The sequence below is a fragment of the Schistocerca nitens genome, chromosome 2, assembly GCF_023898315.1.
Source record: "Schistocerca nitens isolate TAMUIC-IGC-003100 chromosome 2, iqSchNite1.1, whole genome shotgun sequence".
NCBI classification, from domain to species: Eukaryota; Metazoa; Arthropoda; class Insecta; order Orthoptera; family Acrididae; genus Schistocerca; species Schistocerca nitens.
Genome location: NC_064615.1, coordinates 886,624,907 through 886,913,264, shown reverse-complemented (window position 1 = coordinate 886,913,264; position 288,358 = coordinate 886,624,907). Strand labels below are relative to the sequence as shown.

The following is a 288,358-nucleotide window of genomic DNA, read 5'->3' as shown; positions in this document are numbered from 1 at the left end:
GAGTATTGAAACACATTTTTTCTAAAAGAAGGTTGGTTTTATTTAGGATTCAGGTGTAGCATATTATTCCCCACTCTTTTTGCTACCAAACTCTGTTTTTCAACATAATTTCCATTCAATGCGACAATCAAATGCCACCTAACTGAGCGGCCTGTGTGCTGCTCTATTTCACCCTTTCTCCAGTCCAGACGAATGCATAAACTTGTTGCAAAGGAAAGACAGACAAAGATAAAAACATGAGGAGAGTTCAATGAGTAATGAAACACATTTTTTTCTAAAAGAAGGTTGGTTTTATTTAGGATTCAGGTGTGGCATACTATTCCCCACTCTTTTCGCTACAAAACTCTGCTTTTAAACTTAATTTCCATTCAATGTGACAATCTTATGCCACCTAACCGAGTGGCCTTTGTGCCGGCATGGTATCACTCTACAGGTCAACATCAGAGCCAACATCTTGCTGCATCAATAACCTCCCCATCATCCATGTATTGTTTCCTGCAGACTGCATCCTTCCATTGGGCCAAGCAGATGGAAGTTGGAACATGCGAGATTCGGATTGTAGGGTGGTTGAGGAAGAACAACCCAACGAAGTCTTAAGAGCTCCTCTTGGGTACACAGTCTTGAATGAAGTCTTGTTTTGTCATGGAGAAGAAGTTTGTTTGCATTTTTGTGGTGATGAACATGCTGAAGTTGTTTCTTCAGTTTCCTGAGGATAGCACAATACATTTCAGAGTTGATCATTGCACCATGAGAGAGGACATCAAACAGAATAATGTCCCAGAAGACATCACCATAACTTTGCAGGCTGGGGATTGTAATCTTAGCTTCCTGCGCATCACCATTAAATTTCTCTTAGTCTCTTCATTATTTTCAAAAGCTTCAAGAGGCAGAAGATATACAAAAGAAAAGCTTTTTTCGTATCTTCGTTTTTTCTTGTTGTTGGCTCTGAGTCTTGCCTTAAGGGGTATATTCTTGCAGCTGAAATTTTGATCTAATGTTGTGGGTTCCTGATAACTAAATAACTGATGAAGATTTGCGAGTATATTTCTTGAATTTTATTTTTTGTCACATTTTTCATTATCACACCACCTTTACAATTTCCACTTAATATTCCACACTACATTGTGAGTGATGATCACAAAAAAGAAAAATTTCTGTCTCCATCAGATGCACGCCCACTACTACTTACTTTCTGTGCCCTGTGGTACTCACAAAATTCCAAAGAGTTTACAAAGCAAAAGAGTTTACCAACTTTCTTGACAAAAGAAGAATCTTTGCTAATTTATGTCATTATTTTATAAATGTATCCAGAAACAAATTTAACAACCAGCACCAAAATGTGCAATTAATAATATGAATTTTAAGTATGCCAGAAATCGCATAATTTCAAGTATTTCTAAAAGAAGAACAATTGTAAATTTAAATACAGGGTTATTAAAAATGATTGAAGCGATTTCACAGCTCTACAATAACTTTATTATTTGAGATATTTTCACAATGCTTTGCACACACATACAAAAACTCAAAAAGCTTTTTTTAGACATTCACAAATGTTCGACATGTGCCCCTTTAGTGATTCGGCAGACATCAAGCCGATAATCAAGTTCCTCCCACACTCGGTGCAGCATGTCCCCATCAATGAGTTCGAAAGCATCGTTGATGCGAGCTCGCAGTTCTGGCACGGTTCTTGGTAGAGGAGGATTAAACACTGAATCTTTCACATAACCCCACAGAAAGAAATCGCATGGGGTTAAGTAGGGAGAGCGTGGAGGCCATGACATGAATTGCAGATCATGATCTCCGCCACGACCGATCCATCGGTTTTCTAATCTCCTGTTTAAGAAATGCCGAACATCATGATGGAAGTGCGGTGGAGCACCAATAGTGGTGTACATGTTCCGCTTTCTACCCGCCCATGCTTGCCCACTGGCCAGGCGGGCAGGCCGCCGCGCGTTGTCAACAGAACGGGCAGGCTGCTTCACTCCCAGCCAAGCTAAGCAGAACCCAAACCGGGCAGGCTGCGGGAAACTTGCTTGCCTGACCATATTACTGCTGAGCTGCGCTAGGCAGGCGTTTAGTCCGCGTGCGTCATTGTCGTATTATGAACGTTAATCAAAAGTTTTTATTTTACCTGAGCACCAAAAGACAAACCCCAACATATATATTAATATATATATTAATTTCAGGTAAAAAAAATATTGGGTTTTATTTGTATATTCTTCCTTTACGCGTATATTTCGGGCTTCTTATCTATATAAATAAAAATTAATTGCCAAATGTGTTGATAAGCGTAAAACTCGAGAACGGCTGGACCAATTCGGCTAATTTTTTTTTGCTGTGTTCGTAATTCTCAGGACAAGGTTTTTATGAAATAAAATTTTCGAAAATCGACCGAAAAATCGGAAAGTTTGACAAAAACTGAAAGTGCGTTTTCATTGTGTCCGTGTGTTTGTATTGCATACAATCTTGATGAAATTTTGCACACTATACCTTGAAACCAAGAGGAAGGTCACAGTCTACATAAAATTTCGTATGGTGCATGGCAGAGGTTCCTTTACATAACGGAATTCGACAAATTGTACGTATTTATTCCGATCTTGATGAAATTTGGCACACTTGATATTCAAAGCAGGATGAAGGGCGCTGTCTGTTTAAAATTCTGAATGGTGCATGGCGGAGGGTACTTTAATTACACACTTCTACACCAACCCACAATTTTATTCCGACCTTGAAGAAATTTTGCACACTTGGCCATCAAGAGGAACATCACTGCCTACATAATATTTCGGACAGTACATTGAATAGAGTACCTTACAAAAGATTTTGACATCGTTTGTGGGTTACCATGAAAGTTCACTATGTACGCATGTTTCCATGGAGAAGGTTTTTGAATATATATATATATATATATATATATATATATATATATATATATATATATATATATATATATTAAACGAAATGTATATGATCTTTTTGAAATTTGAGAGCTGTCTGACACATCCACAGTCATCGTGTTTGACAATTCGCGCACAGCAAATGTCTTTAAACAGATGCAAACCATTTTTGGTTGAGTGAACGTGTTATATTGGGTGCAAAAAACCTTGATGTTAACGAAATGAATTTTCAGATTCAAAATATGACACCTGGCGAATTGCTGACATACAAGTCAGTTTATTCCGTTACTAACCAAGATGATGTAGTCAACTATCCTACGGAATTTTTAAATTCGCTGGAGTTCCCCGGATTACCGCCACCCAATCTGTAATTAAGTCGGATCGGCAATCATTATGTTGCGAAAGGTAAACCAGCCACGTCTTTGTAATGGCACCCGGCTTGCAGGGAAGAAATTAAAGAACAACGTAATCGACGCCACAATTTTAAAAGGAAAGTACAAAGGTGAAGACAGTTTGATTCCAGTATCACTAAGATTCCGACCGACATGCCATTCAACTTTAAACGGTTATGATTTCCAGTGCAGCTTACATTTGCCATGTCGATGGATAAATCGCAAGGGCAGTTGTCATATGTTTGTGGCATCAATCTTGAAAATCATGTTTTTCACATGGCCATTTGTATGTCGCATATTCCCCTGTCGTGACACCTTCAACTTCATTTGTTTACGCACCAGAAAACAAAACTATCAATGCTGCGTATCAAAAAGTATTACAATAAATGCTACCTAGCAATTAACTTCGACACTGATTCACTGATTACCACAAAAGTTGACAGATATAAATGAGTTTTCATAGACAGGTGAAGAGGAGATGAACTGAGGTGGCGGAATCCAACAGAGAGAGGACGATGAGAAGGATAGAGGGTGTGGGGAGAAAAGGGGTCAAGGGATGGGTTCAAAAATGGTTCAAATGGCCCTGAGCAATATGGGACTTAACTTCTGAGGTCATCAGTCCCCTAGAACTTAGAACTACTTAAACCTAACTAACCTAAGGACATCACACACATCCATGCCCGAGGCAGGATTCGAACCTGCAACCGTAGCGGTCGCGCGGTTCCAGACTTTAGCGCCTAGAACTGCTTGGCGACTCCGGCCGTCCAAGGGATGAGGAGGGGGGGGGGAGGTGATCAGAGAGATAGTGGGAGAGGACTAAATGGTAAAGAGAAAATAGGGGAGGGAGAATGGACTACGAGAGTATGGAATAAATAAATGCCCAGGCAACACAATGCAGTCCGTGCTGCACTTTTCAACACCGAAACGGATGGATATTTGTACTAAAGAAGTGAACCTCCACCCACCAAAAAGAAGATTGGTCACCTCCCCAGAAGAATAAATTATCTACGCCCCTGTTAACCACTGTACTGCAATGAGAACCAAATTAAGATTTTGGAAGTCTAGATTCTTTAACTTTAGTATGTTTCAGCCAAGTATGACACCAATTATATAAATATTTAACTACGTTTCCAGGATGTATTTTACTGGTTGTGTGAATTCATTCGAAGTTGGCAAAATCATTCTAAATTGCCAAAATGCATTTTAACAAAATCGAAGGACTTGTTTCGTATCCAGTTCGTCTAAAAACTATAGTACTGGGAATACAATGGCGACCCTGAGCCATTTTTTGCGGCGCCTACGTTTGCGTCATGAGAGTCCACACTTGTAGTCTAGGTCTGCGTCATGAGGGACCATATTTCGGACCATCATGATGCAGACTAAGACGACGAGTGTTTACTTGCATGATGCAAACCTAAACGACGACTGTAGACCCTCATAACACAGGCCTAAACGACGAGTCTGAATCCTCATGACGCAGATGTAGACGCTGTGGAGAGTGGCTCAGAGTTTCCATTATATTCCTACTACAGTACATTCATGGAAAAAGACGCTCTTCATTTTAGGAGCATTTGTAGTGTCTAGGTCTTCAGCATCTTGACTCTGCATGTGGGATTCCCCTTAGTGTAGAAATACAAGAATAAAATTACATTTTGCAATGTGTGTGGAACTCAACAAAATAAATTGTAATTTAAACTCATAATGTGTATTGCCTTAGTCCACAAATGAATATTTTATTTTGCAGAACACTTTTTAAAATAAAATATTTACAAATTTTCCTTCAGTTCCCCTGAAAGTATTATTTAGGCCAAACCAGATACTCCTAAAAATATTTGGTTACTTTTGCAAACACAAGTAACAGAAAATGGTTTACAAACAATAATAAATGTCACTTGGGAGGATTGAAATCAAAAAGTTTAGTCTAAAATAAAAATTAACTGTATGCATTGCAAAATTTCTATCTCAGAAATTGACGCCCAGAAAGCACAAGAAAGAAATTTGCACTCTTAATTAGTAAATTTTCGCTCAAGCTCATAGTTTCCTGTTTAAAGTTCTACTGTATTCTTAATGTGTCTGCTGATTAGTGTTTGAATGAATTATGACGAGATCATGAAGTCTGTCTGCATTAAGACGTGATCGTTTTTCGCTAATTAGGTTTCCAGCACAACTAAAAATTCTCTCACTAGAGGCACTAGTGGCTGGTATATTTAATATTTTTCTTGCCACACACGCAAGTCGAGGAAGTCGTTGGGAGTTATTTTTCCACCACTGTAGAATATCTCCCTCGTTCACACAGTGTTCTTGCAAGTATCTGCTGACTTCATCATGTAGGAGAGGAGGGAGGCTCTTCTGCCCAGTCCTCAAATTTCGCCATTTTGTACGGCCCTGGATTTGTTTCTTGGTTGCTGTGATTGGGCACTTGTACTGAAACTGTACAGGTTCCAATTAATATTTGCAGAATAATGTGAAGATCGTACTACACATGGTTGAAATTATAATAGTTTTTAGATGATGCTATCATTTATCGTCCAGTAAAGTCACCAGGAGATAAAAACTAACTGCAGGACGATTTAAATAAGGTATATATTTTTGGTGTGAAAATTAGCAGTTGGCAATAAATAATGACAAGAGCGAGGTTATCCCTGTGTGTACTAAACTAAGTCCGTTAAACTTCGTTTACAAGATCAACCAGTCAAATCTAAGGGCTGTAGATTCTACTTAATACCTCTGATTACAATTACGACCTACTTAAATAGGAATGGACACACAGAAAATACTGTAGGCGTTTTAATGACAAAACACTCTTTTGGAGCATTGCTACGCAGTTGGAGAGCCTTACGATTGGCGGAAGAGGTCGAAAGAGTCTAAATAAGGGCAGATGGTTTGGTATTATCGTGAAACAGGGGAAAGAGTGTCGCGGAAATTACACAAGAGTTGGGGTGGGAATCATTACAACAATGGCGTTTTCTGACGTGGCGCGATCTATATATGAAATTTCGATCACCAACTTACACCTCCGAATTCGAAGATATATTGTTGAGTCCCATCTACATTGGAAGAAATGATCATCAGAATAAAGTACAACAAAGCAGCGCTCAGACGGAGAGATGTAGGTGTTCTATCCCGCGCGAAATTCGAGAATAGGAGACAAATAAGTTGAAAGTGGTTCGATGAACCCTCAACCAAGCACTAGCGTGTGATTTGCAGAGTAACCATGTACATGTAGATGAAGAATATATGCATTATCTTAGGAGCTTACCTTCTGCAGTTCAGCACACATCTGTCGTGCTGCTTGGTAAACTTCAATTTTTTCATCCTCGGTTAACTTTCTTAATGTGCAGTAGTTAGCCACCATAAACGTTGCAATTTTATGCAACATACTAACGCACATTTTCTGTTCTAGGAAGGCATCGGCGGCTTGTTTCAAAGGTTTCATGTCCTGAAAATACATTTTCTCAACATACGTATTTCACAAGTGGTTCTATAATATTCAGATGGAATAAAATTAGCCGGCCGCGGTGGTCTCGCGGTTCTAGGCGCGCAGTCCGGAACCGTGCGACTGCTACGGTCGCAGGTTCGAATCCTGCCTCGGGCATGGATGTGTGTGATGTCCTTAGGTTAGTTAGGTTTAAGTAGTTCTAAGTTCTAGGGGACTGATAACCACAGCAGTTGAGTCCCATAGTGCTCAGAGCCATTTTTTTTTAATAAAATTACAAACCTCTTCATCGTTATCCCGTACGGTACAGTGAGTTTTTAAGGCACAAAACCACGGTAGAACTAAATGTAGGGTTGGCTCCTTGTCACCCTCTAGATCAACTGTGGCTTCTTTAAACGGCTTAAGAAATTCTATAAGCTGGCCAGTTATATGGTGGTCATAACCCAGCATCTTATCAGAGGCACCTTCATTATGTAAAACAGCCTTCACTGAATCAATCTGAGAATGGACTGATACAAGCATGTCAAAATAACTATTCCAACGAGCTGAAACCCACTGCTTTGAAGATGAGTTCAGTCTCACACAGAGACCTCTTCTCTTAAAGTACGAAACCGTAGCCCGCACTGTTTTAAGAATGGCTAATATATTTGGAACATTTTCTTTCAAAAACTGTTGGCTCAGAACAGACTGTGTTTATACTATGAGACATGCATGGAAGACGCTGATATATTTCGAGAGCTTTAACAATGTTACTGCTCTGGTCTGTGACAAACGTAATTTTGGCAGTGTCTTCTGAATCTGCTTAGTGTATTCATCTCTTGGTCTCCCTCTACGATTTTTACCCTCCACGCTGCCCTCCAATGCTAAATTTGTGATCCCTTGATGCCTCAGCACATGTCCTACCAACCGATCCCTTCTTCTAGTCAAGTTGTGCCACAAACTTCTCTTCTCCCCAATCCTATTCAATACCTCCTCATTAGTTACGTGATCTACCCACCTTATCTTCAACATTCTTCTGTAGCACCACATTTCGAAAGCTTCTATTCTCTTCTTGTCCAAACTATTTATTGTCCAAGTTTCACTTCCATACATGGCTACACTCCATACAAATACTTTCAGAAACGACTTCCTGACACTTAAATCTATACTCGATGTTAACAAATTTCTCTTCCTCGGAAACACTTTCCTTGCCATTGCCAGTCTACATTTTATATCCTCTCTACTTCGACCATCATCAGTTATTTTGCTCCCCAAATAGCAAAACTCCTTTACTACTTTAAGTGACTCATTTCCTAATCTAATACCCTCAGCATCACCCGACTTAATTCCACTACATTCCATTATCCTCGTTTTACTTTTGTTGATGTTCATATTATATCCTCCCTTCAAGGCACTGTCCATTCCGTTCAATTATATGGGATTTATGTCATGTGAAATTAAAAAGTGTTCACACATGAAGCATTAATAAACAGAGTTAAATGCAATAAAAATGGACTAATAAGGTAATAAACACATATATGCTCAGATACTATTCCTAATTTTTGTAGTACAAATTATGAACACTGTCCCATCTCAAAATTGTAAAAGGATCTACCCATTTAGTCTCATGGCAAACATGTATGAAATTCTAAAGCACATATCTATTACAGAATACGACTATATAGTGTATCGGAGACTTTAACTTGGTCAACAGATAAGACAGAACTTTTAATAATTGCATCATCTTACAGACTAAATTCATGATAAACAAAACACAATTATATAGTTTTATAAATGTACAGATAGATCAAATTCAGTCAATGGATAAGACAGAACTCTAGAAATTACATCATCTTACATACTGCATTCATAACAATGGAAAAAGAATAAACGAACAAAAATTAGATACTTATGGATCATTTCTGTATGCTTTCAGTTCAGTGATATTGTGTAAGCCAAGCAACTTATTAGATTTTGGATACACAAGTCTGTATGCATTAGGTTGTAGGTTTTCAAGAATTTTGAATGGACGAATATAAACATCGAAAAATTTCTTTGTCTCAGATGTCAACACTTCAGATTGGTCTTTGGCTTTCACTAACACAAGATCTCCTATTTCAAACTTAGAAAATCTACCTTTGTCAGTTGGGTTTTTCATCATTTTCCTAACACACTCTTCCCTCTTTTGTTGCTGTGGCCACCCACTTCATACATCGTAGCACCTACTGAACCGGCATCCCACTTCACCTCAATCCAACACAGGATGCCTGCATCACAGGGCCTATATCCACAGGAAAACCTATGTTGTTTATGTTGTCAACACAAATATTTACCGGCAGCAGCAACACAACACCAGGTCTCCACCAACGGCTGCCAGGGACTGCTATCCATTCATGGAGCCTGCAGAACAGCTTCGCCAGAGGTCGCAGCAAGCCCAGAAACTACTTCGATACTCCAGGTATGTGATCACAAATAGTTCTGGCAGATACTCCTGCCAAAAACGCTTTATAGGGCTGTGCACTGCCAGCAAGGGCAGATTAGATTAAATTAGATTAGATTAATACAAGTTCCATGGATCATGAATACAATATTTCGTAATGATGTGGAACGAGTCGAATTTTCCAATACATGACATAATTAGGTTAATTTAACAACATACTTAAGTTACTATAACAACTTTATTTTTTTGTGTTTTTTATTTTTCTTTATTTTTTATTTTTATTTATTTTTATTTTTCTTAATTTATATCAAAAAATTCCTCAATGGAGTAGAAGGAGTTGTCATTCAGAAATTCTTTTAATTTCTTCTTAAATACTTGTTGGTTATCTGTCAGACTTTTGATACTATTTGGTAAGTGACCAAAGACTTTAGTGCCACCATAATTCACCCCTTTCTGTGCCAAAGTTAGATTTAATCTTGAATAGTGAAGATCATCCTTTCTCCTAGTATTGTAGTTATGCACACTGCTATTACTTTTGAATTGGGTTTGGTTGTTAATAACAAATTTCATAAGAGAGTATATATACTGAGAAGCTACTGTGAATATCCCTAGATCCTTAAATAAATGTCTGCAGGATGATCTTGGGTGGACTCCAGCTATTATTCTGATTACACGCTTTTGTGCAATGAATACTTTATTCCTCAGTGATGAATTACCCCAAAATATGATGCCATATGAAAGCAATGAGTGAAAATAGGCGTAGAAAGCTAATTTACTAAGATGTTTATCACCAAAATTTGCAATGACCCTTATTGCATAAGTAGCTGAACTCAAACGTTTCAGCAGATCATCAATGTGTTTCTTCCAATTTAATCTCTCATCAATGGACACACCTAAAAATTTGGAATATTCTACCTTAGCTATATGCTTCTGATTAAGGTCTATATTTATTAATGGCGTCATACCATTCACTGTACAGAACTGTATGTACTGTGTCTTATCAAAATTCAGTGAGAGTCCGTTTACAAGGAACCACTTAGTAATTTTCTGAAAGACAGTATTGACAATTTCATCAGTTAATTCTTGTTTGTCAGGTGTGATTACTATACTTGTATCATCAGCAAAGAGAACTAACTTTGCCTCTTCATGAATATAGAATGGCAAGTCATTAATATATAATAAGAACTACAAAGGACCCAAGACTGACCCTTGTGGAACCCCATTCTTGATAGTTCCCCAGTTTGAGGAATGAGCTGATCTTTGCATATTATGAGAACTACTTATTTCAACTTTCTGCACTCTTCCAGTTAGGTACAAATTAAACCATTTGTGCACTGTCCCACTCATGCCACAATACTTGAGCTTGTCTAGCAGAATTTCATGATTTACACAATCAAAAGCCTTTGAGAGATCACAAAAAATCCCAATGGGTGGTGTTCGGTTATTCATATCATTCAAGATTTGATTGGTGAAAGCATATATGGCATTTTCTGTTGAAAAACCTTTCTGGAAACCAAACTGATATTTTGTTAGTACTTCATTTTTACAGATATGTGAAGCTACTCTTGAATACATTACTTTCTCAAAAATTTTGGATAAAGCTGTTAGAAGGGAGATTGGACGGTAATTGTTGACATCAGATCTATCCCCCTTTTTATGCAAAGGTATAACAATAGCATATTTCAGTGTAACAGGGAAAATGCCCTGTTCCAGAGAGCTATTACACAGGTGGCTGAGAATCTTACTTATCTGTTGAGAACAAGCTTTTAGTATTTTGCTGGAAATGCCATCAATTCCATGTGAGTTTTTGCTTTTAAGCAAGTTTATTATTTTCCTAATTTCAGAGGGAGAAGTGGGTGAGATTTCAATTGTATCAAATTGCATAGGTATGGCCTCTTCCATTAACAGCCTAGCATCTTCTAATGAACACCTGGATCCTACTATATCCACAACATTTAGAAAATGATTATTAAAAATATTTTCAACTTCTGACGTTTTGTTCGTAAAGTTTTCATTCAATTTGATGGTAATACTGTCTTCCTGTGCTCTTGGTTGACCTGTTTCGACATACTGCTTGAAAGTATACAGAGCTGCCATCTCAGCAGCCATGGGCAGATGCCTCTTCTTGCTGGCCGATCTCTTGCAGAGGGGCTTGATATAGTTGACAAACATCTTGACATTGTGAAGTTGTTTTATTGTGATCTCTTCCCATGAAGAGATGGGTCTTTTCTATTATTATTTGTTATTTTATATTTGTGATGATCCACAGTTGGGATCGAGTCTGTTGTTCTTTCAGATACTGTGTTATTGTTTTGATTTGATGAGTCCAATAAATTGTTTCCAGACTTGTGTTTTCTGCATTTCTATTCTGCTAGCACAGATACTTCTATGGCGACGAGTTGGTTTAAGAGTTTCCCACATTTGCTCGGGTGTTGTCGCTATGGCAGATGGTGTTCTAGGTGTTGATGAACCTTCAGCGCGAGTCACAGCGCTGTTGGAAAGTATGCAACAAACAAACGAGCCCTTTATTCAGTGTTTAGAGGCGATGTCCACCCCCCATCCCCTTTGGGGTGCCTCCCCGCTTCTGGGGCTCTGTGTCACACCCCATGCGTTTCCCAAGGTCGATAAATCTGTTGAGCCGTGGGGCAACTACATGGCTCATTTGGAGCAACACTTTATTCCTCATGATGTTACTAGTGACGTTCAGCATTGCGCATTTTTTCTCACCTTTGTGGGACAGGAAGTTTATTACCTTCTGCAACAGTTGCATCTCGATGCAGAACCTCATGCTGTCTCCTACAAGGCATTGACTTCTAGCCTATGGGATTATTTTGACTCTTAGGTCCGTGCAGCAGTGGCACGTCACAAGTTCTTCTGTTGTCAGAAGCTTCCCATGCAGTCGTACAGGGAATGGATTGCTACGCTGGCAAGTTCTCTCCTGTGACTGTTGTTTTTTCTGTAGCAACCCCCATTGCAAGCAGTCTTAAGGTTCGGCACTCATTCTTGATATGATTCTTGTCCATGTCCCAGATGATATCTTACAGACTGTGTAACGCCGGAAATGCATATCCTCCTATTTCCATCTGTTGTACTGTAAGTTTTTTCCTTAATTTGTTACCTGAATATATGACATTTCTGTGCCTTTATATATTGTAATTGTTTTACTATATATATATATATATATATATATATATATATATATATATATATATGCATTTATGTCGGTGTATAATTGGTTTGTTTCGTAAATATTATTTGTATTTTTACGCTGGGTCTTGCCTAGGGAAAACTGCTATCGAACGATTACATCGATAGGTCGTGTGAAGAATCAAAGTGTGTAGGATCTTTGGTAGTGTGAACTCTGCCGCGTGGAGCGCGGGCAGAGCAGTTGGAGTCTGGCTGGAGTAGCGGGTGGAGCAGGTGTGTGGTGTGACGCTCCCGCGAGGTGCCGCGCTTTCGGGGTTTAGCAGCATGTAATTGCGCTCGACTTGCGATGATAGTTTCTGACATGGTGTCGCGGACGGGAAGCTTTAGCTGGCGCACATCAAGAGCCCGTTTCGTCTGGTGACCGTGTTGAGAAGAAGGCGCGCCAACATCCAGCTTCTGCAACAGCGACGGCCGACAATGAGTGACTGTCGCCACCTCCTCGATCGACGGCTTCAAACCTTCAATCAATTAACAAGGAAGACTAAAAGCACGTAAAGTTTCAGAACTGTATGGCAGACCTCAGCTTTTCAAATTGTTCCATTTGCCTCGCAAAATTACAGCAACTCAGCATGAACCTTTGTTGCTCATTGTCCCAATTGCATTACCAAGCAGGGTCCCTTCCTTTTCCGAAATGAAACCGAGTGTCGTTGAAATTCAGACGCCAGCATTAAAGTACTATCATTGCATTTCATTACTTTAGTTTCCAAGTGCAGTTAAAGCATAGCTGGCTACAATAGTTAGATTACACAAGCACAAATTAAGAGTGCGAGTTTTGTTAGCATATTTTAGCTTACCTGTGACTGCAGCTCAGCTTGGTACGTACTAAATTTTATTATTGTTAATTATTCAGAATCATTTAATTCAAGTTCAAAGTTAAATCTCTTGTTTCTAAATTGCGTAGAGTCAAGTTGCTTTTGAAATGATTGTTGAGGTAGTCCAAGACTAACCGTATTCTGCTGGATTTCGATGTGCTTCAGAAAGAAAGCTCACTATTAACTTCAGTCACTAAATTAACTTTCGATTTTCCGGTTTTATTAATTCTTTTGCTAAATTAAGTCAGAGTGTAGCGAAATTTATTACTTCTGACAAACTTTCAGTTTTCACACTACACGTGTCAACCTTCAGTTGCCACGCTTCTAGTGCTAATTATATGTGTAATAACCTTTCTTTTTCAGTTACTATAGTAATTGTCCTTAGGACAGGCGACCGTGATTTCCCCCAAATCTCAAATATCTAATTACCGCTAGTTAATTGTTGACGTAACGGCCGCACATTTACTTTCTTTATTAACTTTACCCCTTTTCAAAATTAATTTCCACCAGTTTCATTTGCATTTTTCCTTTCATTTAGATGTAACCCTTTCCTCCCTCTTTACCGACAGATTAACTTCGGTGACGATTGCTTTTCCAAAATTCCCATTAGGTACACGCGGTTTAATTTTTCACTGTCATTAAGGTCGATAAGTGAGGGGGAGGTTACAACTGATCTTCTGAAGCTGAAAGATCCCTCTTTAGACGCCTGTTCAACCATTAGCCACACTCATGAGCAGTTCTTTCGCTTCGCTTCCAAGCTGCCGTCCCTGGTGCAAGTCCTCGCTGCCTGCCCCCGCGACCCTGGTTCACATCACTGCAGCTGCCACTCCAGTGCTGGGAGCCCCCTCCTGAGGCTGCACCTGCCCTCCAGGACCAGGGTGCCGGTCCCCACCTGTGCCAACAGCAGCCACAGTGGGGCAGCAACAGCTACAATGACTGCCCTCCTGTAGTCAATACTTTGTCTCACATCAGAGGCAAGATTTCTGCTTCCAGAGGGTGACCTGTTCAGCCTGTGGAAAGCAGGGTCACAAAGCCAATGTCTGTCAATTGTCATTGTTGATGGCTGTGGACCACACTGATTTGGACACCTCTGACTCCGTGGTGGATGAGATGGACCCACTGCCTTAAATTTCCTTCATGCTGTCAGTTTTCCACACACAATGACATTGATCACTCTGACTGTGCGGTTGGACAGCACTCCTCTCCCTTTTCAAGTGGCTATGGGATCCTCTGCCACCATCATCAATGGGTATTTCCATTGTCAGTTGGGTTTCACCTCTGCTTCGTCCGTTCCATGCTTCCCTGAAGAACTGCAGCAATGACGTCATCCAACTACAGGGGTGGTTCTTGTCTCGGGTCCAGTACCTCACTCACAATGTCATGGCCTGGGTTTTGGTCCTCGCTGCCCCCAAGGCCCCACATCTCTGGGGGTCTCCAGGTTCGAAGCCCATATTGAACTCCTCCCCTCAGTGATCACGAAGGTCCACAAGGATCACTCAGTACTGTTTGCCCTCCAAGACAAACTACAGCAAGAGCTTTGTCACCTAGAGGCTTAGGGCATCATGACCCCAGTCCACCATAGTCGTTGGGCTACACCCATCATGGTCCTTGAGAAGCCTAATGGATCTCTTCACGTTTGTGGGGATTTTAAGTCCACTGTCAACACTCAGTCTGTTATTGACTCCTATCCCATACCCAAGGTTGAGGACATCCTGTCCATGTTGGCTGGTGGCAAGGTGTTTGCCAAAATTACCTGCGGGATGCCTACCTCCAGTTGCCTTTGGACAAGTCATCGAAAATGATGTTTGTAATGGATACCCCATTTGGGCTTTTCCGTTACAACTGCCTCCCATTTGGGGTCGCTAGTGCTCTGGCCATTTTCCAGCATTATTTGGAAACATTGACGAGAGACATTCTGGGGATGGCTAACTAGCTAGATGACATCTTAGTCGCTGGCATCTCCACCCCAGACGTGACCCAGAATCTCCGGTGCCTTTTCCATGTTCTTCAGGGTGCCGGCTTATGTTGCAACAGGGATAAATATCTTTTATTTTTTGTTTCTCAAGAGACCTACCTCAGCCATATTTTGAGCACTAATGGCATTTGACTGATGCCCCAGTATATCGAGGCTGTTCAGCATCTGACAGCCCTGAAGGACATCTCCCATCTCAAGTCAGTCCTAAGTGAACTCAATCACTACCGCCGTTTTATCCCACATGACACAACTCTCTGGAGGAACCACTTCACCGCCTCCTCTGTAAGAATGTTACCTGGGGCTGGCCAAAGGCTTGTGATTGGGCGTTCCGCTGTGTGAAGTCTTCTCTCCTGACACCGGCTTGCCTTGTCCCTTATGACGCCACCAAGCCTCTCACCTCAGCTGCCGATGGATCAGACTATGTTGTGGAGGCTGTCTTGTCTTACATCATCGACGGAGTCGAGCACCTGGTGGCCTTCATCTCCAAAATGCTAACTCTGGCTCAGCGTAACTACAGCCAAATTGAGAAGGAGACCTTGGCCATCGTCTTTGGGATTAAAAAATTCCACGATTTCATCTACGACCATCACTTCACCTTACACACTGATCACAAGCCTCTGGTCTCATTGTTCAGTGCTACGTCTGCCATGCCCATGAGGACTGCTTGTCGCTGTCAGTGCTGGGCATTGTTCCTCGCGGAATATTCCTACGACATCCGTTTTTGGGCCACTGCTCTCCATGCCAACGTGGATCTTCTCTCTCGTCTCCCAGTGGGTACTGACCCTGAGTTCAATGCAGACCGATTGCCTGTTTCCAGCTGGATGACGCCACTGCTGAGGCAGTAGTTGATTTGACACTGGATGCCAAGATATTTGCACGGATGCACCACGTTCAGCATGAGTGGGCATCAGACTGTCATCAACTAGATGTCTCCACCTATTGGCACCACCGGCAGGATCTGTCTGTCAGAGATGGGGTCCTCCTCATCTTAAGTGATAATGATTGTTGGTAGGTTGTGCTGCTGCCCTCCCTCCACCAGCAGGCCTTGGAGCTCCTGCACCTTGGTCATTGGGGGATTGTCCTGATAAAACGGCTTGCCCACCAGCATGTCTACTGGAGGCAGTTGGATGCCGCCATCACCTGTATGGTGGCCTCATACCCTCTTGTCAACGGCACCAGTCGGCACCCCCTCAACACCTGTTCCCATGACCTCCTGCCCCGTCTCCTTGGTCCCATTTGCACTTGGATTTCGCGGCCCCTTCCTCAGTTCCTCCTGGCTTATCCTTGTGGACATGGGGAGTAGGTTTCCATATGTGTCCCGCATGTCCTCCATGACATCCACCCCTACCATCCAAGCTCTTTCCGACATCTTCACCACTGAGGGCCTTCCAGAGACATTGGTGACTGACAACAGCCCTCAGTTTACATCTGCTGAATTTACCTCCTTCTGCACCACTCTGGGCATCCAGTTCATTCATATTGCTTTCGTTCATCCTGCATCTAACAGAGTAGCCGAATGGTTTGTCTGTACATTCAAAGTCCAGATGTCGAAATTATGTCCTCAATGCTCCCTGGATGACGCCCTTTCCTCCTACTGGTCAGGATGGGTCACCCCAGCTGAAAAATTTCATGGCCGTCCTCATTGGTCCCCCTTGTCTCGCCTGTTTCCATCTTCTCCCTGCCCAGCTCCTCCACATTCAGCATGGCCCCATTTTTCTCTGCAGGATCCGGTCTGGGTGATGGTGTTGCCCAGAATTGTCCCAGGTAGGTCTCTGCCAGGGTCTCATTGCTCATCGGCTGAGCTATGGTGAGAGTCACCCTCGACAAAGGCACAGTGTGCTGGAAGCATATCAACCAGCTTCACCCCCAGTCTGGTCCACAGCCAGCTCCTCTGCCATCTCCATAGCTGTCAGCCCTTGGGGATGATGGTGCTCTTCTCCCTGCCTGACCACCGCCTCTGCCATCGCCATTGGTCACACCCCAAGTGGCCCTTCCGGCAGAGATCCCTATGCCCACGGCCCACGGAGGTGGATCCTGCGCCTGTGACCACCACCTGTCTCCTGTCACCAACAGTCTTGCGGCCTAACGTCGCCATGAGCCTTCCCCTCACCCCTGGTGGTGAGGAGGTCTGCTGTGGCCACCCATTTCATAAATCGTAGTGCCTACTGCATTGGCATCCCACTTCATGTCCAGCCAACATGGGATGCCTGCCTAACAGGGTGTATATTCACCAGGAAAACCTACGTCATCTGTGTTGTCAACAAAAATACTTACCAGCAGCCACAACACAACAGAACACCAGATCTCCACCAACAGCCACCAGGGAATGCTACCCATTTGCAGAGCCTGCAGAATAGCTTCACCAGAGGTCGCAGGTAGTCCAGAAACTACTTTGGTACTCCAGGCAGGTGATCGTAAATAGTTCTGGCAGATACATCCACCAAATGGACTTTATAGGGCGGCACACTGCCAGCAAAGGGCAGTTCGACGCACCGCCTCGTAGTATACAAAGCTGCCACCCTGGCAGCCAATGCCAGATGCCTCTTCTAGCTGGTCGACCTCTTGCAGAGGGACTTACTATAGTCGACACACATCTTGACATTGTAGGATTGTTTATTGTCATCTCTCCCCATGAAGAGACTGGTCTTTCCTATTAATTTGTTATTTTATATTTGTCATGTTCCCAGTTGGGATCGAGTCTGTTGTTCTTTTGGATGTTGTATTGTTGTTTCACTTTGGTGAGCCCAATAAATTGTTTTCAGACTTGTGTTTTCCACATTTCTGTTCTGCTAGTGCAGATACTTCACTTGTGGTAATAGAATTTTACATGGTGGAGTAAACATGATCTCAAATGGTGAAAACCCTGTTGAAGAATGTTGTAAGCTGCTCATAATATCCTCAAAATCACTGACATAATGTATTGAACTTGTATGATTCTTATTTAAATATGTTCCAAACAATCTTCCAATCTCTCTGGTATATCTTACTGCAGGGTTACTTGAAGGATGGTACACCTAGATTAGAATATGCCTTATTTTTGTGTGTTAGAATATGCCTTATTTTTGTATGAGCAACAAAATCTTTCCATGATTGTGATGTAAGCTGAGAATCAATGTTTTAGGAATACCCACCCGATGAAAATATGTGCTTTCCAACTTTGAGATGATTTTCTTACTAGTAGCTTTCTTAAGAGGAAATAGCTTTATGAACTTCAAAAATACATCAGCCATCACAAAAACGTAACAAAATCCATTCTTAGACTTAGGTAAAGGTCCATAAACCTCCAGAGACACAATATCAAGGTTAGTATCAGGCAGTATGTTTTGCATTTGGCCTCTACTTGTTTGGTTACTTACCTTCACTCTTTAACATCTGTCACAGCTGGCAATCTTCTTCTTGACTCCCCTACCTATGTTATAAAAATAGATATTTTCCTGAATCTTTTGTGAGCATTTGGTCGATCCACAATGACCAAAACTCTCATGTTTATAGGTAATTAAAGTATCAATACACTGTTCTGGCCACCATAATTTCCATTCCTCTGAGTCAGTCTTACATCTCCTGAATAAAACACCCTTGTGTAGCTTATAATACTGTTCCATCTTTTCTCCTCCTTTCTTACCCAACATTCTCTTAACCAGTTTCCAATTTTGATCATAATTTTGATACCTAGAGATGTCTTTGCAAATCTTCAAGATCTCTTTTTCCTCTTTCATACCTTTCAAGTTCATAATTTTAAACTCTTCCCCTTCTTCTCCAAAGCTGTCAGATGATTAACTTCCTAAAGGTAGCAATTACAGTATCTGTGTGTTTAATGTATCTCATTTCGTAATTGAACTGCTGTAAAAACAAAGCCTAATGAGTAATTCTGTTATTGTACAACTTAAAGACCTAAAGATAACATAATGCTTTGTGATCAGTATAGATAATAACGTTGTGATCTAGTAAATAATTTTTAAATTTGTTGAATGCGCAATGTACAGCCAAACGTTCTTTCTCATTTACAGTGTATGTCTTTTCATGTTTCTGCAATAATCTACTAGCAAATGCAAGAGATCTATGGTCAATAACACCATCAATTTCAACCCCCTGAAATAAATGAGCACCGAATCCAACATCACTACTGTCTGTCATAATACAAAAAGGGAGAGGCAAATCTGGTCTGAACAATGTCTGACTTTGACACATTTGCAATTTTATCTCTTCAAAAGCATCATGACAGTCCTGATTCCAATCCCAAACAGTATTCTTCTTCAAAAGTTCACACAAGCATGGAGCACTGAAAGCTTGGCTGCTGCAAAATTTTCTATAAAATCCAGTTAACCCAAAAAATGATTTAAGATGTTTCTCTTTATCAGGTGCAATTCCTTTTTCAGATATAACCTGTCCTAAAAATTTAACTTCTTCCACACCAAATTTACACTTACCTATTTTCAAAGTCTTGCCTCCCGATTCTAATTTTGAAAACATATCTCTTAACAGATTCAAATGTTGTTCCCAGGTCTTTTCAATGACTAGGATGTCATCGACATACACAATTAATTTTGAACTCACTTCACATCCTAAGACAGAATTCAGAGCTCTTATGAATTCAGCTACAGTTACATTTAGTCTAAATGGCACCACAAAATATTGAAAACACTTACCTCCATAAAAAAATGCTGTATACTTTCTGGAATTAATTTCAAGTGGGATCTGGTGAAATCCAGAGGTCAAGTCCAAACTACTCATGTATTTTACGTAATCAAATTTGTGTAACAGCTCATCCATGTTCTCAGGTTCATCATTCTCTCTCATAAGAAATTTACGAGGGCCGTTCAGAAAGTAACCTCCGGTTGATTTTAAAAAATACACCAAGTTAAATAAAAATATTTTAATATATACATCTTACAACTACATCTTTGCACTATTTTCCTACATAGTCTCCATAGCGATTGAGGCACTTATCGTATCTCTTCACAAGCTTTGAAATTCCTTCTGCATAAAAATCACCCGCTTGTGCCTGGAGCCAGCCTGTGACCGCATCTTTGAGCTCTTCGTCGTCATCAAACCGCTGTGACCCGAGCCATTTCTTCAAATGCATGAAGAGGTGATAATAACTTGGCGCCAGGTCTGGGCTGTAAGGTGGATGGTTGATAATGTCCCACTTGAAGGACTCAAGAAGGGCCGTTGTTCTGCGAGCAGAGTGAGGACGGGCGTTATCGTGCAAAAAAATGATACCGGAAGTCAGCATACCACGGCGTTTGTTCTGTATAGCCCGTCGTAACTTTTTTATTGTTACACAGTACACGTCTTGATTAATGGTCGTACCACGTTCCATGAATTCAACCAACAACACCCCTTTGGCATCCCAAAACACCGTTGCCATCAGTTTTCTGGCAGAAAAATCTTGCGAGGCTTTTCTTGGTTTGGTAGGCGAATTTGAATGTGCCCACATCTTTGATTGTTCTTTTGTCTCAGGGTTCACATACTTAATCCAGGTTTCGTCACCGGTCACGATTCTGTTTAACAATGGTTCTCCTTCGTCCTCATAACGTGACAGAAAGTCTAATGCAGAGGCCATTCTTTGAGTTTTGTGGTGGTCGGTAAGAATTTTGGGCACCCATCGTGCACAGAACTTACGGTAACCCAATCTTGCTGTCATTATCTCGTACAAGAGAGTCTTAGAAATCTGTGGAAAACCAGTAGACAACTCCGACATTGAGAAACGTCGATTTTCACGAACTTTTGCATCAACTGTCTGAACGAGTTCGTCAGTCACCAATGATGGTCTACCACTCCTCTCTTCATCATGAACGTTTTCTCGTCCACTTTTAAATAAACGTACCCATTCACGGACAACTCCTTCACTCATAACTCTTGGTCCGTACACGGCACAAAGCTCACGATGAATAGCTGCTGCAGAATATCCTTTGGCTGTAAAAAACCTTATGACAGCACGCACTTCACATTTGGCGGGGTTTTCCATTGCAGCACACATTTCAAACTGCCACAAAAACTAAACTAGCGCAGGTACGACGTTCACTCGACCACGGCTTGATGCCGACTGACCTGTTGAGTGCGTGAACGCACAGATGGCGTCGCTACTCCCCCCACAACCCGCACTGTGACCAATCGGAAGTTACTTTCTGAACCGCCCTCGTATTACGATGTCTAGAATCTAAAACAATTCTCACTCCACCATTTCTCTTATTTACCACAACTGAAGGATTATTGTAAGCACTGCTACTTCTCTCAGTTACACCCCATGTTTCCATTTTCTCAATCTCTTTCTCTACATCTTTCCTTTTTGAAAATGGTATATTATATGGCTTGAGAAAGAAAGGTTGATGATCTCTAAGGTAAAGTATGCACTGATAGCCTTTCACTTTTCCTGGTTTTTCACTAAACACATTTCTAAACTCCAATAACAAATTCGTAAGTTGTTCCTTTTGTAGGTCATTAAGAGTTGTAGCTTCCCTTACTTTAGAATCTACTACACTTTCAAAATCTTGATCCTCAATCTCATCAAAATCTGTATCATCATCAAACACCTGGTACTCACCTTGGTTCACAAAGTTTTGCAAATAGTTACAACTTTCCCACAGTTTAAAATACAGAAATTAGTTTTCACATAAGTATTACTTTTAGGTTCCAAACTAAACAATTCTTTATCATTCCATCCAAAACAAACCTCATCTACCACTATCCAATCCATACCAAGAATTATATTTTCTTCCAGACTAGGGATCACTAAGCATCCCTGTTCAAGGATTTTTCCTTCTATACTAAACATTAAAAGTACCTGAGATTTTACCAAAGTTCTTTGCTTACCTGTATCTCCTCTTATCTTTAGTCCTACAATGGGCATTTCCACAAAATTCTTACTATACTGGATTTTGTCACTAAATTGTTCAGACATACCACAAATTGGGCTAGGCCTATCTGTATCAATGAAACAGTGCCCTTCCCACTGATCAAACTTAATCTTAGTGTAAGGACATCCAAAATCTTAATCATCATCTCTGTTATTACACATTTCATGTAAAAGATCACTTTCAATTTGATCAAATGCTACATCCACACTGTTTTTGCAGGGCTTTATCAACTTTACTGGTATCATTGCATTACTTTGGTTACACATGTTGTCAGGTAAAAATTGAATACACTGAATGTGTTCCATAGCACAACTAACATCACTTATTACAGAAGGAACACAAAATATATTGTCGGGTACAGCTAAACTGGTGGCTGTCCGACTTTTGCTTGACGTGATTCGGAAGAATGAAGACCTTCAGTTGAGTAATAATAACTTTATTGCGGCGCGTATCTGACGACGCCCGGCATGTGTGGACAGTTCGGGGCTATAAAATTTTGCTTCCGATCTATACAGAGGATCCTCAATCCTCGGGAACTTCTGTAGTTAGGAGAGAAAATAGTATCCGTCCACACAAGTCAGGAGACAAGGAACTACTATCTAACTCTAAAAAACAAGGAATAATAATCATAAGAAACAGAACGTATATAAAAGTTATAAAACACAGCGCCTCTATAGGCTGGGCGCGGAACTACACAGCGTCGCTACATCACTGTACTGACACACGCGCACAGCACACACACACACACTGGCGAGCTTGAATTAGCGCGCGGCAGCGTCGCTACATCAGCCCCCCGGGCGGAAGCGGAGCGTCGGCGTCGAGATACCGCGCCGGAAAGTGCACCCGACGTCCAGAACGGGTCGTCCTCGTCGGAGGAGGAGGAACAACGTCAGGAGGCGGATGTTGTGCTGCGTTGGGCGGCGAATGTTGAAGAGCCGGCGCCGGAGATGTGGCGTCAGTGTCTGGAACAGCGGTAGGTGGACGCCTACGACGAGGTGCCGCTAGAGGGGTGTCAGGAAAAACATATGCAGGTTTAACCCGATTCAACGCGACAGTCGTCGTTTTGCCGTTCACTAGGATATCCATGGTGTGGGCACTGCGCCGTAGCACTTCATATGGACCAGAATAAGGAGCTTGTAGAGGCGGTTTAACGCCCTCAGTGCGGAGCATGACGTGACGACATTGTTCCAGGTCCTGGTGCACGAAAGTGGGCGGCTTGCCATGACGTGTGGCTTTCGGAGGGCGAATCTTTGATACATGGTCCCTCAATCGTTGCAAGAAATCCGGCTGGCCAGTAGCAACTGTCTCCGCGGCATCAGCGTCTACAAAGTCACCAGGAAGGCGCAGTGTTTCTCCGTAAACCAGTTCTGCCGCTGACGACCCCAGGTCTGGTTTGAAAGTCGTCCGTAAGCCTAACAAGACCACTGGTAGTGCGGTTGTCCAGGTTTCTTCGTGGCACATCAGCGCGGCCTTCAAACAACGGTGCCAGCGTTCGATCATGCCGTTGCTTGCTGGGTGATAACTTGTGGTCTTATGGTGGGTGTAACCACAAAACTTGGCCAGCTGTGAGAACAGGTCTGATTCAAATTGCCGTCCGCGGTCAGTGGTAATATGTAGTGGGCATCCAAATCTTGCCAACCAAGTCATTGCAAAAGCGGAAGCTAATGTGTCTGCTGTGATATTATCCACCGGCACTGCCTCCGGCCAACGCGTAAAACGGTCGATCATTGTAAACAGATATCTTTGCCCATTCGAAGGTGGAAGTGGTCCGACTACATCCAAATGAACGTGGGCAAAGCGGGCGGTGGTATCCGGAAAATCGCCGATCGGTGCGTGTACATGGCGGTTAATCTTGCAGCGTTGGCACTGAAGACAAGATTGGACCCACTCGCGGCAGTCTTTTTGCATGCCTGGCCACACGAAACGTTGCGATACTAGGCGGAATGTCGGGTGTACCCCTGGATGGGACAATCCATGTACCGTATCAAAGGCTTGCCTTCTAAAAGCCGGCGTCAGAAAGGGACGAGGTCGGCCGCGAGAAACGTCGCAGTATAGCTGTGTGTCCTCCCCCGGAACATCAACAAGTTTCAGTTGCAATGCTGAAGCCGTGTCTTTAACATAGACAAGGAGTTCTTCGTCGTCTCTCTGTGCCTGTGCCAGTGCAGGAAAGTCTATGTTACTGGAAACACTGCTGATCCGTGAAAGGCAATCCGCAACAATGTTGTCGATCCCAGAAATATGTCTAATGTTGGTAGTAAACTGGGCCACGAACTCAAGGTGATGAAATTGACGGGGAGAGCAGTTGACACTATTCCGACGGAAGGCGAACGTGAGTGGCTTGTGGTCTGTATATACCGTGAAAGTTCGCACTTCCACTTGAGGGCGAAAATATTTCACTGCTTGGTATACTGCCAGGAGTTCACGGTCGTATGTGCTCCATTTTCTCTGTGCAGGCGAAAGCTTGTGGGAATAATACGCCAGTGGCTGCCATGCGTTGTCGGACCATTGTTGTAACGCGGCACCGATCGCCGTCTGGCTCGCATCTACGACAATTGCTAATGGCGCATCGAGTCGTGGGTGTGCGAGATGCGCCGCGTCGGCCATACTCCTCTTTGTTGCCTCGAACGCAGAACACATGTCCTCTGTCCACTGTATCAGAGACTTGCTATTTACTTTAGGGCCTGATAATGCCGCCGTCAAAGGTTCCTGCAGCTCCGCAGCGTGAGGAAGGTGTCGTCGATAAAAATTGAGCATCCCCAAAAAACGACGTAATTCTTTGATTGTAGTTGGTCGGGGTAGCTGCAAGATAGCGTCCACCTTCTCGGACAGAGGAAGAGAGCCTTCAGCAGAAATCTTATGGCCAAGAAATGTCACCTCTGACTGCCCAAAAACACACTTGTCCACGTTCAAGACGACACCGTAACGCTCCAATCGCTCGAAAATCTCTCGCAGATGTTGTCGGTGTTGATCGTGGTCAGCAGAGAACACTAACACATCGTCCAGGTAGGCGAAACAGAACGGCAGCCCCTGGAGAACCGAGTCTATAAACCTTTGCCAGGTCTGAGCGGCATTGCGTAAACCGAAAGTCATAAATTTACTTTCAAATAAACCGAAAGGCGTTATTATTGCAGTCTTTGGAATGTCGTCATTGGCCACCGGAATCTGTGTATACGCTTTAGCGCAGTCCAGGACTGTGAACACCGTGGCACCATGTAAAGCGTGATTATAATCCCTCAGTAACGGAACGGGATATCTGTCCGGCACCGTTCGCGCGTTAAGCGCACGGTAGTCACCGCATGGGCGCCAAGCTCCACCCTTCTTCGGAACAAGATGTAATGCGGAGGACCACGGGCTCTTAGATGGCCGCATTATGCCCTCGCGAATCATGGCGTCGAATTCTGCCTTCGCTATCTTCAATCTGTCCGGAGCGAGACGCCTAGGTCGGCATGCTACTGGGGGACCATCAGTCGTTTGAATGTGATGCACCGTGTCATGTGGTATGAACCTGGGAGCGCCGGGCGGCCTGGTCAAGTTCGGATAGTTAAGCAGTAATTCAGTGTACTCACCCTCCGTAGCATGGACCAACTTGGCACTGTGCGTTGCGGTGTTGCGACGGAAACCCGTGACAGCTAAGCCAGTGACGCTGTCTACCAAGCGTGCGTTCGCGACGTCCGGCAGCAGGTGATAGTGCGCGAGGAGATCAGCCCCGACGATCGCCTCCGTGACGTCAGCAACTGTAAAATTCCACTCGTACGCGTGACGTAGGCCGAGATTAAGCTCCATCCTCTGTGTGCCATATGTTGCGATGGAAGAATTGTTGGCAGCCGTCAGACGGAAGGCAGTTGGCGGCCGGCAACGATGTATGGCTGTTCGTGGTATGATACTCAGGTCCGACCCAGTGTCAATTAAAAACTTAACGCCGGAACTCCTATCGGTAACGAACAGGCGCTTGGAGGATAACTGGCAGTCGGTTGCGCCTATTGTCGACCGCCGGTGGCGTTTGGGTGCGAGCATGGCGATGTGCACTTCCTTGCCTGATCGCCGAGTCGTCGGTGGTACCAGCACAACGGTACCTCGCCTTGCGGAGTGGTAGTACTGCCTGAAGATCTGCTTCTCGAACGCCGCCGTCTGTATAGACTTCTTCTATTATTGTCGTCGTCCCGTGCTAGCAGCGCACTGACCTGGGCGCACAAAAGCTCAACCTTGGCAGCGAGAGAATCATGGTCGGCTCGTGCCACAGACGCGGTACTGTTTGCATTGTTGTCCAACGCCGCGACTGCGCTGACCGGAGCCGGTGTGATCGCGTCCTGAATCCGGTCTGCTAGCTGCGCCACGTCATCCAGCGGCATGTCCGTTTGTGAGGCGATTATGGCTTTTATTTGCGGCGGCAACCTACTGCTCCACAGCGTTCTGAGCAGACTGTCTGGCACAGTAACGGCGTCAACCTTGCTGCGTAGATGTCGCAGATATTGGGAAGGCTTCCTGTCGCCAATTTCTTCCTGTGTCAGAACCTGACGTATCCGGTCCTCTTGTGACGCGGCAACCCGTCGAATCAACTCTGATTTTAGCCTGGCATAAGCTCCAGCCTCGGGCGGTGCTGTGATTATGTCCTGCACCTCGGCTGCATAACGTTGGTCGAGTTGGCTCACAATCAGCGCAAATTTAGTTGCTTCGACCGTTATTCCAGCGCAGCTAAAACTTGCCTCTGCCTGCGCGAACCAGAGTACTGGGTTGTCGGGCCAGAACGGCGGCAAACGGACTGCAATCCTGGAGACGGCCTGCTGTTCGGTCATTATGTGCTCGTTACTTGCGTAGCTCACGACTGCTTCTTCTTAATCACGTCGGTCTCTGCTTGGATCACGTCGGTCTCTGCTTGTATCACGTCGGGGTCACCACTTGTCGGGTACAGCTAAACTGCTGGCTGTCCGACTTTTGCTTGACGTGATTCGGAAGAATGAAGACCTTCAGTTGAGTAATAATAACTTTATTGCGGCGCGTATCTGACGACGCCCGGCATGTGTGGACAGTTCGGGGCTATAAAATTTTGCTTCCGATCTATACAGAGGATCCTCAATCCTCGGGAACTTCTGTAGTTAGGAGAGAAAATAGTATCCGTCCACACAAGTCAGGAGACAAGGAACTACTATCTAACTCTAAAAAACAAGGAATAATAATCATAAGAAACAGAACGTATATAAAAGTTATAAAACACAGCGCCTCTATAGGCTGGGCGCGGAACTACACAGCGTCGCTACATCACTGTACTGACACACGCGCACAGCACACACACACACACTGGCGAGCTTGAATTAGCGCGCGGCAGCGTCGCTACAATATCATTGTCAAAATTACATTTCCTACTTAGGTCTTCTTTCACTTCATTCCACCAATTTGGGTACAAATTTTGACTAACCACAGGTAACTTATTCCAAAGTACACATTTATCTATGTTATCATCAAGCTGGTCCCATACAAACTTCAAAAAGTTTTCACCTTTATTCTCTAGGCATACAGATAACTCAGCATTACAGTTTGGATCATTACTCTGCATGGCATTAATGAAAAACTGCTTTGACTGGACTGGTATTCCTTGACTCTTAGTTACATCATCACATGCATCACTTACCTCACCTGTATTTGCAAATAACTCTGAAATGTCATTATTCTTAAACTTCACAAAAACCTGGCACTCATAATCATCATCATTATTATCATCGTAATCTTCCAAAATCTTGTGCAAGATGGCCGCGAGTGTAGAAGTGTGTAACTCTAATGCGAGTTATGTGCTAAAAAAGGGAGTTTGCGAGAGTTGTAACATCGAAATAACAAATTTAAGAGAACGAGTTTCAGGTCTACAATTCTTAATCAACACTTTAAGAAGCGAAATCACCACACTCAAGCATGAAAATCGGGAACTACGATCGAAGATCAAATCAAGTGAAGCGGCACCTGACGAAAGGTACAAATCGTCCGAGTGGAAGTGAGACACAAAGGTAGGACTTTAGCTGGAAAAATAACAACGAACTTTGCAACAGCAGTTACATTTACGGATCAAAACAAATACGGTGTTCTGCAGTCCAGTGACGGTGTCACAGACACTGTAAATGTTCCAGACCACTCAAAAGACAATGCGTCGAAAAAGAATATTCACTCTGAGAAAAATGATGATAAACGGGGAACATCAGTGTGCTTTTTCTAACAGACAGCCATGGCAGGAATATATTTAGCATGTTTCGGGAAATAAATAGAGACATAGCGGTGACCAGTGTTGTCAAATCTGGAGCGGGAACTAAACACGTTTTAGACACTTTCAGTCAAACAAAATCCACGCAAGAATATGACTTTGTCGTATGCATAACGGGATCAAATGATGTTGCGAAAAGTGAAGCAGATGTTTGCGTAAAAGTGCTTCAGAACTTTTTAGAAAAAAATAAATCAAGGAATACAGTTGTTGCTACAGTGCCTAATAGGTACGATCTAATCTATAGTTCGTGCGCTAAGAAAGAAATTCGAAGAACAAATATTAAAATAAAGAAGCAGTGCTCTGAATAAGCAAATTGTGCTGTGGTCGATATAAGTAAACTGCTGCGTAACCTTCACACCAGACATGGGCTCCACGTAAACTATGAAGGGAAAAAGTTTGTGTGCGAACGTGTCAACGAAATAATTAGAGAAAGACTCACACGGAATAAAACAATCTACGAAAGTAGCGGTTTGAGTAATACCTGGAATGTACGTCATTTTTTAGTATAAAAGTCAGTGAATCGGGGGCTAATATACCTCCTGTACTTGAACTATGTGCTAAAAGCGACATTCGAATGAGAGAGTGTTCACAGACAATAAACATAAATCTGTTACTGTCATGCAAACGAACATTCGCTGCATTAGGAACAAAGTAGGCCTATTACGATTAGAACATTTTTGCAGCATTGAAAACGTTGATGTTGTTTGTATCTCAGAACATTGGCTGACAGAAGATCAAGTACAATATTTTGTTCCTCAAGGGTACCGTATGCTGCTGGATACATTATGTGCAGAAGTGAAAGAAAGAATGGAGGTGTACTAATATTTGTTAAAGATTCTATAACGTTTACCAAAATAGATGTTAGCACGTACTGTGCAGAACTAGATGGAGAATTTAGCTGTATAAGACTAAATGCAGAGACTACTATAATTGTTAGCTTATATAGATCACCAGGAGGAGATGTAAATACATTTTTCGAAAGATTTGAGTTGCTTATGAGGAGAATACTAAAATATAAAAATAAAACTAATTATCTGGGGCGATTGCAACATTGAAATGGCCAACAGTGATGAACATGTTACTAGAACATTTTTTAATATTTTAAAATCACTTAATTTACAAATGTTCAAATTACACACCAACACGGGATAATGCGTGCTTAGATAATGTTATAGTAAATTTTTCTAGAGATATGTATGACGACAGACTTGCCATTGGAGCCCTATTTGATCATGAACAGTCGATTTTAACATTCTGCTGTGATCAGTTGCCTAACTCAATCAGAATCAAGTCTAATGCCGCATGGATGAGAGGGCAGAAAGATTAATATATTAATTTATTTATTGACAGATTATCTGATGTTAACTGGGACTTTGTATAGAACACACAACCTGGGAAAGGTGCTGGTGAAATGGTGTTTAACAACTTCCTGAAAATACTCACAGAGTTATGGTACTCCTGCTCACCATTAATCAAAAATAGCCCTAAAGATAAACAGGAAAAACAAACAGCTAAAATGGTATACATATGAGCTAGCTCTCACTAGGGAGGGGATGCTCTGATTGTACAGAATATATAAAAATTCTTGTAAACAAGGACCTGAGCTAGATAATACTTCTTATAGAGCTTATCTAAAATGTAAAAAAATCTACAAAGACAAACTGTCCTTGGCCAAAAAACAGGCATGTGAACATTACATTGAAAGTGCTCCCAACAAATATAAAGCAGCATGGGACATAAAAAACCAATATAATTCACAAACCCATACACAAGATGCAATGCTGGTCCCAGAAGAAGTTAATAATTACTTCCTAACCTCAGTGAGAGAGCTGAAAAACAAAGTCAAGCAAAATGGCACTTGTACACTAGATCATCTTGGTGCTGTGCCCCATAGGAGGTATACTTTCCACTGGAATGTTGTCATACCAGAGGATATTTGTAAAAGCTGTGGCAAGGTTCACCAACTCCAAAAGTATGGACTGTTCTTGGTTTTCTAACTATGTAATGAAAAAAAAAAAGTACAACTTATCTGTCAACCTCTTTCTTTCATTTTTAATATGTGTTTAGAGCCTGGAGTTTTTCCAGATGCACTCAAAACTGCTAAAGTGATACCAGTCTTCAAAAAGGGAGATAAGCATCTGCCCGAAAACTATCGACCAGTTTCTATTGTCCCAATTTTCCCTAAAGTTTTTGAATATCTAATGTACAGTCAACTAAATAACTATTTTGAAAAGCATGATCTCCTCTCCAACAGACAGTTTGCATATCAACATGGTAAAAATACCACTACTGCTGTCACTGAAGTTGTTAACCAGGTGTTAACTGCATTTGAAAATAAGGATCTAGTATCAGTTGTACTTTGTGATCTTAGCAAAGCCATCTACTGCATACCATTTAACACCCTACTTCCAAAACTGGAATTTTATCACATACACAAATCATCTTTAGATGTAATCGAATCATACTAGAGTAACAGGAGACAGTTTGTGTCAATTAAAAATAGATGCTCCTCGCTGAAGGAAGTTTGGACTGGAGTGCCTCAGGGCTCAGTCCTAGGTCCTTTTCTGTTCATCATTGCAATTTATTGCTTTACCTTACCATGTAGGAGCAAATTCAATTTTGTGTTATACAGATAACACAACACTGCTCAATACACACCATGAGACAACAGAACTGCATCAGGCAACAAAGGAAAAACTAGAACTAGTAATGAATTGGTTTTCTTCTAATGAACTCCTATATAATCCTGATAAAACACGAGAACTAATTCTGGGTTTAACTACAGCTGTTGAAAGCAAATCAGTAAAATTTTTAGGATTTCACTTTGATTCAAAAAAACTGGTAGGAACATATTAGCCATATCTGCAAGAGAATAGCAAGAACGCATTATCTCATCTGGAGACTGACAGATGTAGTCACTCATGAGTATCTAAAGGTGGTATATTTTAGCCTGTTTCAATCACACATTTCCTACGGCATATTGTTATGGGAACATTCTTGCTTTGTCAGTGAAATTCTGAAGATTCAAAAAAAAGTAGGCTAATCACAATAATGATCAAAGTTAAGCCCAAGGAACATTGCCGCCCCCTCTTTATCAAGCACATGACATTAACTGTTGTGAATCTATACATCTACGCAGCACTGCTTTATGTCAAAAGCAAATTAATGAGTTTGAGACCAGAGAGAATATACATCCCCACAACACCAGAGGCAAGCTGGACTTCGACATACCAAGACACAGACTCACAAAGACTGCAAACTCACACAACATAATGAGTTTAAAACTCTTCAATAAACTTCCAGCATCTGCTCGGTCACTGACCAGTAATATTTTCAAACGTAAGATTTATGACTGGTTACTCAAACACCCATTTTATAAGATAATAGAATATTTTAAAATAGTCATTGACATTAGTATATAAGAATATTCCTAAAATAAGTGGAATTAGATTGTAATAACTTTACTGTAAAGTTATTGTTAATTGTGTATTTAATGTTCAGACCCATTCCGCTGTAAGTGGTCAATGGCGAATAAACTGAATTACTTAATCAATAACATCATTAACACCACAAGTCTCATCTCCATTAGTCACACATTTCACCTACATTCATTTACAATAAGCTACCAGTCTCAGACTTACAAACCTCACTCATTTCACAGCTCTCATTCACATCTACATAAAAAATACCACCTAATTCAGATCCAATACGGCCATCACCTGTTTAGCATATGCAAAAAACACTGTTTTCTGACCCAGAGAAGAAATCATTAGTATGCACTACATCAGAATTCTTATTACTCTTACATTCTGGTTTGTGATTAGTATCTACATTACTATAATTAAAATATAATTCCAAAACTTTTGATCAAAACATAAATAGAAATCTGATGTTCCTTCTGTTCAACTTAAGATACCTGTGCTACATTATTATACATTATTAATACTGTTATTATTGTCTAAATGTAGGTGTAAATTGGGTTCTCCTGTACTTGTTGTATTTCCTCGTCCCAAAACTGTGGACCTTCATTGAGGTGGATCGTCATTTCCCAAATAGTTGCCTCTATGATTGTTTCTCCTATTAAATTGCCCAAGGTTCTCCTCATTGTGCCTGTTCTGCTGATTTCCGAAGTTTCTGTCTCTATTACCATTTTGACCCTGATAGAAATTACTATTTTCATTGTTTCTGTGGTTATTACCATTGTGATCTCTATCATTTCAATTGTTACCGTATGGTAGATGCTTCTTCCTACTACCCTATCCAGCCTGTCAACATATTGTAAAAATTGGTCAAGGCAATTGTCAGGTGCGTGTATTAAACCCCACTGCAACCTTTCTGGTAATCTCCTCTTTAGTGCATAAATCAATGTCATTTTGTCAAATGGTTTGTCAAGATGTGTTAATTTCTTATGTTGATTCTTACAAAACTCTTTCAGTGCACCATCCTTATTCCTATAATTTGGACCATTCAGAAATTTTATTCTCACTCCTCTCGGGTCTTCTTTTGTCGAACGGTTGAAGTTCATTTACATAAAAAATGTAAATACATAAATAGTTTTTCTTTCCTCTTCTGCAACAGACAAAACTCCATTATCAGCCAACAGATCAAGGCTGATGCCCACACTTGTAATCTTAGCCTCCCACACATCACCATTAATTTTCTCTTAGTCTCTTTCATTATTTTCAAAAGCTTTGAGAGGTAAAAAAAAATACTTACCTTCATTTTCTCAAGTTGTTGGCTCCAAGTCTTGCATCTAGGGGTACATTCTTGCAGCTGAAATTTTGATTTAATGTAGTGAGTTCCTGATGACTAAATAACTGATGAAGATTTGCCTGTGTATTTCTTGAATTTTATTCTTTATCGCGTTTTTCATTATCAACCTGTGTTTACAATTTCCACTTAATATAATACATTACATTGTTAGTAATGGTCATACAAAAGAAATACTCCTGTCTCCCTCAGATGCATGCCCACTATTACTTACAGTCTGTGGTACTCACAAAATTCCAAAGAGTTTACAAAGCAAAAGAGTTTACAAACTTTCTTGACAAAAGAAAAATCTTTGCTAATTTATATCATCATTTTATAAATGAATACAGAAACAAATTTAACAACCAGCACCAAATTGTGCAATTAATAATAAGAATTTTAAATATGCCAGAAATTTTGTGATTTCAAGTATTTCTAAAAGAAGAATAATTTTAACCATAAGTACATATAGAGTATAACAAATAAATTTATTTTTATACATTTTAGCATGAAATAGAGTACAACGTATACAAAATCATACAAAATTCATTCAGTGAAACAGCCGAGAATGTTCACCTATACAAGAATCGACAGTGTACATGATATCAGTTGTGTAGAAGAGGGTATCGCATTACAGGATGCAACTTTGAGCTTTTTATTGGGAGGAGAGGTGGTATGGTGCCACTCCTTGGATTGCCATTTTGTTCCAGTTTGAAGTGAAGAACTCATGTTTTGTGTTTCATTGCCTGTGATGACGACATAACAAATTGTCATGATCAGCCTCATAACATTCCACCATTCTGCACAGAAGATCCTTTGTTGCTCTTTATGGTCTTCTGCCAGACAATGAGGAATCCAGTGAGCACATACCTTTGAGTAACCCAACTGGTGTGTCTGCACTACCAATAGAGATGTCCAATTGTGCAGTGAGGTGTTTGACTGTGATATGTCAATCACATTAAATGAGTGTCTACACATTCTTTGGATGGAATTTAACAATATTATGAGAAGGGAAGTTGCTATTCACCATATAGCAGGGATGCTGAGTTGCAGACAGGCACAACAAGAAGATTACCACACTTATAGCTTTCGGTCAATGGCCTTTGTCAACAATAGACACACATACGTGCACAAACACACACACACACGCAAATGTAACTCACACACATGACTGTAGTCTCAGGCAACTGAAACTGCACTGCAAGCAGCAGCACCAGTGCATGATGGGAGTGACAACTGGGTGGGGGAAAGGAGGAGGCTGAGGTGGGGAGGGGGAGGGATAGTATGGTGGAGATGGTGGACAGTGAAGTGCTGCAGGAAGGGCGGCAGGCAGGGGAGAGGGAAAGGCAGAAAAGGAGAGACATAGAGAGAAATAAATAAAAAAATAAAAAAAATAAAGTAAAAAATATAAAAAAATAAAATAAATGAATAAAAAATAATAAATAAATTAAAAAAACTGGATGTGGTGGTGGACTGATGGCTGTGTAGTGCTGGAATGTGAGTAGGGAAGGGGCTGGATGGGTTAGGACTGTGACCAACAAAGGTTGAGGCCAGGAGGGTTAGGGGACGTAGGATGTACTGCAGAAAAAGTTCCCACCTGTATAATTCAGAAAAGCTGGTGCTGGTGGGAAGGATCCATAGGGCACAGGCTGTGAAGCAGTCATTGAAATGAAGGATATCATGTTTGGCAGCGTGTTCAGCAACAGGATGGTCCACTTGTTTCTTGGCCACAGTTTGTGGGTAGCCATTCATGCGGACAGACAACTTGTTGTTTGTCATGCCTACATAGAATGCAGCACAGTGGTTGCAGCTTAGCTTGTAGACCACATGACTGGTTTCATAGATAGCCCTGCCTTTGATGAGATAGGTGATGCTAGTGACTGGACTGACCTAAATGCAAGACCTAGATGCAAGACCTGTCCCATACATCCTCCCACCACCCCCTACTCCAGTCCAGTCACTAACATCACCTATCCCATCAAAGGCAGGGCTACCTAGATTGACCTAGATGCAAGACTTACTTGCACGACCTGTCCCATACATCCTCCCACCATCACCTACTCCAGTCTGATCACTAACGTCACCTATCCCATCAAAGGCAGGGCTACCTGTGAAACCAGTCATGTGGTCTACAAGCTAAGCTGCAACCACTGTGCTGCATTCTATGTAGGCATGACAACCAACAAGCTATCTGTCTGCATGAATGGCCACTAACAAACTGTGGCCAAGAAACAAGTGGACCACCCTGTTGTTGAACGCACTGCCAAACATGATATCCTTCATTTCGATGACTGCTTCACAGTCTGTGCCCTATGGATCGTTCCCACAAACACCAGATTTTCTGAATTACGCAGGTGGGAACTTTCCCTGCAGTACATCCTACATTCCCGTAACCCTCCTGGCCTCAACCTTCATTAGTCACTGTCCCTGCTCCCATTCCAGCACTACACAGCCCTCATTCCACCACCACACAAAGGCTTTTTCAAAATTATTTTTTATTTATTTATTTTTTTAAATTTATTTCTCTGTATTTCTCTCTATGTCTCTCCTCCCCCCCCCCTCTCCAACCCAACCTGCAACACTTCACTATCTGCCACTTCCACCACACTATCCCTCCCCCTCCCCGCCCCAGCCTCCACCCTTCTCCCACCCAGTCGTCACTCCCATCATGCACTGGTGCTGCTGCTCACAGTGTGGTTTCAGTTGCCTGAGACTGCAGTTGTGTGTGTGTGGTGTGTGTGTGTGTGTGTGTGTGTGTGTGTGTGTGTGTGTTTGTCTATTGTTGACAAAGGCCATTTTGTGTTGTGCCTATCTGCAACTCAGCATCTCCACTATATGGTGAGTAGCAACTTCCCTTCTCATAATATTGTTACATTCCATCCTGGATTTTCCATTGTTTGATTTTTGCCTGATGGCCTGTCTACATATTCCAGCATTGCATGAGTCACAGGTGTGGGTGGTCAGCTGGCATGTGGGAGATCAGACATGTTGGCACGACATTGTTGTGATGATGACAGATGCCTCGCCCAACAACTCATTGTGCTTTTGTTCAATGCCAGGTGTCCCTAGATAATCGACAAGTGCTATGAATATTTGAGAAACTTAGTGTCAGCTCTCTGCTTGGAAAACACCTCCATTACAAATGCCATTTTGAAGGCTACATGAAAATACAGGGCTGATGCGAGAATATCCCACTATGTTCCATAACAAACATGCCTGAGGAAAATTGTGTTGCATTACTTATTACTTATTGAGTGCCCCTCATACATAGTTGATAAAAGCGGACTGTATTTAGCATTACATAGTGATTGTTAGATACAGTTACAGGTGCATCTGAGGGGCCTAGCGGTGATCGCCAGTCTACCATAGTTCTGTCCTGGCCCAGCTGTCCCACTGTATCGAAGGTCAGGTGGAAATTCTTACCTGCATCAAATGCCCGATTACTGCTGCACCTTTGCATCACCTCAAACGAATAGAGAACATTCCACCCGCCTAATTTAAATAAATTACACTGATACAAATAATCACAAGCAGCACAAGTTAGGTCAAACAAACAAGGAAATAAGATGATTAAAGAAATCCTGTCCACTATACACAAATGATTAGATTAGATTAGATTAGATTAATACTAGTTCCATGGATCATGAATACGATATTTCGTAATGATGTGGAACGAGTCAAAATTTCCAATACATGACATAATTAAGTTAATTTAACAACCTACTTAAGTTAATATAACAACTTTTTTATTTTTTGTGTTTTTATTTTATTTATTTTTTAATATGTTTTTTCCTTTTTTTTCTTAATTTATATCTAAAAATTCCTCTATGGAGTAGTTGTCATTCAGAAATTCTTTAAATTTCTTCTTAAATACTTGTTGGTTATCTGTCAGACTTTTGATACTATTTGGTAAGTGACCAAAGACTTTAGTGCCAGTATAATTCACCCCTTTCTGTGCCAATGTTAGATTTAATCTTGAATAGTGAAGATAATCCTTTCTCCTAGTATTGTAGTTATGCACACTGCTATTACTTTTGAATTGGGTTTGGTTGTTAATAACAAATTTCATAAGAGAGTATATGTACTGAGAAGCTACTGTGAATATCCCTAGATCCTTAAATAAATGTCTGCAGGATGATCTTGGGTGGACTCCAGCTATTATTCTGATTACACGCTTTTGTGCAATAAATACTTTATTCCTCAGTGATGAATTACCCCAAAATATGATGCCATATGAAAGCAATGAGTGAAAATAGGCATAGTAAGCTAATTTACTAAGATGTTTATCACCAAAATTTGCAATGACCCTTATTGCATAAGTAGCTGAATTCAAATGTTTCAGCAGATCATCAATGTGTTTCTTCCAATTTAATCGCTCATCAATGGACACACCTAAAAATTTGGAATATTCTACCTTAGCTATATGCTTCTGATTAAGGTCTATATTTATTAATGTCGTCATACCATTCACTGTATGTACTGTGTCTTATCAAAATTCAGTGAGAGTCCATTTACAAGGAACCACTTAGTAATTTTCTGAAAGACAGTATTGACAATTTCATCAGATAATTCTTGTTTGTCAGGTGTGATTACTATACTTGTATCATCAGCAAAGAGAACTAACTTTGCCTCTTCATGAATATAGAATGGCAAGTCATTAATATATATTAAGAACAACAAAGGACCCAAGACTGACCCTTGTGGAACCCCATTCTTGATAGTTCCCCGGTTTGAGGAATGTGCTGATCTTTGCATATTATGAGAACTACTTACTTCAACTTTCTGCACTCTTCCAGTTAGGTACGAATTAAACCATTTGTGCACTGTCCCACTCATGCCACAATACTTGAGCTTGTCTAGCAGAATTTCATGATTTACACAATCAAAAGCCTTTGAGAGATCACAAAAAATCCCAATGGGTGGTGTTCGGTTATTCAAATCATTCAAAATTTGATTGGTGAAAGCATATATGGCATTTTCTGTTGAAAAACCTTTCTGGAAACCAAACTGACATTTTGTTAGTACTTCATTTTTACAGATATGTGAAGCTACTCTTGAATACATTACTTTCTCAAAGATTTTGGATAAAGCTGTTAGAAGGGAGATTGGACGGTAATTGTTGACATCAGATCTATCCCCCTTTTTATGCAAAGGTATAACAATAGCATATTTCAGTCTATCAGGAAAAATGCCCTGTTCCAGAGAGCTATTACACAGGTGGCTGAGAATCTTACTTATCTGTTGAGAACAAGCTTTTAGTGTTTTGCTGGAAATGCCATCAATTCCATGTGAGTTTTTGCTTTTAAGCAAGTTTATTATTTTCCTAATTTCAGAGGGAGAAGTGGGTGAGATTTCAATTGTATCAAATTGCGTAGGTATGGCCTCTTCCATTAACAGCCTAGCATCTTCTAATGAACACCTGGATCCTACTATATCCACAACATTTAGAAAATGATTATTAAAAATATTTTCAACTTCTGACTTTTTGTTCGTAAAGTTTTCATTCAATTTGATGGTAATACTGTCTTCCTGTGCTCTTGGTTGACCTGTTTCTCTTTTAATAATATTCCAAATTGTTTTAATTTTATTATCAGAGTTGCTGATTTCAGACATGATACACATACTTCTGGATTTTTTAATAACTTTTCTTAATATAACACAGTAGTTTTTATTATGTTTGATAGTTTCTGGGTCACTACTCTTTCTTGCTGTCAGATACATTTCCCTTTTCCGGTTACAAGATATTTTTATACCCTTAGTAAGCCATGGTTTGTTACAAGGTTTCTTACGAGTATATTTAACTATTTTCTTGGGGAAGCAGTTTTCAAATGTATTTACAAAAATGTCATGAAATAAATTATATTTTAAATTGGCATCATCCCAGTCTAACTGCTGTAGGCTTTCCCTGAAATTTGCAATTGTTAAATCGTTGACTGAACGTACTACTTTGGAGGACTGTTTAGTATTGCTGAATGGAGCTATGTCATATATTGTAACTAGCTGTGCATCATGATCAGAAAGACCATTCTCAACAGGCTGAGCATTTATCTGGTTAAACTTATCTTGGTCTATAAAGAAGTTATCTATCAGTGAGCTGCTATCCTTTACCACCCGAGTAGGAAAATCAATAACGGGTGTCAAATTGAAAGAACCGAGTAATACTTCAAGGTCATTTTTCCTATTATCCTCTTTCAGAGAATCTACATTGAAGTCACCACAAATAAAAATTTGCTTCCCCCTTTCTGACAGATAGCACAACAAGGAGTCCAAATTTTTCAGAAATAGATGAAAATTTCCTGATCGGGACCTATATACAGTAACAATTATAAATGTGCCTTTATTTAATTTAAGCTCACAGGCACATGCTTCTATATGTTTCTCTACACAAAACTTTTTTGTTTCTATACTTTTTGCACAATGATAACTTTTGACATATATGGCGACTCCTCCTTTCTCCATATTTTCTCTCATTACATGTGCAGAGAGCTTATATCCACTTACATTTACCTTATCCATATCAGTAACAATGTGATGCTCAGACAGGCATAGTATATCTATTTCATCCTCAGCTTCTAAATCTTCTAAACAAACCAGAAGCTCATCTATTTTATTCTTTAAACTCCCAATATTTTGATGAAATATACTTACATTATTTTTAATTATACTTTTATGAGAACCTTTCCTTATTCTAACATTTGCAGTACTCTCCTGTCTGAGTTTCTCATTGTGCTTAGGCCTAGTTCCTATACCAGTGGTCACATGGTGTTCAGAGAGGCAGATTATGTCAACTGGGTTGGGTGACTTTAATTCATCAATGCAATTACCTAGGACAGAGATACAACTTGGTGGGGATAAAATTTCTGTTGATTGATGAAAATTTATCATTGAGAGCTGTGATTGGTGATCCAATGTGCTAGAATTGTGCTGTTTAATTTCTTTCCTAAACTGAAGATTTGTTTCAATCCTGACCTCTCGTAGAACTTGACATCTTTCTGTCTTACCTATCCTAAAAAAGGTGCTGCTCCAACACCTGTAACCACTGGGATTTTACCATTCATGGCAGTGCCTCCCCCCCTTAAATTTCCTGCTATTACCCCAGCCAGTTTCCCCTTCCCTTTCCTGTTGAGATGTAGGCCATGCCTGGTATAGTCCCCCTACTGAGAGAATCAACAGGAACCACACCAATATGAGCCCCCGCACCCGACTCAAGCAGCCGTTCCAACTCCAAATTAACTCTCCCAACAGAAGAGTTCAAATGAGGCCGGTCATGGCGTCTCAGGACAGATACAAACTCAACATTGGTGTGTCTCGATGCCGACGCAATCTTTATCAGGTCACACTCTATACTGTACCCAGGATCTCTGTCGATGCTGTTCCCTGGCCCTCCCACAATAACCACGGTGTCTTCCCTGATAAATCCTTTACAGAGTGAACCTAAATCCTCTGTCACCTGATCCAGACTAGCACTTGGTTTGAAAAAAATTGTGACCTGGTATTCTGGTCCTAATTCCTCCTGCAGAATCACAAACTCAGTTAGCCATTACATAGTTATAAGCACTGAAGTGTATGTCTCCTGTGGAAAAATACAGATCTTTGACAGTGGTCATTTATACACTCATGATCATAAATTAAGGATAATGCTGATACATAGTGAAACAACACTCTGGTGGGCGGTTTGCAGGTTTAAATCACCTTGGGATATGACCATGCGGTGCATTTGATCTGTGGTTGTCGCAACGTGGCGCTGGCAGCAGTTCACATATGCAGAGGTGTGTTGGGGCTTGTCAGAGTACGGTGCAGCAAGTAAGTGTGCAGACGTTTTCAGACATGGTAGTGGTCACTGTGTGTTGAAAATGGCTCAAAGAACACATATTGATGACGTTACAAGGGGTAGAATAGTATGGTAACTGGAGGCTGATCAAACACAGCAGGTCATAGCATGAGCCCTCTGTGTGTCACAAAGTGTGACCTCAAGATTATGGCAATGATTCCAACAGACAGGGAAGGTGTCCAGGCACTACAGTATGGGACGTCCACTGTGTACAACATCACAAGAAGACTTATATGTCACCATCAGTGCCTGCAGACAGCCATGGAGTACTGCAGGTAGCCTTGCTTGGGACCTTACCACAGCCACTGGAACAGTTGTCTCCAGACACACAGTCTACAGACGACTGAACAGACATGGTTTATTCACCCAGAGACCTGTAAGGTGCATTCTACTTACCCCTGGTCACAGGAGAGCCCGTAAAGTGTGGTGTCAAGAACACAGTACATGGTCGTTGGAACAATGGTCCCAGGTTATGTTCTTGGACAAGTCAAGGTATAGTCTGAACAGTGATTCTCACCATGCTTTCATCTGGTGTGAACCAGGAACCAGATACCAACCCCTTAATGTCCTTGACAGGGACCTGTATGGAAGTCGTGGTTTGATGTTGTGGGGTTGGATTATGATTGGTGCACGTATATCTCTGCATGTCTTTGACAGAGGAACTGTAACAGATCAGGTGTATCGGAACGTCATTTTCCACCAGTATATCTGCCTTTTTAGGGGTGCAGTGGGTCCTACCTTCCTCCTAATGGATGATAAAGCACAGCCCCACTGAGCTGCCACCGTGAAGGAGTACCTTGAAACACAAGATATCAGGTGAATGGAGTGGCCTGCCTGTTCTCCAGACCTAAACCCCGTCGAGCACATTTGGGATGCTCTCGGTCATATTGCTGCACGTCTTCAAACTCTAGGACACTTCAGGAGCTCCGACAGCCACAGGTGCAAGAGTGGAAAGCTATACCCCAGCAGCAACTTGACTACCTGATCCAGAGTATGCCATTGTGCGGCCTGTGTATGTGTGCATGGTGATCATATACCATAGTGATGTTGGGGTACATGTGCAGGAAACAGTGGCGTTTTGTAGCACATGTGTTTTGGGACAGTTTTCTCAACTTATCACCAATACCGTGGACTTAGAGATCCGTGTCATGTGTGTTCCCTATGAGCCTATACTGTTAGCGCCAGTTTCGTGTAGTGCCACGTTGTGTGGCACCACATTCTGCAGTTATCCTTAATTTATGAGCATGAGTGCAAATGCCTGTTGCCATGCTCACTGAAACAACTCGTACCAAACTGCCAGGATCAGCGTGTTTGCCAGCAATGACCTCAGACCATCAAACAAGTGGTGGCAAGCCATGTTCCTTCAGGAGAACCAGTGTATCTGGCTGTAGATTGTCTTTTGTTGATGACTACTTAGCTCTGTGATGGAACTGTGGTAGCTATTCCTTTGCCCACTGTTTCCACATGTGCTGCTTATACTGATGGATGAGCTGTCATTTTGACAACCATTCTGTAATGCATAGTTCTGGATTTGTGTTATGTGGAACTGAGAGCTGAAAAGTTTGTGTAGCTCATTCTTCGCTCCCATGGACATCTTCCCATTGTCAAAGTGCATGTTTGTGCAAACACTTCTTCATGAGATGAATCACTGAAGAGCAGTGCTGAAAGCTTTGGAAGGCAAATCAGTGACAAGCTTGATGTGTACTGTCTTTGCTGCCATGCAAATGAACAAGCCAATGTAGACCTCTTTCCTCCGTTCCTGATGTATAGTGATGTGGTGTAACATAGGTTATTCATGAGAATGACCTATGTTCCACTGCGGATGCTCATACTGGAGAAAGATGGCCATGTCTTTTATAAATATTTTACATAGTGTGAAAACTATACTGTGCACACCACGATCTGTGATCTATGGAGATGATTAGTATGCAGTGATGTAACACAGCAGGGGCAAGGTGCGGTTTGAAGGTGTCATGAACACTGCAGAGGAAACAGACATACTACAGCGTAAATGCTCAAGAAAAAGTGAAGACTGTAAATCATAGACCTTGAGTTGAGTTTGCTGTGGTCAGACATATTGAATGATATATTTGAAGTTATGAATTATTGATAATTGAATCTGTTTTCACAATTGTTCTAAATAGTTGAAGCAATACAGCAAATTATTTTCTAAGATGTGTTTGTCATTCAGTAGCTACACATAGTGAGACACTGTCTTACAGCATCACCCTGCCTGGAGATGAAGTCAAGAAAAATGTTTTCCCACAACTCTGGTACAGAGTAGCTGAATCACGAGAACAAAACAAAAAGGTGACCATAGTCGAAGAAGAACAGTAAAAGGTATTGTAGACCACATCAAACTGACAGGTTCACCATGCTGTTCCCTACTCATTGTGTTACAGTCAAATAGGCATCCACACACAAAAGAGAAGCATTACAGTCGCTTTCCACAGTCAACCCCACAATCAAGGAAAAGTCTGCTTTTTTCTACTCAGACTGAAGGAAGTTGTTCAGTGAGCTGGGTTGCAGTGATTGCCTTCAGGCAGTAGCAAGGAAGACACTTAGGCTTTACTTGCCTGATTGCAGATCTTCCATTGGATATCCAGTAATTTTGTCTGAAGATTGCTGACAGGAGTTGAGATTCTACGTGCAATTGCTGAAGATGCTCACCCATGACTATTAATTTAGTTGGAAATGGAAATGAAGTCCCATGCTTCTTTACAGAGCGTAGGGGAACGATGCGGGAGACCCGCACCGCCTTACTAGGCAAGGTCCTAATGGAGGTGGTTTGCCGTTGCCTTCCTCCGACCGTAATGGGGATGAATGATGATGATGAAGACGACACAACAACACCCAGTCATCTCGAGGCAGGAAAAATCCCTGACCCCGCCGGGAATCGAACCCGGGACCCTGTGCTCGGGAAGCGAGAACGCTACCGTGAGACCACGAGGATGCTATTAATTTAGTTACTTGATGATAAGAAGGAAGAATCATGGGGTGCTTCTTTCTGTAGGAAACGTTTGACTGTTACAACCAGCTGCTCCTCCTTAACAACTGTTCCTTGTCCAGAAAGGTATGAAGTGAGTTAATTAGTGATTGTTTGTCCATGGTTTAGTTCTTCAGTCTCCTCGTAATGGCCTTGCTGTCACACTACAAGAATGAATGTCTCTAATGCTGTGTGAAATTCTTGTGCAGTTAAGTTTCCTCTGAATAATTACTCTTCTTCCAAGCACACAGAAATAGACTTAATTTCTTCTTGCTGCCATAACCATTTGACCTGAATATTAAGGTGACTGTCACCTGTGAGGCATGACAGTACCCTTTACATTTTGGGTTTGAGTGAGTGAGGAAGTACCTTCCCTGACAGAATCCAGCTGAATGTGTCCTGAGAGGTTGGGTGTTTCTCTGTCTACAGTTGATCAGGTTTCATGTCAAAAAAGATCAAAGCTCCAAGCAAAAGATCAATCTTACCACATCTACTGAATGATGGATCTGCTAACATTATATGCTTAGGAAGTAGCCAGTTAGAGATTTCAAGGGATGTGGTTGGGAGTGGCCGTTTTATACTTGGGAGTAACGTGTAGAGAGCATGTGTGCAGTATCCACCAACTCTTGAGGAAATTGACAACTCACGAACAGATGGTCATTCTGTGGTTTGAACACTGCTGATCCCACTTATTGGCATCAAGTGCCAACTGAGCTATAATCGCTTCTGATATGGTAAGCTACTAGAAATGAAGTTCATTTTGTGAGGCACCATCAAGAATTGCTCTGCATTGGCACACCATCTCATTCTTGTCAGCAATATTTACAAGGGCAGTTGATAGTAGTACTTCTGCGTGTTGATCGTTTCATGTTTGCTGTTTTGGTAGTCTCATCTCTTGCTCTACATCACCACTGTAACAGGCTTGTTTGCTGTGAAGTAGCATATTGTGGTGCTTTTTAGAAATGTGGTAGGTGCTGACACAACATTCCTTCTGCCTATGATTTGTACCCAGACAGTTGAAATCTAGTTTTTATCTGTCCACAATGTCTTGTGGTTGTTATACTGCTGTATTTGAAATTAGGACACATACTTGTTCTTTATGTCAAGTTACAGAATTCACAGTTGGGAGCAGAGGTGATAAATGTTACTTGAGAACTGTACCTTCTGTGTTAGTATACTTCATGGCCTGCTGTTGGGACTGGTGCAGCATTTTGTCTGACTGAACAAGCTGGTTTCTAGAAAAGCCACCAGATCTTTCTAGAAACTAAACTAACCTAAACTCTGCCTGAACAGGCTTTGCAAGGTCCAAAAGTGCTGATCGGCCAACATGTCATCCTCAGCTGACAGACATTACTGGATGCAGGTATAGGGGGCGGGGTTGTGTTCAACACATCACTTTCCTGGGTGTTGTCAGATTTTGTGGCCAGAGCTGCTATTCTTAATCAAGTGGCTCCTCAATTGGCTTTACAAGGGATGAGTGCACCCTGATTGTCAAAAGCACTCATTAGAGCTGGATGATCATCCAGCCAAGAGCTAGTCAACCACAACAGTGCTTCATTTCGGTGATCTGACAGGAACCATGGTACCATTGTGGTGAGGCTGGCCACTAGATCTTTCAGATGCGGAAATTTTTCAGTTGTTTTAGATTCTCACTGTTTTAGATTTATGCTAATATGTCCAGCAAGATGTGTCATAGTAACATCTCATGCAATGGAATGCCAATCTGCATGGCCTCAGTTGCCTTCAGGTTTCTTATCAGCTGGTTGATTAACATCCATAAGTCCATAGCGGATTTAGTTTTCACTTTGGGCAGATTCAATGGTTCCTTTGTGTGTATATCAACAATTAATTTGGAGATGTTATACTCTGGACAATCAATTCCCATGCAATCTTAAAGTTACTTTCTGTAAACAGTAAGTTTTCAGCCAGCTTACGAGCTTCAGCAGACAAACAAGACAACAAATAGTACTACTGCTGGATGTCGGTAAAGACCCCATTGATAGTAACTAGGCCCATAAAAGTACTGAAAAAATGCATTAATTCTGCAATGCTCCCATTGAATTTTGGCAGTGAAATTGCTGGGAGATTTATTTAACATGGACTGCATGAACTTGTAGAATGAGGAGGTACCACATTTGATTGACGTAATATCATTATCTTTGATTCAATATCTGAGCACAAGTCTTCAAGTGGTTCTCTGTCTGCATTATAAGATTCTTCCACCTCTTTAACCTCTCACTGAGTTTGAATGTTGTCGTATTCATCTTTATGTGTATTTAGCAGTAACCATCCTGCTTTAATGTCATTAAGACTGGGTCCTTTCTGGAAGCTATTAACATTTGTGGAAAATCTAGTTATGTATGACTCTCTTCTTGATTAAACTTTGTTTTTTTTTTGACAGTAAACATGATTAAGAGACTAGCACATAGGATAATAGATTAAGAAAATAGAGCCAATATGCTCACAGAGCATGATGATAGTACCTATGTAGCACTGACTGGGCTGCTGCAGCTGGCGGCATTAGTGATGGGTGACACCTGCACATGAGTTAAGACATTCGCTGGCTTGAGATGCACTCCACAAACTGATTCTCATGGAAAGAATACCCTGGAAACTGGAGAGCTCTACTGTGGATGTACCTCATTGTTGTATAGGCGAAACTCATAACACATATTAATCTCAGAGAATCACACACAAAGCCATCTTAGCCGTATACTCATAGTTCATAGTAAGTACAAATCAAAGCGCATGATATGCTGGAACACCTCCAAACAGTTTTATGTAGCCTGGAGGACCAAAATTTAGGCAGTCACAAAACAAGTGATAATTTTGCACTGCCTCACTCTTTCCATAATTCAGATGAATGCTTACAATGGTTGCAAAGAAAAGGTGGTTGAAAATAAGAGCACATAGTAGCAGTGTGTTGTGAGACACAATTACAGCTATTTCTGAGTGGCTGGTGGTCACAACTAGTCTCCCCTGGTTCTGTCCTGATCCAGCTGTCCCGTTGTGTCAAAAGACAGATGGACATCCTTATCTGCAGCAAGTGTCAGTCAATTCTTTGCCTTTGTGACACCTTGTACCAATCAAAAACACTTTTTCTGTGTATTTTTTGCAGTGAGATACAAATAGTCTAATTTGTCTAGCATACCTTGCATTTAAAGTTTCCAGTTTATGAAACTGTTTCCTTCGAAAAGAGGAACTCAATATTTGCTTTCATATTCTTCTGACAATTTGACGTCCCAGGCTGATGAACCAGAAAATCCAAAAGGTTTGGCAGGAGTTATGTTTTGAACTTCCAACTATTTACTTTACATCTCTGGACCTTTAACCCAATGAAATAAACTGGTAGAGAGTGTGGTGTAAGTGAGAAACTTTAGTTTGAATTAATTTGTTCACTGGAGAAAGAACACTATGTTAGACACACTTTATAACACCACTTCACACTCAGTTTACAGTACACCTCAAAGACTCTCCATTGCCAAAGATAAATATATAACAAACAAATGATAAGGAGCATAATACAGGATTGCTATTCTTTCAGTTATCCTCAGCTTCTGAATGCTATTCAGTTCGTACTGCTATATTCAATATGGATTATTCAGTATGGATCCCAGTTTTCAGGTAGCCAGACTTTTGACCATATGCTTAAAAATCTATATTATCTTGCTTAGGGTGTATCTTATTATCTGTGTTTTGAAATTTAAGTCTCTTGGTCCTTGTTCTGGGCAACTGAAGACTAACTTTGTCGCTTCAAATGGTTCTTGTGATGAAATGCTTGATTTAGTGAACATCCTGTGCCATACAAGGAAAAAAAAATATTGGTGTGACACACTGTCTCATTCTGCCTGTTGAATATGGTGACTGTTTTGATTCCCTTCAACCATTTGTTTACAGCTTTATTGGTGTTTTCCACACACAGATGGACCCTTGATGTGCAGCTGACTCACAGGCATATTTTATCCATTCAACTCTTGATAACATAGGCCTTAAAACCAATGAATGCCTTGTATTTTCTTCCTGTCCATCCAGGCAACTGCATTTCATAGCCAATTTGGAGCCACTGTGGTGCCGATGTTCCAAAGTATCCAGTATCTCCACAAAATTATCTTGTGTGGTCTTCAGGATTTTGAACTATATTTGGAAATTAGCTATCAATGAATGCATACACTTAACACTAATAGCAAATTTACTCCACAAAAACAGTGTAATGCCTCAAAATGATGAGGGCAATCATTCAAAACAGTCTATTTTTTAATATACTGATAATTTGATGACATAACATTGCATATAGCATTGGGGAAGAAAATTGACCATGTCCTATGCAAGGGAACCACCCCAAAATTTGTCTCGGGAAACCACAGAAAACCTAAATCAGGTTGTCCTTAAGGATATTTGTATTATAGGAAGATATGTATATGACATATACTTGCTCTTCCAACCACTGAGAACAGACTGTCATTAGTATGGATGATTCTGCTGTAAGCAGGCTAATGACTAAATTTCCTGTGCATCAGTGTAAATTTGATTTCTCTCTCTCATACTTTTCAGTGCTAAAATAAGTGCCTCACAATCTGATAATACACTTGCGAAAATTTGCACATAGAATCTATCTGCCGATAAATCTGTGAAAATGTTAATAATGTAACATTTCTTCTCTGTATTTTTGTTAGGAAACCCATCTTTGTATTGTGATCGCTTCTTAGAATACTGTTGAAAAGGTGTGCATCACTTTGAAATGTGTGTTTTCTGTAGTTTTCCACAAGATTTGAAGTCTGTTAGAACTACTGACATTGGGAGAGCCAGCCTTCCATCTGGTGAGCAAGATGTTTGAGATGGGTGAAATACCTACATACTTCAAGAAGAATATAACATTTCCAATTTCAAAGAAAGCAGATGCTGATAGGTGTGAATATTATTCCGCTATCAGTGTAATAATTCATGGTTGCAAAATACTAACCTGAATTCCTTAAAGAATAATGGAAAAACTGGTCTAAGCTGACCTCGGGTAAGACCAGTTTGGATACCGGAGAAATGTAGGAACACGCAAGGCAATACTGACCCTATGATTTCTCTTAGAAAATGAGTTAAGGAAAGGCAAACCTACATTTATAGCATTTGTTGACTTAGAGAAAGCTTTTGACAATGTTGACTGGAGTATTCTCTTTGAAATTCTGAAGGTAGTTGGGGTAATATACAGGGAGCGAAAGGCTATTTACAACTTGTAACAGAAACTATACAGCGGTTATACAAGTTGAAGGGTATCAAAGGGATGCAGAGGTTGAGAAGGGAGTGAGATAGGGTTATAGCCTGCCCCCTACATTATTCAATCTGTACATTGAGTAAGCAATAAAGGAAACAAAAGAAAAATTTGGAGTATGAATTGAAGTCCAGGGAGAAGAAACAAAAACTCTGAGATTTGCTGATGACATTGTAATTCTGTCAGAGACAGCAAAGGACTTGCTAACATCGAGTGTAGATTTAAGTTCCAGGAAGTCCTTTCTGAAAGAATTTGTATGGAGTGGAGCTATGTACAGAAGTGCAAACATAATCAGTGAACAGTCTACACAAGAAGAGAATAGAATCTTCTGAAATGTGGGGCTACAGAAGAATGCTGAAGATTAGGTGGGTACATCATGTAACTAATGAGGAGGCACGGAATAGAAGGGGGCATTGGCAATCTGTTGCTGATAAGCCAGGTATCACATTATGAAGTGCTCAAAAAAATTCCAAAGTCTTGAAACCAATCCCAAATACAAGGCAAAAAAGTTGCATAAGAATAGTGGAAGCAGAGAGGGCCCTTCAACCATATGGTTTGTATTTGATGTCATAATTTTGGTACTTTATCAAGAGGTGCATGAAGTAGGAATTGATAGCGTGAATGATGCTATGTGCCCATGAACAAAAATAATACAAAAATTGCATTGTAATATCAAACTTCCCTTACTGAAATCTTTCAGTCCTTTTACAAAGCACTGCATACTTCTGGAACAGGTATGTATCTAGCATCAGTAAATGAGTTTAATTTTCTGAAGTATCTCACTCACTTAATAGGGAATGCATCTACAAAGCCCAATGACTCTTCTTCTTTCTAACTTGATTCCTTGTTTGATGCAAAATCAGTAGCAGTGTATTCACTTCCACTACCTCACATTCGTCCATGTTGTGGCAATAGTGTGGCCCTTTGTGAATTTTTCTTGCCTGGAAATGTATGGCCAAAAAACGTTGCTGGGTAATAATGGCCAGTAATGTTGTAATACATATGGCACAGTATTGCTGTACAACATGTCAGGATATTTTCTCAGCAATATGCAATTTTTATGGCCTAATAAACGTACCTAATCAGCACATTCGTAAACAGAGTTTGTTGTCACAGGATGCCACTTGTCATGATATGCTGGTGCAGTACTGCGCCATGGTGCTCACTTGGGCACCACAGTCAACCTGCTGGTTGGTGACCAGCATGTTACCAAAACTAAAGATATGGACATACATGAGATTTGCTGCAGCCACATCACAACAAACCTGCTCTTGCACATATCACCAGGCTGGTGATCTAACTGGTGAGTCACTGAGTTGGCGTCCGCTGCAGTGTTGGCTTCCACTGTAAGGCAGTTACCACTCCACTATCATCTTGCCAGTGGATCTAGGTACAGCACTTATTGGCCAAGGGTCAAACTGAGCCACAGGGCATCCACCATTGCCAGCCAGATGCAGGTCTGGAGTTCATACCAACATGCCTACGAGGCCTCACACAGAGCCGTTCAAAATTCAGCCAGCCTCATCTATGGCCAAGCCACACTGCACCACAGCTGAGCCAGCAGCCTCAGTATACAGATATTTCAAGGTTCCCGTGTCACCTTGCTGAGCTGGCTGGGTCATCACTGTGCTCTGGGCACTGACATGCAAGAGCATGGTGTGCACTGCCCACCACCCAGTGCCTGCCTGACCTGAGTATGAGCCTTTGTAAATAAATAAAGGCTACTGCTGACAATCAGCCGCTTTTGACTCATGCTGACACACAATAAACTTTTTACTTATCTTTTCTTGCACAGTTGGGTCCAGTTCGTCATGTCTAGGGGTCTGATTCTTGAAGCTGAAATCCTCAAGTTTTAGGTTCTCATGGTTTAATTGATTTAATAATGTTGAAGAATGTCTTTGCAGAATTTTTGTTTTCACAATAATTTATTGTTTCACATTTTTTGAATTTTCACATTAACAAAGCCGAAATTACATTGTTCGTCCAAAATACAAAAATACATCCGATCACATCAGAGGCATGCTTAATACTACTTCACTCTGTGGTAAGGGGGGGGGGGGTTACAGCTTTTCTAGACAAATGAATTTCTATTAGTTTAGATTATTATTTTATAAATGAATACAGAAATAAACATAATAAACAGTACTAAATTGTGTAATTAATAATAGAAATTTCAAGTTTGCCAAATATTTTGTAATCTCAAATATTACTAAAAAAAAAAAAAAATTTAACTGTAAATTTAGAGCTCCTACATATTGATCGTGACAACAAAAACAAAGCAATTCCTTTTCATAAATTTTAGCTTGAAATATAACATATTGTGTATAAAATTATATGAAATTTTTTGGAAAAACTACTGAGATAATATTGACCTGTCCAAAATTCAAAAAATATTTATGGTATCAACTACTACTGTTGAGAAAAAGGAATACTAGAGGAGGATATCCCTTCACAAGGTTCTACCTTCATTATCAGTTCAGTTCAGTGTATGTAGCAGCATTTGTATTCTGCAAGCACTCCTGGGTTCCTTGTGTCTATTATTCCTGGGTTTGTCTCTGTACTCTTCCTTAAATTCTATTGATATGTCTTCATTTTGTTAGCAATAGGTTTGGTTATGGTATCTGAAAAATCTTCAAGGGTCAAACTGAGGGAAATGATTTATATGTTGCACTCCTTCTGCTTGTGTATGTGAAAGTAGTGATGGTACACTGATGGAATAAAGGATAGATCAATGCAGAAGTGGTGTTAATAGTTTGATTTGTCTGTTCATCATGCAGTGCTGAATCGAAACAGTGTAGTAAGGCACTGCAATACTATGGAAGCAAGATGGGTCATTTGCCTTTATGCTATCGTTATACTGTTCCTGGCACTTTGAAGTTCAGTCATCATGATAGCAGAGAGGCTACCAATGATAATAGTCAGAATCAGTGCAAGGAATAATGGCAGAAATATCAGGTTACCGAGAAGTATACTCAGGAGAAAATGTTACTGAGTAATAGGAGTCGAATTAAGGGGCATGTTTGGTAGCTGGTAGAGCACTTGTGATTAAATAAATACATCAGTGGTATTGCAGAGCTTATGGAACACACTATGATGAATGGGTCTCTCAGGGAAGAGAGGATAAGTTTTAACTCTACTGTGATGTTTATTTTGCACATATGCTTAGGATGTTTGGGTCAAAAAAGACCTGTTTTTTCTGTTCCCTGTAGATAAACTTTCACACATTTTTGTATTGAAATCATAAATACAGTTATAATTTAGATCGTTTAATGCATTAATACTTCAAACTGAATAGTGGAATAGTAAATCAATATAATAACTGAATATTGTAATTATGTGTGTTGATTTTAATACACTATGCCTAACTTTTAGTAACAGTTATCACATTTGTATGTACAATGTTTTTTGCAAGGGAATTTTTTTTAAACATTCCACTGAATTTTTGTTGTCAGTTTTTCCACAGAGATGATATGTGTCTCTCTTTTTACTTATGGGATCATTTTCTTCCAATGTGGAGGGTGTAAAATCTCTGGATTTTGACCTTCTGGAACTTGTGACCTCCTCAAATAATAACTTTCCATTCATAGACCAAATATATGTCCAGAAAGATGGTCTGGCCATACGAAGCTGTCTGGCAAGCACCCTAGTCGACACCTTTCTCAATAGTATAGAAAGAAAATTGTTCTCTGAGTTTGAACAAAGTACAAGTAAAATTAAACTACACAAAATGTATGTAGATGACTGCATTTTGCTGTTCAAAGGTTGTATGCACGAAATTTAGGATCTGCGCATTGTTCTTAACGAGAGTGTAAAATTTACAAAAGAAATTGAAGCAAACAACTGTATTAACTACTTTCATCTACAATTTGAAAGATGGGATAGTGAGATTACACTGGGGATTCACTGCAGACCTACTACTACAGATTGCATCATAAATTCAACATCATGTCATCCAAATAACCATAAAAAGTCTACTGTAATTTAATGCTTAGTAGAATGAAAATGTTACCGTTAAAACAAACTGAAACAGATAAAGAGGTACGCATCTTAAAAGAGGTTGCTGTAAATAATGGCTAAAACTCCTCAATAGTAAACAATCTTCTCAAAACAAAAATGCCAAATAGACCACAACAAGAAGTACAACCATCTAAGTTGACTAGGGAGGATAGTAGTAACACTAAACAATGCTTTACATCTATATCCTATATGGGTACAGTTTCCTCTAACATTATTTAAAAATAGAAAGATGAAAATGTCATTTAAAACCAATAACAACTTAAGCAAACAACTGAGACAATACAAAAATAAAATAGACCCCTACACAAAATCTGGAGTACACAAGATCAGTTGTTGGTCATGCAATAAATGTTATGTAAGCCAGACTGAGAGATCCTTTTCAGACAGATATAATGGGCATTGTAGAAAGACTGGAAACAACACATCCAAATTCAGCAAACATCTGATGGACTGTGACCATGACACTTCAAATATTGAACAATCTACGGATGTGTTACTTAAAAGTAAAAAGATGAATGTTTTAGAAGAAATAGAAATATATAATGTTTTGTCTAAAGCCCCTGACACAATTCTGAATGACCAACAAGATTTTCGAAACAGGAGGTTCTTAGAAAATTTCACATACTTGTCATAGGGTTTTTAGTAGTTTATGTATTGAAATGTTTTATCTAAATTTAGGGTTGTTGATTGGTTTTTATGGCTATTAGGATTCTAATGTATAGCTTACCAACAGACAGATCTTACAAGGTCTTCCAGACATACAGATACTTCTTTGTGCCAGTTTCCTTATCATTTTCCTCCATTGTCTTACTTCTCACTACACAACTATTAACAGTAATATGCAATATTACACTCATGAAATATCATCCTGTTGTTACTAGTACTTCATATTGTGCATAGATTCTTATCATAAGCATGTGTATGTGAGATTTTTCACACCAGTGTATTTGGCGAATGCCTCCTTTTTTTGCCAATGCCTTCAATTGAATATCCTGTGTACACCACACTGAGGAAAAAAATCTTTGAATTGTATATGATTGTATCGTGTAATGGCTGTTTATGTTCATTGTACCCAGTAGAGGTTTTGGCATTTTCTGTCATCTAGCAAACTTCTTTGTGTTACTCTTGTGTGCATCTATTGTTAATAAGATATGATGACCATTATTCACTGGTGTATACAGTTGTGTTAAAGTACAGTGCTTTCAGTAGGAGTTTGCCATTAAGGCTCTATTAGCCCATGTTAAGGTTAACCGAATATGCTGGAAATTCTGTCATCTTCCTGTGCTTAGTTAACATCCTTGTAATAAATAAGATATGTGTCTATTGTGATTAAGATAGGTTGTACACATACACTAATCTATTAATGCTATGTAACACCAAAGTGGCTTTCATTAGATGCTTTCTTCCTACTAAGGGGCAACTGTTCTATTTTATACAAGAGCAATGCATTTTTACATTACCAAATGAATATTATGATCACTATATAGTATCTTACTTTTACTATGTTGCATGAACATTACGTTGTGACTGCAGTCTCATGTTTTCTATCCATCTTGGATCCGGCACCCATCCCACACCAATAACCCCTCCCAAATCACCCCCTCCCCCTCCCTCCCCACTTTGAGCCTGCAACTTTCTCCCACCTCTTCACTCTCATTTTGATTTTTTGTGCTTCAACATTTAATCAATTGTGCACTTATATTCCCCCCCCCCCCCCCCCCCCAATCCTGTGCATACCCATGTCTAATGCTGCTTTCCCCACTTCTCCATCTCGCTATTGTCCTTTGACATTGCTGCTCCCCCCCCCCCCCCCCCCTCCCTCCCTGTATTTGATTCCAAATCTCTCTTAATTACACTGTTAAGTGTCTTAATTTTATAAGACTTGGCTTAACAATTTTCCTATATCCCAGCATCCATGCCCCCTCCCTCCCCCCCTGCATTTTTAACTCATATTGTTAACATTTCATATTTCAGTGGCACTGACTATATTCTTATATGTGATTCTCTGTCTTTGAATTTTATTTTGCTTTGTTCCTTTTAGACTTTAGCTCTTCACCCAACTGAATGTAGGTTCACTTAAAGTTGTTGATGGTGTACACATATTTATTGCAAAGATGATGGTGCACAGTGCCACCCCAAAGATAATTATGTATATTGTGAAGATACTTAACATTAATAGTCATGTAACTATGATGCTGTGTCATTTTAGTATTCAGTTGTTCTACTACTCATACTCTTTGATTTCACTATTATTACATTTTAAGGACATGGGCTCATCTTTTATTTACCAGAATAAGCCTGTGTTTACTAAATATCACATGCTCCCACAATTATTTAATGATCTGTTACAAGTTGGCAATTTAACATCCGGGGTTTTGTGGAGAGCCAATATTTTTCTTAATTGATGGCCAACTTCGAGCTTGACGACATGTTAAGTGTCCTGTAATATACAGTAAAGACATAAAATGTATGTAAGTATTTTGTAATTATACACCAATTTACATTAATTGTTTCAGACATTTTACATCTTTTATAATTTTATATGGTCTTATTATATGCAATTTTTGCTTGTAGCAAATACTTGAAAGTCGCATAGAAGGTTGAAACCTGGGTTGTACTTAAATAAACAATAAAACAGTCAAATGGTGGTGTGTACTTTAAAAAATATTGTACAATTGTTGCTCAGCAACATCAAAAACTGTTTACACTCACTTTTATTATATCTGTGTTTGCACCAGCTAGTGTGTCAAGTCCAAAAGTGGCCAAAATGAGTTAAGTCCACAAATATTTCCCAGGCACTTCACTTCTTGTCTGGGAACACTGTGCGAAATCGTACTGGCACCTCTCGCTGAATGGTGCATCAGTGTATGTTAGTGTATAGTGAGTTCTGTTGACCTGTTGCAGTGAACAGTATGTCAAATCCGACCATCCTGACATACTGCATTCTTCCCTGAGCTCAGTGCTATTGGAAGCGTGTATAATGGGTCAAGTCAACTGACCCGTACTACATGCCATACCATCATCAGTCAAGTCTTGAGTTCTGTGAAGAATAAATGCTACCAAGTACAGTATGTATCATAACTTGAGATCTTGAATACAACAGATCAGTGATGAACATCAAGAGGAGGAACTTGTTCACAATCACACTGAAAATGCAGAATGAGGTAAGTCATCTTTATTGTTTTTCTTAGTTTGGCACCTGTTATATTTTCAATACGTAACTACCTACATACATACGTAGCAGAGGTTGACTAACAACAAGGACTATGAATGAATGGCCACTGTGCATCAGGTTTCGAGTGCCAAGACCATTCATTATCTGTTTTCAAATCAAGCAATATGAATCATAGTTTTTGCAATAATGTTTTCTACAAATTAACAAACAATTCTTGAGAATGAAGTCTTTTGCAATGGCACTGTTGTATAAAACATTCTTGGGCTTCTTAATATGTCAGTTCAGGGTACAATCTCAAGCTTTCGATGAATATGGAACATTTTGAACAATTTGCATTAAATTTGTCTCCCTTTCATCAATATTCATTTTATCATTATGTTGACAACATGTTTATGGTCTGGCCACATGGCATAGAAGTTCTTGAGCACCCAAACATCCAGTTCACTGTCGAGACAGAGAAAGGTTACTGTTTTTTGATGTGTTGGTACAATGAAAATCAGATGGATATCTTAGTCACGCAGTGTGCTGGAAGCTGATGCACACTGATTATGTCTTAGTGCCCAGGGTTTTCATCATCCAGTCCAGAAGAGAGCAGCTGTAAATACATTGGTATACAGAGCAAAAACTGTTTCTGTTGAGAACCACTTGGATTCCGAATTTAGTCATGTGAAGTATGTGTTCCAAAAGAATGGCTATGGTTCATGTGATATAAAATCAGCATTTTCCAATAAAAGGAAACGTGAAAATTTTGAACACTCACATGATGAGCTATTGACTATATTCTTTCCTTTCTGCGGCGCTACATCTTGGAAAATAGGTCTTCCTGTTAAGGCCAGTCTTGGCCTCAGGATGCCTGGGATTTATGACATTCCTAGTGAGTGTTGAACCAATTATATATTGGTCAGTCATCTGCACCATTTCTGACCACCCTGTAGGACATATTAAACATTGAGAACTGGAGAAATCTGCTGGGCACAGCCCTAAAAACATACACAAAATAACCGTTCAACGAAACAAAAAATTTGTCCCAGGCTCTGATATACTGGGATTCTGTGATTAAAGAGGCTGTAGAAATAAAAGACAGGAACTTCAATCATGCCAGCGGATATAATCGTAGCAGTGCATCGAAGTGAGCTTTTGATGCAGAGATATTCGTTGTAATGTTTACACTGCTACAGGAGCAGTGGCACCACCACCAAGGACTTTGACACCATCTGCGACTGCATTTCATAATTACCAACCAATCAGAAGCTACCACCAAGGCAGACTTTGAGACTATTTGCAGTAGCATTATGTAATTACCAACCTATGGACTACATAATGCCACTGCGGAGCAGTTTGACAGTCATTGCTCTTGATGAAGACAATATAGGTAATTGTTGAAAGCATTCAGGTTTACCCTGAATTGATGAGACAAGAACTCAGAGAATGTTTTATGTAAAACAATTCTTATTTCCTCACAAGTAAGAAATTCTGTCTTTTTTTCCAGCTCCTAGTACGTCTAACCATATCCCAACCACAGACTAAATGCCGATATAACTCCTTGAAACTCCTTGATTATAACGCTGGCAGCCCAGTAATTTTGAGAAAAAGGAGACAGCTATGATAGTGTTTTGTCAGTGAGTTTGATGATGAAGTGAGTGATGATTCACCATTGAACCATCTTACAAAAAAGGGTTGGAATATGAGCTGAAGGGAGGTAAAAGCAAAATGCACCGCAAGAGAGAATTAAAACCTATACGTTCACACTGGAACAAATGTTCAGAAAAATTAACAGATGTCAGATGTGAAATGTTGTTTATAGAACTGAGATATCCAGAAAGAACAAGATTCAGGACAGGAGATCACAGTTGCAAGGCTGTTACACTGTCATACTGTGTACTGTTTAATGACGAAAGAATACAGCTGTGCAAATATCTTTCTTGGGTGTATTTGGTGAAACCAGGACATTTGTGGAAACAATTATTAAATTGAGTTGTTCCATTTGGAGTAATTCAAACAGATATCTGAAGTACTGATTGTCTCAAGAGTAAAACAATCATAGCTGTTAGAGCCACTGTCAGAGATTTTCTCAGGAAAATTCCAACCTACAAGAGTCACTATTCAAGAAGAGACTGTAGAAAAACATCTTTGGTCACATACCTGATGATTGCATTCTTGTATGAAGTGTGACCTACAGGATTTTTTGTGAGGAGTTCTGGAAGATGGAAACTCAGTGGAAACAGAGAGAGAGAGAGAGAGAGAGAGAGAGAGACATGTGAGACCTGTGACAGAATGAAGCTGTAACTGAAACTTGTTCCAGAAAGTGAAAAACCTGAGTTAATGAACACTATGAAAGAATATCATGAGGCACCTGATGCAGCTAAGAAGTAAGGCTGCTGAAAAGAAAATAGCAAACAACAGTAACAAAACAAGGACTATTACATTTGATTTGCTGCAATGTGTCCCAACTCCTATGCTCAAAAATTCAATATCATTTTACAAATGATTGTTATGGATGTGCAGTATAACAGTATACGACTGTGGGGAGGGACGGAAACAGTTATTTATGGCACGAATCTGGAGCTGCAAGAGGAGCTAATGAAGTGGGATACAGATTGTACAAATTCAGTCAGTATACCAAGTTGAGATAAAATAAAATTACTCAGACAGTGAAGGGAGATGAAAATTTAATAGTCATGGGGACTGGAATTCGATACCAGGAAAAGGAAGAGAAGGAAAAGTATTAGGTGAATATGGAATGGGGCTAAGGAATGAAAATGGAAACCACCCAGTAGAATTTTGCACAGAGAATAACTTAATCATAGGTGGCACTTAGTTTAAGAATCATGAAAGAAGGTTGTATACATGGAACAGGCCTGGAGACTCTGGAAGGTTTCAGATAGGTTATATAATGATAAGACAGAGATTTAGGAACCATGTTTTAAATTGTAAGACATTTCCTTGGGCAGATGTGGACTCCGACCCCAATCTATGTGGACTCCGACCCCAATCTATTGGCTATGAACTGTAGATTAAAACTGAAAAAAGGTGTGAATTTAAGGAGATGGGACCCGGATAAACTGAAAGAAAAGAGGTAGAGTTTCAGAGAGAGCATTAGGGAATGATTGACAAGAACGGGGGAAAGAAATACAGAACATGAAGAATGGGTAGCTTTGAGAGATGAAATAGTGAAGGCAGCAGAGGATCAAGTAGGTAGAAAACCAGGGCTAGTAGAGATCCTTGGGTAACAGAAGAGATACGGAATTTAATTTGTGAAAGGAGAAAATATAAAAATGCAGCAAATGAAGCAGGCGAAAAGGAATACAAATGTCTCAAAAAAGAGTTCGACAGGAAGTGCAAAATGGCTAAGCACGGATAGCTAGAGGACAAATGTAGCGTGTAGAGGCATATATCACTAGGGGTAAGATAGATACTGCCTACAGGAAAATTAAAGAGACCTTTGGAGAAAAGAGAACCACTTGTATGAGTATCAAGACCTCAGGTGGAAAACCAGTTCTAAGCAGAGAAGGGAAAGCAGAAAGGTGGAAGGAGTATGTAGAGGGGCTATACAAGGGCGAAGTACTTGAGGACAAAATTATGGAAATGCAAGGGGACATAGATGAAGATGAAATGGGAAATATGATACTGCGTGAAGAATTTGATGGAGCATTGAAAGACCTAAGTCGAAACAAGGCCACAGGAGTAGACAACATTCCATTGCAACTACTGACAGCCTTGGGAGAGCCAGCCCTGACAAAGTTCTACCATCTGGTGAGCAAGTTGTATGAGACAGGTGAAATACCATCAGACTTCAAGAAGAATATAATAATTCCAATCCCAAAGAAAGCAGGTGTTGACAGATGTGAAAATTACCAAACTATCAGTTTAATAAGTCACGGCTGCAAAATACTAACACGAATTCTTTACAGACAAATGGAAAAACTGATAGAAGCCGACCTCGGGGCAGATCAGTTTGGATTCCGTAGAAATGCTGGAACACGTGAGGCAATACTGACACTATGAATTATCTTAGAAGAGAGATTAAGGAAAGGCGAACCTATGTTTCTAGCATTTGTAGACTTAAAGAAAGCTTTTCACAATGTTGATTGGAATACACTCTTTCATATTCTGAAGATGGCAGGGGTAAAATACAGGGAGCGAAAGGCTATTTACAATTTGTACAGAAACCAGGTGGCAGTTATAAGAGTCGAGGGGCATGAAAGGGAAGCAGTAGTTGGAAAGGGAGTGAGACAGGGTTGTAGCCTATCCCCGATATTATTCAATCTGTGTACTGAGCAAGCAGTAAAGGAAAGGAAAAATAAGGATAATGGAATCAGATAACGCTGAGGGAATTAGATTAGGAAATGAGACACTTAAAGTAGTAAATGAGTTTTGCTATTTGGGAAGCAAAGTAACAGATTATGGTCAAAGTAGAGAGGATATAAAATGTAGATGGACAATGGCAAAGAAAGCATTTCTGAAGAAAAGAAATTTGTTAACAACGAGTATAGATTTAAGTGTCACGAAGTCTTTCCTAAAAGTATTTGTATGGGGTCTAGCCATGTAGGGAAGTAAAACATGGATGACAAATAGTTTAGACAAGAAGGGAATAGAAGCTTTCAAAATGTGGTGTTACAGAAGAATGCTGAAGGTTGGATGAGCAGATCATGTAACTAATGAGGAGATACTGAACAGAATTGGGGTGAAGAGGAATTCGTGGCACAATTTGACTATAAGAAGGGATCAGTTGGTAGGACATATTGTTAGGCATCAAGGGATCGCCAATTTAGTATTGGAGGGCAGCATGGAGGGTAAAAATCGTAGAGGGAGACCAAGAGATGAATACACTAAGCAGATTCAGAAGGATTAGGTTGCAGTAGTTACTTGGAGATGAAGAAGCTTGCACAGGATAGAGTAGCATGGAGAACTGCATCAGACCAGTCTCTGGACTGAAGACCACAACAACAACAACAACAATAATACAAAGCCAAATATGAAAACATTGATAATGTATTTTGACAGCTGTCCAGGCCAAAATAAGAACAGCCATACTGCAGTGATGTGCATGTATGCCTTTGAAGGTCCCCAGCCTTGGAAATAATAGAACATAAATTTCTTATTCCTGGGCACACCCACATAGAGTGTAATTTATCGACAGTTTGACAAAGGGGAAGAGGAAAATTTTCAATGAACCTATGGAGCACCCACATGACTGCACACAAGTGAACAGACAAACTGGAAAAAAAAGGTGTTTCACTGTTGTCAAAATGCAGACAAACAATTTTCTTCAGGATGCTGCTCTCATTAAACCCAATTACAATATTGCATCAAAGATGATGATGGTAATCCATTAAAATGGAGACACATCAATTAGCTCCTATTAATAAAACACCAGCCATGGATTATTCTTTATAAAAAAAAGAACCATTTAAAACAATGAGCTTCCGGAGGCAGGGAGAACAGTAAACTTTAAAACATCATCTGAAGTATTCTGAACCATGCAACATTTCACATGAGAAAATGAAAGACTTGATGCACCTCTTATCATTTATTTCTCCATTATTGTTACCAAAATTTACCACCATCTAGCAGTGCTGTGAATATTTACCCTGCTGCAGACAATGAAGAACCATGACTCTTTTGTACAATAATTTTTGTTCACTGTGTATTTTCCAGTATTTGCATAGAATAAATGAATATGTAACTGAATGCTGATGCTTCATGTATTAATTTATTAATCATTCATGAGAGCCTGCAGTACCACATTTTTGTAAGCGAACAACATACTCAAATCCAGAGTGAAGAATTTTATGAGTGTATAATGGGTCAAGTCCACAATTTTAATGCACACTAATGTTGAACATCAGTGACAAAACTTGATTTTAAATGGAAAACCAATTTATACTGATGAGATAGTTAGTTTGGGAATACAATGAGCACCAAAACAATTTTTTCCACCATTTTCGGATTTTGTAATCATCATCATCATCCTGGAATGTTAGGTATTCTCATTTCTGTTTAAATGGATTTTATAATTTACAGTATGAATGAACCAGTATAACAACACACAAGTTCAGCTAAATAAAAATTACATGTAACAGAAGCAAACTGAACAAGTAGGAGGAGGAATCCAGCATCTTTCTTTCCTCTAAAATGTCCCAAGAATTGTAAACTGAAACCTCTAAACACTATACTAGCATATTGCCTAATAGTGTTAGTTAATAACCCCAAATTTACTCAAATTTGCTGAAGTTTTAATTGGTGTATCTGATAAGCAATATGTATGCAGAATGTTGCCAAACACTCCATATTGTGTCATTCTTTAATTTGTCTGTGTTTGTGAGCTAGTTGATCACCAGATCCAGGAAATTCCACATTTATTTCCATCATTGTTTATAGTCACATTCTTTTTATTTCTCAACTGCTAACTTGTATTTGTCTGCAGAACCACAGAGATCTATATTAAATAGCTACTGGTAGTTTTCAATCATGTTGTGAACTGTTCCTGTTTTACTGTTATGAACATACTGTAACCTGATTTCCCACTATCAAATAAGTTGATTTTTAATCTTTTGATGTGGTTCACCAAAATATTTGTTTTTAAACAATTTCTTTCACTTTTCTGTAAAATCTTTATGAGTCCACATTATTCAGCTTCTGAAGCACAAAGTAACTCATACCATCATGGTAAATAGGTCTCCATAGGATATGATGAGGTGTGAGTGGATTTAAACATGATAAATACAAAACTGATTAACTTAGATTGTTTTTATCAAAATATCATGGTTGATTACATACAATAATTATTCAAAAATCATTTCAGACTTTAAATAGAAATGACTGCATTAAACATAATATACAAAAAAATTAAATAAATTGTGACACTCGTTTCCACTGAACTACAAGATGTATTCATGAAAACTGCAAACACAGAAACTCACAGTACAAAGAAGAATACAGAAACCTTTTAAAATATTGTATAAAAATATTGATGAATGATTTATCACATACATAACATCTGAAGTGAAACACCAATCATAAAAATTCAAGGAAACTGAATTAACACAAAGAGAATCAAGACAGTTAATGATACACCAATTGCTGACAACAAGAGTGTACTCAAAATACAAAATTTACAATAAGTGATGTGATTTTCAGAAACAACAACACGAGACAGAACATTTAAGAAAACACCCATCATATGACTCTGCTGTGCAGTCGGGCACACTTAGTCTTGTCTACACTCTCAGCTCACTTAAAAAATACCTTGAATATTGAATAAAATTAAAAATTTACAATTTGACCACAACTCTTGGTAGCACATGGCACACTGGACACTGAGCACCAATTATGTACACAGGTACAAGGAACAGGAATAGAGGCACCTGGCCTTTTCTCTTACAATTTCACAGCACATAACGCAGCATCGTTACAAATATCGTAAAACTACATTTCTCAGCTTACCCAGTTATAGCTATCATCAGCATTTACAGTAGAAAATGTTCTCATTTCAAGTAAAACATAAAATTTGAAATGAATACCTGATATAGATGGAAAAAAATGGTGCAAAGGGACAAGTGTCCTACGTACACCATTTTGCAAATGAGGTTATCATATTTTTTCCTCTCTCTTTCTGTAAGATTCCTTACTTTAAACTGTTTTTCTCAAGAGACTCTGACACTTTTGCAGCTTTCCGTGGAGGTAAGTTCACACTCGTTCTACTACTGTTGGCAGCTGTACGGTTTTCTGTCACAGCCATTATTGAGGTACGCCATGCACTTGTACTGGATCCACTACTTGTCTCAGTACTAGATACACTCCCACCCACTCTCACGAGAGTCATCTTTGGCACTCTGTCCAATGCTGAGTCATCAACTTGCTGCTGTGACTGAGACTTGACTACCTTCTTTGAGACTGTCACACCACTGCCCGAGGGGCCGTCATAGATGAAGTCATCACGTCGCACAAACATTCTCGTTCTTACAGGCTGCTTGCGCCGTTCGACACCTGATCGATTACTGCACTGGCTACTGCTATCACTGTGAACCACTACCATTTCTCCAGCCTGTTCTTCCTCAGGCAGTGTGACTCTCTCATCAGAACTACCTTCTGGAGCATCCTCTGGGCACTCTGAATTTTCTTGTGGGCCATCTTCTGGAAGGTCATCCAGACTGCCATCTCTATCTCCTCGTGGACTGCCCACTCTATCACCTTCTGGCATGCCATCTTGGCCATTTCCTGTGCTACCTTCCATACTGTCTTCTCTGCTGTCTTGAGAATCATCATCTGGGCTGTCTGGACTACTGCGAAAGCCATTTGAAACAGCTAACTGTGGCTCCATTTGGCTGGCAGATGCTGAACCAAATATCACTTCCATCACCATCCGACGTAATGCATTCTTCTTTGAATCTGTGCTTGCTGTACTCCCTGGACTCCTTGGTACATCACTGTCATTTTCAAAATCTGATCTTGAATAATCTGTTTCTGGTTGATCTTCCTGATCTCTATCATCTTCTCTGTCTGTAAAAATTAAAACTTATTACTTAGTGTTTCATCACAACAGGTGAGTACTTTTACACAATAAAAGCAATTAACAATCATACTGATATCAAGCATTATTACACAAATCTTTGGTTAGCTACAGAAATGCCACCAGCACAAGAATAATTCAAATAAATATTGATAGGTCAACATGGGCTACTGCAAGAACGAAATTAATTTAGAAAATACCACCACGTGGTGATATCTTAATGACTGTGATGGTTGCTGGTCTACAGCACTACATTTAAATTTTATAATGCAGAACTCTACAGTTACTGGTTTCTCTAATACTTTCAAATCAAATATCCATTGTAAAACTTTAGTCCTCAAGGAAAATTTACATCAGAAGACCTCTCTCTGTTTTCAAATTCAAAGCTTTTAACAAGCTTTTCATGTAAACAATATTAATGAGAGTAGTATAACTTTCCGAATTTTATGGCCAGCTAACAATATGTGGTTTAATGTATTCTTGAAGGAACTTCAATAGTAAAAGAAGAAAACATATTAACAACAATTGTTTAGAATGCTCCCAACTTGTATACACATTAATACTTTTGTAGTAAAGTGCTCTCAGAACATGCAGATTATGTGCAACCCATGATGGGGCACAAGAGAAGCTCCTGGATACTAAGTTCACTGCAATTTTCATCTTTCAAGGTGTCACTGTAAAAATGATGTTTCTAAATAATTTGCGTTATATCTAGTGTACCTCTCCATGCCATAAAGCCTGTCATAAAATTACTCCAAGTGTTTCCTGCCAGCTGAGTACATTCATCAACCATATCATGCCTTCAGGAACTCTTCATCTGTAAGAGATCAATGTTCTTTAAACAATGGAAAATACAGGATAAAATGTAACAATACCAGAGAAGGAAAGTTGCTACTCACCATATAGTGGAGATGCTGAGCCGCAATAGGCACAATAAAAAGATTCACACACTCATAGCTTTCGGCCATTAAGCCTTTGTCAGCAGTACACACACACACACACAAACACAACTTTCACACACAGCTGCACTCTCAGAGAGCTGAAACTCTCTCCGAGACTGAGACAAAGGCTTAATGGCCAAAAGTTATGAGTGTTTGAATCTTTTTATTGTCCCTATAGCAACTCAGCATCTCCGCTGTATGGTGAGTAGCAACTTTCCTTCTCTGGTATTGTTACAATGTTCTTTTAATTAGTTTCGTAAATGAGGCATAAATGCATATGGAAGGTCAGAGCTACACAGTGGATATTCAGTAATTTTGAAACTTACTGCCTCTAGATCTTGGAGTGATGAAGGAGATACTTGTTAGTTTTGCTCAAGCATATCTCAATGTCCATGGATCATACTGGTCAGTCAGCATCCTGACCACCAACCAAGATCAGAGGTGTGATGATGATAAGGCTTTTTTTTTTACGATTTTTACTGATTTGCATCACACGGTAGTAAATGTACTGCCTGGTATATTTTTTCCTGCCTGCACAGTTCCCAAACCAGAATATTGAACTTCTTCGGTGCCCACATGCAAAACTATGTACATAAGGGAATCTTTATAATAGGTGCAGTGTAGCAATTATATCTGCAAGTGTTGGTTCTTGCCTACTAAATGAGGTTGAATAGGAAGTAGTGAGTTGTAGTCTTTCTTACTTTCGTACACACTTTGTTTAACTTATTTATGAACTACTCCTCCTCCTCTATGTTAATAGGCCACTTTAAACTAAATATAGTGTGACTATCATAACACTTCAACTTACAGTCATGAATATGATATTTGTCATTCATAGGCAACCCTGATATACTTCCCACCTACTTTCCAATCTGCACAAATCTGTATCATGTGATTGAAATATTTGTTCTAACACTGTAGATTGTTGCAAGGTAGCAGTCTGAATCAGGAAAATCACTTTTTTTATTCTTTTAACTTAGTTAAGAATGCTGCAATTCCATACAAAGATTTTTTTAACAAATAATAGTAAAGTAAAACAATTTTCTTGTTATAGTTACACATTTAGACGCTTATTTGAAGCAACAAGTTTACATTTCATAGAGTGGCTATACATCCACCATGTTTGAAGCAAATTGAATTCCTGTCTGCAATTTTATCAGTAGTCAGGTGTGTTGTCCTCTGTGTCACATGCCCTTGAAATTGCCTTTGACTAACTTAAAATAGCTCTTGTCAGCTTAATTTTTTCTAAAAAAACCGTAAAATCTGTGATTTTGTGTATAGCAGCAGCAACAAGGAAAGTTTTAGTCAAAATGAGGATCAATTTTTCATTGTGATAAAACTTCAAGAGAACTCGAAACATTCACTGCTCCTGTTGCTTGCAAACTGAGTATAAATCAATGAATTTTGAGCAAGTGCCACCAGGAGAATATAGAGTAAACTTTGAAATGTGTTGTGTTTGACTAATAGACAGGCACAGAAATTCTGTATTTCTGTTTGTATTTTAAGGAAACTTTAAGCTTCAAACACCAGTGCACTATGTGTTACAAATAGTTAACACAAGTTATTCAGTAATAACAATGACATGCAAGACAGTAAAACAATTTATTGACATTTCATTTTCACAATGTTTTACTGGCATTTCTTTTTTTTTTGTTGGTATTTTGATTTTACAGTTTTCATTTACACCTATTTGTGCAAATATTTCACTAAGTTTTATCAGTTGCTGTAAAAGATGATCACGTTTACAAATAAGGAACTTCTGATTAATTGCAGTTAAGTATTCTTAGGTGAGATAGTTTCACAAGCTTTCAAGTGACTGTATGCCTTTTTGAGCCATCAGTCTTCTGATTGGTTTGGTGTAGCCTGCCACAAATTCCTCTCCTATGTCTCAGCAGAATAAAAATGTAGGGCGAGCACAAATTTTCTTATTTGCTGAGAATACTTTGCTTTTGCAGTAGCTTGATATTCCAAAACCTACTTCAACAGATCCATTACAGTTTCACTATTTAACATACTAGCAACAGAATTACATAGCTTAAAAATAAATAAACTTACAAACCAGCAACTTATGTTTCTTTTGTATCATACATTAAATTGCTTTATATGCTTCTTCAGTAGCACACTGTATGCTTGTATTCAGTCATTGTGCTTTCAGTTTTTTTTTTTTTTTTTTTTTTTTTTTTTTTTTTTTGGAAGATCATAACTCCATCATAAGCAGGTATACAAGACACCAAAAGAGTGAAATTCCATCGTAAGATTATAATAATAGTTTTAGTGCATAACAAACAGAAATTATCAGGATCCTTCGGTGTCTGCAGACTTAACCAAAGCAACGAGTTGACAAGCCTCATTTTAACCCCTTGGACTCCTTTTAATGTTCTGACCACCATGGAAATGGTGGCAGAGTTAACATTGGTTGCTGCAAGTAGCCCTCTAACTCTATGAAATTTTAACTTGTTGATCCAAAGTAACAACACGTTCTAAGCACCTGCTCTACTTTCAGGCAACTTAAATTGAAGGCCGACCTTCCAATCTCATTTGTTGCATTGAATGTTAGTATTAACCAACTGAACTTTAAGGGAAATTATTATTATTTTTGTTATCACTTAAACTAAAGGAGGACTTTACCTAAAAGTTTAGCTAGTTAACGTCCATTTCTACATGCCTGCTTGCTGTTCAACAACTCTTCTATTCAGTGAGCAGTAATCGTCCTTCATATACATACTTACTTTGAGGGAAAGTGACCGAGATGAATCTGTGTTAGAGTATAGCCAGCTAAAGCGAAAAATACCCATTCTGGTATTCTGTTTCCATAAGAAAAAGTGGTTCAGTTTAGAACGCTTTCTGCTATAGTGTCAAAGTTTTATTTTAGAAGCATACACCTCTGCTGAGATCAGGTTATTCTTCACTACATTCTTTTCCTAAATGATGCCAGTCACACTTGGTAAGCAAGCAAACCTGTGTGGAGTGTGGAAAAGTACGGGTGTGAAGCACTGAGTCAATCCATGTGATGCAGCTGGAGTGTTAAAACAGAAGAGCATAATCTTTAAAGGTCAAATATGTGCATTCAAGTCCTGGTCTTGTAATGCATTACAACACAAAGAAATGAACTTCCTGGGAAGTTCACAACCGAACAGGTATTGTAACAGCCTACTAAGGCACTGGTCTGGTAAAAGCTTGATTTACTGAAAGAAGGCAGACTCTGAAGACAGGTAAATACCTGCCAATACTTTCTGTGACAATTCCCTGCAGTGCTATTTCTCTACAGGAGAGAACAGAATTTCAGTTGGCTACCAGTAAAAATTCTGCTGCATCAAGCTGCTCTCCCAGATGTGTTCAGTGCCTTGAACTACTCGTCTAGTTAGAAGCTCTTCTTTTGCAAAGAGCTGAATATCTACATTCAGGAAATTGTTGGCAGCATTATACTCAGTTTTTGTGAAAAACAATTTCTATTTTAATAGCTGGCAATTGCATGTTTTACACAAATGATGTGTTTCAAATTTTTACAGTCCATCTTGAGATTTTGAAGTAACTCACTGTGTAGGAAATAAACAACATTCAAATTGTTAAAATAAATTAAGAGCATCATGTGAGTTAGTGAGTCATAAATCTGTGTGTATATTATATGCAAATCTGAAAACGTCATTTGTATAAAGTTTTAGATCCCTGATTGTTTGAATAAAACTGTTATTCACACAGTGGTCACCCTTCACTGACATAAAAAAATCTCACTCTTGTAAAATGTTTTTGTTCATACTAAGGTTAGAAAGAATCCTGCAGTGTTTGATAAAGTCACGTACCACACTATTACAATCTAACATGTCAGCAACAGAATGAAGATGTGTTCTTTAAAGATGAGAAATGAACAGCTTCATCAAATATCCACCCTGTCAATTATTTTATATGACTGATAGCTTGTGAGGAATTAATCAGATGAAGTTATAGGCAAACCTCTTCTGAAGACTGAGCTATAGGCAAGCCTCTTGAGAAGATCAAGTTATGGGCAAATCTGTTCAGAAGATGATTATGTTACATATGCCTAGATTTTCCATCATTCTAGATATACAATCTACCAGTAACACTAAAATAAATAGGTTCTTGCATCGAATCACTGTTTGCAGGTTGGATGTCTATAATGCTTAGACTGGTTTCAAAAATCACCACAGGTGTTATGTAATTGTGACAATCAAAGTAGCAGCTGGGAAATGGTTAACTATAATCAGCAAGGACTACATGCTTTGTGGGCTGGCCACTATGAAGTGCCCTCTCCATTTTGTTGTAGATAAAGTATGAGTTGAACACATGCAAATACACCCTCCCCCTCTCCTCTCCTGGCCTCCCCCCTCCTCCTCACACACACACACACACACACACACACAACAATAACAACACTTGCAGTTTTCCTGACTGCTTGCCAGGAAAACAAAACAGCTTTTTTGTGAGCTGTCACTGTAGAGAAAAAATGGTGACTTAACTATGACTACGGCTATTCAGATGGTTTTCTGGTACCTTCAACCAAGAGTCATACAATTTTTTTCCTTGGGAGATGGAGTCCAAAGCACAGTTTCAGTTGTATTTCTTCAAATATACGAAATATCACTAAGCATATTAACTTTTGGAACAAATCCCAAACATTAAGACAAGACTGAATAATACACTTTTTGATGTCTTAACTGCTTCATATGCACATTTAGTTATTTTGATAATATATGAATGTACAACAACAATTCAATTAAAATTAACAAGATGGATGTTACCTTATGACAATGCAAATTGCCCTACCCCAAAAGATATTTTCTGTGACTATATATATTTTAGCCTGCAGAAATGATTTTTAGTAGGTGTGATACAGACAATCCATATTTTAATTTCAAAATCAATTGTCACACACATTAAGTTTCATTTGTAAAAGCACCACTGCGAGAGCACAATTTTTTGTAATTGACACCATTAGAATTGTTCAGTTGTCCACCTGTGCAAAGTTTACCCTGTCTACCTTGTTTTATTTGTGAACAACCACAAACACAAGTTGGATTTTCATAAGTTAGTGTGGAATTGGCTTTTTGGAAACTGATTTAATTTTACAGTGTCGCCGGCCGAAGTGGCCGTGCGGTTCTGGTGCTGCAGTCTGGAACCGCGAGACCGCTACGGTCGCAGGTTCGAATCCTGCCTCGGGCATGGATGTGTGTGATGTCCTTAGGTTAGTTAGGTTTAACTAGTTCTAAGTTCTAGGGGACTAATGACCCCAGCAGTTGAGTCCCATAGTACTCAGAGCCATTTGAACCATTTTTTACAGTGTCTGTTTCTTCAGACATGCATGTCTGAAAAAAACAGACGTTGTAAAATGAAATCAATATTACAAGCCACAATGTGCAAAAATAATGATAATAACATTGATCTTTATTACTTGTAGTCTCATTCTCCCTGTGCGGAAATCACGTAATGTACAAGCATTAGGGAATGTTGACATTGTGGGTAGCTTATGGAGGTTTGGGTTTGTCCAAGGAGCATGCTAGGATAGCCAGAGTGGTTAAAGTGACTGCTCACAGTAAGTGAAAAATCTGTTTTCAAGTCCTGGTCCGGCATGAATACTCATGTGTCACTAATAGGTAGTTTATCTATACCTAATACAGCTGGTCATACAGACTTCACCATCAGTGAATAAATTTCATAATATTTACTATTTATTTATGTCTCAAGAAACAGACATTGCATAATTAAATCAATGCTACAAGCCTTGTTGGCAAAAACAATGATAATAACATTGATCTCAATTTCTTGTAGCCTCATTCTCCCTGTGTGGGAATCACATGATATGTGAGCATTAGGAGATGCTGATATTATTTGTGGCATATGGGAGTTTGGGTCGGTCAAGGGAGTTGGCTTGGGTAGCCAAAGTGGTAAAGGTGATCACTCGCGATAAGTGGGAAATTCAGATTCGAGTTCTGCTCCAGCACAAATTTTCATGTGTCATGAATAGGTAGTTTACATACATCTAATACAGGCTTCTGAAAAAAATTTGTCATCAACGAATAAATTTCATATTTTTCTGAGATTCTTGGCACAAACCAAATGATTTCGCAGAGGTTTCTAGGTTACTCTAAGTGACAGAAGGTTTTCCATGTCAAAGAATCTTTTTAAGAATGTTAATTTTTGAACACCAGCTGATCATTTTACATGTAATGTTGAATTACCGAAAGGCTAAATGTTTGTCTTGGGAAAAGGATGAGAATTAAGGTTTATTGCATTGCTGCTGTTATGGTCATTAAAGGTAGAACGATAGATGAAGAGGACAAGGATGGGAAAGGAAATTGGCCACGTCCATTTCAAAAGAACAATCTTAGCATTCACCTTCATAAATGCACAGAAACCATGGAAAGCCAAAATCCGGATGGCCAGGTGGGGATTAAAAATCTACTCCTCCCAAATATGTGTCCAGAGGAAAAGAGAGGTGGCAGGGGAAGAAAAAAAGGTCAATTGGGGACACAGATGAAACCAAACTTAAAGATGATGTTCTTGCTATGAACTTTTTGAATTATTTGTGATATTCATGGAAATAATAACTGACCAAAATTGTGTTTTTATAGTGCAGTTTCATCTAGGATTTCAACCAGTACAATGCTCTTAGTGTAATTAATCAGCTGCTGCTCAAAGCACATTAGACATACTGTATATGATACAACATATCATGTTTTGGAATGGGGTGTTATTTTCAATTGCTATCTCACTCAATAAGTTTGTAGCTGAGAAGTGTGGAGTCAGACACCAAGTTTTATGGTATGCACTTGGCAGGTTGTGTTTTGTAGGGTGTAGATGTGATAGTACAAGGCATGTTTTAAAAGTAAATGCACTAATTATTTATATATATTTTTAGAAAGAGTGTATTATAAAAATATATATGATATCATTGACAAACTCGTTGGCTATTTTTCCACATAGATGCCATTGTGTTCAGTGGATGTGGTGAGCCATGGCACAAGGTTCTTAAGCCATCCTCGAACAACTCTCCCACCAACTACTTCCCCCAGTTCAGAACCTCATTCTGCACATGCTCATCATTGAAAATTTAATTTCCACTCATGTGTGCCTACAGGAAGGTGAAAAGATAACAATCACAAGGTGCCATGTCAAGGAAAAGGACGAGTGGTTCGAAATATCCCAACCAAAAGATCATAATGTGAAGGTGCCATGTCAAGGAATGGGAGGGGGGGTTACAAAAAATTCCAGCCATGTGAATCCAAGGGTTCCCTGGTGGCTAAAGCTGTGTGGAGATGGGTGTTGTGGTGCAACAAGCACACTCCTCTCATCAGCATTCTCCTCCTTTTGTTTTGAATGCTCCTTTAGAGATTTTTTCAGGCTCTCAGAAGATGGTTGTGCATTGACGGTCTCTGCCTGTAGCTGAAATTCGACCAAAATGATGCCCTTTTGTCCCAAAACACTGAGGCTATCACAGTGACTACTTTTTTTTCAGGCATTTAATGAGCCACCCAGGTTTCATCTACAGTTGCAGCAGAGCTTAGAAAATCCTCGCCTTACAATTCAAGTCGCTCAAGGAACTTGTGGGTGCTACTAATCTGATTTTTCTTGTGCTGCTCTGTCAACTGTTTTGGAATCCACCTTGTGCAAAGTTTCTGGTAACCCAGCGTTTTGTAGAAATTTCATCCACTGTCACTCGGGGCAGTCTTCACAAACAGTTTCCTCAATTTTTTGCACCTGCTCATCAGTCAAATGCGAAGGCCTTCCACTCCTCTGTTCATTACAAACATTTGTTCTGCCTCCACTAAACTCGCAACAGCCACTTAAAACCACTTGTTCTGTTCATAACACCTCTGCCATGAATCACTTTGCTTTGTGAAAAAATTTCAATAGGTGTTATACTTTGCATCAGTAGGAGGCATCTTTCATGCAACTGAACACTACAATGTGAGTTTACATACTACCATGTTCCTGTGATGCTCGATCTGGCCAGCAGATCTTTCATTGCCACTTAGTGTTGCTCACACTACACTTACTTTCTGCACGTGCCTCGTAGTTTTCGGCAGTTCTGCTTTTTGAATGTTAGAGTCACAGAGAGACTGGTGGCGCTACAGTTCACTTGATTAGAGGGAATGGGAAGTCACAAAGACAATTCTGTTTATAAGCAGTTTATGTGGGATGTGCCTCTGGAGATACTCGGTGTGTTTTACTTTAAGTGTACAGGTTTTCTAGGCACCGGCCTTGTTTTGGCTTGATGAAAGAACGGACTTGGCTGGATCTGATGAGTGACATAACGTGTTTTGTTTGTATGAAAACTAAAATTGTGAGACTGTGTACTCTAATACTTTTACCTGTTATTCTGTGACTTGACTCTCCAAGGATTTGAGGACATTGATTGACAACAATTACTGATTATTTGAAGATGCCAGGTAATGAATATTTCTGATCCTATGGTAAAATAAGAAGTTTTTTGTGAAATCTGATAGTAGTACTACTCAAATTGTTAGTGCAAAAGTTGGTTAAAATGCGCCTGGTGACCTTTATTAAAGCAATTTTATGAGCATAATAGAGAAATGAGCCAATACAGGTTAGTTACTGACATATTTTGACATTTTTTGTTACAATTATGATGATGCATAGTGCAACTGCATGTGTCATACTTTGTTGCGAAGACATGGAGAAGGCAGCTAGAATTCTTCTTTGACCTTTCAGAGGTAAGAAAAATTAAAAGTTGCTTTTCAGGAGGAACTGCTCAAATACTTGGTCAGTATTATCACTTCTGTGTTACTTGGAAATCAGGTTGCAGAAAAAATTTCTGAATCATTGATCACTATTCTCAACACCTTAGAAACTTGGTTTTACCTAAATAGGTTGAGTAGAAACATATCTACAACTCACATCTACATCTACATCTACATCCATACTCCGCAAGCCACCTGACGGTGTGTGGCGGAGGGTACCCTGAGTACCTCTATCAGTTCTCCCTTCTATTCCAGTCTCGTATTGTTCGTGGAAAGAAGGATTGTCAGTATGCTTCTGTGTGGGCTCTAATCTCTCTGATTTTATCCTCATGGTCTCTTTGTGAGATATACGTAGGAGGGAGCAATATACTGCTTGACTCATCGGTGAAGGTATGTTCTCGAAACTTTAACAAAAGCCCGTACCGAGCTACTGAGCGTCTCTCCCACAGAGTCTTCCACTGGAGTTTATCTATCATCTCCGTAACACTTTCGCGATTACTAAATGATCCTGTAACGAAGCGCACTGCTCTCCGTCTGATCTTCTCTATCTCTTCTATCAACCCTATCTGGTACGGATCCCACACTGCTGAGCAGTATTCAAGCAGTGAGCGAACAAGCGTACTGTAACCTACTTCCTTTGTTTTCGGATTGCATTTCCTTAGGATTCTTCCAATGAATCTCAGTCTGGCATCTGCTTTACCGACGATCAACTTTATATGATCATTCCATTTTAAATCACTCCTAATGCGTACTCCCAGATAATTTATGGGATTAACTGCTTCCAGTTGCTGACCTGCTATTTTGTAGCTAAATGATAAGGGATCTATCTTTCTATGTATTCGCAGCACACTACACTTGTCTACCTTGAGATTCAATTGCCATTCCCTGCACCATGCGTCAATTCGCTGCAGATCCTCCTGCATTTCAGTACAATTTTCCATTGTTACAACCTCTCGATACACCACAGCATCATCTGCAAAAAGTCTCAGTGAACTTCCAATGTCATCCACAAGGTCATTTATGTATATTGTGAATAGCAACGGTCCTATGACACTACCCTGCGGCACACCTGAAATCACTCTTACTTCGGAAGACTTCTCTCCATTGAGAATGACATGCTGCGTTCTGTTATCTAGGAACTATTCAATCCAATCACACAATTGGTCTGATAGTCCATATGCTCTTACTTTGTTCATTAAACGACTGTGGGGAACTGTATCAAACGCCTTGCGAAAGTCAAGAAACACAGCATCTAGCTGGGAACCCGTGTCTATGGCTCTCTGAGTCTTGTGGACGAATAGCGCGAGCTGGGTTTCGCACGACCGTCTTTTTCGAAACCCATGCTGATTCCTACAGAGTAGATTTCTAGTCTCCAGAAAAGTCATTATACTCGAACATAATACGTGTTCCAAAATTCTACAACTGATCAACGTTAGAGATATAGGTCTATAGTTCTGCACATCTGTTCGACGTCCCTTCTTGAAAACGGGGATGACCTGTGCCCTCTTCCAATCCTTTGGAACGCTATGCTCTTCTAGAGACCTACGGTACACCGCTGCAAGAAGGGGGGCAAGTTCCTTCGCATACTCTGTGTAAAATCGAACTGGTATCCCATCAGGTCCAGCGGCCTTGCCTCTTTTGAGCGATTTTAATTGTTTCTCTATCCCTCTGTCGTCTATTTCGATATCTACCATTTTGTCATCTGTGCGACAATCTAGAGAAGGAACTACAGTGCACTCTTCCTCTGTGAAACAGCTTTGGGAAAATACATTTAGTATTTCAGCCTTTAGTCTGTCATCCTCTGTTTCAGTACCGTTTTGGTCACAGAGTGTCTGGACATTTTGTTTTGATCCACCTACCGCTTTGACATAAGACCAAAATTTCTTAGGATTTTCTGCCAAGTCAGTACATAGAACTTTACTTTCGAAGTCATTGAACGCCTCTCGCATAGCCCTCCTCACACTACATTTCGCTTCGCGTAATTTTTGTTTGCCTGCAAGGCTTAGGCTATGTTTATGTTTGCTGTCAAGTTCCCTTTGCTTCCGCAGCAGTTTTCTAACTCGGTTGTTGTACCACGGTGGCTCTTTTCCATCTCTTATGATCTTGCTTGGCACATACTCATCTAACGCATATTGTACGATGGTTTTGAACTTTGTCCACTGATCCTCAACACTATCTATACTTGAGACAAAACTTTTGTGTTGAGCCGTCAGGTACACTGTGGTCTGCTTTTTGTCACTTTTGCTGAACAGAAAAATCTTCCTACCTTTTTTAATATTTCTATTTACGGCTGAAATCATCGATGCCGTAACCGCTTTATGATCGCTGATTCCCTGTTCTGCGTTAACTATTTCAAATAGTTCGGGTCTGTTTGTCACCCGAAGGTCTAATATGTTATCGCCACGAGTCGGTTCTCTGTTTAACTGCTCAAGGTAGTTTTCAGATAAAGCACTTAAAAAAATTTCACTGGATTCTTTGTCCCTGCCACCCGTTATGAACGTTTGAGCCTTCCAGTCTATATCTGGCAAATTAAAATCTCCACCCAGAACTATAACATGGTGGGAAAATCTACTCGAAATATTTTCCAAATTATCCTTCAGGTGCTCAGCCAAAACAGCTGCTGAGCCAGGGGGCCTATAGAGACCCCCAATTACAATGTCTGAGCCTGCTTTAACCATGACCTTCACCCAAATCATTTCACATTTCGGATCTCCGTCAATTTCCTTCGATACTATTGCACTTCTTATCGCTATAAACACGCCTCCCCCTTCACTGTCCAGCCTGTCTCTGCGGTATACATTCTAATGTGAGTTTAGGATTTCATTACTGTTTACATCTGGTTTCAGCCAACTTTCTGTCCCTAGTACTATATGGGCGTTGTGACCGTTTATTAATGAGAGCAATTCTGGGACCTTTCTATAGACGCTCCTGCAGTTTACTATTAGCACATTAATATTGTTATTCCCTGTTGCATTTTGCCTACTCCTACCTTGCCGCGTCTCAGGGGGCGTCTTGTCGGGCCTAGGGAGGGAATTCTCTAACCTAAAAAACCCCAATGTGCACTCCACACGTACTCCGCTACCCTTGTAGCCGCTTCCGGCGTGTAGTGCACGCCTGACCTATTCAGGGGGACCCTACATTTCTCCACCCGATAGCAGAGGTCGAGAAATTTGCACCCCAGATCTCCGCAGAATCGTCTGAGCCTCTGGTTTAAGCCTTCCACTCGGCTCCAAACCAGAGGACCGCGATTGGTTCTGGGAACGATACTACAAATAGTTAGCTCTGATTCCACCCCGCGAGCGAGGCTTTCCGCCTTCACCAATTCCGCCAACCGCCTGTACGAACTGAGGATGACCTCTGAACCCAGACGGCAGGAGTCATTGGTGCCGACATGAGCAACAATTTGCAGTCGGGTGCACCCAGTGCTCTCTATCGCCGCCGGTAGGGCCTCCTCCACATCTTGGATGAGACCACCCGGCAAGCAGACAGAGTGAACACTGGCCTTCTTCCCCGACCTTTCCGCTATTTCCCTAAGGGGCTCCATCACCCGCCTAACGTTGGAGCTCCCAATAACTAATAAACCCCTCCCCCCGTGTGCCTGCTCGGACCTTGTTGATGGAGCAGCCACATGTCCACTCACAGGCAGAGCGGGTGATGCCACACGGCCAGCCTCCACATTTACCCTCCGCCCCGTGCGCCGCGAACGCCGCTGAACCCGCCACTCCCCTTGGGGAGAGGGTGGCCCAACCGCGCCCGGTACCCGCGAAGATGTCTCGACAGCAGGGACAGTGGGTGAAGCATGTAACACCTGGGGTGTACCTTGCGGCGCACCAGACTCCCCACTACCGCTACACTCCGAGGCAGCGGCCTGAAGACGGCTGACCGCAGCCATCAACACGTTCAGCTGTTCGCGAACAGTGGCCAGCTCCTCCTGCGTCCGTACACAGCAGTCACACATCCTATCCATCCTAAGGAATCTATTTACTGAAGAGAGTTAATCAACTTTTAACTAGACTGCTAATTCACTAAAGGCGGCTGATTATTGACTAAACTGTGATTGCTAGCCACTTCTTGTAGAAAGCAATGAAAATAGCACTACCTGTCTCTGGACTGTATTGAAAACAAACACTAGCACTACTGGCACTATGGTTGACTAAAGGGACTCTCTCTGACTGTATTCAAAACAAACACGAAATCTATGGAACACTATTAATAGCACTCGACAATTAAAGCTTCCTAAAAGCAAAAACACACGGAAGAAGAAGTGACAAGTAAGAAAAATACAGTTAATACTCAAATTAAGGTAGCTCGCTGCACAGCAGACGTGAAGCAGACGGCGGATAGGATGACACTGACACTACTGGCACTATGGCTGACTAAAGGGACATGATGCAATTCAAACCTAAACAGTCAAAATGTGAGCAGATTAAGATTATCCACTGAAACCAAGATATAGAATAAACTTACTCAGTAAATTTTTAGCATCAAATTTGGCTAAATATGTGAGCTGTGAGGCACACATTGAGTTTGCAATGCAAATATTATCAACCGCCACAGTCATGAACACATGAAAAGTAGCATATACAAGTTTCTCTGAATCTGGTCTTAGGTAATGTATTGTTTTATGGGGAAAACTAAGCTAACATACTGTTGATACTAAAGATGCAGAAAAAAATGTTCACAATATGTGCACTGTGGATCATAAAGCTCATTGGTCATTGTTTAGAAAACTAGAAATATTAACTCTCTCAGCCTTATAAATTTATGAGCCTTCTCTTTTTCTTTTTTTTGTGTGCCAAACGGAAATTATTTTTCTACATGATTGTTTGATGCTGACTTACTACGTATGTACATGTTGACTGTGACAGTCATCTATCATGACTTTGTAAACGATGTATTGCCACTGTGACGTTCGTTATTAAGATCAAGCACTTTCAGTGCAGCCTCACTAGGTCAGGTTTGACAATGAACCAATTTGTTCGAAACTAGTCACCATAAACATATATACTGCAGCTGTGACAGATTTGTTAATAAACACTTCATGAAACATGTAACATGCCAATTAAACATTCATTTGTGTGGCCATCATGTCCGTAGTTGCTTTACAATTCTTGAGGGTATTTTTGTTCTGTTGTTGAAACAACAAAAATGCGTGGTCATCCCCCCTCCCCCCAAAGACGTGTTCGACTGTATTGAGGTAAAGCATCATCATTGTTGGTGATTTTCACTTAATTCTCACTTACATTGGGAAATGCCATCTGCCAGCACATCAATGTTTTTCTTCTTTAGACACTGATAGTTGTCTAATTTTTTGTTGTTCTGCAGCACGATGCATTTCTTATATGGTTTTCACAGCACACTTATTCACATATCACTGTTTTTTGTTTGGTTTTATAGAACAAACAAAAAACAGTGGTGTGCAAAAAAGTGTGCTGTGAAAACCGTAAGAAATGCGTAGTGCTGCAGAAAACTGAACATTAGACAACTATCAGTGTCTAAAGAAGAAAAACATCAACAATGTGCTAACAGGTGGAATTTCTCGACGTAAGCAAAATCAAGCAAAAATCACCACCAATGATGATGCTACCTCAATAAAGTGAAATGTGTCTGGTGAAAAAAAGGACACACATTTAGTAGTTGCAATGACAGAACAAAAATACCCTCAAGACCTGTCCATAAGTCATACCAAAAAAAAAAAAAAAAAAAGGCCTGTGGTAAAAATATCCGATTTTCAGGCAACTACACAAAAATTGATTCACCACTGAGCTTTTCTATACAAGGGGGTACCCAGAAGAAACCAAACTAATTTTTTGGTGAGCAGAGCTTTTGTAATACTGCGTTTTGCCACTAAGATCACATAGAGAAACATTCCAGAGTCAGTCCCGACATTGTTTACAGTGACAACTGTTTTGTGTGTGTGTGTGTTTTTTTTCCTCCCCCTTGCAACGGCTGTGCATGAACAATGTGCAGTGATGAAATTCCGCTTTTTGCTTGGAAAAAGTGTAACAGAAACAAGGATGATGCTAAGGGGAAACCTCAAGTGGCTTTCCTGTTTCAAAAATGGTGAAATGTTGGAATTTCAGTTGATGACAAACCTCATTCTGGTCACTTTCCCCTAAACACATGAAAATGTGAAAACATTCGTTCAAACATCAATGAAAATCAACAACGGACCTCTGAAAAAATTGTAGAGCTGTAAAGAGTGACATGGAGTTCAGTGCAGTGAACTGTGACAGGAGATTTGGGAATGAAAAGGGCAACTGCCAAATTCGTGGTACAACTGCTGACTGCTGAACAAAAAGAAGGTCGGGTGGAAGCATGTTGTGGTTTGAAAAAAGGGTCCCAAAATGATCAAAACTTTTTTTCAAAAATCATCACAATTTACAGAACTTGGTGCTATGCTTATGATCATGAATCAAAGCAACAATCAGGCCAGCAGAAGACTTCAAGTTTGTCTCACCCCAAGAAAGCTTCATCAGGTGAAATCAAACATTAAAACAATGCTGATTTGGTTTTTTGATGTGAGAGGAATTGTCTGCATACAGAGTTTTTTCCGCTAGGTCAGACAGTTAGCCAAGCTTTCCGCTTGGAAGTTTTGAAAAGACTGCACAACAGTGTGCAGCAGAAGCGGCCTGATTTGTCGCAGTAAGGTGAGTGATTTTTTCCATTATGACAATGCCCCTGCTAACACAACCCTATGTGTATGACAATTCTTGATCGAAAATTGTATCATCCAGCACACTCACCCGACTCTGCACCGGGTGACTTTTGTTTCCCCTTAAAGAGACATGAAAGAAAAGTGTTTGACTGATTTTGCTGAGGAAGAAAAAAAAATGATGGGGGCACTGTCAAGCATCATAAAAGATGAACTTAAGCAATGTTTTGAAACATGGAATAAAAGATTAGACAACTGTATAGTGACATTGGAGAGTACTTTGATGGGGATTGAAGGTTTGTGCTTAAAATGTGAAAAAAAGTTGGGGTTGTTTTAGGTACCCCCTCATATATCATGGTATTTTATCAAAACTATGTTGGATGTGTTATTGAGGTGCTGCCTGCCATGCTACTTTGGTTCAAATGCAAAGTTTCTCTCAACTGGTTGATAGTACCTTCAAGTGCACTAACTGCCGAATAATTGTTGCATACACAATTCCATAGATGACAAGTCAGTAAAGCTTTCAGGTAAGGAAAGATACATGTGCTGTGATTAGATTTCAAAGTTTCATTCAAGAATTACTCTTGACATTTTCTGCTGCAGCTTCAACAAACCTAGGAAAGATTTCGTTTTGACCTCAGATACTGTTTGCTTCTGAAAATACCCGTGTTCCGTAACAGTCAACTCTATCTATGGCACACACTGATCTCTTATCCAAATACAGGAGCAACGTATCCACAATTATGTTACAAACTGCATGCTTGAACAAAACTGCTCTAGGCAACACTTCAGGCACGTCAATTTATACTTCCAATGTTGGCACTAGACTTAAGAGAACTGCCCCAGAGGTAGCCATGCACCAATCGCAGCCACCAACCAATGGCTGCCCTACAGACATGCCCTCCTTTGCCAATGCAGGTAATTCTGCTATCAGAGCGGATAAGAGGCCACCGCAGTCTATCATCAGCCCCTTCTGTATCGTAATTGTCACCTGTGCGTACACACTCACCCTATCAGTGACTACAGTGTGACGGACTTGGCTACTGAATAGGACTCTCGGAACTGCACTTTGGCTCTGACTGCATTGTATTCGGCAACTCACTAAGTTCATCAAATGAATTTTACATAACTCTTGTTGCACCTCTTATTTCTGCTTTCTGCCTTCAGAATGCATACATAGTGTTGTATGCAAAGAACTGACCATTTCAGCCTGGGTAATCATGTTCCATGTTTTGAAGTACCGAATTGAGTGATATGCATGCCACATGAATATCATCATCAGTGGGACCATTAGTTAGACACGGCAAGTTTAAACGAAGTGTTTTCCCAGGAGCAATCACAGCCTTATGGAAGTTACAGCTGTTCTGTGCATGAAACTTCCTGGCAGATTAAAACTGTGTGCCCGACCGAGACTCGAACTCGGGACCTTTGCCTTTTGCGGGCAAGTGCTCTACCAACTGAGCTACCGAAGCACGACTCACGCCCGGTGCTCACAGCTTTACTTCTGCCAGTATCTCGTCTCCTACCTTCCAAACTTTACAGAAGCAAGCTCTCGCAGGAGAGCTTTTGTAAAGTTTGGAAGGCAGGAGACGAGATACTGGCAGAAGTAAAGCTGTGAGCACCGGGCGTGAGTCGTGCTTCGGTAGCTCAGTTGGTAGAGCACTTGCCCGCGAAAGGCAAAGGTCCCGAGTTCGAGTCTCGGTCGGGCACACAGTTTTAATCTGCCAGGAAGTTTCATATCAGCGCACACTCCGCTGCAGAGTGAAAATCTCATTCTGTTCTGTGCATATTTTTTGTTCAGCATATCCTCAGCCTGTAACAGGACAATGCCTGACAACACATTCTGCAGAATAACCAAGAATTCTTAGCAGCATGGTACATACATTATTTCCTCAACTAGTTTATTTAAGACATATCACTCAATGGAAATTTACAGAAAACTGTCACTTGGGATCAAGATCATTAGGTGTTCCTTAGCAATTGATGGTGGTGAATCTTAGGAAATATCCCTTATATGTGCTTTCGACCTGACAATGAGATTCACTTACAAATTCTATCTGCAGTATTGAGGAGGAAAATGCTACTATAACAGATTACAAACAACTTCTTCAGAGAAACTTTTATTTAAACACACTCTCCCTGCTGTTACTGATTTGCGTTTGTGAGAGGACATGGATTGTGGGAAGGAACAGATGGTAAGTATAGAGTTATGATCATACATCACATACATCTATAATCCTCAAGCCACCACCTAGTGTGTGGCAAGGGGGTACTGTGAGTAACATTACCACTTGCACCCTTCCCTGCTCCATTTGTAAAAGGTGCATAGGTATAATGAGATGTAAGTGGGAGACAGAAATACAGTGATGAGCCAAAACATCACAACCACTGTCCACCGCAAGAATGTATGCTGCCTGGTGGTGGTGTGGGCATGTGGTGTGGCAAGGAAAGTTAATAAGTGGAGCACACACAATGGGGGAAACATTCTAGCCTTGATACTGGCCACAAATGGGGAAATCCACAAACATAATTGACTTTGACAAAGGGCAACTTCTTATGGTGTAGCACTCACAGATCCAATGACAGATTACAGTGCTGCTGTTGGCGCAAGTGCTTCAGAGCACACCTTCCAGTGCACAATGCTGAACATGGGGCTCTGCAGCAGATGACCTATATAACATCATCAGTTATGATTATATTTGGCACAGAATCATTGAGGATGATCATGGGTCAATGGAAACATTGCCTGTCTGGATGAATCACATTTCTTGTTACACAACATCAATGGTCATATCCAGATACATTGTCACTCAAGCAAAGGGCTACTTGAACAATGCATTGTGCCGTAAATGCAGAATGGTGGGGGCCGTATTATGCTATGGGGGACACTCAATGTGGCTTCTATGGGACCTGTGGTAGTAATAATGGACACCACAAGAGCTGTGGATTATGTGAGCATTATTGCAGACCACCTGCATCGCTTCACGCATGATGTCTTCCCTGACAGCAATACTATCTCCCAATAGGATAACTGTTCGTGACTGAAGGACAAAACTGTGTTGCAGTGCTTCGAGAAGCATCAAGAAAGAATTTACATTTGGTGTCTAGGCCACCAAATCACCTGATCTGAACCCAACAGAACAGATCTCTGTCACTAATGGGTGTCAGCTATGTGTCCACAAACCATCGTCATGTAAATTACACAGAATTGTGTGAGCTGTGTGTACACAGGTGGTGCCACATTTTCAGAAACCTACCTAGGACTTCTTGAATCAATGATACACAGAACTGCAGCTATACTGCATTCCAAAGCTAGAGCAACATGCAACTAAGCAGATGGTCATAATGTTTTGCCTCATCAGCCTATGTTGCCTAACTCTTCTTAGAATGCACACACTTCAGATTTTAGCAGTGAACTTCCCTTGCAGTGTCTGCCTTTGTAGTTTGATGATGTCTCTATGATGGTAAAAGACCTAGTAAATGAATCCTAATCAAATGTGCTGGTCATCTTTGGACCTTCTCTATGCCCTCTATTAACAGCACATGGTAAAAATCCCAGACTTTTCAGCAGTTCTAATACTGCAGTTCTACGAAGATTTTATAAACGAAACTCTTCTGTGGCTGAAATAGATTTCCTTAAGATCAGATCAGATTCAGTTTTCGTTCCATAGACCCAAAAAATGAGATGATTCTCATGGCTGTGGAACATGACAGATACTTCCAATGAATCTCAACCTGCCATCTGCTTTTCCTAAGACTATTTTCATATGATCTACACCTGATGCACATGATTGTCAACTCTAGCATCTCGGGCCGGAATGTCGGACATTCCAAGTTGATACTAGAGTTGGCATCATGTGTGCATCAGGTGTGCTTGTTTGTGCATATGAATGGTGGTGTCTCTCTGGTACTGTTGGAGGCTGAAGCCGAAAGGTTTATGTAACTGTCTTTTAATTTTACCTGTCTGCAACTCAAAATGTCTTCTTTACGGTAAATCGGAGTCTACATTGTTGATATATCTACCGGAGTTTACTGGTCTTAATAAATATTTTAGCTAAACTAATATCCACTTGTGGGGTGTTGAGAAATAGTGAGTGAAATGCAGCAGTGGGCTCAAATCACACAGTGCCAACTGTAGAGAGGGCTATGACCATATAAATGTAAGCATTGAATGCAGTGTAACATAAAATGTGTAGGATACATCTATACTGTTCCCAACAGTGCTGTAGCAACAACTGCTGCCACCCTCATCTTTCTGACTGGGGCCATTCTCAATATACTCTCCACATCATGGTGGATGCATGGAAATGAAAGGAGGGACAGTGGTTGATAAAGAAGGAAGCAATGAGGCACACACATAGAAACTAACTCTTTGAAGTGGCCTTAACTATTTAAGTAGTAATAACTGTGTAAGTGGAGTTAGTTATAACCTAAGCCAAGAGGAGTAATTGCAGGGAAAGCAAACGACACCCTCAGGAAGTTTACAGCTGGTCAATTTACAGTAATGTTTCATTTAAAATAAAGAAATCAAATCAGAAAGGAATTAATGACATTAGCTGCCAGTGGGCACTGATGTAACTCATCAATGGGGAATCTTGAAAATTTGTGCCAGACCAGGATTTAAGCCCAAGTCTCCTGCTTACCAGGCAGAAGTGCTGCCCACTGCACCATCCAGACATAGTAATCATCACAACTGCATACGCTACCCTAGTATGCCTCCTGTCCGACTCTTAATTCTCAACTTATCCACACACTACTAATGTAGAGACCCTTGTCTATTATCCTCATAACCCACAGAATTTCAACTATTCCCATAAGAGCTCAAATATAGTGTGAATCTCCACTGAAATGGTCAACTGGTTGTCCTCACCTTAATTATTTATATGTGGTGTCTGTTCTTTTGACATGTTCAAAGACACAAAGGAATTAATGACATTAGCTGCCACTGGGCACTGATGTAACTCATCAATGGGAAAATTGAAAGTTTGTGCCAGACCAGGATTCAAATCTGGTTCTCCTGCTTACTAGACAAATGTGCTGACTACTGCACCATCCAGACACAGTGGTCATCGCAACTGTGCGGACTACCCAAGCATGCCTCCCATCACACCTGAATTCTCAACTTAATCACACATTACTAATGTAGTGCACCTTGCTCATTATCCTCATTCCTCGCAGCATTTTGCTGATTCCTGTAAGAGTTCGAGCATGGTGTGCATCTGCACATATATAAAAGAAATCAAATGTCATGAGTTTCAGTCTTAAGATGGACAATGACACTGTCAAATTGCACATAGGTGGAATCTCTATAGACTGTGTAACAAACGCAAAATTTCTAGGAACGAATACTGGTTCTTCGTCGAAGTGGTGTGACTACACAAAGACATTTAAGCATGAATACTGTCACAGTCTTGGCACCAGTGTATAACAACCAGTGCTTTTTGGTTACGTACTATCCATATGTACACCCAGTTCTTAGCTACAGAATACTTTTCTGCAGAACAATAACAAAAAATATGAATAAAGTTTTCAAACTACAAAAAAGGTGCATAAGAAAAATAACAAAAAATAGTAATTGAACACACTGTAAAGATCGATTAAAAACATAGGACATTTTAACTACACAATGTGAGTACCAGTCACGTATGCACATAGAAAGTAACCTTGATTACTACTGCATGTATATCTCTGTCCCTGACCATGGAACAAGACCTAGATTGACCTTACATTTGCCAAGAAACAATTAAAATATAGCTCAAAACAGCATTTTTGACCAAGGAGTAAATCTAAACAATTATCTGCATGAGGAAGTTAAAGAGAGTCCCTAAAACAAACTTTCTTAATATCAATTATGTTCTGTTTTCTTCTGAAACTCTAATACAATGACATCTCCAATATCATTAAAAGAATTTCTAGATGACAACTCCTTCTACTCATTGGCTGAATTTTTAGATATAAATTAAGGGGGAAAAAAAACTTAAAACATTAGTGTCATGCAATATTTTGTGTAATGTAATGTCTTGTACAGACATCTTTTATTAACCTGACATGTTCCACATCATCATTACGAAGTGTCGTATTCATGATCTATGGAACAAGTATTAATCTAATCTAATCATTGTAAAAGTGATCCACAAATGAGTAAATCTACTAGTTCTACTACTACTGCAACTACTAATAGTGCATGATAGCAAGGGACCACACAGCAAAAAGCCACAAGTTTTTCTGAGTGGGATTCATGAATAATATATGTGGTGTCACCGCTAGACACCACACTTGCTAGGTGGTAACTTAAATCGGCCGCGGTCCTGTAGTACATGTCGGACCCGCGTGTCGCCACTGTGTATTCGCAAACGTAGCGCCACCACAGGGCAGGTCACAAGACACGGACTTGACCTCGCCCCAGTTGTACGGACGACATAGCTTGCGACTAGACCTACCAAGTATTCCTCTCATTTGCCGAGAGACAGATTAAATAGCCTTCAGCTAGTCCATCGCTACTACCTAGCAAGGCGCCATGTGTATCATTGCTAATTGCTTACTACTATGCAAGAGATGTATTTCAACAAGAACAAGACTACATTAAAGTTAAGTATATTAAAATCTCTCTTCTTTTCTTTATAGTTTTCATCCAGTCTCCTGTTTCAGAATTTACGCCCGTCTGCGTTAGTTTCGCGTGCACCTAGCCACTCATTGTGTCGAGACCTTAGGGAATCGACACAACAATATTTTGGCGACGAGGATGGGATGCCGCGCCCACGTTGCAGTCTTTGTGTTATACTTGCTCTAATTTGCTTGTGTCATGGCTTCGCCGCATTCTCCAGATGTACTGTCCGAATTTTTTCGCTTGCAGAATCAGCAGACGCAGGCGTTATTGGAAGCCCTTGGACAGCTCGTCCAGGGTCAACGTGCGCTGCAAACCGATGCGGCAGCAGCCGCTTCATCGCTACCGCAGCCACACAACGCTGTCGCACCGCCATTTAGGCCCTTTGAGGCCCATAACGAAAGCTGGACTGAGTGGGCCGATCAGTTCAACTTCCACCTCACTGCTTATGGAATTCAAGGTAAAGAGCGGCAGCCGTTTTTGCTTTCTTGTGTCGGTGTGTCTACCTACCGTGTGATAGTGAAATTGTTTCCCCGACGCGACGTAGCAACTCTGTCCTACGAAGAAATTTTGTCGGCTTTAGATGCCTATTTCAAAGAAACAGTAAATGTAGTTGCAAAACGGTATACGTTTTTTCGTACAAAACGTACGGCCGGTCAGACTAACAGGGAGTGGGTAGCAACTTTGCAAGGACTTACTAGAGACTGCGCGTTTGCCTGTGAATGTGGCCTCCCATATTCAGATACTATGGTGCGTGATGCCATTGCACAAAACGTTTCTGATGTTCGCATAAGGGAACAGATTTTGAAGCTAGTTAATCCCTCCCTGCAACAAGTGATAGACATATTGGACAGGCAAGACACACTTGACTTTGCTCAGGCATCATTTGAAACTTCGCCAGCAGTGTGTCACATTAATCGGCCCGCCCGGCCCGCTGCACGGGACGCTAAGCGGCCCTCGCGCCCGACTTCGCTGCGGCCGCCTAGCTTGCAACCACGTGCGCCGCGTAAGCATGCAAATGCAGTGAAATCTTGCCCGCGGTGTGCAACTAGACATTCGCGTGAAAATTGCCCGTCACGCCAAGCTATTTGCTTTTACTGTCAAAAGAAAGGACATGTACAAAGTGTTTGCCAGAAAAAGTTAAGATCAGACACTCGCAATAATTCCAGGCCTTTTGCTTCGCGCCGGAATCGCACCCAGGACAATCAGGCTCGTGAACCTTCGCCCATGGACATTCATGTCGTTCATTCCCACCCGTCCAGTGACACTTTAGCTAACAGTGACTGTGTTCGTCCCACCCAAAGTGTGCGTCGACGTCGCCGGAAATCCCGTAAAGTTGCAAGTGCTTCTGGACCTGTATCAGTTCAAATTGCACGAGACAGTCGCTCTTGTCGTCAACAAGACAATAAACTTTTTGTGGACTTAGACTTTGCAGGAAAAGTGATACCATTCCAGCTCGATACCGGAGCTGCAGTTTCATTGCTCAATCACGACACGTACAAACAACTGGGCGCCCCGCCATTGCGTGCCGCAAATGTTACGTTAACTAGTTACTCAGGACTGCATATACCTGTGTTAGGACAGTGCAGCCTTCTTGCCACATACAAGGGACAGACAAAACTTGTGTCATTTTATGTTCTTCGTTCCTCTAGTGCAGTGAACTTGTTTGGTTTAGATTTGTTTCAATTGTTTAATTTGTCTATAGTAAATCAGGTCCTCTCAGTGAATCAGACTGTGCCTTCCGCCAGTGTTTCTAGTCTTTGTGAAGAATTTGCAGACATTTTTGCACCGGGCCTTGGTTGCGCTACGAACTATGCTGCACATTTGGAATTGAAAGACAACGCGCAACCGAAATTTTTCAGAGCGCGCAATGTTCCCCACGCATTGCGTGATGAGGTCGCAAGAACATTGGCCGAATTAGAATCTCAAGGTGTCATTGAACGAGTGCAGGCTTCTCTCTGGGCCTCGCCCTTAGTAATTTTCCCCAAACCTTCCGGAAAATTGAGACTTTGCGTGGACTTCAAGGCAACTGTGAATCCACAACTTGTGACTGCTACTTTTCCTTTGCCCCGCCCGGAAGATCTTTTTGACAAACTGTGCCCGGGAAAATATTTTTCAAAATTGGACCTAGCAGATGCGTACTTGCAGATACCTGTGGACGAAGAATCCCAGCGCGTCTTAGTGGTTAACACGCATCTTGGCTTGTATCGCTTCAAACGACTGCCATTCGGGTGTGCATCCGCCCCTGCTTTATTTCAGCAATATTTACAAACTATTTGTGCGTCGGTCCCTACGGCTGCGAACTATCTGGACGATATTGTAATCTCAGGAAAGACAGAAGCAGAACATTTGCAAAATCTCCGAACATTATTTCAGGTATTGCGCCAGAATGGTCTTCGCTTGAGGAAGGACAAATGTGTCTTTTTTGCTCGTGACTTACCGTACCTGGGGCATGTCATAAATGCCCAAGGCATACATCCGAGTCCAGAGCACCTTCGTGCCATTCAGGACTTGCCGTCACCGCAGAACTTACAACAGCTACAGAGTGTGCTGGGTAAGGTAAATTATTATCACCGATTTGTGCGCAATGCTTCTTCCATTTCAGCTCCGCTTCATCGCTTACGCCGTAAAGGTGTTCCGTTCGTCTGGACGACGGAATGCGAACGCGCCTTTCGCCAGTTGAAATCGGCGTTACTTTCAAATACTTGCCTTACGCCATTCGATCCCAGAAAACCCCTTTTGTTGATGGTTGATGCATCGGATTTCGGGATCGGTGCTGTGCTTGCGCACACAGATGGCTCGCATGATCGCCCTATTGCCTTTGCGTCCAAATTGCTCTCATCTGCGCACAGAAATTATTCACAAATAGAGAAGGAAGCTTTAGCTCTCGTGTTTGGTGTTACCAAGTTCCATGACTTCTTGTATGGTCGTCACTTTACAATCATCACGGACCACAAGCCATTGACATCGCTTTTTCATCCGACCAAGCCTGTACCTCCACGTACAGCGCAGAAATTCATTCGCTGGTCACTTTTTCTCTCGCAGTACCGCTACGATATCTTGTATCGGTCCACTGCTAAGCACGGAAACGCTGATGCGTTGTCCCGTTTGCCTGTTGCTGAGGATAAAGCATTCGATTCTTCCGAACTTGCTTGCATGTTCATTGATTCGGAAGCCGATGACGTGGTCGCATCGTTTCCGATTGATTTTCGTCGTGTAGCTACTGCCACAGCTGCTGACCCTGTCCTTGCTTCCGTTTTGCGTTTTGTTGCTACGCAATGGCCCTTGTCAAAGTCACGGATCGAGGATCCTTTGGTTCGCCGTTTTTTTGCTCACAAGGAGAGACTTTTTGTCCGACGTGGTGTTTTGTTGTTGCGTTCCGATAATGATCAATCCCGAGTCGTGGTCCCACGTTCGTTACAGTCCTCTGTCTTAAAGCTTCTTCACCAAGGACATTGGGGTATAGTGCGAACGAAACAGCTTGCTCGTCAGCACTGTACTTGGTTCGGAATCGATGCTGCGATTGCGAATATGTGCTCCTCTTGCGTGGCGTGTGCCGAACAACAATCCGCACCGCCGCGGAAATTCTTTGCATGGCCGAAAGCCACTTCCCCTTGGCAACGCTTGCACATCGATTTTGCTGGTCCATTCTGGAATGCTCGATGGTTGGTTGTGGTCGATGCTTTCAGTAATTTTCCTTTTGTTGTCCGGATGTCTTCCACGACGTCTTCTGCCACCATCCAAGCCTTGTCTGCTATCTTTTGCATTGAAGGTCTTCCGCAGACTATTGTTTCCGACAATGGCCCACAATTCAAATCCGCAGAATTTCAGTCGTTCTGCAAGGCCAATGGTATTCAACATCTGACATCCGCGCCGTTTTCGCCTCAGTCAAACGGTGCCGCTGAACGATTGGTCCGGACTTTCAAGTCGCAGATGTTGAAGTTGAAAGAGTCGCATTCTCGGGAGGACGCTTTGTTGCTCTTTTTGTCCTCATATCGCTCTCAGCCCCGCGATGGTCGCTCGCCGGCTGAGTTGCTCCATGGTCGTCCTCATCGAACTCTGATGTCTTTGCTGCATCCGCCACATCAGGTTCCTGTGCAGCGGCAGACTCCTGCTTTTGCTACTGGCGACGTTGTCTATTATCGCAACTATCGCGGTTCACAGCGTTGGCTCGCAGGGCGCATTCTTCGCTGCCTCGGCCGTGCGATGTATTTGGTTTTGGGGGCCTCTGGTGAGGTGCGTCGGCATCTCAATCAGCTGCGCCTCTGTCGTCGCCTGGGTTCTGCCGCTCCCCGTCTGCTTTCAGCGACGGAGCCGTCAGGTCAGCGCCCTGGGGACCCATCTACTGGCTCGCCTCATCCCCAGGTGTTACCGACGATGCCTTCCATTTTGCCTCATGGCGTCGCGCCGCCGCAGCCGCCGCCGGCGCCGCCCGCAGCGGACGCTTCGCTGCAACCGCATGGCGCCTCCCTGGGTCACGCGCCGCCGCTCGCTTCCCGTGACCAGCCGTCCTCCGCCATGGACTTCTTGCCCGCTCCGGACCAGATGTCGTCTTCGCCCGTCGGGTGCTCCGACCACATGGAGGTCGACCCTTCTGTCTCATTACGTGCGCATACACCTCATGTTGACGTGCACCCTGGACTAGGTTTGCAGGCGTTTCCTAGCTCCCCTCGGACCGAATGGCCGGGTGCGGGTGGCACGGCCTCGCCTGTTGTTAGGCTCCCCACCTCATCGCATACGTCAACATGGGGTCCTCCCCACGGCGGGCGGAAGCCTTATCTCACGACCGTTCGCCGATTTGCGGGGGAGGAATGTGGTGTCACCGCTAGACACCACACTTGCTAGGTGGTAACTTAAATCGGCCGCGGTCCTGTAGTACATGTCGGACCCGCGTGTCGCCACTGTGTATTCGCAAACGTAGCGCCACCACAGGGCAGGTCACAAGACACGGACTTGACCTCGCCCCAGTTGTACGGACGACATAGCTTGCGACTAGACCTACCAAGTATTCCTCTCATTTGCCGAGAGACAGATTAAATAGCCTTCAGCTAGTCCATCGCTACTACCTAGCAAGGCGCCATGTGTATCATTGCTAATTGCTTACTACTATGCAAGAGATGTATTTCAACAAGAACAAGACTACATTAAAGTTAAGTATATTAAAATCTCTCTTCTTTTCTTTATAGTTTTCATCCAGTCTCCTGTTTCAGAATTTACGCCCGTCTGCGTTAGTTTCGCGTGCACCTAGCCACTCATTGTGTCGAGACCTTAGGGAATCGACACAACAATATAAATAAGCTACAATATTCAATTAAGCTTCCAATCAGTAACCAGTAGTAACATCTTCAGTCACTCAATTCTTTGTTCAAATATTTTTTGTTGTTGTAATCAAATGTATCATTTTTGTGTGTTATTTTACTCATAAAGCTAGTAAAAGAATACCTTTTTACATTTTAAGTTTTTGTGTGTTATTTTACTAATAAAGCTAGTAAAAGAATACCTTTTTACATTTTAAGTTTCACACATTTCCCATACAATACACATTATGCTAACTGATTCTCCAGTCATTTCTTGGTAGAACTTCATAATCATACACAAAATGCACAATATCAGGTGAAACAATAGAGAATATTTATTGTGATAATCATAATAATAATAAAAATAACAATAATACAAGGTGTACAACTTTGCTTCAGCCATTTTTTCCCAAACATTTGAGGCTTTAATGAAACAAATTGGTTACACATGTATCATTCAAAGTATTTTCCATTGCTGGCCACTCCTTTATCCCATCTTTCAGGTAGGTACGAATGCCGTGTCAAAAAAATTGTTCATCTTTTGAAGCAATCCACAAATCGATCCAATTTTTGACTTCTTCATGAGATCGGAAGTGTTGGCCAGCCATGTGTCACTGATCTAAACAGGTGATAGTCAGAGGGAGCAATGTCTGGAGAACATGGCGGGTGGGGTAGGACTTCCCATTTTAACATTTCCAAGTAAATTTTGACCTCTTTTGCAACAAGGGGTTGAGCGTTGTCGTGCTGCAATATCACTTTATCGTACCTCTCGCTGAATTGCGGCCATTTGTCTTTTAATGCTCTGTTTAAACACTTTAATTACATTTGATAATGAGCACCTGTGATTGTTTCACTAGGTTTTAACATCTCATAGTACATAACGCCAAGCTGGTCCCACCAAATGCAGAGCATCATCTTGGAGCCGTGAATATTAGGTTTGGCCATCGACGTGGAAGCATGGCTGGGATATCCCCATGATTTTTTGAATTTAGTGTTATCGTAATGAACCCATTTTTCGTCCCTGGTCACAATGCGATGCAGAAATCCCTTCTGTTTCTGCCTTTGAAGCAAGTGTTCACAAACACACTAACGCCGTTCAATGTCTCTTGATTTCAGCTCACATGGAACCCAAGTTTCTTCTTTCTGAATCATGCCCATAGCCTTGAGACATTCTGAAATGGCTTGCTGTGTCACTCCCACCAATCGTGCCAATTCTTCCTGAGTTTGACATGAGTCTTCACTCAGCAATGACTCCAATTCTGCATCTTCGAAAACATACTCTCTTCCACCACTATGCCAGTCTATGACATTAAAATCACCATTCTTGAAGTGTTGAAACCACTCACAACACATTCTTTCACTAATAGTGTCCTTACCCTATGTCCTTGAGGGCATTCAATGAGACTCAGCCGCTGTTTTCTTTATAGTGAAACAAAACAGTAACACCTCCCACAAATGACGAGAATTAGGCTCGTAGACTGACATTTTCAACCAAGAACAACTTTATGATACAGACACAAATCGACTAACGTTTGAATGAGGTTATGTTGACTGAGGTCCAAGCTAACTGCCTGACGTCTGCGATCTGTTTCTTTCGCCCACTAATTACCGTTGTCGCCACCTACTGGCAAACGGTGGAAGCAAAGTTGTACTCCTTGTAATAAAAAGGATGTTTTCCAAATTCAACTTTCAATGATGCCTTACAGTTAAAAAAGGATTTTGTTGTGATGTTGGCAGTGTTTCAGCTAATCCAAAATACTTTCTGGATTACTGGTTCTGGAAGTCTATGTTGTTGACTTCATTTGCTCCTCCACCTTTAGGGATGTTTTCTTTTACCAAGGGCAAGAGAGTGCCCTGTGCCTCTAACCTGAAAGGCTGTTGGCATGTGGTAGAGGATGACTTCTTATACCAGAAGTCACTCAGTCCCCACCCACATTGGCAATATAGCATTGCCCACTCTGCACCATGAGGAAAGTGTAGGGTTTCTTTCCTTCTTTGAGTGTGATACATTAATCTACGAAAAGGCTGTCTAGCATCTGGAGATGAGCTAGCTGTTTTTTCAGATTCTGTGGAAACAGCCACTCGACAGATAGAATTGCTGAGAGAACAAGCTGGAAATCAGCCAACCCTCAAGATAATGAAAACTAAATACGTAAAAAAACTGGGAAAAACCCAAAATTTCAAGTACCTATCACTAAATGAATGAGACATTTCAGAGAAAGAAGCTATTAAAGCAGGATTATTAAAATGCAATCAGTGTACTACCTCACCGATGATGTACTAGGTGGTTATAAATAAAGTGCAGCTACTCACAAAGGTCCGGTGTGGGCTGTAATTATATGGCTGCAAAACTTGGTTAACATTCTAATGCATTAATGTGGAACTGATTTACGCTGGAAAAAAATTGGTTCCAACTGTAGCCACACTTTGAATGCAAGAAAGACATGCAAAAATGTTTCCTTACGTAATGGATTAGGGACGGGACGTGGCCAGAAAAGGTCAAACAAGTGAGAATGTCATAATGATGATTTTAACATTAACTGCTGCTTCACTTGGTTCAAGAATCATGAAAGAAGGCTGTATATATGGAAGAGGCCTGGAGATACTGGAAGGTTTCAGATAGATTATATAATGGTACGACAGAGATTTAGGAACCAGGTTTTACATTGTAAGACATTTTCAGGGGCAGATGTGGACTCTGACCACAATCTATTGGTTATGAACTGTAGATTAAAACTGAAGGAACTATAAAAATGTGGGAATTTAAGGAGACGGGACCTTGATAAAATGACAGAAAAGATGTTGTAGAGAGTTTCAGGGAGAGCATTAGGGAACGATTGACAGGAATGGGGGAAAGAAATACAGTAGAAGAAGAATGGGTAGCTTTGAGGAATGAAATAGTGAAGGCAGCAGAGGATCAAGTAGGTAAAAAGACGAAGGCTAGTAGAAATCCTTGGATAACAGAAGAGATACTGAATTTAACTGATGAAAGGAGAAAATATAAAAATGCAGCAAATGAGGCAGGGAAAAGGAATACAAACGTATCACAAATAAGATCGACAGGAAGTGCAAAATGGCTAAGCAGGGATGGCTAGAGGACAAATGTAAGGAAGCAGAGGCATATCTCAGTACAGGTAAGATAGATACTGCCTACAGGAAGATTAAAGAGGGCTTTGGAGAAAAGAGAACCACTTGTATGAATATCAAGAGCTCAGGACAATATTATGGAAATGGAAGATGATGTAGATGAAGATGAAATGGGAGATATGATACTGCATGAAGAGTTTGACAGAGCACTGAAAGACCTAAGTCGAAACAAGGCCCTGGGAGTAGACAACATTCCATTAGAACTACTGACAGCCTTGGAAGAGCCAGCCCTGACAAAACTCTACCATCTGGTGAGCAAGATGTATGAACCAGGTGAAATACCCTCAGACTTTAAGAAGAATATAATAATTCCAATCCCAAAGAAAGGAGGTGTTGACAGATGTGAAAATTACCAAACTATCAGTTTAATAAGTCATGGCTGCAAAATACTAATGCGAATTCTTTACAGACGAATGGTAAAACTGGTAGAAGCCGACCTCATGGAAGATCAGTTTGGATTCCGTAGAAATGTTGGAACACGTGAGGCAATAATGACCCTACGAGTTATCTTAGAAGAGAGATTAAGGAAAGGCAAACCCATGTCTCTAGCATTTGTAAAAGAAAGCTTTTGACAGTGTTGACTGGAATACTCTCTTTCAAATTCTAAAGGTGGCAGGGGTAAAATACAGGGAGTGAAAGGCTATTTACAATTTGTACAGAAACCAGGTGGCAGTTATAAGAGTCGAGGGGCATGAAAGGGAAGCAGTGGTTGGGAAGGGAGTGAGACAGGGTTGTAGGTTATCCCCGATGTTATTCAATCTGTATATTGAGCAAGCAGTAAAGGAAACAAAAGAAAAATTTGGAGTAGAAATTAAAATCCATGGAGAAGAAATAAAAACTCTGAGGTTTGCTGATGACATTGTAATTCTGTCAGAGGCAGCAAAGGACCTGGAAGAGCAGTTGAATGGAGTGGGCAGTGTCTTGAGAGGAGGAATAAGACAAACATCAAAAAAAGCAAAACAAGGATAATGGAATCAAGTGATGCTGAGGGAATTAGATTACGAAATGAGACACTTAAAGTAGTAAAGGAATTTTGCTATTTGGGGAGCAAAATAACAGATGATGGTCGAAGTAGAGAGGATATAAAATGTAGACTGGCAATGGCAAGAAAAGCGTTTCTGAAGAAGAGAAATTTGTTAACATCGAGTATAGATTTAAGTGTCAGGAAGTCATTTTTGAAAGTATTTGTATGGAGTGTAGCCATGTATGGAAGTAAAACATAGATGACAAATAGTTATGACAAGAAGAGAATAGAAGCTTTCGAAATGTGGTGCTACTGAAGAATGTTGATGATTAAATGTAGAGATCACATAACTAATGAGGAGGTACTGAATAGAATTGGGGAGAAGAGAAATTTGTGGCACAACTTGACTAGAAGAAGGGATTGGTTGGTACAACATGTTCTGAGGCATCAAGGGATCACCAATTTAGTATTGGATGTCAGTGTGGAGGGTAAAAATCGTAGAGGGAGACCAAGAGATGAATACACTAAACAGGTTCAGAAGGATGCAGGTTGCAGTAGGTACTGGGAGATGAAGAAGCTTGCACAGGATATAGTAGCATGGAGAGCTGCATCAAACCAGTCTCTGAACTGAAGACCACCACCACAACAACAACAACACATACACAGTTTATTCAGTATTAGCAGTGGAGACACTGATGAAATGCTACATCCATAAAATGATGTGATCAACAGCTGCTTGCAGCAATTCCTGTGGAATCTGAGCAATGTCTTTCTTTACACTGGTCTTCAGTTCAGGCAGATACCCAACATGTCCCTGATGAACATGTCCTTTTAGATATGCCCAGAACCAAAAGTTACATGGATTCAAATTAGGTGATCTTGCAGACCATGCATCTGGAAAACTTCTGGAGATAACACATTCGTAGGAGGTTGCATTAAGCAGATCCTTCACTGGGTGAACAACATGAGGTGTTGCCTCATCTTGCATGAAAGCAGTGGTTTCTACACAATTGTGTTCTTCCAAATCAGGAATCACATGTTATATAAAGAGATCTGTACAGCAGGCAGACGTCACAGTACATCTGACAGACACTTTGGGTGTATCCTCTTCACAGAAGAATGGACTGAGAATGAAGGTGCTTGTGAATCCACACTACACAGTCACATAAGATGAGTTCAATGGCTTCTCGCGCACAACATGTATTAAACAGTACTCCAAACTCAACAGTTCTGCGTATTCACTGTACACTCTAGTGTAAAATGTGGCTTGTCACTCGACAGAACATTGCCCAGCCACATGTCATCTACTTCGATCCATTCCAGAAACTGAAGAGCTTACTCAGAACATTGCAGCAGGTCACAAGCTTTCAGTTGCTGCACTGTCTGGATCTTGTATGGGTACCAGTGTTAAACAGATTGCAAAACTTTCTGTACTGCAGACCATAGTGTGGACAATTCCTGTGACACTGCATGAACACTACCACTACCCAGAGTATATGCTGTATGGTCAGTTACAACAACAGCAACCTCGTCAATAACTTCCACCAGGATAAGATGCCACCCTCTCCCAAATGCCATACCCAAGCTCGCCCATGTTTTCAAATTTCATTATCATTTTATTTACACCATTTAATGACACTGGGCCTTTCCTCAGACCTTTCAGTCAGTGATATGCTCTCAGTGCAGCACTTTTACTTTCTCTCACGTTATGACTTGTGAAGTTACATGGTGGATGCCATACCATCATACAAACAGTGAACAGTGCCAGATTTGTACCTAGTGGCTACAATTAGAACTAATTTTTTCCAGTGCCAATTGATTCTGCATTAATGCATTAGCATATCTACAAAGTCTTGCTGCCATATGATAAATACAGGCCATATTGGACCTCTGTGAGTAGTTGCACTTTTTATTATAATAACTGGTATACAATAAGAAATCAATATCCCTCAATGTTGAACTTAGACACTACTCTATAGTAATTTGCCCAAATGTACTTCATGCAGTAGAATGTTTAACTCTGAATAAAAAAAGTGGTAATGAAGCACTGGAAATCACAGAAAGAAAAAATACTAAGGAAATTTTGGGTCCAGTTAAAGAGCAGACACAATACAGAAGATCCCATAATAGTGAACTTCTTACACACATTGAGAAAATTACAGAGATGATTTGAAAAAGAAGCACAGGTTTCTATGGCCATATCCAGAGGACAGATCCCAACAGACTAACAAAAAGACTGTTCACTTACTTCAGTATATTAAAACTGGGTAACAGATGGTGCAAAGGAACTGGAGGGAACACAGACAAACCCTAAATTACTTCACAAGATATTGAGGAATGACTGGCACTCAAAAAGAAATTGAAAAATTCCAAAGGTTTCCACAAAAAATCCAAGAAAAACACTGAAAGACATTTAGACAGAAGAACGACGAGAGAAACATCAGGAAATGATGAGATAACTGTGGGATACAAGAAAAGAGAAAGAGTTGAAACACATAGTCTTAGCAGATCATAAGTAAAAAAAAGTTTTAGAGGCTGTTATGCACTGGTATTGTTGCAGTGTGGTGCAATTTTTGCGGAAGGGCAGTGTATGCTTCCACTGCAGATTATTTATTCAACTGCACTTTTGTTACTGAGATTACTTGTATGATTACACCATAATTATAGTAATGGAAACTTATAATTGATAAACTGTGTCCGTGTCATATCTTGTCATTAGCTGGACTGTAATAGGTTGTAGGACACATTAAAGTGAAGTTTACAGTCCCATGAACAATGAGATAATTATACTGAAACACAAACTTACAGTGGGAAAGGACGAGAGGAAAAAGTGGCTGTGGCCTCATTTTGGGAATCACTATTTGCTTTATGTGATTTACAAAAACCACAGAAATCTCCTAGATGGGAATTTAACCCCGCCTCTTCTGCACAGAAATCCATTTTGCCACCTTACTTGGTGGAAGTACACTGAATAAACAGAATGGTATTCTTACAGATTTGACAACAGAGATACTTATGTAGAAATCTCATATGGCCTGAGAAAATTTTGGTAGGATTACATACTATGGTAGAGTATTGAAAGTTGTGGGCTATATCCGATCAAAAGTCAGGAAAGAATAACAAATCAAGGGTCTGATACATTTGTGAAGAGGAATTTGATTTGAATGCAGTCAGTTTAAAATCCTGGTGGTGGAAGCAATTCTCGTCATGCATTTGGCTGGCAAATGAAGAAGTAATGGTACGAAGTGCTAATGCAATGAATTAAATCGCAAACCACTCTACAGTGTTCCATGGCAAGGATGCACATGTTGATAGTGATCCATCCAAGAGATGGGCTTACTATCCAAGAGATGGGCTTACTAAGTTTGGTGGTATCTGAAAGAAGCAGACTATGCTGGCACTGGATTTCACCATCTCCAGAAATGGTTGTTCAAAACCACCAGTTACATGAAAAAATAACGACATACAGTTTTCAAGAATATGAGTGTTTTCAGTCACATTTCTGAAGAATAACATGTACAGTTCAGATGTAAGTCATGTCTTGCATCTATATTTGGATCTTAGAAGAAAAAAGGAGCTGGCACATATGACAATATGGACATCTACTGCCTCAGAAAATAAAGCAGTCATCAATTCAGAGCTCAGCTTGAACACCATAATGCTTCACCTGACATGGTCCAATTGGAGGTGGTATTCTTTGCCTTCTTTCAGACCTGTGGACTCACTCACATGACCAGTTGTACGAGAATCTTCAGTTTAAAATGCTATCAGAACCACATTGCAAACTGTTATTTTTCACATACTTTAAGAACTGCCAGAGGTGACAAGTAATCTCCTGGGAGTGGGATTAGATCCAAAACCCTTGGCTTTTTGTCTGATATAGAGCCCACCAACTGAGAAGCTACTCCTGTCTGTGGTAATAACCTTTGTTCCGCTAATCTTGTACCATGGGCAGCTACTGAATCTTGAAACATAGCATCTTTTGTACTTTTAGTTTAATTATTATGTTTCTCGCAAATGTATCCTAAGAGGATATACAGGTAGTGGTGGGCTCAATGGTAAAATGACTTTATCAATTACACAAGACAAGCAGTCCAGCTATCAGTACAGGTAATAAAGAATGACCAGTACGCTGCAACAAGTAATATTTAATGCTTGTTAACACCAACATACATTTATGTTTGCTGTCTTTTTCTTGTTATACCTGATCTACTACATTCTTGATGGCATTCTTTCCAATTGCAAATAATAACATACTGTACATTGTTTCAATTCATTCACATTCTGGATGAAATTTTTTTTCACACCAATAAAGAAACTTCAGTCTTTAATACCATACAATTTTACAGCTACAGCAATATTTTTAAATCTGTAATAATTTTGTCACAAGAAACATGTTATCCATAGTGTGGATACGAAAATGTTTGACCCTAGATCTGGCACAGTTTGCAAGGTTTTCTGAGCAGTGATTGTCATATGCCAAGTTATGCATTCACTGAACTTAACAACATACTCTGTCCAAGATGTCTAGCTATCTATGTTTAATATCATCAATGTCACAAGATGGCAATAATGATCATGGTAACAACAATTAGTTAATTACACTAATTCTTACCTCCATTTATGCTGGGTGCCTGAGTGTGAAAATTTTCATCGATAAAGTTCAGAACAGTTTCGTTGCAGTTATTTTCCAAACTGTGTATTACTGGTTCTCCTTCAGGAACTATGTAAGACACCTCTGAGTCATCGAGATCAGCGTCACCTAAGCAGTTCAATGGTGAATTCAGATCTGCCAAATCACTATCCTTGTTTGCACTCTCACCATCAAAAAGAAAAACTTGAATCCTATCTTCTTCAGTCGAACAACTCTGAGGGTCTGCATCATCTATTATATATGACACACTGACTCCATTTGTAGTAGCCAGAGTTTCACATTCTGCATCTGCTTCAGTCAAATCTCTATTGAAATTTGTGTCTACTGTAGCCTCCTTTTTAATCTTCCCAGTCTTGGCTGCCGAGCTAAGCACCGGAGACTTGTCATTCGAGCTTGTATCTGAACCCTGAGATTCAATTAACTGGACCATATCGAGTGCTTCACTTCTGTCATTACCGTGGACTTTAATCACATGATGCACACAGTCACACTTTGCAAAGCATTTATAGTTACAAATGGGACAGCGATATCTGTTCCATCCAATATGCACAGCCACATGTCTTCTCAAGTTTGGCAACTTGTTGAACTTCTTTTGACAAGGCAAACACTGTAGTCGCTTTAAATTTATGAGAGAATGCATTTTTCTCTCCATTATTGGAGAAAAATGTTCCACAGAAGAACTTCTTTGAGCCCTGTGTTTGATGTTTTCATGATATTCACTATTTTGATTAGTTTCAGATGCACTACCTTCCTTATCACTTACTTCATCTACTGTAGCTCTCCTCTTCTTCAGAGCACAATTTTGTGGCAGTTCTTTATCAATGAGGGCAAGTCGTCTTTTGGATCTGAGAGCTGACCTTGCTGTGGCACTCCTCTTATGTGTCTCTCCAGGAGAATTAGCAGTATTTCCTTGGGATGCTTCAGAAGGATTAGTTTCTAGCTTGTCAGTGTCGGTAATTTGACTCTCAGCTGCATCTAGCCTAGAAACGTAAAGCCTCTTTTTTGAGAAATCTCTATCATTTTCATCATCAACTTCTGCTTCGGATAGCAAAGACTCTGTTTCATCTTTCACTGGTGGTGAAATGTTTGGAATACTTTCTGGAGACACAGACCTACTGAAGTTATTGCTCTGTTGCTGAGAAGAGGAAGGAATATTTGAACCAAATTTACAGTAGTCTCTTCGAATCTGGATTTCTATGCGTTTACCGAGGACTTCTTTCTTAGGGGCATCAGACCAATTGCTGCCACTCGAGTGACGAGCTCTTTGAACATTCTCAGAAACTGGAACAGCCTCTGCTTTACTCTCATTCTCTCTGTTGGATGTCACAGGTTTCGTTGCATCAGTATTACCACTTTTTGATGCAGATTTCTCAGAAGATGCTTGTGTCACATTTGGCACTTTGATTTTCCTGGCAGCTATGCGTTTCTGGCAAATCTGGGAATGAGATGTCAGTGCTGCACGACGTTCAAACCTTCGGCCACAGCCCCCACACCTTTGTAGCTCTTGATCGTCCTCAAAGTTGTCCATCCACTCCTGACAAAAAACAAAAATTTAAATTAGTCCTCTAATGCCTGGACAAACATAATTATGAGAAAGAAGAATTTATGCGATGAATCACTTTGCTGAATGTAAATAATTTGGAAGGAGGGGTACCTCCAGCAATGAATCTTCTGCAAGTGTTGAAAAGATACTGCCTTCATAAAACTGTCAGTATTTTTCTTGTTTTGATAAAATATTGGTTTTGATTATTTTGAAATAATTCTGCTTTCATTAAAGTGTACAGGTAGCCTGTCATCTGTATGTTACCTGGATCATAACTGTGCTCTCTCATTATATGGGGAATGCATTAGTTGTTTTACAATTGTAAAACATGCTCCCCCCCCCCCCCTCTCTCTCTGTGTGTGTGTGTGTGTGTGTGTGTGTGTGTGTGTGTGTGAAATAAGAAAGATGAGCATTGTATCTTATCAATACAGGACATTAAAAAATAAAAAATATTATACAAAAAGTGGAATAAACTCCCAGGCCATGGATGCCATTGAATACTGCAATGAACAGATCTCGAAATGCTGTACTTCAATAATAAATTTAGAAATATACAAGATAGCAGTTCTGACAGGATATGTTTAAGCTTCATTAAACAGTTAGAGGGAATATTAACAAGGCAGTAGAAATATGTTACATATAGGATACCCTCTTGCATTTTCGCACTTTATGTGTGTGCACACAATAGGCATCAAAATACTCTTGTCAGGGACTTTTTTATTATCTAATAAAAACTACTGATATAATGAAAACTGATAAATGGGAAGCAGAAATGTTTGACTCAGTTTCATACATCATTATCGATGCCTGCAGCTGTCATTCATAATTTAAATAATGAAACACTGCATCAGTTACATATTTTTTCATGCTCAGCGCAGTGTTTTGAGAATTTTTTCTCGATATCAAGTGGGTAGATCACGTAACTAATGAGGAGGTATTGAATAGGATTGGGGAGAAGAGAAGTTTGTGGCACAACTTGACTAGAAGAAGGGATCAGTTGGTAGGACATGTTTTGAGGCATCAAGGGATCACAAATTTAGCATTGGAGGGCAGCGTGGAGGGTAAAAATCGTAGAGGGAGACCAAGAGATGAATACACTAAGCAGATTCAGAAGGATGTAGGTTGCAGTAGGTACTGGGAGATGAAGAAGCTTGCACAGGATAGAGCAGCATGGAGAGCTGCATCAAACCAATCTCAGGACTGAAGACCACAACAACAACAACAACAACAACAACAACAACATCAAGTGCAAATATATACATAAGTATTTTGTGTGGTGTTTGCATTTGTGTTGCTCTGCATCTTTTGAACTGTAGTCTTCTTTTTGAGGTAATCTGGCACTTTGCTTCCTCAGTTATGTAGAACCCCCACCCCCCGACACACACACAAACACAAGAACTATCACTCACATTGTTTTTTTGTGTAACATCACAAAAGATACCTACATAAACATCACACTTAACAATGAGAATAAATCCTTGAAACACGTATTGCTCAGCATGAGAATATACATAATTTACGCTGTGCTTAAATCAAAAACATTTGAGCAATGCAAACTGAATTAAGGTGTCAACTAGCGCTACAAGTGGCCAAAAGACGAAAATCACTACATATGGTTCGACAGATGTGTGTCGATGACTGCAACAACCACAAAACTGCACATGAGTTGCAGAGACAGTTTGGAAATGGTTGCGATTGGTCATGATATCTTTATTCATACAAACCTACTCCTATCAGCCACCAAGCAGAGTAGAGTTTGGCAGCGGCAGGAGACAGGGCACGAATTGTTCCAACTTTTACAAGTTTACTGGTTTAAATCCACTAAGTAGAGCCCCCTGGTGTAAAGAAACTTAACCACATAATGTTTGTAAACACTACTTGATGGCCAACATCATGCCAGTGTCATTTTACGTCAGTTTTGTTTCCAGAAACATTTTTTCGTGAAGCGTAAATTGAGGGAAAATTATAAATATGTTGATGCAAAATTGGGTGTGAATTAACATTGTGGACATAGGAAATTTGATGGAAGTGATAAAAAATGTTGTAAACAGTGGGAAAACATTAATTCTGTGAATGTAAAAGTGGGGTTATACTATAACTGAAAAGTGGTTGTATGTGGAGATTTCAGGCAGTCCTTGACTTACTGATGTCCAGCTTTGATTTGATCCCCACAGTATCATTCCCAAAAAGAATAGGTGGAAGTATTGCAACAGCAGCTGAAGATTTATTGTCTGCCATGAATAAATATGTGCTCCATAATAAATGGTTTATCTGACGATGATGGTCAAATGACAGCCATAAACCCATCTCTTGTGTTTAACTACGAGATGGGAGAACTTTGTTTAACAGAGGAATACCGTATTTACTCGAATCCAAGCCGCACTTTTTTTCTGGTTTTTGTAATCCAAAAAACCGCCTGCGGCTTAGAATAGAGTGCAAAGCAAGCGGAAGTTCTGAAAAATGTTGGTAGGTGCCGCCGCAACTAACTTCTGCCGTTGAATATATGTAGCGCTACACAGGCATGCTTTGTAGGCACAAAGATAAATACTGGCGCCAATACCTCTGCGTCAGTAAATAAATTTAAAAAAAAGGTGGAAGACGAGCTTTTTTTTCTCCGTCCCGAGTTTCGACCACTGCATTTTCATACATTATCCAACGAAGTAAATACAAATTCCGTATTGTTCATATTCGAATGTAGCAGAATTTCAATGTACTACGAAAATCTGACTGGCAAGACTGTTTGTGATGTTTGTCAATATGGCCAACTCTACGTTCTGAATTTTTTCCTACCTGTGAGAAGAGATGGTTGCTAATAGGAACCTGATGAAATGTGAATCACATGCAGTATTCTCTTCACCATACGAATAATATGAATATACACATTTTGCCATGTATTCTTTTGTGTTTGCTGCTATCTCATTTAAATGCTGTCTACCTAATTAACTATGAAACTAGAGTGAGACAACAGCAAACGCGGAAGAATATACATATCGTGTCATGTTTATATTCGTATTATTCTTATGCCTAATAGTGATACAGTCAGAAATGAAGCACGGCAACTGACTAGATTTTTAAATTTAAGATGACTAATTTCTGTGCAGAATTTGATGTACTAAAGAAGCGGCCGCAAAGATTTTCAAACGGAGAAAAATTTTTGCCTAACTCTCGTTCAGAACATGTTCTATCATACACAGTGTATTATTTGGTTCTTGTTGATCATTATCAAAGAAAGCAGCAGTGTAAGTAACAACAAATAGTAGTCTCTTGCCATTGTTTCGCTAATGAGACGATTCCTCTCTCTCTCTTTTTAATTGTAAGCGGCGGTAGCGCGCACAAAAGCAAGCCCTACCGCGAGCGGCGACAGGCCGTAAACAGGCACTATCAGAATGCGATAAACAGTGCATGACACAGTACAGTAATGCATTTTCAACTTAGAGTGACGTAAACACCTATAACAAAGAAAACGGCACTTATCAGATCAAAGCAAAATAAGCAATCGATTCAAACCAGACGAAGCACGTGAAAAAGGAAGGGTACCGGTATAAATACGGACGGAGCGCCTGACGCATAGCAATGGCTACCTGGTAAAGCTTAACTGCTAAGCTTATGACCCGAACCAAACTACTGTAGCTGTATCGTCATTCATTCGACCTAAATTGTGTTTCATATTACAATGGGCCAACTTTGTTTCGAATTGGAGGTGCGGCCTAAAACTTTTCTCTCCCCTTGAATTTTGACTGTCAAATTTCACGTGCGGCTTAGATTCGGGATTTTTTTTTTTCCCTTTATTTTGAGTCTCATTTTTCAGGTGCGGCTTAGATTCGAGTAAATACGGTAGCTATAATGAAGACAAAAATGCACTGCAAACAGTATTGCAAAAATTCTCCAGTCATCAAAAAAGCAAACACCAAATACTATGCATGAAAAATTCAAAATTTACAGAACAACGAAAGGGCAATCTGGCGTTTTATTAGGCTTGAAACAGGTAAACTTAGTAACAAAAATGATAATTTTCTCTCAGATGACGGGTAGCAATGAGACAGATGCTATGTTAGTCAAATCATTGGCTACAAAATTCAATGAATTTTTTCAAAGTAATTTAAAATCTGCTACTTTTAAATCATAACTAAGTTACCTTATTTTCTTGGTCAATTCGGTTCTGTTCTTTCTGAGCAGCTTCTTGCTCAGTAGGTGGAACTTTATCAGTGCTGCTGCTATCACTGCAGAGTTTCTCCACACCAATTTCTCTCTTGAAAGCTTTACTCTGTATCTGAGGTCGCAGTTTCCGTACTTGAGCTGTTGTTTTGCGATGCACTGCATGGAAAATTTTCATTTGTCAGCATAATCATTAAATATATGTAGTAACACAAATTCTTTTGGTTTCAAAATTTAACAGAAATATACACTCTCAACTGTTTTCCAGGTACATGGTGACCATTTTTTTCTTTTTGATTTCTCTGTCCAGTTCGGAGTTTTGCTCTTATTTATATGTCTAAGCTACTCTCATGGCAAATTTATTTCAGTTTTTTTAAACCCATGTATGCCATCTTAAATCTTATGATTAAATATAGAGAACTGTTTATTTCCAATGACAATATTCATGCATTAACTGTCTTTCTAGGTTCAGCCACATATACTCATTCATTTACAGTTTTACATTTTTAAATCCATTTATTCTGCATACCAAGGAAACTTGTGAACTCTTGTGAGATATTTAACCACTTAATTTAATGACTGCCTAATTAGAATAGGCTCACAATATCAGTATCTATACTTTCATCTCTTCACGCTATAATCAGTGCCTATACTCCCATCTCTTCACACCATAGACCAAAAATATTTTGCCTGTTATTTGCAAGTTTAAGATTTAGCACTTACATTGAATTGTTTCAATAAACTCAGCCTGTATACTCTCATCTCTTTACACCATAGGCCAAAAATACACAGAAGAGCCAAAGAAACTGGTACACCTGCCTAATATAGTGTAGGATCTCCCCAAGCACGCAGAAGGGCCGCAACACGACGTGGCATTGACTTGACTAATGTCTGAAGTAGTGTTTGAGGAAAGTGACACTATGAATCCTGCAGTGCTGTCCATAAATCTGTAAGAGCATGAGGGGGTGGAGATCTCTTCTGCACAGAATGTTGCAAGGCATCCCATATATGCTCAATAATGTACATGTCTGGGGAGTTTGATGGCCAGTGGAAGTGTTTAAATTTAGAAGAGTGTTCCTGGACCCACTCTGTAGCAATTATGGACGTGTGGGGTGTTGCATTGTCCCACTGGAATTGCCCAAGTTCGTCGGAATGCACAATGGATATGACTGGATGCAGGTGATTGGACAGGATGCTTACTTAGGTACATGTCACCAGTCGGAGTCTCATCTAGACGTATCAGGGGTCCCATATCACTCCAACTGCACATACCCCACACCATTACAAAGCCTCCACCAGCTTGAACAGTCCAACAGTCCCCTGCTAACATGCAGGGTCCATGGATTCATGAGGTTGCCTCCATACCCGTACACATCCACATCTATCCGCTTTTGATACAATTTGAAACGAGACCTGTCTGACCAGGCAACATGTTTCCAGTCATCAACAGTCCAATGTTGGTGCTAACAGGCCCAGGTGAAGCGTAAATCTGTGTGCTGTACAGTCATCAAGGGTATACGAGTGGGCCTCTGACTCCGAAAGCCCATATCGACAATGTTTCGTTGAATGATTCGCACGTTGACACTTGTTAAAATCCGCAACAACTTGCAGAAGGGTTGCACTTTTGTCACACTGACCGATTCTCTTCAGCCATCGTTGGCCCCTTTCTTGCAGGATCTTTTTGCAGCCACACCTATGTCGGAAATTTGATGTTTGGCCGGATTCCTGATATTCACAGCACACTTGTGAAATGGTTTGTGGGAAAATCCCCATTTCATCGCTACCTCAGAAATGCTATGTCCCATCGCTTGTGTGCCGACTATGACACCATGTTCAAGATTTAACACTTACTTTCAACTATTTCAATAAACTGTCGCAAATCATTCTCGTAGTCAGGATGTTTGGAATTTCCCATTGCAAACTTGTAGGATTGCAGAAGGGAATGCGTCCATAATATTTTGTGTAACGTGTCCACCTCTGCTGAGGGAAAGAGAAAAGTCTCCGAGTTGCTTGTCCCAGTATACAATAGGGTAGACAGGCTGACGTTTACTATGTCAAATGGTCATCTGATGTCACTTAACATCCACCTTACTGAGAGACTTCTGTAGAGAGAGAGAGAGAGAGAGAGAGAGAGAGAGAGAGAGAGAGAGAGGAAGATCTGCTGGCACGTGTTGTTGCCCCAGCGCTAGAAACTGAAGTGACACTGATGGGATGGAGAGTGTGTACCAGAAGATGTTTCGTAAGTTCAATGTTTCTAACAACATTGGTGGTCGCCACATTATGCCACTATTGTAATGCATCATTACTATTCTGTACATACAGTATGCTGGGTACTTTTTCATTTTGGAATAATGTTAACATGTAATGTTCAAGTGTTAAGACAAACAAATGTGCTTAAGTAATAAACTGATGTTTCCTTTCGAACTGTTACCTCATAATTGCAGTGTGTCATGCCGAATTCAATTCCTCAAGCAGAAGCGGATGAGTTAAACATCTGAATTGAAAACATCGTAGAATGGAAACGCTACATTTTCAGTCATGGGTTCCTATTCATGTGTACTCAACCTCCTCTACAAGTCCTAGATGTTCATACCAGGAATTTCCAAACACCCTGCACAGAGCTTTCTGGTCTCTTTCTATCTGAGTATTGAAGAGAGAAGAGAACATGAAATCTACAAGAAACAGAATGATATATGACAATTTGCCACAGATTCTAGGTCTGCTGCACCAGTAAACTCTCAGGAAATTCTAAGAGGTTTCGCATTTAGTTGAAGCTACCACTTAAACACACTTCAATCAACATAGAATACAAAATGAAACTGCACCAGGTTCCAATAAGCTTTTATATTAGTGAATGAAATAGAACAAGAAAGATCAAATTGTCTGCACCATTGGCACAGTCGGCCATGTAAGAAGTAATTAATACTGAGGTTCAGAGTCAAGTTGCACATGTTTGCCCATACCTAATGAATAACCATGGAAAAACTGACTTTTGTCATGAATCACACACATTTAAAATGAAAAATAAGTTTTGAGGGCATGAGGTTAATCCAAGCAATACAAATATGATCATTTGCACAACATCCACTAAATATTTTCTGTCCCAAATGTTTGTTTCATAATAATGTCACAATTGTAAGTTCAATTCTGTTAGAGTTCTATTTGCCACTGACTTCACAGAAAATAACTGACATCTCATCTTCAAAGGTTATTTTGAGGTGTAGAAACTCTGGTATGGTTAATGAATCAAATTCCACCAGATGACTGGCAGTGTTGTCCTCTCAATACTAGTAATCAAATTATATATTTCCCAATTTACAGGAACTTGCAGTACGGTAGTTTAGGGGCATTGATACTGCCCTTCCATGAAGCCAGCAGCTGACAGAATTTGTTATGTGCACTAGCTCAGTCTAAAAGAAAAGAAAAAAGAAGTCTTTAAATTGAGGCAGCTGACTGACATAAATCATTCAGCAGGTATTTTTCCTCCTGCTTCTGGAGCCATGTCCTCCACAGTTCTTAATAACTAATTGCCATACATTCATGTTGTCTCCTCGCGTGTCCACAAGTCCACAGGCATAAGACTGGTATTGGTCCTGAAGACCTGAGCTTTCTAAGACGACCTGCAACTCATTAGCATGTGTTCATCATTACATTAGTTGCAGTGTATAGCAGAAATCACCTTGGGAAACTGTTATAATTCTATTCACTAATATAATGTCATCTGATGTCTTAAGTGTGGTTGACTGCCTTGCAATATGCCATAGTGCATTGTATTACACACTTAGAATCATGAACGGCTTGTACTTTGTTGTTTTTCTGTGAAAATCAAAATTGACTCTTAAGTTCTTAGATCTGCTTGGATCAAACATGGACTTCACAGTCTTATTAATAGTCAAGCATATATCCTTAATGATGCCACATAGAACACTGTCTTATCTTCAATTTTTAGTTTGCAAAAATTGCTTCAATGGGAAAATTTTGAACAGTTTCACAGCGTTTATGAACACTAAAATCTTGGGCCTTGTTCCTGCACAAACAATCATACAAAGGTTGTGAGTGTGGTTGGAAATCTCACTTCTGTACTAACAGTGTCAGTCAGGGAGATTTTTTTTTTTTTTTTGCTTCATATTCTATACTGCATGTTTGTTGCATGTTCTTTCTTCAGAATATTCTTAAAAATGAAAAATAAAAAATAGAATTAAAAAAGGTTCTTCACAGTATATCTACTTTCATAGTTCCTACTTCCATAGTCTTTACCCACATCCCATCAATTCTCTCTTCCTCTCCCTTGCCGCAAACACTTTGCATTTTTCTGCTTATATAACCTTCCAATTGTGAATTCCATTCCAAACTAATAGGCATGTATCTGTACCACTTTTCTATTTGTCTCCCTTACATGTTCCCCTAACATCCTCCCCCTCATTATTGTATCAGGGCACAGCTGAGTGCTTTATGTGAGGTACTTGTAACAATTTAGTCAGAGGTTATCAGTTTTCAAAAAATGCTATTGAATTTGAATGGTATAATAGGTATAAACTCTGTTTGATATACAGTGTTCATTACTAAAAAATTTTATGTACTGTTTTTAAGGAACTTTACATGCTTTTCCCAATGAATAATCAAATTTTTCTTACCCTTGTACAGATGTCGATAGACACTCCAATTGTTGCTGAAAGTGTTCTTGCAACATGGGCACGGATAACATAATCTGTACGCAGTATGCAAGGACTTCATGTGGTGTGCAAGTGTTTTTCGAGTAGAAAATCTTGAGCCACCTGTAAGATACATTATATGTGTAAATTACATGTGCTGGTTTAGCTTTTTTTTTAAAAAAAACCACTGTTCCGGAAATCAAATGCTTGTGGACAGATTGAGTCTGTTGTGATACACCTTCTGCCAAATATGTTACATATGTTGCAATTCTTTTAAAATGAGGCAAGTGAATGATTTAATGATTTTATACATACAACACATCAACAGTAATAATGGACATGGAGCAACATCTAAGCATCTTGTATATTTGTTATAAAGTATTTTATAAAATACAACAGAAAGCACAGTGTCAAGTCTTTTACAGTCAGGAACTGAACATTTGGAATATTTAGACTGAAATGTCCTGATTTTGGAATGATATTAAAACTATGTGGATATTTCTTTCTTAACTTGTGCCTATTTTGCAAGGTTCAGATTTCTGCCTATTTTAGTCCAAATATCCCCAAATGCAATAAGGGAGCTATTCAAGGTGGTGCCAGTCCAGGGAAAATAATAAGCTTGTTCCTGTAGAAATAAATTCCATAATGAGAATGAAAATGAAGTTTCGGCATATGTACCAAAGGGCACCACCTGACATTAAGAGGACAAAAGAATGGCAAAATGAAGCAAAGTGAAGATTTTTAGGGAAAGAAATAGCTTGGGTGAAGAAAGTTGAGAACAAGAATCAATCCCAGCATTTTTAAACAAACCATTATGGTATTGATTTTAAAATGATTTTGGAAAACTGCATAAAATCTAGTTGGAATGATCAAATGGCGATGTGGTTCTTTTAAAACTGGAGCCCAGTGCCTTAATCAAGACATCACTTTTCCTCAGTGTAACCTGCATCCCCAGTCAAGACTGTTAAAACAGACTCGTGTGATACTCCTCAAGAACAAATTTTTGCCAGCATATTTGGCTGGCAAGGAGAGGAGAGGTGATGCTCTGATGCTCTTAATCACAAAACTTTCCACTAATGCCTGCAGCTAACTTCTAAACCTCTCCACAGTGTCTTATTGGGAGAGGGAATGTCACACCATTGATGGTGACCACTTTGAAGAATAAGAAGGTAAATTTTACAGCACGGAGAAATTCACATTATTTTATAAAATTTGTGGAGTGAGATATTCCATTTTAAGAGGAGCAGAGAGAAATTACAATGTTTGAGTGTGGAAACTGTAAAATCAAAAGACAGGGACCCAAAACCAAATTATACTTCTCTCCAGCTGTTTAACAATGTCTGATTACATGATACGGACAATAAAAGTTTCAAGATAAGGCGAGACACAGTTTCAGGGATCTGCTTTAAAAAAAAATTGAAATGTAATTTACTCTATAAGTAGAATTACGTGCCATGAAAGATATTTTAGCTTCCCATACACTGCAGACTGGGAGGAAAGCCAAATTCACCTATTAGTGTCATAGTGTTTTTGAAAGAGTATATACTTACAAACAATACAAGAACGATAAAGCAATGCTTTGACTTAGCTTAATAACTTCTGTCCATAACTATTCGATCATTTGTAGGATGAATGCAGATGCCACAGGACGTTTCCACATTACTTGTGATATTGTTACAATTAGAGGCATCAGGCATTCAGAAAGCTCTATTTTGCATTACAATCTGTTGTTTTTATTTCATGCTCTGTATTTTTTAAACATGGAAAACTGATGCCATCCATTAGCTGAAACTATTATCTCCTGCTCAAGCCTATCCAGTATTTGGTTGTGACCATCCTGTGACGATGTGTGTGTGAGGAGGGTTCAGTGTGTGAGGAGGGTTCTTGTGACAATGCACTGCAAGTTTGAAGTGGTTCCAGGCATGTCATTCGTGTTCATGTCCGCAGGTACTGTAGGCCATTTCATTCATTTAATTCCTGTCTTCTGCATGAAAGACTCCACAAGGTGGAATCAGTGTGCTCAAATATTATCATCTAGAAAGACAAACCTATTTCAGAATACTGACTGTTCAGCTGCACAACAGGTTGGAGGATTTGGTCCAATACTGCACAGGCCATAAATTACACTGATGCTGCTGAGAGGTGTCCTACACCCATGCAATACACCAGCCTGAAATGTTCTGAACCCATAATTGACTGAAAAGCCAATATACTTATATCTTCTGTTAAAAAGGTGGCTGTGGGTAGCAATTTTCTGCATCCAAAAAGCTACTGAGAAAGAGGAGTCTGATAAACAGACCACAAGCCATGCAAGTCAGGAGAGAGTCACGCAAAATATTTTTTAGTAGTTTATGAAGCAGATCTCAGTGGCAACAGCAATAAATTTAAAACTCCTTTACTCAAACAATTCTATCTGTATAATAAGTTAGTCACTCAGAAGGAGAGGAGGAAGTTAAATGAAACATCATGGTTTGAGATGGTACGTGATATTATTTCAGTGACTACAATACATAGCCAAATTTACAAAGAACATGGCAGTTTGAGCCCACTTATTAGTATGACATTGCACCCCCTCTGGCGTGGATGCATGCACTGGTTTGGTTAGGGAGAGTTTCCTAAAACCATTTTATCCTTGTTGAGCCAAGCAGGCCCACAACTGTTGTAACTGGTCCTTGATATCACAGATACTGGCACTGGGATGGAGTTCTCATCCTAACTGGTCCACACATGTTCTGTAGGGGACAGATCTAGGGATATTGCTGGCCACAGCAGCATCTCAGATTCACGGAGACAGTTCACAGAAATACATGCCATGTGTGGACGAGCATCGCCCTGCTGAAAAATAGCAGCACAATATTGTTGCATGAGAGTATGAGCAAGCAGGATGTCCAAATCATACTGTTGTGCTGTGAGTGTACTACCAGTCATTACCTGAAGTCATACCAGATAGCTCCACACACAATGCTGCTATAAGCAACTCTGCTGTGCCTCTCCAAAACATGGAAGAACAGAACATCTCACCAGGACACTACAGTAATCGCCAATGTTGGTCATCCGAGGTCGTGTAGAAACACAATTAATCACTGAACACAATATGACACCACTCATCAGAATTCCAGGCCTCTCCATCACAGCACCGCTCCAGACACTGCTGTCTGTGTTGTGGTGTTAATGGCAGCCTATGCAGGGGACAGTAATTCCATAGTCTGCAGTTGCTAAGCTGGCCAATGGTGGGAGATGACATACAGAGTTGTTGGGAATCCAAAATTTGTTCTTGGATGAAAGACATAGATGTGAGGGCGTTTACAATGTGCTCGGTGCGCAACACAGTGATCCTCTCTTGTGGTGGTCAGATGTGGTCAACCAGAACCCCCATGACGAGCATGCGTGCCCTTGTGCTCCGCTGTATTCCATCACCAGGCACTGTCACATCCAAATATCCCACGATCTGGATATTGCAGGATTCGACCAGGTGGCCAGAAGAAGACTCACACTAAAGCCCCCTTTAAACACAAGTCAGATGCTGATAACACTGTCTCACATGAGTATGCAGCATCTCCATGTCCTATATGGTGATCACTCAATGTCTAGCTCTGTTCATACCCCTTATTTTTCCTACCTGGCCTGGTAACAACACTAAATATTAACATCACTAATGCATTTTGGTGGTCACTTTGCATGTCAAAGAGAATTGCAACTCTAATCACTAAGGTCCCTGCCAGTGGTGGGTTAAGTTACATTGAAATCGAACCATGTCTTTTGGGTGCTCAACTTCTTTGCTGGCCAATGTAATTACAAATTTATTTTGACCTACTTAGATATTCCAACAGGATAAATGGATACAAACAATATTAGTGATAGGGAAGGACCCATATCCTGTTTACAGACTATGAAAGACTGAAACAGGTGTCAGATAGATAAAAAATGTAATAACATGCTTTACTCTCTAGCATTTGCATTTTTTGGAATTCCTTGAACAGAAGAAAGTATACTGAACTGGAAAAAGACAGTTTGTGATGAATAATTCCTGATAGGAAGGAAAAGTTACTCCACACTATCGATCGGAATGAGGACAAAAATTTTCTAGGAAATGGCGAGTAATTTTTACTAAAATCCTTTAAACATCGATTCATTTCTGTTGTCGATAACTTGTATTGATATATGACATTATAAGACAGAATGACTGGCTGGTTAGTAACTTAAGGAGGTGAAATTCTTAGTATTGCTGATAGATACATATGAAAGTACAAAAACTATCCAAGCTTTTGGAACTGTAGTTCCCCCCTCAGAGAGGAAGCAGGGATAGACTGGGGAAGCTGGAAAGACAGAGCATGTCACTCAGTTCCCATGATGACATGGATCCACCTTTTGATTGACCTGTCCTGGAGTAGGTTTTCATGTGTGTTATCAGCAGTACAAAGAATTCCACTAATACCAGCCATCCTGTTTTATAAGTTTATAGTTTTCTTGATTGAATTTTTCTTTTGATACAATTAACCTCTTGATATGTGAACAGACAATGATTACTCCATAGTATGTTAAAAGTCAACAACATTACCTACTGAAAGTTGCTAGGAGCAGACTGAATGAAAAGTTCGCTACCCAAAATATGACAATAAGGCTGAGAAGTTGATTAAGAAATTCAGATGCTTTATTCACTCCACGAAGTTCAGTAACACATCTCTGAGCCTGAATCTTTCAAATCTACAGTATTTTCTGTTAATTTTTGTTTCAAGTTGCTATCAATGATTCTTGCCTGCCGCAACAAGTCTAAAAATACTTAATCTGTCCCAGGCAAGAGAAGTCCATCTCAACCATGTAACTATTTTCTCTATCAGAGAATACGCCGATTCTGCAGCCTTTTACTTAATTCTCTTTCATAGATTAAAAGCACCTTGTAGCTCAGGAATCCCACTGACTATACATACATACATACATTCATTCTATTAAGTCAATATTTGAGGAATTCAACTTATGGAAACCACATATAATCATAGACAAGATAAAAGTTCTGTATTATAATTACAGGGAGGAATTGTCAATGTTTGTCAATGGTAGAAACTAGAACAAGTGTCAAGTAATTCTGATAACTGAACTAAAAAAAATTGACAGATTAGTTTTTTTACAATGCAATTCACCCTGTCCTATTTCTTAGGTGACACATTAAACAAATTGTCTAAATAAATTAGTACAATACAGTCTTTAACTTTCAGCTACGATAATCACACCATGAACGAATGCCAGAAGAAAAAGCTCACCATGTGCACATTAGCTCAAAAAGATACAGAGAAGTGAAAAAGAACCAAAAATATTTTCTTACTAGGACACAGCATCTCACAGATTTTGCCCGTCACTTTCAGTGAGGGATATGCAGATATTTTAAGCCTTAATGGTTGTTTTTGAAGACAGAGAGAGAGAGAGAGAGAGAGAGAGAGAGAGAGAGAGAGAGAGAGATAGCTCTACAAAAACAAAAGTCAACAGAACTAGAAAATGGATCTGCAGGTGTGGGTACAATCAAGGACACATGTTGCAAAACACTTCAGTAAACGACAAATTGTAGCATAGCAACATGTAAAGTTTTTCTTATTCTGAAGTTCTTAGGATTACATCGTGTTTTGTCCCTCTCCAACTGACATTCACACATAAATCATTCTTTCTTTAATATCTGATATGAATATAATAGAGGGAAACATTTCACGTGGGAAAAATATATCTAAAAACAAAGATGTGTGACTTCTTTAGATATATTTCTTTAATATCTTTAAGACTAGATTAACACAAATGGTATTCTGCTGTGGAATGCAGTCTCTGTGGAACCCATTTTGCTTCACACGGAACAAAACTGATATTTGTATGATAATGGGCACTCCATGATGGAATACAAATATCGAAAAGAGAAGGGGAGTAACCCATCATAGAATTACGGCATCGAGTGGCCAACAGTCTTGTTTATGTGCCTATATGCCTATCAACACCTCAACATTTCAACTTTATGGTAAGTTGTTGTCTTTATTCCTTTCAATATTTAAAGCTGATAATTCCAAAGTTTATTGCCACAGTAATGTCAGTGTTTGTATATAAACACTGGATTATGAGCAGAGAACTCAACCATATAGACGTATCACTCTCTTGTGAATTGTGACTTATCAGTCATCTTTGGAATCATCTCTTGTAACTTGTTCCAGAATGTCATTCATCATAGCGATACACATTTGATTTTTTAAGAAACTACAGAATTATGCCATTAAGAAAACATGGCATTATATTATTACATCCTCTGACATGCAATCAAAACTTACAACAAATTCCAATTTATAGTGTCATATGTTTGTTTCAGTTGCCATCTGTCTCTAACATTCATCATGATATGTGTTTCCACTGATACTCTGAATCTACAGAATGTGGGTTCCACAGTAAATAAACTGTGTGAAACTGCCCAGTGTCAGTCCACTTAGGTCAGTTGCAAATATAAAAAATTAAAATTTCTCTCTGTCCATGTGTAATAATGTCACTTAGGGATTTATTAATATCTACACATTTTAGTCATGTACTTTCTCATTACCCAAATCACTTGAATAAATCACTTGAAATTCAGCTTACCAATTTCAATAATATGAACCACATGGTAACCACAAGATAACAAAAGATTTCGTAACAAATACTTACACTGAGAGCAAACATGAGTGTCTTTTGTTTCAGGTGTGCTATTAGTTGGACTTAAAACAGCAGTTGTATCTTTGATAGGAGATGCTGCTGGCCCATTACAGGATCCCTTTATCTGCGCAATCCTCCCTTCTTCATCCAAAACAGCTTCAGTTTCACGCACCATGTGCTGCAGTTCAATTACCTGCAAAAACAGATATAAAATAAACCATAATAGTATACTTAATATTTTACCAAAAGAAAAAGTTGCTCAGGAAAACTGTAACATTACAAGACAGACTGGCTCTTATCTTTGTCTCCTCCCAATAGTTCTGTCCCTTTCAGCTTGGGCTCTGAGTGACCTTCCCCTCCTTAGCCCTCTGTCTTCCCTGAGAAAAGAACTTTTTGTTTCAAAACTTAAAATAATTGTTTCCACTTTTAAATGTATCTATCTGTAGTCATAAGAATTTTGTCTCCTTGTACAAATACTGAACAGCCACTTTTGTCTCAGTAAAAATACAGCAAATAACTTACTGCCATATATTTGGGGACTTATTTCTATCAGGTAAGTCTACACTTTCAAATGCAAATTTGCTGCTAATGTATAATTTAAACAACTTCTAATAGATGAAATAATTCTGCTTCTTGGTTAATGAAACTCCTTCATAAATTGTACAGATTAATGGCACACAGTACCAATTAATTCCTGTAGCACATAGTTTTCTCAGTTGTCTGGAGGATGAAGTTTAGAACTGGCTTTAAATGAATCTGACCTGGCAATCGACAATAGTGTTTTGTGATATTATAACACACACAGGCAGTTCGTAAATACAGTTCATCCCATACATTATGGTTAAAAATTAACCTGTCTTTTATAGATGATGACTCTTAACTCATATTTATACAACAATGTAAGTCATGACAGACAGAGCCAGACATGCTATTTATTGATGCTCTACATTTTCACGTATTTCACCAGAACTACTGTAACTACTTAAAATAATCAAATGACATTTATCAAAGAAGTACAAAGGATAATTTCTCTTATTTAGTAAACATAATTATGGTTGCATATAAGGTTTAATTTTAATTTTTATTTTTAGATGACCAGTTTCGATATTCTACAGAGATCATTATCAGATCAACATTCCCGATGACAATCTCTTTAAAAGATCGGAACCAATCATCTAAAAATAAAAATTAACAACTTATATGTGAGCATAACTGTTGTTGTGGTCTTCAGTCCTGAGACTGGTTTGATGCAGCTCTCCATGCTACTCTATCCTGTGCAAGCTTCTTCATCTCCCAGTACCTACTGCAACCTACATCCTTCTGAATCTGCTTAGTGTATTCATCTCTTGGTCTCCCTCTACGATTTTTACCCTCCACGCTGCCCTCCAATGCTAAATTTGTGATCCCTTGATGCCTCAAAACATGTCCTACCAACCGATCCCTTCTTCTAGTCAAGTTGTGCCACAAACTTCTCTTCTCCCCAATCCTATTCAATACCTCCTCATTAGTTACGTGATCTACCCACCTTATCTTCAGCATTCTTCTGTAGCACAACATTTCGAAAGCTTCTATTCTCTTCTTGTCCAAACTGGTTATCGTCCATGTTTCACTTCCATACATGGCTACACTCCATACAAATACTTTCAGAAACGACTTCCTGACACTTAAATCTATACTAGATGTTAACAAATTTCTCTTCTTCAGAAACGCTTTCCTTGCCATTGCCAGTCTACATTTTATATCCTCTCTACTTCGACCATCATCAGTTATTTTACTCCCTAAATAGCAAAACTCCTTTACTACTTTAAGTGTCTCATTTCCTAATCTAATCCCCTCAGCGTCACCCGATTTAATTTGACTACATTCCATTATCCTCGTTTTGCTTTTGTTGATGTTCATCTTATATCCTCCTTTCAAGACACTGTCCATTCCGTTCAACTGCTCTTCCAAGTCCTTTCCTGTCTCTGACAGAATTACAATGTCATCGGCGAACCTCAAAGTTTTTACTTCTTCTCCATGAATTTTAATACCTACTCCGAATTTTTCTTTTGTTTCCTTTACTGCTTGCATAACTATGTTTACTAAATAAGTTATATTATAACTCATCGCTGTTTTCCTGGAACAATGGTCCAAAAATTTTTAGATAATTTATCTATAAACAGACATGCAAGCACAACCTTTTTTCACATGGTTTATACACAGCTCATAGTGTTCTGTGTAATACATGAGTAGTTCCTATTATTATCAGTATGGCTATATTAACTATAGTCTATTTTATTGTTAATACAATGCAAAATCCAGGATGGAATGTAACAATATTAGGGAAGGAAAGTTGCCACTCATTATATAGCGGAGATGCTGAGTCGCAGATGTGCACACGCAACTACAGTCTCAGGCAACTGAAACCACCACACAAGTGTGGTCGTTGACAAAGGCCTTAATTGCTGAAAGCTATAATTGTGAAAATATTTTTGTTGTGCCTATCTGCGACTCAGCATCTCCGCTATATGGTGAGTAGTAACTTTCCTTTTCTAATATTGTTATTATTAACATACTATAAAGAGTAGCCTGCAGTGGCTGCTTCTGCATGTTAATACACAATTTGACTCATTCCGCAGCCCTGACAGCTCTCCATCATGATGGAATGAATGAATGTGGAATTGTCTATACTGAACATATGCTTTGAGTTTTCCTATTTTCTACAACATACTACACATTTGAAATTTAATGGCCCCTCTCTCTAAATGTCCTGTAATTTTTAATTTTAACTCATTAGTGCGTTGACTGCTTGGATGTCATTCTCCATCACTTCCTACTTGGGACTAATCTTTCCATCTCAACATATCTATTATAAATCCAACATTCCCAACAATCAACAAAAATAATCTATTTGTGAAAATATAAGTAATTGGATGGATAAAAAGAAAAAAAAATCTACCCCTCAAACAGTGGCAGGAGAACACACATATTAAAATGTATTACAGTTTGCAAGCTTTTTGAACCTGTGGCCCCTCCTCCTGCCCCGAGAAAAGAGCCACTGGCTTCAAAAGCTTGCAAACTGTAATACATTTTCAATAAATAGTTTTAGAAGCTCTAATTTCTCTACATCCTAACAATTATTCAGTTTACCATTTCTTTGTTATCTTACCCAATTAATTTGTCTCACCTTGTGGTAACAATATTACAAACGTGATACACTGTTACTCACCATGCAGAGAAGGATTTGAGTCACAGACAGACGCAATGAAGAGACTACTAAACATTTGAGCTTTTGGCCAAAAGGTATTCTTCTTAAGTAGAAAGCACACACACATTCGTACAAGAACAGCTCACAGACACTTGAACATTGTCTCTGACAGCTGTAGCTGTGAGGCAGGCAGTTTTCAGTTGCATCTGGAGATTAGTCTTTTAGTCGATACAAAGCTTTGATTATATTATGTGCCCATCCTTCACTAAGTTTCGCCCAAACAATCTTGAATGCTGTTTCAATTTTTACCTTGATGGATTTGTGTTTCTTGACTAATACAACAAATGCACCACTTCCATCTACGATTAGTCTATCCTTATGATATACACGTTAGATTTTCCCCAAAAATCTTACCACTATCAATTTCAGGTTTTACCCAGCTTTCTGTACCTAGCACCGTGTGACCATCATTGCTTTTTAGGATCACTTCAAAGTTCTGGCACTTTGTTGCATATGATTTGGCAGTTAATCATGATGATTAAAATACTATCACCAGTAGGAAACATTTCTAAGAATCTTATACTGATACTTCTGGTCCTCTATCTGAACAAGACGGAAATATTCCTAATGTAAAAAACTCTTGTGTACATGCCACATGCAGTCAGCTATTTGGGCTGCAGCTTCTGGTGTGTAGGGCACACCTGAGCATTTGGGGGATCATGAAATTCTCAGCCCTATGGTCCAAGTCCACGAAGTCACAGTGTTATTTGCCACAGAACATTCAAAGTCTCAGGTTCAGTCCTTCCACTTGGCTCAGAACCAGGAGATCACAAGTAGTTCTGCAGGCAATGCTGCAAATTGTGAACTTCATTGAAACTCTGTGACCAAGGCCCAGATAAGAGGTAACATGTGCACCTCAATTGCAGTTGGCTGCATCCCATTCCTTCAGTGACTGATGGAAGAGCCTCTTCAATATTTTTAATGAGTGGCCCAAGCAAACACACAGAGAGCACCTGTTGTTCCTTCCAATCCCTTGCTGTCACTTCCCTAAGGGCTCCCATATCTGCTGTGTGCTTGAACTACTGATGGCTAGACCCTTACTCTTTTGTGTTTGAATTCTCTTGCCACAGGACACAGTGTTTTCCCAACAGGTGAAGTGAGTCTCACTGGCTCAATTTTGGTTTCAGTGGGAGACAGCACCTCAAACTTGTTGGTTAGGGGGATAGAGATAACAACCTGAGTTCTCCTTGGTCTCTGTCTCCCCTTCAAAGGGTATCTAGCCATACCACTGACACAACACTCACAGTCAAGTGGATAATTAGTGATAGATCCCATACTTTACGAAGAGGAGACAGGATCCATGGGAGAGGATGGCACTTGAGGTACCTTCAGTATCTCTGATGCATGACTCGCAATATGCCCATTCACAGCAGCTTCCAGTTGTTTGACTGTAGTCAGGGCCATTTCCAGATTTCTAGAGAACAACATGAATGGCTTAAAAACTAGTGTAAAAACGGGTGGTAGTCATGTGGTACCATTTTCAAAATTAAGTGTAATCCACATTCTGACGAGCTGATTAGAAAAGTAATCCTGCTTTATTTTCACTTATGCTTTAGTCATTCTTTCCAGTGTATGGAGAAACAACACTACAAGATGCACAATAAACTGATAAATGATATGCCAGATATTAGCCAAATCTTTAACAATGAGTAATTCTTAGAAATAAAGTTCTCAAACAATGCGGACACTTCTGGAACAAAATTAACATTGTTTGATCAGACATGCTGCTACTTATAATTCAAACTTGGGCTTAACTACACTAGTAGCTTACTCCATTACCAGAAACTCTTGCTAACATGTACATGTGCTTCTCAATCTAAAGCAAAATACAGTTTTACATACTCATAACTGAGGTGATGCATTACTTATCAGCATTATTTGTGTCACTCACTGTCGCAGACACACATTCTGCAAATGTGACAGTGTATTTTTCCCAAAAGTATATGAAATGTAAAGTTTTCAGGATGGTAACCTGCACTTTTGGGTACTATTTATGTGTATTTTGGTAATATGGAGATACATACAATGTGATAGATAATGAATTTCGGAAATAGTACTGCAAATGATTATCAGTTACCTGCAGGGTATACCTGTATACAGTAAATATGCCTTCACAGTTTTAAGTTAGTCTATTTTTGTTACCATTTGCTGGAACTAACCCAGAAGAGAGACTACACGATTCTTAGCATATGTAAAGAAAGGAACTATTCTGGATATCTTTGTGTCATTTAATGAAGTATTACCATATTAAACTGAACTGATAAACCCCTGCTTAGGATGCTGTTAAAGTCTCATGTTCAGTCAAATGGGTACTTTTTGCCTGACTACAATACAGCACATGATGCAGATGACAGGATTCTGCAGTTCTATACTCCAAATCTAGAGTTCTATATTCAGGTAGTACAGAGACGGTTGCTACGTATGTGCACTAGACTCTCTTACCTTGTTTCCACAGATACTTTGCAAGACATACAGTGATAGAAATAGAAGTGTTGAACAATGCACACTGAATACTAATTTTCTAAATTTACACAAAAGGCTTTCGTGTAAGTACTACGAGCATTATGTATGGGCATTGCTGATCTGTTACAATCCTAGCAGTGCATATCTTAATTTTATGGCTATGGTCACATCAACTCAATAAATAAAATACTAGAGCAACAGCCTGCTCTTAGAATTGTTCACACTAACATTTAATGTGGTTTGCATTACACTTTCTCAACCCCCCTCCCCCCCAACAAATCTAAGCCTTCTAGTTATCTTCACTACTACTGACTTTGTGCGGTTGTTCCATTTCCTACTGCTTCATAGTATTACCATTAGATATTTAAATGACTTGACAGGCTCTAGAAGTTTATGAAAGATTTTATAATCTAATACTATCAGGTTCTCTCTCTTTGTCATGGGAATTGCAATTTATTTACCCATATTTTACATAATAGTACAAATGTCTGAAGTGCAGATCTAGACTTATTACAACATTACAAAATCTTGGGTGTGTAATAAAGGTCTGAGAGAATAGACTGTAATTCACCACTGAGACCAACTGCTGAGCTGTGGATAATGTATATTTCCTTTGAAATTTGTCACCACTAATGAAATAAAACATGCACATTTATAGGCAGACATACCTGAGCTTTCATGAGATCAATATTTTCTGCTTGTATAGTTGTGGATGTTGTAGCATGTAATTTTGTCTGGAATACACCAGACGAGCTTCCAGTTGGTTCCAGGTGAATAGCGTGCTGCTTGCGTTGCTGAGCTCTTGAAATGAGACTTCTGTTAATGTCTTCATATAGGCTGGAAGCTGAATAATGGGCAGCAGTTTCCTTAAAATTTTTAATTCCTTTCTTATCAGAAAGTTCTTCTATTATTTGAGTTAAATCCTTCTTAGGTTTTGAAGAACTGACAATACGAGGCACTGTAGCTTTTATGTCTCTCAATGCCACAACCTCATTATTACTCTCATGAGAAGGTGCCTTGTCACTTGTACTCCAACTTTCTTTTTCAGAAGATGCTGTAACAACTGGTTCTGGCTGTATTATCACAGTGTAATCATCCATCTGAAAATTTAAAAAAATCTTAAAATGATACACATACACCTACACGTACACATGTATACACAAAATGATACATGTTTCTCATTTATTTTTGCAGTAGTTTTTTCTCTGCAAGGTACTACTGACACTGACAGATGTATTTTGGTGCATATAATTCTGGAATGAACTGCTATCCTAGATAGCTGTGAGAACTACATAAGTTGTCAGACGGGGGAACCAAGAGGATCATATTATTCAACTCAATGCACTGCAGTTTTAAAGTCGTAGTGTAGGATGTCTTGTCAACTGTGTGCATGAAAGTATCTTCCACAACTATTTTGATCTGTGGAGAAAGGTTCAAATGGCTCTGAGCACTATGGGACTTAACATCTATGGTCAGCAGTCCCCTAGAACTTAGAACTACTTAAACCTAACTAACCTAAGGACATCACACACATCCATGCCCGAGGCAGGATTCGAACCTGTGACCGTAGCGGTCACGCGGTTCCAGACTGAAGCGCCTAGAACCGCACGGCCACACCGGCCGACCTTCTGTGGAAATATTTTGGTAATACTATATATACCAATTCAAGCAATCATTATTGGTGTAAATGCTCTCAGCACACTTTCAATGCTGTAATCTGATATATTGTACAATTACTGATAGAATGTTATATTATTTAATTTTTGCTGTATTACTGACAGTGAGGTCATTAGAAACAGAACTGGAGCTCAACTGAACCAAGATGAAGAAGGAAATTAGCTGCTGCTACATTTACGAAATCTTCCCACCATTAACTTGCCATGACTTAGGGACACCTAAAACCGGGTGGCAAGAGAGGATCCAAATCCTGCTTCTCCCAAGAAAAATTCCTGTAGCAAAAAAGTTTATGTTTGTTTAATACAATGACTACTCTCACGAGTTAAAATCAGATCTGGAAACTCCCAGCGATATAATTTATGTGAATATCTCCTTAATAAATTAAAACTAATTCATTGTGAAATATGTCTGAAAATAAGATTAAAAAACTATGGACTCTTAGAGAGGTCAGGAACCTGGATGAAAGACACACTCAAAAACTTGGTAGCAAATGACAAAGCAAAGTCATTCAGGACAACATAGCAAAAAACATGTAAGGTGTAGTATGTAATTGGGTGGGAGGGTAGGTGGGCAGGGGGCAGTTGCAAAGTGCAATGAAGGAAGATTACTTTAACAGCTTATAGGGAGAGGGAAATGAGATGGAGCAGAGAAGAAGAGGCAGGAATAAGGCACATGAAACAATGTATGGAGAAGCAAACCGTCAAAACAAAGCACCGTAGCAATCAATGTCGTTGTATCACAAAGAGAGAGTGGAAAAGTGAATATCAAAGAGAGATACTTGGCTAAATTTACATAAAGCACAGTGGGTTTGGCAACAGTCAAGCTTGAGGTGGAGAGTAAGTTTCAACATTCAAATTTCTGCTGTAATGTTACAAGCAGGGATAAGAGTTCAAACTATAATTGCTCTTGTTCTGAAGACTCTTCAAAACTCTGTTGAACAACTTTATCTCTGGTAAACGATCTGACTGCACACTGAGTTTCACACGTCCCCCCTTCACTGTGCATTGTTTTCCCAAAGAGTCATGTCTTCTTGTTACATTTGTCTCTTGAGAAATTCCTCAGAGATGGATTTTGTTCAGATAGACTGTTACTATTTCTGTTATCAAGGTTCATTGTGTAGACCATTTTTTCTTCTTCTGCTCTTCAGTACCCAGTAAACATTCATTGTAAGTCACATCCAAATTTGAAGAATCATGTTTCATATGCCACATTACTGCTCGGGTATACCACACATGGTCAGTAATTTTCCCTTTGCTTTTCCGACAAAGGAGAGGAGGGTGGTCGTGTAAAGTTCCTGATCACCAGATGTTTCATCAATGTCCTGGATTAAATTTCAAATATCACCACAACTGTTTCATAGAGAGAGAGCATGTAACACTATTGGTGGTGATCCATCTATCAGATAGGTAGTTAAGCATGGTGGCCCCCTTGGTGTTATTTGAGAGGAATAGGCTATGTGCCGGCACAGGGCTTCACCCTCTCTACCTTCTCATCATCATCTTACACTGGAAACATGACATCAATACTAAACATGCACCCATTACAGTCATCTACACTTATCTGATACATGTAATGTACAACTCTCACACTTTACAAGGGAAAGGTGCCAGTGTATGTGAAGGGTAGGAAAAACCTTTCCAATTAGGGGGCAACTTTGTCCACAATATTTTTCTATGCTTACCTTTTACTTATTGTGCATGGTCCCCTTTTTAAATACTCTCTTCCACAACTGATACACCACTCCCAATGCTGTTTCCACTTCCGAAAGAAGTCTTGGTATGCCATTTGCTGGATCATGCAAAGTGCTGCCTGTGAATTTTCTTTTGTCTCATCAGTCATTGCAAATCTTCATCCTTTCAATGGCGTTCTCAAAAAAAAAAAAGTTCGCCAGGTTTGGAGAATAAGGAGGATGAGCAGCACAGTGATTTCACTTTTTGTGCAATAGTCACACAGCAACTGGGATGAATGTGCAGGTGAGTTATCATGATGCAAGAGCCACAACTTGCCTTGCCACATTTCAGGCCATTTCCTTCTCACATTTTCTCACAGGTATCACAAAACATACTGATAGTAGCACCTAAAAACAGTTTGTCCCTCTGGGACAAATTCATGATTACCTAATCCTTCAAAGTCAAAGAAAACTATCAGCATGGCTTTGACATTTGACCTGACCTGACAAGCTCTTTTTAGTCTTGGAGAACCTTTCCTGACCGATTGTGAAGACCGAATGTTGGTCTCAACATCATTACTCTAGACCCACGTCTCATCACCAGTTATGATTCTCTTAAGAAACATCTCATGCTCATTTGTGAATCCAAAAGTTCTTTACAGAGTGTGAGGTTATGGTCTTTCTGGTCTTGTCTCAGGAGCCATGAGACAGACTTGGTGGCAACACAACACATTCCAAGATGCTCTGTCAGGATTTCAAGACATGATCCAACTGAAATGGTACATTCTTCTGCAATCTCTTTGACAGTCAGTCTTTGAATGGCATGCACAATTTCACTGATGTTCCTGACATGAGTGTCATTGGAAGATGTCAAAGGGCATCCTAAACGAGAGTCATCTTTAACTTCAGACGAGCCATTTTTAAGTCATGTGAACCATTCGTAACATCAACTGCAGCTTAAGCACTCGTCACCATAGGCTTCTTGCATCATTTGGTGTGTCTCTGTTAAGATTTTCTTGAGTTTCACACAAAATTTAATGCAGACGCATTGCTCCTCTAACTTTAGCATCTTGAAATTCGCAACTGTATGACACAACGTTCTACTCAATATGGAAATGAACAATAACTAACAGACATACAACAATAAAATTTCAGGTAGTTACACATTAAAGACAGGTGTGAGCAGGAACACCAACCATATTTTGCTCCAAAACACCGCTGGTGCGTAATTATGAATGTTCCGCAATTTTCTGAACAGATCTCGTATACACACTCTACTACTAACGTACTCGACAAGCCCCCATTTAAAATAAAGCAAATGCCTGGACATTCTAGTAATTCAAAAGGTAGTTAAAAAAAAAAACATCTCTCACTAGCCTCTCCTTATACAAGCTATTGAAGGACTGAAAATTTCTATTAGCTAGATTGGAAGCAGAAACAATAAATAACTAAATATTAAGCTACCAATATGAGATAACAACAGCAACTTGAGGAAGCATAAGGTTTCCCCCCCCATAGTACTGACTTTCCTTTTAATTTACTAGCTTAATATTTAGTTGGTGTTAAGCACCAATAAAATTAAGCAATATGGTGATAATTTGTTGTTAATACAGTGTAATTATTTAGTTTCTATGAGTTGCCTATATTCTTTTAATTTATACATTGACTCATTCCACATTCCTGAGGGCTGTCCTCCTTGATGGAAACTACAGAACATAATAAAAAAACAGTAGCTTTTATCAACATATGTTTCGAGGCAGGTGCATGGACAGTGTTAATTGATGCCGGCAAGGCACTATAGAAAATATTGTAGTTTCTGTAGAGCCACGCTTACGTTAATTACTGTACAGTGATAATGTACCATTTGAGTGCAATGCTATTTGGTAATAGACATAATTTTAAATTATAAATCATAACTTGCACTTTCCCCACATGAGATACAGTACTGAAAGCTTTCAATCAAGGCAACCAGGTAGATTCAGTATTTCTTGATTTCCAAAGGGTGTTTGACCAAGTACCACATCTACGCTTATTGTCAAAAGTTCCATGATAAGGGGTATTAAGTGAAATTTGTGATTGGATTGAGGACTTTTTGGTGGGGAGGACACAGCATGTTATCATGGATGGAGAGTCATCATCAGAAGTAGAAGTAACTTCAGGTGTGCCCCAGGGAAGTGATCTGGGACCCTTGTTGTCCATGTTGTATATTAATGACCTTGCCGGCAATATTAGCAGTAACCTCAGACTTTCTGCAGATGATCCAATTACCTACGATCAAGCACTATCTGAAAGAAGTTGCATAAATATCCAGTCAGATCTTGATAAGATTTCAAAGTGATGCTGAGATTAGCAACTTGCTCTAAATGTTCAGAAACCTAAAAGTGTGCACTTCACAAAACGAAAAAATGTAATATACCATACTATGAATATAATATCAACGAATCACAGTTGGAATCAGCCAACTCATATAAATACTTGCGTGTAACACTTTGTAGAGACGTGAAATGAAATGATCACATTTGTTAAGTCGATAAAGCAGGTGGTAGACCTCAGTTTATTGGTAAAATATTGGAGAAGCGCAATCAGTCTACAAAGGAGACTGCTTACAAATCATTCAGGTGACTGGTTCTAGAATTCTACTCAAGTATGTGGGACCCTTACCATTGGGTTGTTGTTGGGTTGTTGTGAGGGAGGAGACCAGACAGATTAGGGAACGACGCGGAAGGAAGTCGGCCGTGCTCTTTCAAAGGAACCATCCCAGCATATGCCTGGAGCATACCACTGGGAAATCACTGAAAACCTAAATCAGGATGGCCGGATGTGAGATTGAACCATTGTCCTCCCAAATACAAGTCCAATGTGCTAACCACTGCGCCACCTCGCTCGGTGGACCCGTACCAGATAGCACTAACAGGGAATACTGAACATACGCAGAGAAGGGCAGCACAGATGGTCACAGATTTGTTTAATCCATAGAAGAGTGTCACTGAGGTACTGAAGGAACTAACTGGAAGACTCTTGAAGAAAGATGTAAACCGTCCTGAGAATGTATGTTAATATAGTATCAAGAACCGGCTTTAAATGATGACTTTGGAATATATTACAATCTCCTATGTATTGATAATTAATTGAAACACTCAGCTGTCGACAGGTGTTGTTGATATACCTCAATGGTGACAGTTGAAAATGTGTGCCCCAACTGAGACTCTAGCCCCTGTCTTGCTTACATGGTAAATGCTCTATCCATCTGAGCCATCAACGACACAGATGAATAGTGCAACTGCAGGGACTTATCCCTTGCACACTTCCCGTGAGACCCACATTCCCAACTGTCCACGATCTACATACGTAATGTACTCAATAGATATTTGCCCATCCACTCAATACTTGCGCCCTCTAAGGTAACAATTCTTGTAAGAGTTTGGGCAACCTGTGCACATTCGCACAGACGACGGTGGCTCAGATGGATAGAGCGTCTGCCATGTAAGCAGGAGATCCCGGGTTCGAGTCCCGGTCAGGGCACACATTTTCAACTGTCCCCATTGAGGTATAAGAACATCTGTTGGTAGCTGAGAGTTTCAATTAATTATCATTTATTCTAGAGAAGCTGCATGGTCATCAATGGTATCTGTTCTTTCGAGAACAGTTACTATCTTCCTATGTATTGGTCACATGGAGAACGTGGGAATAAGATTAGAATAACTACTGCATGCAGAAAGGCATTCAAAAAAATCAATATTACTGTACTCCATACGCGAATGGAACTGGAAAAAATCCTAATAACTGGTACAATGGGATGTACCCTGTGCAGTGCACCTCATAGTGGTTTGCAGAGTATAGATGTAGATGTAGAAGTATAATGGCTGGTAACTCTCTTCACATACAGTATGTGCAAGAGACTAGTATGGCAAAATGTACCATCGCTGATTTTTGAAAATGTATCCCATCAGTCCAAAAAGTTTTGAGACTGGATTAATAAAAAATAGAGAATTGTTAAGATGGCAGTTATGCCTTGTGTTCTACACAGTTTCCCTCCACTTGAGTACAATGCACAGAACATTCACACAACCATCTGAAACTGTCAGAAAAATCCTCCTTTGGAATGTTGTTCATAGGTCTGTATTGATAACACCAAGTATAATCATCCACGATGATTTTTTCCAGTGGAGAATTTTCCAAGTTTTACATTTCAATTGAGTCATGGCAGTCATTCACATGTCATCATCTTTCTTCGGGAGTCAAGACGTGCTGGTCAAACTTTGCACATGCTTTTCTCTTCTTTAAAACATTCTGGAGAACATCTTGAACACTATATTTAGAGATGTTGCTCCAATATGCTTTGTGACAACAATGCTGACACTTTACATTTGCTTGTCCACTACTCTACACTGCCTGCTGACAAAAGTCTGGTCGAATGCATATCAGTAGTTTACAGTTGTCAGGTCAAGCTGCCACTGTATCACACTGACGTCGATTCTACAGCAGGAATAAAATCAGTTTCGCAACTTTTCTGGATGGACAGTGAATTGTTGACAAATGTATTGATGCCTGAAAAGTGGTTTAAGGCTGAAACTGTACAATAGTACAACAAATAATGTAAAGCTCACAGTTACAGTCGGCATAGAAGGCCAAACTTTAAGAGGGGCCATCCGTATGCTGTGCATGCTCATTTGTGACATGATTTACCAACATATACTTCCAAGTTAAGTGTGGACAGCCCCTGTAAAGTTGTACCAGATGTTATCACTTAAACAGTTTGTCACAGCTGTAGACCCAAGATCAATGAAAATAGTGAAAAGTTGTAATAAAGGGGACTAATTAATCAACAGCTTCATTAAGATTATATTTCCAGTCATGCCCATGACAGAGATTTGGTTTTACATCCTTATATTTTTAAATCAGATAAAAGCTCATAAAAAAACTTGTGGATCAAAAAACTGAAGATATGTCATACCGTATGTCTTTTGTTAAAGGAGTAATAAGCTTCACTGTATTGCTGTCTGCAGTACACTCGCTTGTGAGATATAATATTGGCCATGCTTCTAAATAAATTGCGGCACACTTTACACTCATACACAATCTCCACTTCATTGTCCAAAAGTTGTTTCAGCTGAAACAAATGGAATTTTGGTGTGAAATCACTTCTGCATTAGGTAATTACTTAATATAAATAACTATAATCAAACTACATGTTTCTTTTTTATGGCCACTTGGGAGATACATTGCACATTAATTGTTTAAAATTTAGTTTCATATTCCCAAACATCACATTTTTTGTAGATGATTACAATTACGAGTTAAATCTCCTATAAGAAACAAGTTTGCCCTGTTATGTTGATTTAACTAACCAAGTAATAAATTACTCATTAAGTATCCATTTTGCTTGGAGAAAACTATAGCTGTTTTTCCAAATTACACTGTAGCAAATACTGTAACCTGCAACAAGTTTTTCTGGTGTGTGTTTATTGTACCATAAATGGTTTTGGGCTTGAGCTTATCGTCAGAAGGTAGCAGTGACATCTTTGCAAGTTTTTCATTTGTGTAACACCAACATAAAATCTTTTGTACACTATGTAATCACAAAAGCTTTGTTATAACTTAGGACACAAATGCAAAACTTGCAAAGAAGTCAGTGCTACATCCTGATGATGGGCTACAGCCCAATTCAAGTAACAGAGCAATACTATCATTTCAACAAAAACTTGTAGTTGGTTGCAGTATTTCCCACTATGTAATTTACTCATTAAGTATCAGTATGTGATACTGGAAGTGATGTTTTGGCATGCAATGAAAATAACACCTGATAGTCATACTTCATAAGCAGCAAATTTGTTACCCAAAAATGTTAATTACTGTATTTATACACAACATCAGTGGACTAAACAAATTTAGAAAACGGCTATGTATCAGTACATAAGAAAACATCAGAAGTGGAGGCGGAATAGAATACATCCTAACATTGTACTAACCTCAGAAGTACATGTCTGATACATTTTAACAATGTCGCAAACTCGTCTAACGCTTATGTTTATTGGTTGCCTCAGAACAGACAAGTCTGTTCGATGCACCACGTCCTGTTCTTGAGAATCTTTCTCTTTTTGTCGCTGTTGTCCCTTTGCAGTAGGCATTCTTCCCGAATTCTGCTTTCCACTCCCTTTACCCGTCTTAGAAGCTGTTTTCGAACCCATTTCAATATCTGAAATATAAAACAGGGTATTGTTATTTCTGTTACTTGCATACGAAATATTACATAACCTAAGTTTATGAAACATTAATAAATATTTTGGATGTCGATTTGGGGCAGCGCATTCAAACCTCATCACCACATGCAAACCTGTATAGCAGTAATAAATTCGATTATGACTTATACACTATAATATTCTGTAAATATTAATTCATTGTCACTGGATTGTGTGAAAATGTCGCAGGCTTTGTAGTACATTCAGTATTCTGAAGAAAATGCAATATACGTAGTAAAAATAAAATTAATTTTTATATTGAGTTACCCTACAGAATTGTAAAAATTATAGATTACGAAAATTATTTCTAGAATTACGAAAACCATCTGGTTGAATGGAAAATCCAAGTTGCAATATCGGCGAAAATATAGTAGCTTAAACAAAATTGTAAGTGACACTTTTATAAACAAAAGAAAACAACGCAATAACTTACATTTTTAAATGTATATTTTGTACAGTAAATTTAATAATTACGTGAAATTTAGCGTCCTCTTTTACGGAAGGTCACCTCCCGTTAGCGATGAGCTCTCCTCGTTTTTCAGGGCATTTTCCTCGCATACTCTGGAGAATATTCACATTAGATATAAATAAAACGCACAGTACTATCTTCTAAACTTAGTTATGAACTGCTCCTTCACATTAGTCTAACAGACAACACAGAAACGTTTGGTGGTTCCCACCGCATTTACCATTACGCTCCACCATTTTTGTTCAAGAAAGCAAATTGTGCACCAAGCTTGTCTCAAAGAGGGCAGCACTGTAGCGGAGATGCTGGGGCACTAGGTTGTGAATCAAGTCGGAACGCATTTGTGTAGAGTACAAATGTTAGTGCCTGCTGCTGAATTAACTGAAAGGGAATCTACAAAATGAACTATCAGCGGCTGTTGAAGCTGTGCCAGGTACTTGTCACTGACAGTAATGACATTAGTTTCTTAATATGGCATTGGTTTATTTTTCAGCAAAGAAACATTGACGAGCACAAAATGTGTGCCTACTCATGAAATACCTTTACAGTCTGTAGCAGAAGCATTTCTAAAAGAGTTATACATTAATGACAATCATACTTTTTGTGTTCGTGATATGAGAAAAATCAATTTTGGCATACTGCGCAGTCTCTTGAGATAGAAGCAGTTTGAGGACCCAGTTAGGAAAACAGATTTCTGAAGATTCTCTGCATAAAGAGGAAAGAAAGACAGTGACCAATTCGGAAAGTTAAAGAGAGATTTCGTGAACAAAACATTGCCATCATTTAGTATTAGATAACGTTAAAAGAAAAAGTGCACTGGCATTTCAATTTTAATTTATTTTCAGTGTCTTAGGGGCTTTCACATTTTCATCGTGCCTCATGCGGCTAGTGACAACTCTTTGACAGTGCGATTTTTTGTAGTAGTAGCAGACCCCAGCGCCACTACGGCTAGCATAAATGAATCGTCTTCCATGTAGAGTCAAAACTGTTTGGCGTTTGGTTTTTCTGCGTAATGGGCATCAGTTTTTCCTGTTGTTTACAACGTAATTGTGCGAACAACGTTGGAGCCACAGAGATTTACACGTGAGATTTGAAAACCGACGTACCGAAGTAAGGTGATAATTATGATACAATTTTATTTGTTCTGGAAATCATCTATACATAATATAGTGCAAAATACTTATCCCCATCGGCATTAAACCTGTAACAGCTTAACACTTAAATAACTCTAAACGTTTAATTTAAAAAAGTTGGTAGACAATGTATATAAAATGTTTCATTACAGTATATTAAATACAAACCCACACATTATAGTGTCTTTCTGTCTACATGATAGCTGTGAACAAATAGAAGCATTTTTTTTCTTTCCTCAGACGTCACAGAGAAGGGACTTTTTTTCCACACACTGAAGCAGCATCGGTTAATTATAATATGTATTTGTTGTATTTTTTTTGAAGCCCTGAAATTATTCGTATTAATCCTCTTAAACGTAAAGTTTTTCCTTGTGTTCCAGAAAAACAAGGTTTCACTTGTTGGACTAGTTTCATTTTAGTTGATTGCATAACATTGCTTTCTGTATATTAATTTTCTGAGCATTTTCACATACAGGCACACAGTCTTCACAGTTCAGAAAAGTTCTGTAAGGATACCATTGTGTGTCCATCATCTAACTTGTTAATGACACCTTTTTAAATAAATTAGACATACTAACAGATAACTAATTATATAGATGTTCTCCATGAAGCTTGTTGTGAACAGTCAGGAATAATCTGAAAACTGTAACAGCATGCATAAATACACCACTAGGAGTAAAAGTAGCTTTACTGTTGCACAAAAGGAGCAAAGTATGCAGCTACAAAAATATTTGAGTAACCCCATCCCCCTTGTAAGTTAAGAAAGTGGTGGCAGGTAATGAGCCTTAAAACAAACTGAAATAATTTCTGCTTGACAATGTCTTTTAACTTTATTGTGAAACCACATCATAGCAAGTAGTCATTGTAGTCATTGCTATGAATCACAGAAGACGCAGAAAACTAAGTGAACCATTAATTCTAGACTATTTTAGAAACTCAAATTTAGATTCCGACTAGAAAGTGTTTTTGCCTTCCATTTTTTTCCATGTTTAACTGCTATTTCCCACTGGCAAATGTGGTTTCTAAGAAGCAGCAGAGAAACTGTGATAATAAATGCAACAAGATTTTTGAATGTCAAAATGTTTCCATATTAAGGGAAGTACATTGACAGCCTTTAATTTTCCGCCAACATTGTTGATAATAAAATTAGATTACTATGGGTGATAGTCTAAATGGGAACAGAGCAGCCAGACCAGAATGATTTAGACTAAAGAAAATCACAGATGTTACATTTACATTATTTGTTCTTTGACAATTCATCACAACAGCATAGGACATGTCAGGTACCATTACAAATATAGCTTATTGTTACACACACACAACCTCTAAATGATTGTGCAAAGATCAACAACAGAAAAACTATATATTTTTAAAACTTAACAGATCTCTAATACAAAGAACAGATACATCAAACATTAACTTTGCATCAAATGTACCATTAAAGAAGTGCGGACTGGTGGTGGCAAGGAGTTTGACAATAATGATGTGAGATGATATGCCGAGTCAATTGGATTGAAACATTCTTTGACTGTGCCATATACACCACAGCAAGATGTTCTCCATGAAGCTTGTTGTGAACAGTCAGGAATAATCTGAAAACTGTTGCTAAGTGTCAAAACAGAATTATCTGGGGAGAAGCTGTACTTGCAGCTACTCATACTCTGAACCGAACTGGGCCAACGAGGTTAAAGGAAAGACACCAATAGTATTATTTTTGAGAAGGAAGAGTCAGTTTAGTCATCTAAAAGTATTTGGGACAGATTGTTTTGTCTGGATTCCAGCACAGAAACGGAGAAAGTTTGATGCCAAATCTTTGAAAGGTTATATAGTTGGTTATGATGACTGTGGCTCTCGTGTATACCTTCCAGATAAGCATTCAGTTATTGTTAGCCAAGATGTAAAATTCAAGGTTGAAATATTGAAGCAATCATTGAAGAATGATGTTAGCCTACTAAATTAGTTGACATATCGTTTATGAATGATATGGAAATATCTGATTCTAATGATGACGAAATATCAAAAGAAAATATTACAAGACTGGATCACCAAGATCATGTAGAAGCGACTGAAAATGCAGATGATCATAGAGTTTTGAGGGACAGACAAACAATTAGAAGGCCGATACGTTACCTAGATGAACCTGAGTGACCCAAGATGATGATGCTGAGATAAGTTCCAAGGAACTATGATGGAGCAGTGAAATCCTCAGATGTAGAAAATTGGAAAGCTGCAATCGATGAAGAAATGGACTCATATCAGAAGGTTAGTACTTTGAAATTAGTTGATTTACTGGCTGGAAGGAAGGCTATTGGAAATCAATGGGTGTTTGCAATTAAATTGGATAATAACGATGACGTTGTATGGTACAAAGCAGGGCTAGTTGCAAAAGGGTTTAGCCAAAGGCCAGGGCTTGATTTTTCTGAAACTTTCAGTCCTGTGGTTAGGTTTGAAACTCTGAGAGCCCTCTTGTGTGTTGCTGTTCAAAGAAATTGGAACATCAAACAATTTGACATTAAAACAACATTCTTGAATGGTAAACTGGAGGAAGAAATTTACATGCAACAGCCACAAGGTTATGATGATGCTACAGGCCGTGTTTGCAGATTGCTTCAACGCTTGTATTGACTGAAGCAAGCAGCAAAATGTCCGTATTAGTGTTTAAAGTTATACCTTAAGAAATCAAATTTGCGGGAGAGTAGTGCTGATCCTTGTATGTATTTTAAAGAAAATTTGTTTTATTTCATGTGAATGATGGATTGATAATGGGACCTGGTGAAACAGTTCGTAATTACACAAAACAATTACATGAAAAGTTTGATATGGTAGTAAGTGAAGTGGATTGTTATGTTGGCTTGCAAGTCCAAAGATTTAATGGTTGTATGAAGATTAATCAGACTGTGTATGTGAAAAGAAGTGTTAGCCAGGTGTCATATGACTGATGCAAAGCCAATATCTTTACCGATTGAGCCTGGATGGACACCAGGTGATTCACCACCAGCTACTGATACCGACTATACCTACTATAGAAGGTTATAGCGATGCTGATTATTCAAGTGAAAAATTGGCTAGACGTCCAACAAGTGGAGTTTTAGTGAAGTTTTGTGGTGGACCAGGAATGTGGAAAAGCAAACTGCAGAAATATGTTGCACAATAATCAATGGAAGCTGAATTTGTTGCTGCCAATGAGGCAAGTAAATCTTTAGTATGGCTTGATCTTTTTTGAAAGAAATTGACATTGTTAAAGAGTTCAATTCCTACTTTACGCATTGACAATCAAAGTGCTATTAAATATATCAAAGGCGCAGGATTCTGTGAATGCTCTAAGCATATTGAAACACGCTATCAGTATGTACGACAGTTAGTCAATGAGAAGATCAGTGTCGAGTATGTTTCAACACAAGATCAGGCAGCTGCTATTCTTACTAAGGGCTTATCAGCAAAAAAGCTATCAAGAATGAAAACTCAGATTGGGATGGAAGTAAGAAATGAAAATAAAGACTGATTTGGTGATGAAATATGAACTTGTGGGAGAGTGTTAAAGGATTGTAAATAATATTACAAGTTCATATTTGTTTCTGTTATTTATGTGCAAGTATCCTTGATGCAAAGTTAATGTTTGATGATGTATTTGTTCTTTGTATTAGAGATCTGCAAAGTTTTAATATATATGTTCTGCTGTTGTTCTTACGTTAAGTTAAAAATGTGCACAAAAATAAGCTTCCTCTATTGGTTTGTTTAGCATAGACATCTTTATTTGTACTTCGTCAAATTTTGTTAAATGACCTTGCATAGCGCCTGACCATTTCCATTCGATATTGTGAAACTTATGTCACAAGAAGTCTATATTTTTGGCAGACTGGATATCACAAATCTGGTGTAATTTATCCCAAACATCTTTTGCAGTTTCACGTGTAGCTACTCGAAGTACCGATTTTGTTTCTTGTGACAAAACAAGTCGTTTCTTCGCTTTTGGATTTGCTTTCGTCCAAGCACTTAATTTTGTTACATAATCTTAAACATTTGTTTCCGGTATCACAAAAGATCCGCATACAACATTGTAAACAGCATCACATTCCAAGACAGCTTACATGAGAGTACGCCAGGTAACCCAATTTTCTTCGCCATTTAATATTTCAACCTGTTGGTTTTTCTTCAGTCATGCTGTTTTGCCCTTATTTTCTGTTTACGCTTACAGACACGTTGAATAATTTTGTAAACTGTATGCAAAAAAAAGGTGATCGCGTCACAAGCTGTCTGCTTGAAGTAGTCAATTCGGACACTATTAAACACATCTCAATTATATATCAAATCAATGCTAATCTCAACCATGCTCATCTGCTACCATGTTAGGATAAAAATATATACATTCAACCTCTAAATGATTGCGCAAAGATTTATTAAAGTGCCAGAACTTAACGTAAGATCAACAACAGAACAACTTCATTAATTTTATTTATTTATTTATCTTTTTTTTCAGATCTCTAATACAAGGAACAAATTCAACAAACATTAGCTTTGCATCAAAAATACTTGCACACATATAACAGAAACAAATATGAACTTGTAATATTATTTGTAATCCTTTAACTCTTATCATACAAACTTGGGAATGGATTAGTCAAGAATGAGGCAGGATGTTGTCACTGGCCTTCTCAATGGAACCACCACAGCATTCATTTAGCAACTTGGGGAGACCATAGGAAACCGAGTCTGGATGCCAGGACAGGGCTTTGAACCCTGTTCCTTCTGAATGCAAGTTGAGTGTTTTAACATTGCAGTACCTCACTCGATAATATTTTATTTAGAATGAAAATTATCAGTAAAACCATGCATTTTTAGATCTTTGCAACTAACTGAGATTGTACATGAGAAGTGTAAACACGAACATGAAAATGTCTTACATTACATTTTTGAAAAATATAAAACACAAACACCAACACACAGTAAAAATAGTGGACATGTTATCAGATTTAAAACATGCTCATCAATTAATGAGAGCATAGTGTTACTGTAAGCTAACAAACTCTCACTCACTGTAGAAGCACTTCTCTCATGGACATGTTTTTGACTCTGCTCGAAAAGCCAGTTGCCTCCCCCATCTCCTTATGCATGTTAGCAGTGACTTATAAATAGGGCCCTGATTTTTAGGTTTTTATAAAGTGAATGTATCCCTTTACTGTCTTGGAATATTCCTTTTTAGGAGAATTTTAATGTAAAATATAATGAACACTAATAATGGCATAGAAAATTTTATTGTGATTTTGACACAGTTATTCTAGTTCTTAATGGAAAACAATCAATTAACTATTCCTTAGAGTGCCACTTGAAAACATGCATAAGCAGTTGAGATATTTACGTATGCCACAATTATTTTCTCTTTTTATAATATTTTAGTGAAAAATCTAGTAGCTAGTGAAAATTTTTCATGTGTTGCTCACATAAAAACAAGCACTTGAGATTTGTATCTGTGTATGATCACAACCCTTGGCCTGACAACACTACAAGTATTTAAGTTTTATATTAGAGTTTCTATTGCAGTACACAATTAACTACTTTTCTAAATATTGCAAAGTGAAACTTTTTCTTTTGTGTCTCAGTACTTTTTTTCCCCCGAGAGGGGTGTCAGTGTTTAGCATACTGGACAAGCATTTGGGAGGATGACAGTTCAAACCTGGATCCAGCCATTCCTATTTAAGTTTTCCATGATTTCCCTAAATCGTTTGAAGCAGGATGGTTCCTTTCACAGGGCATGGCCGATTTCTTCCCCGCCTTTCCCTAATCCAAGCCTGTGCTACGTCACTCATGATCTTGTTGATGGGACTTTAAACCTAACCTTCCTTTCTTCTTTTAAAGTTGCTGCTTGGTAAATATAAATCTCTTCCCCCTCAGTACTTTTTGAAGGCTGAGGAGGAGAGGTGAATGTGCTTATTTTATTGACAAAGTTACTCATGGCCCCTAATACAATCAACTTTTGAACTTCTCCCTCTGACTAATGGTGGACGCTTTCTTCATAACTGTAATTTCTCGGAAGAATATTCCCTAATTTAGTGACATGTGTTGTACCCACAGAACCAGATATTTCCATCAGATACACCTGCCCCTTGAAGATCATGTGTACAGCGTATTTTGGTGCAGAGATGCAGACTCTCTTCATTAAACTGCAACAGGTAGATATTGGAAGGGAGCTCTTAAAAATACCAAAGACACAACATTCTTGTTTTTCTTAGCAGCTGCCTCAGTTCTTGCAATGAAAGCTGAGTTGAATGTTTGTATCACCTCTGACTCTTTGGTAGTGTTTAGTGTAATATAAAGCTGCCAAGAGCCAGGTGCACCAAGGTGTAAGATGGGTTCATGTGGGAGGAGCTTGTTTGGATCTGCTTTCTTAAAGGACTGAATGTGGGTAGGAGCTTTGAAAAATACTTCCTTAACAGAGGACATGATTCTCTCAATCTCTCTAAAATTAGTTGTGTCTTCCTCTGTAGATAGTATAGGCCAGAACTTCATTGAAAATGTTGTCCAAAAATGGAGTGTTATTATTGGTAAGATTACCATACAAAATGTTGCTCAAGTCCTTTCTGAATTTTTTCCCAACAGATAGTTACAGCTGGATGGCAAACATGTGGTAGGAACAGCAGCGAATAATGTTCATATTTGTTATGGTTGACTGTTGAAAAGATATCCATCAATGTAATTTCCAAATATTAGTCATTTTTGAGTAAATGAAGTTCTTGACAAGCTTCTCCATGCATCTGGCATTCTACACGGTTGGCACTTCTTTGCAAATGAAGTTGGACATTTGATATTTATCAGCAACATTTTCAAACACTAGCATTTGGCATTATTTGAATGTAGTGTCTAAATGCGTCATCAGACATGCATATTTGGACAACTTAACTCGTGTGCCTTATTTACGTTGTTGGAATTTTTTCAATGTGGCATTCCATGTATGTTGGTGTTTCTGCATGCAGTAATGTTTTGGAAAATATATTTATTTTCACACAGAGCAAAAAATTCTGTCAGTATTGAGTGTGCTGGTGCAACAGCAATGTTCATGCTGTCCTGTCTGTGAAATAGATTTTCAAGGTAAACATTAAGATGAATGAACATTGGGATGCTGACCGTGAATTGGGAAACTCAAAATGTGCCATGCAGCTTCATTGCTGCTGGTACATTAATCTATTTGAAACTGAATAAGTTCATTTGTGCATGCATTGGGACTATCAACACAGAATACTGCCACAGGAGTGCTTTTGCTGATGCATTTGCCTATGTACTTTGATTTGACAGAATTGCAGTATTCCACATTGATATGTGCTTAAAGTGTTTTCAATAACAAAAGTGAACATGTGACAATCCATGTGTTGCCAAATTCAGTATTGATGTTTCTCACTCTGCTTGTTGTTATGCAACCTCCATCATCTCCTTTACATCATCTGTGTTGAGGATAGCCATTATCACCAGAGTGATTTTTATGAGTACATTTTCTGTGCTAAATTTTCATGGTTTTGTCATCTTCCATGCATGGTGATTGTGGGTTCATAGCACCACATGGTCCATGAACAATATTTTTGGTGATAGCATCAAACAGTAATAGTCAGGATCTGGTATTTCTGCACAAATGACTTGAATTTGAGCTGAGTATATTTTTGTTTTGTAAGAATGTATGCATAAGGGAGGCCACTTTCTTGTGATTCAATGGAAAATACGCACTGTCTCTTTTCATGATCAGTGTGATGGTTCACAATTAAACCCGTTAGTTTCATGAATTTTTGTTTGAAAATTTAGGCTGGCCCAAATTAGTTGGAACTTGTCCAGACAATGGACGCTCTGTCTCGCCCTGTGCTAGATTCCATGCAAATGTGATAAAATGGTCTGGATGTCTATATAATGTTGGTTTGTGCCTATTCATGCATGTGTTGCAGACTGCCAGTGAACGTTGCCGAAAGTATGACCCTTTTGCTAATGTTGTTGGTGTTTCCATCATTCGTAGTAACGTATCGTAAATGAATGTACTTCTCAGAGTGCAACAACTGATTTGAATGAAAAGGAGAGTTTATATTCAATTTCCACATAACGTGTCCAGTACATGTTGGTGAAACAGTTTACGGGTTGTTCACCTGTAAGAAAAAATAAAATGAAAGAAGTGATAAGATAAATATAAATCTTATTTACAAATGTATGAAGGATGATTTTTTTTGCTATAGAATGTGTGAAAATGAAAATAAATATGATTACCTGTAGCTGAATTTGTTTGCATAGTATTTACGTGGTATCTGCCCTCCGCCTCCCAAAAAATAATGGAATACTATAATGCATTGTAAGATCAGTATGTTTCAGCAATATGTACTGTTGTGTTATTTCATTGCTAAAGAATTATATTACGCATATCACATTCTTTTCCATCTATAACAATTGCTACTCCATTGACTGTAGGTGCATTATGTCAGACCAGTGTATCATCATCTCTTTCATGGATTGCTTCGCTATCCACTGGCAAGTTATCAATTGATATTTTGAACAATTTTATCAGTACATTGTGTTGTTGATTGTTGTTGCCCATGAAGTAGATTTGTAAAAAATTATGTTCAGCATCAGAAACTGACAGAAGTGATCCTGTGTGATGAAATATTTGCCCTTTAATTTTGAAAGTTGGCATATATTGCTCTTGAAGTACTTCAGCTCAGAAAGATGTCACTTGAAATGCTGAATCATATGTACGAATGTTTTGTTAAAGGTACTACGAATTGGTTTATTTGCCTGAAAGCAGAGGTTCGGGTAGTAGAAACAGTCAGAAGTCTATTATTTGCCATTTGCACAGCACATTCCTGGTATTTCATTGTTAAACTTTTGTGCACAACAATGCCCACACACCTTACCAATTTGCTAATGCTTCCACATGGATGAGGATTGTAGTCATAATTGGCATTGTACTGGAATGCACAAAGATTAAAGTTGGCATGCACAGCTTTGAGATTGAATAGCTCATATATGTTCTGCTTTGACTCTTACTGTTTGTTGCTCTTCTGATCCCAATGCACACTTTGAGTAGTTTGTAAATGTTCCACTTTGACCATTACAGTTTGTTGTTCCTCTGATTCTGATGCATACAGTTGAGCAACTCATAAACAATCTGCTTCATGCTGCTTGCCGTTCCTTGCTCGATTGAGCAGATCATAATTGCTTTTTGTTTTGTGCATTGCTGCTAGATGTAACAATTGAAGTGTACTTAGGTGGCATGATTGATTTGACAGACAAATCAACTACTACTACAAGCAAAGCAACAATATTGTAAATTAAATAAAATATTGGAGAGCACCTTTTCGTTGACAACGGCACAACAAAACAAAACTTTTCTTAATGTTAGGCACAAATTATGCCTCACTGATAGTCTCGATATGATTAAAATATTATGATGTGCCAGACTAAGACTTGACCTGATGTCTTGTGTAAGAATGGCATAAGATGCACAGATGATGAACAGATAAACAAAGACTGACCTCATTTTCTGACCCTTTCTGTTATTCTTTGATTGTTCCTGTTTCATCTTGTGATATATACCCCAAGCTATTTAAATTTGTTCACCTTTTGCAGGGTGCTTTCTGATGTTTTCCACAGAGCATTCAGAGTCATTGTCTTATTGTAGACAATCCTCAGTCCAGTACTTTTAGCTATCATGCTTAAGTTGTTTCTTTGCTTGTTATTTTCACTCACTCACTATTGCTGTGTCATCTGCAAAGGCCTAGGTTGTTCCAGTTCACGTGCCCAACCAGGAGCGTCTGGGTGGACAAGAGCACGAGTGGCCAGGAGGGGACAAAAGGCTGATACTCAGGCACGCAGCCGGCCCATAGTGTAAGCAGCCATTTTCCACTGGCCAACACCCATGAACAGAGGTGGCCAAACAGGTTGACATGCACAGAACATGTGCATTACAGCCATCTGGTGGGTAGCCTATACTACCTGCTCCTGCCCACTGGAGCATGACGTGTTAGTGCGTGTGCCCTTACCCCATGGGGCAGCTGTGGAAAAGTCTAGACTGGCAGTCGACTTGGGCTCTATTGATCTTTCCGTCCCCCATTTGCATCTTGGTATCGCTATGTTCTCATTTGTTGTTCTGCACTTTGGTCAGCATTATATTGTCCAAACTGGTGACAATCTATCACCCCGTTTGATACTGCTCATGGTTTCAAACTCTTCTAATATTGCTCCTATGAAGCTTACTCTTTCCTTTGGTTCCGTCAGAATTTGTACTGTCAGTTCTTGTGCAATGCCTTCCAGTCCTCTGCTCTTGCCCATCCAACCAAGAGCGTCTGTCAAAGGAATTGAATCTCTTTGTGAAGTCCTTAAAGTTTTTTTTCTCTAAGGGTACTGTAAGTGCACACAACTTTTTAAATAGGGGCTTACTGTGTGTCCTTATAGCACTTTGTGTCAAGAAGAATAGTTCTTTTCTATAGTGTGAAAATTTCATCAAGGCTTCCTGATATCTTGATGAAGCAGCTTCTCATCCATTTAATGATACTAAAATACAATAGAAAGTGTGTGACAAAAGACGAGAAACATGTACTGCAATTTTTAAAATTTATTTCAGAGTTCCTGTTGAAGGCTTTAGTCTCTTGTTTTCAGCTGAACAGTTGTTACTTTCCTTAGTGTTAGGCAATGGTAATTTCATTAAGATGTTGATTGCTGCACGCATAGTGATGCATGTTTCACCATCATGCTGACTGTCAGGTGTGAAACTCTACTGTGGCCACCTGTGAGTACACATCAGGCATAAGGTTCTTTATTGGCTGGTGGTGGCCCCTTGGTAGTCAGTATACTAATGTCTGTGAAGTAGTGCATGTTTATTATATATGGTCAAACAAATTGCGAAAAATACTGACTAGATCTGGACAGTGTTGTCTGAAAGTTGTTTGGCTTTGTGAAACAAATGCTCATTAGTTCTTGGAAATGTGAATGTAATCGATGAAACATGCATTGTATCTCACTAACATACCCAATTCTATGACGAGGCTTGAATTTTTGTGTCATATTTTTTTAATAAATAAGGGTTTTGAACATTTTTGGAGTCAAGGAGACGATTCACAGAAAAGCAGAAGCATTGAATCATTGACAGGCATGCGCATGAAAGAAAGAAAACTTGTTAGCTTCTTTTAGAAGTCTTTGTGTGTTCTTTTCAACGATTCTGGTTCCATTTTAAACATTCCTGACTTAAGGATGAGGGATACAGTTGTTAATTTTAAAGACACAGTGAGGTTTTTCGGTCTCATATTTGACTCTTAGCTTACACGGTTACCACATTTTAAGGACCCTAAAAAAGGTCTCATAAGGATCTAAGTATTTTAAAATGTCTTAGCCACAGCACATGGGGAGCAGACAGGACTTGTCTGCTCTAGTTTTGCAGGGCATTTGTGTGATCTCAGCTCCATCATGGGTGCATGATGTATGGGTCTGTGAGACCCTGTAATTTAAATATTTTGGAAATGGTGCAGCTTGAAGAGATGTGGTTGGCCACTGGGGCATTCAGAACAAGCCCCATTTCCAGCCTCTGTGCAGAGGCATGTGAACCACCACTTCACATCGGGTGACAGCTACTTATCGTGTGCCACACATACAAAATACTGTCCACACTGTATCCATTTGTGTACCATACCGTAGCTCAGCTTCCACTGGCACGGCTTTTTTGTAATGAGCAACGAGGCCCTATGGGATTCGCGCACAGGATTGCCTTTTTGAGATGGGTATGGCTGATCTTAAAGTTTTACGTCAAGGTTGGAGCTGATTTCAACCTTGGCTCTTCCAGAGACCCAGACTTATTTTAGATGGGACTAATTTTAAGAAAGGTAGTATGCCAGATTTTACCTTCCAATCTCTGTTTTTCAACATTTTAGATATGTGTCACAGTTTCATAGTAGTTTACACTCATGGCTCCAGACAAGGGAATTCCCTTGGCTGCTCTGTAGTGTTCCCCGATCATGTCACCAGAATTAGCCTCCTGATGAGTATACCCACTTCACAGTATAGTTCCACATGACCCTGAAAGCACTGGCACAGATGGATTGTGTTCAGGGCAAATGGTTTCTCATCTGCTCCTATTCTCTTATTGCCTTACAATCTTTTCAGACCCTGTACCCAGCTGAGAAGTTGTGCTGAGCTGGTATATGGCCAGCTCTTCTTGCTTCAGTGGTGGGGTATGCAGGTATCATTCTGCTGGGGGGGGGGGGGGGGGGGCAGGTCATGTAGGGATGTAGGGAAATCAACAGGCCGATCAGGCTGCAAAGGAGGCCTGCAGAGAACAGGATGTGGCACATGGTCCTATTCCCTTGCAGGCTGTAATTTCTGCACTACACAGGAAGTGCATACACTTGTGGGATGAGGAATGACTGGCAGTAATGGCCAATAAGGTGTGTTTGGCAAAGTCAACAACCCAGCCACTGCGAGTTAATCAGGTGGGATGAGATGACTCTCACATGTCTTAGAATTGGGCACTGCCTTCTGACACATGGCTTTTTACTGTGGTAAAAGAGGATCCCCTGTTTTGTTGTGCTTGTTAAGTGTAAATCTCTTTACGCCATGTTTTAACAGAGTGCCTTTTATACTATGATGTAAGGGCAGGACCAAATCTTGGTGGGGATCTATTTTAGCTGATGATGCAATAAGTGTGACTAAGGTTTTAAAATGACACTGCACGGGCGCTGAAGACCTTGCTGTCGTGCGCCCACAAAACCACTCTACTATACTACTATATTAAGGTTTTAAAGTTTGGTGATATGACTGGACCCTGACCTAAACTTTTAGGCTGGAGGTTTTAGTGTGTTGCAGAGTGGCTAGCACCTCCCTTTTTATTCTTGCGGTCAGCCAGCCACATCCATCTGCTTTATTGTTTTTGTTGTGACTCGCCGATCTTTCAAAATGCCGCCACGCAGTTACGCGCGTCCTCTACATGTGGCACTGTCTGCCAGCCATGCAGCAGCAGCGCCACCTAAGCGGCCAGCCAGCCAGTGGCTGCTGGACTTGGACTCAGTTATGATTTGACTGTTGAAGTGTACACACATCTTACTCTGTTTCCTTGATCTGTGACTTTCATGTATTGCGTCTTCCTTGAAATATATTTGTTCAACTTGAAGTTATTACAATTGGCGACGAGGTAGTGATTTTTCTTTTCCATTGTTGACCCACATGTTTCCATGGCTACTTTACAGCAACTATTGCAAGGTCTCATAGAACAGCAAACGCTTCTCACAAATGCGATTCGTGAGTTTGTCGCGGCATCTCTCGTCGTCGTCTCTACCTACTTTTCCTCCTTACAATGAGATGGCGGAATACTGGTCTGATTACGAAAAATGTCTTCGACAGCACTTCTTCGCATTTCATGTCGTGGACGAACAAACATGTAAGTCTCTGTTTCTTTCATGGATTTCACCTCAAATGTATCAGTTGTTGTCGCAATTGGCTCCTGTGAAAAATCCTGCGTCTTTGTCCTTTGCTGAAATGTGCTCACTTCTGTCTGTCTATTTTCAAAAGCAAACGCATGTGGTAGCCTCTCGTGTTGCCTTTTATTGTTGTCAAAAACAACTGAATCAACCTATCTCGCTTGGGCTGCTGAACTTCACGGCCTCAGTAGAAACTGTCAATTTGTTGCTGAAGTTCACAAAGAATCCTACGCCGATTCCATGGTACGGGATGCTATTATTTGATCGGCACCCGACAAAGAAGTTAGGCAACGTGCCCTTCAGTTGGCAAATCCGACTCTAGATGAAGTCCTATCCATCACTCAGTCTTTTGAAATTTCTCGCGCCGCTGGAGCGCAAATAGAGGCATGGGGCAATGTCGGGGAAATACAACCTCTGTGCGATTTTGACGAAGCGTGTGGCGTGTCCCTGCCGGCCGGCGTGGCCGCAGTACGCTCCCAAGCGCAGCCTCGGCCTAACTGTAAACAAAACTCTAAGAAACTGCAGCAAAACCCACGGCAACTTCCTTCATGTCCGCGGTATTTTATGAAACATTCACGAGAAGATTGTCCACAACGTTGGGCCGTGTGTCACAAATGCAAAAAAAAAAAGGGGTCATGTGTCATCCGTTTGCAAATCTGACTGCATACATGATGATCATGAACATGACGCTGATTCTGATTCTGTGTTGTCTGTCAGTTGTACTTCTTCCCTTTCAGGGAAGTTATTCCACACTGTCCAAATACTTGGTTGAGATGTTCGCATGCAGGTGGATACCGGTTCTGCTGCCACTATAATTAATTCTCAGACGTATCTTCAGTTGGGTTCTCCAGTCCTGTCACCTGTCACTAGGCAATTATGGACTTACAATAAACAGAAGATTTCTCTCTTGGGACAATTTGATGCTGAGGTATCTTACAAATTTGTCGTTCGCACTGTTCTCATACTTGTGGTCGACCATAGTAACGCGGAGAATCGTTTTGGTTTCGATGCCTTTCGCGTTTTTGGTTTCTCCATAGCTGACTCTGTCAATATCGTCTCTGATGCTATTCCGTATGCTCAATTGGATTCCTTGTCAACGACATTTTCGTCCCTTTTTTCTCCTGGGTTAGGCCGTGCAAACGACTTTGAAGATCATATCATGCTCAAACCCACTGCTCGGCCTAAGTTTTTTTGGGCTCGGCCCATTCATGTGGACCTTCATGATCGGGTCAAACGGGAGCTGGATCGCCTCACTGCTTCAGGGGTCTTGCTTCCTGTCACTTCCAGTGAATGATCCTCTCCTGTCGTTGTCGTTGCTAAGCCAAATGGTGATATTCGTCTCTGTGGCGATTTCAAAGCCACTGTAAGTGCTTAATGCCTTATCGACACTTACCCTATGCCTCAACCTGAAGAATTGTTCACTAAACTTGCTGGTGGCCAGTATTTTCCTAAACTTGACCTGTCAGAGCTTATCATCAACTTCCTCTCGAAGCTGCTTCCCGGCAGTTTCTGGTCCTTAACACGCCTTTCGGCCTCTATCAATACCAACGATTGACATTCGGGATTGCCAGCGCCCCTGCTCTCTTTCAGCGATTCTTGGAACAATTATTGCTCACTGTCCCTGGGTGTATAAATTACCAGGACGACATTGTTGTCACTGGCTCCACCACTGATGAACATCTTCAAAATCTCCGCACACTTTTTCATGTCTTACAGACTGCCGGTCTTAAGTGTAACCTTCAGACATCAGAATTTTTTTCAGGCATCTATCACGTACTTGGGGTTTCAACTCACTCGGGATGGTATTCGTCCGCTTCAGCAAACTGTCGCTGCGATCGATGCCCTTCCTCGCCCTACATCTGTTAAGGAACTGCAGGCATTCTTGGGGAAAATAGCATACTATCACAAGTTTTTACCTTCTGCTGCTTTGGTGGCTCAGCCGTTGCATAAAAACGTGCCTTTTCACTGGTCCGCGTCATGCGATGCGGCTTTCCAGAAATTGAAGACTATGCTGAAACAGGCCCTGTGCCTGGCTACTTATTGACCTGGCCAACATCTTGTTCTTGCCACGGATGCCTCTCAATACGGGGTCGGTGCAGTCCTTTCGCACTGTTTTTCTGGCAGTTCTGAACAACCCATTGCTTATGCCTCCAAAACGCTCACGGATGCCCAGCAAAAGTATTCTCAAATTGAAAAAGAAGCTTTGGCCATTATTTATGCACTTCACAAGTTTGGTGTTTTTCTCTATGGATACAAATTTCATCTTGTTACGGATCACAAACCACTTGTTTCCTTGTTTCATCCATCAACGTCACTTCCCGACAAGGCTGCACACCGCCTCCAGCGTTGGGCTCTTTACTTGTCTCATTTCAATTATGAGATTCATTTCCGGTCGACGGCTCAACATGCGAATGCTGATGCACTGTCTCGCCTTACCATGGGTCCTGATCTGGCATTCTATTGAGACGAACTTTTGTGTTTCCACTTGGATGTTGCCGAGCGGCGGGTTGTGGACGGGTTCCCCATCACTGGGGATCTTTTTTAGGTATTTATTGGCTTCTTGTTATTGATGCCTACTCTAACTTTCCTTTCATTGTCCGTTGCACGTCACTTACCACCTTGGCAGCCACCAATGCTCTCGCTCGCATTTTCTCTTTGGAAGGCCTTCCCTCTACTCTTGTTACTGATAATGGTCCGCTATCTGCCTCTTCCGATTTTGCGGATTTTTGTGCCCGTCATGGCGTCATGCATGTCATGGCCCCTCCGTTCCATCCACAGTCAAACGGTGAGACTGAATGACTGGTCCGCATATTTAAGGCTCAGATGAGGAAACTCCTGACTTCTTCTGCTGATGATGCGCTTCTCCAATTTCTGGCTTCTTACCGTTTCACCTCCATGGGCGACCACAGCCCGGCTGAGTTCTTACATGGCCAACGGCCCTGCACACTACTTCATCTTCTGCGGCCTTTCACTTCACGGCCGCAGGTGCCTTCGCTTGGCCAGTTCACCGCCAACGGCCTTGTATGGGTACGGGGATATGACAGGCGGCCAAAATGGAGTCCTGGCCGCATCTTAGGACACCGTGGCCGATGCCTGTAAGAAATCCAGACGGACACGGGTGTTGCAGTGTGTCATTCACACCAACTTCTGCCTTGTGTGCCGGCAACACCTGTTCCAGATGCCGTTACACCACCTTCGGCTCTACCTGACACTCAGGATACTTGAATCTCTCATTACTCACAACGCAGTCCTCTCACCATCATATCGGTGCCAGCACAAGAACTGATGCCACCAGGAGATGTGCCCATGCAGGAACCAGATGACCATCATCTGTTGGAGCAACTCTACTCGCCTCCTTCTCCTACGGACATGGACACATCGCCCATGTCTCCTGTTATAACAACCGGACTTGCCGCAATGTGCAGATTGGTGCATGGGGCCCCAGCAGATTCGACCTTTTATCATCAGGGACACTTCCGTCCGTACGGGAAGCCTCCTCCTTGAGACTTTATGGCCAGTCAGACAACACCTATGGACGTTAGCAATCTACAGACCTGTCCAAAAAATTCAAAGGGGGGAAAAGTGTTGTGACTCGCCGATCTTTCAAAGTGCCGCCACACAGTTACGCGCGTCCTCTACATGCGGCGCTGTCTGCCAGCCATGCAGCAGCCGCGCTATCTAAGTGGCCAGCCAGCCAGTGGCCGCTAGACTTGGACTCAGTTATGATTTGACTGTTAAAGTGTACACACATCTTACTCTGTTTACTTGATCTGTGACTTTTATGTATTGCGTCTTCCTTGAAATATATTGGTTCAACTTGAAGTTATTACAGTTTTAGCTCCTTATACCACATTCTTCCTGTGTAGTTAATGTTTTTATTATATATGCAATACTTCGTTCCTTGCTTCTGTACGGGTATGCACATAGTTTTCCAGTTTTGTTACCTGTATTTTACGTGATGTTTTATCTACCTGTTTTGTGTATTTTACCAACATTTGTCTCAATCTGATTTTGTGCATGCACTGAAGACATTTTGTTGTGCCCCCATACAGATGTCTGCGTACTCCTGAGTTAGGCCGTTTTCTAACTATAATCTATCATAGATCCCTCAAACAAAAAACCAAGCCCAGTTCTTGGAAAAGGCACAGATCACACTTGTCTACAAGAAGGGTAATAGAAGTGATCTACAAAACTACTGTCCAATATCTGTGACATTGATTTGTTGCAGAATCTTAGAACATATTCTCAGCTCAAACGTAATGAGGTATCTTGAACAGAATGATCTCAAAGCCAACAAACATGGATTCCAAAAACATTGATCATGTGAATCCCAATTCACACTTTTCTCACATCACTTTCTGAAAAGCATTTGACTCAGTGGCACACCTACGCTTATTGTCGAAAATACGATCATATGAGGTGTCAAGTGAAATTAATGACTGGATTGAGTATTTTCAGGTAGGGAGGACAGAATGTTATCGTGGATGGGGAGTCATTGTCAGATGTAGAAGTAACTTCAGGTGTGCCCCAGAGATGAGTGTCGAGACACTTTCTGTTCATGTTGTATATTAATGACATTACAGACAATTTTAGCAGTAACCTCAGACTTTTTGTAAATTATGCAGTTACCTATAATCAAGTCTTCCCCCATGAACCATGGACCTTGCCGTCGGTGGGGAGGCTTGCGCGCCTCAGCGATACAGATGGCCGTACCGTAGGTGCAACCACAACGGAGGGGTATCTGTTGAGAGGCCAGACAAACATGTGGTTCCTGAAGAGGGGCAGCAGCCTTTTCAGTAGCTGCAGGGGCAACAGTCGGGATGATGACTGATCTGGCCTTGCAACATTAACCAAAACGGCCTTGCTGTGCTGGTACTGCGAACGGCTGAAAGCAAGGGGAAACTACAGCCGTAATTTTTCCCGAGGGCATGCAGCTTTACTGTATGATTAAATGATGATGGCGTCCTCTTGGGTAAAATATTCCAGAGGTAAAATAGTCCCCCATTCGGATCTCCGGGCGGGGACTACTCAAGAGGACGTCGTTATCAGGAGAAAGAAAACTGGCGTTCTACGGATCGGAGCGTGGAATGTCAGATCCCTCAATCGGGCAGGTAGGTTAGAAAATTTAAAAAGGGAAATCGATAGGTTAAAGTTAGATATAGTGGGAATTAGTGAAGTTCGGTGGCAGGAGGAACAAGACTTTTGGTCAGGTGATTACAGGGTTATAAATACAAAATCAAATAGGGGTAATGCAGGAGTAGGTTTAATAATGAATAAAAAATAGGAGTGCGGGTTAGCTACTACAAACAGCATAGTGAACACATTATTGTTGCCAAGATAGACACAAAGCCCATGCCTACTACAGTAGTACAAGTTTATATGCCAACTAGCTCTGCAGATGATGAAGAAATTGATGAAATGTATGACGAATTAAAAGAAATTATTCAGGTAGTGAAGGGAGACGAAAATTTAATAGTCATGGGTGACTGGAATTCGTCAGTAGGAAAAGGGAGAGAAGGAAACATAGTAGGTGAATATGGATTGGGGGGAAGAAATGAAAGAGGAAGCCACCTTGTAGAATTTTACACAGAGCATAACTTAATCATAGCTAACACTTGGTTCAAGAATCATAAACGAAGGTTGTATACCTGGAAGAATCCTGGAGATAGTGGAAGGTTTCAGATAGATTATGTAATGGTAAGACAGAGATTTAGGAACCAGGTTTTAAATTGTTTGACATTTCCAGGGGCAGATGTGGATTCTGACCACAATCTATTGGTTATGAACTGCAGATTGAAACTGAAGAAACTGCAAAAAGGTGGGAATTTAAGGAGATGGGACCTGGATAAACTGAAAGAACCAGAGGTTGTAGAGAGTTTCAGGGAGAGCATAAGGGAACAATTGACAGGAATGGGGGAAAGAAATACAGTAGAAGAAGAATGGGTAGCTCTGAGGGATGAAGTAGTGAAGGCAGCAGAGGATCAAGTAGGTAAAAAGACGAGGCCTAATAGAAATCCTTGGGTAACAGAAGAAATATTGGATTTAATTGATGAAAGGAGAAAATATAAAAATACAGTAAATGAAGCAGGCAAAAAGGAATACAAACGTCTCAAAAATGAGATTGACAGGATGTGCAAAATGGCTAAGCAGGGATGGCTAGAGGACAAATGTAAGGATGTAGAGGCTTGTCTCACTAGGGGTAAGATAGATACTGCCTACAGGAAAATTAAAGAGACCTTTGGAGAGAAGAGAACCACTTGTATGAATATCAAGAGCTCAGATGGCAACCCAGTTCTAAGCAAAGAAGGGAAGGCAGAAAGGTGGAAGGAGTATATAGTGGGTTTATACAAGGGCTATGTACTTGAGGACAATATTATGGAAATGGAAGAGGATGTAGATGAAGATGAAATGGGAGATAAGATACTGCGTGAAGAGTTTGACAGAGCACTGAAAGACCTGAGTCGAAACAAGGCCCCGGGAGTAGACAACATTCCATTAGAACTACTGATGGCCTTGGGAGAGCCAGTCATGACAAAACTCTACCATCTGGTGAGCAAGATGTATGAGACAGGCGAAATACCCACAGACTTCAAGAAGAATATAATAATTCCAATCCCAAAGAAAGCAGGTGTTGACAGATGTGAAAATTACCGAACTATCAGTTTAATAAGTCACAGCTGCAAAATACTAACACGAATTCTTTACAGACGAATGGAAAAACTGGTAGAAGCGGACTTCATAGAAGATCAGTTTGGATTCCGTAGAAATGTTGGAACACGTGAGGCAATACTAACCTTACGACTTATCTTAGAAGAAGATTAAGAAAAGGCAAACCTACGTTTCTAGCATTTGTAGACTTAGAGAAAGCTTTTGACAACGTTAACTGGAATACCCTCTTTCAAATTCTGAAGGTGGCAGGGGTAAAATACAAGGAGCGAAAGGCTATTTACAATTTGTACAGAAACCAGATGGCAGTTATAAGGGTCGAGGGGCATGAAAGGGAAGCAGTGGTTGGGAAAGGAGTGAGACAGGGTTGTAGCCTCTCCCCGATGTTATTCAATCTGTATATTGAGCAAGCAGTAAAGGAAACAAAAGAAAAATTCGGAGTAGGAATTAAAATCCATGGAGAAGAAATAAAAACTTTGAGGTTCGCTGATGACATTGTAATTCTGTCAGAGACAGCAAAGGACTTGGAAGAGCAGTTGAACGGAATGGACAGTGTCTTGAAAGGAGGATATAAGATGAACATCAATAAAAGCAAAACAAGGATAATGGAATGTCGTCAAATTAAATCGGGTGATGCTGAGGGGATTAGATTAGGAAATGAGACACTTAAAGTAGTAAAGGAGTTTTGCTATTTAGGGAGTAAAATAACTGATGATGGTCGAAGTAGAGAGGATATAAAATGTAGACTGGCAATGGCAAGGAGAGCGTTTCTGAAGAAGAGAAATTTGTTAACATCTAGTATAGATGTAAGTGTCAGGAAGTCGTTTCTGAAAGTATTTGTATGGAGTGTAGCCATGTATGGAAGTGAAACATGGACGATAACCAGTTTGGACAAGAAGAGAATAGAAGCTTTTGAAATGTGGTGCTACAGAAGAATGCTGAAGATAAGGTGGGTAGATCACATAACTAATGAGGAGGTATTGATTAGGATTGGGGAGAAGAGAAGTTTGTGGCACAACTTGACTAGAAGAAGGGATCGGTTGGTAGGACATGTTTTCAGGCATCAAGGGATCACAAATTTAGCATTGGAGGGCAGCGTGGAGTGTAAAAATCGTAGAGGGAGACCAAGAGATGAATACACTAAGCAGATTCAGAAGGATGTAGGTTGCAGTAGGTACTGGGAGATGAAGAAGCTTAAACAGGATAGAGTAGCATGGAGAGCTGCATCAAACCAGTCTCAGGACTGAAGACCACAACTACTACTATAATCAAGTACTATTTGACAGAAGCTGCATAAATATTCTTGATATGATTTCAAGGTGGTGTAGTGTTTGGCAACGTGCTCTAAATGTTTAGAAATATAAAATATTGTTCGTTACAAAATGGAAAAAAAATGTAGTATCCTATGAATATAAAATCAGTAAGTCACTGTTGTTGAATGATCACAAAGGCTCAGTTGTGGGTAAAGTAGGTGGTAGACTTCAGTGTATGGGTAGAATACGAGGGAAGTGCAATCGGACTGAAAAAGAGATTGCTTACAAATCACTCTTGCGACTGGTCCTAGGATATTGCATAAGTTTGTGGGACCTGTACCAGATAGGACTAGCAGGGGGTTTTGAACATATGCAGAGAACAGCAACATGAATGGTCACAGGTTTGTGTAATTCATGGAAGAGCGACAAAGATACTGAAGACACTGAAGTGGAACACTCTTGAAGACAGATGTAAACTATACAGAGAAAGTATATTAACAAAGTGTCAAGAACAGAATTTAAATGAAGATTCTAGAAATATACAACTCCCTGTGTATAAATCACATAGGGATTGTGAAGATAAGGTCAGAATAATTACTGCGAACACAAAGGCATTCACTCATTCTTCCAGCACACCATACATGAATGGAATGGGAAAAAAACCTAATAACTGGTATATTGGGGCATACCCTATGCCATGCGCCTTGTGGTGGTTTGTAGAGTATAGATATAGATGTATTAAAAGTTTATGTGCCAACTAACTACTCAGATGAAGAAGAGATTGAAGAAATGTATGATGAATGAAAAGAAATTATTAAGATAGTTAAAAGAGACAAAAAATTAATTGTGTTTTGGGACTGGAATTTGATAGTAGGAAATGGAAGAGAAGGAAAAATAAAAATAGTGGGTGAATATGACCAGGAGGGTGAGGGGGGTGGGGGAGGGAGGAATAGAAGAGGGAGCCACCTGGTAGAATTTTGCATTTCATCATTGCTAACACTTGGTTTTAAGTATCATGAAAGTAGGTTGTACACTTGGAAGATACCTGGAGACACTGGAAGGTTTCATATTGGTTATATAATGGTAAGACAGATTTTGAAACCAGATTTTAAACTGTAAGTCATTTCCAGTGGGAGATGTGGACTCTGACCACAATTTATTGTTTATGAGCTGTAGATTAAAACTGAAGGATTTGCAAAAAGGTAGGAAATTAAGGAGATGGGACCTAGATAAGTTGAAAGAACCACCAGTTGTTGAGAGCATCGGAGGGAGTGTTGGACGAGTGACTAGAAGAGGGGAAAGGAATACAGAAGACAAATTGGTAGCTTTGAGAGGCGAAAAAGTGAGCACAGCAGACGATCAAATAGATAAGAAGACAAGGCATTGTAGAAATCCTTGGATAACACAAGAGATGATGACTTTAATTGATGAATGGAGAAAATGTATATAAATGCAGCAAATGAGGCAGAAGAAAGGGAATTTAAAAAATGAAATTGGAAGGAAGTGCAAAATGACTAAGCAGGAAAGGCTTGAAGACGAATCTAAGGAGTTAAAAGCATATATCACTATGGGCAAGATAGATAGTGCCTAAAAGGAAAATTAAAGAGGGCTTTGGAGAAAAAGATGGAGCTATATGAATATCAAGAGGTTAGATGGAAACCATTCCTAGGCAAAGAAGGGAAAGGTGGAAGGAGCATATAGAGGGCCTGTGCAAAGGAGATATACTTAAGGGCAGTGTTGTAGAAATAGAAGAGGACATAGATGATGAGAGGGGAGGTATGATACTGTGAGAAGACTTTGATAGAGTTCTGAAAGGCGCAAGTTGAAACAAGGCCCGTGAATTAGGTGACGTTTTGTCAGAACCACTGATAGCATAGGGAGAACCAACCATGACAAAACTCTTCCACCTGGAGTGCAAGATGTATGAGACAGGTGAAATACCTTCAGCCTTCAAGAAGAATATAATTCCAATTTAAAAGGAAATGGGTGCTGACAGGTGTGAGTATTACTGAACTGTCAGTTTAATAAGTCGTGGAAAAATTGTTAGAAGCCAACCTCTGGGAAGATCAGTTTGGACTCTGGAGAAATGTTGGGATAAACAAGTCAATACTGATCCTAGAAGATAGGTTAAGAAAAGGCAAAGCTATGGTTATAGCATTTGTTGTCTTAGAGAAAGCTTTTGACAGTGTTGACTGGAATACTCTCTTTCAAATTCTAAAGGTGGCAGGGGTAAAACAGAGGGAATGAAAGGCAATTTGAAATTTCTACAGAAACCAGATGGCAGTTAATAGCATGAAAGGGAAACAGTGGTTGAGAAGTGAGTGAGACAGGTTTGTAGCCTATCCCAGATGTTATTCAATCTGTATATTGAGCAAGCAGTGCAGGAAACAAACAAAAAATTTGAAGTAGAAATTAAAGCCCACGGAGAATAAATAAAAACTTTGAGGTTTACCGATGACGCTGTAATTCTGTCGGAGACAGGAAAGGACTTGCAAGAGCAGTTGAATGGAATGGACAGTATCTTGAAAGAAGATGTGTGATGAACATCAACAAAAGCAAAATGAGGATAATGGAATGTAGTCAAATTAAATCATAATGGAATGTAGTCAAATTAAATCGGGTGATTCTTAGGGAATCAGATTAGAAAACGAGATACTCATAGTAGATTAGTATTGTTACTTGGGCACCAAAATAAACTATGCTGGCTGAAGTAGAGACAATATAAAATGTAGACTGGCAATGGCAAGAAAAGTGTTTCTGAAGAAGAGAAATTTGTTAACGTTGAATGTAGATTTGTCAGGAAGTCTCTTCTGAAAGTATTTGTTTCGAGTGTGGCCGTGTATGGAAGTGAAACATGGCCATTAAACAGTTTCGATAAAAAGAGAATAGGAGCTTTTGAAATGTTGTGCTACAGAAGAATGCTGAGGATTAGATGGTTATATCAATAACTAATGAGGAGGTATTGAGTAGAATTGCAGAGAAATTTGTGGCACAACCTGTCAAGAAGAATGGATCAGTTGATAGGACACATTCTGAGACTTCAAGGCTTCACCAGTTTAGCACTAGAGGCAAGTGTGGGGGTAAAATTCATAAACAGAGACCAAAAAATGAATGCAGTAAACAGATTCAGAAGGATATGGTTGCAGTAGTTATTTGAAGAGAAGACACTTGCACAGGATAGAGTAGCATAAAGATTTTATTCAGTAATGACTACATGGTACACAACATTTTGACATGCTATGAAGAATAGTTCCATGTTGGTGTTTTAATTCTACAAAATTATAATAAGCTTCTTAATTACATTTAATTGGTGTGATGTAAGTCACCCATAAATTGTTCACTGTTGTTATACAATGAAGTAAATGCAATAGTAAGTTTGTGAAGTAAGATGCATGAAACCCTAGGAGCAATTGTCCGCCATAAACAAAGTTTTATATACCGTATTTACTCGAATCTAAGCCGCACTTGAAACTAAGCCGCACCTGAAAAGTTTGACTGCCCCTCCAAATCGAAACAAATTTGGTCCATTGTAACATGAGACACAATTGAGGACAAATGGATGAAGATACAGCTACAGTAGTTTGGTTCGAGTCGTAAGCTTAACAGTTAAGCTTTACCAAGGTGCCATTGCTGTATGTCAGGCGCTCCGTCCTTATTTGTACGGGTACCCTTCCTTTTTCACGTGCTTTGTCTGGTTTTAATCGATTGCGTATTTTGCTTTGATCTGATAAGTGCCGCTCTCTTTGTTATAGGTGTTTACATCACTCTAAGCTGAAAATGCATTATTGTACTGTGTAATACATTGTTTATCGCAATCTGATAATGAGCGTTTACGACCTGTCGCCGCTCGCGGCATGGCTTGCTTTTTGTGCGTGCTACCGCAGCTTAGAATAAAAGAAGAGAGGAATTGTCTCATAAGCGAATCAACGGCAAGAGACTGCTGTTTGTTGTTACTTACACTGCTGCTTTCTTTGATAATGATCAACAAGAACCAAATAATAGACTGCGTATGATAGATGATGTTCTGAACGAGAGTTTAGCGAAAACTTTTCTCCGTTTGAAAATCTTTGCAGACGCCTCTTTAGTACATGACATTCTGCACAGAAATTAGTCATCTTAGATTTAAAAAATCTAGTCAGTTGCCGTGTTTCATTTCTGACTGTATCACTATTCAGCATAAGAATAAAACGAATATAAACATGACATGATTTGTATATTCTTCCACGTTTGCTGCTGTCTCACTCTAGTTTCGTAGTTTATTAGGCAGACAGGATTTAAATGAGATAGCAGCAAAACACAAAAGAATACATGACATAATGTTTACATTCTTCTACCTTTTCTTTTAATTTATTTACTGACGCATAGGTTTTGGCGCCAGTATTTTATTTTTGTGTCTGCAAAGCATGCCTGTGTAGCACTACATATATGCGACGACAGAAGTTGTGGCGGCACCTACCGACATTTTTCAGAACTTCCGCTTACTTTGCACTCGCTTCTAAGCCGCAGGCGGTTTTTTGGATTACAAAAACCGGAAAAAAAGTGCGGCTTAGATTCGAGTAAATACGGTACATATTGTACATGTACATTTTATATGATCACCGAATATAGACTTGGGATGTCTATGGATTCATTCTGGGGTGTACACACACACACACACACACACACACACACACACACACACACACACACACACACACACACAGTCATGTGAAATACTTTAGAACACATTTTCTGAAAATTGTCTCGAGGAGCTAATTCGACAGCCCACACACAATGGAAATACCTTGATCCTCGTAGCTACTAATGGACCAGACTCTATCAGTAACGTCAGTATAGAAATGGGGATTAGCAGTCATGATGTTATTATACCAACTATGATTACAAAAGTTAATAAACAAGCCAAGAACACTAGGAGAGTGTTTCTGCTAAACAGAGCATATAAGCAGTTAGTAACATCTCACTTAGACAGTGAACTGGCATCACTTAGCTCCAGTAAGATGGATATAGAGGAATTATGGGCAAAGTGTAAGCAGATTGTAAATGTGGACTGGAGAGTTACTTGCCTAGTAAGTGGATAAAGGATGGAAAAGACGCCCACCATTGTTTAAAAATGAAATTCGGTGGATGCTGAGGAAGCAGTGGCTGTTATTCTCTCAGTTCAAAAGGGAATGCATGAATAACAAGTGGAGGTGAGTAGAGATTCATGTGTCTGTGAAAAGATGTGTTCGTGAAGCCTACAACTACCACTGTCACACCTCAGCAAAAGATCTGGCAAAGAATCTGAGAATATTCTGGTCATTTGTAAAATCTCTAAGGCTTCCATTCACTCATTTGTTGACCAGTGTGCTGTGGCAGTTGAACATAGCAAAACAAAAGCTGAAGTTCACATCCAAGAAATCGTTCACACAGGAGAATCATTCAAACATACTGTCATTTGACCATCGGACAGACTCCCATATGGACAACATAATAAGCATACCTGGCATAGAGAAACAGCTGAAAGATTAGAAAGCAAATAAATCACCAGGTGCTGATGGAATCCCTTATTTAGCTTGCAGTTATTGTGAATCTCTCACCCAGCACAAAGTCCTAAGTGGCTGGAACAAAATGCAGGTGTCTTCAGTATATAAGAAAGTTAAAAGATTGGACCTGCAAAGTTACAGACCAATATTTCTAACTTCTGTTTGCTGCAGAATCTTTTTCTCAGTTCGAATATGATAAACTTTAATCAGCATGCTTTTAGAAAGCATCGCTCATAGAAACTCAGCTTGCCATTTTCTCACATGATGTACTGAGAACTATGGATGAAAGGCAACAGTCATATTCAACATTTCTAGATTTCTGGAATACGTTTGACTCGGTGCCCCCATAGACGGTTGTTAACGAAAGTACGACCTTATGGAATAAGTTTACAGATATGTGAGTGACTCAGACTTCTTAAATAATAGAACCCAGTATGTTGTCCTCGACGGCGAGTTTTCATCAGAGACAAGGGTATTGTCAGGAGTGAACCAGGGAAGTGTGATAGGACTGCTGATGTTATCTATGCATACAAATGATTTTGCTGACTCGGTGGGCAGCAATCTGTGGTTGTTTGCTGATGATGCCGTGGTGTATGGTAAGGTGTCAAAGTTGAGTGATTGTAGGAAGATAAAAGAAGACTTGCACAAAATTTCCAGTTGGTGTGAAGAATGGCAACAACCCAAAATGAGGGAAAATGTAAGTTAATGTGGATGAGTAGGAAGATTAAACATGTAATGTTTGGATACAGTGTTACTAGTGTCCTGCTTGACACAGTCAAGTTGTTCAAATATCCAGGCATAACGTTGCAAAGGGATATGACATGGAACGAGCCTGTGTGAACTGTGGTAGGGAAGGCGAATGATCAGCTTTGGTTTATTGGGAGAATTTGGGGAAAAGTGGTCCACCTGTAAAGGAGACTGTATGCAGGATGCTGGTGTGACCTATTCTTGAGTACTTCTTGAGCATTGGGGATCCATATCAGGTCAGATTGAAGGAAAACATCGAAGCAATTCAGAGACAGGCTCCTAGATTTGTTACCGGTAGGTTCGTGTAACACGTAAGTGTTGCAAGAGACTCTTCAGGAACTCAAATGGAAATCCCTGGAGGGAAGGTGATGTTCTTTTTGAGAAACACTACTGGGAAAATTTAGAGAACCGGCATTTGAATTTGACTGCTGAACAATTCTATTGCCGCCAACATACATTGTACATAACAATCACAAATATAAGAGAAATTAATGCACATATGGAAGCATACAGACAGTGGTTTTTTCCTCACCCTATTTGCAGGTGGAACGGGAAAGGATGTGACAAGTAGTGGTACAGGGTACCGTCCACCATGCACCATACGGTGGCTTGTGGAGTATCTATGTAGATCTAGATCACAATCACAGGGATTTAAAAATTTGGCTAATTTAAGGACAAATATAGGTTCCTGTAGCTACAATGCAGTCCAGCAGTAGTTCTGCATAGACACACTCATAGGGTGTTATTTAGAGAGTGTCAAAGCCTGCATCCATCTGAAACTTCGTGGCAGATTAAAGCTGTGTGCAGGCCTGGGATTCAAACCTGGGACCTTTGCTTTTCGTGGTTCAAATGCTCTGAACGACCAAGCCATCTAAGTGCAACTACATCCATTGCACTTACAAGGAATGTTGCCAACAGTACAGGGTGGATCAGACAATATCCCACCATATCACACACATGTTCGTAGGGGTCAGATTTTATCTCTGTACTGCTCAGGAAAGTTAACAAGAACACAGTTTTTGTTTGAGAAGCTTTTGCACTGACATAGATTGCCCTGTTAGTAGTGTATGACTGTAGAACATTATAGGAATGACGAAGGACCATTTGGATGGTGATGTGTGTCGAAAGTTCCTACTGTTCTTTCCATAAACACACAAAATGTGCAGTCACTGATCCTCCTCCTAGAATGTCATTCTTTGACCTTTTATGTCGTTCCCTGTCATATTTGAGCATTTGCTACTCACCTAGCAAAAGTTGTTCTTGCAACCAATCATCATACATGCAAAGGCAGAACCTGGTTTTGTCATTAAATACAGCTTAGTGTCCTTTATCACTGCAGGTGCAGCTTCCACTAAATCATTGAAGGTGGGATGTATGATGATGAATATGAAGGAAACATGGTAGGCTGCTCTCTTACACATAGTCTAGCTTCCTGCAAGTAGCTTCTGATAGTGGCAGCTGCTCCACGTCTACAACATAGATCCTGATTCCTATTTCGGTTGCTGCGAGATCACCATGGGCTGTTCACGTCTTGTAGCAGTCTAAATTATTTGAAAACCTGTTTGTTTGAAGCAGCAGGCCACTCTCTCTATAAGTCAATTATCGTTATGGTCTTGTTGTTTTTGTACTCATTATGTGGTTTTTACTTTGTCCGCAGTGTGCCGTTCTGAGCCGTGGCTTTGGCTCCCATTTATTAGTGCCATCATGCAAATTGGCGTTTCTGTGTTATGTCTCTAGAGATGCTCTTTTGTCATATTTCTGCTATTGGATTGATCATTTTCCATCACTGGATAGCAAAAGTATTATCTGCATGAGCTAAGGCTTCTGAGATGTAGAAGACATGATAGAAAAGTAAGGGTTGATTTGTCCCTTAGCATGGAATTTATATTGAAGATACCACCTATCATTACCCGTAACAATGCGAGGAAACAAATCCTATCCATTTTGTTGATAGTGATTGAAAAACGCTCATCTCCCAACAGAGATTTGGACCAGTTGGTAGCAGCAGTCTAGAGTTTGTTGTGATTTTTAAATCATTGTCTGCCAAGCCATTGTTTCAAGTGCAATAAGAGGTAATAATTGCTTCATATAAGGCGAGTGCCTGTGAACTTCCCAAAGGAAGTGTTGAATATTATTCTTGGCACGGGCAGCAGTGTGTTGGTTGCGTGTGTCCTTGCAGAGTACTAGCCCGAATGGCAATAATTCCCATGCTTTAAATTTAGGATAGCATGTTAGTCTAGTGAGTGTCTCATGATACAAAGACAGCAGTACCCACATTACATGAAACCAACCAAAAGAATGCCCTTTTCATCCCAGAAAGTAATAGCCATTATTTTTGAACTTATTTAGGAGATAGCAGGAACAGATTCACTTATGGCAAAATTGAATGACATCACTCCACTGATACTTTCATGGTGTAGGATATCCTGTAAAAATTTGGGAAACAAACCCTATCTATTTTATTGGCAGTGGATGAAAAATGCTTGTGTAAATAATGGAGCACCCAACATGAAATTAGTCAGCCAGAACACCAGTTGTCAGTTGTTGATCAATTCACAGTTTTTAGTGTACTTGTTGCACAATTTCATCATTCTTATTACTGGGCCCACCACTCCTCCTCCTCCTCCTCCTCCTCCTCCTCCTCCTCATCATCATGATCATGATCATCATCATCATCATCATCATCATAATCATCAAGTACATTTTTATGACTTTTAAAATCTTGCCACCATTGTCTAACCTTTTCTTTCTGTATTACTGGAGATCCATTACTTAAGCACTGCTCCTAAACAATTTAAGTAGCTGTAGACCCTTTTGCAAACAAAAATTGAATTACAGCATGCACTTTGCTGCTGGGGGGGGGGGGGGGGGCAGGGCAACAATATTTGAAGCCACCATGCCCCCCCCCCCTTCCCCACACTGTCAAACTGCTACTGAATCGAGATAGTGACTTTGGTGGCTTTGTAAACAATCAGTATATGGTATTGCATTCACCCAACTTTGTTCTGCACCATCATTTAAGTATAAGTTAGCAGCCTTTGTGTTTTGAATATACATTGAAATGAAATCACCTCCCAGACGTTTTGAAGGAAGATAAATGCAGGCAGCTTTTTACACTGGCCAGGGATATAGAAGCACTGTGAACTCATACTTACAATGTTTCCCTATATCAAAATATTAAAGAGAAATTCCAGTAATGTTAAAATGTTTAGAGAAAAAGCATTAGTGGACTGAGCCAGTTATAAATTGCTGTCAGAGCTGAGATCTAGCTTTCATAGTAATATATTGGGGTGGGGCTCACAATACAGTTACACTGCTAAAACAAACCACAGATAAATTTCTGATCCTTTCATTTATTGCCTATCAGACCATAGAAGACAATTTTGTGTGTGTGCGTTTTGTTTGTTTTCTTTGAATGAAAGTTATTAATTTACTTCCTCCTCCCCGGCCTTGTCATGATGAAAACAACTTTTCAAAAATGACATGAAATTCCTGAATCTACATCTATACTCTTCAAAACTACTGTGAAGTGCTTGGCAGAGAGTACTTCCCATTGCACCACACATTCGGGTTTTTTCCGATGCCATTTATACACGGAGCACAAGAAGAATGATTGCTTAAATGCTCCTGTGTGTACTGTAACAATTAGCCTAATCTTATCTTCTTGATCCCTACAAGGTCTGTACAAAGAGGGAGGGTTCACGGGTTGTATTCTAGAGTACCTATTTTTCCTTGAAACTTTGTTATTAGGCTTTTGTGTGATGGTTGAAATTTATCTTCAAGTATCAGTCAGCATTGATTTTTCAAGCTTGTGATGCTCATTCATGAGTCATGCAAATCTGTGGCTATACGTGCTGTCCTCCTTTGTATATGTTCTTCATCCCCTATTAGTCATACCTGGAATAGCAACGTCATCATCAACATGTAAATGTTGGCTTAAAATTGATGACAAAATAGTTGGATGGAAGCTAATGGCCTTTCAGAACATTGTACAAGCCAGCAGACATTCAACCCATTTTGCCCAGATTAATTGTTGAAATAAACACCATTGAAGAGACATAATTATTGTGACTGTAGCCTGAAAGATGAGAACATAAACACCATGTCAAATGTTAGAAAGGGAATTGGGCATAAGTGTTTTCTTCAAAAAAGAAATTTGTGAGCCATGCATTTATGACAAAACACATTGTTTGCCTTTTGGTCTGGGGAAAAAGACAAGCCAGGTGAATTGATGTCAATGAATGTCTGTGGACATTTTAATGAATATTTTCAAAAGGAGAAATAAATGGTTTAATTGAAGCACAGCTACACGAAATTTTGGTGTTGCTGTTTCATAGGGCAGAAACATAAAGTTAAGGTTGTGTTGAACATCTTTCAACATTGTAAGATGTAAGTTATAAAATCAAATTAGTACAAAGTGACAGTGGTGAAGAATTCAGTTGTAAAAAAGTTCGAGACATACTGCATAGCAGGTCTTATTCAGAGGCTAATAGCTCCATAAACACCAAAACAGAATCGTAGAAGTGAGTATGAGGTATGAAATACAGTCTAGCTATACAGATAAAGATAACCAGCAAGTTTAATTCAAAATCCTTCCTGCAATGCCTTGTAATACATTACACCAGCCAAAATGCAGCCCCACTGTGAATTCTGTTCTCAAACACGTGAGTTGCTTGACGTTCATAAGCAGCTGGAAATCAATCTGACTACTGTCAAGTGATTGACAGCTGCTGCAAATTGGTGTTCTGAAAGAGGTCCCGAGAGCCGTGTACCTGTGATACCTGTACCAGAGGTACCTCAGGTGCTGTTTTCTCCTGTGGATCCTGTCTTCTCTGCAGAAAGTAGAGGATCTGTCATTACCTGTCCACTCGACTGTGAGTGGTGTGTTAATGGTGGATGGGGACCAGGGAGGACTCGGGGTGCTGTACTGATCCCCCTACCCACCAAGTTTGAGGTGCTGTCTTTCACTGATACTGAGCCAGTGAGACTCATTTCACCTGTTTTGGGGAAACCTGTCGTGTCCAGTGTCAGGAGGCAGCAAACGCTGAACGGTAGGGGTCTATTGATTATAGACAGTTGAAAAGTATGGCGAATGATGATGGTACTCCACAGGGAAATGGCAGCAAGAGACATGAAAAGACACCAGGTGTATGTATGCCTAGGGGTCTCATTCAGCATGTTGAAGAGGCTATTGCAGCAGCCATTGAAGGAACAGGGTGCAACCAACTGTAGATTGTGGCACATATTGGAACAAATGATGCCTGCTGTCTGGGCTGAGAGGTCACAGTTGATAAGACCAGCCTTGCGTGTGGAGTTTCAACAAAGCTCACAATTTGCAACCTTGCACCAGAGCTTATTGTGGCCTGTTGGTTCTGAGTCAATTGGCAAGACTGAACCAGAGACTTGGAAGGTTCTGTGACAAGCTAGGCTGAGACTTCCTGGACTTGTGCCATAGGATTGAGAATGGTAGGGACTCCCGACATGGATCAGGTGTGCACTACACATTAGAGACTGCTACTCAGGTTTCACAAGAGTCTTTCAGATTAGATGACTCTCCATCCTATCCAGATGATTACGGCTGTCGAAAACGGAGTAGTATCAGTATAAGATCGAAAGAAATGCCACCTACAGGTGAGAGTATTAAAATCCTAAAGGTAAACTGCCGAAGCATTCTCAACAAAGTACCAGATTTGAAGCACTTGTGAAAAACAGTGAAGCTGGTTGAAACCCGAAATTCATTGCAATGAGATTTTTGTGGAAAACTTAAGTGTATGTTGAAAGGATAGGTAGATGGGAAGTGGAGACTGTTTATTTTTCACAGTAGACAAAAAACTCAAATCCACAGAGATAGAAACTGAAGCTGTATGTGAGATTGTGTGGGCAAGAGTCAGTATCAGGGGTGAGCATAAAATAATTGGATGCTTCTGTTGCCCACCAGACTCATTTACTGATCTAACCAAAAACTTTCTCTAAAGTCTTAGTTCATGTGCACCTAAGTTCCCCAATTGTACTGTAATCATCAGTGGAGACCTTAATCATCCAACAGTCTATAGGAGAATTTGTTTTGTTGGTGGTGGGTGTGGTATGACATCCTGTGAACCATTACTAAATACATTCTCTGAAAACTACATAGAACAGATAGTTAGAAACCCCTCTCATGATGGAAGCATATTGGATATATGGTAACAAATAGATCAGATACCTCTGAGGATGTCCACATCGAAACTGGTATCAATGACCATTATGAGGTTGTGGTAACAATGATTACCAAAGAACAAAGGACAACTAAAACAAGCAGAAAGATATATAGGTTCAGTAAAGTAGAAAAAAAATCAGTTGTGTCATATTTTAGTGAGGAATTCGAAACTTTCAGCTCAGGTCAGGAGCATGTAAAAGAACTATGGCTCAAGTTTAAAAGAACAGTGGACCACACACTGGATAGGTATGTACCCAGTAGAACAGTCAATAAAGGGAGGGAACTTCCATGGTATAGAATTGCTGTAAAGAAACTTCTGAAGGAACAGAGATTACTACATAATAGGTGTAAAACAAAATGTGGGGCTGTAGATAGAGAGATGCTGAATGAAATCCATTTGGCTGTCAAGAGAACAGAGCATGATTGCTTCAAAGATTGCTGTAGCAAAATATTGTCAAATGATCTTTTGCAGAACTCCAAGAAATTTAGATCTTATGTAAAGGCTGTTAGTGGCACCAAAGTTAGTGTCCAGTCTCTAGCGAATCAGACAGGAACTGAAATTGAGTGTAGCACAGCAAAAGCTGAAGTGCGTAACTCCATTTTCAAGTGTTCCTTTACAAAGGAGAATTGCACCAATTTAATCTTTGTATCACTGAAAAGGTGAATGAAATAAGTATTAGTGTCAGAGGTGTTGAGAAATAGCTAAAATTGTTAATATTGAACAAAGCTCCAGGTCCCGATGGTATCCCTGTCAGATCCTATACTGAATGTGTGGCAGAGTTAGCCCCTCTTCTAATTATAATCTATCACAGATCAGTTGAGCAAAAACCTGTGTCCAGTTCTTGGAAAAAGTCACAGGCCACACTCTACAAAACTACTGCCCAATAACCTTGACACATGAGACACTGAAAGCTTTGGATCAAGACAACCAGGTACATGCAGCGTGTCTTGATTTCCGAAAAGCATTTGACTCAATATGGCATCTATGCTTATTGTCAAAACTATGATCTTATGGGGTATCAAGTGAAACTTGTGACTGGATTGTGAACTTTTTTGTAGGGAGGACACAGCCTGTTATCTTGGATGGAGAGTCATCGTCAGGTGTAGATGTTATTTCGGGTGTGCTCCAGGGAAGTGTGTTGGAACCCTTCTTGTTCATGTTGTGTATTAATGACCTTACAGACAATGTTAATAGTGAAATTAGTCTTTCTGCAGATGATGCAATTATCTATAATGTATATTATCTGAGAGAAGCTGCATAAATATTCAGTCAGACCTTGATAAGATTTCAACATGGTGCAGAGATTGGCAACTTGCTCTAAATATTCAGAAATGTAAAATTTTGCACTTCTCAAAATGAAAAAAACATAGACTATAATATCAGTAAGTCACTGTTGGAACTGGCCGACTCATACAAATTCCTGGGTGTAACACTTGTAGGAATATGAAATCTAATGATCTCATAGGTTCAGTCATGGGTAAAGCATGTGGTAGACTTCGGTTTGTTGGGTTGAATACTGGGGAAGTGCAATCAGTCTAAAAAAGACATTACTTACAAATCACTCGTGCGACCCATCCCTCGAAATTTTTGCTGAAGTGTGTGGGACCTGTAGCAGATAGGACTAACAGAGGATATTGAAGGTATAGAGAGAAGGGCAACACGAATGGTCACAGGTTTGTTTGATCCATGGGAGAGTGACACAGATACTGAAGGCACTGAAGGCGGACTTAAACTATCCCCAGAAGATGGTTAGTTTTATGAGCCAGCTTTAAACAATTACTCTAGGGATATTCTACAATCCTACTAAAATACGTATCACTCACAGACGGATCATGAGGACAAGATTAGAATAATTACTGCACACAGAGAGGCATCCAGTCTTTCTTCCCATCCTCCAAATGCGAATGGAACAGGAAGACACCTCTTAACTGGTACGATGGGATGTACCCCCCCTGTCGTGCACCTCATGGTGTTTGGCAGAGTATAGATGTAGAACTTTCAAGTACTCAAATAATGAATCTGATCTCCCTACCACAATGTGGGTGGAATTCATGGGCGTCACTAGCACTAAATTAATGGGGGAAGGGGATGGAGGGACGCAGTAGACAGTGTCTAGATCACAAGGAGTTCTAAATGGGGAACATCCTTGGAAAAAAGTTGAAAAAAAATTAGTGCTTAAAACTACTTTTGGAGCATTTTGGATGCCCCAGATCGTGTATTTCAGTGACACAATTGCTAAAACATGCCAATTGAAGTCTGGATTAAAAGTAACAAATGAAAACCTCTACATTCTTAAATATTGTATTAGTTTGGTTTTTGAAACCAGTTAAAAAAATGAAAATAGTCTGCCAAAAACAAAAAAAAAAGTTTCATAGTTCAAAGTACAGACTTCAGCTTTTAAAACATGGAGAACACTGGAAACCTATAACTTTACAAGAATACCTTCCAAAAATTCACACTTTGCATTTTTCTTTTACTGGGCAATGTGGGGAAGCCATGACGGATAAATTGCTAATTATTATAAATCTTTTTGCAGGGAAAAATCAAGGATAAATAGCTATAGAACGTAATAGGTTGTACTCTGTATTTAGGTAAATTCCTATAAAGAAGGAGTTGTTCTACATTGTAGTGGTAAAAACTGAGTAAATTGGAATAAATTTTGTAATAAATATTTACTTATCATCATTCCATTGCCTTTTAAAAGAAGGCAGTATTCATAGCAATTCTTCTTGATGCATGCACCAACTTTAACTTTATTAAGTGATTGTCGCATGGAATTCTGTTATCAGCCATCTGCCTACTGGCCATACCTCCTTCAAACATACAGCAAGACCAAGCAGATTCGAACTTATCTACTCCAGTCCTTTACCTTTGTAGTACTAATACAATTCATTTAAACTTGGAATGTTGTCTTTTTAGTGAATAAGATAAGTGAGTTTGATTTACTGGCATTTTAGTAAATTCTGCAAACTATTAATTCTTATGCACAAGGGCTTTTAGTGTATGCAGTTAGTTAAGCTTGCATATATATATTCATTCATTGGTGTCATTTTTTGTCAGCTGGGACTCATAAAATTGAAATTGGTTTTCAAAAAATATTTGGGAGGATATGTCCTACAGCCCCCCTCCGTGGTGCTGCTTAAGGGTGGAATAGGTTCAAATGTCAATGTACGTTCTAAAGTGAACTGAATATTCATCTGTGGAAAGAGTTAGTCCTTTTGAGCTGTGTTTGGGTAAGAATCTGAGAATAAAACACTTGTGTTTAGGTTCTACATACTGTGCAGACATCCCAGTTCAAAGAAGACAGACAGTGGATAATAATGCTGTCAAGGGATGTCTCGTGGGATATAATGGAGATTAGCATTACAGAATTAAGGTGAAAGAAGAAAAATGGTCATTCTCAGCAGAGATGTAATGTTGCATGGTAGGCCTGGAAGAATAAGTCAAATTATCATTGTAGGATGTTGAGCAAAATAACCAGAGAAACTATACACCTCAAGACCTTAAATATGAGATGAACTTGGACGAAGAGTAGTCTGATGACTCAAAAATTGAAGAGGATGGCACTGATAACACAGAGAAGGAACTGTTTATCACACCTCATCAACAGCTCTGAAATTGTTCAACATTAATGAAACCTTCATGGCTGAATGAATTTTTAATGCTCACAGAAGAGATAATTAATGGAACGAAAAGAGATCCAGAAAAACTGTCAGTAGTACACAAAATGTTCACTGGAAACAAGCTACAGTAAATGAAATGAAGTCATTATAAGAGAATAAGATGTGTGAACTAGCTATATCACAAAAAGGAAGAGCCATACCACGGAAGTGGATTTTTCAAGTAATGTCTGATTCAGATGGAAGTACTGATAAATATAAAGCAGGAAACTTGCAGTCCAATAGCTAATCTGAGCACAGTTCGTTCACTGTTAAAGTGGTGTTGCAACTGAGATGATGTGTCAGATATAATTTGATATGTGTACTGTTTTCTTGTATGGAAAATTAGAAGTAGTAATCTATATGCATCAGCCCGAAGGGGGGTACAGTGATGATACAGAGTTTGCAGAGTAAGGTGAAATTTATGTGGACTTAAAGTAAGTGTAGAGATAGAATAAATATTTTGGAGCAGTTCTCTTGTCAGCAGGTTTTATGGCAAATGATGCAGGTTCATGCGTATTTGTCTGAGACGATGATGATAAGAAATTGTTAGTCACTCTTTTATCTAGAGGCTGGGTTAGTTATGGTGAGAGAACAACAGGATGCCAGAAAGGTCATTAAGGAGTAGAAAACTTAATTCAAGATCACCATGAAACCAGCATAATATTTTCTCTAACTTGAGATTAAATACTTTGACAAAGGTGCAGTTGAGACAAGCAACAAGCTTATGCAAGGGAGATTCTGTAGCATTTCAATTTTCACGTATACAGATTTGTTTCAACACTTATTGTGAAAAACCAGATACATCAAAGCAAAAGCAAAGATTATAGGGATGAGTAATTTCACTAACACAATGCAATTGATATATCTGATGCTAAGAATCACACGTGCTGTAGCTTACAGTGTGTGTTTCCTGCCCCAAACGCTTGACCCAGCATCAACAGAAAATTTAGTGAGACTAAAGTGAGTACTCTTGGTACATAGCAGATACATGTGACCCCCCAGGGGGTCCACAACTCTTTTGTGGATATGTGCGTAGCGAGCACGGGACCCTGAGCTAATGTGGCCCCCCTTCCTTTCCTGGCTGCATACCTTCCTTTTCCGCATCCTTCCCTATCCCCCATCTTCACCCCCCCCCCCCCCCCTCACCTCTGGCTCTTTCCTTCCCTTTCACCCCCTCTGGGAGTATGATTTGTGCCTACGTCCGGAGATGGACGCATGTAAATGTAACGCATTCTTCGCCTTCTCTGCTTGTATGTCTTCATCCTTCCTTTGTCCTTCTCTTTTCCTTACCTCTTCTCTTTACCCTTTTCTCCGCTGCGGCGTTTGAGACCTCTCTTCTTTCCTTTCCCTTTCTCTTTCTTCCTCCCTGTGCGTGTCTGAAGAGTGCCGATTGGTCCCTCCATCCGTTTGTTGGGAGGTGTAACCTGAGGTGTGAACAATCACCTAAGGCAGGTGTGCCCTCAGTGAGGGCCCCCACAAGGGAGGAGCGCGCCATCGGAGATGCCGGTAATCATGGGGGATTCTTCCGCAATGGTTTCCTCATCTTCCACTATGTCTGCTCACAAGCGTACGTTCACTGAGTCTCAGCCACAGACAGTTCTTCCATCGTTGCCACAGTTCCTTGTTGTTTCTTGGTCTGACGAAGGTCACGACTTCTCCACGGTCAACCCTTTCATTATTCAAAAAGGTGTCGACGCAATTGCAGGTCCTGTAAAGTCTTGTTCCAGATTACAGAATGGCAGCTTGTTGTTAGAAACAGTCAGTGCCCTCCAAGCGCAAAAATTGCTGCGTACTTCACTGCTCCACACCTTCCCTGTCCGGGTTGAAGCGCACCACACTTGAAATTCCTCACGTGGAGTCGTTTATACACGCTCCCTCGATGGATTGTCTGACGAAGAACTTCAGCACTACCTGTCTGACCAGGACGTAACGGCTGTTCATAGAGTTATGAAAAGGGTTGACACGAACATCATTCCAATCCGCACTGTCTTCTTGACATTTGACAAAGTTCAACTCCCATCAAAAATCAAAGCAGGCTATGAGAGAATTTCTGTTCGCCCTTACGTCCCAAACCCTACGCGTTGCTATCGATGTCAGCGGTTCAATCACACCAGCCAGTCCTGTTCCAATCTGGCCAAATGTGTTACGTGTGGCAAGGATGCCCATGAGGGTGCTTGTCCACCTCCATCCCCTCGCTGCATCAACTGTATGGGTGACCACGCTGCTTCCTCTCGAGATTGCCCCATTTATAAAGACGAAAAGCTCATCCAGGAAATCAGAGTGAAGGAAAAGGTGTCGACCTTTGCTGCTCGAAAATTATTCGCCAGTTGACAGCCCACCGTGCCTCAGACAGGAAAATACAGCACTGTCCTTGCTTCTCCTTGGCCAAGAAAGGAGGCGGCCACGCAGACTTGCGACCTCACCTTTAGTACCACGGTCGTCAGATCGGCCAGCGCAAAGATCGCCCGTTCAACCTCACCACTTTCGCCTGCCCACTCTATGGCTCACCCTTCCTCGGGTTCTGCTAAATCTCGAGCCCAAAAGTCAGACACCAAGACTTCGAAAAAAGAGCATACTCGTGAAGATTTTTTACGTACCCCAACTTCACAACCATCAGTTCCTCCTTCATCTAAACATCATGTTTCCAAGAAGGCTAATCAGAAACCCAGTTCATCTCCTTCTCCACCAAGGCGTGTCTCATCTACAGCACCACCTGGCGGAAATTGCTTTCGGCCGTCTTCTGTGTCGCCGAGGCGCACTGCTGGCGGCCGCTCAACCGGCCGATCGCTGGTGGCAGGAGCTGCTCCTGAACAACCTATGGATCAGGATCTTCTTCTGCCTTCGGCTGAATGCCATTCCATGCTGTCGGTCGCAAGCTCTGAGCAGTCGTTGAGTTAACGGCCACCTTGGTCACATTCCTCCATTTTCTGTTCACCCTATGTCCATTATCCACTGGAATATCCGCGGCATTCGAGCCAATCGGGATGAATAGTTGATCCTCTTACGATCCTACTCGCCGGTCATCTTCTGTCTTCAGGAAACAAAGCTGCGTCCCCATGACCGCTTTGTTCTCCCCCATTTTCAGTCCATCTGATTTGATCTCCCCTCTGTTGAAGACACTCCAGCCCATGGAGGACTCATGATTATTCTCCATGATACTCTCGATTATCACCCAATCCACTTAAACACTTCCTTCCAACCTGTCGCCGTCCGTCTTTCCCTTTCTGGATACACGTTCTCTCTTTGTACTGTATACATTCCATCGTCCACACCAATGGCACGAGCTGATCTCCTTCATCTTCTTGGTCAGCTTCCACCCCCCTATTTGCTGGTTGGGGACTTCAATGCCCACCACCCGCTTTGGGGATCTCCACATCCTTGTCCACGTGGCTCACTATTGCTAGATGTCTTCCACCAAGCGGATCTAGTTTGCCTCAACACTGGGGGCCCTACATTTTTGTCTGCCTGCACGACAAATTTCTCTCATTTGGACCTTTCGGTCGGTACTGTTCCGCTAGCTCGGCACTTCGAATGGTTCGCCCTTGATGATACACACTCGAGTGACCACTTTCCATGTGTCCTTAGACTGCAGCCTCAACTGCCATATATGCGCCCGCGACGCTGGAAGTTTGCCCAAGCCGATTGGACACTTTTTTCGTCCCTAGCGATATTCGATGACCATTGCATTCCTAGTGTCTACGATGAAGTCACACTTATTACAGACGTTATTCTTACAGCTGAGGAACATTCAATACCACGCACCTCCGAATTGCCCCGACGCCCCCCAGTTCCTTGGTGGAACGAGGCATGCCGTGACGCAATAGGTGAGCGGCGACGTGCTCTTCGCTTTTTCCGCCACCATCCTACTTTGGCTAACTGTATCCGCTATAAGCAGTTCCATGCGTGATGCCGTTGTGTCATCTGCGATAGCAAGAAGGCAAGCTGGAAATTCTTTATTAGCTCATTTAACACCTTCACTCCCTCCTCGGAAGTTTGGAGTCTGATTCGACAGTTATCAGGTGCGCTTAGTTTCTCCCCGGTCTCTGGGCTCACTGTCGCGTGTGATACGTTGGTGGACGCCGTTGCAAATTCTAACTCATTGGGTCAACACTTTGCTAGGATTTCGAGCTCTTCAAATTACCCGCCAGCGTTTCTCCCGAAGAAACATGCAGCGGAAGTGCGACCTCTTGCTTTCTCCTCTCAAAATCGCGAAAGCTACAATACTGTTTTCTCCATGCGGGAACTCCAACATGCACTCTCTTCTTCTCGCTCCTCCACCGCAGGACCGGATGATATCCACGTCCAAATGTTGCTGCATTTATCAACCCATATTCTGCGTTACCTCCTTCGCCTTTATAATTGAATTTGGGCCGACAGTACTTTTCCCAGACGATGGCGGGAAGCTATCGTCGTTCCTGTTCCGAAACCTGGAAAGGACAAACATCTCCCCTCTAGCTATCGCCCCATTTCTCTTACGAGTAGTGTCTGTAAGGTTTTGGAGCGTATGGTGTATTACCGTTTAGCTTGGTGGCTGGAATCCCGCAGTCTTTTAACACCTGCCCAATGCGGTTTCCGAAAGCATCGTTCTGCAGTTGACCATCTTGTTGCTCTCTCCAATTATATCATGAACAATTTTCTCCGGAAACGCCAAACGGTAGCAATATTTTTTGATCTGGAGAGAGCATACGATACCTGTTGGAGGACAGGCATCCTCCGCACACTGTTCTCTTGGAGCATTCGAGGTCGGCTGCCACTATTTCTTCGTGAATTTTTGGCAGAGCGCACTTTTAGAGTGCGGGTGAACACTACTCTCTCCCATACTTTCTCCCAAGAAACTGGAGTACCGCAGGGCTCCGTGCTGAGTGTTGTACTGTTTGCCATTGCCATAAATCCAATTATGGATTGTCTCCTTCCTGATGTCTCGGGCTCCCTCTTTGTGGACGATTTTGCGATCTACTACAGCTCTCAATGGACCAGCCTTCTTGAACGACGTCTTCAAGGATGTCTTGATCGCCTCCACTCTTGGAGCATCGAAACCGGCTTCCGTTTTTCTCCCAGTAAAACCGTTTGTGTTAATTTTTGGCAACGTAAGGAGTTTCTTCCACCCTCCTTACATCTCGGACCTGTCAACCTTCCGTTTTCAGACGTCGCTAAATTCTTAGGTCTTGTTTAACACGGCTGAAAGCAAGGGGAAACTACAGCTGTAATTTTTCCCGAGGACATGCAGCTTTACTGTATGATTAAATGATGATGGCGTCCTCTTGGGTAAAATATTCCGGAGGTAAAATAGTCCCCCATTCGCATCTCCGGGCGGGGACTACTCAAGAGGACGTCGTTATCAGGAGAAAGAAAACTGGCGTTCTACGGATCGGAGCGTGGAATGTCAGATCCCTTAATCGGGCAGGTAGGTTAGAAAATTTAAAAAGGGAAATGGATAGGTTAAAGTTAGATATAGTGGGAATTAGTGAAGTTCGGTGGCAGGAGGAACAAGACTTTTGGTCAGGTGAATACAGGGTTATAAATACAAAATCAAATAGGGGTAATGCAGGAGTAGGTTTAATAATGAATAAAAAATAGGAGTGCGGGTTAGCTACTACAAACAGCATAGTGAACGCATTATTGTGGCCAAGATAGACACAAAGCCCATGCCTACTACAGTAGTACAAGTTTATATGCCAACTAGCTCTGCAGATGATGAAGAAATAGATGAAATGTATGACGAGATAAAAGAAATTATTCAGGTAGTGAAGGGAGACGAAAATTTAATAGTCATGGGTGACTGGAATTCGTCAGTAGGAAAAGGGAGAGAAGGAAACATAGTAGGTGAATATGGATTGGGGGGAAGAAATGAAAGAGGAAGCCGCCTTGTAGAATTTTGCACAGAGTGTAACTTAATCATAGCTAAAACTTGGTTCAAGAATCGTAAAAGAAGATTGTATACCTGGAAGAATCCTGGAGATAGTGGAAGGTTTCAGATAGATTATGTAATGGTAAGACAGAGATTTAGGAACCAGGTTTTAAATTGTTTGACATTTCCAGGGGCAGATGTGGATTCTGACCACAATCTATTGGTTATGAACTGCAGATTGAAACTGAAGAAACTGCAAAAAGGTGGGAATTTAAGGAGATGGGACCGGGATAAACTGAAAGAACCAGAGGTTGTAGAGTGTTTCAGGGAGAGCATAAGGGAACAATTGACAGGAATGGGGGAAAGAAATACAGTAGAAGAAGAATGGGTAGCTCTGAGGGATGAAGTAGTGAAAGCAGCAGACGATCAAGTAGGTAAAAAGACGAGGGCTAATAGAAATCCTTGGGTAACAGAAGAAATATTGGATTTAATTGATGAAAGGAGAAAATATAAAAATGCAGTAAATGAAGCAGGCAAAAAGGAATACAAACGTCTCAAAAATGAGATCGACAGGAGGTGCAAAATGGCTAAGCAGGGATGGCTAGAGGACAAATGTAAGGATGTAGAGGCTTGTCTCACTAGGGGTAAGATAGATACTGCCTACAGGAAAATTAAAGAGACCTTTGGAGAGAAGAGAACCACTTGTATGAATATCAAGAGCTCAGATGGCAACCCAGTTCTAAGCAAAGAAGGGAAGGCAGAAAGGTGGAAGGAGTATATAGAGGGTTTATACAAGGGCGATGTACTTGAGGACACTATTATGGAAATGGTAGAGGATGTAGATGAAGATGAAATGGGAGATAAGGTACTGCGTGAAGAGTTTGACAGAGCACTGAAAGCCCTGAGTCGAAACAAGGCCCCCGGAGTAGACATTCCATTAGAACTACTGATGGCCTTGGGAGAGCCAGTCATGACAAAACTCTACCATCTGGTGAGCAAGATGTATGAGACAGGCGAAATACCCACAGACTTCAAGAAGAATATAATAATTCCAATCCCAAAGAAAGCAGGTGTTGACAGATGTGAAAATTACCGAACTATCAGTTTAATAAGTCACAGCTGCAAAATACTAACGCGAATTCTTTACAGACGAATGGAAAAACTGGTAGAAACGGACCTTGGGGAAGATCAGTTTGGATTCCGTAGAAATGTTGGAACACGTGAGGCAATACTAACCTTACGACTTATCTTAGAAGAAAGATTAAGAAAAGGCAAACCTACATTTCTAGCATTTGTAGACTTAGAGAAAGCTTTTGACAATGTTAACTGGAATACTCTCTTTCAAATTCTGAAGGTGGCAGGGGTAAAATACAAGGAGCGAAAGGGTATTTACAATTTTTACAGAAACCAGATGGCAGTTATAAGGGTCAATGGGCATGAAAGGGAAGCAGTGGTTGGGAAAGGAGTAAGACAGGGTTGTAGCCTCTCCCCGATGTTATTCAATCTGTATATTGAGCAAGCAGTAAAGGAAACAAGAGAAAAATTCGGAGTAGGTATTAAAATTCATGGAGAAGAAATAAAAACTTTGAGGTTCGCCGATGACATTGTAATTCTGTCAGAGACTGCAAAGGACTTCGAAGAGCAGTTGAACGGAATGGACAGTGTCTTGAAAGGAGGATATAAGATAAACATCAACAAAAGCAAAACGAGGATAATGGAATGTAGTCAAATTAAATCGAGTGATGCTGATGGGATTAGATTAGGAAATGAGACACTTAAAGTAGTAAAGGAGTTTTGCTATTTAGGGAGCAAAATAACTGATGATGGTCGAAGTAGAGAGGATATAAAATGTAGACTGGCAATGGCAAGGAGAGCGTTTCTGAAAAAGAGAAATTTGTTAACATCTAGTATAGATGTAAGTGTCAGGAAGTCGTTTTCTGAAAGTATTTGTATGGAGTGTAGCCATGTATGGAAGTGAAACATGGACGATAACCAGTTTGGACAAGAAGAGAATAGAAGCTTTTGAAATGTGGTGCTACAGAAGAATGCTGAAGATAAGGTGGGTAGATCACATAACTAATGAGGAGGTATTGAATAGGATTGGGGAGAAGAGAAGTTTGTGGCACAACTTGACTAGAAGAAGGGATCGGTTGGTAGGACATATTTTGAGGCATCAAGGGATCACAAATTTAGCATTGGAGGGCAGCGTGGAGGGTAAAAATCGTAGAGGGAGACCAAGAGATGAATACACTAAGCAGATTCAGAAGGATGTGGGTTGCAGTAGGTACTGGGAGATGAAGAATCTTGCTCACGATAGAGTAGTATGGAGAGCTGCATCAAACCAGTCTCAGAACTGAAGACAACAACAACAACAACAACAACAACAACAACATGTTTAACAGAAAACTGTGCTGGTCCTCCCACGTTTCCTATCTTTCGGCTCGCTGTCTGGGATCCCTCAACACCCTCTGTGTCCTGAATGGTACCTCCTGGGGAGCAGACCGAGTGGTCCTTCTCCGCCTTTATCGCGCCTTAGTGCGCTCGAAATTGGACTATGGAAGCATAGTTTACTCCTCTGCTCGGCTGTCTATTCTTCGGCGTCTCGACTCTATCCACCACTGTGGATTACGTTTAGTGCCTGGAGCTTTTTACACCAGCCCTGTGGAAAGCCTTTATGCTGAGACTGCTGAACCTCTGCTGTCCAATCGGCGAGCAGTCCTTCTAAGTCGATATGCTAGCCACCTGTCTTCCATGCCTGCTAATCCAGCCCATGACATTTTTTTCGACGCCTCCTTGGATGTAGGGTATGCAGGCCACCCTTCCTCCCTACTACCACCGGGAGTCCGCTTCCGTCAACTGCTCCATTCTCTTTCCTTCTGCTTGCCTAAAACCTTCTTGACAACTTGAGGTACAGCACCGCCTTGGCTCCATCCCCGGATCTGCCTGCTCCGTGACCTTTGTCAGTTTCCCAAGGATGGTACCCCTTCACTTGTTTATCGTCGGGCATTTGCTGCTCATGTGCACAAATGAAGGAAGCCACATTTATTTACACTGATGGCTCGAAAACATCGTTAGGTGTAGGAAGTGCCTATATTGTTGGCGACACCCGAAATTGATTTCGGCTTCCCGACCAGTGTTCGGTTTATACTGCGGAGCTTTACCCTGTTTTCCAGGCTATCCAATACATCCGCCGCCATCAGCGGATACAGTATGTTATCTGTTCAGATTCTCTCAGCTCTCTCCTCAGAGTCTCCAAGCTTTCTACCCTGTCCACCCTCTGGTCCACCAGATTCAGGACTGTCTGCACTTGCTCCACCTGGGGGGCGTCTCGGTGGCGTTCCTCTGGCTCCCGGGATACGTTGGTATCTGTGGAAATGAGGCGGCCGATATAGCGGCCAAGGCTGCAGTCTCTCCTTCTTCGGCCAGCTATTCGATCGATTCCCTTCGCTAATCTACGGAGCGTTTTATGTCGTCGTCTTGTTCTTTTATGGCACGCACATAATAAATTGCAGGACGTGAAAGCTCTTCCCTGTGCTTGGACCTCTTCCTCCCGAACATGTCATTGGGAGGAGGTAATTTTAACTAGACTCCGGATAGGGCACTGTCTTTTTAGCCATCGACATCGTTTAAGCGGCAATCCTCCCCCACTCTGTCCCCACTGCTCTCAGCTGTGGACGGTAAGACACCTTTTAATTGAGTGCCCCTATTTTACTCCGTTACGCGCCCGTCTACAGCTGTCGCCTGATATATCATCCATTTTAGCAGATGACACGCACTCGGCCAATCGCGTTCTCGAGTTTATTAGTGCTAGTGAGATGACGTCAGTCATTTGAAGCTTTTTTTGGGGACAACCAACCCCTTTCTGTAGTGGATTTTTAAGCTTTCCTTCTGCTTTTAGTTTCTCCAATTTTTTGAGTTTCGTTCCCATTGCTGCTGGTTTCCATTTTCGTTTTTTACTGTTTCCTAAGTCACGGTGTGGGCGCTAATGACCATAGCAGTTTCGCGCCCTAAAAAAAAAAAAAATAATATATATGTGGCAGCTGTAATATATGGTCCAGAGGCGAATACAGTGATGAAGGCTGTTGGAGAGACTTTAAACATTTGATGTCCTTATTACATTTGCAGGTGGAGCTGTCTTCTTGCTCACAAGAGGGCCATCAGAAGTGTAAATAACGGATTTTGATGGGTCTTGGATATGTTGTAGAGGAACATGCCCTGAATATGAGGCTAACCGCTTTTTTTAGCAACAGGCCTTGGCTTCCTAGAAAATTGATTTTGAAGTTCACTGCGCAGTGTAATATCCATAACATTGGCCATATTCCAACCAAGTGAGCGTGGCACAGTGGTTAAGGTATACAGCTACCATGCTGGAGGTACCGTGGGTTTTTTTAATCGGCATAGTCTGACATTTTCCCATTTTATTTTACAGAATATCAGCAAACAGTGTACGTTGTGTGGAATAATTAAGAAATATTCAATTTTGCCATAGTAATTTAGTTTTCACGTCATCATTACAGAATCTTACTCGTTATCGCGTGCATCGCTTGCTATGCCACAACAGAAATCCAGATGAGTATTTGTCGTAAAAGCAACGAAAACACAATGTTTTATAGCACCAAACGCATTTCATAATAGCTACTGTCTTGCAGACGCACGGAGTTTTTAAGAGCAGTACTGGAAAAGATTGTTCATTTACATTCAAAAAGATTTCGATGCAAACAATGCATATTTGATCATATTCGAAAAACCAAGTGCTCTGAATTGATGCAAAGTTAATGAGTGTAGTTTTTATGGAATCATCCGTAGATTAGATTGCTCTGTTGGTCTTCAACAAATCGGGAGCAGTCTGAATTTTCTTCATGAAAATTTTAGCCTGTTGATAAAAATATACGTCAAAAGGCAGGCAAAGTGGAGTATACTTTGGTGGGATAACTTTTACAGTGCAGGTGCACACTTTCCTCTCTTCCATGAAGATGTGATTGTATACAGTCAGATCAGTCTGCTCTCCCCACGTATCAATGATATATAGAAATTTTTCCTGTCCCATGTACAGAAGAATCACAGATTTTAAAAAAGTCTTCGTACACCAGTTTCGTGAACTTCTCTGATTTCATGCAGGACTCAGTTACGTATTTAAATTTGAGGGTTAATTCATCCACTCTTTTCTGAACATTAGGGCCAAATTTTTCAGACGGTTCCTGCTTACATGAAAAAAAAGTACGGGATCATCTTTCCTGATGCAGTTAGTGTACTGTGATGTGTACAAATGACTTATCTTGTTTAAATCTTTTCTCTGCACAAGAATGGTTCTCACACTTTTCTCCAAGAGGGCTCTATTGTATATTGATTGATATTGACAGCTGTTTGATTGGTGTTGATTATGTAGTTGAGGTTAAAATTACCAATTCGTATTTTCGTTTGTGTGCAGAATTCTTCTGTAGCTACTAATACTTCTTCTGTCAGTGCCCATTCTTTGGAACTGATGAACTTCGTAATCTTCCTTTGCCTGATTCTATGCTTTTGTTTAAATCTTTCGACCCAAGCCGAGCTGGTCACAAAATTAAAGGTATCCACTAAAAGTGGAACAGCAGCATTCATCGCCCATTGCTGTAAAATTCTGGTTTTTGCCTGCTCGCAGAAGAAATTATATTATTTTCACAAGTCAGTCTCTTTCTTACAATGTATTTGACATATATTTTGACATGTTTTACCTGTTCCAAATTCTGTCTTGCTTCAAAGAACTGTCCATATGTCTCACGATCGATAGTGTTCCATTTATCACGTTAAGTTCCACCTCATCTCACATCCTCTTTCCATCGATGTAACATTGATTTATGTTTTAATCAAGAGACGCCGTGGGACTGCAAACTTTATGCTCCATTTTGGATGAACTACTGCAAGAGTGACTGTTCGTTCTATGTAGCATAGAGGCGCATAATCTGCTGGTTCATATGTGAATTCGTCGGCGACAAAATCGCCATCTCCCTCTACTCCCATATATTGCAAAGTAAATAGCTTTAAATTATGTTGATTCATCCACAAGAAAGAGAACAGCCACACGAAAGTGAAACCTACTGCCTCATATTCATACACCTCGTCTTCTTCGTTGATGATAATTAATTCATTGCCATCAATTATATGTCTCTTGGCCAACAGGTTCTTGTATTGCAATACATATCTCATTGCCAATTGCAATTGAATTAGCAGAGATTGTGTTGGGCAGTGTATTTGTTAGAAGATTTAAATCACGAAGCAACTTTTCGGCATATTTGATGGCTTTAGTGATTTCGCTTCTCGATCGTTCATTCAACCCTTCTACTTAGATGTATCTTCTTCTGGATGCACTTCTGTAGACACACTTTGGTCGTCCATTTCACTGCATTCTTCGAACACACACAGCACTAACAATGCATTGCAAGCAAACGGACATTGAATCCAAATGCAAACTAGTGGTTTAGGAGCTAGGTCACCACCGTTTGTTTTACCAGGGTGATACATGTTCATTATACACAGAGGACTGTCCATGAGAACTCTTTGCATTAAGAAATTATATCTCCATAGCCAAATAAAAGGCGGTGACCAGGGCAATACACTGTCACAATACACACAGTTTGCACGGGATGCCCCTGCAGACAGTCCGCTTTCTGTTTGACCAAGCGTACACAATTTAAACTTCTTAAGGATGTCACACAATTTACACTGTTTGTTGATGTTCTGTAAAATAAAATGGAAAAATGTCGGACTATTCTGATAAAAAAAAAAAGGGCAAAATCACAGAAAGAACCCGAACACGGTGCCTCCAGCTTGGTAGCTGTATATCTTAACCACTACGCCATACTTACTTGGTTGGAACGTGGCTAATTCTACACATATTACAGTGTGCAATGAACTTCAAAATCAATTTTCTCAGAAACCAAGGCCCGTCGCTAAAAAAGCAGATAGCCTCATACTCAGGGCATGTCCCTCTACAGCATATCGGAGACCCGTCAAAATCTGTTATTTACACCTATGATGGTCCCCTTACCAGTGAAAGACAAGCAATGACTGCCGTATCAACTGAAGGTGTGTTGGTAGTGGAAACAGAAGTTGCTAAGGGAATAATTTACCTTGGTAGACTTCTTCGAGGAATGAGAAAACTGTCAGAAGTTAGAGTTCCCAAGGTTAATAATATGGTAACATTGAAAGTCAGAGACATTCCTAAATGCCATCATCTCACAAAATGCATAGAGATAAAGCATTTCTTTTTACTGTAGAAAAAGTGATAAGAGGTCAGTCAGACATGCTGCATATTTCCTTTGAACATCAGCAATCTGAGAAAGCCTACTTGCAAAGTTTCAAGAACCAGCTGTAAATGGAGAATCTAGGAGTTTATTGCAACCCACTAAGTCTCTCTTCCAAACCAGTCATGAGATCAAGATAAGATTAATTCAGCATGCACAGAGGTGTTTAAACAGTCAGTCTTCCTGTGCCCCGTACATGAATGGAATGGGAAGAAGCCCTAATAACCGGTATATTGGAAAGTATGCTATGCCATGCACTCCTCAGTGGTTTGCAGAATATGCATGAAGATTTGGATATACTGATGAAGTTCCTACCAAAACGAAGGCTGTAAGTTATATGTCATAAAAGGGGTCTTTCATGTTGAGATATATGCTTTTTTTTTACCTTTCTCTCTTCAATGATTAAGGGGTATTGCAGTTATAAAGGTATTTGTATTTATTTAGTATTGAGGAGGGTTGGAATCACTGAATGCTAAGAAAAGAATCAGTGTTAAGAAAAGTATCTCCATGTGTAAGTATTTTATTTTGTTCATTTGTTTCTATAACAATGTTGGATTGAGAATAAAATTTGTGTGATGATTAATTCAATCTGCGAGCTGTTTAATTTAACAATTGCAGAAGAGATTTTTAAAAGATAACAAGTGTGCAGTTATTTGGTAATTTCCAAGAATCGGTGTGTACATCGAAGTTGCAGACCCATTTCAATATGTATCAAATAGTTGACTCAAAATGTTAAGAGACACAACAAAAGATGAACGTATTGTAAACGGAAAGATACTGCTTGGCATTGAACATCAAGACATACATAGAGAACCACTCACTACGTGAGTGTAATGTTTTGTTTAATTAATGGGAATGGGAAAGGTACAATTTACATTTACTATGAATATGTTATGATATACAATTATGTGGTTATGCAGGAACCTAAGAGTACTGGTTGAATTACTGCGACTGAAATGATTGGTAATTATATTTATAATGCTGTTTGTCAGAAACATTTGTCGCGATGTGTGATGATTAATTTCTAAGCATTTATTTACAAATTTAGTGAATAAGGAGGTGGAATTGTACAGTCAAATCTCTCAACTTATAATTTTTCTAATCTTCCGAACATTTAGTACCAGTTGCAGTAATGTAATTAGAAGCAGTTGCTTATGCAGTTAATGATGGTCAGATATCTGGCAGACTGTATTTGGAACTAAATGCTGATGTACAGATGGCAGTAATATGATAGCACAGATAACGAGTGCATAGCTTGGGGAAAAAGAATGCTGTACTACAGGAAAATTCTATTCAGAAAGCTAATAAATATGAAACAGAATTACTGGCCGGTACTTACCCTTAGGGCAAGAAATGTTTGGTACTGCTAATAGACGCACATAAAAGTAAAAGTGTTAACAAGATGAGAGGGGACCCACCTGTAGTGTAGTGAGGAGGATGGTAGATAAGGATGAAGGGGGAGCATCAGCAGTTAGATCATGCAGTGCAGGCTTTCAAGGCTGGATCTTGCTGAATTTTGTTTCATGGGCATTAGGCCATGGTCAAAGCATAGTGCACCTAGGAACCACAAAAATTAATATTAATACCTGGCTTAAATAGCACAAGACTAAGGACATACAAATAAACTGACAGTAGCAGATTGTGCACTGGACCAGGGAAGCACCAATTTTGTTCCTCAGCATAGAACAACAGGAATGCAAATAGGGGCCAAACTACACAGCTGAGTCTGTTTATGTATTTTAAGTTAATTATATTTGTCTATTCAGTGGCTTTGAGTGATTAAAGTTTGTAGTAGTCAGTCAGCCCCTAACTTGGCTTGCAAAACTACTATCTTCAGATTAAATCTGATCAGATAATTAATATAGAGGATAAACAGTTTGAAAAAAATATGTGTGTGATAATATCATTACACCTTTGCAGATCAGTCTTTATGAGCTATGTTTCACTGTTGTTTGATCATGTAACATCACTTCCAACAACACTTTTAATTCCTTGTTGACTCTATGCTTGTATGAATTGCCACTGTCATTAAATCAAAATGAGTTGTGTTAAAGGAGCAACTCCATGTTGGTTGGGGAGGGTACATGTCTCGCGTGAATCCTAATTTAGTGAGAGAATGATGAAAAGGATGAACTCGGTTCAGGTCTTCTGTATTCTGTAATGTAGTATCACAGCATACATTCTTTTTATGTAATAGTTTCCTGCAAATTGGCACTGCTGGGGAGGGGGGGGGGGGGGGTGTCATTCTCCACCACAGACGTTGCTTTCTGTTTATCCTGCCCCATAGATGCTGCTTAGTGGGAAGTGGTCAGTGCCTTCCATTCTGGTGACCACCTCCCTGTCTGGATCCACCTGTCGGATAGAGCTATCCCTGAAAAGAAGCTGCCACAGTGGATTCGTGGCAGAGCTGACTGGATGCTGAACAGCCAACTGGCTGCTTTTGAACACTGATATAGTGTCCGGAAAAGGGTGGACCATATTACCAGCACAATCCACTATGCCTCTGATGTGTAGCCGTCACTGCGAAATGTAGATGTTGGCGTGCAGTGGAGGAATGTAGGACGTGGATGGAAACTATCAGGATGCGCCGTATTAAAACTCTGCTGAGGACGCCACTTCGCTGTCTGTAAAACAGCTTGGCACAGAAGGGTTACCTCAGTGACCCGTGCAACGTACTGCGGTGTACTGGTTGTGTACAGCTGCAGAGTTTTGACGATGTCTGGATGCGCCAGCCGACTCGGTAGCCTTCACCCCCGTTGCTTCTTCACCGTCGTGGTTAGGATCGTGGCGACAACAAGTGCCTGTGATCAGACACCCAAATCTGTGGCCGTCGCCCCGGGATACCTCCGGCATGTGTTGGGAGACAACAAGACTGCCCGCGGTAGCGAGTTGTCGAGTGGCCCGCCGCTGGCTGGCTCCGGACCCCACGTTGGCCTCAGAGGGTCGAACCAGTGACCTGCCATGGTCTGGAACGCAGGTGCCCCCATCTGTTGCTGCATATAGTCGGTGGTGTGACAAGCCCCTCTGTCCAGGAGAGCTGTCACACTCGAATGCCCCTCATTAGAATACCGGCATCTATTTATATGCAGCTGTGCACCTCTGCCTTGCTAACAAGCCGCTCCGAGTCACTTATTCAGAACACCTAGGTTGTGCCAGTGGGCCCCTTCTGACTGTAACTTGCACCATGCAAACTGCTACTTTTACTCTTTTCAGCGGTTCGACGGCCCTGTGGTCTCCGTTCTACTTCGCAGCTGCTGGTCAGCTTAACTGACTGTCATCAGGCTTGTGCCTGGCTGTAACTCGTGCACTCAGAAATATTGCACCAAATCTAACTTTCCTATCTTAAATGGTGGTGCTGCTACAGATGCATCTGTTCCCAAATCCTCAGTCTGACTTCAGTGGTGACATGTCACATAGCAGAATGATGAGTCTCTCTCCACAATCAAGGTTAGATACATGGTTTTGCATCTGTTTAAATGCCAACCACCCACTACAAACCTTACAGCCTTTTATCGAGAGGACAGAAGCATGAAGAACATAGAGAGCAAGAAGAGGTCATGGCAAGTGTTTCTGGACTTGATAAATGGTTCCACTAGCTCCAAAAATGTGTTTGAAGCTATCTGCAAAATTTGTCAGATTACCTATAACTGCTGTGCTTGGGCAAGGGTGTGTCCATTCTGTACCTGGAGACATTGTCCAGGCAATGGCAGAGTGCTTCAGTTTGATCACTGCCACTGAAAATCAGGATCCAGCTTTCTGCTGCCATCAGCCATTAATGTATAAGGGTGGTTGGAATTTCCATTCCTACAACACCAAGGACTATAGCTGACCCTTTTCTGTGTGGGAGCTTGAGTGTGCATTCTCTCAGGTCAGGGAGACTGTGTCAGGTAAGGACCATAGCCAGAACAGCATGTTACAGTACCTCAAAGTGGATGCAAAGGTTATCATCCAATCTCTTTTTCATAAAATGTGATTGGCTGGAGACTTTCCTGACTTATGGAAGAAGGCAAGTTCGTTATCTCCTCCCACACATTGCCCAGTAGTTACTATAGCGTGGCCCTCGCTAGCTGTGTAGGAAAGTTGCTAGAACGTGTGGTCAGTCAGCATCTGGCTTTGGTCCTAGAATCATGGGAACTACAAAGCCTCTACTAGTGTTGTGGGTTTTGGAGGAATCATTTAACCTTGGACAACCTTACCATGCTACGGGTGGGAATGCAACTATCTTTTGTACATAGGCAGCACCTCATAGGTATTCTCTTTGATTGTGAGAGGATCTACGACGCTAGCTGGAAGCATCACATCCTAGGAAATCTCCACAAATGGGACTTAAGAGGATGATTACCAATATTCATACTGTCCTTCCTTTCCAGACTTATTTTTTTATATCAGGGTAGTGATGCTCTTTCTGGGCAATTCAAGTAAGAGAATGGTGTCCCTCAGGGATCTGTTTTAAGTGTGACTATGTGCTATTGCCATGTAAAGTCTTCCATTTGGTGTTGTTTGTTTGCAGGCAACTTTGCCATATTATGTTCCTTCTCCAGCCTTGCATCAACCACTTGTCAGTTAAAATTCACAGTATTGCAGGAGTTGGTGGAGTTTCTGGGTCTCACATCTGATGAGTGGCTGACATGGTTACCACATCTGTCGAATGTAAAAGTTGAAAACCTGAAGACATTTTAAAATGACTCGACCATAGGTCATGTGAAACAGACCGAACATGTCTGCTGCAGTTTTACAAGGAGTTTGTGCAATTCCGCCTTGACTCCAAATACATAGTTTACAGCTCGGATAGGCCATCTTATTGCAACATCAATACTGTTCACCATGAGGGGAATGAGTTGGTAACAAGATCACACAGAAACAATCTAATTCCCAGCCTCTGTGTTGTGGTAGTTAGACTGGCTAGTGATCCACGGCTTATCATGTGCCAGCAAATTCTCATGAAGCAACATGTATGCAATGTACTCTCAACCCCACAGTCACTAGCATTCCATCCGTGTTCACCATACCATTGTTCCAGGGTGATTGATTTATTTTTTTTTATTTCCCCATTGATCAACCAGGCACAGTTCCTTACTATATTATTCAACTGTTGTGGGTTAGTCTGTGTTTTAACCATAAATGACTGGCAGCACATGTCTCCTTAGTCTTTTGTGTGAAAGTGGGGGTGAGACGGAGTGGCTGAGAATTATATTTTAGATTTTACCTTTTGGTAATAATAATGATACACATCTCCAATTAGTGTAGTTATGACATTGATGACCTTGCTGTTGAGTGCCACATACGTACCACTACCATCACCAGCTTGAAGTCCATCACAAAAAGGAAGAAATATTAAGAGTTTAACATCCCATCAACAGTGCGGTCATTAGACACAGGGATGGGGAAGGAAATCAGCCATGCCGTTTTTGAAGAACAGTTTGCCTGGAGTGACTTGGGGAAAGCACAGAAAACCCAAATCTGAATGGCCGGGCAATGATTTGAACTGTTGTCCTCCCTAATGGGAGTTCAGTGTGCTAACCATTGCACCGCTTCACTCAGTGAAGTCCATCCAAGTCACATTAAAATTCTCCTTGTGGTTTGGAATACAGACTGGTTGAAAACAGTGGAGTGAATAGAAATAATGATGAGTGAAATATTTCTTACCTAAAACAGGGTTTCTTATTTTTAGTGACCCAAGTTACACTGGTACTCAGAAGTAAATGATGGGCAAAATCTCATGCAGTATTGTATGAGACATACGGTGAAAGTGAGTGATAGGACCAGATGTATTATTAAAGTATTTAAATAGTACTTTGAAAACAAGATAAGTGCATTAGTACCAGGTGCTGAAACTGGAGTTTGACTAGTATGCACAGTTTTAAAAATATGCGAGGGTTGGAACTTTAATAGTGGCAACTATTTATTTACAGCTCGTACAAAATAGATACGTGTTTCAAAGTTTTACTGACCTTCAAAGTAGTCACCAGCATTGTGTATAACCTGTTGCCAGCGATGTGGAAGCCTTAGGATACTCTTAGTAGTGCCAGTTGTGTTGACAGTTCAAACGGCGCGGTCTATTGCCCAGCGAATATGTAGTAGTTCCGAAGCAAATGCCTTGAAGTGTTTCCTTCAGTTTAGAAATAGAGTTGAACTCGTGAGGGCTAAAGTCAGGGGAGTGAAGTAGGTGGTATAGCACTTAGCAGTCCCGTCAGTCAAACAAGTCAGTAACAGCTTGCGCTGTACGTGTTCGAGCATTTTCCTGCAAAATGATGGTCAGGTTCTGCAGAAAGTGTTTTCACTTCTGTCTCTAAGCTGGTTGTAGGTTGTGTTTCAAAAATGAATAGCATAGAGGCAGAAGTGATGACACTTTCTGCAGAACCTGACCATCATTTTGCAGGACAATGCTCAAACACGTACAGTGCAAGCTGTTACTGATTTGACTGATGGGGCTGCTAAGTGCTATACCACCTAGTACATTCCCCTGATTTACACCCTCGTATGTTCAACTCTATTTCTAAACTGAAGGAAACACTTCACAGCATTCGCTTCAGATCTGCTATACGTCGTGCAATAGACAGCGCCACTCGAACTGTCAACACAACTGGCACTGCTAAGAGTATCCTATGGCTTCCACATCTCTGACAACAGGTTATACACAATGCTGGTGACTACTTTGAAGGTCAGTAAAACTTTGAAACACGTATCTGTTTTGTACGAGCTGTAAATAAATAGTTGCCACTATTCAAGTTCCAACCCTCGTAGTTACGTATGCAACAATTATTTTTAAATTTGTGTTAGTAGGCTGCTTTCCTGCCAGAAATTATTCTAATACTGATTGTTGTCTTTGATTATGAATGAATATTTAATAGTTTGAGTTCAAAATTTCAATATCTCATGCACATATTTGTTTACAGGTACCAACACAGTGTTACAGAAGAACAGTTGTAGCAGAATATCTAAAACCCACAATTGTAAGCTCTTCAGCAACAAGATGCCACTGTTTCATTCATACCTCTGTTCCTGTTCAAAAAGAAACAAAAGTTTTAGCTGTTGGTGCCAACCAGTCAGATGATGGAGTGATAAGGAAACTGACTAGACGTTTGGGTGTCATGGATCATTCGAAGTCGGTAAGGTACTGAAGTTATCTAACTCTGTAATTTCTAAGTGCATGGATAAAAAAATGACACTTCCAGGTTATACTGGGAATTTTGCAGTCCATGTCTCAGCTGTCTTCAACATATATGAAAACTTATTAACTAACTCATTTATTGTTGTAATTGTCATTTAAACCTAATATCAGAATTTAATATTAAACAACTTTTTTCCTTTTGAAAAGTTTTAGCTCCAGATTCCTGTCATTTGTAGGCATTATAAACTTCCCAGTTTATGTCCTTCATAAAAATTCTTTTTTTGTCCTTCATAAAAATTCTTTTTTTTGGGTTAAGAGGTCTGCTGGTTTCTGCAGTAGTGCTGATTTGGAATTCTTCCATCTTTCATGCATAGAACAGCCCCACAAGCTTCAGTCATCTGTCAGCTATGATTTTGTACAGGTTGTGCAGACCACCTCTTCTCAGCCTGTCACCATTTGAAATGTGGACAGGCTATCTGATCGTCAGAATTTGCCTCAAGGATAGTTGATGCGAACATTGAGCTTAATGTGCTGGTTTTACTGACATTTCTCAGGTCTCACAAGCACATATGGCCATCGATTGGATGATAAAGTGATAGACATAAACGCTGAGGAAGCTGAAAACTGGGCAGCTGATTGAGTTCTCAGGAAGAAACTATAGCTTGAAACACTACTTAGCATTAGAGAAACAAAGTAATTTCTAACTTACATGTGCTTCCACAAAGTCTGCTACCCATACAGCATTTTGTGAGGGTCTGTGTGTGCACTTCTTAAAATTTCTTTCTGCTACTATAACCATCTTTTTGCACATACCTTAAAATGAAGTATGCAGTTACGAAGTCAAATGCCTTGTCATTTACATTTGATACATTTTCCCTGTATTTCATATTCTTTGTTATCCATCAGTATTCTGGACCAAGGACTGAGCAGTTTTGTGTGTGAATGTCTGTAGAAAGTATTTAGAGATTACTTCATGTGATTCTTTAGTACTGTACTCCCTTTACTCCACCAAAAACAAATTAGCCTCTTTACAAACTCCGTTCTTATTGTCCTTAAGCAAGATGTATACTGCAGAGGCAATAGTCATTTCACAGCTTCTGAAACACTTCTTAAAGTTGCCCTAAAATGTTAAAAAAAAAACATTTTTCACCCAGAAAGACAAATTTCAGATCACCGTTATAAAAAAAAGTGCATTATCTAATGTTTTGCTTGGCCGATATTAGATTATAGTTGATGTGCACTAAATGTTTTATGATTTAGTATTATCATTCGGGTCATTCTATGTCAGACAGCTTAGTTTTGGAACATTTTCTTTCTCGGCCATCGTGGATTTCAGTGAAATTTTATGTGAACATTCCCACATCCCCAGTGAATGTTGGTGAAGCTTAATGTATGTTGTAGCAATACTGACAAAGATACAGTAACTTGTTTGCCTCCACATGCAACTTTGCACAGAGTGAGCCTGAATTTCTGATTAATCTGAACTGTTATTTCTCCAGCAATATTAAGTTGAAAGGAATAAATTTGCCCCTCTTGTACAACTTTGTGGCCTCCTAAGAATAATAATGAAAAGAATTCTACAAGCCATATTTAGTCAAAAAAGTTTAGGCAAAATTGCTTAGAAAAATCGCAGTCTGAAAAAATTTCAAAGTTTGCCTTCTTATATCACAGGGACTAAAGGTAAGAATATTGTGAAATGTGACATGTGGTAACCTAACAACACAAGGGTCTCAAATATAAAGTTTCATTTATGTACCACTTTCCAATACTGAATAAATTAAGTTCAAAGTTGAAGATTTTGTTAAAAGGTCAAAATGTGATATTTTTGACATGGTGTTTCAGAAAACATTGTCCTACAAATCTATCCAAACTGGGCTCATTAGAAATGCCATACTTTTAATTGCAGAAAAAGTGTATTTGATTATCCACTGCCTGCTAACAATGCTACATAATGTGAATCAAAGTGGGGAGTGAAAATTGTCATGGAAAAAAAAGACTAAAATAAAGTATATTCGACAATTCTTTTACAAATATTATTTTTTGTTAAAACTTCCAAACCACTCTCATTTGAACCAATTTGTTTTGAGCCCCTCCAGAATAGTAGGTTTGATTTCCAACATGGGCTAACAATGCTACAAAAATTGAGGCAAAGTAGCCAGAAAAATAGTGCTGCGAATGAAGTTTTAACTTTGGCTTCTCATATCTCATTGATTAAAGGCATGATAATCATGAAACTTTGGACACAACTTAGCAACATTAGTTTTCTAATTTGAAGTATTCCGATACTACTTTCTAAATTTTTACGATCAGTTCAGTCTTGATTTTCGTAAAAATTACAAAAATAAATCACATTCAGTTTGCTTTTATAAAATCTGTTTTCTGTAATTGATTTCAAACTAATCACAGTTGGAAGGAGCATGTTTTCAGGTATCCAGAAAATCACATTTGATGTGCACTGACAATATCTGAAAATGATAGACAAATTTGGGAGAAGGTGCTATGTCAACAGGCTACATTGCAGCAAACGGTTGTCCTCGTTTCATTGTATATGGTTTTTATTTTTAAACTGGCAAATAATACCTCACTACGTTACATTAGTCCATGGTGACATTGTCACTACCAGTTCAAGAACATGAGCCAGCACTCCCTGTGCTATAAGAGTTGCACAATACCAGCCATGAGCAGGTTTCTTCATCCAGATTCCTGAACCTGTAGTTTGGTTTCCTAATTTACATTCCAAAGACTTTGCTGAAAATTGTTCATTTGTTCAAGATGCTGCTCAGGGATTTCGTAGGGAAAGTTGCAAGCGAAGGTACGAAATTTTATAGCTTATTATGTCAGTGAGGATATTATTGCAAAATGTTAGTTGTTGCATATTTCATATCACTTGCTATATCATACGGTATCTGTATGAGGGTATCTTCGAAAATTGATGGACTTTTTATTGACTCAAACAAACATAACCAAATTATATTATTTGAGAGGTGGCTTAGCTGTAGAACATACAAAAATAAGAACTTTAGCCACAAAACTGATTTCAACATTGATGTTGCTGGGGCTTTTTGGCACAACCACAAAAAATCGCCATTAAATGGGATTGGTGGCACAACCAAACGATTGGCTACTTGCACAAGTGTACAAAGGCCATCAACAAGTCAAATCCCCCTCAGGGGATCCACAACTCTTTTGTGAATACGTGCGTAGCGAGCACGGGACCCCGAGCTAATGTGGCCCTCCTTCCTTTCCGGGCTGCATACCTTCCCTTTCCGCATCCTTCCCCATCCCCCATCTTCACCCGCCCCCCTCACCTCATGCTCTTTCCTTCCCTTTCTCCCCCTCTGGGAGTATGGTTTGTGCCTACGTCCGGAGACGGACACTCGAAACTGTTACCAATTCCTTGCTTTCTACACTTGCAAGTCTTCGTCCTTCCTCTGTCCTTCTCTTTTCCTTACTTCTTCTCCTTGCCCTTTTCTCCGCTGTGGCGTTTGAGACCCCTCTTCTTTCCTCTCCCTTTCTCTTTTTTCCTCCCTGTGCGTGTCTGGAGGCCGACCCACGCATTTCCATGCGTAGCCGGTGACTGGGTAACGCATAATTCCCCGCCCCGGGTAGACAGGTAGGACACGTACGTACCTCCTGGTAACGGCCAGGCCCAGGGAGGGGTGATTACCCGAACTGATACCTTCTGAAAGTGCCGATTGGTCCCTCCGTCCGTTTGTCGGGAGGTGTGACCTGAGGTGTGAACAATCACCTAAGGTGGGAGTGCCTCAGAGAGGGCCCCCACAAGGGAGGAGCGTGCCATCGGAGACGCCGGTAATCATGGGGGATTCTTCCGCAATGGTTTCCTCACCTTCCACTATGTCTGCTCACAAGCGTAAGTTCACTGAGCCTCAGCCACAGACAGTTCTTCCATCGTTGCCACAGTTCCTTGTTGTTTCTCGGTCTGACGAAGGTCACGACTTCTCCACGGTCAACCCTTTCATTATTCAGAAAGGTGTCGACGCAATTGCAGGTCCTGTAAAGTCTTGTTCCGGATTACGGAATGGCACCTTGTTGTTAGAAACAGTCAGTGCCCTCCAAGCACAAAAATTGCTCTGTACTTCACTGCTCCACACCTTCCCTGTCCGGGTTGAACCGCACCGCACTTTAAATTCCTCGTGTGGAGTCATTTATACACGCTCCCTCGATGGATTGTCTGACGAAGAAATTCAGCACTACCTGTCTGATCACGGCGTAACGGCTGTTCATAGAGTTATGAAAAGGGTTGACACGAACATCATTCCAACCCGCACTGTCTTCTTGACATTTGACAAAGTTCAACTCCCATCGAAAATCAAAGCAGGCTACGAGATAATTTCCGTTCGCCCTTACGTTCCAAACCCTACGCGTTGCTATTGGTGTCAGCGGTTCAATCACACCAGCCAGTCCTGTTCCAATCTGGCCAAATGTGTTACGTGTGGCAAGGATGCCCATGAGGGTGCTTGTCCACCTCCATCCCCTCGCTGCATCAACTGTATGGGTGACCACGCTGCTTCCTCTCGAGATTGCCCCATTTATAAAGACGAAAAGCTCATCCAGGAAATCAGAGTGAAGGAAAAGGTGTCGACCTTTGCTGCTTGAAAATTATTCGCCAGTTAACAGCCCACCGTGCCTCAGACAGGAAAATACAGCACCGTCCTTGCTTCCCCTCGGCCAACAAAGCAGGCGGCCACGCAGACTTGCGACCTCACCTTTAGTACCACGGTAGTCAGATCGGCCAGCACAAAGGTTGCCCATTCAACCTCACCACTTTCGCCTGCCTACTCTATGGCTCACCCTTCATCAGGTTCTGCTAAATCTCGAGTCCACAAGTCAGACACCAAGACTTCGAAAAAACAGCATACTCGTGAAGATTTTTTACGTACCCCAACTTCACAACCATCGGTTCCTCCTTCATCTAAACATCATATTTCCAAGAAGGCTAATAAGAAACCCAGTTCATCTCCTTCTCCGCCAAGGCGTGTCTCATCTACAGCACCACCTGGCAGAAATCGCCCTCGGCCGTCTTCCGTGTCGCCGAGGCCCACTGCTGGAGGCCGATCAACCGGCCGATAGCTGGTGGCAGGAGCTGCTCCTGAACAACCTATGGATCAGGATCTTCTGCCTTCGGCTGAGTGCCATTCCCCGCTGTCGGTCGCAAGCTCTGAGCAGTCGTTGACTGACAGCAACCTTGCTCACATTCTTCCATTTTCTGTCCACCCTATGTCCATTATCCACTGGAATATCCGCGGCATTCGAGCCAATAATGATGAATTGTCGATCCTCTTACGATCCTACTCGCCGGTCATCTTCTGTCTTCAGGAAACAAAGCTGCGTCCCCATGACCGCTTTGTTCTCCCCCATTTTCAGTCCATCTGATTTGATCTCCCCTCTGTTGAAGACACTCCAGCCCATGGAGGACTCATGATTATTCTCCATGATACTCTCGATTATCACCCAATCCACTTAAACACTTCCTTCCAACCTGTCGCCGTCCGTCTTTCCCTTTCTGGATACACGTTCTCTCTTTGTATTGTATACATTCCATCGTCCACACCAATGGCACGAGCTGATCTCCTTCATCTTCTTGGTCAGCTTCCACCCCCCTATTTGCTGGTTGGGGACTTCAATGCCCACCGCCCGCTTTGGGGATCTCCACATCCTTGTCCACATGGCTCACTATTGCTAGATGTCTTCCACCAAGCGGATCTAGTTTGCCTCAACACTGGGGGCCCTACATTTTTGTTTGCCTCTACGACAAATTTATCTCATTTGGACCTTTCAGTCAGTACTGTTCCGCTAGCTCGGCACTTCGAATGGTTCGCCCTTGATGATACACACTCGAGTGACCACTTTCCATGTGTCCTTAGACTGCAGCCTCAACTGCCATATATGCGCCCGCGACACTGGAAGTTTGCCCAAGCCGATTGGACACTTTTTTTCGTCTCTAGCGACGTTCGATGACCGTCACTTTCCCAGCGTCGACGATGAGGTCACACATCTTACCGACGTTATTCTTACAGCTGCGGAACGTTCAATACCACGCACCTCCGAATTGCCCCGGCGCCCCCCAGTTCCTTGGTGGAACGAGGCATGCCTTTGACGCAATACGTGAGCGGCGACGTGCTCTTCGCGTTTTACGCCACCATCCTACTTTGGCCAACTGTATCCGCTATAAGCAGTTCCGTGCGCGATGCCGTCGTGTCTTCCGCGATAGCAAGAAGGCAAGCTGGAAATTCTTTATTAGCTCATTTAACACCTTCACTCCCTCCTCGGAAGTTTGGAGTCTGATTCGACAGTTATCAGGCGCGCCTAGTTTCTCCCCAGTCTCTGGGCTCACTGTCGCGCATGATACATTAGTGGACCCCGTCGCAATTTCTAACTCATTGGGTCAGCACTTTGCTGAGATTTCGAGCTCTTCAAATTACCCGCCAGCGTTTCTCCCGAAGAAACGTGCAGCGGAAGTGCAACCTCTTGCTTTCTTCTCTGAAAATTGCGAAAGCTATAATACTGTTTTCTCCATGCGGGAACTCCAACATGCACACTCTTCTTCTCGCTCCTCCGCCCAAGGACCGGATGGTATCCACATCCAAATGTTGCTGCATTTATCAACCCATAGTCTGCGTTACCTCCTTCGCCTTTATAATCGAATTTGGACCGACAGTACTTTTCCCAGATGATGGCGGGATGCTATCGTCGTTCCTGTTCCGAAACCTGGAAAGGACAAACATCTCCCCTCTAGCTATCGCCCCATTTCTCTTACGAGTAGTGTCTGTAAGGTTTTGGAGCGTATGGTGTATTACCGTTTAGCTTGGTGGCTGGAATCCCGCAGTCTTTTAACACCTGCCCAATGCGGATTCCGAAAGCATCGTTCTGCAGTTGACCATCTTGTTGCTCTCTCCACTTATATCATGAACAATTTTCTCCGGAAACGCCAAACAGTAGCAATATTTTTTGATCTGGAGAGAGCATACGATACCTGTTGGAGGACAGGCATCCTCCGCACACTGTTCTCTTGGGGCTTTCGAGGTCGGCTGCCCCTTTTTCTTCGCGAATTTATGGCACAGCGCACATTTAGGGTGCGGGTGAACACTACTCTCTCCTGTACTTTCTCCCAAGAAAACGGGGTACCCCAGGGCTCCGTGCTGAGTGTTGTACTGTTTGCCATTGCCATAAATCCAATTATGGATTGTCTCCTTCCTGATGTCTCGGGCTCCCTCTTTGTGGACGATTTTGCGATCTACTACAGCTCTCAATGGACCAGCCTTCTTGAACGACGTCTTCAAGGATGTCTCGATCGCCTCCACTCTTGGAGCATCGAAACCGGCTTCCGTTTTTCTCCCAGTAAGACCGTTTGTGTTAATTTTTGGCGACGTAAGGAGTTTCTTCCACCCTCCTTACATCTAGGTCCTATCAACCTTCCGTTTTCAGACGTCGCTAAATTCTTGGGTGTTATGTTTGACAGAAAACTGTGCTGGTCCTCCCATGTTTCCTATCTTTCGGCTCGCTGTCTGCGATCCCTCAACACCCTCCGTGTCCTGAATGGTACCTCCTGGGGAGCGGACTGAGTGGTCCTTCTCCGCCTCTATCGCGCCTTAGTTCGCTCGAAATTGGACTATGGAAGCATAGTCTACTCCTCTGCTCGGCCGTCGATTCTTCGGCATCTCGACTCTATCCACCACCGTGGATTACGTTTAGTGTCTGGAGCTTTTTACACCAGCCCTGTGGAAAGCCTTTATGCTGAGACTGCTGAACCTCCGCTGTCCGATCGGTGAGCAGTCCTTCTGAGTCGTTATGCTAGCCATCTGTCTTCCATGCCTGCTAATCCAGCCCATGACCTTTTTTTCGACTTCTCCTTTGATGTAGGGTATGCAGGCCGCCCCTCCTCCCTATTACCCCCGGGAGTCCGCTTCCGTCAACTGCTCCATTCTCTTTCCTTCCGCTTTCCTAAAACCTTCTTGACAACATGAGGTACAGCACCGCCTTGGCTCCGTCTCCGGATCTGCCTGCTCCGTGACCTTTGTCGATATCCCAAGGATGGTATTTCTTCACTTGTTTATCGTCGGGCATTTGTTGCTCTATGTGCACAAATGACGGACGCCACATTTATTTACACCGACGGCTCGAAAACATCGTTAGGTGTAGGGAGTGCCTATATTGTTGGCGACACCCAAAATCCCTTTCGGCTTCCCGACCAGTGTTCGGTTTATACTGCGGAGCTTTACGCTGTTCTCCAGGCTGTCCACTACATCCGCCGCCATCAGCGGATACGGTACATAATCTACTCAGATTCTCTCAGCTCTCTCCTCAGTCTCCAAGCTCTTTACCCTGTGCACCCTCTTGTCCACCAGATTCAGGACTGTCTGCGCTTGCTCCACCTGGGGGGCTCCTCTGTGGCGTTCCTCTGGATCCCGGGACACGTTGGTATCTGTGGAAATGAGGCGGCCGATATTGCAGCCAAGGCTGCAGTCTCTCTTCTTCGGCCAGCTATCCAATCGATTCATTTCGCCGATCTACGGACCGTTTTATGTCGTCGTGTTGTTCATTTACGGCACGTGCATTGGTCGACACTTCCCCATAATAAATTGCCGGACGTGAAAGCTCTTCCTTCTGCTTGGACCTCTTCCTCCCGAACGCGTCGTCGGGAGGAGGTAATTTTAACTAGACTCCGGAGAGGGCACTGTCTTTTTAGCCATCGACATCTTTTAAGCGGCGATCCTCCCCAACTCTGTCCCCACTGCTCTCAGCTGTGGACGGTAAGACACCTTTTGAGTGCCCCTATTTTAATCCGTTACGCTCCCTTCTACAGCTTTCGCCTGATATATCGTCGATTTTAGCAGATGACACGTGCTCAGCTGATCGTGTACTCGAGTTTATTAGTGCCAGTGAAATGACGTCAGTCATTTGAAGCTTTTTTTGCGGACAACCAACCCCTTTCTGTAGTGGATTTTTAAGCCTTCCTTCTGCTTTTAGTTTCTCCAATTTTTTGAGTTTCGTTCCCATTGCTGCTGGTTTCCATTTTCGGTTTTTTACTGTTTCCTAAGTCACGGTGTGGGCGCTAATGACCATAGCAGTTTTGCGCCCTAAAACCAAAAAAAAAAAAGGTCAAATCTTGATGCTAAGAATCTATCCAACTTTCACGACCAAAATGTACATTGCATGAAACATATATACATTCCACAACCGTATGAGAGAGAATCATCAGTTTGGAAACTGATGTAGTTGTTACATGACTGTTACATAGCCTGTATATATGTTAATTAATAGTAGATCAGCAACATTATTGATACAGCAACAGAACAAAATGATGCACTGATAAGATTTATGCATCCTGAAGGCTCGGCTGATTCATTTTATTGGCTCGAAAGACAGAATGCTTGTTGGGTACCAGAACACTACCTCATATCCGCCCTCTCGTTTCCTTCAATATAATCATCTGACCGTAAGTATCAATTTACAGAAAACAAAGTGCAGAAAATGGCTCCAAAATTTCGAAAGATGTAAACTGCAATGTTGTCATCTACTTGTATATGAGGTACTCCTACAGGTTTGAGAATATGAGGTAGTTACAGCAAATCACATTTTAAGCAGACAGGTATTACCACAGGTCTTTGAAACTGATATTGAGAAACCAAATTACAGGTTTGTGAACCTTGATGAAGAAATCTACCCATGGCTGTTATTGTGTGACCCCGTAATGTCGATGGGGTTGCTTGTTGATGTTCTCGAACTAGGTTACTGCAATGTAGCCTGTTGCCTTGGTACATATCCTCCAATTTGTCTGTCATTTTCAGGTATTGTTAGTGCACATTGGAAAAATGATTGTGATTTTGTGGATTCTTGAAAACATGCTCTTTCCAGTTGTGGTTAGTTTGAAATCAGTTATGGAAAACAGATTTTCTGAAAGAAAATTGAACGTGATATCTTTTGTGATTTTTATAAAAATCAAGCTTGAACAGATTTTGTAGAAATTTGGAATGAAGAATATGAATGATATCTTATGTTGGGTAACCTTATGTTGCCAAGTTGTTGTCCAAAGTTTCATCCATATCACGCCTGTAATCAATAAGATATAAGAAACCAAAGTTAAAACTTTATTCACAGTGTGATTTTTACAAGTATTTGCTCCAAATCATGTAATATTGTTAGCCCATCTAGGAAATTAAACCCACTGTTCCGGAGGGGCTCGAAACACATTGTTTCGAATGAGACTGGTTTTGAAGTTTAACAGAAAATGGTATTTGTGAAAGAAGTGTTGGATATGCTCTATTTTCATCTTTTCACAAAAAACATCCATCTTTCTGGGAAATATCTAAATTATTGGAGAATAGTTAGTATTCTGTATTCCATGTCCTTGTGCTACTGAGCTATTGCATATCGAGATTCATGTTCAACATGTTTTTACTCTGTGAAATAAGAATTTGAAGTTTTCATTTTTGTGTGCCATGATTTTTGTGCCCAACTTTGATTCAGATTATCTAACATTGTTAGTCTGTGTTGGATAATCAAGTATACTTTTTTCCCAATTAAAACCAAGGTCTTTCTAGTGAGCCCAGTTTGGAAAGTTCTATAGAACAGTTTTTTAGAAGAGTTTTTTTTTTTCCAAAATACAAAATTTTTGGTCTTTATAAAAGAGGTACATAAATGGAACTTCATGTTTGAGAACCTTGTGGTCCTAGGTTACTACTTGCCAAGTTTCATGTTCCTTGAAATATAAGAATGGTAACTTGAAAGTTATTGGGCGATTTTGTGTAACCTTTTCTGGCTGAAACTGGCTTGTAGAATTCTTTTCTCTATTATTCTTGTATTATTCTTAAGAGAACACATAAAGCTGTACAAGATGGCCAAATTTCGTTTCTTTCAAGAAATCACTAGAAATTCACGTTCGCTCTGCGCACTCATGCTTGGAGTCCAGCAAGTGACTATTATCTTGGCAAGTAGGTGTATTGCTTTGATAAACATTAAACTGTGTGAGTGTTCATTGGGGACATGTGTGAATGTTTACATACAATTTCATAGAAATTCACGACGGTCCGACAGGCCAGGTGAGCTGACATGAAATGACCCATTGTTAAATGCTTTTCATGGCTGGTTGGTGGAATCCTGCATGACTTTTTATTGTTATTGCATTTATGTTGTTATCAGGAGATTGGCTGTATGTTGCATAGTATTAAATGAATCAGTATTCAGTTCAGTTATTGTGATGATTTCATTTCATTGTTAAAAATTTAATTATAAGTGGTGTCTTAAGTAGGGCTAACTGATTTCTGTTTGTAGCGACTTACAGTGAATTGACTTGGCACTAGGATAGTGGTGAATACAATGATTTTTTTTTTGGTTTTAATTCTAGAAATGATAATAATAATAATAATAACAATAATAATAATAATAATAATAACAAGTCCCGTGGAGGCCCGGGAAAAGAATAGGCCTCCGGTATGTTCTGCCAGTCGTAAAAGGCGACGAAAAGAACAAACCACTAATAGGGCTAACCCCCCTTTTAGTGTGATTACTTGGTTCAGGACAGAACTAAAGAAGCCTCGGACAAGCGCCGTCATGGTCGGGGACGGCGCTTGAACCCTATGCCCGCCCACAATGGTAACGACACTGCTAGCCAACTGGAAAATGATTTAAATCCAAATAGAGGTGTTTTGCAGGATATGCTTCCTGCAACCACCCTAGAAGGAAAACAAAGACAGAGGATGAGATGGTCAGATGAAGTTAATCGACACCTCATGTTCTGTTATTACCAAGCAACAAACCTAGGAACCAACACAACTGGATACAGATCACAAGTATACACAACATTTATCACCAGATACCCAGAATTAAAATTTTTAACAGAACAACGTCTAGCTGATCAGATTCGTGTAATAATAAAAAATAACAGGATACCCCAGTCAGAATTAGAAAACATCAAACAACAAGTACAACAAATACTGGAACAAAATAATGTGCAATTAGAAGAAGAAGAAAATACAGTAATGGACTCAAACATCCCAGAGCAAACAAACAAAGAACAACACGCATCAATTAAACAATCAGAGGAAAACGAAATTTTAAGACAGCCACCAGCACAAGCACAAATAGAACACGAAGTGACACACATGTTAGATATAGAAGAAAAATTTCAGTTGACATATATAGAATACAAAGACACAAATACAGACATTAGACCATTCTTGCATAGACCACCAAATAGCCCACAAGTCGAAACAACAATAAAAACTATCAACACAATCATACACAACAAAATAAATGAATACACAACTATGGAAGAGTTACAACTACTGGTTTATGTAGGAGCACTCACTACACTAAATATACACACTAGGCAGATATCAGAACCAACCAACACACAGAAGAAACCCACAAAACCAGCATGGCAACACAGGCTACAGATCAGAATAGAAAAACTGAGAAAAGACATCGGACAGTTAACACAATTTATAAGAAATGAAATATCAGACAAAAAACGAAAAAGGTTAGGTAAAATCTCACAACAAGAAGCAATAGAGCAATTAGATGAAAAGAAGCAAAAATTACAAGCTTTGGCGAAACGACTTAGAAGATACAAAAAAAGTGAAAATAGAAGGAAACAAAACCAAACATTCAACACAAACCAAAAGAAATTTTACCAAACAATAGATAACACACACATAAAAATAGACAATCCACCAAACATAAGAGACATGGAACACTTCTGGAGCAGCATATGGTCAAACCCGGTACAACATAACAGGCATGCACGGTGGATACAAGCAGAAACAGATACATACAAGATGATACCACAAATGCCTGAAGTGATAATTTTGCAACATGAAGTCACCCGAGCAATTAATTCTACGCACAATTGGAAAGCCCCTGGAAATGATAAAATAGCAAATTTCTGGCTAAAGTAGTTCACCTCAACACATTCACATCTAACTAAATTATTTAACAGTTACATTGCAGACCCATACACATTCCCTGATACACTTACTCATGGAATAACTTATCTGAAACCTAAAGATCAAGCAGACACAGCAAACCCAGCTAAATATCGCCCCATAACATGCCTACCAACAATCTACAAAATATTAACTTCAGTCATTACACAGAAATTAATGACACATACAACACAGAACAAAATTATAAATGAAGAACAAAAAGGCTGCTGCAAAGGAGCACGAGGATGTAAAGAGCAACTGATAATAGATGCAGAGGTGACATATCAAGCTAAAACTAAACAAAGGTCTCTACACTACGCATACATTGATTACCAAAAAGCTTTTGATAGTGTACCCCACTCATGGTTACTACAAATATTGGAAATATACAAAGTAGATCCTAAATTGATACAGTTCCTAAACATAGTAATGAAAAACTGGAAAACCACACTTAATATCCAAACAAATTCAGATAATATCACATCACAGCCAATACAGATTAAGCGTGGAATATACCAAGGAGACTCATTAAGTCCTTTCTGGTTCTGCCTTGCTCTGAACCCACTATCCAACATGCTAAATAATACAAATTATGGATACAATATTACTGGAACATACCCACACAAAATCACACATTTGCTATACATGGATGATCTAAAACTACTGGCAGCAACAAATCAACAACTCAACCAATTACTAAAGATAACAGAAGTATTCAGCAATGATATAAGTATGGTGTTTGGAACAGACAAATGTAAGAAAAATAGCATAGTCAAGGGAAAACACACTAAACAAGAAGATTACATATTGGATAACCACAGCGACTGCATAGAAGCGATGGAAAAAACGGATGCCTATAAATATCTAGGATACAGACAAAAAATAGGAATAGATAATACAAATATTAAAGAAGAACTAAAAGAAAAATATAGACAAAGACTAACAAAAATACTGAAAACAGAATTGACAGCAAGAAACAAGACCAAAGCTATAAATACTTATGCCATACCAATATTGACCTACTCATTTGGAGTAGTGAAATGGAGTAACACAGACCTAGAAGCACTCAATACACTTACACGATCACAATGCCATAAATATAGAATATATCACATACATTCAGCAACAGAAAGATTCACATTAAGCAGAAAGGAAGGAGGAAGGGGATTTATCGATATAAAAAACCTACATTATGGACAGGTAGACAATTTAAGAAAATTCTTTATAGAACTAGCAGAAACTAGCAAAATACACAAAGCAATCACTCATATAAATACATCAGCTACACCACTACAATTTCATAACCACCTCTACAACCCGTTAGACCACATAACATCAACAGATACGAAGAAAGTAAATTGGAAAAAGAAAACACTTCATGGCAAGCACCCGTATCATCTAACACAGCCATGTGTTGGATGCGTCTTGATCGATGTGTGGCTAAGAAAAGGCAATATATACAGTGAGACAGAAGGATTCATGATTGCAATACAGGATCAAACAATAAACACCAGGTATTACAGCAAGCATATTATTAAAGATCCCAATACCACAACAGATAAATGCAGACTTTGCAAACAACAAATAGAAACAGTAGATCACATCACAAGTGGATGTACAATACTAGCAAATACAGAATACCCCAGAAGACATGACAATGTCGCAAAAATAATACATCAACAGCTTGCCTTACAACATAAACTTTTAAAACAACAAGTTCCTACATACAAGTATGCACCACAAAATGTACTGGAGAATGATGAATACAAATTATACTGGAACAGAACCATTATAACAGATAAAACAACGCCACATAACAAACCTGACATCATACTCACCAATAAAAAGAAGAAATTAACACAACTAATCGAAATATCCATACCCAATACAACAAATATACAAAAGAAAACAGGAGAAAAAATTGAAAAATACATCCAACTGACTGAGGAAGTCAAAGACATGTGGCATCAGGATAAAGTTGACATCATACCAATTATACTATCAACTACAGGAGTCATACCACACAATATCCACCAGTACATCAATGCAATAGAGCTACATCCAAACGTATATATACAACTACAGAAATCAGTAATTATTGATACATGTTCAATTACCCGAAAGTTCCTAAATGCAATATAACACATACCATACAGTTAAAAGGAAGTGACGCTTGATCAAGGTCCGCGTCACTTTCCATTCTCAACCAGACTTAACGTCTGAGAAAGTAAAGAAATAATAATAATAATAATAAAACCCGTGGAGGCCCAGGAAAATAATAGGCCTCTGGTATGTTCTGCCAGTCGTAAAAGGCGATGAAAAGAACCAACCACTAATAGGGCTAACCCCCCCCCCCCCCTTTTAGTGTGATTAGTTGGTTCAGGACAGAACTAATGAAGCCTCGGACAAGCGCTGTCATGGTCGGGGATGACGCTTGAACCCTATGCCCACCCACAATGGTAACGACACTGCTAGCCAACTGGAAAATGATTTAAATCCAAATAGAGGTGTTTTGCAGGATATGCTTCCTGCAACCACCCTAGAAGGAAAACAAAGACAGAGGATGAGATGGTCATGAGGTTAATCGACACCTCATGTTCTGTTATTACCAAGCAACAAACCTAGGAACCAAAACAACTGGATACAGATCACAAATATACACAACATTCATTGCCAGATACCCAGAATTAAAATTTTTAACAGAACAATGACTAGCTGATCAGATCCGTGTAATAATCAAAAATAGCAGGATACCCCAGTCAGAATTAGAAAACATCAAACAACAAGTACAACAAATACTGGAATAAAATAATGTGCAATCAGAAGAAGAAGAAGAAAGTACAGTAATGGACTCAAACATCCCAGAGCAAACAAACAAAGAACAACATGCATCAATTAAACAATCAGAGGAAAACGAAATCTTAAGACAGCCACCAGAACAAGCACAAATAGAACACGAAGTGACACACATGTTAGATATAGAAAAAAAATTTCAGCTGACATATATAGAATACAAAGACACAAATACAGACATTAGACCATTCTTGCATAGACTGCCAAATAACCCACAAGTCGAAACAACAATAAAAACTATCAACACAATCATACACAACAAAATAAATGAAAACACAACTATGGAAGAGTTACAACTACTGGTTTATATAGGAGCACTCACTACACTAAATATACACACTACGCAGAGATCAGAACCAACCAACACACAGAAGAAACCCACAAAACCAGCATGGCAACACAGGCTACAGATCAGAATAGAAAAACTGAGAAAAGACATCGGACAGCTAACACAATTTATAAGAAATGAAATATCAGACAAAAACGAAAAAGGTTAGGTAAAATCTCACAACAAGAAGCGATAGAGCAGTTAGATGAAAAGAGGCAGAAATTACAAGCATTGGCCAAACGACTTAGAAGATACAAAAAAAGTGAAAATAGAAGGAAACAAAACCAAACATTCAACACAAACCAAAAGAAATTTTACCAGACAATAGATAACACACACATTAAAATAGACAACCCACCAAACATAAGACATGGAACACTTCTGGAGCAACATATGGTCAAACCCAGTACAACATAACAGACACGCATGGTGGGTACAAGCAGAAACAGACTCGTACAAGATGATACCACAAATGCCTGAAGTAATAATTTTGCAACATGAAGTCACCCAAGCAATTAATTCAACTCACAATTGGAAAGCCCCTAGAAAAGATAAAATAGCAAATTTCTGGCTAAAGAAGTTCACCTCAACACATTCACATCTAACTAAATTATTTAACAGTTACATTGCAGACCCATACACATTCCCTGATACACTTACTCATGGAATAACTTATCTGAAACCTAAAGATCAAGCAGACACAGCAAACCCAGCTAAATATTGCCCCATAACATGCCTACCAACAATATACAAATTATTGACTTCAGTCATTACACAGAAATTAATGACACGTACAACACAGAACAAAATTATAAATGAAGAACAAAAAGGCTGCTGCAAAGGAGCACGGGGATGTAAAGAGCAACTGATAATAGATGCAGAGGTGACATACCAAGCTAAAACTAAACAAAGGTCGCTACACTGCGCATACATTGATTACCAAAAAGCTTTTGATAGTGTACCCCACTCATGTTTACTACAAATATTGGAAATATACAAAGAAGATCCTAAATTGATACAGTTCCTAAACATAGTAATGAAAAATTGGAAAACCACACTTAATATCCAAACAAATTCAAATAATATCACATCGTAGCCAATACAGATTAAGTGTGGAATATACCAAGGAGACTCATTAAGTCCTTTCTGGTTCTGCCTTGCTCTGAACCCACTATCCAACATGCTAAATAACACAAATTATGGATACAATATTACTGGAACATACCAACACAAAATCACACATTTGCTATACATGGATGATCTAAAACTACTGGCAGCAACAAATCAACAACTCAACCAATTGCTAGAGATAACAGAAGTATTCAGCAATGATATAAATATGGCTTTTGGAACAGACAAATGTAAGAAAAATAGCATAGTCAAGGGAAAACACACTAAACAAGAAGATTACATATTGGATAACCACAGCGACTGCATAGAAGCGATGGAAAAAACGGATGCCTATAAATATCTAGGATACAGACAAAAAATAGGAATAGATAATACAAATATTAAAGAAGAACTAAAAGAAAAATATAGACAAAGACTAACAAAAATACTCAAAAATACAAGAAACAAGACAAAAGCTATAAATACTTATGCCATACCAATATTGACCTACTCATTTGGAGTAGTGAAATGGAGTAACACAGACCTAGAAGCACTCAATACACTTACATGATCACAATGACACAAATATAGAATACATCACATACATTCAGCAACAGAAAGATTCACATTAAGCAGAAAGGAAGGAGGAAGGGGATTTATCGACATAAAAAACCTACATTATGGACAGGTAGACAATTTAAGAAAATTCTTTCTAGAATGAGCAGAAATTAGCAAAATACACAAAGCAATCACTCATATAAATACATCAGCTACACCACTGCAATTTCATAACCACTTCTACAACCCTTTAGATCACATAACATGAACAGATATGAAGAAAGTAAATTGGAAAAAGAAAACACTACATGGCAAGCACCCGTATCATCTAACACAGCCACACATCGATCAAGACGCATCCAACACATGGCTAAGAAAAGGCAATATATACAGTGAGACAGAAGGATTCATGATTGCAATACAGGATCAAACAATAAACACCGCATATTATTAAAGATACCAATACCACAACAGATAAATGCAGACTTTGCAAACAGCAAATAGAAACAGTAGATCACATCACAAGCGGATGTACAGTACTAGCAAAAACAGAATACCCCAGAAGACATGACAATGTAGCAAAAATAATACATCAACAGCTTGCCTTACAACATAAACTTATAAAACAACACGTTCCCACATACAAGTATGCACCACAAAATGTACTGGAGAATGATGAATACAAATTATACTGGAACAGAACCATTATAACAGATAAAACAACACCACATAACAAACCTTACATCATATTCACCAATAAAAAGAAGAAATTAACACAACTAATCGAAATATCCATACCCAATACAACAAATATACAAAAGAAAACAGGAGAAAAAATTGAAAAATACATCCAACTGGCTGAGGAAGTCAAGGACCTGTGGTATCAGGATAAAGTTGACATTATACCAATTATACTACCAACTACATGAGTCATACCACACAATATCCACCAGTACATCAATGCAATACAGCTACATCCAAACTTATATATACAACTACAGAAATCCGTAATTATTGATACATGTTCAATTACCCAAAAGTTCCTAAATGCCATATAACATATACCGTACAGTTAAAAGGAAGTCACGCTTGATCAAGGTCCGCGTCACTTTCCATTTTTGACCAGACATAACGTCTGAGAAAAGAAAGAAATAATAATAATAATAATAATAATAATAATATAATGCGAAGCCTCTTGTACTCCATTCAACAAAGGAAAATTGGGGAAAGAAAATTGCTTAGTCGCAAATTTTTGCACAGTGCTGTTAGGGATTGTTGTGAACAACATACTAAATATCCTGACCAATTGGGTGTGAGCGTAGAGATGTGGGGGTGTTCAAAGGTCACTTTCTTTTAGTTTTTCTCAAAACCTGTGGCTTATAGTGAAAATGTTTCCCAATACAAAATTAAACTACATTAAATTTTTTACAAAAATTGTCCTATAGGACTAGTGGACTCTGTGTTGCAGGATGGGAAAATCACAGGTTATGAAAAATACCGTTCTGGCGGTATAAAAGTAATATATATCTTTAGCAGGAGAGCTCGTGTAAAGTTTGGAAGGTAGGAGACGAGGTACTGGCAGAAGTAAAGCTGTGAGGATGAGGATGAGGATGGGGTGTGAGCCGTGCTTGGGTAGCTCAGATGGTAGAGCACATGCCCGCGAAAGGCAAAGGTCCCGAGTTCGAGTCTCGGTCTGGCGCACAGTGTTAATCTGCCAGGAAGTTTCATATTGGCGCATACTCCACTGCAGAGTGAAAATTTCATTCTGAATATCTATCTTCAAGTTAAGTGGGTTAAAAACTAATATTAAATGTGTGTACTGCGTATATTTACAGTAGAGCCACATTAAGGGATAAATGGTGTTCCAAGAGTATAATAATATGAAATTTTGTGTAAATACTCACACGTCCCCAATGAACCTGATAGAGTTTAATGTTTATCAAAGCAATGTCTGATGTAGAAGCATGGGGGAAAGTAGGCTGCTGGTTTGTGGTCATGCATTTCCATCATTTATAGATTTGTGAACCTCAGGTTGAGCAGTTGATTCCCCACTCTATCTACCCCATTATTCCACAAGAAGCAACTACGGGATGATTCACAAAGTAACGTGGATCCTCCGCAGCACACTTTGTGAATCACTGGTGACGTAGTGTGCAGATTTACCTGCGGAATGTTTATTTTGCACAAGATATGTTAATGCTACATGGTGTGCAGATATGAGTTACTAATAACACTAACACAAGTAATGGATATGGACAGTATCTAAGTAAGTCTCTACACACTGGTCTGCACTGCTAGAGGGGAAATTCGTTCCTTACTCATCTTGTATAGTAGCTGTTCTTCCAGAGAAGGCAACTTCTCCCACTATGCACGATTCTCACTTTCAGTTTACAGGCAGACTATACCTCCCCAGCATTTCCAGTCCATTTCTATTATATGAGCAGACAAAATGAGTTCACAGAGCTCGTGTTTGTGTAGTAGAGCTTTTTTTAATTTTCAAAGTGAGTACTTATTTGCACTTTTTAAATGAGCAGTTATGTAAAAACGCCCAACAGTTGGAGCTTTCAGCTGTTTACCACTCTGAAGAGCCTTTTCAAGTGTAATATGCTGTCAGTATGTGTTCGACATTGTTGATTTCATTGTTTCTACTATCACTGACTGGAATACTTTTCACAGCACGAGAGGTTTCAGAGGCATCATATCAGTCTAAGCTCTCCGAAAAATCTGAAGAGGCCCAGGCACTTAAATTGCCTCCCTCTGCAACAGGAGGAGATCACCTAGGTGTCAAGAACTTCAGACATGTCATCATAAATCAAGCAATGCATTACAGCAGATTACTGTTCTAGACTTGAATGTGATCCATCTCATTCCATCATATTCACACCCATCGTGGAAGATATACAGTGGATGTGTTGGGAGTGGCTTCACTCAGTGCAGCCTACTGTACAAGTACCAGCAATTCCTGGCTAGAAAAGAAGTATGCAGTCTGTGAGTAACACAATAAATCGTCAGACAAATAACTTACTTTCTGCTCGTTCATTAATTCATCACCACATGACTAAAACACAATTACATGAGTTTATAATATACTGTCAGCAGTAGACAGCAGCAAGGTGCCACATTTATCAACCCAATCCCTTTCCCACTAACATTACATAGTTCACTGATAACGTCACCATTATGAAACTATCCGACAGAAAGCTTTCCTTTCACAAGCAATGTGCTCCAATATACTTTCTTCAGAAGTACTAGCCACACAAGGTGTGCAGGAAAATATCTGTGATGTTTAGAAGGTAAAGAAAATAAAACTGTGTATGCAGGTCATGAATCGTATGTGTATAGCTCAGATGCCCACGAAAGGCAAGATTCTGGGTTCAAGTCCTAGTCCGGCAAACAGTTTTAATCTGCTAGGAAGTTTCATTAAGTACTTAACAATTGGACTACGGAGTTTTCATAGTGGAAGATTCCAAAATCATATAAAATGCAGTTTTCATAGTGGAAGATTCCAAAATCATATAAAATGCATTAGTTCTGCTTAATTAAATTTATCCATTCTACACTGTTTAATGCCATGATTGTATAGTACTCAATTACAGATCCAAACGGCTGCAGACTTCATTAAGTAACTAGTTGCAGCTGTTTAGAGCTAAAATTGATTCTTTCCTCAGATTATTTTGTATGTTTTCTACATGGTGAGTTAAAAAAAAAAGTGGTGAATTTTTGTCGCTTGGAGGATAAGTCTCATAAGTCTCTGGAGAGACAGGTAGTCTTTTTAGTACCCAAGCATCAAGGAGACTGAAGGCTGCCACTCCATGAATGTCAAGATTGTTTTGCAAATGCTTCAAAACCTTCATTGATCAAACAAGCTGCTTTGCAGCACTTTTATCAGATGCTGATTCACTGTAAACAACTGTGCTAGCCCTCTGTGCCAGCTTATTGTTAAGCACAAATTGTCATCTGCCTGCAAGAACTGACATCTTTCTGAGTAGCACCTTCAAGTTTGGGAATACTTTTTGCTAAATTTGAAAGAAGGTTATCTACTTCTTCTGTGTCCTGCAAGCAGTTAATTACACAATAATTTTAAGGGTATTTTCTTCTACTTAACTTGAAGTTCTGCTGACTAGTATGCAATGTGCTTGATGTTGATTTTTCACATTTTGTATGCCCTGCATTTGTGAGCAGACAATGTCATTAAGGAGCAGTTTCTGATAATGTTTAAAGATTTCAGTAATTTCTTGCTCAGCGGTCTGACTTAGGCTTATAGTAATGGATGGAAGTAACCATGGAATTATTTCCTAGATGAGATGGAGTGGTGTCCAACAATAAAAGATTTCATTAGCTGTCCTTTAGAGACATTGTGAGATGTCGAATCGACTCACATCCTCAACAAATGAGGAACCTTTTTGCTATGATGCTGATGACATGCAGTCCATCTGAGCCAGACTTCCTGTGGAAAAATATGAGGTGGCACTGAGTGAGAACATACTTGGCACAGTCTGGAGGAAGAATCTGACTTTGAATATTACATTTGGTCTGCATATTTTCAATGACATTGTTAGCTGCAACAGGCAGAAGATGTGCTTTGTTGATGCTGCGTATGTAAGCAATTTTCACCAAGATAAACTCACGCTGCAATGAAAAGTCTGTGTATTATGCATGTTTATTTATACATGATAGCAGACTTTGGAATTTTTAGTCGTGTGAGACTGTGTATATAACAACTGTGTGCAAATTTGAAGTTCTAGATTCACTTATTTTACCTGTCATATTGCTTCTGCATAATCTTTCATTGATGGCATCAATATCCATTTGTTTTGTGATATTTCTAACATCCATGAGTGTGCGATAACTCTTATTGTTATTTTCAATCATTGTCTTAAACTTAATTGTGTTCTTCAAAAATTATTGACGACAGTAGGCCTGTCCTTGTTCAAAACAGTTTTTCTAAAATTTCATTGTACAATTATGTGAGAAATAGGTTATTGTTGAGAATTTTTGGACGTTTACAAAACTACATTTTCGTAAGTTATTGGTATGAGTGTCTGGGTTACATGATTTATTTTGTAGCAGATCAGTGTTTGTGCTTCGCATTTCTAACCCCTGAATTTCAGTGCATACCAATGCTAATAAACTTGTGTTTTTAGAGAAATTTCTGAAGCTAATTTCCTTGGCATAATTCATGAGCAGTTTGTAGTAAATTGGTGTTTGTGATTTAGTTATTGTAGCAGATATTCTAACTAGCATATTGAGTTACATCTAGTATTCCCTTAAAGCAGAGGAGCCCCATATATCATCTATCATAAATAACTCTGTATCCGAGTTTTCAAACAACTACAATTAACCTCAAAATGTTTTATAAAACTAATAATTTGTACCACAGGTTTTTGTGTTCCATAATATAAATCTAATTTTGTGTATTTGCTTCAGTTCTTATAGGGAATTAGCAACTTTTTAGCTCAACAGATTATAAGTGGGCTTTGAAGGTATTTTTTCCCCGTTTTGTAATACATTGCACGAGCTAAAATGCAGCCCTACACTGAATGCTGTTCTCGAACACGGGAGGAATTGGTTGACATTCACAAGCAGAAGGAAATTGCCCTGACTAATGTCAAATGATTGGCAGCTCCTCTGCAGAATGTACAGGATTTGTCAATACCCATCCACTTGACTGCAAGTGGCATGTCAATAGTAGATGTAAGTGTCCTGTACAGGGTGGACGGGGACCAGGGAGGACTCAGGGTGTTTCACCGATCCCCTAAACGACAAGTTTGAGGTGCTGTCTTTCACTGAAACTGAAACTGAGCCAGTGGGACTCATTTGACCTGTTTTGGGGAAACCTGTCTCGTCCAGTGTCAGGAGGTGGCAAACACTAAAGGGTAGGGGTATATTAATCATAGGCAGTTGAAAAGTACGGCGAATGATGGTACTTCACAGGGAAATGGCAACAAGGGACATGAAAATACACCAGGTGCACTCAGTGTATATGCCTAGGGGCCTCATTCAGCATGTTGAAGAGGCTATTCCACCAGCCATTCAGGGAACAGGGTACAACCAACTGCAGATTATGGCACACGTTGGAACAAATGACACCTGCCTGTCATCTGGGCTTCGAGGTCACAGTTGGGTCATTACAGTGACTGCCAGAGAAAGTTGAGAAGACCAGTCTTGCGCATGGAGCTTCAACGAAGATCGCAATTTGCAATATTGTACCATAACTGATTGTGGCCTGTTGATTCTGAGTCAAGTGGAAAGACTGAATCAGAGGTTTAGAAGGTTCTGTGATGAGCTAGGTAGTGACTTCCTGGACTTGCCCATAGGATTGAGAATGGTAGGGTCCTCCTAAATGGGTCAGGTGAGCACTACACATCAGGGGCCGCTACTCAGGTTTCACAAGGGTTTTTCAGATTAGACAACTCTCCATCCTATCCAGATGATGACAGCTGTCAGAAACTCAGAAGTATCGGTATAAGATCGAAGCAAATGCCACCTACTGGTTAGAGTATTAAAATCCGAAATGTAAACTGCTGAAGCATTCTCAACAAAGTACCAGATTTGAAGCACTCGTGAAAAACGGTGAAGCTGGTTGAAACCCGAAATTCATTGCAATGAGATTTGTGTGGAAAATTTAAGTGTACCGGGTGATCAAAAAGTAAGTATAAATTTGAAATCTGAATAAATCGTGGAATAATGTAGATAGAGAGGTACAAATTGACACACATGCTTGGAATGACATGAGGTTTTATTAGAACCAAAAAAATACAAATGTTCAAAAAATGTCCGACAGATGGCGCTTCATCTGATCAGAATAGCAATAATTAGCATAACAAAGTAAGACAAAGCAAAGATGATGTTCTTTACAGGAAATGCTCAATATGTCCACCATCATTCCTCAACAACAGCTGTAGTCGATGAATAATGTTGTGAACAGCACTGTAAAGCATGTCCAGAGTTATGGTGAGGCATTGGCGTCGGATGTTGTCGTTCAGCTTTCCTAGAGATGTCTGTCGATCACGATACGCTTGCGACTGCAGGTAACCCCAAGTCAATAATCGCACGGACTGAGGTCTGGGGACATTGGAGGCCAAGCATGATGAAAGTGGCGGCTGAGCACACGATCATCACCAAACGACGCGCAAGAGATCTCTCACTTGTTCAGCAATATGGGGGGGGGGGGGGGGGGGCATCCTGCATAAACATCGTACATTCCAGCAGGTGTTTATCAGCCAGGCTGGGGATGATGCGATTCTGTAACACAATTGTCATGCACAGTCTCAGACGTTTTGCTGTCCAGCGCCATCTGTTGGACATTTTGTGATTTTTATTTTTTGTTCTAATAAAACCCCATGCATGCAAGCATGTGTGTCAATTTTTACCCCTCTATCTACATTATTCTGTGGTTTAAGTCTTCAAATTTATACTGACTTTTTGATCACCCGGTATATTGAAAGGACAGGCAGATGGGAAATAGAGATGGTTTATTTTTCACAGTGGACAAAAAACTCAAATCCACAGAGATAGAAACTGAAGCTGTATGTGAGATTGTGTGGGCAAGAGTCAGTATCAGGGGTGAGCATAAAATAATTGGATGCTTCTGTTGCTCACCAGACTCATTTACTGATCTAACCAAAAACTTTCTCTAAAGTCTTAGTTCACGTGCACGTAAGTTCCCCAATTGTAGTGTAATCATCAGTGGAGACCTTAATCATCCAACAGTCTATAGGAGAATTTCAGTTTTGTTGGTGGTGGGTGTGGTATGACATCCTGTGAACCATTACTAAATACATTCTCTGAAAACTACATAGAACAGATAGTTAGAAACCCCTCTCATGATGGAAGCATATTGGATATATGGTAACAAATAGATCAGATACCTCTGAGGATGTCCTCATCGAAATTGGTATCAATGACCATTATGAGGTTGTGGTAACAATGATTACCAAAGAACAAAGGACAACTAAAACAAGCAGGAAGATATATAGGTTCAGTAAAGTAGAAAAAAAATCAGTTGTGTCATATTTTAGTGAGGAATTCGAAACTTTCAGCTCAGGTCAGGAGCATGTAAAAGAACTATGGCTCAAGTTTAAAAGAACAGTGGACCACACGCTGGATAGGTATGTACCCAGTAGAACAGTCAATAAAGGGAGGGAACTTCCATGGTATAGAATTGCTGTAAAGAAACTTCTGAAGGAACAGAGATTACTACATAATAGGTGTAAAACAAAATGTGGGGCTGTAGATAGAGAGATGCTGAATGAAATCCATTTGGCTGTCAAGAGAACAGAGCATGATTGCTTCAAAGATTGCTGTAGCAAAATATTGTCAAATGATCTTTTGCAGAACTCCAAGAAATTTAGATCTTATGTAAAGGCTGTTAGTGGCACCAAAGTTAGTGTCCAGTCTCTAGCGAATCAGACAGGAACTGAAATTGAGTGTAGCACAGCAAAAGCTGAAGTGCGTAACTCCATTTTCAAGTGTTCCTTTACAAAGGAGAATTGCACCAATTTAATCTTTGTATCACTGAAAAGGTGAATGAAATAAGTATTAGTGTCAGAGGTGTTGAGAAATAGCTAAAATTGTTAATATTGAACAAAGCTCCAGGTCCCGATGGTATCCCTGTCAGATCCTATACTGAATGTGTGGCAGAGTTAGCCCCTCTTCTAATTATAATCTATCACAGATCAGTTGAGCAAAAACCTGTGTCCAGTTCTTGGAAAAAGGCACAAGTCACACCTGCCCACAAGGATAGTAAAAGTGATCCTCAAAACTACCATCAAGTATCTTTGACATCAATTTGTTGTAAAATTTTAGAACATATTCTGGGCTCAAATGTAATGATTTATCGTGAACAGAATGACCTCCTCATTGCCAACCAGCATGCATTCCAAAAACATCAGTCATGTGAAACCAACTTGCGCTTTCCTCACGTGACCTACTGAAAGCTTTGGATCATTGCAATCAGGTAGATGCAGTACTTCTTGAGTTCTGAAAAGCCTTTGGCTCAGTACCACATAAACGCTTATTGTCAAAGGTTCCATCATGAGGGGTATCGAGTGAAATTTGTGACCGGATTGAGGACTTTTAGGTAGGGAGGACATAGCCTGTTATCTTGGACGGGAAGTCATTGTCAGATGTGGAAGTTATTTGAGGTGTGCCCCAGAGATGTGTATTGGGCCCTTTCCTGTTTGTTGTTTATTTATGACCTTACATACAATTTTATTGGTAACATCAGACTTTTTGCAGATGATGCAGTTACCCATAATCAAGTGTTATCCGAAAGAAGCTGCATAAATATTCAGTCAGATCTTGATAAGATTTCAATGTGGTGTACTTATTGGCATCTTACAGTGTTCAGAAATGTAAAATTGTGCACTTCACAAAAAAAAAAAAAAAAAAAAAAACCTTGTATCCTATGACTATAAGATCAATGAGTCACTGTTGTAATTAGTCTACCCATACAAATCCCTGGGTGTAGCACTTTGTGGGGACATGAAATGGAATAATCACATAGGGCCACTTGTGGGTAAAGTAGGTGGTAGACTTCAGTTTACTGTTGGAATACTGGGAAGTGCAATCAGTCTACTAAAGAGATTGTTTGCAAATTACTCGTGTGACCCGTCCTTGAATATTGCTCATGTGTGTGAGACCCATACCAGATAGAGTTAACAGGAGATACTGAACGTATACAAACAAGGGCAGAACAAATGTTCACAGGCTTGTTTAAGCTGTGGGGACAGTGTCACAGAGATACTAAAGGAACTGAACTGGAAGACTCTCGTAAATAGATGTAAGCTTGTTAACAAAGTTTCAACAGAACCAACTTTAAATGTTGACTCTAGGAATATACTACAATCCCCCATGTATCACTCAGATAGGGTTCGTGAGAATAAGATTAGAATAATTACTGCGCACACACACACACACACACACACACACACACACACACACACAGGCATTCAGTCATTCTTCCTGCAGACCATACATTAATGGAATGGAAAGAAACCCTAATAACTGGTACAATGGGACATACCCTCTGCTATGCACCTCGTGATGGTTTGCAGTGTGTAGAAGTAAATTTAGATGTAGCTGTATCATTGAGCACAAAAGTGTTGCCATGATCAACAAAAGTTACAGCCATTTGGCCTGACTGCACCAGTGTATGACTGACAACACGTACTTCACACTGATTATGCATGAGAAATGAATTAAAATGTAAGCAACTTGCATGCGTATGTAGTAAACAAGAAGCCACAACTTAATGAGGGCCAGAGAGAAATATGTCAAATTGTTATGGTTTTCGAATCACAGCAATGAGGCAATATGATTTTTCATGATGTGGCCTGAGGCACAGGGAAAACAGTTCTAGTAAATCTAATTCTGGCTGAAATCGGGGCTTAGATAGAGAGGTTGCCTTGCCATTGCTACTTCAGGCATTTCAGTGGCATTTCAGTGACATTACTGTGCTTCATTTGCCACTTGATAGCGCTAGACACAACAGTCTTCTTGCAGCGTAGGCAAGGCAAGTGGTCATGTGTTGATGCTCAAGTCATGTAAAATAATTGTCTGCGACAAGTTCACTATAGTGCACAAGAAGACAATCAAGGCACTGGACACCACTTTGAGAGATAACCAAATCGTGGGAGGAGTCATGGTACTCATATGCGGAGACTTTTTTGTCAAACTCCGCCAGTTGTCATAAAGTCTAAAACTGCTGACACAGTCAACACATACGTGAAAAATTCTTTTTTGTGGGGGCTAGCATGAAAAGTAATGCTGAAAAAAGAAAAGATGAGAATACATCTGAGGAATGACACTGCACAATTGAGGACTGTTTTTGCAAAACTCACTTTATGCGAGAAATAAAATTTTACAGGGAATACTTTTTTTTAATTAATAAGAAAATCGAACGAATTTTTTTTAAAATTTGCAAATTTCATTAAGTTTTGAATATGTTTTAAGATAATATTTGCACATGTATAAAATTCTTGTTAGTTTAATTGCTGGGAGTAAAGAAACTGTTTCATTTTCAAAACTCTCTTTATGCTCAGACTACATTACTGATACCTGAATATTAAAGGCCTGTTTTTTATGGTAAATGTTTAAAACAAAGTTTATTTTTTCTCTTCTACGCAACTTCAGAGAACTCTTCATCCTCGTAAATTCACTGTGAGCTGTCTTCATACACATCACCCCTTACAGAGAGTATGTCATTGTTTCTTGCATCTTTAGGAAAGGTGAGGAAACACATTAGCTTCATTACATCCTTCTTTTCTACACTCACATGGTATTTTAGAATAATCACTATATGTTTCATGGCTTTGAATATTCTTCCTCAAACACAACTATGTAATTCTGGTCCAGAGAAATGAGTCATTGTAACAGCACAGTGACTCTTACCATTTCTTTGTCTGTAAGTTATTGCTCTTACATCCATCATTTTTAAATGAAGGTAGATTTCAATATTTCTTGACAAATCCATTTAAAGTCAAAGGAAAACTAGTCTTCTCCCCACACCAGCACCTTTCCAAACTTTGCTGGAATATTTCTGTGTTCACAAGGTGGCACAATCTCTTTTCTTCTTCTTCTTCTTCTTCTTCTTCTTCTTCTTCTGATATCCCTTCTCAACTCTACCAAGTATATGATACGGTGGGTTGAAACTGTGTCTGCAAAAAGGAAAATAGTAAGTTCATGAAATGGGCGAGTGTACGGAGCAGTACAGAACAGAAATTTCCTAGCAAATTAAAGCTTTGTGCCGGACCAAGACTTGAACTCAGGACCTTTGCCTTTCCCGCGGGCAAGTGCTCTGCTGACTGAGCTACCCAAGCACGACTCACAACCCGTCCTCACAGCTTCGGTTCTGCCACTATCTCACTCCTTACCCTCCAAACTTCACAGAAGCTCTTCTAAAAACCTTGCAGAGCTAACACTTCTGAAAGAAAGGATTTTGCGGAGACATGGCTTAGCCACAACCTAGGGGATGTTTCCAGAATGAGATTTTCGCTCTGCAGCAGTGTGTGCACCGATATGAAATATAGCTCTTCTCCTGGCCGATGCAGAAGCCTGCAAAAAGCTCAATTCTCTATCCTCTTTCCAATGCCTTTAGTCCTCTTTTCCAAACAATGGAGGAGGAAATACTGCAGTACTGATGTGATTTCATTTGCACCTCTTCCAGCTTCTGTTTCACATCAAGTACATTGTAATATTTTCTCAGTATTATCGTGTTTTAGTTTGTGTATTCTCACAGTAAAGTTATGGAATCATACCTTTATTGTGTAAAACACTTCTTCAATAGTGAGCATCCACAGAGGTTGATTTTGTTGCATGGCAAAGGCAAATTTTACAGTGCCTTCAGAGTACTTGTGCATGGTGCTGTGGAACTTTTTGGACATGTCTCATGCAAGTGCAGGTTAGTTTTGCACACTTCCTGGCATTTTTCGATTTCTGCGACCTTTACTTTCAATTCAAACTCCTGGCATGTCGTACATCTGCCACTGTGAAGTATGCAAAAGCCGAGATTAAAATTCTAATAGAACACTGTCTTAAATTTTGACACAGAACAGCTCTTATTGCTTTCTTGTCTTCATTCTTCGTAAAAATTTTCCCACATTATATTTACATTTAATGTTGGGGCAAACATGACCCCCTTTTGTTATGTCATTCTCTGTATTTATACTTTGGAATCTGCTCTTTCACTTGTTTGGCCCTACCCATGTCAGTTTGAGCTGGTCTTGAGCCATCTCTTTGTTCTTCTAGCGCAGTCCCATTTTGTTGATAGTGCCAAGCAATCTGGGCTTAGCAGTCTTGTGATATATCTGTTATTTTTTTTTAAATGTAGCAGCACAAACTGGTACGTGCGATCTATCTTGAAGTTTTAACTTATACTTGATAGGCACTGATTTAGAAGCCTAGCTTCTCACTGATATCTTAGCTGGTGCTAAGATATCAGTGTATGACCAACTGAATGCATCTTGCTTGCTCTTGTCTCCTGCAGAATATAGTGGATTATTGAAATGTGCTTAGCCAGCATAAGAAAATTTGCCTGCATGACAGTCTTACACTACATGGTTGCTTGCCTCACTCCTTTCAGCATGCAGGCAGTTTTTTTTTTTTTTGACATGCACCATGTGTTTCACTCACAGGACTATTATATTCACATCTGCTTCCATAGTCATTATTTAACACAAGTTTAGTCTTCTGTACATAACTTCCATGAAGTGGCAGTACCTGGCAACCAACTCACGTAAGTTATTGTCAACAAACAGAGTCTTATACTGCGTGCGAAAACTAGATAGGTACCTGGTGTGGTGGCTAAAAGCTCCTATCAGCCACTGCGTTGAGTATTACCTTCAGTGGTGGACACAGTAATATGCCCTGCCATTTACCACCAAGCAAACAAATTATTCCAGCAGTACCATAACACAGTCAGAAAAGTACTTGTTCTGTCATCTGTCTCACACTAAACAGATTATGAGAAAACCAGCAATACTTTAATGTCTTTGGTAAACTTAAGTAGCATAAGCAAATTTTGGGAAGACCCCTACATATACAAAAGGCCCGTTTTGCAAAAACGGGCTGTGTTCTCTGTGCTACTAGTGCAATATAAAGAAAGTTTTGCCAAAGCTGGCTGCATAGGCTCGTAGAGGAAGCTGAACAGTAAATAAAAAGAATTAAAAACTGCATAAAGTGAATATTGGGAAAATGATCATCAATTGATCTCTGAAAAGCTGCTAACATTTGAAAGTAGGATACTCACAGATTCATCTGGCAGTATACAATTGCCATCCGATTTTTGCACTTTGGTATCTTCCATTGCAGAGTTCATAGATGTAGTCTTTCACACTATGCCCTGATTAGGAGAGAAGACAATTTTTCCGTCTAAGTGGGGGACATCAGTGTAATAAACAGTGAAGTACTTGCTATGTTACCAGGTGCACTTACTGAGTACAAATCTGTTGACGATGTGGTAGATGCCGATGAGGCCATACAGTTTCCAGAGGGCTTCCTGAACACTCTTAATCCTGCCAGTCCGCTACTGTATCACATTTTGGTCAAAGTGGGAGCACCAATTACTTTAATGTGAAATCTTGATACACTGAAACTATGCAATGGAACACGGCTGTGTTATGAAGTCACTGGCCAATGTGATCTAGGATGCCATCTTAACAGCATAGGAGAAGGTGAAAGAGTGTACATCCCATGAATGTCACGTATTGCAACTGACCTTTCCTTCACCTTCAAGAGACTGCAATTCCCTGTGTGATGGATTTTCAGGTACAAAAAATAAGGCACAGGGACAGTCTATTACATACTCTGAGAGCTTCAGTAATATATATATGCCCTCCATAACAGTTTATCACTTCCTGACATCTCCGTGGCGTGCTCTGTATGTCTACAGGAGTCACCCTGTGGTATACAGGGTGAGGCAACTAAGTCATAACACCCCTTGTATCTCCCCAACCATAATAGATACAAAGTTACCGTTGGGACATTGAATTGCAGGGACAGGGGCTACTTGAATACATCACATTTCGTGTTTCTACTATTTTTTACTACAGAGATATGAGGGCATCTTTGGTATTTTTAAATGGAACCCTGTGTTAAATTTTAGCGTAACATGATGGGCATATAAAGACAGTTTCAAATATGTGTATATCATAATATTTAGGTGAATAGTTTTCGAGAAACAGATATGGTCTCGAATCGTGTTCGTCCTTCGAAGTGGCGTTGTCCAGTGCCACCTTTCCTGTTGTGTGGAGTACGTGGTAAACGTCAAGAGTCCGTCCTTACACAAACGTGCCCATTTACCCAACAATAGTAATACATACTGTGATATTTTGCACAAAAATTAACTGATAATGATGTTGTGCAAATATTATTCAGTTATTTGACAACTGTGTTACCAAAATAGTAGACAACATACAGTATTAAAATACTACAAGATGTTAATACATTTTAAGTAACAGACATACAAATGTATATGAGGAGGCCCTTATTGGTCACAATTATTTTGTACATATTTGTTTTTTATTTGAAAATATTTACTATTGATCACAATATGAAGCAAATACACACAAAGATGCAAAATACATACTGTACATGATACAAAACTTTACTGAAGCATGTGCTCAAAATGCTTCCCCTCTGCTGCAATGCACATTTGTAGTTGCCGTTTGAATGATTTGTGAATGGCTGCGAGGGTGTCATGTAAGATATCAGCGCACACTTCGATGATACGTTGCTTCATATCATCTGGCATAGTTGGTATTTGGGATACATTTTGTTTGATTGCTCCCCACAGAAAAAAATCAAGAGGGGTCAAATCATGAGACCGGGCTGGCCACTTCACTTCAGCACGTCATCCTATGCAACAATCCAAGAACTTTTCATTTAACAGCTCTGTAGCCACATGGGAAGAGTGAGCAGGACAGCCGTCATGTTGGAACCACATGCACTGGCACGTAGTTAGTGGTACCTCTTCCAGCAAAATGGGCGGAACATTTCGCAGGAACTGTGCATAGTTATTGCCATTTAGTATACCCGGAATGACGTACGGGCCCACAATGACATTTCCGATGATGCCGCACCACACGTTAACACTCCACGGTTGCTGATGCTGCAGCTGTCGAAGCAAATGAGGGTTATCTATCGACCATTAATGCATATTATGCAAATTCACATTACCGTGGTAGGTGAAAGTTGCTTCATCAGTAAAAAGCACCCATTGAAAAAACTTTGGATCATCTTGTAGGCGCTGCAGAGCAAACCGGCAAAATTCCTGTCGCCATTCGAAATCCACACCAGAGAGTGCTTGATGTAATGAGAGGTGAAATGGGTGAAAACTGTGCCAGTGCAATATGCATAGAACACTTCTCTGACTTATATCACATTCCGAGGCAATATGTCGTGACGAAACAGTAGGGTCGTTAGGTGCCAACTCTAGAACGCCCTCTTCGTGTACCTCACCAGTTGCAGTTTTCTGCCTTGTCCTCTGTATGGTGCTCCATGATCCCGATTCAAGTACTTTCTTGCAAATAGAGAAAGAAGCTGGTGCCCAGGACGCTCACGATCAGGATGCAGCTCTCCATATCACTTTATTGCTCTAATAGCATTTCTTCAGCTTTCCCATACACTAGAAGCATATCTAACTTTCCTTTTTAGGTGTACATGTCTGCTCCAAGAAACTGTGACGGAAATGCGATGTCTTATTACCCCAGCAGTACATATATACCCTTCTCTCCAACTACTTCATGCATCTCCTTGCGGCGTTATTGAGAAGCAGGAAAACAATGTCTTCCCTGTTAAGTTCCTCAGTGGTCAACAGGAAAGGTCGCATTGGACGACGCTGCTTCGATGGACGAATACAATATGAGAACATACCTGTGTCTCAAAAACTGTTCGCCTGAATATTATGATATACACATATTTGAAACCATCTTTTTAAGCCCATCATGTTATGCTAAAATTTAACTTAGTTTTCCATTAAAAAAAACCAAAGATGGCCTTATATGTCTAGTAAAAAATAGCACAAACATGAAAAGTGATGTATTCGGTAGCCCCTGTCCCTGCAATTCACTGTCCAAACGTCACCTTTGTATCTATTACAGTTGGGGAGATACAGGGTGAGGCAGCTAAGTCACAACACCCCTTGTATGTTCCCATTCTTCAACGATAGCCCATGAGAGTTCTTGGAGAGTCTGTGATGGAACAGGACAACCATAAACACAAATGTCAAGTACATACAACATAATTTACGAGGTTGGGACTCGCTGTCAGTGATTTCATTACGTCAATGTCCGGTCTTCACAAGCCATCCATGCTGGCGCCTGCCACATAGCCCTTGCAGTAGAAGGATTTCAGGATCACTGCTGTCTGCAGCAGGCACCACATGGTCCAACAGGTTCTGCCCAATGTGCTTCTTGGCAGTAAGGCAACCATGGATAATTAAATGATCCATATGGCTGGTAACACTGAAGCATCCCTACAATATCACAGAACATTGGACATCTGTCAGTTTCCTGGGCAACATTGGCAGGTATCGCCCACCGCAGGTCTTCCCACTTAAACATGGCTATCACCTTGTGTCAGAGGATTATCTGGACTCATCTGTGAATAACATGTTTTACAAGTGACAATGTTGCCAGTCGACATGAGAATGGCATAACTGAACACGAACTGCAAGATGCCATGTCAAGCAGGATACTTGAACAGGACGTCTGGGTCGTAAGGGCCTTTCTTGCAACCTGTCCATTATAGTCTGATCGGACATAGCAGTCCCAGTGGCCCTTCAGATCATCTGGCAGTGCTCTGATGGTATTCATATGATGCTGCAGTGCAGAGACGGCCACATATTTATCTGCATGTGAGGTTGTAATGGATTGGTGAACTTGTCCTACTCACTCTGTATAGTGGCCTGTCTCCATGTAGCATGTCCACAACCTGTGGATGACACATGGAGAGGCATTGGCATCTGCAACAACACAGCTGAAAGTCCATCATTTTGTATCAAACAGACTTCTCTTGCAACTTGCACTGCATTAAGACGTCGCATTGCACTTGCTCGGTTGAATACTCGTCCACAAATGCCAAATGCCATCTGTGTGCCTCACTAGAAAACATTAGTACACCAGTACTCACTTCCTTCTGTGGGGTCACCTGACACTGTAATGCATAATGCAGCCTATAGAAATTGAATAGATGCCTACATTGAAAGCGAAGATTTCAAACCTTGCAGTAAGGCCAGAGATACCACCTGTACCAAGATAGATTAAACATACTGGATGTTGATACACATGTTCCCCTATATCTTTTAAACAGTGTATGATTGGGTAAATAAAAACATCTACTCACTAAGCGGTGGCAGGAGAAAATATGCATATGATTAAGGAAATGTGCAACTTTTTGGAGCCATGGCTCTGGTTCAGTGGAAGCTTATTAGACTGGATGAGAAGGAAAGACTGCCACCTGTTGATGGGTGGATTTTTTTATATATCCAACTATATTGTATTTTAAAAAAAATATGTGCGATTAGGTCTTTAGTAAACTAGATATTCCCATCAGTTGTGCATATTGCAACTGCTGTCCAGATGTGCTCTTCAGTTTACATAGTTCTCTCTGTGAATAGTTTGTAAGTTCTATGTTGCAGTTTCGATGACACGTGAATGACATTCTCTCAGCTTGGTACTGCAAAATCAGTTCATATTATTGCTTTTAAAGTATAGATTGAAGTAAATAAACACTCCACATCTTCTGCTCATAGACGGGGGAGGAAGAAGTGGACATTGGGGGAAGGGGGAGGGGTGTTTGCAGTATATGTGTCGAACACATACACAGGTGAAGTTGCAGGAAAAGTCGAGTAAAAGAATAAGAAAGAAAGAAAGAAATAAAAAAAATTTAAAATTACCATATTCTGTAATTCTCAGAGGTGGCAAAGAACTTGGACCATCTGCTGAACAAAATGGATAAAATGTTGAAAACGAATTAAAAGATAAAATAAACAAAACCAGGTTAATAGAGTTAAGTGAAATTGACTTGGCTGATACTGATGGGAATTAGATTTGGAAATGATGTATTAGGATTTGTGAATGAGTTTGCTATTTAGGTAACTAAATCAGTGAAGACATCAAGTGAGGAATATAAAATGGTTGACATTTAAACCCTCTTTCAAATTTAGCTGAAAATATTCCCAAATTTGAAGAAAGAGATCAGTGCTTTGGATTCAGGCAGATGATGTGGAGTTTGTGTTTAAAATAATATGAAGGCTTTTATAAAATTATTTGTCCGGAGTATAACCTTATATGGAAGTGAAATGTGAATGACACATATAACTGGAGTGTAAAAGGTTTTGAAATGTGGTGCTACAGAAGAATGCTGAAGATTAGATGAGAAGATTCAATTGGACCAAGATTGCAATACTTGTGCAGATATGAAGAGATTTGCGCAGGATTGTCAAGTGTGGAGAACTGCTTAAAACCAGCCTTTGGACTTCAGATGATGAAATGAACAGCAGCAGCAAAAACAACAGCAACATCAAAATGGCTTGTGAAACCAGTTATTAAGAGGACCTGCAGACAACTGTGCTATTCAGTGATATTTGTAGCAGACAGGAAGTCTTTCAGGTGCAATTTTTGGGGGCTCTTATGTTGGCAGTATTACCAATAACTATAAGTGGTATGTGATGAATGCCCGAAGCTTTGTCACACATAGTTACAGTGAACTGCTCTTTATTCTGTACAATATGTTTGGTACTCATTTCAGGGTGCCAGTGTTTTAGTTGGTAATATTTTAAACATGTCTCATTGCTACTAAATAGTTGACACTGTATCAACCAACTTAAGAAATACTTTATAAAACAGAACAGGAGATTACTTTTTCCCAAGAAATGTAACTGCCATTCCTCAGTACCTTAGCCTTTGATGTAATTCTGGCACATGCCTGTACTACACTACCATTGAACCTAGACATGAACATCATCATCTTTTCTTGGAAAAGTTAGCAATTTCATACTGCTTTTTTCATCAAGATTGATTGTGTGTTGTTCTGCAAATTTTGTCAGTCCTCAAACAATCAACACATTTTACTGTATCAAATTTCTTTGGAAGACATTGTTTGGAAGTGTGAATACAACACAATATTTTCTTTGAATCCAGGTGTCAGGAAGAGCTTGCATGTTCAATTTAAATAGGCAATCCAAGGAAAATGAATACATTAATGTCAATGAAACAACCAGACATCTTCTGTAGTAATTGAATAATTGGTCAGACTTTGCTTGTCACCTGTAACCTGTTGATAACTAATAGTTTAGTGGAGGGGGGAGGGGCAGCACATAGCAAGCAGACTAGCTAAATAAATGGAACCACATTATGGGGTATGGCTGTTACATTTCTTGGGAAAAAGTAATCACCTGTTCTGGTTTATGAAGTATTTTGTAAGTTGGTGGAGACTGAGTGTAAACTGTTCAGTGCCAATGAGACATGTTGGTGGTATTTTTGGTGTTATTACTTGTTAGGGTCTTCGCTATGTCAATTTCCTCACAAAATATCCCTGTTTTCCAGTGACATGCTTTATCTTGTGGATAAACTCTTGAATAGTACTAATTCGTCTTCTCCTTTGCAAACATAAATGGCTTTCTTCAGGAGTGTCAGCTGGTATGGTAATAAGTGGCTTTATCCTGAGGAAGGATGATGTGATGTCCTTTTCTAGTCAGCTGATACATATTGGTCACTGTCAGTTATTCTGTTGGATGGTTTGAGTGTTCCTTTCTCAGGCTTTTAAGCAAGGTAACTGCAGACTTACATTCCAAGAAAATGATGATATGGGTTTGTGTTAATAATTAGTGAGCATGCTCTGTAGCTTGCAAGATAGCAGAAAATTCTGCAGTCATGTTAGGGTCCCTCTGTTCTCTCAACTACAAAACAAGTTATACATAATACTGACAGGGGCTTATAGGCAAAGAATAAAACATGTCCCTTGTACTGGTTTTAAATTGAGTAAACAGTATCTGCCATTCTAGAAAGTAGACTCATTTATTTTGAGAACTAGGAAGCAGTAACGTAAAGGGCCAGAGAAACATAGTATACATGGCTGGTTAGTGGGGCATGTGATATTGCTTCAGAGAATAGTTAACTTGTTTCTGGAAGAAATAGTAGAGGGGAGAAATAGTAGGTCAGACAAAGAATAGACTGTAGATTGCTGTCTATTAAAAATGCAGCAGCACGAAGGTAGCATGCAACAAACATCAAATTGGCATGAAATGTACTACATGTATGAATGTGCAATGGTTCTCTTTTAATTGCAAACACACACAGCAGACAGGAATAATATCCTATGCATGCTGTATAGAAGGAAAGATTATGCATTAGTTTTCTCATTCAGAAATCACATTTGAATGTTGTTTGCCTGTAAGATCATCATGTTATGCCTGATGTAAAAAAGGAGGAAAGTGTACCAGCACATATTGGCATTTGACAGTGGCAGGACTGCTGCCTATCAAGTTTGTGGTTTATTGATTTGCATTATTGCTGCTTGCATTGGTCACATCAGGATCGTAAGACTGTCATATGAATGTGGAATTGATGTATTCGAGAGTGTTATATTCGGTGTCGTGCAGGATCTCAATGGCACATTGCCAATAGTATACAAAATGACACACATTGTTCATTTGACCATTAGGATCATACAGCTCTGTTGCATACCTTGATTCAGGAAATTGCTTGTTAACAGCAGGTCAAGTATCCATTTGGATGTTGTGATAACTTCTGGAGCATCAAGACTGTCAGCACAATGACCTTAGCCATGGCTTAGCTTGACACAGAATCAGAGAAAGGCACACCAATAGTGGTGCACTTGATGACAATACTGGGCACAGGAGTGGCATTGAGTCATCTTCCCAGATGAGGCCCAGTTCTGCATGCACCAACACAATGGACATGTCGGTGTGTGGCAGCTCCGAGGAGAATGAACATTGCATTTGTCACAATCGTACAGCTTCAACCTGTGGCATGAGGTGCCTTTCAGTACACAATATGATAACCGTGCTTTGTATAGCCAGTAACTTGGACAGCAGGCATTACATGTTTGAAGTGTTAAGGCTAGTGGCTATGCCATACAGGACTCTGTAACTTTATCTTTCAACAAAATAATGCAAGATCGCATGTTGCCCCTCCTGTCCTGACCTGTCTTGAAACATAGGGTGTTGGAATGTTGCCCTGGGCACCACATTGTGCCAGATCTGTCAACCACTGAGATCATATAGTCAAGGGTTTCTGAGAGACTGACACACTACCAAATGCCAACTACTACGATTGATGATGAACTCGAGCATAGATTTGAAGCACCATGGAATGACGTACCCATATCTCTAAAAGCTCATTTTTAGTTGGTGCCCATCAAGGTTAGCGTCAGTGTTGCTGCCAGGGATGGCAGTGTTATGTATTAAATTTTGCACTCTGTAAAGCCCCAAAACATCTGCAAATTTAATAATGTATTGCTCCTACTGTGCCATGTTTGCACAATAAGTAAATTTTTGTTATTTGCGAACCTTCCTGGTGCTGCAGTTTTAATGGTCAATAAGTATATAGGATACATATTTTGAAAATATTTAAAATGCTATTCCATCTTCATACTACAGGATGTCACAAGAGATATGCTACAACTCTTTTGCGTTACAGTGTCAAAGCTAATTAAGATACTCACACCATGTTTGGCTTACGGGGCACACTATCTCACAAAGTTTTTATGCCATTCAATTAGTTTCAACATGTTCACCTTTGGTGGCACACACAACATTCAGTCTGTATTCAATTTCTATCCTCGCTAGTGCAACATATCCGCATCAGCTGTGGGGTGGCAGCAGTGATCTGGTTCTTCAAATCATAGATTTATTTGACAGGCATTTGGTAGACTCTATTCTTGATATAACCCCATAGAAAGAAGTCCATCTGTGTAACTTCAGGTGACCTAGGTGGTCAGGGAATTGAACCATCCCTGCCAATTCAGTGCTCTGGAAAGACCTGATCTAGAGCATATTGCACAGTCTGAGCCCATGCGGCTGTTCACCATCTTGTTGGAAAACAACTATCGTGGCAGTCAGTCAGTCAGTTGTGTTAACGAAAACAGCTTCAGCATATCAAGGTAATTGTTAGAATCAACTGGTTTTTTTTTCCTGAGAAAAAAAAATTATCCCACAATGCTTAACTCATGGCAACCTGGAACACACACAAACAAAACTTTGTGACTTTGTCTATCACGTAAGTCAAACATAGTGTGAATGTCTTAACTAGTTTGTGTGCTATAATACATTGAAGTTGTAGGCTTTCCTTTTGAGGCACTAAAAGTATAAAATTTGCAGCACTGATGTACTTAAGAGTCCCATGATTTTATATTCTGTAAAGTAACTCACCAGTCTCCATATAAATGAAGCAACCAATGTCACATATAACCAAGGCCTGCTCAATGTATCTGTATGTTACTGGCTTTATTTGTTAGATCGAAGGCGATCTTGCCCCCTTACATTGCATCTATCCTATCATTCATTGGAGTGTCTGTGTTAATTGACAGTACATCTTTTCTGTCTTCCTATTATTTTGTGAAAGTAACTTACTTCTTTTTCCTTTTTATTTGGTAGAAACTCAAAAGAGCTGGATACCTCCTTTATGAGAATGCTGCTGACAGAATAGATCACAAGAAATTTTTTACAGGTATTGTGTCAAAAGAGATGTTAATTATTATTGTATTAAAAGGATTTTGTTTTGTGCATGTATTCACTGTACATAATTTATGAGTTGTGTGGTGGTTACAGTGCTGAATATTGTGGTAATGCAATGGGACTCCCACCACACAGTATTGCTTTCCTCATATTTCAATTTCTTAAATTTATCATTAAAGACTATATTGTTTCCATTACCCAATTAAAAGTTTTGTTTTCTGTACTTCACTTCAGTTATTCCCTTTTATGTTGGATGTGTCGTCTTATTTTGAGTGCAGTATGTAGATGGAAAAAATATAATGAGAAGCAGATTATAAACATTAGCAGCAGCATTATCTAGGAAGTTATATGACTTTTTAAATTACTTCAGTGCCACTAATTTCTCAAGGTGTGATGCAGAAAGTATTGTGCCATTTTATGTTAAAATGTAAAAACTGCAATAACACAGAAATACTAAGAACAGTAGCATCATTATTTTTTGTGTGTATGTAATACCAAGGACTACATTAATATACAACATGAAAACAATTAAAACTCCTGTTAACATAGAGGGGAAAATTTAGGAATTTTAAAGTTCAAAAATTAAAACTTCTAATCACGGTGGTACACATCTGCTCTGCCTATGCTTAAGAAAATGTATTTTATTTGAAAATAGTGAACTATATTTCATGAAGTATGATTATCAGTTTCCCTGTTGTATTTTATAAACATATGATTACTAGAAAGAACTTGTGGAAAAAATCAAATATTCACTGAGTGTTTCATCATTATACATTCTATATCACTGATATGAGAATATAAAACTTTATTTACCTAATATAACGTTGGCTTTCAAAATCATTGTCAACATATGAAACAGACATTTGCTCTGACTACGGGAGACATAGTTGGAGGTCAGACAGCGACGGCTTATGTCAGTGGTAGAAATCGGCATGGATGAAGCACAACTGTATGTGTTGTTACAATTCCCAATAGCAAGTAAGAAAGCACCTTACCAGTGATTCACAGTTGATCCCGATGAAATGAGGAACTGTAGGAAAATGGGTATGAGTGAGGACACAAGAAGTATTATTAACATAAGAGTGAAGAGAGACCTGCGTGCTAGTGTCAGTAGAGGAACAAAGAGATTGTCAGGGTGAGACTCTTACAATCTGTCAGACTGTGGAAAAGGCATGTGAGTTAGAATCGTTCTTGGGGAGAATTGAAGTAGTTGCTGTTTTATCTCCAAAGATGTCAGGGAATAGTTTCATTTATATTCCCTTTTTACCTCTGAAGATGTCTCCCGCAATCAGAGATGAAATTTCAAGGAACACTTTCATATATCGACATGGCCTCTTAGCCCAGAAATTTTAACTGAAATTTACTCACACCTGGAATACAACAGGCTGCAACAAAATTATTATTAAACAAATCTACCACTACTTAAAATCACATTTGATAATTTTGCTTCATCTTATCTTGTTGCACACTTCACTATTTGTAGAGGCAATAGATAAGTCATCATCAACATTGTATGTTCAAAATTTGAACTACTCTCAACGAAACTAGTCAGCTCATTCAATTCTTATAATTTTTTCTTGTTTATGGTGTGATCACAGTATCCAAATGAAATTTCTTGCTTGCTAATGTGTGACCTTCCAGATGTAAGAGTGAGAGTGCTCAAATTTGAAAACAGTTGATTTCTTGCATGAACAGTTGACAAGTAATAGATGCCAGTTATCTTCGATCCTTCCTTTAGTGTTTATATGTAGAGGAAATACTAAAAGATCATAGTCTTGGTTAGGGTGAGAAGGGGGTGATGGAGGGGAGGGGGTAGGCAAGGATGTAGAAGGCAGAGGTCAGAATCACAATTAGATCATGGCTGGCATTAAAACAGTGAACATAAATTTTGTCAGTAATAATGCATATCAGTGTCCTTCTCCTTAAGGCTTCTTTCGAAGGAAGCTTTTTGGTTGCACAGTCAAAATGTTTGAATAATTACAAAGTGCTTTGATGATTTTCTTCCAGGTGGAGTCAGTTATGACTAATATTTGCAATTCTTTTCCTGGTGTTTTCATTATATATTAGTTGAATATTTTTTTTACAGTGTTACTGTAAAATATGAATTTTATATGTATTGTACCTGAGCGGTTGAAGTAAATCACCAGCACGGCCTTTACTGCAGATTTTTGAAGTTGCACTGCTTTCATCATGTTTATCCCCTAAAGCTAATGTTCAGGATGTAAAAAGAAGTTATTGTCATTGTTATTAATGGTCTTCTCAGGGGGAATAACAACCAGTTGGCACAGCTTTGGAGGCTTGGATAGCTGTGAGAAATACATTGGTAGTTTCCGGTATTTATTTTATTGTAGTTTTCAACATCGGATCAAAGCACCATTACCAGTTTAGACTTCTTAGCAAGTCTTCATCAGATCTGTTTAACCACAATTAGTATAGCATTTTTAACCTTAGGAAAAATAATCTTTATATAATCATTAGCTGCATTTTAATGGAGAAAATAAAACATAATATTACATGATTGTACAAATATAATATTTTATTTATTTCTTGCCTTCTCAGTTGTCTATTATTGTTGTCACAATTTTTAAGGTGCTGATATTCTTCATTCCCCTAATTTTTTAAAAATTATATCACTTAATTGCACTGATTCACATGATAAGAAAGTAACAAGAGAATACATTATGAAATGGGATGCTTCCAAACTCCCACTTCTATTTATGATTGTGAATAAATTAGTCAATTTCCATCTGCAGCTCACTTCCACATTGCACACATTGTGTGTCTGGGCGCTCCATCTCTTGCATACGTTTTTCTTGCATTTCACACATACTGTTTTTGTTTCCTTGTTTCCTTGTTTTAATGCCTGCCACATATGTATCAAATTCCAGGTTTTGCTTGCTGGTCTTTGGTCTGCTCTTCTTTGTGCCTATACTTGATCAAGAAGGCATGAATTTTCTTGGGACACAATTGAAGTAACACTTGTTGGTTCAAATGTTATCAGGCAAAGAGCAAGGTGTTTCAAAAAATTCAAGATTATTGAATTTGAAAATAATTTTCGTATTTATACCAGCGATATATATCACTCTTGATTTCTTAGTCTGTTGGTACATTACAGTTGTGCTGTGCATTGTTAATATAAAAAAATTACCTATTTGTTCTTTTTAGGATCAGTCAAGGCCATACTAAAATCGTCTAGAAAACATACAGAACATATTGTACTTTTGGTTTTATTTGCTTGGAATTCTGTAGGAATTTCCTTCTTATTTTATTTTTTCATGACTCCCAAGAAAGTTAATTGTTTGCTTAGGAGATTTTCAGCCAGCTACTGTAGTAATTGTCAGTTTTAAGATTTTAGTTTGTTTTCTCAGTTGTGAGTTGGTGTCACTAATCCTTGTGCAGTGTCATCAGGCTTGTTAGACCAGTAGGGTCCTGGTGTCTACTTGCCACAATAAATTTCAGAGCTCAAGATATAAAATAGAGAGACAGGAATAGAGGAGTCTGTTGAGGACATGCTAAAAAGTCTGAACTGATAAAGGTTCTATTTGTGTGATGTGAGGCTGAAAAATACAGTAAAAGAATTTGTCACTGGCCTCTTTCCATTGGAGCTGGATGGACATTTGATGGAACTGTGGATTCAAAGACATTCTATGAGAAAAGATTGTGTTGCTCAGTTGGTAAGAGCACTAGCTGTAGGAGCAGTGTCACCTACAGCTGTTTTTTGCTGTAAGTGCTCCTAAAAATGCATAGGTACGTCTACTTGAAAATCTCTGTGCTTACAGAGAAGAAAATTGTTTTTATAAAAGACTTCATTGCTGATGTGTGGAATTGTTTGGCTCATAGCCTGATTTAAGACTTTGAACTTAACACAACTTTAATGGCTTGCATGGAAGTGCCTCAAGTATAACTGTGATGACTGCATATTGAACATAATGTTTGTGTTGTTGAAAATAAAACAATGGAAAATCCAGAATGGAATGTAACAATACGAGAGAAGGAAAGTTGCCACTCACCATACAGCAGAGACGCTGAGCCGCGATAAGAACAATAAAAAGATTTCATACAATCATAGCTTTCGGCCATTAAGGCCATTGTCAGCAGTAGACACACACATATAAACACACACTCACGCAAGCGCAACTTGCACACACAGAGCTGAAACTATACTGAGTATAGTTTCAGCTCTCTGAGACTACAGATGTGTGTGCAAGTTGTGCTTGCGTGCGTGCGTGTATATGTGTGTCTATTGCTGACAAAGGCCTTATTGGCTAAAAGCTATGATTGCGTGAATCTTTTTATTGTGCCTATTGCGGCTCAGCGTCTCCGCTGTATGGTGAGTGGCAACTTTCCTTCTCTAGTATTGTTGTTGAAAATAATTAGATAGGAGGAGGAGGAGGAGGAGGATGGGAACTTAGTGGTGGCACGTAATAAAATCCTTTAGATGACTGTGACTAGCTGATACGGTGCAGTGGTTAAGACACTAGATCCTTATTTGGAAGGGCTGTGATTGAAATCCCTATCCAGGCATGCTGTTTTACATTTTCCTTCATTTATCTAAATTGCTTGAGGCAGTTTATAGGATGCTTCATTTCAAAGGACACAACTGATTTGTTTCCCCAATCCAAGTTTGTGCTTTGTTAATAAATAGCTCATGCCGTTGGGACAGTAAGCATTGTTCTTCATGTAGATGATATGGCCATGGCTGGGTGAGCATGGAAAACGTGGTGTTTTTGATGTGGGAGTTGGTCTGTGCCACCACTTCTGTATTATCACAAACTCTGGCAATCAGTATTTCACTTGACGATGGAACATTGTATACATTGTCTGTTGTGGATAGAGGATGCAACTGTATTGAAAGACAAGTCATGCTAGAATTACTCCAACTAGTCAAATGTATCAGAAGAACTGTATTTCTTTAAATTGGAACAGACATGAAAACTGTAACCAGAATGTGCAAGTCTGCAAGACACATCCACAATGAATGTAAATCATCTGAAGATGATCAGTAAATGTGCCAAACCAGCCATGGATTAAAGAAATAAAGTGCTTCCGAAGCACATAATATTGTTTGCTGCCGTTCCATTGCAGCCTGAAATGTGTATTTTGGAAAGTGGAATAGTGAAAAACCCCTAGAAGACTTACCTTAAACCTTGGGATATGAGGTGTGCTATAGTGGAGGATACCTGTCGAGACAAAACATTTGCTAGTGGATAGTTTCCGAGACACATGATGCACCTTTGTTGTATTAGCCTTACATTGACAACTCAGGTGCTTTCTGGGTAGTTCAGTCTGTATCTGCTTATTGAGGTTGAGGTTAATTATAACAACTCAAACCAACACACAATGGTTGTTGTGGATGCTTTCATTGTCTAATATTTATGCCACAAAAAGACACAATAGAATAGTATGCCTGAACCATAACTTAAAAATCGGAAGCAATAACAGAACAGTGTCATTGCACACCAATGTGTTTGTTCTAAAAAGTTATAATGGAACATTTGTAAAAAAATCTCCATTTTTATCTCCAAAATGTTGTAGAAGACTTTGCTATGCAAGCATTTTGAGAAATTGTACCATTTTATGGATCTTGATCCAAGCCATTAGTGTGCTACAGACCAGCAAATTTGGGGCGTTCCCTATTGTTGTTGCAATGCTGTATTACTCGTGCATTCCTTGTAGACACGAGTCACGATGGCTTATGGGGGCACCTGAATCAATACATCTCAAAGATACTAAACTGGCACCAACAGCTTTCCCTCGCTGCCTCTCTAACCCGGCTTCACTAGCAGTTGAGCCTTAGTTAGCACATCTTCTATCTTTGTACATGACAGCAGATATTACTTGTGGACATGCGGGGATATTAAATAAAACTTAACACACCAAAGGCAATTTGATGATGTTTCAATGCCAGTGCACTCTGTAAGGTCAATAGCTAACCAAAACAAGAGCATATCAATCTGAAGTTGTACACTGCGTTGAGATTGATTCTGCTACTGCCATCAGCCACTGCACTGAATGTCTTCCAAGAGTGTGTGATTAGTAAGCAATCAACTATAGTGGGGGAGAAGTTACATCCTGAGACCTTTCAGTTCCGGAAATAGAACCAAATAACTTGTTGAATAATAAATTGTACGATTTGACTGAAGACAAGTGCTTGATGAAACAAGTAAATGGAGAACTCTACTTCATTAAGTGTGCGTTATATAATACATATACTTTATTCCCCTTCCCCAATGAACCATTTACTCGTCATTGGTAGGATGGCTTGCATGCCTCAATGATACAGATACCCTTGGCATATGTGCAACCACAGCAGAGGAGGTATCTGTTGAGAGGCCAGACAAATGTGTTGTTCCTGAAGAGGGGCAGCAGCCTTTTCAGTCATTGCAGGGGCAACAGTCTGAATAATTAACTGATCTGGCCTTGTACTATCAGTCAAAATGGCCTTGCTGTGCTGGTACTGTGAATGGTTGGAACCAAGGGGAAGCTACAGCCATAATTTTTCCTGAGGGTATTCAGCCCTGCTTTATGGTAGAATGGTGATGGCATCCTCTTGGGTTGAATATTCTGGAGGTAAAATAGTCTGCAGGGACCGTGCAGGAGGATATTGCCATCAGGAGAAACATAACTGGCATTCCACGGATTGGAACGTGGGATGTTAGATCCTTTAATCGGACAGGTAGGTTAAAAAATTTAAAAAAGGAAATGGGTAGGTTGAAGTTATAGTTGGAAATAGTGTGGTTTGATGGCAGGAGAAAAAGGACTTCTGGCCATTTGAATACAGAGTTATAAATACAAAATCAAATAGGGGTAATACAGGAGTAGTTTCAATAATGAATAATAAAACATGAATGTGAGTAAGGTGCCATGAACATCATAGTGAATACAATATCCATAGCCAAGAGACATGCAAAGCCCACACCCACCACAATAGTAAAAGTTAGTATCCCATCTAGCTCCACAAATGAAGAAGAGATTGAAGATATGTATGACAGGATAACAGAAAGTATACAGGTAGTTCAGAGAGATGAAATTTTAATTGTGATTGAGGACTGGAATTCGATAGTAGGAAAAAGAAGAGAAGGAAAAATAGCAGGTGAATATGGATTAGGGAAAAGGAAAGCAAGAGGAAGCTGCCTTATATAATTTAACAAAGAGCATAATTTCATCATCGGTAACACCTGGTCTGAGGTTCATAAAAGAAGTTTGTATACATGCAAGAGACCTTGAGTCACTAAAAGGTTTCAGATTGATTATGTAATGGGAAGACAGATTTCAAAATCAGATTTTAAAATGTAAGACATTTCCAATGGGAGATGTGGACTCTGATCACAATTTATTGGTTATGAGCTGTAGATTAAAACTGAAGGCATTGCAAAAAGGTTGGAAATTAAGATGATGGGCTCTAGATGAGTTGAAAGAACCACCAGTTGTTGAGTCGGAGGGAGCATTGTACAACAATGGACTAGAACAGGGGAAAGGAAGTAGGAGAAAGGGAATAAAAACATCTAAAAATGAGATTGATAGGAAATGCAAAATGGCAAGGAGGAGTGGCTAGAGGAAAGACCTAAGAATTTAGAAGCATATATCACTATTGGAAAGATAGATTCTGAATAAAGGAAAATTAAAGATGCTTTGAAGAAGCTGTAAGGATGTCAAAAAGGCAGATGGAAAACCAGTCTTGAAAGGTGGAAGGAGTATATAAAGGGTCTGTACAAGGGAGATCAACTTGAAGACAATATTATAGAACTGGAAGGGGACATAGATGAAGGTGAGAGAACTGAAAGAGCTAAAGTGAAACAAGACCCCAGGAGTAGATGACATGACATTCTGTCAGAACTACTGATAGCATTGGGTGAACCATCCATGACAAAACTCTTCCATCTGGTGTTAAAGATGTATAAGACATATTTCAAGAAGCATGTAATAATTCCAGTTCCAAAGAAATCACACGTGCTGACACGTGTGAATATTACCAAACTATCAGCTTCATAACTTGTGGTGGTGAAATATTAACACGAATTCTTTACAGAAGAATGTAGAAACCAGCATTGAGGAAGGTAAGTTTGTGTTCCGGAGAATTGTATGAACATGCAAGTCAATACTACCTCTACAGCTTCTCTTTGAAAATATGTTAAGGAAACGCAAACCTATGCTTATGGCATTTGTAGACTTAAAAAATAGCTTTTGACAATGTTGACTGGAGTGCTCACTTTGAAATTCTGAAGGTAGCACCGGTAAGATACAGGGAGAGACTAAATGCACAGAAACCAGACAGCAGTTTGGAGAGTCATGGGGTGTGAAAGGGAAGCAGTGGTTGAGAAGGGAGTGGGACAGGGTTTTAGCCTATCCTGGATGTTTTTCAGTCTTTACATTGAGTAGTCAGTAAAATAAACCAAAAAGAAATATAAGAGTACGAATTGAAGTTAAAGGAGAAGAAATAAAAACTTTGAGGTTTGTTACCCTGTCAGAGACAGCAGAGGACTTGAAAGAGCAGTTGGACGGAGGGGAGTTGAATGGAATGGGCAGTGTGTTGAAAAGAGGATAGAAGATGAACATCAACAAAAGCAAAACAACAATAATGGAATGTAGTTGAATTAAATCAGGTGATACTGAGGGAATTAAATTAGGAAACGAATCACTTATAGTAGTAGATGTGTTTTGTTATTTGGGCAGCAAAATAACTGAGGATGGGCGAAGTAGAGAGAATATAAAATGTAGACTGGCAGTGGAAAAGAAAGTGTTTTTGAAGAAGAGAAATTTCTTAACGTGGAACTTAGACTTAAGTGCTAGGAAGTCTTTCGTAAAAGTATCTGTGTGGAGTGTAGCCATGTAGGGAAGCGAAACATGGACAATAAACAGTTTAGACAACAAAAGAATAGAAGCTTTTGAAGCATGGTGATACAGAAGAATGCTGAAGACGAGATGGCTAGATCACATAAATAATGAGGAGATACTGAATAGAATTGTGGAGAAAAGAAATTTGTGGCACAGCCTGACTAGAAGAAGGGATCAGTTGATAGGACACATTTTGAGGCATCAAGGGATAATCAGTTTAGTATTGGAGGAAAATGAGGGGGGGGGGGGGGGGTAAAAATTGTCGAGGGAGACCAAGAGATGAATACAGTAAGCAGATTCAGAAGGATATAGGTTGCAGCAGTCATTCAGTGTTGAGGAGACTTGCACAAGGTAGAGTAGGATAGAGAGCTGCAACAAACAAGTCTTCAGCCTGAAGACTTCAACTACAACATTACTTCTTTATATTTTTGGTCCTGCCCTTGAAAGGCTGTGATTTCTTCACCGAGTGTCCTGTAATTTCTGTTAGGAAAACTCTTGAATAACATACTCGTTTCTTTCATTTTCATAAATTGTATATTGACAATAACCATATACATCATAGAACGTATAGTATCTCTCAACATAAATATCGGACATAGTCTGTACACAGAACAAATTAATCTGAATGTAAGATTTCATTTGTTGCTCTTCTCACATCATTTACATTATGAAATTGTATATATTCTTAGGGGTTCTGCACCTCTTCAGAGTAGATTAGCAACTCAATTAGCCTCAGAAATTATATATACATGCATCAGCAGCTACCCCTGTCATGTCCCTTCTCACATAGGTGCATTGTCCCTCAGCATGATAAAGCCACAAGCAAATAAAATATTGGATTCGAACAATATTTGTGATCTCACATAAGATATCCTTTTATTCACGAGTATTGTAGGTCATTAAGATGATGTAGGTATACATGCCACTCCCCTGGGGTGGTTTGTAACACTACAATAGTAATGCTATTTCAGTATGTAAAGGTAGCGTACCTCCACCTTAATGTTCCATACCCTTTGTACTGTTTTCGGTGTAAGAATTTTAGAGTATGAGGGTGTTTGGCAAAGTGAAAGGGGAGGGGGCGTGGAGTTTGTGGTAAGTGTGCTCACATATCTGATTCAATATATTTGCACAATTCTGCAATAAGAGAGGCATGGAAAGAGCTCAATGCAGTATAGTCCCATCACTTACTGATTCATTTGATACTGTGTTCAAACAACAAACCCTTGAACACGGTGCTTTGAAAAAGGCGTTAACTGAAGTTGCAATTTATAGTGGTTGGGGAGAGATAACGTGGATCGTCCAGAGCTGCAGTAATTATCGTTTAGCCGCACCAAAAATTGTCTGCTCAGAAACATGCACAGGCATAGATCCATGTGTGTTAAGAACATTATGGCAGTTTTGGAACATTGAATAAATGTCAATTCCTTTTAGTTTTGGTGTGCATTTTAGTAGTTACCTTTTCTCTCCAATGATGCACAGCAATACCTGTTTGGCTGTGGTGGTTATTCTGTCTTTGTGTTGACTTTGTCTCAAAGGAGGTCCATATAAAAATGCAAGCCCTAACACAAAGCTGAGAGCGCAGCTGGATGCGTCTTTCTTGCACCAGCTCAAAAGACCAACAGACACAGAGCTCGGCAGAAAAAAAATGAGGTGCCTAAAATAATTCAAAGAACCTACACAACTGAACCCCCTGCTGGGTACTGGTGTGATCCATATTACTGGACATCGTTACTTACTCTTGGTCCATGACCAAGTTTACCTTGTCTACTCCCAGAACGTGTGTCATATATAAAAACAAAGATGTGACTTACCAAATGAAAGTGCTGGCAGGTCGACAGACACACAAACGAACACAAACATACACACAAAATTCAAGCTTTCGCAACAAACTGTTCCTCATCAGGAAAGAGGGAAGGAGAGGGAAAGACGAAAGGATGTGGGTTTTAGGGGAGAGGGTAAGGAGTCATTCCAATCCCGGGAGCGGAAAGACTTACCTTAGGGGGAAAAAAGGACAGGTATACACTCGCGCGCGCACACACACACACACACACACACACACACACACACACACACACACATGTCCATCCACACATATACAGACACAAGCAGACATATTTAAAGTTTGGGCAGAGATGTCAGTCGAGGCGGAAGTGAAAAGGCAAAGATGATGTTGAATGACAGGTGAGGTATGAGTGGCGGCAACTTGAAATTAGCGGAGCTTGAGGCCTGGTGGGTAACGGGAAGAGAGGATATATTGAAGAGCAAGTTCCCATCTCAGGAGTTCGGATAGGTTGGTGTTGGTGGGAAGTATCCAGATAACCCGGACGGTGTAACACTGTGCCAAGATGTGCTGGCCATGCACCAAGGCATGTTTAGCCACAGGGTGATCCTCATTACCAACAAACACTGTCTGCCTGTGTCCATTCATGCGAATGAACAGTTTGTTGCTGGTCATTCCCACCTAGAATGCATCACAGTGTAGGCAGGTCAGTTGGTAGATCACGTGGGTGCTTTCACACGTGGCTCCGCCTTTGATTGTGTACACCCTCCGGGTTACAGGACTGGAGTAGGTGGTGGTGGGAGGGTGCATGGGACAGGTTTTACACCGGGGGCGGTTACAAGGGTAGGAGCCAGAGGGTAGGGAAGGTGGTTTGGGGATTTCATAGGGATGAACTAAGCGGTTACGAAGGTTAGGTGGACAGCGGAAAGACACTCTTGGTGGAGTGGGGAGGATTTCATGAAGGATGGATCTCATTTCAGGGCAGGATTTGAGGAAGTCGTATCCCTGCTGGAGAGCCACATTCAGAATCTGATCCAGTCCCGGAAAGTATCCTGTCACAAGTAGGGCACTTTTGTGGTTCTTCTGTGGGAGGTTCTGGGTTTGAGAGGGTGAGGAAGTGGCTCTGGTTATTTGCTTCTGTACCAGGTTGGGAGGGTAGTTGCGGGATGCGAAAGCTGTTGTCAGGTAGTTGGTGTAATGCTTCAGGGATTCCGGACTGGAGCAGATTCGTTTGCCACGAAGACCTAGGCTGTAGGGAAGGGACCGTTTGATGTGGAATGGGTGGCAGCTGTCGTAATGGAGGTACTGTTGCTTGTTGGTGGGTTTGATGTGGACGGACGTGTGAAGCTGGCCATTGGACAGGTGGAGGTCAACATCAAGGAAAGTGGCATGGGATTTGGAGTAGGACCAGGTGAATCTGATGGAACCAAAGGAGTTGAGGTTGGAGAGGAAATTCTGGAGTTCTTCTTCACTGTGAGTCCAGATCATGAAGATGTCATCAATAAATCTGTACCAAACTTTGGGTTGGCACGCTTCGGTGACCAAGAAGGCTTCCTCTAAGCGACCCATGAATAGGTTGGCGTACGAAGAGGCCATCCTGGTACCCATGGCTGTTCCCTTTAATTGTTGGTATGTCTGGTCTTCAAAAGTGAAGAAGTTGTGGGTCAGGATGAAGCTGGCTAAGGTAATGAGGAAAGAGGTTTTAGGTAGGGTGGCAGGTGATCGGCGTGAAAGGAAGTGCTCCATCGCAGCGAGGCCCTGGACGTGCGGGATATTTGTGTATAAGGAAGTGGCATCAATGGTTACAAGGATGGTTTCTGGGGGTAACGGATTGGGTAAGGATTCCAGGCGTTCGAGAAAGTGGTTGGTGTCTTTGATGAAGGATGGGAGACTGCATGTAATGGGTTGAAGGTGTTGATCTACGTAGGCAGAGATACGTTCTGTGGGGGCTTGGTAACCAGCTACAATGGGGCGGCCGGGATGATTGGGTTTGTGAATTTTAGGAAGAAGGTAGAAGGTAGGGGTGCGGGGTGTCGGTGGGGTCAGGAGGTTGATGGAGTCAGGTGAAAGGTTTTGTAGGGGGCCTAAGGTTCTGAGGATTTCTTGAAGCTCCGCCTGGACATCAGGAATGGGATTACCTTGGCAAACTTTGTATGTGGTGTTGTCTGAAAGCTGACGCAGTCCCTCAGCCACATACTCCCGATGATCAAGTACCACAGTCGTGGAACCCTTGTCCGCCGGAAGAATGACGATGGACCGGTCAGCCTTCAGATCACGGATAGCCTGGGCTTCAGCAGTGGTGATGTTGGGAGTAGGATTAAGGTTTTTTAAGAAGGATTGAGAGGCAAGGCTGGAAGTCAGAAATTCCTGGAAGGTTTGGAGAGGGTGATTTTGAGGGAGAGGAGGTGGGTCCCGCTGTGATGGAGGACGGAACTGTTCCAGGCAGGGTTCAATTTGGATAGTGTCTTGGGGAGTTGGATCATTAGGGGTAGGATTAGGATCATTTTTCTTCGTGGCAAAGTGATACTTCCAGCAGAGAGTACGAGTGTAGGACAGTAAATCTTTGACGAGGACTGTTTGGTTGAATCTGGGAGTGGGGCTGAAGGTGAGGCCTTTGGATAGGACAGAGGTTTCGGATTGGGAGAGAGGTTTGGAGGAAAGGTTAACTACTGAATTAGGGTGTTGTGGTACCAGATTGTGTTGATTGGAATTTTGAGGTTTTGGAGGGAGTGGAGCTGGAAGTGGGAGATTGAGTAGATGGGAGAGACTGGGTTTGTGCGCAATGAGAGGTGGTTGAGGTTTGCTGGAAAGGTTGTGAAGTGTGATTGAGTTGCCTTTCCGGAGGTGGGAAACCAGGAGATTGGATAGTTTTTTGAGGTGAAGGGTGGCATGCTGTTCTAATTTGCGGTTGGCCTGTAGGAGGATGCTCTGAATAGCCGGTGTGGATGTGGGAGAGGAAAGATTGAGGACTTTTATTAAGGATAGGAGTTGACGGGTGTGTTCATTGGCTGAGTTGATGTGTAGGTGAAGGATTAGGTGGGTGAGGGCAGTGGATTGTTCAGTTTGGAACCGGTATAGGGACTGATGGAAAGAAGGGTTGCAGCCAGAGATGGGAACTTTAAGTGTGAGGCCTTTGGGGGTTATGCCAAATGTCAGACAAGCCTGGGAAAATAAAATATGCGAGCGTAATCTGGCTAGGGTGAAGGCATGTTTGCGGAGGGAATGTAAATAAAACTTAATGGGGTTGTTGTGGGGGTGTTGTGAGGGTGACATGGTATTGAAGGTGGAAAGTTTAACATGAGGTTGAAATGAAAATGAAAGATAAAAATATATGGGGAGAGATAAAGGTGAAGAAGAAAGCAACTGGAGATCTGGTATGAAAAAAGGCGAGAAAGTGTTGGTTGAGTTGATCCTGTGGTGAACGTGGGTTGGTAGACTGCGATGTGTATAAAGGTTAGGTGGTTGTGTTGCCGCTAAAACACGTTAAAGGACGGAGAAATTCGGGAAACAGTTTGTTGCGAAAGCTTGAATTTTGTGTGTATGTTTGTGTTCGTTTGTGTGTCTGTCGACCTGCCAGCACTTTCATTTGGTAAGTCTTGGGATTTTATGTCACGCAACATCTTTCAGTTTTTACATTGTCATTTTTATCACATTTTTCTCCTAGGCATATCCATTTGTATGTTAATTTGTGAGGAATCTGTATTAATAGTATCATCTTACTTTAACATTATACAGGTTCTCGGTTTTATCAACCTCATTTTCCAGTATTGACAAAATATTTGCATACAACATTATTACATGATGCGCGTAAGTTTTGTGTTCATATATCACAAATGACACGAGTATCCATCGACAGATGTGGAGGAAGGAAAGCTTCATAACATAAAATCATGATAAGCCTACATAACATTTAGCTACACTTCTGACAAGTTTACTAAGTTGTGTCTGCTGGAAATGTTATGGGCAGGAAGCAGCATTCATTTTTACTCAACTATAGTCCTTCGTTCATCATGAGAGAACTAATGGGTACATCATTTAATGACTATCGATGCATGTCAGTCCACATACTTCTTCTTTACTATCTACTGAAACCTCCTGGCAGTGAAATATTGTGTTCTACAATGTTTCTTCATTGACTGTAAACAGCGTACTTCAGTGTTGGTGACTTGTACTTCTTTTGCTACATGATATCACCCTTGTGTATTTTGTTGTGCATGAATTTGTCTCTTCGAGAATTGTACCAATGAACAAGTGTAAAATGACGTTGAGACCACTTGTGTTAGTGTGCAAATGTACTGTAATAACTCTTGCTTGGCGCTCTTCTGTCACGTGGATTTGTAATGCTTGGTCTGACCCCTTTTCATTTGGTAGTGCAAGATCTACGTGCAACATTTCTATACATCTGGTGTCCTGCAGATCTTTTGTGCACACATTCAAACCCTCACTCTCTCACACATGTTTATACATATGATTATTTATTTTTGGTGAGGCCCGTATGCTTTGGTACCAAACACCTAACTATTGTGTTCCATATTTTACCCATTCTGCACCATTCACTGGAAAGACACTTAAATACTAACTTAAATGCATAGTTGCTTGCTGGCTACTAATGCATCACACTTTCAGTATTCATATATTCAGTTTCTATCAACATACAGTTCATTCTTTACCGAGTTATGAGTATATATATATTCCTTAGCTTAGTGCCTCCTAATTTCTTAATCTTAGTTTAGTTTTGTAGTGTTGACGTTTTATTTTCTTACTAGTCAACTCGTATTGCAAGGTTTCTCAAAGTTTAGATTGCTTAAAGTTTCTTTGCTAAGCTGCGATTGTCATCTGGCAGAGATCCATCGGCTTAAGCTGTGCTGTGCGCTTGCGCATAGTGAAATCTTCCCTTAATTCTAAACGTCAATCTTAGTGAGCATATTCAAATGGACAGTATGTCATCTGTTATATACACTTACATGCATTCCTCAAAACTGTGCTTCATCAGCGTCAAATTCTGTTTTAGTGCACAAATTCATGTAAAGCTTTGTGTGGTAAGAACCTTTTTTCCTCACCACTGTTTAAGTATACTAACCTATAGACTCCCGAGTGAGGAATTTTTGGTATAACAAATGGCCATGTGTACAGCAGTTGCAACTTGCGATTCAGTTTACCAAACTTTGTCTGTAATTGGGGATGGTCCTTCTGTACAAGATTCAGTAGAGCATTACTATTTAATAGCTGCTGTGGTATAAATTTACTGAAGCAAAAACACTAATCCAAGATATCCCTTCAGTGTTTCTTATTTTGGGGTACAGATTAGTGTCCGATAGCATTGAGCTTCTTAGGATCTGGAAGTATGCCTTGAGGTGAGGTTGTGTGTCCAAGGAATTTACCCTTTCTGTACCAAAATGTGACTTCATTAGATTGGCTGTGACTGTTTTCTGAAAACCTATACAGGGCTTGAGCCAAGGGCCTCAAGTGTTCTGACCTTTTGAGGTAGCCATCAATAAATCAACATAGGCAATTACTCTACTTAACAGTTGAGGTTCTAAGACTTGATCTAAAGCAGAAATAAATAGGTCTGCTCTGACATTCTATCCATAAAGGACAACACAGAACTCGTAGCTTCTGACTCCACATACAGAGGCAGTGTACTTACAGCTATCTTCATGTAGGACAGTTTACCAGCTAGAGGCTCAGAGATCTATTATGCTGAGGGGCTTAACGATAAGGAATTTTAGAAGTTGTTCTTCCTGGTTACTCGGCAGCATCTTGACAGGTAAAACAATTTTATTAATTCGTCGTGCATCATGCACAAGGCAGACACTACCACCTGATTTGCTAATGGCCAAAATGGGGCGACCATATGGTGATGAGGATGGTTGTATTATTTCCCAGTTTAACATTCTATTGATCTCTTTCCTCGCAGCCTCCTCCTTGACCCATGGAATGGGGTAAGATGAAAAGCAGAAGGTTTCATATGGTTACACCTCCATTTTGTATTTGTATCCATTTATTATACCAGGGTGTCATTTGAAAACATAAGCATAAAGTATTAAAAGGTTCTGCAGTTCTTCTTTTTGTTCTTCTGTAAGACAGGCTGACTCACTCACCTTAGCACACACGATCTCAGGGCCTATTTCCTCTTCCTGTGATTGCTCAATTCCCAGTGTGTTTACAAACACAGCGGTTGGATAGAATAATTGTATTTGAACATCAGAAGTGTGTTTTGGTTTGCTTTCTCTGGTGTTTGACTTGAATAGGTCTACTGAATGTTGTGGGTCATTCACAATGAAATGACACTTCCCCTTACCAATATCAGTCTGTGCTCGGTACTTCCTAAAGGTGTTATTGCCGATGAGGCAGTTTACTAGTAGCCTTTCCACCACAAGAAAATTCATTGTAAAGAGAAGCTATCAGTTTGGACAGGAATCCCTGCCTGCAACTGTATCCTTTAGACTTACCTCCTACAGTTTTTTGTATTTTACAGTTTTGGACTGGAAGTGTCTGTCTGTGTCCTCATTTTTGTAATTGCTCAGACCAACCCTGTGAAATTATATTAATGGTAGCTCCAGTGTCCAGTACTATGGGTACCCTTAAACCAAGTAGTCGTGCAGTGATTGCTGCCTGTACTGTCTCTTCATTTTTATCCTCACAGATGGTAATATCTTCCTATACAGGTCATCTTTGATTTAACCACAGTTTCCGTGTCTTAAGAAAAAGCTTTTAACTAGTTCCATGCCCCCATCCCTATTACTGGTCATTGAACAGGGACCTATCGAGACCAGTTAGAGTTTTCCGAATTATCCTGAGCACTGACCACCTCACATCATGCATCTGGTTTCGCCAGTTAGTATCTTGCGTGGCTCTCAACTCAAAATTTCGTTGTCCCTGGCCACTAATCAAAACATAATTTTGATTGTACTAATTATAGTCAGGCTGCAGCAGATTATTTTGATGCCCGGTTGCATTCTGCCCTTGCCAGTGTCTGTTCAGGTCACATGCCCCAGGTTGGCAGCACATTGTTCATCTGCTGACAGTAACCTCTTTGGCCATTAAATCCTGACCGATTCAGCCGTGGGTTATTTTTGTGCCCTCACTTGAATTTTTGTCCCTTTCCATTACCAAATTGGTTCCTATTGGTATTGCTGAGGGGGATATGGCTGCCAACCATGTGGGCTGTTATTGCCATTCCCACTGTGTTGTTCGTTAGTTCTTGTGGGGAGTCTGCTTGCATGCCTTCACTTTGTGGTTGCGAAGGTCTCTCTTCGTAGATAAGATCAATGGAATTGAGAACTGAGAGAGATTCTCTATATTGTGCTCAGGATGATGATTGATGGCTGGTAGCTGGCTTTTCAAAATTTTTAGTACATCCATGTGTGGTGTCGGGTTTGTCCAGTAACAGGTTTCATTTAGATATTCCTCGAAGTATGTTCTGAACCCTCCTTGGTTACAGCTGAATGGCGCAGGGTTATACATTTCCCACCACATTCTTTTTTCTAATGCAATGGACCAGAACTTCTCTAGGAATGCCTTTTCAAACTGTTCGTAGGTGTGACATTTTTTCCGCCATCTCAGTGACATAGAGCGCAACATAACCCTGCGTATAACCTCCTACAAAATGTATCTTTTGCACTTCAGGTCAATGTTCTGGAAAGCTCTTATGAACCCAACTGCCTTCATTCACAGGCAAAGTAGAAAGGCATGCATCACTGTCTGTTGTCAGTGTGGCATTGTTTTGATGTATCAGATCATATTCTGAATACCTCTGCACAAAAGGGACAGAAGTTGGCAGTGCCTGCTGTATGTTATAATTGTGATCTATTTCACCTGACAGGTTAGGGTTCAAGTGTGGCTAAATGTTCGGATTATCTATCCTGTCTGTTGACACTTGACAGCTTGGGTTTGTGTGTTCCCTTTTCTTTTCAATGCTACTAACGATACTAGTCCATGATTTTTCCTTCACTGCTTTCAATCTCTTACCTGTTTCAGCTCTTAAGTTCCGCTTTCTGTACCTTCGTTGCTTCCTCAGTCACATCTATACAACCTCTGTGTTCATGGATTACCTTCTGTGCCAGCCTTGGCTTGGCTCTATCCTTTGCTTCCTTAATGTCTTACTCTGTCGTCCTTCTTGCCGCTTTCTCATGAACTGAGTATTTAAACTTGTGCTACTTAGTTTCAATGACAGGTCTTGCACTTGTTCAGGTAGACCTTTTACGTTGTTTGCAACCCATCAACAGTACCCATGATTGTATTTATATTCTGCCACAATTGTGACTGCTCCTGTTTAATTTTTGTCTGAACCTCAGATACCTCTCTTCACCTTTTCCACAAACTGTGTCCTAGGACACTTTCTGGCTTAAATTATTTTTGTCTTGTGACAAATCACTGAGCAACTGTGTTATTTGGTCTTTCCCAGATAATTCATTTGAAAGATCTGCATGCAAATCTTTTGCCAAGTCATTGAACTGTGGTGTTATGTCGATTCTGAAAACATAGAGAGTTCACTTTCGCTTTTCAAGTAATTCCCTTTGTGTATCTGTCTTGTTTAGAAACATCATTAAATTTTTCATCAATACTTTGTTTGAGTGTTTGTCTTTGCTCTTCCTTAAGCTCGTACTTAAAATCATTAAAGCCTTATGTAAATAACTGTTGTAATATTTGCGGCATGATCGAGGTGTGTGGTGTCACAATGCACTGTGTCCAATCATGTTTGCATTTGGTGTAAGTGTAGCAGGCAGAGAACAATTTAATAAGTCCACACTGTCACACATTACATTTTCACCAAGGGAAAAAATGCTCCCTGGAGAAAATTGTGACCTTGTCTCTCCTACTGTATTTCGAATGATAATGATACTATCATCTGTGTCCATGTCAATTGAAAAATATAATTGGTCATTGTCACTGCAACCAAAATTTTCAGTTCAGATTTCATTTGTTGCCACATCGATTTTGGCAACTTCCTGTACCTGCTTATCTGCTGGTAGACTGGCAACAATGTGTTGTGTGTACTCATTTGCTGGTACTTTTACAAAAGGAGAAGATAAATGAATACTTGAGAACATAAAATATTCTGTTTGTAATAATGAGGATACCACTAATGAAATCTAATCAGTGGTACCTCACTAACAAGTTTCAAAATACATTGTCAGCATAACTCAATTGTATGCCCACATTTCTCTCCCTATAATTAATTTTCTGTCCAAATGTGAGTATATTGTACAAAAATCTGCAATTTGGTTGTTGGATTAGGAAAGTTACTGCTATCACTGATGACAGAGATGCTATGAAGTGCAGTCAGGCAACCAGTGGATCTCTTTGTATATATATATAAAGATGATGAGACTTACCAAACAAAAGCGCTGGCAGGTTGATAGACACACAAACATACACACAATACTTCAAGCTTTCGCAACAAACTGTTGCTTCGTCAGGAAAGAGGGAAGGAGAGGGAAAGACGAAAGGATGTGGGTTTTAAGGGAGAGGGTAAGGAGTCATTCCAATCCCGGGAGTGGAAAGACTTACCTGCGGGATATTTGTGTATAGGGAAGTGGCATCAATGGTTACAAGGATGGTTTCTGGGGGTAACAGATTGGGTAAGGATTCCAGGCGTTCGAGAAAGTGGTTGGTGTCTTTGATGAAGGATGGGAGACTGCATGTAATGGGTTGAAGGTGTTGATCTACGTAGGCAGAGATACGTTCTGTGGGGGCTTGGTAACCAGCTACAATGGGGCGGCCGGGATGATTGGATTTGTGGGGAAAAAAGGACAGGTATACACACTCTCTCTCTCTCTCTCTCTCTCTCTCTCTCTCTCTCTCTCTCTCTCTCTCTCTCTCTCTCTCTCTCTCGCGCGCGCACACACACATATCCATCCGCATATACACAGACACAAGCAGACATTTGTCAGTCGAGGCAGAAGTACAGAGGCAAAGATGTTGTTGAAAGACAGGTGAGGTATGAGCGGCGGCAAATTGAAATTAGAAATTAGCGGAGATTGAGGCCTGGCGGATAGCGAGAAGAGAGAATATGCTGAAGGGCAGTTCCCTTCTCCGGAGTTCTGACAGGTTGGTGTTAGTGGGAAGTATCCAGATAACCCGGACGGTGTAACACTGTGCCAAGATGTGCTGGCCGTGCACCAAGGCATGTTTAGCCACAGGGTGATCCTCATTACCAACAAACACTGTCTGCCTGTGTCCATTCATGTGAATGGACAGTTTGTTGCTGGTCATTCCCACATAGAAGGCTTCACAGTGTATTATTTATTTATTTATTTATGCATTTATTTTACCTGGCAAGATTAGGGCCTTCAGGCCCTCTCTTACACCTAACCAGGCATACTCAGATTCAACAAATTTCAGTTTCTACAGAACATTAAGGACATATTACATGTTATACAGTATTAATGTTAAGAAAATAATAGAGATTATAAACGTAGTACAATGATAATTATAACAATCAAAAATTAATTATAACAATCAAGAATAATAATAATAGTAATAATAATAATAATAATGACTATGTATATGAAAGTAAACATATTTTTCTTTTATGAATGTCAGTCCTATTGCTAGTTGGGAATTTTCTCGTTATATTCTTGCAGCTTGTGAGTTATTCTCATCAAGCAGAGACATAAGACGATAGAATGGGGTGAAAGAGATATAGAAGAGGTAGATAGGTTAGAGGAAGAGAAATAGAATGGTAAAATTCGAAGCTATGATGGAGAGGAGAAAGAAAGAGATGAGAGGGGCCCAACAATGGTGGCTATACCGTCCCTAATATGTAAGTCTTGAGTTCACTCTTGAATGTTGAGTGGTTCTGGATAAGACGCAGATCACAGGGAAGCGCGTTCCATAGTCGTATGGCTGAGATGGAGAATGACATGGAGAAAGATTTTGTGTTATGTAAAGGTACAGCCAAGATGCTAGACGTATCCGATCTGGTATTGCGGTTGTGGAATGATGATAGGTGTTTAATGTGAGAAGATAAGTATTGGGGGCACCAGTGGCTAAGAAATCGATGAAGTAAGCACATCGTGTGGAGATCGCGTGCCTTATGTGGGCGCATCCAACCTAGCTGGGAGTATGAAGGACTGATATGATCATACAACCGTATATTGCATACGTATCTAACGCAAGCGTTCATCACTAGCTCGAGGCGTCTCGAATTTTCACTATTTGTGCCGTGTTGAACTACATCACAGTAGTAAAGATTAGGCAAGACTAGTGTTTGGACTAATTTTTGTTTAACATGGGTTGGAAATATTTTTCTAAATTTCTGAATTGCATGTAGGGAGGAGAGCGATTTCCGGCAAGCTGTAACTGTTTGTTCTTCCCAGTTTAGGTGTTCATCCAAGATTATTCCAAGGTCTTTTACTGTTTTTTGGTATGGTAGTTGGGTACCATTGAGGTGTATTTGAGGGACCGTTTAGTGAAAGTGCCGACTGATTAACTTTGGATGAGATATAAGTATGACCTGGGATTTCTTGGGGTTTAGTGTAGGCAGGTCAGTTGGTAAATCACGTGGGTGCTTTCATGCGTGGCTCTGCCTTTGATCGTGTACGCCTTCCGGGTTACAGGACTGGAGTAGGTGGTGGTGGGAGGGTGCATGGGACAGGTTTTACACCGGGGGTGGTTACAAGGGTAGGAGCCAGAGGGTAGGGAAGGTGGTTTGGGGATTTCATAGGGATGAACTAAGAGGTTACGAAGGTTAGGTGGACGGCGGAGAGACACTCTTGGTGGAGTGGGGAGGATTTCATGAAGGATGGATCTCATTTCAGGGCAGGATTTGAGGAAGTCGTATCCCTGCTGGAGAGCCACATTCAGAGTCTGATCCAGTCCCGGAAAGTATCCTGTCACAAGTGGGGCACTTTTGGGGTTCTTCTGTGGGAGGTTCTGGGTTTGAGGAGATGAGGAAGTGGCTCTGGTTATTTGCTTCTGTACCAGGTCAGGAGGGTAGTTGCGGGATGCGAAAGCTGTTTTCAGGTTGTTGGTGTAATGGTTCAAGGATTCCGAACTGGAGCAGATTCGTTTGCCACGAAGACCTAGGCTGTAGGGAAGGGACCGTTTGATGTGGAATGGGTGGCAGCTGTCATAATGGAGGTACTGTTGCTTGTTGGTGGGTCTGATGTGGACGGACGTGTGAAGCTGGCCATTGGACAGGTGGAGGTCAACGTCAAGGAAAGTGGCATGGGATTTGGAGTAGGACCAGGTGAATCTGATGGAACCAAAGGAGTTGAGGTTGGAGAGGAAATTCTGGAGTTCTTCTTCACTGTGAGTCCAGATCATGAAGATGTCATCAATAAATCTGTACCAAACTTTGGGTTGGCAGGCCTGGGTAACCAAGAAGGCTTCCTCTAAGCGACCCATGAATAGGTTGGCGTACGAAGGGGCCATCCTGGTACCCATGGCTGTTCCCTTTAATTGTTGGTATGTCTGGTCTTCAAAAGTGAAGAAGTTGTGGGTCAGGATGAAGCTGGCTAAGGTAATGAGGAAAGAGGTTTTAGGTAGGGTGGCAGGTGATCGGCGTGAAAGGAAGTGCTCCATCGCAGCGAGGCCCTGGACGTGCGGGATATTTGTGTATAAGGAAGTGGCATCAATGGTTACAAGGATGGTTTCTGGGGGTAACGGATTGGGTAAGGATTCCAGGCGTTCGAGAAAGTGGTTGGTGTCTTTGATGAAGGATGGGAGACTGCATGTAATGGGTTGAAGGTGTTGATCTACGTAGGCAGAGATACGTTCTGTGGGGGCTTGGTAACCAGCTACAATGGGGCGGCCGGGATGATTGGGTTTGTGAATTTTAGGAAGAAGGTAGAAGGTAGGGGTGCGGGGTGTCGGTGGGGTCAGGAGGTTGATGGAGTCAGGTGAAAGGTTTTGTAGGGGGCCTAAGGTTCTGAGGATTCCTTGAAGCTCCGCCTGGACATCAGGAATGGGATTACCTTGGCAAACTTTGTATGTGGTGTTGTCTGAAAGCTGACGCAGTCCCTCAGCCACATACTCCCGATGATCAAGTACCACAGTCGTGGAACCCTTGTCCGCCGGAAGAATGACGATGGACCGGTCAGCCTTCAGATCACGGATAGCCTGGGCTTCAGCAGTGGTGATGTTGGGAGTAGGATTAAGGTTTTTTAAGAAGGATTGAGAGGCAAGGCTGGAAGTCAGAAATTCCTGGAAGATTTGGAGAGGGTGATTTTGAGGAAGAGGAGGTGGGTCCCACTGTGACGGAGGACGGAACTGTTCCAGGCAAGGTTCAATTTGGATAGTGTCTTGGGAGTTGGATCATTAGGAGTAGGATTAGGAACATTTTTCTTTGTGGCAAAATGATATTTCCAGCAGAGAGTATGGGTGTAGGACAGTAAATCTTTGACGAGGGCTGTTTGGTTGAATCTGGGAGTGGGGCTGAAGGTGAGGCCTTTGGATAGGACAGAGGTTTCAGATTGGGAGAGAGGTTTGGAGGAAAGGTTAACTACTGAATTGGGGTGTTGTGGTTCCAGATTGTGTTGATTGGAATTTTGAGGTTTTGGAGGGAGTGGAGCTGGAAGTGGGAGATTGAGTAGATGGGAGAGACTGGGTTTGTGTGCAATGAGAGGTGGTTGAGGTTTGCTGGAAAGGTTGTGAAGGGTGAGTGAGTTGCCTTTCCGGAGGTGGGAAACCAGGAGATTGGATAGTTTTTTAAGGTGGAGGGTGGCATGCTGTTCTAATTTGCGGTTGGCCTGTAGGAGAATGCTCTGAACAGCCGGTGTGGATGTGGGAGAGGAAAGATTGAGGACTTTTATTAAGGATAGGAGTTGACGGGTGTGTTGATTGGCTGAGTTGATGTGTAGGTGTAGGATTAGGTGGGAGAGGGCAATGGATTGTTCAGTTTGGAACTGGTATAGGGACTGATGGAAAGAAGGGTTGCAGCCAGAGATGGGAACTTTAAGTGTGAGGCCTTTGGGGGTTATGCCAAATGTCAGACAAGCCTGAGAAAATAAAATATGGGATTGTAATCTGGCTAGGGCGAAGGCACGTTTGCGGAGGGAATGTAAATAAAACTTACTGGGGTCGTTGTGGAGGTGTTGTGAGGGTAACCTGGTATTAGAAGGTGGAAAGTGTAACATGAGGCTGAAATGAAAATGAAAATAAATATAAAAATATATGGGGAGAGATAAAGGTGAACTAGAAAGCAAATGGAGATTTGGTGTGAAAAAAGGCGAAAAAGTGTTGGTTAGAGCTGGGCTATGTTGATCCTGTGGTGAACTTGTGTAGGTAGACAACGATGTGCATAAAGGTTAGGTGGTTGTGTTGCCGCCAAAACACGTTAAAGGGTGGAGAAATTCGGGAAAATTTCGAAAAAACTACGTGTAGATGTATTAAAAGGAGTGGTTTGGTGGTGGCAGATTATGGAAATGAGGCTAACAATTGTCTGATGAAAAATAATGACGTTAAAACCTGTGGGAAGCGGCTAATAATGATCGGTGATGTGAGAAAAATGGAAATGGAAATAAAGCAAAAGTTATTAGAACTAGCCAAAAAGGTTGTTTAATAGGTGAAAGGAACTGTTTGTGAACTAGAAATGGTGGATTTTATAGCAGCGGTAGTGTTGAAAGCGTAAAAAAAAATTTTTTTTTTGTTATGGTTTGGAAGTGGGTTACGTATTATTACGTATATATCGGCGGGATAAAATTGTATAGTAGATTACGGTAGAAAGGAGAAGGTGAATACAAAGTGAAACTACTGGCAAAAACAGAAGGAGGAAATAAGACGACAGAAAAGACTTCGAAATGCAACAGTGACAATAACAAACGTAATTGTTGGGTTCAAATTAATGATATGAATATAATAGAGGGATACATTCCACGTGGGAAAAATATATCTAAAAACAAAGATGATGAGCCTTACCAAACAAAAGCGCTGGCAGGTCGATAGACACACAAACAAACACAAACATACACACAAAATTCAAGCTTTCGCAACAAACGGTTGCTTCGTCAGGAAAGAGGGAAGTAGAGGGAAAGACGAAAGGATGTGGGTTTTAAGGGAGAGGGTAAGGAGTCATTCCAATCCCGGGAATATGTCTGCTTGTGTCTGTATATGTGTGGATGGATATGTGTGTGTGTGCGCGCGAGTGTATACCCGTCCTTTTTTCCCCCTAAGGTAAGTCTTTCCGCTCCCGGGATTGGAATGACTCCTTACCCTCTCCCTTAAAACCCACATCCTTTCGTCTTTCCCTCTCCTTCCCTCTTTTCTGATGAGGCAACAGTTTGTTGCGAAAGCTTGAATTTTGTGTGTATGTTTGTGTTTGTTTGTGTGTCTGTCGACCTGCCAGCACTTTCATTTGGTAAGTCACATCATCTTTGTTTTTAGATATATTTTTCCTACGTGGAATGTTTCCCTCATATATAATCACACACACACTTGCGCGCGTGTGTGTGTGTGTGTGTACAAATTACAGAATTTACTCAAATGTAAGCCGCACTTTTTTTCTGGTTTTTGTAATCCAAAAAACCGCCTGCGGCTTAGAATCGAGTGCAAAGCAAGCGGAAGTTCTGAAAAATTTCGGTAGGTGCCGCCACAACTAACTTCTGCCGTCGAATATATGTAGCACTACACAGGCATGCTTTGTAGGCACAGAGATAAATACTGGCGCCAAAACCTCTGAGTCAGTACATAAATTAAAAAAAAAAAAGGTGGAAGACGAGGATTTATTTATTTATTTATTTTTTTTTTTTTCCTCCTAGAGTTTCAACCACTGCATTTTCATACATTATCCAACGAAGTAAATACAAATTCCGTATTGTTCATCTTCGAATGTAGCAGAATTTCAATGTACTACAAAAATCCGACTGGCAAGACTGTTTGGAATGTTTGTCAGTATGGCCAACTCTAAGTTTTGAATTTTTTCCTACCTGTGAGAAGAGATGGTTGCTAATAGGAACCTGATGAAATGTGGATCACATACAGTATTCTCTTCACTATAAGAATAATACGAATATAAACATTTTGCCATGTATTCTTTCGTGTTTGCTGCTATCTCATTTAAATCCTGTCTGCCTAATAAACTACGAAACTAGAGTGAGACAACAGCAAACACGGAAGAATATACCTACCATGTCATGTTTATATTCGTATTATTCTTATGCCTAATAGTGATACAGTCAGAACTGACGCACGGCAACTGACAAGATTTTTAGATCTAAGATGACTAATTTCTGTGCAGAATTTGATGTACTAAAGAAGCGGCCGCAAAGATTTTCAAACAGAGAAAAATTTTCGCCTAACTCTCGTTCAGAACATGTTCTATCATACACTGTGTATTATTTGGTTCTTGTTGATCATTATCAAAGAAAGTAGTAGTGCAAGTAACAACAAATAGCAGTCTCTTGCCATTGTTTCACTAATGAGATGATTCCTCTTTTTTCTTTTTTTTTTCTTTTCTTTTTTTCTTTTTTTTCTTTTCTTTTTAAAGCGGCGACAGGCCGTAAACAGGCACTATCAGAATGCGACAAACAATGCATGACGCAGTACAGTGATGCATTTTCAGCTTTGAGTGACATAAACACCTATAACAAAGAAAACGGCACTTATCAGATTAAAGCAAAATAAGCAATCGATTCAAACCAGACAAAGCACATGAAAAAGTAAGGGTACCCGTATAAATACGGACGGAGAGCCTGACGCATAGCAGTGGCTACCTGGTAAAGCTTAACTGCTAAGCTTAAGACTCGAACCAAACTACTGTAGCTGTACCATCTTTCATTCGACCTAAATTGTGTCTCATATTACAATGGACCAACTTTGTTTAGATTTGGAGGTGTGGCCTAAAACTTTTATCTCCCCTTGAATTTCGAGTCTCAAATTTCTGGTGCGGCTTAGATTCGGGAATTTTTTTTTTTTTTTTTTCCTTTATTTCGAGTCTCATTTTTCAGGTTCGAGTGCGGCTTACATTCGAGTAAATACGGTAACTTGTTACAGCTGTTCTTGCTACTACATGGGACAAACAGGAAGAAATTTTGAAATCCGATACAAAGAGCACACTGATGCACTCAGTTTAAAGAATTTAAATAAATCCACTTTTGCAGCCCATCTACCCCAAAATAGTCATTCAATCACAGTTATAAAGACAAACCTCCACATTCTACACACTGCAGACAAAGGAATAAAATGGACCTCTTGGAACAATTAGAAATTTTCATACATAACAATAAAACACCCCACACTATCTTAAATGAACAAATTGATTTAGCAAACAACCCATTCTTCAAAAATTTTAAGTAGTCCTTAAATTTGAAAAACTAATAAATACTGTACTCGTCCACTCCCATACCCATTCCCCCACCTCGCTCATACCACACATAAACACCATCCACTCTACCTCTTCCTTTACACTCACTCACTCTCACTCTCCCTCCCTTTCTATCCCTTGCCCGGCCCATCCCTCCTCCCCCATCTCTCTCCCTTGCCCGGCCCATCCCTCCTCCCCCATCTCTCTCCCTTGCCCGGCCCATCCCTCCTCCCCCATCTCTCTCCCTTGCCCGGCCCATCCCTCCTCCCCTCCTCTCTATCCCTTGCCCGGCCCATCCCTCCTCCCCTCCTCTCTATCCCTTGCCCGGCCCATCCCTCCTCCCCTCCTCTCTATCCCTTGCCCGGCCCATCCCTCCTCCCCTCCTCTCTCTCCCTTGCCCGGCCCATCCCTCCTCCCCCCCTCTATCCATTGCCTGTCCCATCCCTCCTCCCCCCCTCTCTATCCATTGCCCAGCCCATCCCTCCTCCCCCCTCTCTCCCTTGCCCGGCCCATCCCTCCTCCCCCCTCTCTCCCTTGCCCGGCCCATCCCTCCTCCCCCCCTCTCTCCCTTGCCCGGCCCATCCCTCCTCCCCCCCCTCTCTCCCTTGCCCGGCCCATCCCTCCTCCCCCCCTCTATCCATTGCCCGTCCCATCCCTCCTCCCCCCCTCTCTATCCATTGCCCGTCCCATCCCTCCTCCCCCCCTCTCTATCCATTGCCCGGCCCATCCCTCCTCCCCCCCTCTCTATCGATTGCCCGGCCCATCCCTCCTCCCCCCCTCTCTCCCTTGCCCGGCCCATCCCTCCTCCCCCCCTCTCTCCCTTGCCCGGCCCCCCATCCCTCCTCCCCCCCTCTCTCCCTTGCCCGGCCCCCCATCCCTCCTCCCCTCCTCTCTATCCCTTGCCCGGCCCATCCCTCCTCCCCCCTCTCTCCCTTGCCCGGCCCATCCCTCCTCCCCCCCTCTCTCCCTTGCCCGGCCCATCCCTCCTCCCCCCCTCTCTCCCTTGCCCGGCCCATCCCTCCTCCCCCCCTCTATCCATTGCCCGTCCCATCCCTCCTCCCCCCCTCTCTATCCATTGCCCGTCCCATCCCTCCTCCCCCCCTCTCTATCCATTGCCCGGCCCATCCCTCCTCCCCCCCTCTCTATCGATTGCCCGGCCCATCCCTCCTCCCCCCCTCTCTCCCTTGCCCGGCCCATCCCTCCTCCCCCCCTCTCTCCCTTGCCCGGCCCCCCATCCCTCCTCCCCCCCTCTCTCCCTTGCCCGGCCCCCCATCCCTCCTCCCCCCCTCTCTCCCTTGCTCGGCCCCCCATCCCTCCTCCCCCCTCTCTCCCCCTTGCCCCCTCCCCTCCCATCCCTCCTCCCTCCCTTGCCCCCTCCCCACCCATCCCTCCTCCCTCCCTCTCTCCCTTGCCCCCTCCCCACCCATCCCTCCTCCCTCCCTCTCTCCCCCTTGCCCCCTCCCCACCCATCCCTCCCCCCTCCCTCTCTCTCCCTTGCCCCCTCCCATCCCTCCTCTCCCCTTCCCCCCTCCCCACTCCATATGTATACTATCCTGTTTATTGAGCAATGAGAAACATGCCAAACATAACTTCACTACCAGAAATATTGTCCTAAACACTTTGTTGTAGATTTTGTAAATAGCATAAAAATTTGCAATGTAAAAACATAATAATAATTTTTATAAAGAAAGTAATGTAAGAAATATATATTTTATTATGAATGCCACACAGAACAAAAAATGAGCAAAGAAAATATCTGCTCCACAAAACTCTTTGGAGGCAACAGCAGCAGCCACACTCTTTAGTTTGTTTATATTTTGTAAAGTATGTGGGAGTTGCCATCGGTGGAAAAGTACCTGTTTCACTTGATATTTAATGATACTGATAAGCACACATTAGGTTTCCCATAGCAGTGCCTGTCGCAAGAATAAAAACAGTGAGTAGTACCATCAAATTAATCTTATAATCGTAATATTCTTTCCACATACAGTGCTAACTTTTTCGTCTCTGTATTTGCCACAGATGCATGACCCCCCACAATACTCCAAACTAAATTGTATCATCTGATCATAAATTGCCAGGCAATTCGAAACTGGTCATGAATAAATAAAAATTGGAGGAAAAAATGTCAATTGGTTGCAGTAATTCCTCAAACTTCTGTTATCTCTGTCATACTCATGTTGTACTTCTGTGATTTCTATCATTTCTATACCCATACTTTTGAATTATATAAATATTTATATGATAGATTTAAAATACACTGCCTGGCAAAAGGTGAAACACACAGAAGAAATGGTCAGATATATATGTAACTACACACACACACACACACACACACACACACACACACACACACACACACACACACACAACCATCAGCAGTTGTATAAATAATTAGAGTGGCAGTTCTGAGAATGACCATTGTCAGACATTGAGAGATGACTGGGAAGGTCAAAGAGATGCTGCATTCTTATGTGAGACACTATTATCAGCACCCAACATAGTTTGAAAAGTGTCTCATTGTCATTCCGTATTTGGCAGGCTGGTTGAATTTCAAAATATCCAGATTTGTGCGGGATTCTGGTGTGACAGTGGCCCAGTGCTGTACTGCATGAGAATGTGAGGACAGGCTTTCTCTTGTCAAAGTTCTGGTCAGTCATTTCTGACCACCACTAGGGTAGATCATACTATTATAGGAACCTTTCCACATCAGCGCCTGCCATCCGAGAAAAAGTAATGGAATCTGTGCAACTTTTTGTGTCACTCTACACCACCGATCAGAGACTAGCAGCAGCTGGACTAGGGAATTTCTTCCCCATGCCTAGGCAGCTGTTAACGGCACAACACAAACAGTTGCATTTGAAGTGGTGCCAATACCTGGCAGCATGGACTTCTGGTTGAATGAGGTTATACTGTGTTGAGTGGTGAACAGTGATTCTGCACTAGCCCAGATGACCATTATTGGTGAGTACAGCAGCAACCTGGGCAGAGACCCCATTCTTTCAGTGTTTAGATGAGGAACAGTAGTGTTAATCAGGACTTTATGGTTTGGGGAACTGTTTGATATGACTTCAGGTCAAGGCTGCTAGTAAAAGAGGGAATGCTGATGGAACAGTGATACGTCAAGGATGTCCCACATCTTCAAATGTTACCTATCATGCAAAAAAAAAAAAAAAAAAAAAAAAAAGGGCATTGTGCGATTTTTCAGTGGGTTATGCTCGCTCACACACAGCATATCTTTGAACTACCTGTGTTATGTTGAGGTATTCCCACAGTCGGCAAAACGAATGCCAAATAAAAATTTGTGTGACTGCTGTGTTGGCTTCTCCAATGAGCAAGTGCCGCCATGCAAGGAGAATTCGCTGTGAAGCAGCTGTGGGTGAGGTGGGTGCCACAATAGCTCACAGTTGATCAAAAGTGCACGTGGCACATCATTTCAGCACAATGTCTGGCGATGTTTTAATTGCAATCCTCAAGAGTTTTTGCACGGATTTGTGGCTGTTGATGAAATCTGGATCCATCATTACACACCAGAATCAAAGTGGCAATCAAAAGCAATGGACAAAGGCTGGTGAAAGTTACCAAAGAAGCTGAAGATATTTTGTCAGCTAGTTAGATGATGGCCTCTGTTTTTTTGGGATTCCCAAGGAATAATCATCATAGATTACTTAGAAAAAGGCAAAACCATAATTGGACCTTGTTATGCTGCATTGTTGGCTCATTTGAAATTTGAGGGTGGCTGAAAAAAGACCAAGGTTGATAAACAAAAATGTGCTCTTTTATAAGGATAATGCACCATCCCACACATCAGCAATTACAGTGCAAAACATTATTGATACTGTATTTCTTTTTTGCTTTATCTGTCCTGTTTGTAACTACAAGGGGGAAAAGTCACAAAATGTGTACTAATCACAAAAATCAGTACTGTAAACGCACACCCTCTGATGCACAAATAATGAGAGTTGCAAGGTTGCAGATCAAATGCAATAAAGCTTGTTTGTAAGGTTATGACATTTTTACAAACAATTTTCATGCGAAATCCAATTAATTCATTTTTCTTTAAGCCATAATGAACTTGATCACATCATATAGTTACTGTAATGGACAGTGAAAACATTAATTCATTAATTTGGTATACAGCTACATAATCATTTTGCTTCTGTGTTTGTTTTAGTATTTCAGATGCCGGACACGCTGAACTCTTGGTTCCTAATAACAGAACTTCATGTTTGGATGCTTATGGTTAGATCAATGGCAGCTGATAAGGAGGGAAGATATCTTCGTAACATCATTGTGGAAGCCATGTGGAATGATGTGTCTGCTAGAGCCAAGAAATTAGGTGTAAGTTGCCATATTTGGGATTGCTTGCTTTTTCTTGAAAATGTCTCAGTAATGAACACAACATAGTAAAGCTCAATCTTCTTAATACAAAAACTTGGAAACAAATGAGGTGGTAATTTCAAAGGTACAATCATTAACATTACTTTCTGTAAAAGTAACCTTGTTTATGGTAACAGGATCCATATGCTGGTAAGTTAAAATATTTCAATAATTCCACTTTGTCATCATCTTTTTCTTTTCTTATCCAGCAAGGGTGACATTGGTAAGACATTGGACTTATATTCAGGAGGATAGTGGCTCAAATTCCCATCTGGTCATATGTTTTTCCTTTTCTTTGGTTTCCCTAAATCCATTAAGGTAAATGCCAGGATGATTCACATTGAAAATGACATGGTCAGATTCCTTCTTACACATTCCCAATTCAAGCTGGTGCAGCATCCATGTTCATCATTGATTGGACATTAAGCCCTAATCTTCATTCCTTCCTCCTTTCCATTCTTCCTCCTTTTCTTTTATTTTGATGTTAAGACCTTCATGTTCCTCTGCTGTTTTGTGGGGAAAAAAAAACTGCAGCAGGCAAGCACAAAAACAGTTAACTTTCTACATCTACATCTACATCTACATCTGTACTCCGCGAGCCACCTTACGGTGTGTGGCGGAGGGTACTTATTGTACCACTATCTGATCCCCCCTTCCCTGTTCCATTCACGAATTGTGCGTGGGAAGAACGACTGCTTGTAAGTCTCCGTATTTGCTCTAATTTCTCGGATCTTTTCGTTGTGATCATTACGCGAGATATATGTGGGCGGTAGTAATATGTTGCCCATCTCTTCCCGGAATGTGCTCTCTCGTAATTTCGATAATAAACCTCTCCGTATTGCGTAACGCCTTTCTTGAAGTGTCCGCCACTGGAGCTTGTTCAGCATCTCCGTAACGCTCTCGCGCTGACTAAATGTCCCCATGACGAATCGCGCTGCTTTTCGCTGGATCATGTCTATCTCTTCTATTAATCCAACCTGGTAAGGGTCCCATACTGATGAGCAATACCCAAGAATCGGACGAACAAGCGTTTTGTAAGCTACTTCTTTCGTCGATGAGTCACATTTTCTTAGAATTCTTCCTATGAATCTCAACCTGGCGCCTGCTTTTCCCACTATTTGTTTTATGTGATCATTCCACTTCAGATCGCTCCGGATAGTAACTCCTAAGTATTTTACGGTCGTTACCGCTTCCAATGATTTACCACCTATGGCATAATTGTACTGGAATGGATTTCTGCCCCTATGTATGCGCATTATATTACATTTATCTACGTTTAGGGAAAGCTGCCAGCTGTCGCACCATTCATTAATCCTCTGCAGGTCTTCCTGGAGTACGTATGAGTCTTCTGATGTTGCTACTTTCTTGTAGACGACCGTGTCATCTGCAAATAGCCTCACGGAGCTACCGATGTTGTCAACTAAGTCATTTATGTATATTGTAAACAATAAAGGTCCTATCACGCTTCCTTGCGGTACTCCCGAAATTACCTCTACATCTGCAGATTTTGAACCGTTAAGAATGACATGTTGTGTTCTTTCTTCTAGGAAATCCTGAATCCAATCACAAACCTGGTCCGATATTCCGTAAGCTCGTATTTTTTTCACTAAACGTAAGTGCGGAACCGTATCAAATGCCTTCCTGAAGTCCAGGAATACGGCATCAATCTGCTCGCCAGTGTCTACGGCACTGTGAATTTCTTGGACAAATAGGGCGAGCTGAGTTTCACATGATCTCTGTTTGCGGAATCCATGTTGGTTATGATGAAGGAGATTTGTATTATCTAAGAACGTCATAATACGAGAACATAAAACATGTTCCATTATTCTACAACAGATTGACGTAAGCGAAATAGGCCTATAATTATTCGCATCTGATTTATGACCCTTCTTGAAAATGGGAACGACCTGCGCTTTCTTCCAGTTGCTAGGTACTTTACGTTCTTCCAGAGATCTACGATAAATTGCTGATAGAAAGGGGGCAAGTTCTTTAGCATAATCACTGTAGAATCTTACGGGTATCTCGTCTGGTCCGGATGCTTTTCCGCTACTAAGTGATAGCAGTTGTTTTTCAATTCCGATATCGTTTATTTCAATATTTTCCATTTTGGCGTCCGTGCGACGGCTGAAGTCAGGGACCGTGTTACGATTTTCCGCAGTGAAACAGTTTCGGAACACTGAATTCAGTATTTCTGCCTTTCTTCGGTCGTCCTCTGTTTCGGTGCCATCGTGGTCAACGAGTGACTGAATAGGGGATTTAGATCCGCTTACCGATTTTACATATGACCAAAACTTTTTAGGGTTCTTGTTTAGATTGTTTGCCAATGTTTTATGTTCGAATTCGTTGAATGCTTCTCTCATTGCTCTCTTTACGCTCTTTTTCGCTTTGTTCAGCTTTTCCTTATCAGCTATGATTCGACTACTCTTAAACCTATGATGAAACTTTCTTTGTTTCCGTAGTACCTTTCGTACATGATTGTTATACCACGGTGGATCTTTCCCCTCGCTTTGGACCTTAGTCGGTACGAACTTATCTAAGGCGTACTGGACGATGTTTCTGAATTTTTTCCATTTTTGTTCCACATCCTCTTCCTCAGAAATGAACGTTTGATGGTGGTCTCTCAGATATTCTGCGATTTGTGCCCTATCACTCTTGTTAAGCAAATATATTTTCCTTCCTTTCTTGGCATTTCTTATTACACTTGTAGTCATTGATGCAACCACTGACTTATGATCACTGATACCCTCTTCTACATTCACGGAGTCGAAAAGTTCCGGTCTATTTGTTGCTATGAGGTCTAAAACGTTAGCTTCACGAGTTGGTTCTCTAACTATCTGCTCGAAGTAATTCTCGGACAAGGCAGTCAGGATAATGTCACAAGAGTCTCTGTCCCTGGCTCCAGTTCTGATTGTGTGACTATCCCATTCTATACCTGGTAGATTGAAGTCTCCCCCTATTACAATAGTATGATCACGAAACTTCTTCACGACGTTCTGCAGGTTCTCTCTGAGGCGCTCAACTACTACGGTTGCTGATGCAGGTGGTCTGTAGAAGCATCCGACTATCATATCTGACCCACCTTTGATACTTAACTTAACCCAGATTATTTCACATTCGCATTCGCTAATAACTTCACTGGATATTATTGAATTCTTTACTGCTATAAATACTCCTCCACCATTGGCGTTTATCCTATCCTTGCGGTATATATTCCATTCTGTGTCTAGGATTTCGTTACTGTTCACTTCCGGTTTTAACCAACTTTCCGTTCCTAATACTATATGCGCACTATTTCCTTCAATAAGCGATACTAATTCAGGAACCTTGCCCTGGATACTCCTGCAGTTTACCAATATTACGTTAACTTTTCCTGTTTTTGGTCTCTGAGGACGGACGTTCTTTATCAACGATGCTGATGTTCTCTCTGGTAAGCCGTCAGGTATTTTATCGTTTCGCCCAAGGGGGGGTCCCTCTAACCTAAAAAACCCCCGTGTGCACGCCACACGTACTCTACTACCCTAGTAGCTGCTTCCGGTGTGTAGTGCACGCCTGACCTGTCTAGGGGGGCCCTACAGTTCTCCCCCCAATAACGGAGGTCGATGAATTTGCAACCATTATAGTCGCAGAGTCATCTGAGCCTCTGGTTTAGACCCTCCACACGGCTCCAAACCAGAGGACCGCGATCGACTCTGGGCACTATGCTGCAGATATTAAGTTCAGCTTGCACTCCGCGTGCGATGCTGGCTGTCTTCACCAAATCAGCCAGCCGCCGGAAGGAACCAAGGATGGCCTCAGAACCCAAGCGGCAGGCGTCATTCGTTCCGACATGTGCTACTATCTGCAGCCGGTCACACCCAGTGCATTCAATAGCTGCCGGAAGGGCCTCCTCCACATTACGGACGAGACCCCCCGGCAAGCACACCGAGTGCACACTGGCATTCTTCCCCGACCTACCCGCTATTTTCCTGAGGGGCTCCATAACCCGCCTAACGTTGGAGCTCCCTATAACTAATAGGCCCGCCCTCTGTGACTGTCGGGACCTTGCCGGAGAATCGGCCACTGGCCCAACAGGCGAGGCATCCTGTGGTGGCTCGGAAACGATGTCATCACCACTAGGAAGCACCCCGTACCTGTTGGAAAGGGGTAAGGCAGCTGCCACGCGGCCAGATCCCACCTTCGCCTTTCGGCCAGGCACGCGCGAGCCCACCACTGTCCGCCATTCACCCTGGAGTGATGGCTGACCGGTAAGATGCTCACTGCCGGAAGACGCAGCGACATCAGGGGTTCCATGTGATTCCAAGGCCACCGAAGTAGGCATAGGTCTCACCACAGTTGCCCCAATGCCACTACGAGCCGACACCTGCGCCTCGAGCTCGATGAGCCTAACAGACAAAGCCTCCACCTGCCCCCGAAGAGTGGCCAATTCTCCTTGCGTCCGCTCACAACAACCACAGTCCCTACACATGACTATGTTTACCCTACTCTATAAGGTGACAAATTCCCAAGATAATCTTCTGATGAGCTACTCTGATAATCAAGAAACACTCACTGAAATACGAGACGCGAAAACTACGCTAGGTTTTCCCAGAAAAACTATTTAAAAGCTAAGCGCAGCAAATAAGTACAAAATAAATTTCTCTCCTAACGATCAAGAACTGTTAGTTTCTATGCAGAGCAGATAAACACAAATAGAATCCCTTCCTTAGTGGAAGGTCGTAAACAAAATGCAAAATAAACGCTTTATACAAACAGTACTCGCTGCTGCTGGTGCTCTCGCTCTGGCTGTCACAAGACAACTTTGTGAGACTTCAATAGAGTATACAATTATTGAAAAAGTCTCAAATAAAAGTGTGTGGTAGCCTGTCAAAAGAAGAATTGTTTTTACAAGAAGACAATTTACTTATTTCTTGCATAAAACTAGCAGCAAATATTGTATTGATAAAGTAAGAATGAGGTGATGGCACATACAAAACATCTCTTACTTAATTTAAGGAGTAAAGACTACCTGGGGCATCGAGTCTACTATCACACTGACATTCCATTGATGCCTCAGGATGTATCTTCTCAACCAGACCCTTCGTTTAGTCAACTTATGCTATAAATTTCTTTTCTCTCCAGTTCAGTTCAGTACTTCCTCATTAGTTATTTGATGTTCCCACATAATTTTAAGCATTCTTCTACAGCACCACATTTCAAAAACTTCTATTCTCTTTTTGCCTGAACTGCTTATTGTTAAAGTTCCACTTCTCTTCAAGGCTACACTCCAAATACATACCTTCAGGAGGGAATTCCTAACATTTAACTTCATATTAGATGTTACCAAATTTCTCTTTTTCACAAATGCTTTTCTTGCTGTTGCCAGTCTGTATTTTATAATTTCCCTAATTCAGGCATCACCAGTTATTTTGCTGTCCAAGTAAATAAACTCAACTACTACTTTTAGTGTCTCATTTCCTAATCTAATTCCTTCAGCATTACCTGATTTAATTCAGCGACATTCCATACATTTCTCTTACTGTTGTTGATTGTCGCATAACTCTTTTTGAAGACACAGTCCATTCTGTTCATTTACTCTTCTAACTCCATTCCGGTATGCAACAGAGTTACAGCGCCGTTGGCAGAGTTTCATTTCTCCTCTCTGCCCTCTTCCCTTTCATGTCCTTCGGCTTTTAAAACTCCAATATGGTTTCTGTATAAGTTGTGAATAAGCTTTGGCACCTTATGTAATACTATTTATTGTGAACTGGCTTTCGGCTTTCAGATGATGATCTGACAACTTGAGACTAAACATTTTATCCACACAACACCAGCGAGAGTTTATAGCTGTACAAAGATTGCTTTTCCAAGCGTACATGACCTGTTGCAACTAAATGTGTACATTAAAAGCACAATTTGAGCAAAGTGACACAGTGATTAGCACACTGGACTCGTATTCAGGATGGTGATGGTTCAAATTCCTGTTCAGTCATCCAGATTTAAGTTTACTGATGAGTTTGTGAGTATTGAAATATGCAACATAAATTGGTGTATCTTTTGGCCGCATTGGCTAAAAGCTTGCATTTTTTACACTGCCAAGGGACTATAGACTTTAGTATGTGACATAAATTTCAACTTGTCACCTCTACCCATTTGTGAGAAAAAAAGCGTCTTAGGCAGACACACACAACAGATGCGACAGACAGTCAGGCTGGTATGTGGACAGCAAAGTGATCGTGTAAGGGTTCCATTTTTACCAGTGTGGGTACAGAACCCAAAAAAGTATGAGATAAACTTCTGCTTGTGAAAATGAAATGTAATGGTTTTGAGAGCGAATTTTGAGGCTTGGTATTTAACACTGGACTCTCCCTTTGATTAAAGTGACAATTGTTTTGTTGTTCAGGTGTAATATCTGAACTTTCTGAGGCTGGGAACAAATAATGGCTCCCTAGAAATGCAGAAGCAGTGAAAAGCTGTTACTCAGGCTGCACGGGTAACTCCTGAGTCACATCTTACCTTACAGCAGATTGAAAATGTAATAACTGATCAGTTACTAACATGTTCCAAATCTTCATGCGTAACCAGCTGGTTAATCCCATTTCTAAACTACCTAGAATTTGGAGAATAAAAAAAAGGAAAATTATTACTAAACATCCCATCAGCATTGAGCTACATTTACTGGCAGTGAGTGTTGCTGACTCTCACACAGAGGTTTGTCTGGTTATTAGCTAGCATTCTGATTATTGAGTTTAGACGCCAGAAATGGTTCACACCATTCATGAATATATCCAGTGCAGTTATCGTAGAAAGCTGTTGCGGTAATGTTGAATTAATCCAACATAACTAGCCCCACACTTTCCAACATTTCTAATTGCTGTTTTATAGGAGGTGTCAAAAACCTTTTGGATTTTTCTGGTACCTGGTCTGTTACGCATCATGTTTATTTTGTCTGCAACTTCAAATTTTAGTTAATCTTTTTCAATGTACAGAATACTGCAGAAGAAAATGTGGTAAATATCGCAAGTGACACAGAAGTAAGACCTTAAAGCTCTGAGAACATTAGTAACTTTTTCAGCAGCTGTTAGTAAAAATAATCATCAGGTTTTACTGAGACCTAAATATTTCTTGTATTCTATTTTAATGAACTTCAGATTGATTTTAGCTATTCATCACACGCAATATAAATATGAAGAGAGCAGGTTTTACCAATTATGAGCTGTACACTATGTGATCAAAAGTATGCAGACACCTGGCTGAAAATGACTTAAAAGTCCGTGGCGTGCTCTATCGTTAATGCTGGAATTCAATATGGTGTTGGCCCACCCTTTGCCTTGATGACAGCTTCCACTCTCGCAGGCATACATTCGATCAGGTGCTGGAAGGTTTCTTGGAGAATGGCGGCCCATTCTTCACAGAGTGCTGCACTGAGGAGAGGTATCGATAGTGGTAGGTGAGGCCTGGCATGAAGGCAGTGTTCCAAAACATTCCAAAAGTGTTCTATAGGGTTCAGGTCAGGACTTTGTGCAAGCCAGTCCATTATGGGGATGTTATTGCCGTGTAACCACTCCGCAACAGGCCGTGCATTATGAACAGGTGCTAGATTATGTCGAAAGATGCAATTGCCATCCCCAAATTGCTCTTCAACAGTGGGAAGCAAGAGGGTGCTTAAAACATCAGTGTAGACCTATGCTGTGATAGTGCCATCCAAAACAACAAGGGATGCAAGCCCCCTCCATGAAAAACATGACCACACTGTAACACCACCACCTCCGAATTTGACTGTTGGCACTACACACGCTGGCAGATAACGTTCACCGGGCATTACCATACCCACATTGTGTACTGTGATTCGTCACTCCACATGATGTTTTTCCGCTGTTCAATCATCAAATGTTTACTCTCCTTACACCAAACGAGGTGTCGTTCGGCATTTATCGGCGTGATGTATGGCTTATGAGTAGCCGTTTGACCATGAAATCCAAGTTTCCTCACCTGCCGCCTAACTGTCATAGTACTTGCTGTGGATCCTGATGCAGTTTGGAATTCCTGTGTGATGGACTAGATGCCTATTACACATTGCGACCCTCTTCCACTGTTGGTGGTCTGTCAGTCAACAGACAAGGTCGGCCTGTATGCTTTTGTGTGTCCCTTCATGTTTCCACTTCACTGTCACATTTGGAAACAGGGGATCCAGGGATGTTTAGGAATGTGGAAATTTCGCGTACAGATATGACACAAGTGACATCCAATCACCAGACGACGTTCGAAGTCCGTGAGTTCGGCGGAGTGCCCCATTCTCCTCACTCGAGATGTCTAATGACTATTGAGGTCGCTGGTATGGAGTACCTGGCAGTAGGTGGCAGCACAATGCACCTAATATGAAAAATGTATGTTTTTGCCCGTGTCCAGATACTTTTGATACTCATAGTGTATATCAAGGGATAAGCAGTCTCCATAAGTATTTGACAGTGTTATACATTATATGAGGAAGACATGCTACACCTAATAAGTTAACTGCACTCTCACGATGATGCCTGGGTGGTAAAACCTAACCAATAAAAGAGCTTGAAACATGTGTGACTAGAAAAATCTGTCACTTAAGTAAATTGCATTCCTTTTAGTTGAGTCGCAGATAGGCTCAACAAAAAGAGTTGCATAGGCCTTCATAAAACACACACACACACACACACACACACACACACACACACACACACACACACACACACACAGACAGAGACTGCAGTCTCGGGCAACTGAAACCACACTGCGAGCAGCATCACCAGTGCATGATGGGCGTGGTGACTGGGTGGGGGTAAAGAGGAAGCTGGGGTGGAGAGGGGGAGGGAGTCACTGTTGTTAGTCACTGTCCTCACCCATCCAGCTCCTTTCCTGTCCCCACACAGCAGTCATTCCACCAATACACCCAGTCTTGTATTTCCCATCTTTTCTGCCTCCCCCCCTTCACTACTTCTCCCTTGCCCTCCATCTACCTTGTAGCACTTCACTATCTGCCACCCCCTCCCTGCCCCAGCCTTCTCTTTACCCCCACCCAGTCACCACTCCCATCATAAATCAGTGCTGCTGCTCGCAATGTGGTTTCAGTTGCCTGACTGCAGTCGTGTGTGTGAGTTGATACAGTGTCCTCTGAACTATACATCGAAATTAAATGCTCCTTCCCCCTCTCCCATGACTGACTGAGATGTTTCGCCTAGCAGAAAAACACGCATCTGAGATTAGGTTGGATTCAGTTTTTGTTCCATAGGTCCAAAAATTAGATGATTCTCATGGACAAGGGCAAGGTACAAGGTATAACATAAAACATTTGAATATAATAGTCACTACACTGATCATTTGTCAGAAGATTGTCAAAATATGTGAATACATTAAACTGTAACTGCCAATATTTACAGAATGAATACACTGTCAGAATGAAACGTAGTTATGGTTGTTTAATAAATTTATCATACACAAACTACCTAATCTTGGTGTTGTGACAAAGTGCTGCTGGCCGGAGTGGCCGAGCAGTTCTAGGCGCTACAGTCTGGAACCGTGCAACTGCAACGGTTGCAGGTTCGAATCCTGCCTCGGGCATGGATGTGTGTGATGTCCTTAGGTTAGTTAGGTTTAAGTAGTTCGAAGTTCTAGGAGGCTGATGACCTCAGAAGTTAAGTCCCATAGTGCTCAGAGCCATTTTTGACAAAGTGCTGTCAAAACTGAAATCTAACTGACTGGTCTAACAGTCCCTGTTAAGATATTCATCTACAGAGTAGGAGGAGTTGCCTATCAAAAGGTCTTTTATACTTTGTTTAAATTGTCCTTCGTCTGAAACAAAGTTTTCAATGGTTATTGGCAATTTGAGTGCATCTAGTAGGACGAAAACTAGTAAAATACGTTGTGACATTTTCACTACGACCGTATTTTAATTTTCCAAGTTTTTCTTTAATTAGTTCTGAAAGTTACTTATTTTAGAATTTAGTGTAAAGAGTTAACGTGATCACACGTGTACTGCACCTCTCATCTATAAACACCAAGAAACATAGTGTTTTCTGGAAAAAGACACACCATTTCATGAAAAAGGAGATTATACTACTTCACAAACTTAACCATGACTCTAAGCAACAAATCTCATCGGTGAGTATGAACTATACCAAAATCTGACAAACGGGGACTTCAAGGGGACAATATTTAAGTGAGATGTAATTGAGTTAGCAAAGGGGTAAAAAACTGATGTTTTAATTTTTTTGGTATTGCACCACTCACTTATTCTATTGTGACTAAGAGCCATTTTCCTGGTCAAACCACCGAACAGAACTGTTGATGGGGAATAATGTGATATATAATCACACAGTGTCGACTCCTATTTTGTTGTCTGTAATTTGAATTGTGATTCAGATGTTTCTACACATGTATCTCTACAGATATCATTTCTAAGCAGTGTGATTAAGTTGCATGTGATAAATTGAATAAACTAAAGTAATGAGAACACGGTTGAAATTTTCAATGCATGTTTCATTTCAGGCAGCGAATCCAGGTCTTGTACGGGAGCAGTTATCAGAAATGTCTGAGCAGTTTCAAGCTGCCATTATGGGATATGATGAAGGACTGCTGTCAGATGATAAAGTGCTAGCTGGAGCTGTTTGGAGAAGATTCTTTGAAAGAAATTGTAACAACCCAGAGGCAGTTGAATGCTTAGTAAGATACATAAGAAAACAGGTATGAATCTTAGTGTCTTCATTATTTATGCAGAATATACATTCCCATTATGGGGAGACAGTTCATAAAATATTTAAAGGGGTATGACATTTACTCATTCTCTCAAAGATGTAGCTATCACAGCGAACCATACAATTTGTGAATTAAAATAAATAAATAAATAAATAAAAACAGAATTTGAAATAGTATTAGAAGTTTGTCATTGTCCATTATTTCTCTTGTATTTGGATGAAATTAGTCTATGTGGTAATCAATGAGATTATCTGTTTGGTAAACATGAAAGAGGTAATAAACTGGAAGAGTGTTTGCATACCATGTGTATTGCTATTTTACAGTGATGAGCAATAAAGATAGATAAATCTCTTACACTGATATGTAAGAGTACTTGAAATGTTGGTAAATAGTTCATTGAACTTTATCCATGAAATCGTCAGATCTTGCACTGGCCTTATACACTCCTGGAAATTGAAATAAGAACACCGTGAATTCATTGTCCCAGGAAGGGGAAACTTTATTGACACATTCCTGGGGTCAGATACATCACATGATCACACTGACAGAACCACAGGCACATAGACACAGGCAACAGAGCATGCACAATGTCGGCACTAGTACAGTGTATATCCACCTTTCGCAGCAATGCAGGCTGCTATTCTCCCATGGAGACGATCGTAGAGATGCTGGATGTAGTCCTGTGGAACGGCTTGCCATGCCATTTCCACCTGGCGCCTCAGTTGGACCAGCGTTCGTGCTGGACGTGCAGACCGCGTGAGACGACACTTCATCCAGTCCCAAACATGCTCAATGGGGGACAGATCCGGAGATCTTGCTGGCCAGGGTAGTTGACTTACACCTTCTAGAGCACGTTGGGTGGCACGGGATACATGCGGACGTGCATTGTCCTGTTGGAACAGCAAGTTCCCTTGCCGGTCTAGGAATGGTAGAACGATGGGTTCGATGACGGTTTGGATGTACCGTGCACTATTCAGTGTCCCCTCGACGATCACCAGTGGTGTACGGCCAGAGTAGGAGATCGCTCCCCACACCATGATGCCGGGCGTTGGCCCTGTGTGCCTCGGTCGTATGCAGTCCTGATTGTGGCGCTCACCTGCACGGCGCCAAACACGCATACGACCATCATTGGCACCAAGGCAGAAGCGACTCTCATCGCTGAAGATGACACGTCTCCATTCGTCCCTCCATTCACGCCTGTTGCGACACCACTGGAAGCGGGCTGCACGATGTTGGGGCGTGAGCGGAAGACGGCCTAACGGTGTGCGGGACCGTAGCCCAGCTTCATGGAGACGGTTGCGAATGGTCCTCGCCGATACCCCAGGAGCAACAGTGTCCCTAATTTGCTGGGAAGTGGCGGTGCGGTCCCCTACGGCACTGCGTAGGATCCTACGGTCTTGGCGTGCATCCGTGCGTCGCTGCGGTCCGGTCACAGGTCGACGGGCACGTGCACCTTCCGCCGACCACTGGCGACAAAATCGATGTACTGTGGAGACCTCACGCCCCACGTGTTGAGTAATTCGGCGGTACGTCCACCCGGCCTCCCGCATGCCCACTATACGCCCTCGCTCAAAGTCCGTCAACTGCACATACGGTTCACGTCCACGCTGTCGCGGCATGCTACCAGTGTTAAAGACTGCGATGGAGCTCCGTATGCCACGGCAAACTGGCTGACACTGACGGCGGCGGTGCACAAATGCTGCGCAGCTAGCGCCATTCGACGGCCAACACCGCGGTTCCTGGTGTGTCCGCTGTGCCGTGCGTGTGATCATTGCTTGTACAGCCCTCTCGCAGTGTCCGGAGCAAGTATGGTGGGTCTGACACACCGGTGTCAATGTGTTCTTTTTTCCATTTCCAGGAGTGTATTATCAGTTGCTCAAAGCATATTTTATCAGAGTTGATGGTCCTTTTCCCTCCTCCCAAACACATGGAATTAGTCCATTTTTTATCAGTATTCCCATCTGCTTGAATGCTTTCACCTTGTTACTCCATTTCAAGCAGTTTGGATTTTCAAAACTTTGTAATTTATTTCATACTGTGAATGGTTCAGTGTTAGAACAGATGCAGAAATTTTTTAATTGCATATTTCTGCCTAGAGTCATCTTAGGCAATATGCGTAGCCTATTTATCCCTCTAACTGCAGATGATTTTCATATTTTTCCGTGCATCATCGTGGGGCATTTTTATTTGATAATTAGAATAGTTTAAGGCTAGAATTATGGGAATGTAACAATGAAATCAAAAACTTACTTTAAAAGTTGATTTTTTTTTAATGGACATTTAGTGTGAATAATGTGGGAAATGCAAATATTGAGTGTTGTGTAGCTTAAAGCAAGGTTCCATACACAAGCTTGGGAATATGGACACACAATTGCTGCCACAAAAAGGTGTATGTGTAAGTATGTGAGTGAGACTTCAGGAAGTGTAGAACGCGACTTCTGATGTTTGACGGGAGCATAGTGATCTCCAGTGTTCCAGGGCAACAGAAAAAGATTTTAGGGGAAAATAGTGGCCTATGATGTCCCAGAACAACAGAAAAGTATTGAATGGGAAAATTCATGACGTCTGGCTTGCAATCAAATCAAAAATTACATCCAAGACTTACCACGGATCCCGCAAAATTATCCGGGAAGAGCTGAACACACGTTTTCATTGCCCGCAGCTGGAGGTTTAAGATAAGAACAGGTTTGATCTTGAAATTTCCTGTCTCGTTGAAACTGTGTACTTGATTGGGACTTGAACATGAGACCTTTGTCATTTGTGTGCAGGGCTCTACCGACTGAGGTATCCAAGCTTGACGCACGACCCATCTCTGTCTTACTTCTGTCAGTATCTCATCTCCTCCTTTCCAAACGTCACAGAAGTTTTTATGTGTACATTGCAGGACTAGCACCTCCAGAAGTACTTGACCCTTAAAGCATGCAGAACTTCTGTGAAGTTTGGAAGATTAAAGATTGAGGTATTGGTGGAAGTAAAATTGTGAGAACTGGTCTTGAGTTGAGCTTGGATAGTTAACTCAGTAGGATACTTACCTGCACAAGGCAAGGGTATCAGGTTCAAGTTCGTCTGGCACACAGGCTAAGTTTCAAATTGGTGCACACTCTTCTGTGAGATGAAGATTCATTCTAGAGATTTGATCTTATCCTCTGTAGCTGTATTTTATTTTTATGTTCAACTCATTTCTTCCTTTTAGTCTGGTTATCAACACTGTAACCATTTTGTAAAAGCATCGTCGTTGCCACACATACCATATACTAACAGTTCAGTAATGTTTAATTAAGAAACCAATTGTATGCCACAGTAAAAGGTTGCATGTAACACTAAGGTGCGGGATTTCATCCTTACCATGTCATTCACATAAGATAAAGCACTAGTTGTCTTAAGACTCTTTCTGACAAGGGTATTCACGATGCATGAATACAGGTATCACTCTTTTCATATAGGGAAGCTTGTGGCACTAGTGGCTAACAGGATGCATAGCATAAGTGTGTCACAGAATTATAGTTGGTAAGTAATACTCTAGAAACTGCTCGTCAGTGCACAAGTATGTACTCAGGTTCCCCGAATGAGGGCTTAACGGCTCTTCATTAGTTGAGGTAAGTCATCAGCCATTCTGTTGTTGCCCTGTTGTGTTCCAACATCTATTAATAATCGATGTCATTCCTTTTCCCAGATGTCCCTGTTTCATTAATATCTCAAATTTTCATTTTTTGGATGCTTGTTATTCATTTAAGTACCCATTGATTCGCATGTTTTAAATACTTAAATCACCAGTTCCAGATCTAATTGATATTAGAGTTCTCTCTTCCCACCATGCTTAGTTGTTAGGTTCATTGTTTTTATTTCCAGTCACTAATGAAATGTCTTAAAGTTGTTGTAAATTCATTCTGCTTGACTTGCTTTCTATCCTCTGAAGTACATTTGAAGTACTGTGTTCCACAACTCTGGTAGTTCAGGTCTACCATCTTGACACCTATTTTTTGTGGTTGTGGAGGTAGAAACAAGCTTTCTTTCATGCATTTCGCTCTCTTGATCCATCTGGTCTTCCTTTGGAATGCTCCATTATCTGCCACTACCCTCTCTTTCTCATCATTTCTGTTTTCAGTTGGCATTATCCTTCTCGTAGCTTATGGTGATCTGTCTCACTATTAAATATTTTCTAATCCCCCCCCCCCTTTCCTTTGTGACCTTGTTTTCCCGCTCTTAATCTTTTTCCTCCATTTAAACTCAGTGTTAGGTTCATAATTTTCTTTTTGATCTATTGATTGCGTACTATAACAGAATTTCAATCTTGGCTACAACTTCATACATCCTGTCTCTCTTTTTCGTACGAGGGGCATTCAGTAAGTAATGCAACTCATTTTTTTCTGAAAGCAGTTTGGTTTTATTCAGGATTTCAACACATCATATTAGTCCTCACTCTTTTGGCTACAGAACCCTATTTTTCAATGTAATTTCTGTTCAATGCACTGGTATTATGCCACCTTACTGGAGGGCCTGTATGCCTGCATGGTATACGTTGGAGCCAACATCTTGCTGCATCAGTAACCTCATCGTCACCCACGTACTGCTTCCCATTGGTCCAAACTCATAGAAGTTGGAAGATATGGGTTCCGGGCTGTAGGTTAGATGAGGAAGAGCAGTCCAATGAAGTTCTGTGAGCTCCTCTTGTATGCACAGACTTGTGTGAGGCCTTGTATTGTCATGGAGAATGAGAAGTTCGTTTGCTTTTTCTGGTGACAAACACATTGGGAAGTCGTTCCTTAAATTTCATGAGGGCAGCACAATACCCTTGAGAGGTGGTCATTGCACCCCTAGTGAGGACATTAAACAAAATAACTCCGTCTGGCTGCCCGAAGACCATCACGTTGACTTTATTGACTAAGGAGGTATGGCTTTAAACCTTTTCTTTGGAGAAGAGATGGTGTGGCACTACTCTATGGATTGCTGTTTTGTTTCCAGTTCTAAGTGATGAATCCATGTTTCATTGCCCTTGATAACACTTGACGAGAAGTTGTCACAATCAGCCTTGTTATGCACAAGCACTTCTGCACAATTGGTCTTTCACTGCTCTTCATGGTCGTCTGTTAAGTGGCAAGGAACCCAGCGGGCACACACCCCAGTTGATGGATGTGGTGTCAGCACTACCAACAGAGACATCCAATTGAGCAGTGAGGTGTTTGATTGTGACCTTTTGATCACCTCACGCGAGTGTGTCCATCATTGCTGGAATTACAACTGTGTGTGGCTGGCCGGCATGTGGGAGATCTGACAGGTTTGCACGACCTTGGTATGATGATGACACACACTTGGTCCAACAGCTCACTGTGCTTTTGTTCACTGCCAGGTCTCCATAGATATTCTGAAAGTGCTGATGAATTTGTGTGATGCTCTGGTTTTCTGCCCAAAGAAACTTGATGACACCTCTCTGCTTGGAATGCACCTTCGTTGTGGGTGCCATTTTGAAGGCTATGTATAGGGCTGCTACCTGTTGGAACTTCATGAAACTACAGGAGCTGAAGTGAGAATATTCCTCGAAGTCCTACAACAAATTTTCCTTTTTGCAACCAAAATTGTTGCAGAAGAAAAAACGTGTTTTATTACTTATTGAAATCCCCTTGTATATCAAACAAGTTCTGTGCCAGTGTTTGGTGGATGGATCATTAGCTCTCTTCATTACCCGTACATCTTACATTTCCCAGTTATCAGTACAGGCACACTTTCTTTATTGACTTCATGCACACTTCATGAGTTAGTAATGTGAATGGCTGGTCCCACCTCTCCACACCACTACAATCCCTCACTAGAGAGGGGGAGACAGTCCTACTCTCTCTTTAACAGTGTGTCATCGTCATATGCCAGTGAAGAGTAATCTAGTATTTATCTAAAGATGACTACAGAGCAACAACAGTTGTCAATAGTTATTGGTTTTTGTCTTTGTGCATCTTGTCTTTAGTACTGACCATAAATCATTTTTGTAGAAGGATATTTCTGGACTTTGCATTTCCCACACCAATCAGAATTCTCATTGTTTGTATCTATAGCCTAATGTCAAGGCCAGTCTCAGTATTTGACATTACTGTTGAAAATTTTGCATACTGGCAGCCTTAAAAAAATTAGGTATCCTGTCATGAAATAATGCATTTTACACTGTATTTTTACTATACCATCCGTGTGTAAAATTAATTGAAGCTTGCTCACATTTTATTTGTGTTTGTGCTTAATGATATGACAGTTCAGTTTTGTTCTAGATAAAACTTCTGGATGAAATTGGAATAAATGATTTAATATCGAACCCAGACATTACGTGGCTGCCTGCTCCAATACCATCTGATGTCAGAGATCAAGAATTAGTATAAATATGAAAATACTGTAAAGTAGCTGTTACAAAAGCAGAAGATGTGAAGATAAAAGGCTGTGAGGCTATTTCCTCATTTTATGGTGTGTGTGTGTGTGTGTGTGTGTGTGTGTGTGTGTGTGTGTGTGTGTGTGTGTGTGTGTGAGAGAGAGAGAGAGAGAGAGAGAGAGAGAGAGAGAGAGAGAGAGCATCTGATATTTGGGTGTTACATATTGCACTGCATTTACAGCTGTGCCTGTTTTTTTTTCCCCTCAAAATATTTATTTTGTAACAGTCTTGTGCTCAAATCTCGTTTGACTGTAACAGGTCCCAAAATGAAATAAAAATATTGAAATTTAATTTCCTCATTCCCTTTCATATTTTAGAATTAGCTGATGTTTGATAAATTTCAGAAAATTGTCCGATTGTTTAGTATCGTTAGATGCAGCAGAGTAGATCATATAACAAGTTGACCTAGGTCAGTATATATTGAAAGTGGCACTTCTTCAAATCATGTAAATATGGGCTGTAAATCACTCTTCAAACTTATTCTCTCTTCTCTGTCAAAAGTGTGGAGTTGATTGTATTCGGAGAATATTGGACACCTCAGCACGGCTATGCTAAAACAGGGTGTATACGATCCGGGAAAAACCCGGGAATTTTTTAGAATTGCAGGAATTATTCATTGTTTTAGTTTCCAGTTAAATTTTTGTAATTTTGACTGGTAAGAACGAATACTCTAACGAAGGATATTACTGTATCCCGCTTTTGCAGAATAATACTGCAGCAACAAAACATGAACGAGGGGGGGGGGGGGGGGGAAATAAAAAGAACTTAAGTTGCAAAGGAAATGCGCCATATACAACAACAAAACACTGTGGTAACAACAAATTGCCTCCGATGAGCATGACATGCAGCTGTTTACATTAGATTCATTTGAGCAGTTGCGGGCGGGCTCTTGCGCGTGCGCAGTTGAGTTGCGTGTGAGTACGCTTCTGGCTACAGATGTGTGGCTTGGTGCCACTATCTAAACTGCTCCGGTTCGGAAATATCGTAGATATGGGGCTGATGCACAGAGCAGTCTTGAGTTGTAGTGGGGAGGTGGGTAGTCTCCACGTGACCTGTGTTTACATTTATTGATTTTGCTGTTTCCTCTTCAGTTATTGCTCTCACATTAAATGAAAACAAAACGGATTTCTGTGGCCGGGAGCTACCAAATGAATTAAAATACGTTCGCGTGGTTACGGAAGGCTAAAATTTGTTGTTAGTTTCAGGTTTTATTTCCACCTTTCTGACAGTCAAGCATTAATCGCCTTGCAGAACAATGAAGTTATTTTTGTCAATTTGCTAAAGAGATTTGGCTTTTATCAATCTTTTGCGCTGAGCAGCCAATTTATTTGAAACCAAGTGTTTAATTTCACACTATAGGCTAGTTTCAACTGTTCGCTGCATTTCAAGTGCACATTTTCCATCTTCTAGCTCATATGACATTGGTGTTCTGTGTATGGCATTATGCCAAATAAAGAACCAAACATGAGATAATACAGTACTGGTACTCAAGAAAATTTACATCCGAATCTGGACATATGATTGTGCAATTTAAGCCAAATTATGCATTTTAGTATGGTTCACGAAATTCCGATGCTCTTGAAGTATCCTTTGATGTCTTGTTTCTTTTATGACATAATGCTAGATCTTTTAATGTTTTACACGTACGAACATGCGGGCTTCCTTTGTCATCGTAGCTGCGCAGGCGCGGTGACGCCTGTTATCTGGCACTCTCTGGCAACTGCTGAAACGAACCAGTTTCTGACAGGTCACGGGAAAATATGCGAATGATGGTTTGAAAAGTGTTAATTTCAAAGTAAATTTCCTTTTACGCAAGATGAACTATGTGCGAGAATGTACGATGAATTTCGAGCGTTTGACTCTCATTTAAAAATCAACTCTTTGAGGACAACCATCTAGAAGAATTTCGAGCCCAGAAGATCAGACATTTACGTCATTATTAAAAATTTTACTGTCACATGTGTGTGGTGTATCTTAAAGTGTAACACGCGCAAAAAATCAGCATTATAGGCCCTATGTGGAAGCTTTGTTTTTGTTGTAGCAACACTATGTATATTAATTTCAACCATTAACTTCTCTTTTTTGTGTGTTCGCTCTACTTAAGTGAGATCTTGCTATTGGTTGACTACATCACGTGACATGAGCTATGACTGGCTTACAAAAGTGCATCGCAATCTCGACTTCATTGCTTCGGAAAGTAACATGCAGTGTTTGGTGGAATTCGAATTTATACACAAAAAAATGCAGCGTACATGTTGCTGCACATCAAAGATCTTTCAAATATTTTTTTTTTTTTTTTTTTTTTTTTTTTTTTTTTTTTTTTTCCGCCATGGGTTTCGTTTTCTAAAGTGCCGGCAAATTATACATATGTGTAGAAAACCATGAACATTCTAAGGATTGATAAGTTTTACAGAGCTGAGGAAAAGTATACTGACACTTAACACGGAGAAAGAGTATTTTCACCCGGGAGAAAGTGTATTTTCAACCGGGAAATCCGGGAATTTTTTTCCTTGTCCATGTATACACCCTGTAAAAGAAACAAAAACTTCATTTGTTTAAAGCACTCCTTGATTGAGATGGATATTAACTGATGAATGTAGCTGAAGCAATGGGTCATTGACAATTCCATACACAAAAAAAGAAAACTTGATCAGCTGTTGGAATAACTCCTTCACTGAGAGTTAGTGAGAGAAGCACATGCAACCTCCATTAGATGTGGGGGGAATGAGGGAGAAAGAGGCAGGAAGAGGAGTTAGGGGTTGGTAAATAGTTGCTCTTAGGGAGGCAGCAGGTTTTCTGGCTAAGAACACAGGACAGAGACATATCAGGTACGTGGGTTAGGCATGTGAAACATAGGTAATGGGGCAGGTAAAGGTGTGGCGCATGATGATGATGATGATGATGATGATGATGATGATGATGATGATGATGATGATGATGCATGGATTTGGGAGGGGGTAAATGGACAGAGGAAGGAGAAACTGTTGGGTACTGTGGTGCAATGGGGAGTTAGCAGAGATTGAGGCCAGGAGGGTTCCAGGAATGAAAGATGTATTACAAGGATAGCTCCCATCTGTGTAGTTTAAGAAAGCTGGTGCTGGTGTGAATGATCCAGATGGCATGGTCTGTGTAGCAGCCATTGAACTCCAGCATGTTGTACTCAGCTGCATGTTATGTCTGGATGGTAAACTTCGGCCTTGGCTACAATTTGGCTGTGGTCATTCATTCTGGTGGACATAAGGTTGCTTGTCGTAGCAACATAAAAATCTGTGCAGTGATTGTAGCAGAGTTGGTTTATAGCTTGGCTTCCTTCACAGGTGGTTCTGCCTCTGATGGGATATGATAATTCTGTGACAGGACGTGAGTAGGAAGGTGCTAGTGGGTAGATTCAGCAGTTCTTGCACCTGGGTCTCCCACAGGGACGTGACTGCATGGGTTGGGAGTGGCAGTGGGGTCAACCAAGATGTTGTGTATCTATAAGATATTGCAAAGCCTTTGTTGTTCAGAATTACAATGCAATGTTCCTTTGGACATGCATGCATGTCTGAAGGAATATTGTGTCATAATTCTGAACACCACAGGCGCTGCAAGATCATATTTATTCGTTGACACTGGGCAAGCAACTTTCAATTAAAGTGCCCCTCCTGTACAGGAATATACCTAATGAATGTATGAGTACAGGTTGTAGACACACGGTTGACAACATACGGAAATTTGGGTCTGGCCAGGCTGTGTGCTTGGATATCCTGTTGGGAAGGCGACTACTCGTGACAAATGGGAAATTGGGTTCGAGTCCCAGTCCAGCACAAATTTTCTTCATTGTCATTCCATTGTACAGCTGATGGTTGTCCATATTGACAACTGCAAGTATGTTTCATGTAAGATAGTGTGTAGGTTGGGTGGGCTATGGAATACCACTTCAGGAGGAGTAGGAATTATCTAAAACAGGACATCCCTCATTTCTGGACATGGTGATAGATAATCAAAGCCATGATGAAGGATATGGTTCAATTGCTGTAGTGCAGGGTTATACTGTGTTGGGGGGACAGGTTCTTCTTTGTAGCTGATTGACAGGGTGCTGGGAGGATTAGGGACTGTGTAAGGATATGACAGCAAATCTGTTGGCGAACTAGGTTTTGAGGGGTAGTGCTTGTCTGTGAAGACTCTCTTGTGTCATTCACCATACTGAGCAAGGGAATTGTGCTCACTGCAGATAAACTCTTCATGGGTGGCCATGCAATATGGGATCAATTTTTCAATGTGCAAGGGGTGACAGCTGTCGAAATGCAAGTACTGGTGGTGGTTTGTGAGTTTAACATGGACAGAGGTGTGGATGGAGCCATCAGAGAGGTGGTCACATCCAGGAAGGCTCATGAGGACCAGGTGAAGCCGATGAGAGAGAAGGTGTTGAGGTTGTGAAGGAATGAGGATCTTGTCCCTGGGTCAAGGTCATAAAGATATCAGTGAACCTGGCCCAGACTAGCAGCTAGGAGTTTTGGAAGGCTAGGAAGGTTTTCTCTAGATGGTCTGTAAACGAGTTGGCATAGCAGGATGCCATGCGTGTTCCCATGGATGTCGCGGATTTGTTCCTATACCTTCCCCTTAAAGAAGTATTCGGTGTAAGAATATAGTTGGTAAAGTTTGAGGAATGAGGTA

General features: G+C 40.5%; 2 protein-coding genes and 1 non-coding gene across 3 annotated transcripts; 1 reads left to right on the top strand and 2 right to left on the bottom strand.

The window, feature by feature from the left end:
* Positions 1 to 63,093: 63,093 nt before the first annotated feature.
* On the bottom strand, positions 63,094 to 134,777 carry LOC126237193 (uncharacterized). The gene is made up of 10 exons (XM_049947072.1): positions 134,737 to 134,777; positions 134,522 to 134,608; positions 133,778 to 134,004; positions 132,763 to 132,918; positions 125,131 to 125,562; positions 118,765 to 118,945; positions 112,081 to 112,221; positions 107,427 to 107,605; positions 101,710 to 103,282; positions 63,094 to 64,759 (listed from the first exon to the last, which is right to left on the bottom strand). The coding sequence occupies exons 3-10, from the start codon at positions 133,994 to 133,996 to the stop codon at positions 63,885 to 63,887; spliced, it is 3,756 nt and encodes a 1,251-aa protein (XP_049803029.1). The 5' UTR covers positions 133,997 to 134,004; positions 134,522 to 134,608; positions 134,737 to 134,777; the 3' UTR covers positions 63,094 to 63,884.
* Trnal-caa (transfer RNA leucine (anticodon CAA)) lies at positions 82,481 to 82,555 on the bottom strand. The gene has a single exon. It is a non-coding gene; the product is annotated as a tRNA-Leu (tRNA).
* A 14-nt stretch (positions 134,778 to 134,791) lies between the features above and the next one.
* LOC126237194 (ubiquinol-cytochrome-c reductase complex assembly factor 1) lies at positions 134,792 to 283,993 on the top strand. Its single transcript, XM_049947073.1, has 6 exons — positions 134,792 to 134,946; positions 193,145 to 193,357; positions 234,272 to 234,344; positions 266,390 to 266,556; positions 277,090 to 277,284; positions 283,548 to 283,993. The coding sequence occupies exons 1-6, from the start codon at positions 134,914 to 134,916 to the stop codon at positions 283,653 to 283,655; spliced, it is 789 nt and encodes a 262-aa protein (XP_049803030.1). The 5' UTR covers positions 134,792 to 134,913; the 3' UTR covers positions 283,656 to 283,993.
* The last annotated feature ends 4,365 nt before the right edge of the window (positions 283,994 to 288,358 follow it).

What these genes read in the sequence shown, in the direction of transcription:
- LOC126237194 (XM_049947073.1), top strand. Translation starts at nt 134,914, where the DNA reads ATGAACTATCAGCGGCTGTTGAAGCTGTGCCAG. An exon ending in GGCTGTTGAAGCTGTGCCAG is followed by an intron (nt 134,947 to 193,144) that starts GTACTTGTCACT and finishes ATTTGTTTACAG; the next exon opens with GTACCAACACAGTGTTACAG. An exon ending in CTAGAGCCAAGAAATTAGGT is followed by an intron (nt 266,557 to 277,089) that starts GTAAGTTGCCAT and finishes GTTTCATTTCAG; the next exon opens with GCAGCGAATCCAGGTCTTGT.
- LOC126237193 (XM_049947072.1), bottom strand. Translation starts at nt 133,996, where the DNA reads ATGGGTTCGAAAACAGCTTCTAAGACGGGTAAAGGGAGTGGAAAGCAG. An exon ending in ATCAGACATGTACTTCTGAG is followed by an intron (nt 132,919 to 133,777) that starts GTTAGTACAATG and finishes CATTTGTTTCAG; the next exon opens with CTGAAACAACTTTTGGACAA. An exon ending in TTGATCTCATGAAAGCTCAG is followed by an intron (nt 118,946 to 125,130) that starts GTATGTCTGCCT and finishes CTGTTTTTGCAG; the next exon opens with GTAATTGAACTGCAGCACAT.